This window comes from Melopsittacus undulatus, chromosome 1, assembly GCF_012275295.1.
Source record: "Melopsittacus undulatus isolate bMelUnd1 chromosome 1, bMelUnd1.mat.Z, whole genome shotgun sequence".
Lineage (NCBI taxonomy): Eukaryota > Metazoa > Chordata > Aves > Psittaciformes > Psittaculidae > Melopsittacus > Melopsittacus undulatus.
Genome location: NC_047527.1, coordinates 8,456,221 through 8,733,946, shown reverse-complemented (window position 1 = coordinate 8,733,946; position 277,726 = coordinate 8,456,221). Strand labels below are relative to the sequence as shown.

The 277,726-nt window shown below is 42.2% G+C and overlaps 3 protein-coding genes across 11 annotated transcripts; 2 read left to right on the top strand and 1 right to left on the bottom strand.

Annotated features, from left to right (window-relative positions):
• The first annotated feature begins 15,399 nt into the window (after positions 1-15,399).
• Positions 15,400-69,971, top strand: PHF20L1 (PHD finger protein 20 like 1). 9 transcript variants are annotated; one of them, XM_034063067.1, is made up of 22 exons: positions 15,400-15,546; positions 16,568-16,673; positions 25,749-25,920; positions 26,070-26,154; positions 27,021-27,109; positions 28,913-28,975; positions 32,587-32,794; positions 33,434-33,562; positions 37,895-37,977; positions 41,848-42,100; positions 44,034-44,219; positions 44,426-44,632; positions 52,018-52,236; positions 52,421-52,477; positions 53,742-53,840; positions 57,274-57,438; positions 57,805-57,986; positions 59,911-60,010; positions 62,213-62,408; positions 62,790-63,159; positions 66,627-66,789; positions 68,092-69,971. In XM_034063067.1, the coding sequence occupies exons 2-22, from the start codon at positions 16,591-16,593 to the stop codon at positions 68,232-68,234; spliced, it is 3,252 nt and encodes a 1,083-aa protein (XP_033918958.1). In that variant the 5' UTR covers positions 15,400-15,546; positions 16,568-16,590; the 3' UTR covers positions 68,235-69,971. The 9 variants fall into 9 exon arrangements, with proteins under 9 accessions (XP_033918958.1, XP_033918893.1, XP_033918991.1 ...); XM_034063002.1 differs by having other exon boundaries at positions 15,402-15,546; positions 66,624-66,789; XM_031044419.2 differs by lacking the exon at positions 15,400-15,546 and adding an exon at positions 15,943-15,961 and having other exon boundaries at positions 66,624-66,789.
• A 7,913-nt stretch (positions 69,972-77,884) lies between these two features.
• TG (thyroglobulin) lies at positions 77,885-257,832 on the top strand. The gene is made up of 48 exons (XM_034069710.1): positions 77,885-77,972; positions 79,935-80,043; positions 80,910-81,007; positions 81,224-81,427; positions 81,837-81,996; positions 86,730-86,836; positions 87,904-88,047; positions 89,686-89,871; positions 93,270-94,331; positions 96,278-96,865; positions 97,349-97,591; positions 97,924-98,061; positions 98,564-98,641; positions 99,402-99,514; positions 100,195-100,306; positions 101,728-101,928; positions 106,199-106,405; positions 109,224-109,378; positions 109,769-109,925; positions 143,496-143,720; positions 149,839-149,988; positions 151,582-151,752; positions 155,049-155,171; positions 156,866-156,981; positions 157,586-157,694; positions 157,918-158,115; positions 160,166-160,333; positions 160,894-160,959; positions 161,673-161,753; positions 163,808-163,945; positions 165,044-165,220; positions 165,961-166,072; positions 166,558-166,628; positions 168,571-168,714; positions 170,679-170,744; positions 179,013-179,147; positions 180,874-181,038; positions 182,360-182,582; positions 185,463-185,556; positions 190,048-190,207; positions 194,841-195,040; positions 227,970-228,134; positions 228,851-229,018; positions 235,936-236,117; positions 240,428-240,535; positions 251,702-251,842; positions 252,787-252,977; positions 257,503-257,832. The coding sequence occupies exons 1-48, from the start codon at positions 77,885-77,887 to the stop codon at positions 257,616-257,618; spliced, it is 8,313 nt and encodes a 2,770-aa protein (XP_033925601.1). The 3' UTR covers positions 257,619-257,832.
• SLA (Src like adaptor) lies at positions 198,710-219,796 on the bottom strand. Its single transcript, XM_005143816.3, has 8 exons — positions 219,661-219,796; positions 214,680-214,774; positions 208,447-208,546; positions 205,037-205,123; positions 203,635-203,738; positions 202,493-202,624; positions 200,819-200,948; positions 198,710-199,856 (listed from the first exon to the last, which is right to left on the bottom strand). Exons 2-8 carry the CDS (start codon positions 214,738-214,740, stop codon positions 199,637-199,639), a joined length of 834 nt encoding a protein of 277 aa, XP_005143873.2. The 5' UTR covers positions 214,741-214,774; positions 219,661-219,796; the 3' UTR covers positions 198,710-199,636.
• Positions 257,833-277,726: the final 19,894 nt, after the last annotated feature.

Sequence of the window (277,726 nt, the reverse complement as noted above, 5' to 3'; positions counted from 1 at the left end):
GATTGGATATAAAGAAGAAGTTCTTTACTATAAGGGTGTTGAGGCACTGGAATGGGTTGCCCAGGGAAGCTGTGAATGCTCCATCCTTGACGGTGTTCAAGATCAGGCTGGACCGAGCCTTGGGTGACATGGTTTAGTGAGAGGTGTCCCTGTCCATGGCAGGGGGTTGGATCTGGATGATCTTAAGGTCCTTTCCAACCCTAACTATTCTGAGCCTATTAGTTGTAATATATACTTGCTTAAGCTGAAGTTACTGATTCTAGGGCATATTTGTTTGAAAAGGGACACAGAAGTATACCTCAGCATCAGTTATACCTACTACAGCTCTTTAATAACCAGAGTGTGAAACTTTCCAGCAGCTGAAACCCACAACACAGTTGTTTTGCATGTGATTTTTTTCAGTTTTGATAGTATAAAGTAGCAACCACTAAAAAAGAATAACGTTTGAGAATAGTAGCTTACATATGGGCAGAGCTTTCATTGGAAACTGTTGGCACATACTGATCAAAGTGGCAGAACAAACCACGGCTCTTTCATTATGAATCTGAGTTGTCTTCAGAAATGTGCAAGGTATGTGCCTGCTGGGCGCTTGTTTATCTGCCACCTTCCACAGAAACAAAATTTAAGGTCAAATAGTGTATATACATAGATTCATGGTCCTTTCCAACCCTAGCTATTCTATGATTCATACCAGAAAGCGAGATATATACCTATGCAATGTACTGCTGGGGAGAAGATGACTTTCTCTCTTTTGAAGAATTAGTAGACAGTTGCAATTTGCTTTTAACTAATGATAATTCCAAGCTTCCATAAACAGTCATAGAATACACAGTCCAACAGAACTTTTTGCTACCCCTGATCATGAGAATTTTTGTCTCATGCTAATGAAGAGGGTTCCTAAAAATCATAGTTCAATCAATGCTGAGGAAAACATGGAAATACAATGTTGTAGACAATGCTGCCCAGTGTTCTGCTTTCATTTCATATTCAGTTCTGTTTGGGGGCTATTAATAGTGTGAGAAGCTATAGTAACAGTATAAGCAAGCCAAAACAAAGCATCTTAACCACCACTGTACAATGAAGCAGTAGCATTACATCTGTAATCCACAAACTGACCATCAATACAGAACCTTTAAACCATGGCATGAGAAAAGCCCAATAGCTTTAAGAAATTGCACAAAAAATGAATCTGAGGTGAACAGAGAATTATTTTATGTAGAGAATTCAAATAAAAGTTTAAGGCAACAACCCCCCTGCCTTGAATTTCAAAACACCCAAAACCCTGTGCTGTAATACAGTCACTGTCCAAAACAGTCAGTTTCAATACCCCTTCCCTCCAAAAATCAAATTACTCTTTAAGCTAATGAAGCCCTTAATTGGTAGCCAGCAATCCCGTGTCCATCTTCATGCTCTAAATATATACATTAGTAGGTACCAAAATATAGTGTTAATTACTAATAGCTGAAGCCCAGGCAAGCAGTTTTATGCTATTGAACCTACCAAACACAAGTGTCTACAAAGGCAGCTTTATTTGTCCACACATATCAGTCATTTCTGAAGAGCAGTCTAGTCTTTCCTCCCTGCAAGCAACGATAACAACATCCACAGAAATACAAAACTTCCTGAAGAGCAGTACAGAAATGAGTCCAGAGCTTAGTTATTCCTCAGCTGACAAATATATTAAGAGATAAATATGTGTAAAATCTTCCAAACCTGGAAAATCCATTTCACTATTAACACATGTATGCAAAAGAGTTTCTCATCATCAACACGAGCGCCTGTGAGACCTTAAGTGGAGGGTGCTCCTTCTGCAGCTTCCTGGAAGAGATCAGCTCTGAGGCTTGGGAAAGGCAGGTCTATGAGGTCCCCTGTTTCCTTTTGAAAACAGCCTGTGCAATCAGCGGCACAGAGGCAGAATGAGGTCACGCTTCCTGTGAAGTAGCCTCACATCAGAAGCATTCATTTTGAAGAGCAAACTGAAGATTAAGATTAGCCCAGTGAACGCTGTTGCAGGCTGTTGCAAAACAGAAGATGCACTGAATAACGTTTCGCTGCAATAATGATACAGAGAACAAAGACAGAACCTTTTCTCATACAGTGACACAGGTTTTTGTTTCAGCTTTACATTTCTATCTCATTCAGAAAACTCTGAAGTCCCAAATCACTCTATGTGCTGAAATACTTGTGAGCCTGATGAGCTTTGATGTAAGAAAATGATCCAGTACCAAAAAAATCCACGTATAATAACAAGGCCTTTTGCAAAAGCATTATGATAGGGAAGATGCACTTGAGAGTTCAGAGTTGTTTGTTTCATGGTCAAAAACATCATTGCAAATATATACCATGCAACATCAAGATAAATTGTCTTGAAAGGAGAAAGGAATAAAGCCATTTGTAAACATGCTCATTGTTCCACTCTAGGCATTTCATACTATGCAAGGTAATTCATCACACCTTACAAGTACACAAAAATAAAGTCAAATCCACATAAGAGAAATGAAGCCTGAACAAGATGTCCTGGCAATCAAAATGATTTGGCTGTAGAACTCTTATACACAAAAGTAGTATAAATCAGCTACTTGACACTGAAGAATTATACAACCTTAGGGAGCAAAACCTCATCTCCAGACAAACAAACAGGTGAAACATGCTGGTAGGTATCTCTTCTGATGTCTGTATGTAGCGCTGACAAAAAGAAAGCATAAATCTAGTACAATATGATTGATTTGATTTAATCATAGGGTTCTTTTCCCTGGAGAAGGAAAAACATTTCCACTGATAAAAAGGAATGTAAACATCCCACCTCACAGAAAAGGACACAAAAATAGGAATTAGGCAATTAGGATGTTATGAAAGACCTTCTGTTGGGGAGCTAAACTAGAATTAGTATTTTAAGGTCCTTTTGCTCAAGCATGAAAACATGTTCTTCACTTCTTTTACTTTAGTGGAATTATGCCAATGAGGAAATTTAGTCCAACACTATTTCCATGGATGCATGGGCTTCATCATAGCAGGATTTCCCTGGCCACCCTCTCTCCCAACAGGCGATGGGCATAAATTCCCACTGGTCTTTAAAACTAGGTCACCTACTGAAGAATTTCTATGCATACACTAATTTACTTCCTGGGAGTATTTTGGGGTTTTGGTATATTTTGGTTCTTTTAAATTCTTCTCATCAGGAAGCAGTTCTGAGCTTGGGCTGCTGTTTTGAACAATATTGGTACTGCATGTTTGTCTATGTAGTTAAAATGTATTGTGCCTATATCATATTTAGACTTAGAGATGTTTCCTTTTTTAATCACTATCATTCATATCTGAAACTCACTGTTCCACAAGCTTTTGATGCATCAACTTTGTGCACTAGTGAATATTTTACGGGTAGGTGTTAGATTATATGTACACACACAGAAAGGTTTGTATACAGCTTATGTTTGTTGCCCTTCCTGTTGCTCCTCAGACTGCCCATCCCACCCCACCCCATCAGATTTCAGATTCTAGGAAACGAATACACCACCAAGCTTGCTGTGCAGTACTTTCATGCCTGTTGCACACATTACAAGCTCAACCCACAAAAGGAAGGAAATGCAAAATTACAAAACTAAATGTCACCTATCTTTCTACTCTTGTCCCAGGGTTACTCTACTTTTCATACTACAAATAAAACAGAAAGCATGTTACCAGTGGTCTTTCAAGGCCAGGTGGGATAGGGGCTGTGCAATCTGCTCTAGAGGAAGGTGTCCCTGGCCCTGGCAGGGGATTGGAACTGGATGAGCTTTAAGGTCCCTTCCAACTCAAATCATTCTATGATTCTATGATACACACATCTGTACAAGGTGGGTCCCTCCAGCAACTGGGCTCAGACACATGGTCTGCCCTATAGCTGCCCCTGGATCTCCCCCGTTGCTGGCACCTGGACATCTGAGCTCTCAGGGCCACAGTCCAACTCCAGTTGCTGGTAGAGACCATCACATGCAGCTGGTCAGGATTCCCATGGTCCTCAGCAGCCTCCTCCCTACAGCATCACCCTTAGAGACACCCTTGTCTCATGTCCTCAAGCAGCAGCTCCCCTCACTCCCAAAGGTTCTATGGCATTGACTCATCTGGGTGGGTTTCATTCCTGTACACAGGGTTGTGCCTCCTCTGGGACAGCCCTTAGAAGGACTGGGGCAGAGCATCCCATCTTCTGAGTCCTTAATTTGGTTTCCCCCTGCATTTATGCCCTGGTCCTCCTCTGGACTGATGCAGAAGGGCCCTTGATGGGCTGATGGCTCCTGGGATGGGCCTGGAAGAAGCTGGGGCAGGTTATTATTTGAGATACCCCTCCATCTGTTTTCTTTCTGTACTCCTCTGTGGGTGTGCAGATGAGCTTTTAGCCCACATTACACTGCAATCCTGCCATCTCAGCAACCCACAGCAATTCAGTGCAGTGTGCTATTATGCTAAACACACAGTTCTCAGAAAGGGTATTTTGTATGGTAGAGTGAATTGAGTGGCCATGATGGAGGGAGTAGAGTGCTTATTGATTGAGTGCGATTGAGAGTAATCTAATGCTCCCTAACTCTTTTCAGCTTACAGCCTTTAGCTTTCCCACCAGCTTCAGTGACCATCAAATCAAACCACTTGTTCCATATCATGGCTCTTTGCTAATGCTGTTTATATAGTACTCAACAAGTAAAAAATATTCTGAGATATATGAAAAGTAATTGAAACATTAAAAAAACAGCAGGGGAAGGGCAGATAGTGAGAACTTCAGAGCAGCCACAGAGTGTTAAACTGAAGGCCTATGCAACTCTCCCTGCCTGCAGTCTTGCTGCAGGCAAAACCAAGACTCATTTTAATTCACCTTTGTGAATGCTAGGATTTTAAGCTAAGGGCATCCCTTTATGTAGCAGAAGCACTTAGTGATGCTTGAGATACCCTGGCTATTAAAAAAAAGTCCTCACAAATCCAGACACTTTATTTCAATGTTAAGAGAAGGCTGATCCTGCATAAAGTTAGTATTTCACTGCAGTTTACAGAATGGACGCATCATCTATGATTTTAATAACCTTATCAGGTCAGCTGTATGAACAGAGATTAATTTGCTTTAAAAGAGGAGCAAATTACTTTTTGATGTTATCAGATGGAAATCCCACTTCACCCTATCGGAGACCTCAGGCTAGATTTCCTTTCCAAGTTCACTGTTATAGATTAATTGCTCCTGCATGCAGGTAACAAAGGTTATTTCGGTTTCGCATGGTGGAGTACAATGCGCAGACTCGTAAAGCTTGGATTCAGCTCTGAGCTTGTTGATCCACACTGCTCAGATGTCAACAAAAGCTTACCTGCAATAATGCTATGTCAGCTACACACACAGTCCTGATAGACAGACTAAAAGTGTTTAGAAAGGTTCCAAATCAAGCAAATCTGGATGCACAATGATATTTCCCTGTGCAAAGCCATGACCAATCTGTGTTGCATCTCCTTGCTCTTTGCTCATATGGTGTCGGAAGGAAATTTGTTTTGTCTGTAACTTGATGTAGACATGGAAATTTGCTTGACAGGAATTTTGTACAATGTCCCATAAGAGCAGTGGAAAAGCACACATGGGGAAAAGAGGTGCTTCCATTAGAACCTGCAGCTCCCCCACCTTGCATCCCTAAATACTGCTCCTTTAAAAAAATATTTTATCATAGAAAGAAAACAAAAGGAAGAGGATAATATTCAAATCCATCTGTCAAGGCAGAATTTAATCAAGGTCCCTAACAGACCTTGAGCAGATCCTCATTAGAGTTCTTTGTACACTTCCTCATGAGATCTAACTCTTACTGAACAAGAAGACAGGAACACTAAGAAAAGCAACAAACACATCTGTGCTAAAAACTGGCTGACTTATTTATGTTAAGGATTACAAAAGATCGTGAATTAGCACTCTGCTATACCTGCAGTGACTAGAAGCACCAGGACAGAGCCAGCTGTTGGCCTATTTTACTCTAGTAGCATCTCATTTGAGGAGAATAGAAACTTTAATTACTGGTCTGAATGGAGAATGAGTGGGAATGGGATTTGAGGTGGCAGTGGAGACATGGTATGTATGGCATGTGTTCATGGGATCTATGCCTGCAGGTCATGAAGCTTCCAGCACAAATCTACATCCAGACTGAGAAGGAAATGACAGGGACTAAACCAGGTTGGGCAGTGTGGGAGACTGATCACTTTAAACTCTAAAGGGCATAAAAGAGTGTGTCCAAACCCAGCACAATAAGGCAAATGTAGGAAGCACCCATAAGACATGGTGAAGATGTGTTTGCCCACATTCCTTGTCTTCTGTGTCACTACAGCTAATGCTGGACAGATCATCTACACAGCAGCACCTTGGTGGCTGAGAGCTGGAGAGGCCACCTAGACGACACACAGCTTTGGGTAGCACCAAGATGGTCAGGTAGACACATAACTTCTGAACATTTGGTTGGGAGTTTCCTTGTTTCAGGAGTCCCAAATGGAATGTTCCTCTGGAGGTGGTGATGTACAGCTGATCAGCATAGATGAGACCCTGGATGGCTTCTGTGACCTGCATGGACCAGTGGCAGAGGGTCTTGTACCAATATGCAGTGAAGGCTTTTGGTCAACATATAATTCTAAAGGATCATAGTATGCTTTATATATACTGTTGTAAGAATGAGGCCTGAGACAGGGAGGTAAGTGGTGAAGGGATTAAGGAGATGTGGTAGTTACAACACCCTGATAGAGGTGATCAACTGATGAGGGGGGTGATTAGCTATCAGGCAAAGGGAGACCTGATGGCCCTTAATGCTTACCTCAACAGGGGAAAGAGGGAGGCATGCTATTGTTTCACGGTTCTGTTGCACAAGACCCAGGGCCCTCGAGCAGCCTGACTGAATGTTATTGAAACTCTTGTTATCCCTCATTTACACATAAAAAATACACCAGTGAGAGAGTGGCTGCCCCCCCCCTCCCCATCTGTGAGGGCAGCAACAGGTAGTTTGGCTGCAGTCTCATTTCCACTGCTCTCAAAAGTATGAATTTGGCATTTGAACTCCTCCATGGCAGAGGATGAGAATATGACCCCACTTTGCAGACAAGTCGATGGCTTTCTCCTCCCCAAAACCTCGTTGGTGAGATTTGCATCTCTGACTATGTCGAATGATACCTGGGTGGAAGTGAGCTTAATGAATTAGCCATATGGGCTCCATTAATCATTGGGTGGCTTTGGATTATAGTGCTAATGCAGCAAGTGAATTTATCAAGGGCCATTCCAAATCTGTTTTCGGAATCTGTATAATCTATTGCTCCAATAAACTACACTATTTGTGAATCGGTAATCGTGAAAGTTCTTATTGAGCACAACTGGATGTATATTGTTGAACTGGTTATAATCAGGAATTAAGCCCAGCTGCAGCCAGCCCCTCTGATCCCTGAGGAGTGACTGGAATGCAAGGGGGGTTATTTTCTGACAAATTTCTATTCTCTTAACACAACAATTGTATATCATGAAAATCTATAGTTGGGATGATGCACGGATAGACTCCACAACTCGTTAAAGTTGTAAAGTAGGTATGCTTTTATTCAGTGCTGAGGTGCATGGGGGTAGATCCTCCAAAGTATGCATACCTCAGGGGTGTTTCCCTTTACATTTATTCTCTTAAGGTATACATATACATGAGGTTGCTCTACACAGCTATACATATTTATTATCCATCCCGGCTTCGTATTATAATGAGCCGGAAGGTCCTTTACACCTGTGCAGTGCCCCTTCTGGTCATGGGCAGGGGTCTCAGGATGAAGTAAATGAGTCTTCCTCTTGTGGGTAGGGGTCTTCAAGATGAAGTAAATGAGTCTTCCTCTTCTTAAACTTTTCAACTTTTAATCTTCAGACATGGCCTTATGGTTTGGTCGATGCCCAGTCTGCCTCTCCCCGGCTTATCAGTAGAACCAAACATCTGCTTTTGTCCCTTACCAGTAGAGCTAAGCATCTGCTTCTCCCCCTCAGCAGTAGTCAATGCCTTGGCATGTTAGGTACTTAGGACAGACAATACTTTTGTTTAAGCAAAGGAATTCCTTTAACCCCCTTGTACAGTTTCTCTGTATTGCCCCCCTGTACATTGGTTACCCCTGTATCAGGGAAGGTGTTGGTACCACTGGTTCCTGAGACAACGGTACTGGCAAGATACTGATGTCATGGTCATTTCTATAATATACTGATCGATGCATAAATGAGGACAATTGACAATGATACTCTAATAACGTTCTTTAAAGAGCCTGTCTTCCCTGCTGCTTTACACAGCACCTTTATCAGTTGTGTCTACATTTGTATGTAAATAACCACTCTAGTCAGACAGTGGCCGAGTTCCTTTCTGCTTTTAAGCAAATTGCAGATTTGTGAAGCTTGTACTGAGAATCTACAGGCTTTTCTGTAACTGTTTGCAGTATTTCCAGCTATGCCTGTGCCATTCTTGTCCCATTTCCAGCTGGATTCAAACTGATGTCCTGGCCTAATTCAACTGTTAGGGGAAAGGAAAAGGCACAGGCAGCTTTGGTATCCAGTGGAGGATCATGATACACTAGAGGCAGAGTGGTTTTATAGCTTGGATGCTACCCAGCACTGCATAAAGATCAAGGATTTGAATGTGGCCTACAAGGCAATTGAGGACAGAGACCAGAACTGCGATAGCCTTCCAGGAACCTGCCCATGTGATGCCAGCACAGACCTAATGGCCAAGTATCAAGAACTCCTCCCATAAGCAAATGATTGCAAGCATTTTACAAGCAAGGGTGTACACTGAGGGCTATGTCTTAATTGACAACCATCCTTCAGCCCCAGTTTTCACAAGACCACAGACAGGAATATACCACATTAGTTTTACCAAGTGAACAGTATTGCCTGTTGGTAGATGTGATGTACATGTGTTCATTCTCCTCCTGGGCTCCAACCAAGTTGGACAGATGTGAATTTTGGAGTTCTGTTTTCCTTCAGTCCGAGTTGAAAATCCTCTCTGCACATTCATATTGGCAACCTGACTCCAAAACTGTCCTTGCTAGACTGCCTGGGTTGCAGGCATTTGTCTATTAGTTTCTCCTTTCCTCTTAGAGTACCCCCCCAATACCATTATGACAATGATAAACATCCTGCTGCTGAATGCTCAGTGACTCCAGCACAGTCATTGTCTTGGCAGGACATTCCTTCTGTCCTTTTCCCTGACCCACCTTGAGGACTGATCTCATGGCAGACCATGAAAAGCTTACCACTGGGATACGTTTGTGAGTTGATTCACCATGCTGAAGTTCAGTCTCACAAGGTGATAATCTAGGAAATCAGTGCACAATCAGAGAGTAGGAGCTTTTGTTCAATATTGTTCTCATCAAGGCTTTAAGAAAAACTGCCATATAATATTTACTAATGTGTCCCAGTCTACAGAACCTCCCCCAAACACAAAACACAATCCAAGACATATGGCTGCAATATGTAAGACAGAAGTAAGCAACACATTGCACAGTACTGTTTCCGAGGCAAAAGCACAATTAATCTCAAGAGGTCTAAAATTCATTGCAAAACAATATTCATAGCACAGTGAATGTTGAGTATGTCCCCAAGATATAAATGGATACATGGAAAGTGGTTTAACCAGGCTGTATAACGGCACAGCAAAGCTGTCTTCATCCAGAACAAGCAGCTGCTCCCTTCCAGCCATGCAGAGTATCAGGAGGTACCACTCTGGTAAGCAATAACTTCACCTGCCTCCCAGGATTTCCTTTAGCCTCACCAACACTCAGTGTTTGCTCTATCTTCTCTTTCTTTCTGTGTATTTGGGACTCTTTCACTACTGTTTGAGCTACCTGTATAAATGCAAATTTCATTGCCCATCTGGCGTCCTCATCTTACATGACTTCGTCCTCACAATGCTGCTAGTAGGGAACCTTATGTCTGGTTTATAGCTTCATGTCACCTCTCCAGCATGCAGTGAAAGACAGAGCTGTGGCTGCAATACCTGTCAGCAAACAGGCAGCTCTCCAAGAGAAACCATTTATTGAGCTAAAAGCATTCTGCAAAGAAGCAGTGAGCAACAGAGTAAAAAATGTCCTTCAGCAGCTTCAGTGTTTTTAAAACTGGAAGAGATGGAGGTTGGTGTCCCAAACCCATTGGGTTACTATTTTGTTTGGTGTCCATGGTAATGAGCGTTAGCAACTTTCTTTTCCCCTACAACACCAGATGCTTCAGAACTCAGCCACTTTAGGGTAATTCCCAGCATCTGGAAAATTTTGGGCTCTAAAATGAAAAGAAGTGTTTGGTGAGAGTGGAAATCTACACAAAAGGAGGAGGAAATTTCTGGAGGGCAGGGGGTTTCTGGGATGGAAGGAAAAGAAAGGCAGAGAAACTAGAGAACACAGGAACTCATGCCAGACAGGATGTCAACATGGACCAAGGACAGATGATTACAGAGCAGAGCCAGGCTGTGACCAAGTATCTAGACTGACAGATAGAGAGGGGTAGAAGTGCTGCTGCATGTTTGCTAGGCTGAGACTGTGCAGGCACCATTTAACTACAAGCACCAGCAGTCCCTTTAAATATCTTCCTACTAAAAAACAATGACGAAGTTTTATTCCATTGAGTGTCACCTCATGACCGCAATATCTGACATTCACAGTGTTTTTTTATGGACTAGCCCACAAGAAAAAATACAGAGCAAAATAAATAAACTGATGTCTCTAACCATGTTATCTTTTTTTCCCAGGTGTTTGATCATTCTCCCAGATCTTTCCTGAGCCCTTCCAGCTTTTGGATGGCTTTTCTGAAGAGTAAGTTATTTTAATAGCAACGTCCTGGTGCCAAGTGCAGAGATAATGTCACCTCTTTACTCCTACTCAGTATTTCCATGTGCATGTGCTTTGCAAAGACTGCATTACTCTTTTCAGCATCAACAGCACATCATGAGCTCATGCTCAGCTGATTATGAAATACTCTCTTCCCCCTCCAAGTCTTTGTGAGTCACTGACTGGCAAGATAAAACCTCCTATCCAGTTTGGTCTCCAATTTATGGTCTGTACAACATTTGCAATGCTAAAGACATGCTTCGTGACAAGACTAAGCACCAGATTTTGTGAGGAGCAGAAGTAATGAAAGCTCCTTTGCTGCAGCTCTGCCTGATGATGTTCTGGTGTCTGAAGGACAGGTCGACACCGTTGCTCTTCCCAGCTGAGCATTTTAACATAACAGGGTGGGATAACATGATGAGACCTCTATTTCTGTGTCAAGCTTGAAGTAAGGCAGAAGTAGAGACAAGGAGAATGGAAGGCAGACATGCAATGCTGTTCTGAAGGCAGCATGGTAGGAATCACACATAGCATCCTGCATTGGGTTATCTCTTCTGGATCCTTGTGTTCCCATCTGCCATTATGCCCCAGTCCTCCTCTGAGCTCAAGGAAATGAGCCTCTGATGAGCTGATGGCTCTTAGCAGTCATGGGTCAGGGTGTTATTTATGCTTCCCCTCCTGCTGTTGTCTCTCTGTGCTCCTTTTGTGGTGGTGCAGATAGGCTTTTAGCCCTGGTTACCATCACCTGGGGCTTGCAGCACCTTTGCAGCCTGCTGTCAGCTCTGCCACCCTCTCCTGATGGCCTCAGAAGTGAGGTGATGCTCAAGGTGCCATGCACTGCTCTAAGCCCTTCTCATTGCACAGCCAGCCTCCAGCATGCAGCTGAGCATGACTCAACCCACACATACCTGGCCTCATCCTCGCTGCCTCTTTTATCTCGCCCCCGTCTCCCTCTCCTTGAACAGAAGCACCTTCGCTTTTCCAATAGCATCCTGATGCTGCGCATTCATTGCAGTCCTGTGAGGTCTCATTGCCAACACAACAGCCCTCACTCTACTCGAACAAACCCTCTAAACAAAAGCTTGCATCAAAATGATGCTCAGGGTAGAAAGAGCTGGAGACTTCAATTGAATGCAATGGCAACCTTGTACAAAAAAAGATAAAAAGTGGGTTATTTTTTACTTTTATTTTTTCCTGCATTGTTTGCTTGGTTTTTCTTCAAGCCTCCTTCCTTCTTCAGTCTCTTCTGCTTGCTACCACCATCCAGAAAATGAGAATAGGGGAAAATCAAAGGAGGAATAAAGAGATCCATAGCAAATATATACTCTAAAATATCCCACTGCACAGACTCCCTGTAAAGACTCTTCAAGTGGGAGGCAGCTTTGCAGGGACTAACCACAGTGGATGGGTTGACCTCGGAGAGCAGCCAAACTCCCACATAGCTACTGGCTCACTCCCCTACAGTGGGATGAGGGAGAGAACAGAACAAAAGTGAGAATGTAGACACAGATAAGGACAGTTTAATAGGTGAGGGAAGGCAAAAAACCCACCCAAACCCCAAACAAACCCTAAACCAAACAACCCAACCCCCAGATCCCCAGGCAATGCAAAGACAATCATCATGCACCACCTCCCACCAGCAGACCCATTCTCAGCCAATGTCCCTGCAATGGTCACCTTGGAAAGCAAAATCCCCACTATTCTTCCTCCTCTGCTCCAGGTTTTCTTGCCCAGATTGATGTTTTATGGCACGGAATGTCCCTTTGGACAATTTGGGTCCACTCTCTGCTGTGCCCCCATCTAGTCTCTGGCTCACCCCCAGCCTACTTGTTTGGGGGGCAGAATGATAACAAAAAGCAAGCCTTGATGCTCTAAAAATGTTGTTCAGCAATAGCCACAACACTGGTGGATATCTGCCCCATCACGGACCTCCATCCATGCACTGCAGGGCAGAGCCTGCCTCATCATGATCCGCATCACAGTGAATCTCTGCTATGGTGCTTGAGCATCTCCTCCCTCCTGCACTGACCCTGATGCCTTCAGAGCTGTTCCTCTTATGTACCCTTACTCTTTCTGGTGGCATTTGCACAGTCATTCCCTCTCCCCGCTTCTTAAATCCCTTATCCCAGAGGTGCTGTCACCATCCCTGATGGACTCAGCCTTGGCCAGTGGAGCTCCATCTTTCAGCTGGCTGGAACTGGCTCCACTGGATGTGGGGAAAGCTTCTGGCAGCTTCTAACAGATGCCTTCCCTGTAACCCCCCCAAAGTTCTTTCAGGTCACTTGGTGGAGAGGACTCACAAGCTGACTGTGACCCAGGATCTGCAGTCTCCAAAAACTCACTATGCTTAGGAAAGCTTTTTTATTAGCTGGTGGAAACTTGGCTGTTACCTTAAGTGATCACATCCATGGGGATGTGATGATGCTGATTTTGCCATTACAACAAGGTTGGAATAATCTATCCTGGAGAAGAGGAGGAAGGTCCCCATGAGGTGGTTTCTGTAGTGCTGAGATCACAGCAATGCAGGGCCAAGTGCCGGACTTGGCTGAAGGCCACTGCTTTTATCTGACGTCTCTCAGGCAAAGCAAAACACAGCGATAAGCAGCACAGCACAGCAGGCAGCAAAAGCTGACAGCAGCCATTAAGAAGCCCTGGAGCTCAATGTGCAGTAAGAAAGGGAGTAAGCTTTGAGCAACCTGGTCTAGTAGAAGGTGTCCCTTAATGTGCAGGGGGTTGGAACTGGATGAGATTTCAGGTCCCTTCCAACTGAGACAAGGAGTCAGGAAAGAACAAAATGTAATCAGTTCTAAGTGATGTTAAGTTTGATGGCTTTGTAAAATAACTGCGGTGCCTGAAGGTAGTTGACAGAGTTTCGGGTCCTTAGGACCTTAGTACAAAAGGTGTAAGAAAAGCAGAATAGAAAAACAGGACCTGGGGATGGGGAGTATCTGGGACTAGCTGATGTTCAGGATGGGAGCAGTTAAACTAACTGATAAGTAGGACAAGATGAACGCTATGTCTGTAATGTTTATTAAGCTGGTTATGAAGACTGCTGAGAAAAGTAAACGACCCTTAAAGACCACCATCATATTTTTGTATGCATGTGGGAAACTTTCTGGAAAATGATATAATATGCCCAGGAACCATATAGGGATGGCCTGTATAGCAATACGGGGACACACATTAGGAGGAGCTATCCCCCCTGTCTCCCAGCACTGCAATAAAGAATACCTGCTTGACAACTTGAAACTCTGTTGGGGAGTTTGTTCCTGGAGTTCTCTCCCAGTCACAACCCAAACCATTCCGTCATTCTATGAAGTCACTCAGCACTAGGACCAGCTGCAGTACATACCAGCTCAACAGCTGCACTACGTGTAAACACAGCCAAGCACACCCCGACCAAACCCATCACTATCTCTAGCTCCAGACTGAGGACAGACAAGGCCACAAGGATGATCAGGGGACTGGAGCACCTCCCATACAAAGACAGGCTGAGAAAGTTGGGGCTGTTCAGCCTGGAGAAGAGAAGGCTGCGTGGAGACCTCATAGCAGCCTTCCAGTATCTGAAGGGGATCTACAAGGATGCTGGGGAGGGACTGTAGTGATAGGAGAAGCGTGATGGGTTTAAACTGAAACAGGAGAAGTTCAGGTTAGATATAAGGAAGAAGTTCTTTACTGTGAGGGTGCTGAGGCACTGGAACAGGTTGCCCAGAGAAGTGGTGATGCCTGGCAGTGTTCAAGGCCAGGCTGGACACAGGGGCTTGGAGCAAACTGCTCTAGTGGAAGGTGTCCCCAGGGGGTTGGAACTGGATGAGCTTTAAGGTCCCTTCCAACCCAAACCAGTCTGGGATTCTATGATTGTATGAAAAAAGAGGGAATCCCCCTTTTGGGTCAAGGTATAGGTGGTGTCATGGGCACAGGAGGGAGGTGAGGAGAAGACATTGCTCTGCACTTGTGGCAGGCTCAGGGATGGTGCCCAGGCTGTTAACGGCTGGGCTGTCAATGGCCAGGCCATCAATCAATGGCTATCAATGGCTGGGCTATCAATCAATGGCTATCAACAGCTGGGCTATCATTCAATGGCTATCAATCAATAGCTATCAATGGCTGGGCTGTCAATCAATGGCTATCAATGGCTGGGCTGTCAATCAATGGCTATCATTCAGTGGCTGTCAATCAATGACTACCATCCAATGGCTATCAATCAATAGCTATCAATGGCTATCAATGGCTGGGCTATCAATCAATGGCTCATTCAGTGGCTGTCAATCAATGACTACCATCCAATGGCTATTAATCAATAGCTATCAATGGCTATCAATGGCTGGGCTGTCAATCAATAACTATCATTCAGTGGCTGTCAATCAATGACTACCATCCAATGGCTATCAATCACTAGCTATCAATGGCTGTCAATCACCCCTCACCACTACCTCTCTTTGTCTCCCTCACTCCGCTTTCTCCCCCCGCCCCCAGGTCACGCGGGGGCTGTGGCTCCGCAGTCACGTGGCGGGGGCGGTGTCATGGCGGCGTCGGGCCGCGCCTCGCGGGCTCGTCGCGGAGTGGTGACGCGGCGGCGGGGCGCGGGGAGGATGGGGCTGTGAGGGCGCCGGACACCCCGCGCCGCGCCGAGCGGGACCAGCGGGCTCCTCACCGGGCTCCGCTCCGGGCCGTGCTCCGGGCCCACCGCAGGCACCGCCACAGGCACCGCCGCTGCCGTGCGGCTCGCAGGAGGGGGTAAGGAGCGCGGCGCTGGGCGGGCGGCCCCGCGCCATGGCCCCGTCCGGGCGGGCCCCGAGCGACCGCGGGGCTGCGGCTCCCCCCTCACAGGGTCTGGGCCTGGCGGGGCGGCGCCCGCCGTGCTCCCCGCGCTGGGCCTTGTCCGCGTCCTCCCCTGGGCCCGCCGGAGCGAGCAGCACCCGCCGGCCCGAGGCCCTCCCCCCGGCCCCTTTGTGTGCTCCGCGGTCGGGCCTGGGCTTCCCCGGGCCGGGCACAGCCGCACGGGCAGCTGTCCCCGGAGCCCTGCCTGAGGGTCGGGGTCCGGGTGTGCGCGGTCCGGTCCTGCCGCCCGGCACACTCGCTCGTCAGCCGGCGTGCGGCAGTGCCTGCGGACCCGGCGGTCCGTGCCCTGCTGGGACACCGGCTTGTCACGGTAATAGGGGTGGCAGTCGGGCAGGGAGGTGATTTGGTTGATAGTGACTGCAGTAGCGAACGGCGTTAAAAGGCGCTCGTGAAACTTCCTTAGTGTTAACTATGAATTGAGAGTGCTTAGGAAGGGTTTTTTCTTTGGTTGTTTACATTAATTTTATCTTACTTGTCCTTTAGGCTGTGCTTATCTTTAAATTTCTATTATTGGTAAGGTAAGTTCGTGGTTTTGACCTTTTCCACAGCAGAGGAGAGACTGCACCTGGACTCCAGGTTTCTCTTAACGTTATGCTTCAAAAAGTGCCCTGTTCTTACAGTGTAGTACAGTTCCAAAAATGAACACCCATTTTTTTACTTTAATGTTATTTTTTAACTTAAAGTTGGTGACTGTTTTGGGCCATTTCGAAGAAAAATAAATCTGACTACAAATGCATGACTTTTGGGTTTAATGGCTTCGTAGGGCCTGGACTATACTTCTGAAAACTCAATGGAAAGTTGGGATAGAAATGCCACCTCTTTTTCCGAGCACTGGAATATATTTTCTGTCAGTGATGTGTTTTAGGCAGTGTTACGGGTTTTGATATGATTTTTCTTCTTTTTTTTTTCTCCAAAGGTAGTGAAAAAGAAAACCTCAAGATGAGTAAAAAGCCTCCCAATCGTCCTGGAATCACATTTGAGATTGGTGCTCGCTTGGAGGCACTGGATTATTTACAGAAATGGTATGGAAGACCTTGTACAGTATGTGCTCAGAGCATAATTGTTCTGTCTATATCATGTTTTGGTGTCGAGTTATAAGACCTTGTGCAGTTTATAACTGGCTGCTTCACATGTAAGCTTTATGGATTCCCACATAAGTCTGTTAAACCTGTTGGCTTTTAGGAAAAATTCTCTCTTCAGAAACCAAACTTAACTTTTGCTGAGAGTTTTCCTTTGTTTGCTTTTAGTTGCTTGTGCAACCGTGGTAAGCAAAGACCATTTCTAAAGTGGGGTGGAATGCGGTGTCATGTGTGAGACGATGGGTGTGTTAATGTGGTAAACTTCTGTGACTAAAGACTTTGGTTTAAAGGTGTGCTCATGAATGTGTTTTGTATTTGGCTATCAAACTTCAAATCATAGAGAGGTTTGGGTTGGAAGGGACCTTAAAGATTATCTAGTTCCATAAGTTCATAAACTGATGTTAACAAAACAAAACAAAACATCCTTAACTGGAATTCATGAACTAGGCAAGTACGACTGTGTTTGTGTCAAACAGTTGGAGAAACAAAAGTGCTTCAAATGGTGTCTCTGGAACCTCCCAGTCATATCCTGAGTAGGAGTCAAACTATAAAATGGAAATTTGGACATAAGGACCATGCTGCATAGCATGTGTGTTGTGAAAGGAGCTGTTAGCTGGAAATACATTCTTAGTCCAAATGTTATTAATGTAAGTGGGCTGATGTCATGATGTGTGCTGCCCGTGCTATTTCAGTTTGAAGAATCCCTGGTTTTAAGCAGATGACAGAGGAAGTTGCTGCTTCTACCCAGAAGTGTTGTCTTAGCTGCTCTCTGATTAATTAGGCCTAGGAAATGTAAAGGCCTGTACCTGCTTTTCAGGTGCATTCCTGGAGATGTATGTTCATGTAAATACCTGATCCTGCTAACTCCCAAGTTATGTTACAGAGAAGTCTGTGTATTATTTACATGTTTACTCCAGTAGTTACATGCTCTGTATAAAAAGTGGGTTAAACTTTTTGTCAGGAGAGCTGTGATTTTAATTACAGCACAAGTGTTTGTTTTAATAAACAGTCTCTATAGGAAAATGTGGTTTACAGAACAGTTCTTGTTCCAGCCAGTTGCTGTAGAATGGGTTTTCAACATACCTATTCTATAACTGAATACCAGGATCATAAAATTAGCTGAATAGTGCTATGAAAATAAAATCATTTTAACAGAACTTTTAACAGCAACTTTTGAGAATAGGGGTAACTGGTTAAAGTAGCTAAATATAACACAAGTTGATATGTAAAAAAACTTTGTCTTAATTGTATTCAAAACCCATCACTGAATATCTAATGTGTAGTTTGTATCAAGTCTACCCAGCCTTAAGGGTCAGGTGTCAGTTCTGCAGTGCTTGTCTAGGTTTGGCCTGGTCATGGCCCTGTCTTAAGCTCTGCAGCTGAGTTATTTGGTATTTTCAGGCAGAACAGAATTTCTCCAACTTTCTAGGAACTGATTCTTCATCTGCACCATCAGGTAGAACAGGTCAGGGTTATATGCATCCAAACTTCTGTTGGTGCCATCCACATAAAGTTAATATTACAATCTCACAGTTAACAGCAACACTGAAACCAAGGCTATTTCAAATAAAGTAATGTTGGTATGTGTAACCAAAGAACTTGTGAGAGAAAGCCCACTGTTGTGTTAATAGGGTGACATGGGCTGGAATAATAGTCCATGTGATTTGTTTTCTTAGCCTTCTGTTTCATAGGGTGGTGGTGGATGTTTTTGAACTCTTTCTGTATATCAGCTATATGCAATCCCTTCATCAGCAAGCAGAAATACATACTTCAAAGAAAATAAAAGTTGCTGAACTTGCATGAAATCTCTTTATATTTCTTAACAAAACCACAGTTGAAGAACAGTAGCATTGCTTAGCTCAGTCTTTCTATGAGTGACAAATTAAGAACACTTGCTGAAAAATAGCATTTGAAAGTGGTTTATTTTTTGTCCTCCATTTTTTTGAAAGCCTGCTGTCGTGTAAAGTGTTCATGACCAGTTAAAATGTTAATCAAGAAAGGCTTCTAGAGGATGGAAACCAGTGCAGTAAAGTCTGGTTTTGCTTTCTGAGGCACTTTTGCAGGTCTTAATTTTTCACCTGTGCAGTACTTGCTGAAATTCACCTCAGGGAATCTGGTGTTCCGTTTGAATTGTGGAACTTTGGAAGGGGTATTGTGTGCCTTGATTATTTATTGCTTAAAACCTCTGTAATTTTAAATAAGGTGTTTTTTTGCAGACAGTGTTTGGGTCACTGGTATCATTTGGCATGAGCAGTTACTGAGCAGAAGAAAACCTGGTCAAACTGATCAGCAAAGACAGGCTGTCAATAAGCTTTATTCTGGATGTAACTGCAGTCTCTTCTTTATCAAGTGCACCAGAGTGCTGCTGCAGGGGAGGTCATCTTACGCAGGGAAGTTGCTTGTTACTGTGGCTGATGTCATCTACCTGGACATGTGCAGGACAGGGTCAAATGCTTTCCACAACATCCTTGTCTCTAAACTGGAGAGGCATGGATTTGACAGATGGACCTCTTGGCACATAAAGAATTGGTTGGGTGGATGTACTCAAAGAGTTGTGGTCAGTGATGCAGTGTCCAGGTGACCAGTGATGTGTGGTGTTCTCTAGGAGTTTGTGTTGGGACCTACCCTGTTCAACAGGGAGGTAGTGAATGCTCCATCCCTGGCGGTGTTCAAGACCAGGTTTGATGAAGCCTTGGGTGATATGGTTTAGTGTGGGGTGTCCCTGCCTATGGCAGGGGGGTTGGAACTGGATGATCTTGAGGTCCTTTCCAGTCCTAACTATTCTATGATTCTATGTCAGTGACATGGACAGTGTGATTGATGCACTCTCAGCAAGTTTGCTGATGACACCAAGCTGTGTGGTTTGGTTGATATGCTGGAGGGAAGGAATGCCATTCAGAGGGACCTTGACATGCTTGTGAGGTGGCCAATGCCAACCTCATGAAGTTCAACAAGGTGAGGTGCAAGGTCTTACACCTGGGTCGGGGCAGTCCCAAGCCCTGACAACTCCGGGGTGTGCAGAGACTAAATAGGGAGTAGCCCTGAGGAGAAGCACTTGGGGGTTTTGGTCAGCAAGAAGCTCAGCATAAACTGGCAGTGTGCGCTCACAGTCCAGAAACGAACTGTGTTCTGTGCTATATCAAAAGGAGTGTGGCCAGCAGGTTGGGGAGGTGATTCTATCCAAATTGCTCTTGTGAGACCCCCCTGGAATGCTGCATTCAGCTCTGGAACATAGGAAGGACCTGGACCTGTTGGAGCAAGTCCAGAGGAGGCCACTAAGATGATTGGAGGGCTGGAGCATTTGTCTTTTGGAGACAGTCTAGAGAACTGGGCTTGTTCAGCCTGAGTGAGAGAAGACTGATGAGACCTTACATCAGTCTTCTGATACCTAAAGGGGCTTCCAAGAAATTTGGGGAAGGACTTTTGACAAGGGCATGTAGTGATAGGACAAAGGGAAGTGGTTTTAAATTGAAAGAGGGGAGATTTAGATTAGATTCAAGGAAGAAATTTTTTACTGTGAGGGTGCTGAGGTGCTGGCATGGGGTGCCCAGTGAAGCTGTGACTATCCCATCCCTGGCAGTGTTCAAGGCCAGGTTGGATGGGGCTTGGAGCAACTTGGTCTAGTGGGAGGTGTCCCTGCCCATGACAGGGGGTTGGAACTGGATGAGCTTTAAGGTCCCTTCCAACCCAAACCATGAATTTAAGTTCATTAAAGCCAACCATGTAATGTGGCTCTAATCAAACGCAGGATCATCTGGCAGCAGTTAGTGAATGAGATGGGATTGACTGATAATAGAGAACTATTAAATATATATGAGATGATCAGGGCCTGGTGTGTAAGACCAGTGAATAAAGGGTGAGGAAACTGGACTTCCTTAGCTTGGAGAAGGCTACAGGAGACTCAGTACCAGCCCTCCAATACTTAAAAGGATGTCATCAAGGGCACTTAGCCAAGCTCTCCACAGTAGTGTTTGGTTGAAGGGCAAGAGATAACTGGCACAAGTGAAAACAAGCAATTCAGGCTGGGTACAAGGTGAATCATTTCCCTATGGGACAGTCAAGCAGTGGATCTGGTTCCCCAAAGAGTTTGTGGAGTCTCCAGCATTGGAGGTTTTCCAGACTGGGCTGGCTAAAACTCTGGAAAACGTGGTCTGATCCCATAGCTGACTCTGCTTTGAGTGGGAGGTTGGACTTTTTTTGGTAGGAGGCTTTCTGAGGTCCCTTCCAACTTGAATTATCCTATGATCTCATCCAAAAACTAATACATGTGCACACCCCCCCCCCCCCCATGCCTCTGACAGATGAAGCAGCAGTAGAACTGCAGATGTCTGCAAGTAGGTGCCCATGTGGAAGACTGGTTTTTAAGCTGTTAGCTCCCACAAGCAGGACACAACCTCTGCAAAGTTACTGTATTTAAATAAGCTTCTCTTCCCTTTTTTCCCCTGTTTTTTGTGGCTCTAGCTGTCTGCTGGTTGTACCATAAGTGCTAGATATTGCTTTGAAAAAAACAACCTTCTTAATTTTTCTGAGCCCTTTGTTAATCTGCTTGATCTGAACTTTTAAGTTAGGTAATGAAGGAAGTAGTGAGGCATGGTCCTTTGTGCAGTTCTGGAATGGAAACAGCTTACTAAAACAGGTTAGTTATCAGAATAACAGCGCTTTGACTCAGTATATTTGATTATTTGGATAGATTATTTTAATTATTTTAAGAATGGAAGAAGCTTTATTTTTCATGAAAGACTTTGGGAAATCTTTCTTTGTACAGCCCTTGCTTTGGATTTTGGTTGATTGTGTTACCTGGCAGTCAAATATTGGGAAGGACTATAAAGACTGCTTTATGTTGATACAGTACAATATGTATAATTAAAAATGAGTTAGAAATAGGGGCTTTCAGATTTTGCAGATGTCTGAAGGCTGTTTGTGGAGGAGTCAGAATGGAGGGTGTTTGGTTTTATATCCCTTACAAGGTGGAAGGGAAGATTTTTTTTTATACCGTTATTGTGAAGGCAGGAAGTATGTGGCTGTTTTCAGACTTTGTAGGTGCAGACTTGGGGCAAATTTAGTTACATTTTTACATCAATTTTTACAGTTTGAAATAACTTGTTCCATCTCACAAGACAATTCACTACTTTTTGGTCACTATTGAAGGATCAAAAGGAAGATGATGTAAAAAAGAAAAATACCATCCATGTGGCCAGTAATGTGATGAGTGTGTTGGAGGAGAAAGCAGTGTTTTCTTTTTACACTTTCAGAAACCAAAAACTAGAAGCTTCCCATTATTTATTCCTGGATGAACATTGGAGCATTATGGTTGTCTGACCAGTGTTTCATGGTACTTTGTGTAAGCCATGTTAAACTTTGCAGCTTTACAGAAATGTTGAATAATTTTTATGGGTTGGAATCGCTGGAACCTGAGCATGGAGAGCATGCTGTACTTAAGCTGGGCAAATACCATCAGCTAACAATAGTTTTCCTGTTTTCTCTTGAAAAAACAAGAAGAAAACTTCCTGAAATTTGGATGAGACTTTATTTGGGATTATTAAGTATGATTTCCAGCAGGTTGTTAAAAAAACGCACCTAAAATGTTCAGGTTATTGTTTCTTCCCACAAAAAGAACATTGTCAGTATTCAACAGGAGTTTGATGGTGTGGTTTAGGTTTTTTCCTGTGAAAAGTAAAGACTTTTTCCTCAGTTTTTTAGAGTATATTTTTCTGCTTTTTACTGAACAAATGTTGGTAAATCTGTTTGTATACTAAATCCATCCTGATCCTTTAGTGTGCAGTGCTTGTTGGGTGTGAACGGGGAGAGTTAACCTGACTGGGAGGTTGTTTGGACCTTAGACACCATTACCCTTTGGTGCTGTAGAGAGTGAAGTTTGTATTCCCCTTTCTACTGCTTCCTCATAATGCCTACTTGCAGCTTTGCCATGGAAGGGACTTATACATAAAATTTCTCATGTGAATATGGAGATGGTTACATCTCATACATCTTCTCTGTACCCGATAAATCTGAACGTTGCTTTTAGCCACAGTAAAAGCTTTCCTGTGTTCACTGTAAATAGAATTCCTTAAAAAGGCTGATTATAAAAAAATATGTTCCCATTTTTTCTTCTATTATCAGGAAATGCACACTTGCCTTTGAAATGTTTGTATAACCTTGCAGTATATGGAATGGATTATATTCAGGCCAAGCTCAAACTATAACACCAAGAAAATGTTTCTGTGCAGTGTGAAATTTGCAATAGTAAATTCTGCAATATGTGTGCTCTGCTCTTTTCCACTGTGGGATCAGTATTGTGAAATGTTACTGTTTGCACATATTTGTGGCACATTGTGTGGCTAAATTTAGTGGGTATTGAGGGTAGTAGCTTGTTGGTAAATCCATATAAAGTTATTTTGGGTTGCCTAATAACCAATCGTATATAGCTTGGTTGGTTCAGAGATTTGTTACATCTTCCATCTCCAAGTTGGCTCTGTTCATTTTGCAACTATTGTCTTAAATATACATAGAAGAAACAAATCATTAGAATAAGACTATTATGTGATGATATGATTATTATAAGTTTTAATTGTTCAAAACCAACATAATGGATTTAGATTTAGAGCTGATAATGATATTTTAAAAAGACTTTGAAAGCAGAAATTGTAATTTATCAAAGAGAAATTAGCCAATAAGTATCTGGTGTTGCATTTCCTTTGTTGAGTGATTCCTATTGAGACTTGATATTTTGTATGGCTTTTAATATTAACTGATGCTGGCTTTATTGCTTTTATTTTTTTCCCCCATATATGTTAGTGTTTTCATTCTTGGCTTGCTGAGTTTTCCTTAATTCCCATTTTTATGTATATATGTCTCTAACCCACAGATATTTACTATATGTTCACTAACTTTATATATTATTCCCTCCTCTTACTCAGTTTTCCCTTTCCAGACCATTGTACCATATTTTGCCAGTTTGTCCCTTCTGTTGTCTTCTACACACAGGAATAGTGGGTGACGTTGCTGGTGATGCCCAGTGAAAGCTACCAGCCGTAACAGCAGTAAAAATGTAGCACCATAATGGGAATGGAGCATTTCCATTGTAGATGTGTAGGAAAAGGAGAATTGTATCTTTTGGCCAATGGTTCCTCAATTTAGTAACATCAGTGTCGTCTTGCATCACTACCCGTCTGGCATGTGATAAACCTGAAATTTCCAACTGTAGTAAGAAAGAAATGGGGATTGATCTTGTTGCTCCTCTGACAGAAGTCCCATGAAGCAGTTCTATCCTGAAGTTCTATCCGGTTTTGTTAGTAGGATGGCAAATGAGAGTCTGCAATTTGTGACTAAGACTTGATTTTGAAGTTCAGTGGGAAGCTGGGAACTTTAAAGGATGGCCATGAAGATATTTTGTGTTTCTGAAATGTATGGATGAGTGAAACCCAACAAGAGGCTGGACTGTCTGTGCGTTCTGATGTGAGAGTGAATTGTGGCTGAAGTAGTTGCAGAAGTAACCTAGAAAATCAGAGAGTTTTTCTCACTTGGGCACAGCTGAGTGTGGGAAGCTCTGTGCATCACTGCAGCTGAAGAAATATGGCTGGAGAAAAGGAGCAAATTGACACCTTTTAATGCCCTATTCTAGACACCAGAAAAGAAGGAAAGCCTGTACTTGCTGAGAACTTGTATTTTAATCAGAACAGAGTGTCCAGAACTCCTTTATCAGCAGCATCAGTGGTTTGGAGAGAAAATATTAAAGATTGAAAATGTTGACAGTGTTCCTGTATATGGCAATTCCTAGCTGCTGGAATTTGCAGTAGAACTGGAAGTTGGGTGCTCAAGCTCTGCTCTCTTACTATTGCTCCACAGTAGCACTTTGTTAGAAAAACAAGTTACTTCTTAATGAAAGACAAGTGTCCCTTCACTCTGGTCTTTCTTTTCAATGCATGTTTTAACTTGAAACCATCACTAATACAAACTGAAGAAAGTTGAATCATCTACTTAACTTTTTCTTTTAGGAAAGTCTTCATACTTTTGAATCCATTTAAATACTTTGAAGAGCAGCAGTAGCTGAATTCTACCTCATTCCAATTCTCTGTATTTCATACAGTGGAAATAATGAGATCTAATAATATTGGTGAAGCAAGTTGTGTGACAGAACCAGTTTGTGCCTTGCTGCCCTACTGCAGTTTTGTGATTTACATCGCTTTGGGGAAACAGAAATAATACTGAGACTGAATAATAACAATTGCTGACGTTAGAGAAGTTTGCCTTTTTTCCCCATACAGATATAATCTTAACCTTTATAGTTCCAAATATGTATCTATTCTACACTCAAAATTAGATGCCTAACATTTGTACTGGTTGCAGATCATTCCTGATTAGTTCTGCTGAGCAGAGACATCATGTTGGCTGAAAGTAAAATCTGTGTGTTAAATAAGACTGACATGCTTATTTTGGTGCATGTGGAGTTAATGACTGCTAAAAAATAGTTACTGTGAAGCGAATTGAATGGCAGTGAAATCATGGAAGCTGATCTATGAATTGGTAAGCAGCTTAGATTAAGAATGTTCTGTTGAACATTCTTGGTTTGATTAGTTGATTAGATTTGTCTAGAATTGATGGTAAAGTAGTGAATGTTTTACTACTGTTATAAACTATTTAATACTCTTTCCACCCCCAAGCAAGCACAAACTCTTATAGGATTTTGCTTTAGACAAACACAATTTTTAAAACTGACAAGCACAAACTTCTAATGCCAGTTTCAGGCAGTTTTGGTCTGTCAGTTTGAGGTTTAAATTTGTGTGTCATCATCTGACTATAATGAAGCTGATGACATGTCACTGGTGTGTATAGATAACTCTTAAACTAAATGGTCTCCTATCACCAATTTGGTAACTTAATCTTTTTGAGACTTGGAGATTTCTCAGTCCAGGGTGTTCATATAGGCTTCGCAAATGTCATGTAAGCACTGTTGTGTGCAAAAAAAGTAGGAATCTTTAAAAAACCTGAGATTTATCAGTTTAACTTGTATCATTCAAGGTATCCATCTCGTATTGAGAAGATAGATTATGAAGAGGGGAAGATGTTGGTCCATTTTGAACGATGGAGTCATCGTTACGATGAGTGGATTTACTGGGACAGCAATAGGTTGCGACCCTTGGAGCGACCAGCATTAAGGAAAGAAGGGCTAAAAGATGATGAAGAATTTGTTGTAAGTGGCACCTTTAGTTAGTCATTGACTCATTTTTGTGAACTGTCCTACCTGTTTTCTTACATAAAATCTATCACATAGTGTTTACTTATTTTAATATTTTAGATATTTTTCCTAGAAATATTAATGACTGACTTTGTATAAAATAGGATTTTAAACCCGGAGAAGAAGTACTAGCTCGTTGGACAGATTGTCGATACTACCCTGCAAAGATTGAAGCAATTAATAAAGAGGGTATGTATTTGTGCATGATCTGTTGGTAAGGACTCTTTGCATATGTTATGCTGTAGCTGTAGTCTGCTTATGTGACATGCATATAAAATTTTCCTCACTGCCTCAATATTTGGTGAAAATGTTTCTATTCTATGCAGTTGAGTTAGAGGCTTGTCTTTTATCTGTGTAAAATTAGAAAATTGGAATTCCTTCTGGAAGAAAAAATGCTTTATGTTTGTTCAGTGATGAGAGTAAATTCCTGTGCACAGTGTACTATTACTGATTTAATAGTAATACGTAGTAAATAAAACAGTATAATACATTGTATATTATATATGATCTATATTGTATATCATACTACATAGTACATATTATATTGTATATTTATTATAATAGATAATATATTTAAAAGTTCATCATTGTTTTAGGAATGGTAGGTCTCTAAAATTCTGTTTATTGACAAAAAACAATGGAAACAGGGAAATAAAGGTTAATGCTTTAGATGCAATACTTTACATGGGGTGATATTTTGAATTAATATTAATAGAACTTTTTTGTTATAGTTTAAATGGGGATCGGATTGTAAATTGACTTGGTTTCCTATTGTGGCAACTTAAGATATGACATAATTCTTACAATGAGTTACAGGAAAAAGTGACACAGTAGCTTAAACATGCTTGAAATTGTCCAAGTGGATAAAGAACAACAATATATAAGAACAGAGCTTCATTGAGATTTATTTTTTTCTTTAAATTCTATATCCTGACTATAGGTAACTTGGTTACTTTGTTCATCCAGTCTACAAAATATTTTGCTAAAGCTTTCATAGTAACAAGGTGTGTTTTGTTTCTTAACTACTCATAGTGATTACATCACTCCTTTTCTAGGGACCTTCACAGTACAGTTCTATGATGGTGTTATTCGATGTCTTAAGAGGATGCATATCAAATCTATGCCAGAGGATGCAAAAGGACAGGTAAGAATAATTTAGATACCTCTTTGTTAGGTTATATATAGATTCTTTTTCTTTAATATCTCAAGTTCAAAAAAATGCCATCTAGCACAACTAGTTTTAGATTACAGTCTTTATTCTAGGTCCTGCACTGCCTTGCTTCACCAGTTTTATGGATGATGCCCCAGAGTGTGCTGCTTGACTAGTCTTGCCTCTATCTGAAATGCCTGGCTGCCGTACACTCCACTGCCAACTAATCTGTTCCCAGAGTTTTCTCCTTCAGAGTTCAGAAAACCAGGGGCATCCAGAGACTTTTTTTCTCTGGTGCCCTTCCCGTAAAAAGCTTCAGCTTCTCAGTAGTCTGTGCTGTGATTATTATTGTTTTTTCTTCTCCACCCCATTTCTTATGTTTGCTACTGTGGTGGCTTTTTGCCCGCATGTTCTTACTGACATGACTGTTCTGTGGGGGTTTTCTCCCTTTTATCAGAACTTTTGGGGATTCAGACAGTTAAATATTTATTTATTACTGATAATATCCAGTTTCTTAAAGAAGAGATTCTGAGTAGGAGCTGAGGGAGGCTGTGAAGTAGAATACATGATTTAGTCACTAGTAGTATCTTCACTTGCAAAGGAAAACAGCATTGAAGACTAAGATTAAACTGAAATCCATAGTCACACTAACACTGGCTTCTTGCTGCAGTCTTACAATAACTGTTGAACCAGTATATAATATTTCAACTATACTTTTAGTATGACAGTAAGATGGGAAGCTAGAGTATTCAGTTTTCCTTCATAAAAAGGAAAACTTGGTTCATGTGGTTGTGGCTGAACTGAAATAGCCCTTCTGTGACAATGTAAAGAAGTCCCTTACTCTGTCCTGTGCTTTTTATAGGAAGCTATGTTGTGTCTAATCTTGAGTTACTACTCTTAGGCTGCAGGCATTTTCAGCTTTAAAATAAATAGTAAATCCATTTCTTAGCAGCTGTTTTGATGTCCAGACATGCTTGGTGGCAGCCCAGCTCATCTGCTCTTTCTAATTCTTCTTGTTATTGAAAGTTAGGATGTCAGTCTCATGCATCTCAGGGACTGAATGCAGGGGCTTCAGTGAAGTCTAGAGAATTAACAAGGGGGCCAAATTTGAAACTGAGCTTTGTCTAAGAGTAGAACTCAAATGGCTGTTGTTGCTTTTTTTTGCATTATTTATTTTTAAGGACATTTACTGAAATTCATTTAAAGCTTAAAAAGTTTCCAAGACTGCACTCGATTTGCAAAATAGTGAAGTTGGCAGATCCAACACTTCATTAAACTTATGACTTGGGTTTTTTGTCTGCTTCCAAAGGGGGGAAAAAAATACATCTCAAGAGATGAGTGTAAGCTTAAGGCACTTCAAGTTGTAGTGCATTAGCAAATTTAACATGTAACATCTGTTTGGAAGGTGTGTGCTAAGCATGCAGAATTTGAATTACACGGAGAGATATGGACTAGTTAATTCTTTGACTTGAGCTTAGCGTGTCTTAAAGGAAAAGACTGTAATCACTGTAACACTCAAACTGTTGAGTTTCAGCAGAAGTGTGTTTTATTAAGACTCAGCTGTGAGGATGGATTAAAGACTGGAAAATTTGTGTGGTTCAATGCAATAAGGCTATAGGTTAAGTTGCTGTGCAGATAAGTGCAAAGTCATTGAAATCGCACATAAACATGGCTAATGTAGAGAGAGAAAATAAAAGATGGGGATATTGAGACTGCCCTTGTGAGAGCACATGTGAAGTATTCGGATAACTTACTTTTTCTGTTTCATGTTTTTTGTTTTATCTTCGATGTAATTAGGCGCGCGAGAGGGAGCAGATAGCGCCGGAGCTGAGATTAGTGACGGAAATCGAACCAAAAGAAGTGAGTTTTGAGGAGGGTTTTGAAGGAGAGGGAGGGGACTTGGCACACAGGAAGAGGAAGCTGAGGAAAAAGCATGGATTTGCGATTGGAACAGAGGAAAACAAGAAGATGTGACAGGAGACAATGTGAGCCAAGATGTAGGTGGGGCAGACTGTTTAGAATTGAAAGGTGAAGGTGAGGAATCCAGGCTTGCTGTGGAAGCAGCCGGTCAATAGATTGATGATATTTTATATGTGTGTATGTATGAGTGTGTGGGAGCTGGGAGTTGTGACCTCTCAGAAGAGGAAAACCAGCTGTATCTTTAGTACTGTAGAGAAGCACAAAGGTGGTGGTTGTAGGCAGGCGAAGAGTGTGTGTGCATTCTGCTGTTGGTATAAGGGTTGGATTTTAGAAATTATTCTGGTTTTGCCTTCTTACTCTTGTAGGTTTAAGGTTATGCAAAGGAATGTTTTAAAATACAAGTGTTTTAGCCAATGGATGTGTAAAGCTGTGGGTAATTTCTACTAACGTCTTTCTTGATCGTGCAATTTCCTGTGCTTTGATTCAGTGAATCTAATAAGCAAAATGACAGCTTTCCTCAGTAGTGATAATGTTGTGTCTTCTAACTACAGTGTCCCATAACTTCTCTCCTGTCAATTTTCTCAGCTTACTTGAAAGGTGATCTTTAGTGAGAATAAAAAAGGAAATGTGCATTTATATTTTTATGATATATGTAAATGAGAAATTCACTGGAGTGAGATTCTGTGGGAAGTGGGAAATCAGGCTGGATATTGCAGAGTAACTAGTGCGGAGTTACAAAACCACAGCCAATAGAGGAACAATGTCAGGGCGTGAGGGAGGAGCAAGGAAAACTTCTCTTAGGAGGATGTTTATTTTACTTAATCTCTAATGTGTTCATATTTGGGCCCTTGGTTTTGTGTATACTGAATGCTTTGGGGAAAAGTCCTGCTACTAAGGATTTGCAACTGGTTTCTGTGATATTTAGTGTCCTGCTGTTGTGGTTGACAGAGTAGATACCTTAGTGACCGAGACAGATTTGTGAATTCATTGTGCTTTAGGCTCCCACTGTTATTTCCCCATTTTTTATTTCTTTCTGAAAACTCTGAAAAAGGCACAAACATCTTTTTGAAGGACAAGTTCCTGTGCTCTTCAAAAGAAATACAGTCACCTTTAGCATCTTAGGTGCTGAATAGTTCATGCACATCAGGAGCTGTGCAGGTGAGCAGTTAGCAGGAGTTCAAGGCTGAAAAATAGGAATTACCTGTGTCACTGTAATGAATGTGTTCACTCTGGAGCCAGAACAAAAATAGACCCACAGACTTTCCAGCCAATTCAGAATCACAGAACTGCTGAGGTTGGAAGGGACCTCTTGAGATAATCTTGTCCATCCACCGCTCAAGGTTCCCTTCTCTGACTTTAAATTTATATGTTAATTCAGAAAAAAAAGTATAACTCTCACCATAATTAATGTCTCACTGCTCTGGCTTCTGGATGTTTAACCTTGGTTTGCTTCATTGTTTTGTGTCTTGCTGCCCTTTGTAAGCTCCATGTCTTAAGGAAAGTATCCAAACAATGGAATACAATGCAAACAAAAAACCCTGCTTCATGTTGTACTAGAACAGCTGCTATTGGAACAGGATGCTTAGTTCAGTGTGCTCCTTGAAGCTTGATATCTTCTGAAAGCTTCTGACTTAAGGGTGCTTAGCTTGACTGAAAATAAAGATAGTGGTTTGATGCAGGCTGCACTTGTTTGCTTCCCACTTTTATTATACGATCAAGCTCCAGCCGTATTACTGATCCTCTTCATCCCTTGGCCAGGGTACAGTGTAAGACTTCTCTCAGGTGTTCCTAACTCCTCACCAGCACAAATAGCTTAATCCTTTTTTTGCTGGATGGACAAGGCTCTGGATGGACTGGAGCTAACGTGTGTGCTTGTTTTGGCTGGCCAAAACCAGGTATGTGTATTTCTGGTTGACTATGCAGCTGGCAGTTAAGCACGCTCTTTGTGGCTGGCACATCACTTAATGACCTTGATGGTTGCCTGTTATGTAAGCATTGCCACAGCACTTCCAAACTTTGCTGCTGCTAGCTAGTCTGAGCATATGCATCTTGCAGTAATGGTTTGGACACAACACTTGATCTTAGAGGAACCAAAGCTGTTGGTGTTCCTAAGTACATAGCTTGATGCAAAGTAGAAGTATAACCTATGTAAAGCAGTGATTTAAAAACATTGAGCTATGGGAAAGGAAAAGCATAAAACAAGGAAAAGTAATGCTTTGTATTTTGTGTTATGCTTTTCTTACACATCAAAGAAAGCAAACAAACCCTCAGTAGAACAGATATTAGGGGGACTTACAATGTTTAATGAATGGGACAGAGTTGTGTTGAAACAAGATTTATAAAACCAAGATCCTTTAGGTACCTCTTATGATAACATAACAACAAAGAAAGTCCAGCATAAAATATAGTCTGTCTACAGCTGGAAAATACCCCAACTATTTATAAAGTGTACATGTGAAGCTAAGCAAAATTGTCTTTATTAAACCTTTTTTTATATGTGGCAATACAAACCTCCAAATGCTCTTGTAGTCGAATTGCCAAGTGGTAAATTAAGTATCATTAGAGCCACTCAGATGCTTAATTCTTACTGGTGGAGGATGAATGTTACTCTTGGTTTTTATATCAGATGTAACTTCTCCACGGAAAAGTTCTGTACGCTGATGTCGTAGGAAATCTGGAGAATTACTTTGGTAAAAAGGATCAAGTTTAAATGTTTGCTATCACATTGATCCCTGACACTCAGGAGATGTAAGGCAGGAGTCTGATCACTCCAAATAGTGGAAATTTCTTGGCTTAGCCTTGGAAGTATTTGGATCCCTCTGACTTGTCAGGTGGCGAAACTTCATCCACATGCCAGAAAGTAAATTAATTTGGGCTGTATATTCTGTTGTTTACTCCTTGAACGTTTCTGTATGGTCAAATAAGCCATTGCTCAAAATGGCACTTTTATTACTTTCAATGTGGATTGTGAAATTCAGTCACATTATAGAGCACAGTATTCAAGTTGGTCAATGAAAGTTGTAATATGTACACAAAAAAGAGTGCTACCTGTAGTTACTCTAGAAACACAGATCCAGTGAAATGGGAGTTACCCTGCTTTATCAGTTTAACTCAGGAAGAACTCTGCTGGACCATGCTTTGAGTTGGTGGTAGTTTTGAATAATAGTTAAATTTGAGCAACAATGGAATTGGTGCATTTCACAGCCAGAAGGGTAAGAACAAAGTCAGTTTTCTGGGTTTGGGAGCTCATGGGTTTCTACAGCTATGACACATGAAAATAGATAGCAGGGAACATGCGCAGCCAGAATTCCATGCATAATGGTTTTTTGAAGGTGTTTTCTTGCCTTTTATCCATGTGGCATACTGATAATATTTAATGTTTATTTAGGCAATTTGGGAAACTCATTTCACCGCTCTCTGAGTAGTAGCCATAAAAGGAATTCAACTGCTCTTGAACATTTCTAGCTGAAGTTTCTCTGGGTTTATAAGTATTTTCTGTTTGAATCTTGGGCACTTTTTAATACTTACTTACCATTTTTTCCTTTTTGGAGGATTGGATAGCTTTGGTCAAAGCTGCTGCTGCAGCAGCAGCCAAGAACAAAGCAGGAAGTAAACCTAGAACCAGCGCAAACAGCAATAAAGATAAAGAGGACAGAAAATGGCTAAAAGTTCCTTCAAAAAAGGAAGAAACCTCAACTTCTACAATCATGCAGGAAGTCCAAAAAAAGGAAGAGGAGCCTACATCTAGTGATACGTTTGGTAAAAACATATTCTGTGAAAGATAAAAGTAGGCTTGTCCTGTTGTTAATTTTGCTGTTAAGTCATAACTAGTATTTCTTGAGGAAGGTTTCTCATTTGCTGTTATGATAACTTTATGATACGTAATAATCAGTTCAGAAACAATTTTTATCAGGTAAATCTAGTTTGGTCATCGTTTACTCCTTGTGCAAAATCTCCTTCCTAGTTCTAATAAGAGCAGAACATATGGGTTTTTAAAATTACTTTGTATGTTTTGATTTCGCGTTCCTGCATCTTCTGTTACCTCTAAGGTATTCCCTGATCTTGTTCTAAGAAGAAAATCTAAAACAAGTATGAGTGATATATACTTATTCAGGGGTGTTTGAAACTGTTTCTGGGTTGATTAGAATTTGTTCATTTTAATAGTCTTTAATACTGATGTCTCATCCTAGTGAGTAAAAATTGCATTTTTGAGGTAGTCTGCATCTAATGCTTCATTGTATAATACTAAATCTTAACATTGTGTAATTTTCATTTTTAATGGTATTAAGTTTTCTTTACAGCAGTATTCAAATAGCAGTTCTGAAATAGTAAAATATTGTGGGTGTTGTTATGTATTTATGAAATGTGAGTTTATTAGATTTCTCTTCTGTTTAATAGTAGGATTTCCTGTAGTGGATGTTCCAAAGATGGCTTTTGTGCAGGCAGAGAGCACGTTATCGCACAAGAGGAAAAGTAATTTAGGCAACTCATTTCAGGCAAAGAGAGCTCGTCTTAACAAGATCACTGGTAAAATACTTTTGTTGTTGACTTTTTTCCTTTTTAATGCAGTGAAATATACATGTTTATGTCTAAGGTACTGAAGTAGATTGATAAAAGCATGTTCATAAAGCAGATATTCTCTACTGTCTTTTACTTGTTAGGAATTTAAAAGGAAGATATAAAGGGTAATAAAATCTACATAGTTCATGATTTCAGAGAATGGTCTCGGACTTGATTTGGTTTAGTTTCTTAGGAGGGATACCATCCTGAACTGATGGATTTCTTGAGTAGGTTTTAACTCCAGCTGCACAATTTTCTCCCCTTTAGGGTGAATTTGGGGTTTGTCCAACTCCTTAACAGAATCATAACCACTGTAAAGCTTTTGTTGGCTGTGGAAAAACTAATGTTTCGTCTGTCACAAAGTAAAACTGTTGCTGGAAGGAGTTTGCAGTCTGTCTTTTAAAAGTGTACAAGCCTATCTACAAATCGAAGCAATGGAAATCTGAAACGTTTTTTCAGTGTCTTAAGGCATTCATTCTCTATGTTCATTAATCAAAGGTGTTAAGGAAAAACAAGTACACAGCTATTGAATACAGTTTGTGTAACAGGAAATGGAATAATAGATAATTGCATTTTATTCCAAAAATCAATAGAAATTTACTTAGCAGTGAAAAATCTATTTCAGTTTGTATCCCTCCTCCCCCATGCCTTCCAGTAAGCAAATTGTGCTGTCAGCATTGATCCTGTCACTATTTAGGATGAGGCAATGTGTTTGCACCTGTGCTGGGAAAGTATCAGATGCATTTCAAAAGATGGGTGGAGAAAAGTTGTGAAGTTCCCCCCCGTAACAGAGGGGCCTTTGGACAGATGGTAAGATACAAGTGTATCCCTCTCATTATTCTAATAACTACAGTTTTGTGTGAAGTCTGGCAAACTTCTATGCTGCAGATGAGAGGGGAAGGTTTGTTTGTTTGTTTAGTGTAGTAGATAGGGTATTGTAATTCACATGGAAAGTCTTATTTCTGTAAGATAATACCCCCTCTCCCCTACCCCCTCCAACTAGTAACCTGTGTGATGAGATTCTCAGATTTGTTCTGGCTGGTCCAACCTTCATCAGTCAGCAATGGAGGACACTTAGCCCTCTTATGAGTGTGGTTCTGTTTCAGTGTCTCAATCAGTACTTCAGTCTAAAGGAGAAAACAAGTGAAATGGACTAGTATGGAATATGGTATGAAGGAAGCAGCTTTCAGAAAAGACAGGCTTCTGCCACCAGGATAAGAACCATGAAGGCTTCTTATTTGATACTAAGTTTAGTTAACAGATGTCTGATTTATCAGCCTCATTGCTACGCTCCTTTGCCCATACTGCATACACCCTCAGTTAAGTCTCAATTTAATTGCTGCCATGAGCAGCAGAGGTGTAAGATTGTAAATGCGTATCACTAGTGTGTGTATATTCACATGTATGTAGCCCCTATTAATTTCTTTTGCAGCTAGTAGCAGAAGATACCTAAACCAGCTGAAAAGCCTGTGGCCCTAGAAATGATGTTCGTATGTATTTGTGGATAGATTCCCCCTTCCTAAGGAGCTTTATGAGAATAATAGCAGGCAGACAGGCTCATGTAGACTGCAGTTCATTGTCAGTAAACATAATGTTGCAGCCATTCTAAAAACAGTGTGTCTATGTATCTATGAAATCATGTTCCACTAGCAGACAATATGTTAACTTTCACTGAAAGTGAATTAATCCTTCTAATTACAAGATGAAATTTGTCGTGCTTGGCAGTTCCTGCACTTAGCTATTCTCAAAATAGCACTTTTGCAACTTGCACCATAGTAGTTGTTTTTATTGTTGCATATAATGAAGTATTTTGCAAATGTAACTGCTGATGATCAGACTTTCCATTGCTTTATGCTAATTTCTTGTGTTTGAAATACTTGTAAATTGTCATTTGTGTCTCTGGCATGAATTTTTAGACTTGAGGGAAGGCTGGGATTCATGCTGATGTATCCATTGGAATGGCTACCAAAGAGTGATAAAGCATTGTAGCTGTTAGGAAAACATTCATTTGCTAAGTGTCTTATGGCTGTATTGGGGAAATAGAGCATTAGGCTGTCTGAAGGGTAGTGCTTTCTGGATTCAGCATTTGCCAATTGTTGCAGAAGGCTCTCCTTGTCTGCCACAAGGGACACAGCTGCATCTGGTGCTCTTTGCTCACCATTTCCTTCCTTTGCTCCTTTTTTCTTCTGTTACTGTCACTGGGGGAAATTATATTTCCCAAAGGTGAAGGATGTTGCCTGCTAAGCATGTGTTAATGTCTTCTTCACAGTATATTTGCTTCTGTTGGAATGCTTGCTTTCACATCTCCTGCTGCAGTGTTGATACCTAGAAGCTAACATCTGCAGCAAGCTTACAGAACAAAACACTTCCAGTTCACTATGCCACCCTCTGTTCTTTACTTGTTAGGTGTTGTAATGATGGAGGATGGTCAGCTTGTAGTCCTGCTGCTGTAAGAGGTTATGGAATTGTTTTGTCTTTCTACAGGCATGGTGATTGGTTAGAAAGGTACCTAATAGGGTAGAAAAGAAGGAAATAAGAAGGATTATGTGTTCACAGGTTTGACAATGTGGGTTCATTTCATGGCCTTACTTTCTGAGCACTGAAAATCAAGCTAGAAATGATAGTCATAAAATCATAGAATGGTTTGGGTTGGAAGGGACCTTAAAGCTCATCCAGTTCCAACCCCCTGCCATGGGCAGGGGCACCTTCCACTAGACCAGGTTGCTTTAGGCCCTGTCCACTCTGTCCTTGAACACTGCCAGGGATGGGGCAGCCACAGCTGCTCTGGGCAGCCTGTGGTTTGTAGAACCACCAAAGTTGCCTTATGGACTGTAATTTGTTGTTTAGAATTTAAAATTCTGCTTCACTTAGGTTTGAAAATTAATTAATCCTTTTATTGTAGAGCAGGGTTCTCAGTACAAAGAACATTGCTAATTTTGCAGCTTGATTTAAACTGGATTATTTGAGTCACAGATGTTTATTTGGGTCCATAAAACCAATATGTTTTATGGAGCCTAATACAGAATTTATATCTTGCCTGATAATTTTATTCATATTAGTGTAATAGGGCCAGGTAAGCTTCTGCTTTTCAGTTAACCTATTTAGCTGTGAAATCAGTTAGTTCGCACCTTTTCTTATGGACAGAGTGTTCTGAAAAAGTTTTCAATAAAACGTAACTATTTTCCAGTAAACTGAGTATAAGTTAATCTAATGTAAAGAATAAATGGAACAAAGCACCCATTATTTGTTGTGGAATGCTGAAATGTGATGGCTCTCTAACAAAATACCACAGTGTTTTGAGTGCGTGTTTGTTTTTCATGTCCTACGTGCTTCCCAAGAGCCCAGGCTTCACTAATCTATAATTCCATGGGTATTGTGCACTGTAAATTAATTTTGAGCATACATAATTTTTTGTGAAAAGCAATAGGAATTTCTCATGGATTTGTCAGTTCAAGTTATTTTTGGGAACTTAAACTCTCCACCTCCAACATTGACATTCTCAGGGAAAAGAGTAGATTTTATTCAGATTTGTGTTTTTCAGGTTTTATCAGTTCTGCTTTGTCTTATGGCACAGAACTTTTTCTTTCTCGTCATACTTGGTAATTGAAGTTATGGTGTGAAGTAGAACTGAAGCTATTGTCATACTCTTAGCCAGCCACAAACTGTCTTGAGTTTGTTGTTTCATCCTTTACAGATTTATTTCCTCTTGTAGTGATATAGTATGAACTCATTAATGAAGTAACAGATTCTGATGTATTTGCTCCCAATACAGTGTCATTATTGAGGTAATTGGGGAGCTCCACTGCTGACAAGGCTAATTTGAAAATTAAGACCTTTCTTGCATTCTAAGAAAGGTCTGTATGTGTCAAGAAGTAGCAATACAATTTCTGATGGGATTTTCTTAAAGATCGGAAAAAGGGGAGAGACAGCAAAGTCTTGGAAATAATTTGAATCCCTCAGAACTTACTTACATATCATAGGCTTGGTGTAAAAGCCCAAATTTTTGGGTTGTGGAATGATGGTGAGGCATTATTTTACAATTTATAATTTGATTTTCATCTTTTCAGTGGAAATGCCAGAGAAGTGCCTCTTGTGAAACGACACCACCATGGGAATGACCTTCACCTTTTTGTTTCTTCTAATTTAAAGTGTTCAGTTTTATGTGGAGCTGTTTCAGAGGGAATTATGTTGTAGATACAAGCAGTTCATATTTCTTGTTGCATTGGTTTTACTTTGTTTTCCACAGATTCTTGTTGCAAGCTGCCTCTAACTATAAATCTTTGCAACTTCTCTCCTAAGGTTTATTGGCATCCAAAGCTGTTGTTGCGGATGGTGCTGAAAAAAGGGAAGGCAACAAAGAAACAGCTCCAGTCCTGGAGCAGGTATGAAATGGTAGAGTTTGATTCTTTTGCAAAGTTCCCACTGGAGTGTGCCATGGAGATGTAGTACCTACAACATTAAAATTTACCCCTTCAGGTATAACAGGGAACTGAAAATTGATCTTATGTTTACATTTCTGGCAGAGCCAGAAGCACGGAATTTAGTTGTCTCTAAACACAGTGTTGACTTGAATTTTCAATAATGAGCTTTTGTGTTAGAAAACTTAGAGAATCATAGAATCATTGAATGGTTTGGGTTGGAAAGGACCTTAAGATCATCCAGTTCCAACCCCTCTGCCATGTGCGGGGATACCTCACACTAGACCACATCACCCAAGGCTCTGTCCAACTTGGCCTTAAAAAAACCCCCAGGAAACAGAGAAAAATGAAGTCTCCATGCAACAAATGTGAGGAGACCAGTGTCCCAAGGTCCAGTTTTATAGCTGGAGCCATGACTGGCTTAGGGGAAGGCCCTTAAACAAATTAAGTTTGTGTTTGCAACAGGGTTTTTGACATCATGTAGAACTTCTTTTAAAGAAGTTTCTTTTCTATTGTAAGAATTTGGTGTTGTAGGCTTGTACGTGTTTTACAAACTGCTCAATGAGCCATACATTTTGCAAGGGTGTGTATTTTAATAAATACAAAAAAGACACTTTTAAATAATGTTAAGGGTCTGATTTTTAAACCTGCGTATTTGCAGGACCTGAAGGCTGCCATTTTATCTTTGGCTTATTCTGTTGTGTTCAGGCATTGCTTGACTCCGAGTTGTGCATTATCTTGCATATTAAAAGGGCTGAATGCCTAAGCATGGTAAAGCAAGCTAAGGATGAACAAGTAGTCATGATTCAGGACATCTTTGTTTTCCAGTGATTTAAATCAGAGCCTTAATGTAGTTTTAATACAGCTTTTTTGTATTCATTTTCATTCTTCTTTAACAGCAGCATGTGAATAAACCAGCCTTGCTGCCCGCAATTCTTATAAGAGCACTTCTGTTCTTAAGCCCCGGCACACTCTATGAACAGTCCCTACCCCAACCTCTATTAGCTATTTTGGTTGTACTGGTTCTTTAGAGCTGATATATAATTGCATTGCTGTGTTTTTTTTTCCATTGGCACCGCATTGGATGCGAGTCTTGTCAATGGAACATGGTTTTCTGTTTTTAATGCTGTCACTGTAACAGCGAACCGAGCCACTATGGTGTCAATGCATTGACTGATATTTTGCATAAAGGTTTACAATGTATTGACATGACATTCCATTTCTCAAATTTTTTGCATATTAAAGATGCTATGATTTTTATTGCTACTGTGTGTGATATTTTCAATGTGCAAAAAACTGTGAAATGGCTTACAGCATGTTGTTTTTGGAAGGATCATTACAATGTAAATCTTACCATGCAGAATCCCATTGTGGTGAATGGGACTTTGTGGTTTACATAGACTGTGTATGCAACAGTATAAATTACAGTGCATATTTACTAAACACTTTTTGTTACTTCTTAGACTTAGTAACTCGGCTGTTTCTGTTTCATTGATTAGATATACAAAAGATGTCTCTGTGATTGTTTACATGCTAATGGTCTGAAAAACCTCAGTTTTGGAAATACTTAGGAAGCTCCTTTAAAGAGGCATCGAAAATCCCAAATTGTCCTATTCCTTCGCTTCCAACTAAAACCAGAAACCTCACAAACATTTACATGATGAACTGTAGGGAGGAGAATTTTTGAGCTTAAAGCTTTTTTTCACTATGTTCCTCCCAAACTCCAATTAAAATGGCCGAGTTAAAACCTTCCCAAAAGGTTTTCCAGTAGCAAAGCTGACATTCCTTAGAGGTTTTGTCTGCCACTGCTATAAAATTGAATGGGTAAAATATCTTGTAGGGTTTTTTAATACTGTCGTACAGAACATGGTAGAAGTATTCAGGCCAATAGCCGAAAACTGACTTTGTTGATGGAAGTTTATTTTGTTTCTATTTATATCTTTTTAGTTTACAGTTGTCTTAAACCCACAACCTCAGATGATTAGTTGCAGATACAGTAGTTTATTTAACTGTATTAGGGTATGTCATGTTATATTTCCTTTTGACCGAGACCTGATTAGATGAATAACTTCATTAAGGTTTTTAATGTTAAGTTGTCCTGTTAAGAGGTTAAGCACCTTATCAGAATATTAATTTAATTTTTTTAATCTTGTTTAAATAACTTTGTAATTTGAAAGTAATGGATGCTGTAGTAATGTCTTTCACATCTGTGAAGATGACCAATAAAATTGTTTATTTACAAGTTACGACTCTAATTAATTTCTGGTAATACCTCTCATAACCAGCATAGGTATTCTCTACAGTTCATGGAATAAACTGCATTTAGTCCATGTGTAAATGAGTTATTCAAGGTAGAACTGATGCCTGCTGAATGGGATGTTTTGCACCGGATCTTTACATGATGCTTCCAGCAAGCTATTCATGCAGCATTCAGGGGTGCCCTTTTACAAACATAGACTGTGCACTTGTGGTTTTTTGTTTTGCCCTTTTTTCATTTATTTTTTTCTTCTCCATTGGAACATGGAAAGTTCCAGTGGAAAATAAAACTGTGATTTATAACAAAAGCCAATAATACCCTCAAATCATCAGTGTGACTTTTTAGTTTGGATAAAGTGGTGCACACGTTCTAGAAGTACGTTTCTACTTTGGTCTTTCCACTCTGGTTTTATTAGATGGTACAATGCTGTGTGGTGTAACTGGGGCAAAAAAGTTAAACAGAGGTTTTAGAAATTATGTTCAAATATTGTAGTTTGCCATTACTGGGCAGGTTGTAACACATGCACGGTTTATCAGTCAAGTAGGAAAAACATGCAGTTAAAAATCTATAACGCTAATGTCTGTCAATGCATGCTAGTTGTCTGAAACAATATTTCAGTACATGTGTTAAGAAGGATGAAAATTGATGAAATTGGAAAACTGCATTACATGTTGTTTATTGTCTCTATTTTTCCCCCTTCAGAAGCTGTTTTAACTCTTCATCTGCTCATTTTTTCCCAACAGTTAGCAATCAGTATAACCCTGTGGTGCTAGAAGTTGTGATTTCTTCCTGTGTTTGCACAAACATATAATGTGGTGAAATCCAGACTCCCAGCACTGAAAAGGGTTGTGTGAGAGTGTGTTCAGTATTTGGAAACTTTTTATTGTTTTCAGCTATTCCTTAAAGGAGCATTATCAACTTTTTCAGGTTCTGCTCTAAAAATTTCATCTGTGATTAGTTTTCCTGAGGAACTTCTTGTCTTAGCATCTGCTTTTAGAACTGCAATCTTCTGAACGAGGATTGCTTGCTCATAGCAGTGCAAAAGCGTGACACAATTCAAGAAGTATCTGGACAATGCTTTCAGTCATATGGTTTAGTGTTAGGTAATCTTGTGAGGAGCAAGAAGTTGGACTCAATGATCCTTGTGGGTCCCTTCCAACTCGAGATATTCTGTGATTGTACACTGGTGTACTTGTCCACTTGTAACCAAGTGTGCTCTAAGTTACATTTTGAGGCAACACTGGCGGTCCTGTTCTACCAAATATGAAAGAGACAGAAACTAAATCAGTGTTGAATTTTTAAAGTGGGAGTAGAAGAAAAATGTTTGATTTCAGGCTTTTTTGCAGGTATTAGTACGAAATGAGGGTGTTCTGAATACTGAAAATACTTGATAGTGCTCCTTTACAAGCGAGAGTTTAATGTGATGCATTTTAAATAGCTTTCATTTGTACTGAAAATAGTGTTGCTTTAAAATGTGTTTTGAATACTAAAGTTGCTTTTAAAAAGATCAAAATAGAATACAAGAACTACAGCGAAGAAACTGAAATAAAAGTATCAATTTTTTATTATTTATTCAGGAGATTTCACCTAAACCACAAAGTCAGAAAAAAAATGAAGCTGATATTAGCAGTTCTGCCAACATTCAGAAACCTGCACTGTTATCCTCAACTTTGTCTTCAGGAAAGGCTCGCAGCAAGAAATGCAAACAAGAATCTGGAGATTCTTCTGGGTGTATAAAGCCCCCTAAATCACCACTTTCCCCAGAATTAATACAAGTCGAGGATTTGACGCTGGTCTCTCAGCTTCCTTCTTCTGTGATAAATAAAACTAGTGAGCACAGACATTTTAAAAACCATACCGTAACTACTTATAAGAGATCTACAGACTTTTCTTTTGGTTGTAAATGGCTATTGCTTTTAAAAATGAATCTGCTTTAAATTAAAGGGCCAAGTTGGGAGAATTAGGGGTAGCTCAGTATTTTAAAAGTCTAGTCATATAATAAGGCATCTGAATTACTCTACCAGAAATAAGGCATTTAAATAATACATTTATAGTCGTGGCTTTTAATGGTTGGCTTTCCCTCCCGCTTAAATCTCCACGTTAGTATTAACAGTGATAGAGGTAAAATCAACCCTCCCTTCTGAAGGGGCCTGATTCATTAAAAAGAAAAGACATACACCTTGGTTGTGGACCTTTCCTTCTCTGAGAAATCTCACCTTCAGCAGGCTGAATGTGCTGTTGGCTGTGGCGTGCTTCACCTTAGGTGATAATCCTTCAAATATGATGTGAAAGAGAATATGGGTTCAAGATCTGTGGTGGGGTTTCTTTGTCTCATTAAAACACCATGGGTGTCCAGCTTCTTAACATGTGTGACTGATCTGCAAAGTACCAAAGTGCTGGTTATCAGCAGAACCAGGGAAAGGTTTATGCTGCATCCTTGAATAGGCTATTTTTTGGCAATATTAAAATATTCCTATTTCTTTTTTTGAGATCGCACTAGGTTTTTAGTGTTGCTTACTTAGGGTCAGGCTCTTTCTACCTTGAAGAACATTAAATGATGAGTCCAAGATTGAAAATAAATGTGGGTTCCACTAAGTCAAAGGCTACATTTCTGTTTCACTTCTAGAATAGTGATTGAGGATGGAAGATTAAACCTGCATCATTTGTTTCCCCCCAGTCTTGTTATGATATTTTCTCTTAAGAGATAAGTTTAATTTTTTCTCACATATAGCTTTAAATGAATGGGAGTGGGAGGGGTGCAGATTTAGCCATCTTTACTTATTCAGGATGCACTGGTATAGATGTATTTTGTCCCCATAAATCTTTCTTGTATACAGCTTCCCTCCCCATCCCTAAACCAATGGTAAGTAGTTTTCCTTCAGCATGCTTGTATTTTGGATTAGACTTCTCTGTAGCAATAGTTTAAAAATCAGCTAATTTAAAACTTTGTTAATTAATAGCTTAGACCTTGTTAGTGGTGTCTTTTAGTCCTTTGCTTCTGAGTCTTTACAGTCTCTAAAGGAAATTCAGTTTTGCTGTGTCTTTAAATCTGTAATTCTTGGACTCTAAAAATTGCTTAAGAAAAGGAAAGAACAGTGATTTACAGTGGAATAATGCCTTAAATGCTTTAATAAGGCAGAAGTTTGTGAAATTGGAGAGGTGTAGGGGAGTGAGGGTGTTTTGTTTTTAATGAATCAGGCCTATATTAACCTGTATCAATCCTCCTTTATTTTTAAGTGCAAGGTTCTTGACCCTTCTCACTCTGCCATGTGTTGGCAGTGTGCACTTGACATATAGTTGGGGTATTGATATCAGGTTAGCAGAAGACAGGAGGTGGGATATAAAATTAACCACTGCTTTTGATTATTAAGTTGTATGCTAACACTGTCCATGACTTTAGATCCTTAACTGTGATCATATGTTCTGTGTACTGTTAAATCCTATTGCCCCCTTCCATTATAAGTAGCCTGATCTCCTGGGTTATATGGGGGGTTGCTTATTGTAAACCAACAGCCTTTATCAGTGGGGAAGTAGGTGCCCTAATAATGTATAATAAGCAAAAAGCAGACTCATGTCTTGAGCGTAACTCTCTTTTTTTGCTCCTGGTACTCACAGCCTTTTAATTACTTTTACCAGTTCTGCTGTGATTACCAGCTTTGCAAATAAGAGCTATTTAAAAACTCCCCATCTTTAGATCTCAGATACTGCGGTAAGATTATGGTATATCTCTCTGCTTCATGAACATTGAAAGATCTCTTTTTAGGTCCATCACAACCAGTGAATTCCCCTAGATCCTACAAACATAGCCAACGGAGAAGAAGATCACAGCGTTTAGCCACTTGCTCCTTGCCTGATGATTCTGTAGAAAAAGTTTCTTCTCCCTCTTCAGTTACTGATGGAAAAGTGTTCTCCATCAGTGGTCAAAACCAACAGTCATCAAAATTGGAGGGTAATGTATCTTAATCTAATAAAGAACTGCCCAAGAGAAATAGAATCATAAAAATGAGACCTGTCAAGGTTTTCATCTAACGGGATGTTTTGACTTACCATAGCTAAAGCTGAATGCTGTTCCTATGTTATGTAACGCTGCAATCCAAACTGTTGTTTGTTGGACCTATGTATCTTTTTTAATACTACATTTTTTCTTTTGTGTAGTACCTGATGTTGCTCATATGTCACTTGAGAAGCGTGGACCATGTCTCCCTCTTGATTTAAGCCGTAGTTCGGAAGTTACAGCACCATTATCCACAGAATCCACTTTCCGTAATGAATATCCCAGTAAAGACAAGGAAGATATTCAGATGATTACATATCTTTCTTCCAAAGCAGTAACTGATGGAAGAGTAGCTACAACAGCGTCAGGTAAAGAGATTCAGTATACAACCAGTTAGGTGTACAGTTCTAGGGTTAAAACGTGCAAGGCTGCAACTCTTCCTGGGGTCTCTCCATCTGCATATTCATCTTCCACTGGCTTTGAGCTGCACTAGCACTTTTTCTAACACACTTTAAGGAGGGTCTGAGTTTATGGAATATAAAGAGTAGTATTTATTTGGAAAAGATTTGATTTTGTTAAAACTTGTAAAAATAACCTGTGAAGTTACTAACATACTAACATACAGTAAATCGAGATGTACTCATTTCTCTGTGGCTTTACCTTAAAAACTTCGTAGCATTTCCAAACACTATCAACATTCCTCTACCTTTGCTTCTGTTTGCAGTGGAAATGTTGTTATTTGCTTGCTATGAAATGTTACTTGAAAATATTGATGAAAAATACTCTAAAGGTTATGTATGTAGTTCTGGTTCACCCTCACAGAGTCAGCATAGGGCCCAGTACTGGAACTCTGTGCTGCCTCTCACTTTGTAGCAGCTTCCTGGCTACTGTGGTTTAAGTGAATCACCTGGATAAGAGGCAATAAAGAGGTTTGGGGGGGGTTGATAAGTGGTTTGCAGGCCCTAAAAGTGTGTTGTTTTCATCCAGTCTATGTTAGATGTCCGTATACTTTTTCCATAAGTCTTTTTTTATGTGGGTGAGTATTATACCATTTTTAATTGGCTTCCAAGAACGAATTCTCTCAGAAGCCCTTTTGTTGTTGTGATTTTGCATTTAAATGGGAAAATAGCTCAATAAAGTAAGAGGAGAAAAAAAATCCCATTATTGTACCTTGCTGAGGAAGGCTTTGGTTAATCTGATCAATGGTAAGGAACAACAACGTTACCTTGAAATATGTAATTATGGTACTCAAACTATAACTTAGTCTTGTTTGGGGGTGGAATAACAGCTTTGCATTAAGCTGCAGTGCTCACTAGGGCAGTGAGGTACGCTGTTTAGTATGTATAGCCCCTGCTTGGGTGTCTGCTCACATTGACAGTGTTGGTGATTGCTTCACTTCAAAAAATAGGACTTGGTAGCAAAATAGCTACTGAGTTGTAGCAAAGCTATTTAACCTGGTGTAGCAAAAGCTGGGTAGGATTCTTGAATCGATATTGCGTAGATTAAAATGGATGATTGTAATTATCCTTTCTCTTTCTCTCTCAAGAAAAATCTATTAATCCCTCAAACTAATTTGTCAAAATAAGGGGAATGGGAATTTCTAATGAGATTCCAGTTAAGCTTTTAAGAAAAAATTACTTAATTTCTCAAGTGAAACCATGTGACAATCTTCATTTGCCTTTGATGCATTGTATAGCAGTAGAATTGCACATTCCTGGGGAAATTACTGTGTCTTGTGCCACTAAGTGCTTCTGGGAGATGTATATTTGCCCACTCCTAGAACACGACTGTAAAAGAAACTAACAGCATCCAACTACCGTCTGTTTCTTGTTTATTAGAACTGATTTCAGTTACTAGGAATTTAACTTCTACCTTCTCTGATATTATTTCTGCCTTTTCTGATATGATATTATTTAGTGTGGAGTTGGTAATGCTGACTGGTATTTATTTTGATGCCTGCTCCCATCATGGGACTGGCTTGTAGTCTGAGGGAACTGGTTCTAAACCCAGCACCTATGAGTACACTTGAACCTGTTTATTAGTTGAGCTGGGTCTTGGCCACAGCTGAATTTTTAATTAAAGAAATAATATGTTTCAATTATAGCCACCTTTATTTATGACTCTGAAGCATTTGATGTGTCCACACACTGTGTCAGAGGAAACCACTCCCTAACAAAACTATCTGGTATTACTATTTAACCCCAGAATGGGAAGATGGAAGCACTTGCAATCTATGCTGGTGAATACAGTTTATACTGCTTAGTGGAACTTTTTGGGATCTAAGTAATTTTAAGAGCTCTCAAAGAACTGATTTGCCAACTACCTTTTGTCTTCTGGGTTTTTGCCATCCGGACAGATCTGGTTTGTTCCTAATTTTCACATATTACAGCTTTCCTCCATGCAATCTGTATAACTCTGTTTTGAGCTTTCATACCAACTTCTTGTCCAAACCTTAAGAGTTTTCAGAAGGATGCAGCCCAGCATCCACTTAAGTGGTAGAAGTTTTGTGGGCTGGAAGACAAATGTAAGCAGTTTGGTATCTTAAACTCAGAGATCTCAAGGAGTCATCTAGGTTGGAAAAGACCTTTAAGATCAAGTGGCACTGTTACCTCAGGACTGCCTGGTCCACCACTAAACCATTCAGTTTTGAGCTAGCTACCTCTGTCAGTGGTGCTTGTAGGACTCTAACTGAAGTTCCTGTGTCTTTTGGGATCATCTCAGTCTTTTTAACTGTGAAGTTAATTTGTCTCATAGTCTTCTCATAGGAAGAAAAACTAAAATGTAATTTTTAAGCCCAGGTTTGAAACTTCTGGAGTTAACTTTACACTTTTGAGTAGCTTTTCTTGTGTTACCTGCTTTAGAAGGCATCTTTCTGCTTTTGATGTAGCACAGATTCTCAAGTCATGTTACTTAAGCATGCATAATTACGCCAAATCCTTGCATGCTTTCAGGAGAATGAATAGAATCCGCTCTATCACTACTTTTCTAATCAATGTTTAAACAGTGGCAAGTTCTTTCTCATTCCTGTTAATGCTTGAAATTGCTGGTGAAAGTTAACTTGCACTAAGCAGTAATATTTGCCTGCCTAAGTGTAATTTAATATATTGCATTATTTAGTCAAGGCACTGTGACTCTAGCTGTTATAATTTGAGAACTCTGTAAAATCCAGACTGTTCTGCAACTGCTTTTTTAAAGTCTGAACAAACTATTTAAAGTCTCTCTATGACATTTCTGCTGTTTGGATTTTTTTGACAGTCTGGACAGGTCTGCTTTTGACAACACAATGGAATTTGCTATGTGTACTTACAGTGGACTTGATCTCTTCATAATCCCTGAAGTAGATAACTGTAGCTATGTTCAGAAATGAGGGAGGTAACAGAAGTATATAGGCTGGAACAGCCTGTGTGTGCTCACTGATCCTTCTGTGAAAGAGCCGTAGTGTTTTAAACCCAGAGATGCAGTTTGTGGATTTGGAAGTTTAGTTTTCTAGTGGAGGCTATCAGTTGACTCAGTTGAAAAGATAATTTTATGTTGTTGAAAGTGATGTATTTCAATGACTTTAATTCAAAAGATACTAACTTGGTGTTTCCAGAGGGGAGGGATGAGGTGCACTGAAGTGTGGAAGCATAACTGGCAGCTCATTAACACGTAGGTCTCAAAATCATTGCTCAAAATGAACAACTTGTCATCTTCTAAAGGCAACACTGATCAGTTCCTTCAGTTCACAGGCTACCTGGGAGTGCTGTGCATGTTGGTAGGCACTGGTACACTACCAGCTAATTATTGAACAGTGATACTACTTTGCCTACACTGCTGTATGGGCTTACTTGGGATCAACTGATACTGTCCACACATAGCTAAGAGTCCTTGCTTTCATTTGTCAAACTGTCCTTTCTGTCACTTAGCTTTTCATAGCATTTCAATCACAGTCAGTGGGAAATGCATACAGAACACTGCAGTTATCCAGTTCTAACTTCATGAAGTTCAGATCCTTCTCCTTAAATTTGTGATAATCTTTCTTGTTTTCTCTAACTTTACACCATTTGTGTTTAACTATTATGTAATGAGCAAACATAATTGCAACAAGCAGTCTGGGTTTTAGAATTGAAGTAAAAGGAAATAGTTACATTTACTAATATAACTATTATTAGATGTTCTTGTTCTAGCTCAGTTTGCATCATTTTACTGGTAGGGTAACAGTAGGTTAACTATGCGGGAGAAATTTGCACTTACACTAAAAGGAGGGGACATATTTTTACCTAATTTCATGGATAAGTTCACTGCAGCAGGAACAAAAATGTCTGTTGAACAAAATTGTCAGAAAACAAGATCAGTTGCTCTTTAGTAAACTCTTGACAATGTTCTTGGTTTTCCTGCTTTTAAGAGGTATCTAGAGTCTTGTGAACTAAAGCTCTTGTTACTTTAGAGCTGTTTGTTTACCCCAAATACCCATTGACAATCAGCTTTGCTCCCTGATTTGAATATCTGCCATTCTAATCTCCATCCTGAAGTTCCCAGCTGATTCTTTAGGTAGTTAGCTGAAGGCAGGGGGGAACTTTCCATGTTCTTACCCTTCCTAAAGATACTGTTTTGTGCAGGATCTGGTATTAATCTGTGTATGTATTTTAAGTTCATTCAGATATAAAGTTCATCCTATACACTGGGTATTCAAACCACAAAATTATTCACGGTAGAACCATGAATTGTGATGGTCAGGTTATGATTTCAGGTCAATTTTAATGCAGATTGTGATATGTCTGTTAATAGGAAAGTTGAAACATCCAAAGCCATGGAGCAGGCTATCATGCAGCAGAATAAGTCAGTTCACATTGGTACAGTTTAATTTGCTGAACTGAACTAAGCAGTCCCATTGAAAGCCCATCTGTGCTGCTGTGCTTGTAGCACTGTGTCCTGTGCTGTGCTTGTGCTTTAGGCTTGTGTTGCTTCACCATGCAATACCAGGAGAGGTAGCAGAGTGCAAGTGTCATAAACCAGGCTGGAAAGTGCTGTGGTTTGCATTCAGTTTCAATCTGATACCAGTCTTCAAGTGATAAAATTGATACTAGAACATAATTAGACATAATTAGTAGTTTATCAAGTCTAATCTCTAAGCATCTTTCTCTCTGCCGAGTGTTAATTGCAGAGCTCCCACGCTTGACTGTGTGGGAGATGGCTGACTTGACTCCTCCAAAAGGAATAAAATTGCAATTAAAAGTAACAGTTAAAAATATGGTAATGATGGCATACAGGAAATCTTTTATGAACTGATATTCTTCTTGCTGTATTTGCTGCTTGCCTGTAGCCTGTAGACTGCGATTGTCTGCTTTGTGTAATCTTGTGGTTACTTGTAAGGCAGAGTGATTGAAAATCAGACTTTGCAAGTCTTAGCACTTTATTTAGGATCGGACAGTTCAAGATTCTCAATCTAGAATGGTTTCTGATTCATAAAAGTAAAAGCAAAGAAAAACACTTGTAGTGTATGCAGGCAACAGTGACTTCTCTTTTCAGGTTACTATAGAAAGGCAGTCTGGTGAGCTCTGTCATTGAGGTGGATATTTGTGACTGTAGCAGATTTCTGTCCATCATAAATATTCCCTCAAATAATTATTTAGTTTCTAGCAGATTTTTGTCAGATGTGCATGTGTTGGAAACTGAGATACTGAAGTTTCTTGTGTTGTGGCTGTCAGAACATGTTTGAATATCCGAGGTCAGGATTTCTCTTGAATAATGAAGTTTAAATACTGATTCATCTAATGCTGAGACTATATTTCCCTTGAGACCGTTTGGATGGAGTATTCTCACATCTTTTCATCAACATGGCAGTGACCTAACCAAATTATGTGCATTTGGGCGATCCTTTTGTGCTCCTTTTAGAAACAAGACAAGACGTTGATAGCATGACGATGTGAAGAAATGTCACTTTTCTTTTACTGAGGTGCTAAAATATACTCGCTGCTCCACAGATGGCAAAGCAGTATTCCTCTAACAGAGAGAAATGTTAATTAGGAAACCCAAGAAAGGCATAATTTGGATAGTGTTTCGTGTCAGTGATAAGTATCCCATCAAGCTAAGTCCACTTGAAATACAGGCAAAGGCAAGAGCCTGAATAGGAAACCAGTCCTGAAAGGATTGCAGTCTTAAGTGAGGTGGTTGATTTGAGGTAGTGGAAAGGCTTCAATAGCCTCAGCTGTGGACATGCAGCTCATGTCTCATGTTAGAAGCCAGCACATAGAACTGAGCAGCTGCTTCTGGCTGCTGGCTGGGTTGCCTAGCATTGTGGTGTCTTGCATCTTGCAGCTGGGAACATCTGGCATTTAAAAGTGCTCTATGGTGTGATAGGTGAGGTAAGACTTTCCATTGCTCTTACTGCGCCTGCTTTCTCTCTCTCTGACATTTTGACTGTTTTCCTGAGACGGCTGACTAGGAGATGGAATATGTTTCCTATAGCTTGTATGTTGCATCATAGCAGAATTGGGTTGGTCTGTCCAAGCCTGGAAGGCTGCTTGTCAGAATTAGCTCTGAGATGTTCTTGCCTTTTCCCCAGAATCCTTTTCCGACTGATGAATTTACTAAATTACCTTAGGAGTGCTTATTTAAATGCTTTTTTTGTTATTATTGATTTTTTTTAAGAGAAAAGAAGGGGGAGCTCAAAGAACCTGTTCCAGATCAGATTCATATTTTGTCCTTTTTAATATCTTGGCTGCTAGTAGGTATTTGTCAGGACATTTCTTTTTTGGTTCAGTGCTTTAACCCAGAGGGGTTTTTTACATGCAGGTACTTTTGTTGGGCTCTAAGGCTGAGATACACAAAAGGTGACTGGTGCCTCCCAGTGTTTACAGCTGGCATTCAAAGCCCTAAGCCCCTTATGAGTCTGCAGAGCTTCATTTTTGTGCAGTATCTCCTTGGCATTGGCCTGAAATGTGATGGTCAATGATCTCAATGGTCTGATGAAGTTTACATTTAAATGAAACTTGAAGTGCTCAGAATATTGATGAACACAATAATAGAGTCTTGAATGACCTCAGTAATGTTATTTTTAAATAGCTCTTCTTCTAGTTTAATTATTTGACAATTTCATTGTCCTACATGGTTATAAATATCAGCAATGAAGTTATAATTTGAGTTTTGTCTTGCCATGTCATTTCCTAATTTGAATCTCATAAAGACTTAAAAACAACTAAATATTTCACCGAATAAACTTTTCTGTATAGTGCAAGGTACCAATTGTCAGTATATGATACTGAATTCTGATAAATCACCACAGCATTTTGCTTATAATTCAAATGGATTAAAAACATACATGAAAGACAGTGGATGATTTAAATGAATGAAAGTTTCAGTAAGTGGAAGTGGAAATCTTATAGCACTAAAAATGTACCAAAGCTTAGTTCATTTCATGCAATGTTAACATAAAAGTTATTGACAGTGTCAGTGCCTTTAACACTTACTGTTCAGGTGGGTTTATGTTACAGTGAAATAAAAAGGAAACAAAAAGGCTTAAATGTAGCAGCAAAAGGACACTTTAAACAGTGCAAGTAGTTTAAAAGTGAGTGCAAATTCCAAACCAAATAAACCTTTTGTGGCATGTATTTTCTTGTATGTAAGACTAAGACCTAGGCATTCATGTGCAGTAATTATATGTTGCGTGTGATGGTACTATTACTGATACTTGACATTGCAGTGATCTGACCCAGCCAGTGACCTGGCTGCAATCCTTACGGAATGCCTAGTAAATCTGTCTTCTTGTTTTCAGCACCCTCGTCCCATGTACATGCCTTGCAGCTGGAAATGCCTTTAACCAATAGTCTAAAGTTACCCAAAGGGAATAGTAAAAAAAAGAGGTCTTCCACATCAGTGAGCTCTGAAGGGACAGAGATACAGTGCTCTGTGCCCATAAAGGAGAAAAGTTTTGAGAGTCTGAAGGAACAAATATTAAAGAACGTGATTGAGAAGGACAAGCATTCAGAAGTTGGTAAACTACAATACTTTTTGTTTCCAGTGCTTTAGACAATATGAGTAATTCTAAAGTAGCATGAAAACTACTGTTTGTATGTTTCTTATGTACCATTAGGGCTTTTTATGATCTAATGATTTGTACAAGAAAGTGGGTCATTAGCCAGACATTGCACTTACGTCATATATTCTTCAATTGACAGGTGCTGTGAGAATGGAGAGAAAAGGGAAACTGGAAGAGAAAAGTTCTTCAACATATGGTATGTACGGAGCAATAATATTATTAGGAAAGAAAAAAAATTCTCTTAACACTTGATGTTTGTGAAGAGCAAATGTAAAAGCATCAAATATTTCCTAGGCCCAGCTGCACTTCTGTTGTTCAGGTCTTAAAAACAGGTTTTGTATATACAGTAAGTTTATAGTAGAAGAGAACATCAAAGTGCCCATAACAAGGGTTTGGAAGAACCTATGAGAGGCTTTGGGGGAAAAAAAAACCCAAGACTTTTTTGTTACATAAATGATAACTGCCTTTATTTCCTTGTGCTGATCAGTTGGGATGGGAGATGGAAGAGGAGAAAACAGTTCAATGTTAGTAGCAAAACATTGGCAATTTTTGAAAGAAAATATAAATTAAGAAGGCCTCAGTTTTATTCTGTTTTTGAAAAAATAGAGATGGGCAAGAACTCATAAGTGATTTTATTTTTTTCTTTGTTTTTTTTTCCACAAGGTAACAGTTCTGGGTCTGTATTTCCTTAGAAGATAAAATTGCTCAAATTTTTATGCAGGAAATCCTTAAATACTGACGTTAAGGATTTATTTTCTGTAACAAGTCGATTTCCTTGTTATTTATCTCACTGCTGATTACTTAGAAAATGATGATGGAGTGAAAATGTTGTGGGATGTTTGGGGGAAATTAGCAGGATAAATAGCATGTTTCTGAGACAAATTACTTGTCCTCATGCATATACCAACAGTGGGTAGAAGTGAACCATGGTGTAGAAAATGTATCATGAATTTTAGTCAGGATCAGTTTTCAATGAGCATGTTGCTATGCAGTAAAAGGTGCTGACAGCATCAGCAGATCTGTGATACTGAAATTTCCTGTAGAAACAGGCCAAATATGTGTTTTTCAGATGATATCTTTTTAGTTTGAGATTTTGTTCTTTTGAAAGCTTTCTCTCTTGCCCAGGCCTTTTATTATAAGCTGTAATTAAAACAAGTGTTATAAGCTACTTAAATAATGTCACTTACTTTGTGTGCTTTACTATGTCCTTTTCTGCTATGATACTTCATATTGGAAGTACTTAAAATGGTAAACTGCTATTTGCTGAGAGAGATTCCTTTGACCCATTCTACCAGCCACTAATGAGACATGCCCAGGATATCAAGTAAATTGACGGAATCATTCTAATCAGACTAAGCAGCTGGAATACTTGATTCTGGGTGTCATGTTTAGGTTAAACCAAATGAAGCAAGTAATGAGGAATGGCGTTGCTGTGTTAAAACATCACATTTCTATTTCAGGTAAAAAGAAAGAAAAGGAGAAAAAAGAGAAAAAGGAGAAGGATCATAAATCAAAGCAGAAAAAGAAGAAGAAGAAAAAGAAGAAATCTAGGCAGTATGGTGAGTTCAACTTACGTTTCCTAAATGAACAAAACCACTGGAAGTATTTCTGGCATTAGGTATTAAAATTTGTTTCTAAAGACTGTGAATGCCATATTTTAGAAATTCCAAGAATAAGTTTTGACTTTAAATGTTGGAAGGACACTGATGTCTGTCATCTCTTTTTTGTGCTTAGAGCCTGTCTTTATGTGATGTAGATATTTTGTAGATGGTTTTTCTTCCTTCAAAAGATGAGCTTGCTCTTCTCATCTCTTTAAATTCTTCTTTTGAAGCTCTGTGTATGCATCCTGCCTATTTTGTTTGGACATTAAAATTATTCTAGTATCTGTGTTGCTGAATTTTAGTGGTTTATTGTATAAAACTCAGGCCCTTCTTAACAGTTTGTCCTTAACTGTTGAGGTTTGCATCTCTGTTGGACTCTGGCATGTCTGTGGTCTTGACAAATGGTGATTCCATTTGTCTTCATTCCACTTTCCTTATTTTGACTCTTTGACCATGTCACTCATCTATTTCTTTTCTCTGTTTTTCCATTGCCCAGAGGGACAAAATTAATTTGGTTTTTAGATATGAGGCTCTAGGCAGCTTGTACTTTTTTAGCAAACCAAAACCTCTTTGAAACAACTCTGCCTTTTTCTCTCCTTGTTTGAGAGTACTCTTGTAAGTACAGCTTCAAGTTTTAGTTCCATCCCTTCTGTAACTCTCCTTGGCATTGTTCCATGGAAAAATTGGACAATGTTTGGGTACTCTGTCTTTTGTAATGAAAAGGTAACTATCCTGCTGATCAGCACAGTGTTACTGTTTCTTTGTATTTCTTCGCCTTTTCCACATCATCTGGTTCTTTTAATCTCCCATAACATCACATTACAGGTTCCTTGGTTTACATTTTTTAGCATCCAGTGCAGTGTTAGTTGCAACATTATCATAGAATCATAGAATAGTTAGGATTGGAAAGGACCTCAAGATCATCCAGTTCCAACCCCCCTGCCATGGGCAGGGACACCTCACACTAAACCATATCACCCAAGGCTCCATTATGGCAATAAAAGTAACACAATGGCCAAATGCAGACTCATTCTGCCTTTTTTTTCTTGAGAAGGTGAAACTTTAAATCCTGTCAAAGAAAGACTTTCCTAGAAATTTTCCTCAAGAGCATGTGGAAAAGCCCTGTGAATTAAAAGGAGCTTCCAACCTCAGACTTTCAAAGATGCCTTGTGGATCTTTAGACTGGTTATACATTTTTCTGTCCAAAATTTGTGTTGTAACATGAAGAATGTTTCCCAAATCATGTAGTGCTTGAGCATAAACTGCAGTAATTTTGAGGGTAGTGAAATACTGGCACAGGTTGCCCAGAGAGGTGGTGAATGTGCGATCCCTGGAGACATTTAAGGCCAGGTTGGATGTGGTGGCTCTGAGCATTTGTGCTGGGCAGGCATCTAAGTACTTTCAAGAAGGTACTGGTAAATGCTAAGTATACAAGAGCCAAAGATAAAACAAAGACCCCAAGACCTGAAGCATTCCTGTCTGCTTCATCTGCGATTATTAAAACACGGGAGAGTGACTTAATAATCTCCACAGGTTCCATGTTTAGAAAGATGTTCAAAAGTAGTGTGCCAACACCTTGTGTACAGCAGTATCCCTGGCAGCACTCTCAATGCAGTTTGAGAAGAGTGAGAAAAATGTTTTGCAGGTCCTCTGGTTGAGTTTATGACACTGAGTGTTCATGTAAAAGTATTTATAAAAGAACTTGCATAAAAATGAGCAAAGTAATGATGAAGCATTTGGGAAAAGCTCTTTGGAGTGGAATGGTTTAATAGGTAACAAGTTAAGCTGCAGATTCAAAATAAGGTCACAACTATGAAAGTATATCTGTAGTAAGGAAACTTTGACACAGTGTTCCTCTGAGTGTTCTGTTTCACGTATTTCCAAAGAAGGAAGTAAATGGAGAAGTTACCTGTCATCTTTGGTGTTGAATCCTGGGACTCAGGTGAATTGTCAGAATAGGCTGATGTAGTAGACAATTTGGAAAGTTTGTGAGGAACTGGTTGAACTGATGGCTTCATCTGAGCATGTGATACTTGGCCATTCTACAAAGTGCTTAAGGTCAGGGAGTCTAAGGCTTTGTGTTGTCTGGGTTGCAGTTGGTTCTCTGGTTCCTTGCAGCTCTGATATGCAGTGAATTCTGCAAACCCTGTTCATCCAAACTGATTCAATTAGAGTATCTCTTGTAAATTAACATCAGAGCCATGTTCTTGTGCCCAGTATTTGCTTTGGTTTGATGTTGTTGAGGACTTTCTGCCAACTTTACTTGAAACTGAAGCTTGGCAGAAGTACCCTGATTAAATTCCAACTTCTAGGGGCCATATCCAATGCTTGTAAATATCAGGAGAAAACTGTATACCTCCCAATGCCCAACAAATAGCAGTCATAAATCCAGATGCAGAAAGCAGTACGAGTAAAACATGAGCATTTTATTCTTTGTTACAGTGGGGTTAACAGCAGTACAACATGAAGTAGTCAACTGCTCGTTGACTTGACTCTGTTACAGTGGATATACTTAGAAAACATGGTAGATAATTTGTTTTTGACAAAAGGAGAAAGTAAATATGAAGAGTGGATTTATGGAAGGTATTTAGGAGAGAAGCATATTGTGGAACCCATTGCAAGAAAACTCTAGATACAGGTGGTAGCATCTGCTTTTGGGATGAAAGTGTAGCAATGTGATTACTCCTCTTCAAAGTAGTAAGTTCCAAGAGGAGTAAATAGCTACTCTTAATTATCGTTTGACCAGCATAAGACAGACATAAGACCTGCTCAAGTGGGTCCAGAGGAGAGGAGCAAAGATGATCAGAGGCTGGAGCAGCTTCCTTGTGAGGACAGGCTGAGAGGCTGTTTAGCTTGGAAAAGAGAAGGGCATGGGAAGACCTTGTAGCAGCCTTTTAATACCTAAAGGTGTCCTATGGTAAGGATAGGGATGGATTGTTTATCAGGGAATGTAGCGATAACAGCTTTAAATACAAAGAGGGTAGATTTAGGTTAGATATTAGGAAGAAGCTCTTTACTGTGAGGGTGGTGAGGAGTTGGAACAGGCTGCTCAGAGAAGTTGTTCAAGGCCAGGTTGGTTGGGGCTCTGTGCATTCAGAGATGGAGGCTGGGGGAAGTTAAATGGGTAATGCTTGACTTAGCTATTACACTTCATTGTTTCATGCTAGATCTTTAAAAAAATAAAATGTTAAGAAGAGCTTTTGCGTTCATATTTACAGTTTCATCATCCTAATACCTCAATGTTGATATTAGCTACTTCTGAATTTAATGGAAATTAGATATGCTTATATGAAATTAATAATATATATCATATAATTGTTAATATATACTTCATATTTTTTTCATTTGTCATAAACTTTACTTTTGTAACAGCAATTTATTTCCTTTTCAGATTATTCAGATTATGAAGATAGCTCTGTTGAGTACTTGGACAGGTGCTCCTCTCCATTAACGCGGTCCTCGGGGAGCTCTCTGACTCTGCGCAGTATGTTCTCAGAGAAGAATACATCATACCAGTATCCAAGAGCTATCTTATCTGTTGACCTTAGTGGAGAAAGTAGGTTGGCTGAACAGCAGCTTTCAATCTGTAGGTTTAATAATTTAAGAAAGAGATTTTTATGAAGGCAGTAATTTGGTCTACCTTTGGGATTGGAGCTATAAATATGGTAACTGATTTATACTTCATCTATTTAAATTAGAATTCTTACGCTCCTCAAGCTGTTCTTCACTGTACATGCTTCGGTTAAGAGTTGTTACTCTGCTTCTGAGGAGATCACGTTAAAGGTATTTTGCAGAATTCATCAAGAAATGCAGTATGTTAGTATTTTGCTATATGAAGGTTAAGAGTTTCGACTGACCCCCCTGTATGTCTCTCAACTATTGTGTCTCTGCACACAGTTTCACATGTATTTATTTTTACTAGACCTTTCAGATATGGAGTTCTTGGATGATTCCTCTACAGAGAGTTTGTTACTTAGTGGAGATGAATACAATCAGGATTTTGATTCAACTAACTTTGAAGAGTCTCAGGATGAAGATGATGCTCTAAATGAAATTGTTAGATGCATTTGTGAACTGGATGAAGAAAATGGCTTTATGATTCAGGTAAAGAAATTTGGGGGTATATTTTCTGTATGAATGTCTTGCTTGTGAAAGGTGTCTTTTTGATGTGTTGGAAACTCAAGTTATGTAGAGAGCTGTAAATAGAAGTGAGCAATAACAGTATTTGTGCAATCTGTATTTGGCATTGCTCTATTCTGTATAGAGCAAAACTTACTCTAGGATGAATTTTCTCTAAGACTTTGATATGTAGAATAGGTTTGTAAGAAAAAGTAACTTTTTTCTTTATAGCCAGTTAGTAAATTTGGAATAAAATCTCCTTTCCTGCACACAAATCATGGCTTCTGTCCTCAGACTATCCCAATTATACAAGCTCTTCTGGTTTGGCCTTTGTGCTTTGCAATACCTGATGTAGAAATGGCTCTGCTCACTGTAAATATATCTGAGCTGTATACAAGACCTCTGCTATACAGACATTAATATTATCAGTAACTTTGATGTGTGTGTGATGTGCACGCTTCATCTTCAGAATAGCACTTCTCAAACTAGAATAACTAGCTGATCTTAGAAAGCACTAAGTATTTCATCTTAATTGGTATAGAAAAAAACAGAAAGAAGAGCATACGGTGTCTGCACAGCATTCAAGTGCTCATGGGTTGTAAATCCTGCTGGTTTTTGATTTGTACTCCAATGAGGGGAGCATTTCCCATCTAGTGATGAATGATTTTGAAGTCTTTGTCTCAAGGAATTCATAATACAGCGATTAGATCAGATGCAACCAACAGTGAGGAAGACCTTGGTTGTCAATAACTTTAAAAAAGCCTTGAACTTCCTATGGGTTTTCCCCCCCCCCCCCCACTAAAAAAACAGGTTTGTATTAAACTATTAATGTGGTACAGTTTCTGTTGAAAATATGGGGCCTTTTTAGTTGAGATTTGAAGGAGGCAAGGATGGCTCTCCTGTCCTGGCTTAATGGACTTTTGGAAATGACAGGAGTTGAAAATGAAGGACACAAAGACTGTCCCTGGGAACACACTGAAATTCATTGCTGTGTTGGAGGAACTAAGCAGGAGCTCAGTTATGGTCATAATGGGGAAAAATGGAGTGGTGTAGAAACCTGTGGAGAGAGGGGGAGAAATTGTAGCCATTGCAGTATGACAAGAGGAAAGATGACTTTGATGTTTTGAATACTCAAAAGCATGGCAAAGAGGAGAGACTTTCAGAAGGGACCAGCAGATGTTTAAGACACAGGCAAACACTGAGTTGAGCAACTGAAATGTATTTTTAAATGGGAGTTTCCTGCCCATTTCTAGAGTCCAAGTGACAGCCTGATTTTTTTCCTCTTTATACTTTGTCTCAATGAGAGCAACCAATTTGCTGTTTCTAGGCCCTCATGTCTTACCACTTCTATTTTGCTCTCCTGTTCTCTTGTTTCTCCTCTTTCATTTTCTCTCCATTTTCTTTTTCTTTTAGATTTTCCATTGGTGCGATATTAAAAACACATCTTTCTAGCGCACTGGAGAGATGCTTTGTAAATATATATATTTAAACTGAAGAGTTTTCTACTTTTCACTGTTATGCTGTAATGTATTACATTATCTTTCTACTTTACTGTAATATTATACTCCTGTTTTATGTTTCACTACTAAATATTTAGGTGCTAAAATACTGGATTTTGTAATAAAATATTATTAAATATTATATCTTTGACTTTTTCTATGGTTTGTTTTTTTTCCTCCCCCCCAGTCTGGAAGTTGTGGTTGAGGTAACTTTCAGAACTAGAGCTCTTTTTTAGCTTGATGTCTTTGCCTACCCAAACACAAATTGCCCAACTAAAATAATCTTACTCAAACCAGCTATTTAAGTTAAACTGCTGTTCTCTGCATTTTGACCACAAGAAATAGCTTCTGATTTTTGAATCTCCTTATCTCAGTTTTAGTTTTTCCTTTTGTTTTGTTCCTGATGGCAGTGTGAAGAATGCTTGTGTTGGCAGCACAGCGTATGCATGGGACTGTTGGAGGACAGCATTCCAGAGCAGTACATCTGTTATATCTGCAGAGATCCACCAGGTACGAGCAAACCACCTTTATCTGCAGCTGTCTGCTTGGGATTTTTAAGCAGAGATTTTGTGTATTGCTTAAACTGTTAAAGCTTTGTCTGTTTTGTGTTATTTGTCATATTTTCTTGGGGCAAGTGATTCTAGGTTTGGCTTTGAGCAGAAACTTACTTTCCTGTTAGTAGCATCTTGTGCAGCTATGCTACATCTTATTCATGATCTCAATTACCATCACTTTACTTCTTGAAACTTAATTACTCCTTAACATTAGTGCTTTTTTATGTTAGTGTAGTCTGAAAAGCCTTTTTTAAACAAATCATTCTTGTTCAGCCCTCCGTTTGCCTATACTTGGAGGCACATCCATTCATTTCCATATCTCCTTAGAGAGGGCCAGTTCCTGTGGTACACTCAGCTGTGCTGAGGGCTACTTATTACTTAATTATTAATATTATTAATTATTAATAGGAATTTTATATGTTTGCTTTTGTCCAGTATTATGTAAATAAAGGCGTGGAGCTGAAATGTGAAAATATGGAAATAATATATAAAATTTGAAAAAATCTAGCACTTTTAAGGGTAAATGCTAGCTCTCAACACATCTTGAAGGTTGTTAGGGTAAGCTTGATAAGAAGTAGGGAAGGTCTGTTTACTTCTAAACTGAATACATTTGATTAGGAAGATTCTGGTTTAGAGTTATTTTGTCTGTAAACCCATTTTTCCTACCAGTTAGTCGGAGGAAAGAAAGTACAATTTGTCAGGCAGAATGCTAATAACTGTCTTACAACTGATACAAATGCACATATGTGTCTTCTGGTGAAGCATCCAACAGTCCAAATGTCTCTAAAGGACGGTGGGACTGCATTCCAAAATTTACTTTTGTTCTGAATTTAGGAAATGAAATCTGAAAACTGCAGAGTGTAAAATAGCACAGTTCTGATTCATCATTTCCAAGGTGAAAATTCAGGAAGATAGGGTTGGAAAGATGTGGCTTTTCCATTTGCCCCAGTCTGAATCTAAAAGGATGGTGTACAGTGTTGTTTGATAGTTGTGTGTGGTGTACTTTGAGCAGTGAAGCTTTTTCTTATTAAAGCCAACTAATTTGTCTTGTGTTCTTTCCCTGCGCTGTACTAGGTACTTTGTTATCCTCTGCTATGCAGGGACTGCATCCCTAATTTTTATCTTCTCTCCCTTCCTAACCATTACTTCTTTTCTTTCTGTGTCAGGAGAAAAAGGTCATTCACAATGTCAGTATTTTAAAGTGTATTGGGATAATGGGCAGAAAGGAGATAGGGTATTCTCCTGAAAGGTATGAAGGGCTTCCATCAACCCATTCGTTGTTCTGTATATGATGATAGTCTGATATGAAATGGAGTGTAACATATTGCAGTTACTCAGTTTGTCTGGGTTCCTCATTGTAAACACTAGCATTAGAATAATTCACATTATACATCTTGAGTTTTGGTTTTTTGGTTTTGCTGGTTTTGGTTTTTTAAATGGCTATTAAGTTACGATAGAAGAAGTAGCTAAATACTCATTGATGCCTGTTGGGTTAAGACTATGGATGTTGCCATAGAATGGGAGACCAAGAGGCGCACTTACATCAATACCCTGTCTAGTAGTGTCTGGTACAAAGGCACCTCAAAGTAGAATGCAGGAGCAATGCTGGCAGGTAACTTTGAAGTGTCTGCTTTTCATGCAGCCTTCTCCTGGCTTCTGATAGATAGATAATGATTTCAGTATTGAAACAAACTTTCTGTTTTGGATATGTCCGTAAAAAATCCACACTCTTAACATTTTCTTGGTAACTTAATTTTCTTTTTTTAAAAGTAAGTTGCAGTAATTAGATAAATAAAATGTCAATTTAAACCATTTTTTTTGCCAGTTAGATTGATCATAGCACAGTTCTTGGTATCCTGGACTTTGACTGGAGAGGCGATGAGATTTTATTTCCAAATGCCATTTAGAGGGGACTTAAGATTTCAGATTTATTTTTTGGTTTTGTAAGTTTTAAAGTTTAAAGTAAGTTTTAAAGAGCTTCCTCTTAATTCATGAAAACTGAATTTTAATGTATTAATAACAAGATCTTGAATCATTCTTTCATATATGTTCGGAGACGTTTAGGAGAGTACAGCATGTAATTATAGCACTCTAGTTATTTAAGACTAGTTCTGCTGTGGCTTTAGATGGCCCTCAATTTGTTTGTTGCTTACACCAGGTCAGAGGTGGAGTGCCAAATATCTTTATGATAAAGAGTGGTTAAACAATGGACACATGTGTGGATTATCATTTCTGAAAGAAAACTACTCTCATCTTAATGCCAAAAAGATTGTGTCAACGCATCACCTACTTGCGGATGTGTATGGTGTAACTGAAATATTGCATGGACTGCAGCTGAAGATTGGGATACTAAAGTAAGTATCAGTGCAGGGTTTATTGTCTATGTATTTAGGTAGCAGAGGCTACCATTATTCCGTGTGTAATAAGCTCTCACATTAAAGTTCTTTCTTGTATAATAAACACTTCAAATGCAAGATGTAGAGTACCCTCAGCTTGAGCAAGAGTTGTGTTCAGCATGGTGTATTAGGATTATTAGTGATGGTTTTAATTACTATTTTTAATAGTCAGTTTCATGTTAAAGAGATATTCTGGGTTTATTCTAAATTGATAAGTGACCTAGGAATACTTGCATGTTTGATAATGGTGCTTCCCGATAGCTGTGATCTTATAGCAGAAGTGGACACTTTATAGTTCATTCTCTATAATTTGCTTTTTTTTTCTCCCCTGTGTTCCAGAAATAAGCATCACCCAGACCTTCATCTCTGGGCTTATTCAGGGACACGAAAAGAACAAGAGCCAATAACTATTGGGGTAGAGAAAAAATCAGTGACTTTGCCAGATGCTGTTAATCCACCTGAAAGGACGTGTCGCAGTCAAAACCATAAAGAGCCACCCAGTATACCCCAGAAGATGGAAGAAACGTACATCACAAGTGAGCACAGTTACCAGAAACCGCAGAGTTTTGGTCAAGACTGCAAAGCAGTTGCTGACCCTATGAGCTCAGATGATGAAGATACAAGTAGTTTTGATGAAGATCAGGAATTTCACACAGAGAATAAAAACTGTTTACAATATTCTTTTAAAGATGGTGGCATGAATGAGCAGGTAAGTATCATTCTTCCTCTGGGAAGTTTCTTAGTTGGAAAAATATGCTCAAGGTGATAAAACTCAAGCACATACAAGTATTTAGAAACTTCCATTGCCAGAAGTCAACATATTCTGTCGAGTAAGTCAGCAGAAATCATTAGAAGCAAAAAGTTGTATCACTGGACTAGTTTCAGGTGAAGTATGCCCATTTCAGCTGGTGAATGAGATGTGAAGTATGGTTAAAGTATTGCCCATGCTAAAACTGTTTATACTCAATTCACTGGTTGTGGGGGGTGGTGTGGAACTCCTATGCTTAAAATACAGGATCTTGGAACAGAAGGTAAGTGGTTTTTGCAAGGTGAGGAAAATGGGACAGTTTTCTCTTCTCAGTTCTGCTTTCTATATTTCAGCTTCTGTTGTTAAACTACTACTTTTAATTATTATTGTACTGTATTCTTTTAATAGCAACACTATCTACAGTTATGTCCATAAGGAGTGTCCAACAAATTTCACCTTGTGCACCTTCTTTTGAGCCTTTTGTATTGTGTATTTCTTCTAATTAAACATTTCACAGGTTTATAGTCAGGATTGTGTTTGGCTACTTAAACATCTTGGGTTGCATTAATGGTTTCAATCCATTGCTTAATGGAAAAGGTCTGAAGCTTGTTGGTCTGGTTTTAGTGAAGAGTTCTCTGAGCAAACACCCAAAGTGAAGCAATGCTTTCTGTTTTCTGCAATGACAACTGTGTGAGAAAAAATTGCCCAACTTACTCTTCTTTGAAGTACACTTTCTGGTGTGGAAGAAATGAGTAAGATGTGTCTCTTCTAGTTTGAAATGTGGCATGTAAGCTATATAGTCTGAATGGGAAATTTTGGCTTATTCTAGATGGGAATAATTTTGTATACTAAATTGCAGGATTATAGTTTGTATAGTAAGTGGACTTGCAGCAGTGTGAAATGGATTTTCCTTCCAACAGTAGCTTAAATTGTCATAAATAGTATCAGTTCATCTGGAATTAAAAGTAAATACGTGTGAGGAGTGAAGCAAAACTAATGTTTTCTTCAGAGACTAAAGCAGATATTTAAAAAGCTGCATGCTCTCTGTTTTAAACCAAGAGGAGATCTGTTTTGGGGTAGTATCACAGTATTCTTTCCTTAGTTCTCCTTGTCAGTAGTCAGCCTTGATACCTGAAATGAGGTTTTCTGTCTAGAGTTAGTATGTATTTAAAAGCACTCCTGGGTTTTTCCATAAGCCTGTTTGTACTTCCCGTAAAACCAAGAGGACACTGAGATTGAAGCCCTTTTTTTACATGAAATAAGTTCTCTGTAAGGTGCCTTCTTCACCTCTCCTTGTCAAAGTTTTGGTTGGGGCTTTAGTTTCTCCTTGCATCCTGCAAAGCCTTAAATGTTCTGCTGTTTGATACTGTTTTGTCTTAACCTAATCCACAGTTCTGTTACATATCCTTTTCTATAAACAGTGTTCAGATTGACTATTATCAAGTTCCTTTTTGGACTACCCATCATTTAAAATTACACTTTGTTTCCTAGTCCTTGCTTCTGAAAGAATGATCCTTCCCCATCTGAACCTCACATTTCTTTCTTTCTCAATAAGCTCAATAAGTACAGGCTCGTACTCTGCTTCTCTTACTACCCCTGCCAGCACCCCCTGATTGCCTACACTGGCCTTAGAGGAGGACCTGTCTGACCTTGTGGTTCTGTTGCTTTTCTCAAGGAGCATTTACTAGCCATTTGAATAAATACAGAGGTCATTAAAAGGGTGTGTTTGTGTGTGTGGGGGAATCTTTTATGATGTTATTTAGATGTTATTTAGCTTTAAGATTTTCTCCGACAGTGCAGTGGTCATCTAAAAGATTTACCATAACCAGATGATATGGTTTAGTGTGAGGTGTCCCTGCCCATGGCAGGGGGGGTTGGAACTGGATGATCTTAAGGTCCTTTCCAACCCTAACTATTCTATGATTCTATGATCTTGGTTTTAGAATGGTGCACTTGGATCCTCATACAGCACTGGAAAAATGACATTAGCCTCTTGTGCTTCTAGAAAGGGTCTGAAAATTGTAAGAAGGAGGGTATCTCTTATTTATGATGGAATTACCCTTTGTAAGATTATTAACAGTTTGAATAGTGAAAACATTGTGGAAGCAAATGTGATGTCTTGAGAGAAGAAAGATTTTTGTATTGGAAAGGTTGTAGAATTTAGAGTCTTCCTATGGCTTCTCAAATCTCTCTGTGATAAATAACTTTAACTCCTTTAATGCGTATTTTGAGTATTGACCATACTTGTTCTCCAGATTTTCTCATAAAGCTGCCAGCAGGTTGGTCCACGTGTGATCTGTTTTTTTTAGTAGATTTTAAAAATCTTTTTGTTTTGATGGGTTTTAGGTTTTGTTTTTCTCAATAAGTAACTTAAAATCTGTCAGTTCCTATTCTCCCCCTCTCTTCTCACTCTTCCTATTATTGACAGAAAGACATATTTTAAGAACAAAATGGTGTTAAGTGTGCTGTTATGAGTTGTGGAAAAAGAAATTAGCTGAGCACTTCATCAGAGAAGTGTATTAATACAGTAAAATAAGCTTCTTATTCTGGCATTTGCCATGAACCGACATTGTGAACACACATAGCCAGCATTCTAGTTCCTAAAATAGAATCGTAAATAGTGAAAAAGCATCAGCTCTGAAATCACAGTGGATAGAAAATGGAAACTGTGAATCCTGCTAATTAATAGAGATACTGAACATTTAAACTCATTAAATCTGGTATATCTCCTTTGGTCGTTTTCATTAGCTGAAATGCCAAATACAGAAAGATGAGGAGCTTGCTATAAGGATACTAATTAATTCAGAGCAGTTAATCTTCCTCAGAGACTCCTTTTGCATAACTGTGCATATTATTGCCCTTGTAACTAACCCCAGGCGTGTTCAGTTCTGACCCAGACTTGTGCTTGCAACTCACATGGAACCATAGCAATGGTAGGAAGTCTTTTGTCTTAGTGAACAAATGGAATGGCCAGCAAAATAGTGACTTTTGATATCTTGGATATTAATTCATTTTAGGCATATTTGTCTTAATTTTCTAGAAACAAACTTAGGGTTTTGCATATTTTTGGTGGACCTGTTCAGTTCAGATTTCATTATTTAACTGATGCTTTATATAAAAAGAGCACAGAAATGCAGTCTGTCTTACTACATTAAAGTGCTTAAGCTGGTAAACTTCACCTCTTGCCTCACTCCTCCAGTGCTATATATACTCCTTTGTATGGAATTTGCATTTTGTTTTAGTCTATTGCTGTATCATGGTACATGGCTTTTTGACTATGCTTTTTGTCAAGTAGACAGAAGAACAATTCTAAACCAGCATAGTTTGTTGTGTGACAAGTGTTGAAATCAGCACCTGAAAGCAAAGCAAACGTAAACCAAACCCTCTTAAATGGCAATTTTTTTCTTTCTGTTGCTCCTATGAAGAAGAATTCTGCTGAAGGAAACACTGTGTTTGTTTGTAATGAAAGAAAAGGCTCAGAAGAACAAGCGGACACACATCTTCAATGGCAGCTAAATCTCCTTACCCATATAGAGAATGTACAGAATGAAGTCACCAGCAGAATGGACCTGATTGAAAAAGAAGTTGATGGTAACTGCATTGCTAGATACTTGTTAATACACCTGTAACAGCATCTTTGATAGCCACTGTATTGTGTGATCTGAGGCACTGAGGATGCATTTTTAAGTATTGCATTCAAATTCAGGTTCCAAAGTGATAATCAGAACCTGCAGCCCCACACCCTTCCACAAGTTTTGAATGCCCAATAAAGTAGCTTAAGCACTCAGGACCCCTGAAATTTACCTTAAGTTTGTGATATTGGGTAGAATTCAGAAAGCTGAGATAACTTATCTAATGTTTATCCAGATATAGATCATAAAGTTGATGGATTTTTCTATGCCTAGAGTGGTTTTGGCCTGATTGTTCTAGCAATTGACAATATTTAGGGACAAAGATGTATTCATTCTGCCTTCAGCTTTGCTTTGCTATATATCAGTAAGACAAATCGGGCTTCATTAAAAACCTTCTGTGGAGTTGTAGCAGAGGAGTAAATATTACAGCACATAAGTTTACTCATCAGTTGTAGAAACTAAGAATGAGGCAAGCTTTTAGTCTACTCATAGGAGTCCTTAATTATCTTTTGACAAATAAAATTGTCTTATTTCTATCTGCAGTTTTACTTTCAATATTCCTGCTAGTCCTCTAGGCAGTATTTCTAGGCTAAGAGGATTGATCTTTTCCCTTTGTCTCTACAAGCATAGAAATTCCTTGAAATCATTTGTTGAAGATTGGAAAACCCTTCTGTAATCTGGACCTTGTAAGCAGGAGCCTGTTAAAGTGACAGAAGCCTTGTGCTTAAGGATTGTGTTTTCTGTTGCAGAACTGTCATAGCTATATCATAATGAACTGAGGTTTCTTTTACCTGCGTGAATAATAAACTGTTAGCTACAAGTATAATTTGCCCCTAGAACCTTTGTATAGTAACAATCAAATCAGAAAATACATTTAGATTGTTCAAGTGAGGTGTGGATTTGGTATGAGTTGGTGTTTCATGGAATTGTGTGGGAACGGACCTTAAAGCTCCTCCAGTTCCAACCCCTGCCATGGGCAGGGACACCTTCCACTAGAGCAGGTTGCTCCAAGCCCTGTCCAGCCTGGCCTTGAACACTGCCAGGGATGGAGCAGCCACAGCTTCTGTGGGCAACCTGTGCCAGTGCCTCAGCACCCTCACAGGGAAGAACTTCTTCCTTATACCTAATTTCTTCTTTTAAGCAAAAATCACAGCCTCAGTACATTTTCCCTTATAAGAGACAGAGTAAGAAAGTCTAATTTTAATGAAAGCTGTTTCTTTGAAGACTTATTCTAATCAACTTCTTCCTTTTCCTTCTGTAGTTTTAGAAAGCTGGCTTGATTTCACTGGAGAACTGGAACCACCAGATCCTCTGGCAAGATTGCCTCAGCTCAAGCGACGGATCAAACAGCTCTTAATTGACATGGGGAAAGTACAGCAAATAGCGACACTTTGCTCTGTATGACAAAAGGAAGAATAAAGAAATAAAAATAGGATCTTTACGGTGAATTTTCTTACTAGCCACAAGACTGACAGGAAGTCAGCAAAAAGCTGAGCATTTATCTGGTTCTTTGCTGATTAGTAGCCTGAAGCTTTAGAGAGGGGAATTTAGAGTAAGGAATCTCTCGTATTGAAAATCTGAATATGCAATGTCCAAACTTCACAATGTAACATAGTTCATACTGAAAAATGCTGATATGATTTGAACATGATAAACAAGAAAATCCCCCACCCCCCACTCCCTCCCAAGGAAGTTCAACAAACAAAAACTCGGTGAAGAACAATACTACTGTTTGGAAACCTTTGGCAAATAATATCTAACTTAGCATTATCCAGCTGGAGTTCTTGGGAACTGCTTTTTTAATGAATCCCTCTTGTCTTGCTAGTAAAAGATAGACACAGAGAGATCTGTATCCTCTCTACAAGGGAAGTTTTTAGGTTATGTCCTTCACGAATGTTCAGGAAAGCAAACATGTTAGTTTTGATTTATTTTTTTTTTGAAAGAAACTACTTATCATGGTCTCCTTTTTAAACTATTTTTAAAAATAGGAATCCTTATTACAGCACCCTTAGGCTCCTTTCAGACACAAGTGGCAAATAGTGGTCAGATGTGCCAAATAATACTTAAAACCACTGGGATGAGAATCTGGTTATGACTTACATGAAGGTTTTTTCCAAAGTCCTACTCGGTGCCAGCAATCCATCCAAAATTGTATCTAGTTTATATTTCTTTATGTTCTATTGCAGTGTTCAGGGTTCAAGGTACATTTTTTGTCCTGGGAAAGCTCTGTTCTGGTGTTGGCCCTCTGAAACTTTACCATCCTCAGCTGGGATGAGGAATGACAAGAGCAGCAAATCTGGCTGTGGCTGGGAATATGCTAAACCACTAGAGTAAATCTCACGAGATACATGATCCGAGATGTTTTAATGAAACCTTTCAGCTTCAGTGGATGAAATGTCATGAAACCAAAGGCAACCTGCTCGCTCTGTTAGCTCTTGCTGGATTTTGAGCCCAGGACTTTCCCTGTGCTTCTAAGTTGTCGCTGTACCCAGTGCTACACACACATTTGTATGTGTATGTATATGTGTATAGCTACACATGTACATATATGCATACTCTCTACATTTATACCTACACATGTCTAGTTTTGTTACAATAGACTCTGAGAACTGGTGGTTAACATGAAATGTTACCTTTTAACAAGCAGTTTCTAAAAATGAAAATAATGTATGTACAGGTTTTGAAATTTGTAAAATATGACTGTTAAAAGGAGGCTATTTAACTGGTGACATTAAGATACTTGAACATTTTATGCCTCACATCTGTTTATCAGTTCTAGTTATCTGTATAAATGCATTTTAGAACCGATAGACAGTAAACTTGAATTTACCTTTTGATAAAGAGTACAAGCCACTGTACATTCAAAAACTATTTAAATTTGCAAACACACTGTTCTATATGTAAGGTACTGTATGTAAAACTGTTTATTAAAACTATTCTGCATACTCTCCATTTTCCACTGTTCTTCCTGATCTGCATACAACTGTAATAATGATTGTTCTAATGTACAGACCGCCAAAAATAATCTTGGAATGCCTTTTGAGGATGCATAACATTGAAATATGTGCCAAAGATGGATTATCTGGGAAAGACTTTGCAGGCAGTGCATTGAACTTTTATGATAGAACCATTATTGAGGAAGCAAGCAGTTCATTGCTGAACTAAACCTACCCCAACGTTTCCTGTTTGTCTATAGCATCTACAGTGAGTTATCACTATTGATGTCCAAAGTAAAATGTAAACCCCTGTTACAAGGTGGTTGCTATTTAAAAAGTCTTGCCACATCAAGCTTGTAGGAGACATTGCAGAGCTGCATGGTAACATGGAAGTTAATTATGGAATGATTGGCAACTTCATAATGCAGAAAGAACACAAGAGCTGAGGAGCTGTTGACATTTTTATAGCAACTGTTAATAAATGAAATACTCTGTTATGTAGTTGGATGCTTAAATAACTGCTTCAAACAATATGAATAGTTGAGTGACCTACTTGCTTTGGGATATGTGAGACTCTTCTATATTATTCACTTGCTGCATAACCTTGAATGTGGTACTATGTAACAGAAGTGTAAATCCAGATGAATTGCTTTGAAACAAAGTGGAGTGTATTTACAGACTCTATAGAGCATACACTGTAGCAACATTATGCAATGTGTGTGATATAATGTAATTGTAAATGTTACTGAAGGTGGAGGTGGACCCGGAGATTTCAAGTGAGAGGATGGAGGTTGCATTCTTAGTGCAGAGATGAAGGAATGGTATCCTGAAAAGGAAATACTAAGGTTAAAAGTTTGCTGTGAGCTTTAATTTGTCTTCTGTTTGTATTTGTAATGGTCTCTCAATTTACATGAGTGTGTATGTAATCGTCCCTCAGGATCCTGCCTTATTGGGACGGACTGTGCTTACAAGAACAAGCAATCAGCCCAGTACTTCTTTTATCTTAATTTCTTATGTAGTCACATATTAGATCCCTGCAAGCACTCATCTCTTCTGTGGCACAATCTCAGTGTCCTTTTGGACCATGCTGTGATACATCATGTACTGCTTGAATGCTTCACAGGCTTGTCCGAGTTTGCTTTCTCAAACTGTGATGTTAGTCTCTACCATGTGAACATTGAGTTTTGGCTCCAGATTCTCAAGTATTCAAAGGTTTGTGATGCTTTTGAAGTATTTTCTTCGAACACTTACAAGTCAAGTGCCATACAAATGCTAAGTGTTTTGCACAGAATGGAACCTACAGTCGATTGCTTTGCTCGTGTGCCAGTCAAACCTGATGTGACCTGGTTCAGACCAGTATCGCTTCCAGTCAGCCTTATTGAGAATCTTCCTGTAGGCATTGTTTTCTGTCTTCCTCTGTAAATAAGCCAGGGATCTACACACAGTGTATTTGCAACATCATTTATTGAAGTGTGAATTGCAGTCACTGTATAATGGAGGCAGACCCACTTGGAGGAAGAAATAGTGTAGGGCAGTGTGAGGAGTGGTTTTGATATGTGTGTGCAGAAGGGTAACAATTATATATTTGCAGCATTCTTTTAACCTAATATAAGTTCTTTATAGCAATAAATTAAAGGGAAGTGCCATTGTACTGAAGCCTCTTGTGATTTCACAGGGCTAAATGGCAATCTTGTGGAGCCTTTAAATGCCCAGCTTTTTGCCTGAGGGTTGTTTTTATTCATGGTGGTATCAGGGTGATTTGTTTCAAAGCTGCCTTCCTCTGACTGTACTGTGGGTATCTACGTAGGAATTCTGCATTTTCAGTTGCAGTGATGGCAATAGGACATCAGTATTGCGGTCATAAATGTACTCTTGGTGATGTGATCAGATGGGCTGCCTAGGAAAATGGAGATACTTCAAGTCATGGCAGGGAATGGGTTGGAAGATGCTTCCTGCTAACTGTAGGTTGAGTAGTGCCCGTATTTTGATATTCTGGCCTTAGATACATAGGTCTTTGTTCACTGTAATTTGCAGTGGTAGAAGCCTGTGGTCCTCTTTAGTTAAAGGTGGTTGCAGCTTTCTGATAGATTTCAAGTGGTTGCTGGGTGGCAAAGAACTGAAACTGTTCTTTAATGGGTGCAGTCCTGTATGGCTGACACCCACCTGTCTCAGTTTTGTCTCTGAGCTTCCCCATGTGCTCCTCATCTGATCTGCATCTTGCATCTGTTTTTCCTTCTCCAGCTTTCAGCACTGGCTTCTTCTGTGATGCCTGGAGGGTTTCACTCCTCTGTTCTTGTGCCCAGTTCTTTATGGCTGCTGTGGGAAGCACTCCTAGAGGAAGGTCTCCTCTGCTCTTCTGGCCTCAGCCTCCAGTGTGTGCTGTGAGTTGGGTACAGTTGGAGTGTGTGGACCGTAATCTAATGTTCAGATGTTTTTGCTGCTTCTTTTTAGTAAGAGACTCCTGATCTCTTTCTGCTCCCATCTGGCTTCTGACTTAACTGGGCTTGAATGACTATGGCAGTAAAATCCCTCTGGCACTGCTGGGCTCTAGCACTCTGTACCAAACTGAAGGCAGGGATGTGAAGGAGTCACTCAAACATCACAGTTAAAATAGGAAAGTATTTTGGTGCTTGCAAATCAGAACATTTTCCCTTTGTATTTAAAGGAAGCTACAACTGTTTTCTTTGCTGAAACTTCAACACGAAGCGGATCTTGAGCTGAACTGGAGCTTCATATAAATATCAACAACAAAAGTAAGGGGTGAGAAGGACTCTGCAAACAGGGGCTTCATAGCAAGAAGTGTGCAGTGAGGCTGGCTGGACTTTGTCCTGTGGTTGTTCTGTGGAGGTGCTGATGTGTAAAGGAGGTGAATGCAATGATGCCATTCATTTGCAGACAGGACCCGTCTTTGCCCTGTTGGTTTATGACACTGGAACTGTAGGTTTTCTCTTTACTGCTTAGAAGTATTATAGTACATGCACCTTAATTTTGGAGTGCTTATTAAGGCCAGAGGATTAATCCCTTTGAAATGCCCATTGCTATTCTCACATTTTATGAGCTGACACTGTATTTTCCCCTCTTGTACTGAGTGTGTATGGCTTTAGGTGATGATTTTACAGAGGATGTTTGAAATACTTCAGTAATGATTTTTATTATACTGTGCTATGTGCACTGGGTGTGGGGGTCTGTCTTTAGCAATAAGTATTATACACTATGTGTATATCTGTTTATATATGGAAAATGAGTATGAAGCATGTAATGATGGTGAAAATACACTGCACAAAGAGCAGGCTGTGCATTTGGCAGCCATTCTGCCCCAGCCTGAGCAGCCCAAATGAAAAATTGGAGACCACATGGAGAAAAGGAACTCCATGAAAAACGGTTCAGGAGTGAATTTCCCTTTTCATACGCACTGGGCCTGTGTGTAAATGGTAGATGAGCCAGCCTTATTCTATGAAGTGAATAACTAGAGCTAATTCAGTTGCTGTTTACATCCAACAGCAGCCTTCTCTTCTTTAACACCTCTATTCAGCTGTGGCCATGTGCGTCAGTGTATTGTCACTAAACACTCTGAAAGAGGCAGCAGTGCACTATTATTATATCTTCTGTGAGAGAAGCAAAATACATTCTCCTGTGATTTGTTTTTTACAGTAGCAATAATGTTGACTGCATTCTAATACTCACAATAAAGGTCTGTTGAGATTGTTACGTGCCTGGGCTCCCGTTCAGTGGACTTCTGTTTCTGTGAGCTGGTGAGTGCTTGTATGTGTTTTAAAACATCAGGGAATCTTCAGTTGTGTTTTTAGCCTCTAGTCACTAAGCTGTATGCAGCTGATATTTGTTTGTATACATTGGGAATCTTCACTTTTATTTCAGCCTGTAAGCAAATTACGCAGTCAGTAAATCATTTGCAGTACTCACACACTGTGTGGTAAAGTAATTGGAAGGTTTTTCTCTTCCTGAACTGCTTTGGTGTTTAACAGGTTCAGTCAGGGTTTGAGTTCTGTAATGCACTCAGTAGTTAAGAGATGATGTCTTTCAAGGCCAGGTTGGATGGGGCTTGGAGCAACCTGGTCTAGTGGAAGGTGTCCCTGCCCATGGCAGGAGGTTGGAACCAGATGATCTTGAAGGTCTCTTCTAACCCAAACCATTCTATGGTTCTGTGATTCACAGTGATGGCATCTCTGTGGGCAGGCGTCTGCCTTCTGAGGGTGTTTCTAGTTTTGTGCCTTTGCACAATGTCTTTACAACAGAGCTTAAATTTGCTTTTAATTAATTTACCTTAATACTTCCCACCAACTGTTGCTCAGGACTCTGCTGGAGTAGAAAACAAGTAAGAAGCAATGCTAATAAGGAAGTTCTTGTGGACATCCTGCCATCCAGGGTGTAAACCATGAGCAGCACATGAATGAAATTGGATAGAAGCTGAACAAGTTACTAATGCAGAGGAGTTATGTTCACAGCAAAAATAGATACAATCATGTAATATAATAGATATAATCATGTAAACTCAATCAAAATTTCAACTCTGAAACAGTTTGAACATTATTGAAGGGTCAGTCTCAGAGATGTCTCTCACATTAAAGATACAAGGCGCTATTCAGATCTTGGAGTAATACACCAAAACGCTTCTTTCTAGTTATCAAGAAGAGGTTTCCTGAGTCTGACCAAACATCTGCGCAGCCCAGTGTCTGATCTTCAGTAGTAACACAGTGTCGGCATCTGTTAAAGCATCTGACTAGAAAAGATCTTTACAAATAGGTCTTTCACTTCTGCTAAAGTGAGGTTTCCTTCACCAAAACCCTCATAAAGACCATCAGTTTTATCAGTCACTGACAGATCTGTGCTCCATGGGCTTCATCTGTCTTTTGTTCATTCGTTTCAGCATCAGGTAGCATCCTGAATTCCACAGCCTTGTGCTGTGGCACAAGGAGTTGTGTTTGCCCTTGAACTTGCTCTCTGACTCCATTGGCTGTACTTATGCTGTTGCCTTCAGTTTGGAGAAGGTGAAGTTATTGTGTTATTGAAAGGACCAAAAGTGGTTGTGTCCTACTGAGACCAGACATCTGGCACCCAGTTGCTGTCCTTGTGTGACTGGTGGTATCTTTCCTCAGTGTGTTAGCTTGCTTTTGTCAAACACTGAACTGATCCAGTGTGCACATCTGCCCTTTGTTCCATTGTGGGCTGCAGATCTGGCTTCTGCTTGGGGCTGCAAAGCAATCTGCATCCCAGAGGCTGTGTGACTGAAAGAAGCAGTTTTCTACCTTGCATCACTGTGGTACTGTTAGATAAAGGAAAACTGTGATCTCCAGTGGATAAGTAAGAGAAAAGGCATTTACCTCTCCTAGAAATGGTTCATTTCTGCAGGGACAAAGGCAAATTCAGACGTTCTTACATGGGCTTCTTTAGGTTCTGTGGCCACCAAAGGCACGTTGCTAGATGGCTTATTGAACCACAATCCTCTGTGAAGTCCTCTGCCCACTCCTCTCTCTTAGCCAAGTTTAGTGTAGAGGTTACTGTAACTTCCCCATTGATCTTTGAATCTGAAGAAGGTGTCATGTATGAAGTGAATGAAACTCACATTATCTGCTGGGGCTCTGCTTTTCTCCTTTATCATCTTTCAATTTTGTACTGCATGAGGACTTCTTAAAACCTAATCAGAGATGGCAACTTCTTGTTACTGTTATTTGTGCCAAAATCAGTCAAAGAGGATTGAGACTAATGGCTCATGGTTAGGAAGAACCATAGCAAGTGTAAAATGTTGTTCACCTCTATGTATGTGTAGTAAGCTCCTAACTAATGGTGTTAGATAGCATTCTTACAGAGTTTTCTTACAATGTGGGGAGGATGGTCCAATATTGGTGATTTATTTAACAACAGAAAAGCAGGTTGTTGTTTAAAAGTAAATTAACTGATTGATACGGACACAATTTACCAATGTTTTCAGTTCTTAACACTTTTGCTTCCAATTTGCTGCCTCATTCAAGAGGCTCCCTTAAATCCGTCTGTTAAACTGAGGTTGACTGCTCAGGCTGAGGTTTTATTTGGGTGAGAGCAACTTGTCTGTGAGTACAGATGCTTGTGTATTCATATACAGGAATCATTCACCCTCGGCCTTTTGGATATGTAAGAACTGCAGTTGCACAAACCGTCCTTTCTGCTAAGCAAGTGTGTGCCAATCTGGAACGATGAATAAATGCTCTGCTTCTCCTTTGAGGTCTGTGATTTCAGTGCTTCATCACACTGACGTTTTTCTTTCCCCCAACAATTACAGTCTCGTTTGAGTGGCTTTTTGCCAGTGTGTGCAATAAACAAGTCCCTCATTTCCAGCAGCACAGCAATGATTTTGAAGACAGGTTTGTTTTAAGGCTGGGACCTTTTCTCCTTTCCCCCCCTTCATTGGTGACCTAATTGAAGGTATTCTTCCATCTTTTCTCAGGTGCTAAAAGTAAAGGCCAATTCAGTTGTCACCTCACTGAAGGTTATGAGGTGAGGCTTTCCTTAGTTTGACCAGCCATAGACAAGGGCCTTTGTTAAGTCTTTTTAGTCCATGGGCTATTGCATCCCATTGAACTTGTGTGTACCAAGATACCTGTGTTGGTTTGACGCACATTTAGGTGTGGTTTAAGTGATGCCAATTGACAAAACTCACTTTCTCACTTTGTTTTTTTAAGAGACTTTTAGGACTTGGTTGTTCTTCCCAAGCTGCATGGTTCAGTGATTCTGAAGGAAACAAAAGTAATCTTGGGCATTAACACTGTGTAGATATTGTGGACTTGTGCTTCTTTCTGTTAATAGTAGCCTTTTGGTACCTCTCTTTTTCTGTCTGCCTTGCTCTGTTATCAGCTACTAATGACCTAGCAAAGTATAAGGGAAGTGAATAGCTACCTTAATGAGCTTGCCTCTCATTTGCTGCATAAGGAACATGAAAGGCACTGTTTTACCACCCCAGTGCTGATGCTGGCTGTTCTCTGGTTAGTCGGATTCCTTTGCTCTGCATGTACATTGCCTTACAAACACTATGCTAATCCAGAAATTCATTTTCTTTCTATGCCTGTTAAATCAGTGTTATTACATGATTTGTTGTCTTTATGCCTCTGAAAGTTGCCTTTTTTGGTCTGTTATCTACACTGGGCATTTTTGTCATCTTTCCCCAGCTTGGTCTTTCTGCAGACTATTGGCTTTCCTCAAGTCCATAGTAGGTTGCTTGAAAGTAAAATCCAAATATAGTCCCACTCATTTTAAAAAGGCCTAGTCATGCTAAAGCAAGCTCGTGCTGCTGTTTGGGATAACATTGACTATATATATCAGACAGTGTAGCACTTCAGTGGTCACACAGAAGGATGCTTGGCACCAAGATATGGTCTGTAAGAGACCATCAGTAGAGTTGTTTCTGTCTAGTACCCATCGTCACAAGCGAGAGTGCTGCTATTCCTGGAAATCAGCCTAAGACCATCCCCTGAGGATAAAGCTCAAGAAGCTGCTTTGTGTTGGATACTTGACTGTATTAAAGGGCATGGTTCAAGTCAGGGTAAAACCAGAAGGTAGAATACAACTGACTGACCCTTAGTTCCCTTTATAGGCCGGGGGCAGAGTATTCATCCTGGTGTTCACATAACGACCACTTGAAGAGTTGTACTTACTCCTAGTGCTTTGGGGTTTGGAGGCCTTGCTCTTGCCTGTCCCGTGTCCCCAGGATAAGCTCCCTAAAACACAAAGAAGTGTACTTCCCATACAAACTCTGGCTGCTCTTTGGTGAGAGCTGGAGCTCCAGCCAGGGTCACATCAATATACCCAATGTACATTTACATTGTACAATGTACATTTACCTAAGTCCCCCCATCACCCCCTGTGTCTGCTGCTGTCTTTCTCCTCCCAGTGCCTGGGCTCAGCAGTGCTCCCTGGAGCGGGGATGAGGACTGGCTGAGGAGCACCTCGAGGGCTGTTCCAGGTGAAGGGGCCTCTTGTGGGTTTCTCAGGAGCATTGTATGCGTCACTCACCCTATTTCGTCTCCAGTCCACCAGAGCATAAGAGAGCCCATCCAAGGATGGCTGCTATAAAAAGGCAGAGGAAGGCTGTTATACAGGGTGTGCAGGGCTGTGGTGCTCACAGGAGGGATGGAGCTCTCTCACTGCAAGATGAGCTCCATCCCATTTTGCACCCTTCTTTGCTGCTATGTTAGCATAGTAGCAGCCAATATATTTGGTGAGTACTCCTGTTCCTTTGTGTGGCTGTGCTCCTGTGATCTTTGTGCTCTGTGTATTATTCTGATGAAGTAATAATCATGTTGAATCTTGTACTCTGCAGCCTTACCTAGTTATTGTGTGCTGTGTGAACTGAACTTGTGTTAAATACCAAGCTGTAAGGACTTTAAATGGCCAGGATTATCTGATGATTTTGGGTGGAAAGAAAAAGGTTTTCTGGAAGAACAGGGTGGGCTAGAGAAGGAGGTTGGGTAACAAAAAGTGATGCTGCAGGGGTATGAAGGTCCTAAGATTATATCTTCTGCGTCTATGAGCCATCATCTAATTTAGGCTTTAACCTACTGGATAATCAGCTGTCCTCAGTCCTTTGGTCTGAGTTTGACAGTCCTGCACAACAAGCAATTTGAATCACTCAGTTAATCTCTTAACTCAGATGTGTTTAGTAGACCCTCTGTAGCACTGTACACAGGGATCTCCATACATCGCAGAGCAGCTGGCTCAGAGCTTGAGGTGAAAATGCTCCTATGTGTGCATGTCTGTAGGTGAGCTGACCCAAAATCCCTTGAAAGTTCTTGCTTGGTCTTAAGGGACACAATGAAAACTCAAAGGAACAGAAGTGATTGAGGGTTCTTAGGTACACAGGAGCCATCACTGCTTAAAGAAGTCCCTAAGCTGCAAACTGATGGAGGCTGAAAAGTATTCAGAATGCTTACATACTTGCACTGCTGTGTGTGGTCACAATCAGAGCAAATACTGGATAAGGCATGCTTTGGTCTAAATTGCTGCAGCTATGGGTTTGTTTGTTTGCTGTGTTCTTATGGAACTAGTCTGTGGAATTAAGGGCATGAGGTTCATTGGGTTTTGAAGATGGGGAAAGCATCAGACCAACTATGAAAAAGAACTTACTGAATTTCACCATTCTCCTGAAGCAGCATCCAAATGTGATTTTGAATGCATTAGGAACTGGAGTTGATGGGTTGCTTGCTAGGTGGCTTTAGTGGTTGATCACTTGCCCTAGTAACAGTTGATCAGTGTGCCTAATATGGTGCTGACTGCTAGACATTGATTATGACCTAATGTCATGGTTTGAGCATGTTTTGAGGGTGTTTTTGTTCAAGGTTTTTTCCAGCCAGGTGGAGGAGGGGAGTCCGGGAGGAAGGAGAGACAGGACACCTGACCCAGGCTAGCCAATGAGATATTCCATACCATAGCACGTGATGCCCAGGGTGCATACTGGGAAAGAGAAGGCTGGAGGGGAGAGCTCAGGAGGAAAATGGAGGAGGGAGCACATGGTGCTCGGCCAGGCAGGGTGGAGTGAGTTATGGGTCGGTGGCTGGTGGGGTGTTGTATTCTTTTCACTTGCTGTTTGCTGTATCATTATTATTTGTAGTAGTAAATGGCAGTAGGGGTTTTGTGTTATGCCTTAGCAATTAAACCGTTCTTATCTCAATCCGTGGGGGCTACATTCTTTGGATTCTCCTTCCTAACTCTCAGGGAGTTGGGGGACTTGGTTTAAACTACGACACCTAAGAAAAAATACCTGTCCTTTGATGTAGCAACTGACTTAGCTTCAATAAAGAATAAATACACAGAAATATTAATGGTGATGTGTGTGTTTATGGAAAAGAGCTGTTTCGTGGTGGGAGCACAACAGGCTCTAAGTAAATTACCCCAGGTCCCAGAAAATGATAGCCATACCAGAGCAGAGCTGAGACTAATAAACAGAGCAAAGGGTTCATGAGCATCTCTGTCATGTCCCTGCCCTGCACCTGGGCAGACCAGTGAGTTTGTTCAGTATCTCCTGTGCTGCCCATGCAGAAATGCACACAACAATCAATGGGGAAACAACTAGGAGGACCCATGAGCCTGGGGCTGTTTCCATGCAGCTTTGGCAATAGCAGGGTTTTGATAAGAGGCTTGTGGTGAAACCACCCTTATGTGTTTACCTTCTTGCTGCTTTCAGAGTATCAGACAGAATCCCAACCATTGCGTCCATGTGAGCTGCAGAGGGAAAAGGCTTTTTCAGAAGGAGGAGCCTACGTTCCTCAGTGCTCAGAAGACGGCCAGTTCAGGTAACCCATCCCTGCTCTTATTCTGCTACTATGCAAAGTGACCTTTTGTTGCTGATGAAACATTAGCCTCTCTTTTGAGAAGCCTCCACATCAGTGGTGAGGGGTGCAGGAGTCTTGACATGACTTCATTGAATCAAGTTGCAGATCCAGCTTCTCCTGAATGAATTCCATGTTGCTGGAAGTAATCTCTGGGTTTAAAAGTCAATCTAACACTAACAGGCTAATCTTGGCATTGTTATTTGCATGTTAAATGGTGCAGGTTGTTGTGTACCTGTGCTCTCCTACACATGCTCCCAAACAGCCTGTGATCAGTGTGCTGGCTGGTGCAGCTGAGCCAAGTTGACTTGAGATGTTTTGCTCTCTGCTGTAAGTGCCACAGTTTGGTTTCCTCCCAAAGACAGTAAAGGAACTAAAAAGCCCATGGCGAGCAGTGTTTTAGAGCAGCATGTTGCTTGAAGATGCGAGAAGTTAATGAGTTAAAGCTGAGTCTGTGTTGGGGAATGGACTGTATTGTTGTCTACTACTATGTTCCTGTTGTTGCCTATGGTGGAGGCCTTGACCATTCTAGATTTGACTTAGAAAATACCTCAGAATGTATGGTATGTCTTAAATACTGAGAACCTGGATTCTATCAAGCCTGCTTGCTTCTGACTTCAAGTCATTTACCTGCAATTCCTTCACAGAATTACCATTAAGAGCTCCCATTAGGTAAAGCCACCAGGAACACAGCCCTTTCTGATTCCATTATTAGCAGTGTTGAAGTACTTGAACTTGTTTGGCTTGCTTTATGGTTTTGTTTATGTCCCATACTGACTCAGGACTCTGTCACTAGCAAAGTAAAATATATTGCTTATGATCTTCTTCAGGGTTGTACAGTGCAGTAGGAATGGTCTTTCCTGTTGGTGTGTGGATGAGAATGGCATTGAGGTACCTGGTAGCAAACAGAACGGATATCCTGTATCTTGTAAGTCACAAGCTTCTATTTTTGTTCAGATTGTGTAAAGAACCATTTAAATCTGCATTTGAACTGCTGAAATCAAGGGCAGGTTAGCCCCAGGCTTTGATGGACTCTGTTGTATTCAGACCTTGCAGCTCTGAGAAGGTTCATATGATGTCTTAATAAATGATTCAGTGATCAGCAAATGCCTTCCTTTAACAGTGCCTCTCTTTGGCACTACAGGCTTATCCTTCTGCCAGCTGCAGAAGCAGAGGATCTTGGTGAGTCGATACATCAACAGCAGTAGCATCTCCTATGTCCCTCAGTGCCTGGATTCAGGGGCTTTTGATGTGGTGCAGTGCGACACGGAGCTGGGTCAGTGCTGGTGTGTGGATCCAGAAGGAATGGAGATTTATGGCACGAGGCAGAAAGGAAAGCCAAGGCGGTGTAAGTAATATTCAATGAGGTGGTGGGGGTTGTAGGTTTGAAAGGTTTGGTGTGAATGAAAGGTAGGTCAGGAGCTTGGACACTGCAGTCTACGCTTATCCTATAGAAGTGTAAGTGCTTAAATGAGGCATTTAAGTCCCCGTTTCATGGAATCATAAAACATTTCCCACCTATGGGATGGAGGCTGGAACTGGATAATCTTAAGGTCCTTTCCAGCCCAAACCACTCTATGATAATATCCTAAGTTGGAAGTGACTCATAGGGTCACTGAGTCCAACTCCCTGCTCCTCATAAAGACAATACAAGACACATAGGTGTCCACATTCAACGTAAGGAAGATAATCCCAAACCATGGTGTGGTCTGTGGGAAGTTAAAGCACCAATAAACAATACCTTTGTTTCCCATCAGGTCCAGGGAGCTGTGAGATCCGAGACCGCCGCATTCTGCATGGGTTTGGGGAGAGGAGCCCACCACAGTGCTCAGCAGATGGAGAGTTTCTGCCTGTCCAGTGCAAGTTTGTCAACACAACAGACATGATGTTTTTTGACCTTCTTCATAGTTATAACAAGTAAGAGCCCAGGCTTCTGAACATGGAAGCAATCCTGCAAATCTCTTCAAATCACTGTATTGCTACATCTTTTTTCCCCCAAGAAACCCTTCTTCTGTGACTGCACATGAGGCTATTTTCTCTTAGTCACTGGAACAAGTAAAAACCCCTATTTCTTCTGATTTAAATTTTCTCATTTAGAAAAATTTAAGATGAAATCTGGGATTTCATCCCTGCAGTTCAATTAGTGTGTCCTCAATGCAGCAGTGGATACCACAGCGTGATCTGTCTTTGGAAATATAGCCAGGGCTACTTCTCAGACAGGCAAACAACAGCAGATGAGACATGTAAACAAGGAACACAGGAATTCAGGTGTAAATATGAAGTAGGATAGATAATTCCATACTGAAGATGAAAGAGGGACAGACAGATAAGTGGCAACATGCAAAGAGCACATTCCACATGATGATGGGAAATGCTCATCCATTTAGGTAGTGCCCAGGTTGTTCACACAGGTGAATCAATATGTGATGAACAGGCTTGCTGGCATATGACTGGCTTTAGGTGATTGTAGAGGGCTGGAAAACACTGGATCAAATCCTTGTCCATGGGAACAAGAAGCCATTTTCCTGTGGAAGAGCTGGGAAATAATGCTCATGTGGATAAGTAAGGGATGAGCAAAGGGGAACCACAGGGAGAGGACTTTGTTTCGGTGGTGTTAATCTTGGCCTCTCAGTCAACACTTTTCTCCAGTGGAGGGCAGTGGAGTAAACGAAATGTCTCATTCTGACTTGGCTCAGTCGCAGCAAAGGCCTTTTATTGTCAATGTCAGTTTTGCTGGTTTGAGGGTTTTCTTCTTGACTTCAAGCAAACCTGAAAGGCAGACCCCAGGCCACAGTGTGTGTTTGTCAGAGCCTCAGGAGAGGTTAATTTGGCAGCAGCAAAATAATCCATCTGTTGGGTTTGTTGGCCTGTGGAGTGTGGAAATTCTAAGGGAGGGATTGCTGAGGAGAAAGCAGTGCTTTAAATGATCAAGTTTTTTAGTTCCATTGGGAGGTTTGTCTGCAAAGACCCGAGAGGTTGGGATTTTCTTCTGTCCATGTCATGCAGTTAATCACAGCAGGATCATTCCACTCCCAGCTGTCTACCTTTCTAATTATGGCATTGACTTAACCCATTACCATCATATCTGAGTATCTCAGGTCATTATTTATTCTTACATTATTCCTGTCTGAAATGTCATTATCCCATCCCATAAACAGGAGGCCAGGATACAGAACTGAAGGGATGAGTTCCACAGCAAAAGACTATAGCAGAGCAGGGATTTAAACCCATATTTTATGTTCATGTAGAGCAGGTGGGGCAACTTTCTTTGGTTCTGCAGACTGATGTTTGAAATCTAGACATATTGCACTAAGTCCCTTCCCAGATTGTTTCTTACTGGAATGGGTTGCCCAGGGAGGTTGTGAATGCTCCATCCCTGGCAGTGTTCAAGGCCAGGCTGGACGAAGCCTTGGGTGTTATGGTTTAGTGTGAGGTGTCCCTGGGCATGGCAGGGGGGTTGGAACTGGATGATCTTAAGGTCCTTTCCAACCCAAACTATTCTATGATTCTATGATTCCAGAATAAATTAGTATGTCAAAAAAAGGGAGAGGAGGAGAATTAGAGACAAGACTTTCCCAAAGGAAGACTTCTGAAAAGAAAGATGAGCCCAATTTTCCTGGCAACTTGCGTGCTGTTACCTATTTCATACAAACTGTGCTAGGGTTCTACTTGGATGGGCATCCCTAGAGGCAGCCCTGTAGCAGATTGATGGGAATGATCAACAAATCGAAAGTCAATGAGGATCTTTTTACTGTCTTGCTCTAATCTTCATCAGACTGAAGACCTTGTGTCAGTGTCTTTATCCAGCTCACTGGAGGTTCTGTCCAACTATGTATGATTTGGTTTTCTCCCTTGGTTTCTGAATAGTCAATGGGAAAGGCAGCAATAACTTGAGCTGTGCATATGAAACATAAAAAGGGTTGCTTGCAAACCTGCTTCTGAATATCAGTGGTGAGCTATTTGCCGAAGGCCAAGAGCACAGACTCACAGTTTGAAGAAAAGGTCAACAGCCTTACCTTCATTTACTTTCCTGTATTTTTAAGTGCAAGAATCCTTGTTGAAACACATGAATACACCATAAATTTATCTCTAACGTAGATGTAGCCATCTTTGCTTTAGCCATTGTTTTGGATTGGGTCTGATTGATGAGGTACTTTGTGTTACTGCTACTAATCTCAAGGGCTGTGATTAAAAAAAGGCTGAGAAAAGAAAACTCATGTGGTAGGAAGTGAGTTTTCCAGCTAAGGTGAGAAAAGGTCTGTCCTCCTGTTTGTGTGGGCCTAATTTGTATCCGTTTGTACTTTATGGAGCTGTGCTCTCAAATTGGAACAAAAATAACCAGAATGACAGGATATGACTACACATCTGCCCTGTATAAAAAGTAGTGTAATTATGCATTTGGCTTCTTAACGTTGAGGATGAAAGAAAGCAGCATGAAGAAGCTTTTCATTGCATCCTGTTTCACTTAGCTAGATCATAGAGTTGCAGACTAGTTTGGGTTGGAAGGGACCTTAAAGGTCATAGTTTCAGCCCCCCTGCCATGGGCAGGGATACCTACCAGTAGACCAGGTTGATGCTGAGGTGATGAGGTCCAAGGACATGAGCAGTGCAGAGGTCTGCCTTTGGATATAAGGATCCTTGCTCTCCTAAGAAGAGAAAAGATTTTATGCCTTACTGGGTAGTAGCCACTGCATGATAATTCAAGGGAGCCTTAAAATATAGCTCTTTAAATATCCAAGCTATTTATGTCCATGTATGTAGAAGGCCATAGAAAGATGGTATTTAAGTATTTATATCTCAAATTGCATTGTTTTAATGCTGGCAGAAGCCTCTTTGTGCCCTGAAGTATGACATTTTGATTGTTCTTCACATGCCAGTGTCAGCAGTGGAGCAGGATTTGATGATTTAAAGTGCAGGAAGTCAGTAGGCTTTTAATCTGAAGATGTGGGAGAATGCCAGAGCAAAGCAGCACTATGCAGGGATGTGCAGACTATGAGACAGGAATAACATTGGGACAACTGGAGGTTGCCAACCCCTTCCTCTCCCATGGGCTGCTTCCTACATTCCCATCGTGTGCTTTGGTGTGCTGAGGAAGCAGTAACACCTTCAGCTCTGCTGGCAAGAGTTGGCAGAGCAAGGCAAGTTAGCCTTTCTCCTGGTTGATCATGGCCTAATTCATCAACATTGTTATTGCCAAATATCCTTCCTTGGTAAAAACTTAATTTAAGTAATTCTCCAAATGCCTTGAGCAGAGGATGATCAGGGACTGGAGCACCTCCTGTATGAAGACAGGCTGAGAAAGTTGGGGCTGTTCAGCCTGGAGAAGAGAAGGCTGCGTGGAGACCTCATAGCAGCTTACAATATCTGAAGGGGGCCTATAGGGATGCTGGTGAGGGACTATTCATTAGGGACTGTAGTGATAGAACGAGGGGTAACGGGTTGAAACTTACACAGGGGAAGTTTAGATTGGATATAAGGAAGAAATCCTTTACTGTTAGGGTGGTGAGGCACTGGAATGGGTTGCCCAGGGAGGTTGTGAATGCTCCATCCCTGGTGGTCTTCAAGGCCAGGTTGGACAAAGCCTTGAGTGACATGGTTTAGTGTGAGGTGTCCCTGGGCATGGCAGGGGGTTGGATCTGGATGATCTTAAGGTCCTTACCAACGCTATCCATTCTATGATTCTGTGATTCTAAAATTCCACTTCCCACTTGCTATTTTTCCCCAAATAAGCCACATGCAGCTGGGACACCAGATCCTATCGTATTTCAGGGTATGTGTCTGTAAAATGATAGGATTGGTTTGGAACTTGGCACTTTGAATCTAGAAAATCTTATCTTGTGTTTGCTTGGAGAAACCCTGCAGTGTCTGTCAGTTAAGGTCACATTTATTATGTTTTTTCCAACTCTGACCTATGAAGTTTCCTTCCTAAATCTGGCTCTTGCTTTTCCTAAAATATTATCGGAAACTAGCACCTCAATCTCCAGAAGTAAGAGTCAAATCTTACTTGTAATATGTTAAAAAACCCCTTTCTTGTGAATCTATTGAGCCATGCTCTGAAAATCAGAAAGATTAGTGAGCTTTTTATCAGTTTTTGTACTTAGTGCAGAAAGCATACGTAGCATGCAGGGAAGAGGAAGCAACCTGTTTGTTCAGGCATTCTGCCATCCTGTGCAGATTTGTGGAAGGAGCTAATGAACGGGTGTTGTAATAACATTAATCATGGAATTAGGTTGGAAAAGACCTCTAAAATCATCAAGTCCAGCCTTTACCCAGGACTGCCAAGTCTACAACTAAACCATGTCATGTTAAGCCAACTTCTGTCTATATTACAGTCTGACAGGGTTTCAAACATGAGAATACAATTGAAAATGGATGTTAGATGTTGGGTACCTGCTTAGGAAGGTTCAGAAATCTACATGGAGGGAGATTGTCCTGCTTTTGTTTAAAAGAACAGCATTTAGGCGGCTTGTTACCCTGCTGAAACACTGATCTCAATCATGTCTGGTTGCCACAAGGAGACCAAAGGCTTTGTAATGCTTTGTGCTCTGCTGACTTCCTAGCTGTAGATGTGGGAGGCAAACACAAATGATGCTTTGCTGCTGTCAATGACCCTCCCCAGGCTCTTGACAGGAGGCTGCTTTCCCTTCCAGGTTCCCGGGGGCTTTTCAAACGTTCAGCTCCTTGCGGGAGACATTCCCTGAGGTCTCTGGGTACTGTTACTGTGCGGACAGCCTGGGGAGGGAGTTGGCAGGCACTGGTAAGTACCCTCCAGCATCGCATCCTTGAACTAGAGTGGCTTTGGATCCCCAAGGGAAAGGGCAAATAACAAGTATCAGTCTTCAGATTCCTTTGGGACTTCAGATTTATTCTCACAAGGAGTAAAACCACCGTGATCAGTGTAGTGCCTATAGGAAAGGCTGGAGCTCACTAATGAAATCCCATCCTTAGGAATCAACAGCAAGTAGAGGTGCTGCCTGAGAACTAATCCTGTCCTTTTGGGGAGGGTGGATTAGGATTTCTGAATGTCCACACTATAAAGCTTGTGTCCTATTCAGTAAGTCCAGTTAGCAAAGGCAGGGGAATATAAAGGGCCTGGAGGCTGAACTGTTTTCTTCTTGCTCAGGGTGGTTTGGGTTGGGTACCATCTAGTCCAGATGTACCCTCTAGTATCTAAAGATCATCTAGTCCAACCCCCCTGCCACGGTTGGGTACATCAGATGGCCCTTCCTTTTGTCTCATAGCCTCAGGATACCTTTTAGACATGTTAATAATTGATGGGGCATTTTAGAAGAATGAATGGTTTTCCCAAGAAAGGGATGAGGACTTCCAGCTCCTTTGCCTTAGATACCACGGTTTTGAAAGTTAAAAAAGGGAAAATGCAAAGCACAATAGCTTAGAATTTAGATGGTGGGTGAGAACTTCAACATTTAATTCCCACAAGGGTGAGACTTTCTCAAAAGATTGACTCAATTACAACAGCTACGGCACATCTGGGATCTTTTGTGTGCAACCAGAAATGGTTGGGGATTTCTTTTTATTTGCTAGAATCAATTTCCAGAATTCCATCAATTACTGTACTGCAGACTGAACTTAATGAAACCACAGCACAGTGCCAGGGTGCTCTTCCTGCTTGCTTTGGTAGATGTCAAGGTGTAAAGCTAATGACTGGGCATCAAGCAGTGGGTTGCACGGTTCATATTTGGCCTGTTTAGAGGTCTGGTTTTCTCTTTCCTGATAGACTTCCCAGTCTGCTGTTCTGGTGTAAAGCAGGTGACTTCTGTCTGTCTTAGAACCAGGCTCTGTGCTAAAGTCTGTCTTTCCCAGGCCTGGAACTGCTGCTCGATGAGGTTTATGACACAGTTTTCTCTGGGCTGGAGCCTGCCCGCACGTTCACAGAGAGCACCTTGTACCGGATCCTGCAGCGGCGGTTTCTGGGGGTCCAGCTCGCTACCTCGGGCAAGTTCAGATGTAAGTAGCACCCAAGTGATGCTCTGTAAGGAAAGTGGCAGGTTTGGCACTTATATGCCATTGGGAGAGCTGCTTTGGGAGTCTCCTGCACTAAAAGCATGTAATATCACTGGTTCAGTGCAAGAATCGAGATCCCTGAATCGCATCTGGCTTTAACCTGTGCATTGTATTTTCTTGCCAGCAGTTTGTACCTGATCAGCACTTTCCCATCCACTTGCAGTTCCCATTAGTTGAAATCCCATGAAATAACCATACCACTTGCCCTGAGATAGTGGAGACTGATCTGATTATGTATTAAATTACAACATGAGAAAATGCTCCCTAGTTTATGTTGGAACACCCAGAGATAGGAAGGATCTTCCATTGAGCAAAACACACTTGGTCCCCAGGAGGCTACATAAGAGTTTGCAATGCCTTAGCCAGCTTTAAGCTGGACTTCTGGATCTGCATCTGTTCCCTCCCTGATCAGGGCAGGCAAATGAGGAGAGAGTTTCTCTGCCTATGGTATTTCTTTCTGCTACACCAGAGGCCAAGAGCATTGCCTTGCCTGGGGAGAGTTTGAACCCCCTGGTTCAAGGGCTGATCCTTCATCCTCCCATCCAAGCTCCTCTGACATTGCTGCCTGGCCCTCACTAAGGGGTTGCATTACCAGAGATATTAAGTAGACACTGATGCAGTCTTCCAGCCACACAGTCACAAGGTTTTTCTGGTTCTGGGACAAGCTGATGATTCTGGGGAATCTGGAAAGCATCTTCCCCCTTCCCTGCACGGTGCTGTTGGGTAAGCTCTGACTACCTGGGGATGCCAGCAAAGATGAAGCTCTAACAGCCACAAGATGGAGACGTGACCACGTTTGCCAGCTGCAGAGGGGGATGCTATGGTGACACCACTGCCACCTGAAGCCACACGCAGTCAGGTTGCTCTGATGTGGTGCTCTTGCTGGCTCAAGCTGGTGGCTGAGTGTAGCTGGGAAGCTCTTGAAGGTGAGAAACCTTTAGGCTTTAGGGCTGCAGGTTCATGTAAACAAGAAAGGTTTCTGTTGTAGTACTGAAGAAATTTTGCTTTATGGAGTTTTGGCTTCTCTGCTATTAAGGCCAGTTTGACAGGAATGGGGTCTTCAGATCTCTGTGGAGGGCAATAAAGAAATTGGGTGGTCCTAGATCAAATCTCCCCAGTCATGTGCAGATCCTTCTGCAGGAGCAGTGCCTCATTCTCTTCAGAAACATCGATGTTTGCCTTCACCTCAGTCTCTCAAGCTGCACATCTATGTCTGTTGACCAGCACTGCGTTTGCATTAAGGGCCAAAGCTCACCCAGCCTCCTGCATGGCTCCCTGAGAGAGAAGATGCTACCATGCTGGTCACTATGGCTGAAAAATGTGTTGAGGCTTTATTTTGTGTTTAGTTTTCAGCATAGAACACCTACAGTAGGAAACACTGGGGCCAGCTCTCCAGGGGAGAAGAGGATGGAGAATTCACATTTGGGGCTGATACTTGGCACTGAAAATAGTCAGGAAATTAAAGTGCTTTTCCTATTTTTTCTCTCCCAGATAGGCAAACAATGGGATCAAGCAGAGATGGGTCTGAAACTTTAACATTCAGAAACATTCCCTCCTTATCACATCCTGTTTTAATTCCAGGCCCCTCAAAGTGTGAAGTGGAGCGGTACGCAGCCCTGCGCTACCAGCACGTCTATGTGCCATTGTGTGATGCTGATGGGGGCTACGCGCCAGTGCAGTGTCAGCAGGGAGGACAGTGCTGGTGTGCCGACACCAAAGGGCAAGAGGTCCAGGGCACAAAGAGACGCGGACAGCCTCCTGCCTGTGGTACGTATGAGGTTTGGAGAAGGAAAAGTGAACTCATCTGCTGGTGTCTGTACAAAGAAACCCAAAGGACCAGTCCCCTTCTCAGCACTGGCAGATTCTGGTGTTCAAACCTGGGGTTGAGAGACACATTCTAATAAATCATTAAATGCCATATTCCTTTCATTTCCCTTTATGTTCTTCCTGCAGTTTTACATACAGCAAGGCTTTTCTTTGCAGCTGTGACATCTGTCTCTTGGGTCGAGGACCTAGGGTAATAAGCCAGAATATGCAGGATGATACAAGGAAAACAGTGATGATGGGTTTAGGTTTTGCCTCCTTCCTTTGGTGGAATGCTGTGGAATTTCTAAGGCATCTCTCATCTTGAGCATTTCTTTCTCATCTCTGTCACTGCATATTTAGCCATGAAAGTTGTTAAATCCAATTAAAAAAACCCAAACAATTCAGAAGAGGTGTATGGGTTTGGGCTTCGAGAGGTTTCAAGAATGCGCCATCAAATCAGTGCCCCAAATGGAAATGACAGCAGAAATGTCCAAGGGCCAAAGGGGAGGAGGAAAGCTAAAAACCTTCACTCCAAAGTGTTTACCTAAATCCTCAGGATTGTGCTGGAGGGCTGGGGCAGAGGGTCTTAACACAGGGGCTGCCTTTGGGGAAGGTAATGCTCTGTTTATGAGACAGTCTTACCATGCAGTTAAAGAAGGAGGAGCTCACTGTGGGTGTCAGGCTCCAAGTCACTCAGAGTGCTCTTGGCACAGAGAGGCTTACTGTGAAATGAAAGCGTTAGCATGCCTCCGAGGCTGCTCACCAAGGATATTGCAAGAGAACCCTCCAAGGGGCCTCACCATATGTTGGGATGGGTTGTTTGCCCTTTGAATGTGCTTTGCTGAGCCCTCCTGATGGTTTTCTGAGGTGGGAGAGAAAGGGGAGAGCAATGACTTGAGGCTGCTTGCAGCTTTTATTGGTGGCCTTGGGAAATGTAAGCAGGGAAACATCTCTGCAGATGTTTTGCAGGCTGACTCCTGAGAAGGTTATCCCATGAGGCTGTAGCCGCAGTCTGTGCTCAGGCAGCTCCATGCTATGTGTGTCTCCAGTTCTGCTGGGTTATTTCTCTTTAGTATCTCTGGCTCTCGAAGTCAGCAGTGTGAAGACTGGAGGAGAAGGAGGAGGTTGAGGTGTGGGTAGCGTGTTGGGTACATCCATGACCCAAGACACCAGGTAATCCTAAGAGGGATGTGCCTCATTTCAGACCTTTAACAGTAAATTCACCCCAGCAGAGCTTTTCTGTTTAACCCTTCTCACTCTGCTTTGATTTGGTTCAGCAGTGGGTAGGAGGGGAGAACATTTGTTTCGTATTAGCCTACTTGTGAGACTGTGGCTTACCCTAACTTATTGATCCCTAGAGGAATGTTCTTCATCCCTCTTGCTAAGATCCAACACTGAAAACAGAAGGGGCCTACCCTACAGAAAATGCCTTTACAAAGGAACCACTGTGAGGGACCCTGAGCCCCAGCCAGGAACTGCAGAGCAGGACAAGGGTGCGAAAGGAGGAGAGAGGAAGGTGCTGATCACAGAGCCTGTTAGCAGCTTTTAAGATTTCCAGCTTTTTTCCTTACTATTAATAGGATTTATGGCTGCTTTATCATATTGCCTGGTGTTGAGTAAATGGGGGTGAGATGGGTGAGCCAAAGGAAGGCAAAGGACAGCAGTGGTGCTTAGGGAGAAAGCCTGAGAAACATGGGAAGTGCATATAGCTTTCATAAATCCTCTGCAGGTAGGCAAGGCCTCAAACTCGAGTCTGAATCCAGGTTGTTGTTTTCAGCACTGCCCTATGGAATCATCTTCCAGGGATTTGCCTAAATGCCCTTTAACCTTTTATCCCTCCAAGCATCCTTTGCAATACATTTCATGGTCATAATTATATGCCCTACTTCTGACCTATACTAATTCCTATCATGTGAGAAATACTGAATAACAGTTGTCTATTCTGAATGATGTGAAGAATCCTGTTTTTTAAAGACCTTTACCATTATTTATTATGTCAGAGCTGTGTAGTTTCTCCTAGTGGAAAAGCTTTCCTGTCTTCAAAGTATTTTTGCATCTCTTTATAATTCTTCTACTTTACAAGGCAAGGTAACCATGTGGTACATGATTCAAGCTGCTGCCTGTGTTCTGGAGACCCAGTCAGTGCCCCCAACCATCCTGTCTGTTTGGTTCTCAGTGCCTTTATATCTACCAAGTCTTTCCTTTTTTGATGTCTTTTAAGCCTTCAGCTGACATTTTCAGATGTTCTTCAGTGATGTGTTCAATCCTAACTTGGAGCCATTGCTGTCATGTGCAAACATACAGATGGGCTGGGTACAGATATGCTTATGACATAGTTTGGCCTAGAATATGGGTGGTATTGTTGGTATCCTCAGAACCATGGCTTTGACTGTTTTTGGTTGAAACTCTGTATTTTTTACTGTTAGCACTCATTTCTAAATGCCATCTGGTTCTTAGCACTCTTTTACTGCTAAATTCACCAATTTGTTTTCAAACCTCTTGTAGTGAACACTTGTTGTAATGAAACTTAAGACCTAGGTAGGAAGCCTCCATAAATTCCTCATGAGTGGGCATCAATTAAAATACCTTCCTGTTTTTCTGCAGTAAACTTCTCTTTCTTAGGTTCACATATTGCACCTGGATCATCAGAGCTTTTCATTAGAAACAGGCATCCTACCCAGGAATTGAAGTATTTGGAAAAGACTTTACTTGTTCTTTCAGCCATAGCAACAGGAATGAGGATTTACACTGGGCAATAATAGAAAAGGCCACAGAGCAGAAAACTCAGACACAGTGAAGGAATATTTCCTTTCATTTTCTCTCTTGGCTGGAGAATTCTATTTATAGACCATATTCAACAACAGTTCAGATTTCCTTATCCACGTGCATGATGTGTCTCTAGTTTAGGAGCTAGAGACAAGTTGAATTACACTTTTATGTGGTTTCTGCCAAGCCTGCTTGGAAGATAGCCACAAACTTACAGGGTTTGGAGGCTCCAATATCTGAAGGGGGCCTACAAGGAGAGGGACTCTTCATTAGGGAGTGTAGTGATAGGAAAAGGGGAGATGGGTTCAAACTTAAACAGCGGAAGTTCAGGTTAGATATAAGGAGGAAGTTCTTTACTGTGAGGGTGGTGAGGCACTGGAATGAGTTGCCCAAAGAAGTGGTGAATGCTTCATCCCTGGCAGTGTTCAAGATGGGGTTGGACAGAGCATTGGTCGACATGGTCAAGAGATAGGCGTCCCTGCCTATGGCAGAGGGTTATAATTAGATGATCTTAAGGTCCTTTCCAACCCAAACCATTCTGTGATTCTATGATTATGTGCATTTGTTTAATTTTCCTTTAAATCTCTGTCTAGGTGAAGAGCAAGTGTGCATCTCTGAGAGGCGACGGGCCCTGTCAAGGATCTTCTATGGCCCTGCTGGGTACTTCAGTCAGCCCAGTTTGTTTTCTACATCAGATACGCAGGCAGAAAAACTAGCTGGGTTCTCAAGACCCTGCCCTCCCTCCTTCAAGGAGCTGTTTCTGGACTCTGGATTGTCATCCCCCATTGCAAAAAGCCCATATGCCAGCCAGATTCCTGGGCTAGAAACCACCCTCAGTGAAGCCATCGTGGGGATGTTCCCATCAAGGGAACTGGCTCAAGTGGCACTGAAGTTTACCACCAACCCAAAGCGTTTCCAAGAGAACCTCTTTGGAGGAAGGTTCTTGAAGAATTTGATTCAGTTCAACTTCACAGGGGCACTTGGCACTAGTGGGAAGTACAACATTGGCCAGTTTTTCCCAGAGGAAAAGGTGGCAGAGAAGGATAATAGCCAAGGCCTGGAATCAGCTGAGGTGTTTTCATTGGAAGTATCAAAGGGGAGCTCCATTTTGAGTAAACCTCTTGTGGACAGCTTTGGCCGCACAGTAATTCTACAGGACAATCAGAATATGCTTAAATTCCTTTCTTCTGTTTTGGAACTACCAGAGTTCTTCACTTTTCTTAAACAAGCAATTTCTGTCCCCAAAAGTGTTGCTGAAGATTTAGGTGAAGTAGTGAAACTAGCACTTGGATCTGAAGGCTGTAGTGAGGAGCAGAGGGACCTCTTTGTTCCAACATGCACCAAAGAGGGGAGGTATGAGGAAGTTCAGTGCTATGCAGGAGAGTGCTGGTGTTTGGACACTGCAGGTAAGGAAATTCCAGGCTCAAGGTCTCAAGGCAAACGTCCAAGGTGTCCCACTGACTGTGAGAAGCAAAGGAGAAACCTGCAAAACTTGAAGCAAAGCCTGCCTGCGGGATCAGATCTTTTTATTCCTTCTTGTACGGAAGATGGAGACTTTCTTCCACTCCAGTGTTATGGAACAAATTGCTTCTGTGTTGATTTTAATGGCAAGACTATTCCAGGAATAAGGGGAAAAGCTGGAAAGACAATGCAGTGTAAGTCCTAGGGACTGGGAATTAAAAGATGCTTCCTTATTGTGCTGGAATGTCACAGTTCTTTCTTCATGTCTGATTATATCTGGATATATGTTTACTTGTATAGGGGGTCTATAAGGATGCTGGGGAGGGGCTCTTCATTAGGGACTGTAGTGACAGGACAAGGAGTAACGGGTTAAAACTTAAACAGAGGAGGTTTAGGTTGGGTATAAGGAAGAAATTCTTTACTGTTAGGGTGGTGAGGTACTGGAATGGGTTTCCCAGGGAGGTTGTGAATGCTCCATCCCTGGCAGTGTTCAAGTCCAGGCTGGACAGAGCCTTGGGTGATATGGTTTAGTGTGAGGTGTCCCTGCCCATGACAGGGGGGTTGGAGCTGGATTATCTTAAGGTCGTTTTCAACCCTGTCTATTCTATGATTCCATGTATGGATGATGTATACAAGCAATATTGTCCTCTAACAACACGACAAGCAAGTCAGCCCTATGGTTGCAGGGGTAATAGTGGGTAATACAGTGTATGTAAACCTTGATATGTGAAGTCTTAAAGATGGTTCCCTCTTCTTTCAGTCCATAGGATGGTCACACTCAAAGCAGAGGAGCCTGAGGTCTTGCCTTGTTAATGAGCATGTCATTGGCATATGTCTCCACCTAAGTGCATAGTTAGTGTGTATAACATCTGTGATACCTATGTGAACTTGGAGCACCTATGTAACTGAATGTGGCCCATGCTGGATGAAAGAGCCCTTTTACTTGTGGGATCAAGTCACCTGAGCATGGTCACTGGCTCATCCTGAGAACTGAAGAGCTCCAGTGCCTTAAATTAGTCATTTAGCTCAAGAATATATCCTCTATGTGGTATGATGTTGGAACCCAAATACAAGAGAGGGATTCATTCAGTTTCTCTTAAAGGTCATGCAGTCAGGCCTGAGAAGTGAGTTGCAAATGACTTGTTAGACAACAAGCTGGCATCACAACTTGCTTACAGATTGTGAACTGCCTTTTCTTGCCCTTCTATTACTGTAATACAGAGGAAGAAGGAAGCAGATAGGCTGGGTATCTTTGTCTTTGAAGTTTCTGTGAACTGAAAATGGCACTTGAACAGGGAGAACAGACCAAAGGGAGAGTCTGCTCCTCATTTTGGAAGAAATACAACAGTATCCAGCAGATGACAGTGGTACATAGTGAAGGAGCTCCTTTGAGTAGCAGTTTGCAGAATTAGTGGGGAATTTATCACAATGATCTCAGTTGGTAGGGGATTTATATCTAGCAACCCATCTGTAATGCAATCAAACATAAGCAGGTTTGTAATTCTCTGGTGCTCAAAAGGAGATCAGCTTCTGTGTTTTGCTAGGTTTGTAGAACTCCTTGGTGGCAAAATGCTATTTGGCTCCATAGATGGCAGAAAAGGCTTTGAGAACAAACTCATTCCAGCGTTTTGAGGGATGGTGTTTTTATATTCAGCTGTGATATTCAGTAGGGAATAGGCAGAGAAGACAACAGAACCAGAAGATTCTGGTTGGGTCCAAGGAGAAATAAAATCAGTATTATCCTCCTATACGGACTGTTGCTCTTGCAGGGATTGTTGAATAAGAAGTAATTACTGGATTACCAAGTGTATCTGAAAATAACCTGTGCATGTGAACAAATTCAGGAAGGCTTTTAGTGACATCAAGCAACTGTCCCCTCCAGTAACAACTACAGGCACTTAATATGCTCAAGTATTTTTATATGCATCTTTCAATGCTCACATGCCTTGGGAAATCTTACCATGGTTCAGCGTGAGTGATTTGATAACATTACCCCTCTTAGTAACAGACCAGAAAGGTTGTTGTTAGTACTGGGATAAGTGACCGAGTTTTAGTGTTTATAGTGTTAGGTGGGGCAAGGAGTATTGTATATCTTCAGTGCACTCTTAAGACATTCTGTGCATGTTTTTCCTTTCCCCAGGCCCAAGTGCTTGCCAAGAAACAGCTGGTGAAGAGTTTCTAAAGGCTGTGAGGCTCCTGTTGTCAGAACCAAGTGCTCTGTCTCAGCCCTACAACGTTTACCTCCCTCAGTGCGATGCTGAGGGTGCCTGGAGGCAAGTGCAGTGCAGTGGTCCTCCTGAGCAAGCCTTTGAATGGTATGACAGGTGGATTGCAGAGAACAATGAAGGCAAAAGCTTGCCCATTGCTGATCTATTGAGCATCATAACTGGATATAAAGAGGCATCTTCCAAAGGCTTCTCAGCTTTTGTTAAAGCTTTGTATGAGGCTGGGCACCAGAATGTCTTCCCAGCATTCACCACCTATTCCTCTTTCACTGAGCTCCCACCTGAAGTGCTGGAAGGAAACTTGACCTATGCATCTGAGAACATTTTACTGGATCCATATATATTCTGGCAGCTTCTGAATGAACAACTGACCTATTACCCAGGGCCCTACACTGATTTCAGTGCTCCATTAGGCCACTTTGAACTTCGCAACTGTTGGTGTGTTGATAACAAAGGAGAAGAACTGCAAGGAACAAAGGCAGAAGTGAACCAGGTTCCAGCATGTAAGTAACAGAACTTAAGTAGCAAGGGTTCTGGTCTTTGCTTTTGTGCCACAAGAAGAAAGTCCTTTCAATTTCTGTGAAGTAGGAGACTTGTCAGAAAGATCATCAATGCTTCCATTGCCATTGGCCACCAGAGGTGGAGTAGTTCATTTTGAGTAAATTAAGTAGTCTCTCAGCTTAGGGAATAACGAGGAATAAAGTTCCACATCAAGTTCGTGTAGACTTTATAATTTGGACATATAATGCTTTTGTGGAAGATACTTATCCAGGTGACAAAGGACATTTTAAAGTCAGAAACACTGCATGAAGAGTTCTATGGAAAATTCAGGACTACCCTGTGATGTTAATGACTTTCATTATGCAATTCAAAACAAAGTCAGTGTAGAATAGAAATGCTAATTAAAAGACCAGTTAATTTTCACATCAAAGCACATCTTTACTGGATTTAGATGAAAGGCATTAATATACGTTTTGATCCTATAGGTCCTGGTGTATGTGAAGGTGTTAAGCAAGAAGCCATGAAATTTATGGAAGAGGCAGAGCAGCTCATCCTAGCATCAAACAGTTCCCACTTTGCTTTTGGAGAGAGCTTCCTGATGACAAAGGGAATACGGCTCACAGACAGGGACCTCCTACGTTCTGCTCGGCCCTATGCGTCAGAGGTGGTGGTCTCTGAAAAGCTGTTATCAGGCAGTGATTATGCTCTCCAGCTGGCTGCACAGTCAGGTAGGGGAAAGAGAGAGGAGAGCTTAATTAAATGGATTAATGCCCAGAATCTGTGTAAAACCACTCTGTGTCAAATGTAATTTTGCTGAAAACAGGTGCAACTCAGCAGGTATAATTAATCAGTGTAATTAACCTGCCCACCCAAGAGCTGATTTCAGTTGTCTTATATGTATGACTTGATGAATATATACAATCTGGACACTTCCCAGCCTTTATGTACTTGGAGGTTTGTTAATTTGCCTTTTGAAGTACAGGGAACACTCAGGTGTTTGCAAATGTGTATAGGAAATACCTTGTATTGGCTGCTAATAGCTTTCTTTTACTTTGACCAGTCTTGCATTTCTACTGGAGGAATCACTTTGCTTCGAAAGGTTCTGCTGGGGAAGCAGTGCAGCTGGGATTTCTTCCTTACATCCCACAGTGTGATGGCCTGGGGAACTGGGAGCCAAGACAGTGCTATGAGAGCACAGGTGAATAATTGCCAACAAGATTTCCCTGTTTGAACAAAGAAAAGCTAAGCAGAATTCTAATAGAACAGATGGAAAACCTGTATTCTTGTAGCCAAACTAAAGGGAGCTGAAGTGGTCTACAAGCTGGATGGAAAATTGACTGGATTGAGGGACTCAAGTGGCAGCATATTTAGGTTCAAAAATCAGCATTCAGTTGCTTAGTGCTAGTAGTGCTCCTCAGGGATCAGTTCAGGGGCAGGTATTAATGACCAGGACAATGAGATAAAGCACACTCTCAACAAACTTGTGGATGATGCACTGCAGGATAGGGATGCAGTGAAAGAACCTTAGCAAAGCTACATTTCCATTCTCAGCACTTCTCTCAGGTGTTCTGGATAGCAGAGTGAACCGTGACTGAGATTTACTGACCACTGTCTATAGTGCTGCGGAGGATGAAAATCTTCCCAGTATGCAACAAAGCAGTATGACATCTGGAATAAAGCTGCTTTTCTTCCCTGGCCAGGTCACTGCTGGTGTGTGGATGAGAGAGGACGCTATGTCGTGGATTCCTTGGTCTCACGCTCAGCAGAACTTCCTAAATGTCAGTTGTTTTTTTCTTCCTAAATATTTGGTTTTACCTGTTCATACTGTTCATACCTGTTCCTACAGATGTTAATACTTATTGACAGTTCTAATATGATACACACGCATGGAGCAATGATGGTTTCGAACCATTGCAAGAAGAGAAAAAGGAGTTTTATGGTTTTTTTTTGCTAATTCATTTAATTTCATTATGTATGATTCTGGCTTGAATGATTGTAAGTGTAGTGATAGGAAAAGGGGTAATGGGTTCAGAATGAAACAAGGTAGATTTAGATTAGGTATGAGAAAGAAATTCTTTACTGTGAGGGTGGGCACTGGCACAGATTGCCCAGAGAAGCTGTGGCTGCCCCATCCCTGGCAGTGTTCAAGGCCGGGTTGGACAGGTCTTGGGGTAACCTGGTCTAGTGGAAGGTGTCCCTGCCTGTGGCAGGGGGTTGGAACTGGATGAGCTTTAAGGACTTTAAAGTCCCTTCCAACCCAAACCAGTCTGTGATTCTATGATTTGAGAATAGACCCTCTACTGTTGGTGGCCCTGTTTGAGCAGCAGGATGGCACCAGAGGTTCAACCAGATGTCACCAGAGGTATCAACCCTCCTGTGATTCTGTGCTTATCAAACACCAACCAGGAATTCCCTGCCTGCTGCTTTAGCAGAGCCTAATGGAGATGTTGCGAAGGAGCTGGGGATGTGCCCCTTTCTCTAGCTTAGGTTTGAGAACTTGGCTGTATTTAACATGCATGTATGTTTTCTGCCTTACAGGCCAGACATCATGTCAGCGATCTCAAACCAATGCCTTAATTTCCAGCTGGAGACAGATTGGTTCAAGGCTGGGTGCCTCTACAGCTGATCTGTTCATCCCCTACTGCCTTGAGGTGATTTAACCTGACTAAGGGAGGAAGAAACAAACCCCCCCCAGTTTTACTTATGCCATGCCAAAGGCTTGTACAGTTTCAGTCTATGTCCCTCAAGCATCCCTTAGTACATTCCTATTGAACTGAAAGAAAAGGGTAAACCAAAGCTAACAACGGGCAATGCCCTGCACAAGGCAGAATTTAAATAGCTTTGAGATAAAGGCTGGGCATAGAAAGCTTTGTCCCTGCCTGTGTTTCCCTCCTTGCAGGTTGGCTTTGCCTAGTCTTTTTGTAGGGCTATCCTTAAAAGGCGCAACTTAAATGATTGGCATGTGGGAAGCTCTTTCCAAGCTGTGAGAGAATGTTGAGAGGGAGTTGAATGCAAGTATCCTAAAATAGGGGCTGTGATGCTCTCAAAATATGGCAGTGAGCAGAAGAGAACCCTGATATGGGCAGGGAACAGACATTTCAAAGCAAAATTATACCAAAATGGGCTTTCAGTCTGTATACTGCTTCTCTCAGAACCTGGTCTGTATATCAAATTAGGTAGACTGCATTTTAATATTTTGTGTTTCATTTCAACATGTTGTATTGATGGAAAAACAGAATCAAACATTTTAACCAACCTTTGGGGTATGCATTTTGACATGTCTGTATTAATATATGTTGTTCTGCAATGACATGTAATTGATTCTTTTTAGACAGGAGAATACGCTGTACTACAGAGATCCAACACAGATATTTGGTGTGTAGATCCTGTGTCAGGAGAAGTATTTCAGCGTGGCAGCAAAGACTTGGATGGCAATCCAGAGTGTGAGTAATGCTTTACCCACAGCCAGTGACACTAGTGGCAATGCCTAATGCTTTGCAGCATATCTACTTTTCATTTCAGAGTGATGCCTGTGAAACACAGAGGACTTACAGTTTAATTTCTCAGTGATAAGGTACATATGAGCACATCAGCATCAAAAGGGTATCTCAAAATAGTTTTCCTTTATTAGCATCAGAAATAAACCAGTGAAACAAAGGGATGGACAGGCTTCTAGGCATTTTTTTACCTTCCATTTCTTACCACCATGGAAAGTTCTTTGGGCTTGTGGATGAGTTTCTTAAGACAATGAATCCTGAACTGTGGGAACTGGGCCATGTGCAATAAGTGAGACCATTTTGCCTGGTCCACAACTGCTTCATGGAATGCAATTAGATCTATAATACCTTCTTATTGTCTTCAGATAAAGACAGTGAAGTTTTGAGGTCTTACAGAAGATGGTTGGTCCAAAAAGTTGAAGGATCTCTTCTTCAGGATTTGAGGTGCCCTATTGGCCCTGCTCTTCTGAGCAGTACAGTCAGGCCAAGAGCTGCAGTGCTCCTGTGCTTGTTTCTTCAGTTCTGTAGTGATTTTCTGCTGCCATCTCCCAGAGAAAATATGGGAGAGTTGTCTGCTGGCTTCAGGCAGACCTTCTCTCAGGGCAACTATATCAGTAAATTCAGGAGAGGCTAGTGAGTTAGTACTTTCATCTGACCCAGCAGGTCTGCTTTCTTCTTACATATGGGTCAATGATAAAAGTCCATGAGGATATGCAATAGGGATAAGTAACAGCATGTTCACTGGGGAATTGGTTGTGTAATGGTTTGTTACACAAGTTTATAAGCTTATTCTGACAACTGCAAATGAACAAAATCAATAAGAACCAACTTTGTCTCAATTTTGGATTGTTTTGGATCTTCTTGTCAGGGGGTGGTTCTGCATGCTCATGTCCCTGTTTTATTTGTGGGAGACCATAAATATTTCTGGCTTGTGGCTGGGTATTTTTTCCAGTTTTAAAGGGATTTTTTTGGCTGCTTATAAGGTAAATGTTCATATCATTACATTTAAAAAGAATTTTATCAAAAGCTCCTACTAAAAAAGATTCACTTGATGGTTCTTAATTTTAAATATCAGCATCTAAGTGATACATTATCCAATTTATGACAAAAAATGATGTAAATGTGAAATAAATATCAGTAGTTTTCCACCTTTTATTGATGCAAACCCATATAACTTGCTCTTTAATAAAAATGTGTTTTTCTAGCGGAAGTAAAATTCCTCTTTTCTATAAGGAGTGAAATAACTGATGGTCTCACAATTATTAATTTTTCTTCCTTCTAATAAAACAGGCAGAACCCACTGCTGTTAAAGTCTCAACACTGTTGTCTTCTGTTCTGTACTTTGCAATAAATTTCTGTCTTCAAAGGTCCTACCTTCTGTACTATGCTGAGGTCTAAAGCTGGTTTACGAGAAGCTGGCAAAGGCTACATCCCACAGTGTGAAGGGGGCAATGGGGCATTCTCACCCATGCAGTGCAGCCAGGATCAAGAGAGCTGCTGGTGTGTCTTTGACAATGGAGAAGAAGCGCCTGGCACACGTGTAAGCAGAGGAAGACCTGAGTGTGCAAGTGAGTTCCTGCTTGAGACTATTTAGTAGTATTTAATCTTATTTAGTTTATAATCTTAGTCTTAGTTCAGACCTTTATAGAGACTCTTGCTCAAGCAGTAAGCTTATTACTTTGTATCTTCTCTTTATATATCTCATATAACCTTGGATATAATTTATATCTGAAGTTATAGCAGATTTCAGACCTACCTGGGCATGATGTCCAGTTTTGTTCAAATGCTTTGTATAGGGAGAAGCTATAAAACTTAGCTACAAGTCAATCTGAACAGCTTGCTGTGAACTTGAACCTGTTCTAGCCTGAGCTGGCTCTGGGATTAAAAACCATTCAGCTGACTAAAATAACATCTGAAAAATGTATGGTTCTGCTATTTGTACTCTTGGCTTGTGACCAGAGTTGTGAAAAGGATGTGCCAAAACACCACATATTCACAACATATTTCCTGTATGACCAGAGCTGTGAAGCACTGGAATTCAGTCGTGGTTTCCAGTGAGATGTCCAAATGGAAGACATTTGGATGAATTTATTTTGCAATGGCTTTTATGCATCTTCCCAACACTGAAGTGAAGCAAAACAAATTAAACTTTCAACAAGGCTATGCTCCAAAGTGAATGATTAGTGGAAACTAGAGATGTGAAATGAAAACCTTCAACTATTGTCTGCAGGACATTACTATTTCCATACTTCTTTTGGCTTGTTTGTTGGTTATTTGTTTGGTTTTTTTTATAAGAGCTGTTGATAGATTTAGCAAAACGAGACTGCATGATAAGAGATTGCTTGGGTTCCTTTTGTGATTCTGCTACACAAAGAGCAGCACAGGCTCACCAACCAGATACCTGATTGTGTGAGCCCAGCTGGCTGTAAGGCATTTTAATCAATTAGATGGCACCTCAGCCAACTTGGAAGCCACCACCAATACAATCTTCACTGGGCTCTCTTGTACCAAGGGAGATATTTAGAAGGGATTTTACTGGAAGCCAGGAGACCCCAGGGTTGTATTTGCTCCATGGTCCAGCTGAGCTCTGGAGAGATGAGCTGCAGAATGAGGATGGTGTAGCCCTGTGAGCATAGTGGTCTCATACAGGTCTCTATCTCTTCAGGGAAGCAGAGCTGATGTCTAACAAGTACAGTGCTGCTGCCATCCTTCTTCCAGGTTGTGGCCTAGTGTGTCTGTGGGACACGGGCTGGGTGATCTTTGTTTTGTCTGGACCAGCTGGAAGAACTCAGTGTGACATCCAGCACTCAGCAGCACAGATTGATGTTACCATAGACTCTGAAAGTGAACAAAGAAAACTGGAAGTGTTTCAAGTAGGGCAGAGAAAAGTCACAACTAGTTGTATATAAGTCCTTGATACCTCCTTATCTCCATGAAAGCTTATCTTCTAGATTTCCCTCTACATTCCAAGGGAATTTATGGAATATGTTCCAAGGAGGGTGTAGGTGTACCCTGAGATATGCCTTAAGATGGTTTTACATTTTGGGTGCACATCAGATTTTTTTGGGATCCTGTAATGCTGTACTTTTCCTAGAGGAGATAGTGACTGGATGATTAATGACCTTTCTTTTTTGAAAGACTAAGGGAAACCTGACTTTACTGAAAACTATTTGTTATTTTCTGCATAGAAATGCCATTGAAATGATCTTTAATGATTTTCCTGGATTTTGAAATAGCAATGGAACTTTGTTCATGCTAAACAACTTAGTTATTGTGTAAAAATAAAGAAGCAAAAGTTATTTTTTCCCTCAGTCTATCCAACTGTGTACTTCTAGTTCTGGGAACTACTAATAACTGATCAGGAAAGGAGTACAACTGTTGCTGTCTTTGAGATCTTGTCTATCAGCAAAATAGCTTTTATGGTAAATATGTTAAACTTGTCTTCCAACATCAGAACAGACAGCTGTAAACAGCAAGTAATAACTTCACAGTACCCAGTGCATGCAATGATGTTTTTATTAGCTTAAATCAATTCCATCATTTAGAATCTGACTTCTAGTTTACATGCACCAGACAGATGATGCCAAATACCCTAGCAGTCCTCACATGCATCTGCCAACCTCATGCCCACTTTCCACAGGTCTGGGTAGAGGTGGAGGAGAGAAAGGCTTCCAGAGAAGGTCTTGGACACAGTAATTTTTTATGGAAATGAAAGAGGGGTCAATATTCAACTGGATTCTGATTCACTCCTACAGGACAGAGAAATTGGGACAGAAATAGAATGATATTGTTATCAATAGAATTGATAACAATAGTAAGAGATAACATCTGTAGAGGGATAAATGAGCATGTTACTGATAATGAACTGATACGTGTGATCCACACCAAGAAATAGTTCATTACTTATGTTTTAGGAGCTGGTTATTTCTCTAGTTCACACAGCATCTCTCATTGGAACAGATAGTAAAAGGTGGTAGCAGCTGAGACTGAATTTGACTTGCTGGATATAGAAATGTGTTACAGCAATAAGGGGACTACAGGTTAATCTTTACATACTTTGCATAAAGAGATACATTGCCTAATTTACACATAGTGGCACATTTAGTTTACATTGGTCAGGATAAGCAATATTTGGTCCCAAAATCTCAAGGGGTTTATTAAAAGTTGTAAGCAAGGATGCCAGGTTTCCACCTTTACTGAAAAAAGAGACTGGATACAAGCCAGTGAGTGAGGAGGAGGACCCATTTATAGAGTTACTGCAGAAAAGATGCTATAAAAGAGACTTGGGGAAAAAAATGCATTTGGCAATTCAGTGAGACAAATATGAAAGCCTTTTATTTTGGCATCAAAATGCTCAGAGCTGGAGAACAAAGATGTACTGTGCTCACTGGATCCCAGAGTCATCCTGCAATGTTTTAAGCTTTAACTGAAGTGGCTGCTAAATTAAGGAATTCATCTTCATATCTCTGTCAGAAGAGGGCGAGAGAGGCTGCTCAGAGCTGAACAATGTTTTTATCAGCAGTGTTTGCCTTCCTCCATGGACTAAGGAGGTTGGGACTTTTATAAGCATTGCTGTTTGGGAAATGATCTATATATACATCATGCAAGTGAATTGGATGTTATAAGAACATTATTCGTATTTATTTCTGAGGAAGTTTTTCTTCCTATATTTTATAGCTCTAGAACTCAGAAGTGTTTAAAGATATATTCAGTATATCTGATATATATATACTGATGTCATGGTTTGAGCATGTTTTGAGGGTGTTTTTGTTCAAGGTTTTTTTCCAGCCAGGGGGAGCCTGGGAGGAAGGAGAGACAGGACACCTGACCCAGGCTAGCCAATGAGGTATTCCATACCGTAGCACGTGATGCCCAGGATGCATACTGGGAAGGAGAAAGCTGGAGGGGTGGAGCTCTGGAGGAAGATGGAGGAGGGAGCACATGGTGCTCGGCCAGGCAGGGTGGAGTGAGTTATGGGTCGGTGGCTGGTGGGGTGTTGTATTCTCTTCACTTGCTGTTTGCTGTATCATTATTATTTGTAGTAGTAAATGGCAGTAGGGGTTTTGTGTTATGCCTTAGCTATTAAACCATTCTTATCTCAATCCGTGGGGGCTACATTCTTTGGATTCTCCTTCCTAACTCTCCGGGAGTTGGGGGACTTGGTTTAAACCACGACAACTGAATATATAGATATATTCAGTAATCAGGTTGGGATTTGGCTTATATTGAGTGAAGCAATTGGTTTATACTGGTTAATAGAAATTAATTATCATTACCACGCTGTACTAGTCTGTTACAGTGGGCTGGCAGGGTTGAAATGGCTGTATTCATGTAGGGTGAGTTGATAGGGTAAACTCTGTGCTCTAACTCCAAAGCTGTATATTACTGTTAAGGATGCTGGGTCATCAGAGGCATCTTGGTGCTGTTGAGGACACTGTAGTCATGAGCTCCTGATTTTAAAGTTTTCAAACTTCATTTTAAAGGGAATTCAGATTATTATTTTTATTACTTTTTTACCCTGCCTATTCCCACTGGATATCCTTTTGTAAAGGTCTGCTCTGCTGATGGTTAGAAGCCTCCTTCTCATTTCCTGCTTAAATGTATTCATGATTGTTTTAAACTTATCTGTTCTTAGAAACCGTGCACGTAGCTTTCTGGTCCCAGTGCATTATCCATCAAAGTCAATATGTGTCTTTTTATCAGCTTTAGTAAACTGAACCATGCTGCCATAAAACCAGATCCAAGTTGAGATGAGTGGAAATGCACAGGGTGCTGTCTAGGTTTTCTCTGTTGATATTAGCATGCCACTAACGTATCCCTCTTCTCATGTGCCTAAAGGTCCACAGTGTGCTCTGCCATTCGGTGCCTCATCTGTGCTCAACGGAGCTGTATTTTGTGCAAACACTTCTGAAGCTCCAAATATTCAGCAGTGCTGGCTGGTGTGTCGCCAGGGCTTCCACAGTGCCTCTTCCAACACGTCCTTTCAGTGTGATGTGCAACAGCATCAATGGGTCTCAACTGCCCCGCTCTACCAGGCCTGCCAGAGTATGTCTGAACTGCTGTGGGTTGGCAATGGGGCAGAACAATATGAATACATGTACAAAAATCTGCTTTCATCATGAAGCTACTGTGTGAACAACAGTAATAGGACACAAGGGTTGTATGGGAGTTGCTAAATTAAGGTGGATTAGTCGTGTCTTCTGCCACCTCCTTATCTGTCCCTTGACTGGCTCCTATGTTAGAAACAGTCCCACTTTTCTGTTATAGTATAGCCATAAATAGTTATTCAATCTATATGGAGATTTGCGGTTGGAACTAGATGATCTTCAGGTCCTTTCCAACCCTAACTGTTCCATGATCAATCTTTGTTAGTTAAAAGATGCTGGCACCATGAAGTGATTCCAAAGGAACCACTCAGTTCTTAGGAAGAACAGCTGAGCACCAGATGTTTGATTTTGGCAGAACTTGACTGTTTATTTGCATAATCAAGTCACTGTTACTTCTGCATCTTTTTGCAGCGGTCAGTTCTTTAGGATTATTGTGTTGGTTGGCTGACCTGTGGAATTTTCAAGGAAAAAATGTCACTTTAAATCTTGGGAGAATGAGCTGTCTATTCAGAGCTCAAGTAATTGGGTATTAATGTTGGACTTTTCAATTATTTCAAGTAGAGATACATAGATACATTCTGATCAAAATAGCAATGTGTAGCAGTGCTGAGCTTTTGAGAAAGGTAGATCTTGATGCCATATTTACATCTACTCTTAATTTCCAAGATGGGTTAAACCCATTCTGGAAATCCCTGCATTGACATATTTCCAGTTGTACCCCAGGTCTTCTATTCCAAATGTAAACATTTTTAAACTTTATATTTCAGACCGAGACTTTTGTCTGTCATCATGTTTGCTACGTTTCTGTAGCATATTATGACGTAACTTTTGGTTTTGCCAATTGATAGCAATTGAGTAACTGTAATGACAGAGGGGAGTGTGTGGCAATCTGATACAAGACACTGTTTAATGCAAGCTAAGGACTTCCCCCGCTAATCTGTCTGCAACAGAGCATGGCTTTAAGGAGAAAGAAGAAATTCCCTAAGCATCAGAAAGAATTATAGAATCATAGAATAGTTATGGTTGGAAGGGACCTTAAGATCATCAAGTTCCAATCCCCCTGCCATAGGCAGGGACATCTCACACTAAACCATGTCACCCAAGGCTCTGTCCAACCTGGCCTTGAACACTGCCAGGGATGGAGCATTCACAACCTCCCTGGCAACCCATTCCAGTACCTCACCACCCTAACAGTAAAGAATTTCTTCCTTATATCCAATCTAAACCTCTGCTGTTTAACTTTCAACCCATTACCCCTTGTCCTGTCACTACAGTCCCTAATGAAGAGTCCCCCCCCAGCATCCCTGTAGGGCCCCTTCAGGTACTGGAAGGCTACTATGAGGTCTCCACGCAGCCTTCTCTTCTCCAGGCTGAACAGCTCCAACTTTCTCAGCCTATCTTCATACAGGAGGTGCTCCAGTCCCCTGATCATCCTCGTGGCCTCCTCTGGACTTATTCCAACAATTCCATGTCCTTTTTATGTTGAGGACACCAGAACTGCACACAATACTCCAAGTGAGGTCTCACGAGAGCAGAGGGTCAGGATCACCTCCTTTGACAAAAGCAATTGTATGAACTTCACAATAATGGAGGTTTCACCACAACACATAGTAATTTGTTCCAGTGGATAATTATCCACATTCTTAAAAATCTCATTTCCTGTTCTTTATGTATACAGTTCAAGACTGTGGTTAAGTCAGCTCTTAAGTACTCACTGATAAACTAAACAGACAGAGGGCTTTGTGCTGTGCAGGGCTTTTGTGTCATCTGGTGCCTCTTACCATTCTCCTTGGAAGCTCTCCACCCCCCACTCCTTTTGGGGTGAGGGGTTGAGAATTATGCTCCAGCAGTGACACTTGTATGTGATGCAGTGAGGGCCTGTAGAGGAGGTGAACGAGGGAGAACTCTTCCACTTGCCCGGGCTGGTGGAATAAGAGCCAACTCCATTTGGAGGTGGCATGACAGCATGACCTCTGTGCTGAACCAAGGATAAGAAACCCTGTGTGAAGCCTACATAACTCCAGTGGAGACAAGAATTTGCAGGTTTTTTAATGGCTAAAAACTGCCAAAAAGATTCATATTTTGTGACTGATGAGCTCCTGGATTTCTCATCGATTTGTGTGACTTGCATCACTTTTATTTGCTATCATAAAATTGGAAGAGTCTTGTAGATGTCTATGTAAACACCATAATTATTCAATCAGATTTATTCTCTCTTAAAACTTGATTCACAGTTAATTTAGCAAGCTAGGTTCCTGAAAGCCCATTTAAATCTGTATTAATTGTTTTAACCATTTAATTACTTTTCAAACAGAAGTCTTTTCATGAGTGTGTCTAAGAGAAGTGGATGTTAACAGGTCAATAATTCCTGTCTTCCTGTTTCTTTCCTACTTATTGGCATAACATTACCTTTTATGTAGTTCTCTGGAAATTCCTAACTTCTAAAGCTTCTAAACAATCCTCATTAATAATTCAGATTGTTCTTTATCCTTCTGGTAGTGCTGCAGTGTAAAATGTCTCTTTATTATTATATAATGATATCACTTGGCTTTTTCCCTTATGGACAACTTTATTTATAGTATTAATAGTATTTACCAAGCATGCCCCTTGCTGCTTATTATTTACTACCAACAGCTACTGCTTTCACCTGAAAAATCAAAATGCCAAATCAGTGTTGTCTTTTCCCAAAGTGACTTTGAAAGTCAGTTTCTGCATTAGTGAGGCTACTAAATACTCTTTTTCTACTTGATTTTTAGAGCTCCAGTTATTTCAGACAGTCCAGGTCCAAGCACACTTTCAAGTACTACTGCCTCCTGAGAAGAACTGTAGTTCTGACTACTCTGGATTACTCCAGGCATTCCAGATATTCATTTTAGATGAGTTGAAAGCTCGTGGTTTATGTCACCTCCAGGTAATTTCCATTGCTTCTTCTCTTTTGTTGGTGGGTTTTTTGGTTTGGTTTGAAGAGCCGAATATGCCATGAAATCTGTCCGGATTGGCAGCATTCTCATATGGATGACTGGGAAAATAGGATGTTTAGTCTCACTGACCCCACATTGGCAGATCAGCTTAATTGTAGCCATAGAAGTCGTATCACATCAGTCCAATATTTATTAAGAACATGTTTTGAAGAGAACATTTTAAATATTCTTTTTGTGAGTAAATGACCTGCTGAAATGATCTTTTCCTAGTTCTGTTTTTACAGGCCCTCTTGAAAATGTCCCTTTTGAGCACAGCACAGTGTACAGGAATAGGGAAAGGTCCTCAGGTTGACTAACCATCGTTTAACTTTGAACTCAAGGTAAATGCATTTGGAAACACGGGCTCAGTTTCTGTCTGTGATGATTCTACTGTCTATGTCGAATGCCTGGGCACGGACCGCCTGGGGGTGAATGTCACATGGAGGACTCAGCTGGAAAACATCCCAGCAGCTTCTCTTCCTGACTTACATGATATTGGTAAGTTTTTTTCCCCCTGATATTTATGTGAATTATGCCTGCTTTGCTTTTAATTGTTTTGCTTCCCTGTACCTGCTCTTAGAGGGCACTGATAAGGTATTATAAGTGCCCATTGAAACAGTTTATCTCTAACACTGGAGTTGTCTTTGAGCTTTTAATGTCGATATATTACTCTTGGAAAAGAAAGATATAATTGAATGTTTTTTTCACATAAGACCGCCTCTCCCAGCTTCTTTAACCAAGATAGAAAATTACTTTATCGGGCATGAGCTGATCTTTACCAGATGTTAATTTCCATTGGGCAGGTCCTCAGTGATGGGAAAGATTGTGTTCATTATTGGGTTGGACTCAGGAACAATTCACACATTGCCAAAAATATAACTAATTCGTTCCAAGTATTTTCTCTTACTTTCTATCTTCCCTTTTTCTGTTTATGACATTGCTTTTGACACCAAAGAACGACCCTTACCTCAGACATCCTAGTGCAATTATTCAGAGACCACTGACTGGCAGATCTTTGCTGTGGTTTCCAAGAGAGTTAGGAAAGGTGTAAGGAAACTCTTTCAGAGCAGTCAATGATTCCCTTTGAAATAAGGTGTAAAAGACACATCCCAGTTTCATATTCCCCCTGTGCCGCCTTTTCTCCAGCCTTACCCCTTTGCAGTGGTGTTCCCAGCTCTAAGTATCAATAGCTCTGCCTGTACATGTTGTTCTCTCTAACTCTGGGACATGGAGACGTGTGCCCTACAGCAGTTTTTGCCTGCTCGGAACTGAATTGAAAAGCCTTCAGGATGCAGACGGTAGCTATAGTGGTGGTGTGTTTCTGGTTTTACGGTATGTTTGTATTTACATCCATTCAGTTGTTCCAGATTATAAGGGAAATTCAAGTGAATGTTCATATAAGTGAATATTCAAGCAGTTTGCAGGAGTGTGTTTGGTTTTATGTGGGACTTCAGTTTTGAAAGTGTTCCACTTGGAGGGCATTACATTTTTGACCCTCTCCACATTACAGTTTCCCTGTAACTCTAAAACTGCTTTTCAGGGAATGACTGCATGGTTTCAGAAGAGGCAGAGGAGAACCTGCTCTCTGTATACCCTTGGCACCACCAACTTCCCTTACCTTCTAAGGAAGCTTTGGGTCTTTCTGTCTGAGGTGTTCTCTGGTGTGTTTATACACAGTGAGCAAATTTGCCCTCTGATCTGAATATCTACATTACTAAACCAGCTTTATTCTTCTAGCTTCTATATGAGCAAATAATAAGGCCTGCTTTTTTCCTTTCTCCTATGAAATAGCTGAGAAAAAATTGCTAAACAGAAGCACAGTGTGTATATGTTCCCAGTGGAGCGCCTCAAATCTAAATCACTTGTGAATGCTTCATTACTTCTTTCTCTTGCATATATTTTCATGTACTGAATTCTGAGACTGTGCAGTGTGCAAAGCCCTTCCTGTAGGATCTTATACCATTTCACTCTGTAGCTTAGACCTCTAAAATGTTGAGGAACAGTTGCAGCAATTTCTCTCTTTTCTGTTCAACACACGTAACCTTTATGGATTGTAAAAATGAGCCTGAAGTGGATGAACATACAATAAGTATTGTATGTTAGGTGTACCTATTAGTGACACTGGAGGAAATCAATCCCTGCACTACAAAACTGCAATTTCAAGCTGTGTCTTTGTGCTCTGCATTTTGAAAGAGAATTTAAAAAAAAGAAAAATTTACTTTTCTTTTTCTTACACTTTTCTCTCGCTTTCTCATTTGGCCAATATAAACTCCCAAGTAACAGGAAGATCCCTTACCTGTGGAAATTAGTGTTTCATTCAACAGAAGAAAATATTGCATCATGTTTCTTCCCACAAGATAACACAAGATGCTACAATTTGCAGGATATTTCTGTATGTGAAAAAATGTGTTGTCCCCTGAGACGTCTAAGTTCATAAAGGTGTACTAGGCCCTGGAGAAATGCTCAGTAAGAACTTCCAGTAAATCTAACAAAGTATGAGATGTGTAGTAGCTTGAATTTGCAAAACTGTTAAACAAAACAGGAGAAAGCCCAGGGAAGCATTATTGTATGTGCTGTGCTTTAGACACATGACACATTTAGACACATTTAGACAATGGGAAGAAGCCATGCCAGAGGAGACAAGGCTCAGGGGGTTTTATCCATGTGTATAAATATCTGATGGGAGGATAGAGAGCCAGAGCCAGACTTCTTTGTGGTGTGCAGTGGAAGGGCAAGAGGATACGGGCAGGAATTGAAATTTAGGAAATGCCACTAATAAAACCCCCAAAATGCACAGCTTTTCACAACGTGGGTGTGTGGAAAGTGGCACTGACTGCCCAGAGAGGCTGTGGCCTCTCCATCCTTGCAGCTCTTCAAGCCTTGCTGGACATGGCCCTGGGTAACATGCTCTAGCTGACCCTGCTTTGAGCTGAGGTTGAAGTAGGTGATCCTCAGAGGTACCTACCAGCATCAGGGATTCTGCAGCTCTGTGGGAAGCCACAGTCCTTCTTTTCCTTGACATCAGTGAGGAACAAGGTACCTGATTTCTGGTGATGTTCTGGAGTTGATGTGGAGACAAAAAGCGGGAATGATTTGCAGCACAGCTTTCCCAAAGCATATTTGCTTTTTGTGAGGGAAATAATCTACCTTGAATTGCTTAATTATTGGCAATAAAAGAAACCACAAGGCTGACCTGCAAATTACAGGGAAATGATGGACGGGAGGAGCATTAGGGTTAGGGTTAGGGAACCAAGGCAGCTTGTGTCAGATGTTAGTGGTGAGTCTGTGGCTGGCAAGTCCATCACTGAACATCCATCTCTGCTGAGACATTCAACTTGCAATGCATGAGTATGTATGCTACAGTGAAACACTTGTCTATAGACTCTCAATGTGAAGGATATTGTATATGCATAGATATATAGTGTGGTCATAGCAGGGTCCCATTTAGTGGTAGTGTTAAGAACTTCTCATCATTGCTCATAGAATTTTTGAGACAAAAATTGCAGAATAAGAGATCTCTTCCTTGAATGGCTACAGTGGCATCAATAATATGGTAAAAGTCAATTTTAATAGCTAATTTGAGAAATGTGCCTTTCTGAAGTGCTGAGTTTGATTCTCTGTGGGAATTAGTGTTATGATGATAAAAGTGAGGTGTGGTAGCACCTAGATGTGGTGGGATCTGAGCACTCGTGACTGTCAACAGTACACAGAATCACAGAATCAAGTAGAATCAGGAGAGTTAACTAGACCTTTAAGATCATCAAGTCCAACCTTTACAAGAGGACTGCCAAGTCCCCCACTGATGCTGCTTGTTGAGAAAGGTAGAGGGGGAGGAAGCAAAGCAAGAAGCCTGGAATCTCCCAGTCCAGAGAAGAAGGGCCACCTTTATTGTGCTAGTAGAGGGGGATCGCAGTGGTCGCTCAGAGATGAAAGACGATTGGTCCCACTGAGGTGTCCAGGCCATGTTTTGGGAGTTTGGGCCCGATGTTGCAAGTGGGAGTTGTCTGGTACCCACATGGGCCTAGTGAGGATGGAGGAGCTGCCATTTTCCCGTGCTGCAGAGTCAGAGGATGCTGCCGATGGCCGATGCCTGTTGGTTCTGGGGCTCCTGGTCTCAGGTACTGGAGGAGCAGTGGGACAGCCTCTCACTGCCTGGCTGTGGGTGCTCCTTTCACCACGTGGTGCTGGCAGTTGGCTTCTGACCTGCTGTCTTCTAGGCCGCGTGCAGGCAGTTTGGGTGTGACAGTTCAAGTGGGAGCACGCTAGGGAGCCCTGGCATGGCGCGATTGTTGCAGTGCCAGTGTCTGGTGGCAGGGAACTGTGGCATGGCTATACAGCCTCCGGAGTGTCAGTTGTGGAGCTGCTGCTCCCTGATGACTCCTGAGTGTTACTGCTGCAGCCGCTGCTAGCACGTGCTGGGGAGCGCTGGGATAGCCACGACACAGCCTGTCTGCATGTGCTCCTCTTTGCCGGTGGTGCTGGTGTGTGGCTGCTCTACCGGCATCTTTTGCGCCGCTTGTTGGGAGTTTGGGCCCGGCGTTGGGAGCGGGAGCGGTCTCGCACCCGCACGGGCCCGGTTGATCTGGAGGCGCTGCGTCTTTGCCGTGCTCTGGAGCCACGAGGTGATGGTGATGGCCGCTGCCTTGTGGTGCTGCGGCTGTGGCTCGCTCGTGCTGGAGAGCCCTGGGCCAGCCTGGGCGCAGCCTGTCTGCGGGGGCTCCTGCCAGCTCGAGCTGCTGCTGTGCAGCTGCCCTGGGAGCGTCTTCTGGGCCGTGAATAGGGAGCTTGGGCTCGACGCTGCAGGCGGGAGCGGTCTCGCACCCGCACGGGGCCACCGGCTCTGTTGCTCCTGCTTCTTGGCAGCGGTGCAGAGCCACGGGATGCTGCCGATGGCTGCTGCCTGGTGGTGCTGCGCCTGCGGGTATCCCGTGATGGGGAGCATTGTGACAGCCTTGGCACTGCCTGGCTGCGGGTATTGCTCGCAGCACGTGTTGCTGGCCGTCGGCTTCTTTCCTGCAGTCTCCTAGGCCACGTGTAGGGTGTCTGGGTCTGACGGCTGCGCCGGGTTTGGTGTCGCCGTCGGTCAGGCCCAGGGTGGCTGGAGCCGCTCCTGCCCTCACACACTGGGCAACCGTGCCGTGGTGCTGATGGCATCTGTTTGCTGCTGCTGGGGCTGCTGGGATCCTGTGCTTCAGATTCCAGAGTCTGCTCCGATGGTTCTTGGGTGGCAGTGCTGGGGCTTCTTGGATCCTGTGCTTGAGGTTCTGCATTCTGCTCCAATGATGCTAGGCTGGCAGTGCTGGGGCTTCTTAGATCCTGTGCTGGAGGTTCTGCATTCTGCTCCAATGATGCCAGGCTGGCAGTGCTGGGACCAGGAAGGTCTAAGTTGGCATTGTAGGCTAGAAGAGAAAGCAGGAACATTATGGGCTTGGCTCCCTGGCCTGGAGCAGGGTAGGCCATAGCAGTACCCCAGGCCTCCTGGAGCCTTCAGGCTCTGCCAAGCCCACAGCAGACACCCAGTGCCAGGCCTTGCCTGGCCCCTGGCCCCAGCCCAGGAGCAGCTGGGTGCTTTGACACTTACAGGTGCCCAGGCCAGCACAGGCGTCACACTCCCATGTGGCGTCACGCCTGTTCTCCAGGTTGGAGCAGTGTCTGTGAATGCCCACAGCAGTGCAGGAGCGGCACAGGAGCAGCTCCCAGAGCCTAGGGAAAGAAATGGGTTCATGTGTCTAAGGATAAAGTGCCCACAGCATGGGATTGTCCAGCAGAGCTCTTGTTGTCAGCCTTTCTGCTTCGAGCCCTTGCTGAGATGGAGGTCCCGTGCTGAGCCCCAGGCTGCATCTTTGGCAACTTACCCGTCTGGCTGTACCTCCTGCCTGCCTTCTGGACAAAGGCACTCCCTGGCACTGCAGCTCCCCTGCCTCTGGAACAGGGATGCATATTCACTGTTGTCTTCCCGTGAGGCTTGTCTGATGGAGAAAGGGAAATGGATGAGCCCCTTGTGCCACAGCATAAGGCATATGCAGGGCCTCCCCGCTCTTCCCCCGACACCCTGTTTCCAACTCCTGCATGGAGCTAAAGCCTAGACTTGGGGGTAAGCGGAGGGCCACAATTGTGGGGGCAGGTCCAGGCGTGGCACAGTGCTGGCCGGGAGGACACCAACCTTGTGGGGATTCGGATCCCCATGAGGAGCATTTCTGTTATAAAGAGTTTCCTGTTTTTACACAGAGGGCACCGCAAGCAAAACTCGCCAGCATGCATGGCCAGTCCCTGCAGGAGAAACAGACAGAGCGTGAGTGAGGCTCTGGTGCTGCTGAGAGCTTGCTGTGCCTGGAGCAAGGGAACGGCTCTTACTTGGATGCAGGTGCGGTGGAACCAGGCATGTTTGCACACCGGGCACACCATGGTCTTGTAGGTGGTTCTGCCTTCAAGTGGGTGCGTGCAGATGAGGCAGTTGGTGCCCTCTGGAGCCGCCAGCTCTTGCTGCTCTGGGCGGTGCTCCCAGCAGAAGGAACTATGGGAGAGGGAAGGGATGGGTGAGATGAGAAGGGCTGGGTCCTTCCCTGGTGATGGGGAGAAGGGTAGAGGGGGTACCTGTACGGCAAGAAGTAACGGGTGACGCATCCACCCTCCACGGCACAGGGGAGATGGAACGTGCGGTCGCAGCCTGTCCCCTGGCAGGTGATGCTGGCCCCCCTTTCTCCACACACAAAGCAGACCTGGAAAGAGCAGAGCAGCCGCCATGAGCGGCAGCCTCACGGTCTCCACAGGCAGACCCACAGCTCGGGGCAGGGTGCAGGATGCGGCCCCAGCTGGATCACAGGCCACAGATCCACCTTGGCAGAGCAGGCTCCTGAGCTGGAGCCTCTGTGGAGCTGCTGGGAGCGAGACTTCTGTCCCAGAGCTGGGGGGAAAGGCTGCGATTCTGTTCTTGGCATCTGTGCTAAGCCCCTGCAAACCTCTCCTGGCATGAATCACCCTGATCATCTCAGATCCTCACCCTCTGGGCTGCCTGAATGACTGTACATAGAAGACCCATAGGATGAAACGTCATTACTCCTTCTTCTTCTGTCACTTGTGGCTGAAGGTCAGTGGCAAAAAACTGCAGAAGAGCAGAGACAAGGAGCAGATGAGGGGTATGTGGCAGGGCAGGTGTGTTGCAAAGATGAAAGCAGCCCCAGAGGAACTCACCAGGCAAAAGCGATGGACGTAGACCCCTAGATGATTGTGTTTTGTCCCGCAGATATCCGTGTCTGCCTCTGCGCGGCGACACAGCACGCATTCTAGAGGGGAGAGAGCAAATGGCACTGAGAATGAGCAGCTCTGTGGGGTCAGGGATGCGTCCCTGAGGGCTTGCCCCCAAGGGCTGCTCTGTCCCTGCCTAGCTTGCTGCTGGGCAAGGCTGGAAGCCTTGGAGAGGAAAGGGCACTGTAGGCATGGGTGTCCCGGAGAATGTGCACTGCCCAGCCCAGCCCTGGTCCCGCTTGCCAGGCAGAGGAGCAGCCGCCCCCCCCCCCCCCCCCCCCGGTGTCTTTGGAGCTCCTGCCTCCCCCTGCCAACGTTCCCGCTCCACTCCAACAGCCTCAGGAGTGCCTCTGCCAGGCTGTAGGAGGGGGACTTTGCTCTCACCCTGGTCCATCGCGTCGGGGGTCCTACACCTCCTTTCGGACATGTCAGACATCAAAGGTGGGCGTTTGGAGAGTCCCTGTCCCAGCAGCACTGGGGTTTCTTCTCCAAATGCTCCTCTGCTACCTGTGAGGCAGAAGAGAGACACGGGTGAGTTTGCAGCACAGGCCAGAGCTCTGTGGTGCGGAGCCCCCTTCTCCCTGGGCAGGCCCCCGAGAGCCCTGTCCCTGCCCTCTGCTGCCCGCACCTCACCAGGTCGCAGTGATGCACTGTGCCCTGCGTTCCCCTTGTTATAGGCCTGCCCCTGGCACCGGTCGCCGTGGCCTCTGTGACATCATCACCGCTGGCCCGCATGCACCCCAGATACGGGCAGGGGCACCCTCAGACACACACCAGCCATCGTGACCCGGCCTCTGCATCACGGGGCTGGCTGTGAAGCACATAGGCAGGGACCTGAGCCCTTGGCACCAAGGTCAGTGGGGCGGCTGCTCCACCTGCAAGTGCAGAGTCAAGGGCCAGTGCAGGGATGTGGTTTCCTGGTGAACTTGGCAGTGTTAGCTTAACGGTTGGACTCGATGACCTTTACGGCCTTCTCCAACCTAAATGGTTCCTGTGACTCTCATTCCCACTCCACTATGACTTTAGCACCATTTGCTTACGCTATGATTTTCCTTCGGTCGTCAATTCTTTACCATTTGATCATCACTTCATCATGAAGAAAGCCCTTTTAATTAACCAACTAAGGATGAGTTCCCTGAATAATTCACGGGCGAGACCAGGACAAACACCAGACCGTGTCTGGAGCACAGCCAGAGTAGAAGAAAAGGAATGATGGCAGAGTTAGGGTTGGATGGACCTTCAAAGGTCCACTCAGTGGCTGGTGTATTGTTTGTCCATCAAAATAGAGAAGCCGCTGTTGGTTGTGGCAGTCACTGGGACTGCATTAAAGTCATGCAGTGAGCGCAGCTAAAAGAGGCAGCTAAGAGATGAGTATCTTCTGTGCTTTCCTTTGAGATCTCCTGGGAAGTTGTGGGGCTGCTGGAGAACTGGGAACTGTTCAAGGGTTTTCAGGGTGCTGGCTGCAGCTGGGAAGGGATAAGTACAGGAGGCCTGTGTTCCAGCAGGCTCTAGCAACTTCTGCTGAGCTCTGCCAGCTGTGCCTGATCAGAAGGTGCTTTGAGCTTCTTCTCCTTCTCCAGCTGACTCCTAGTTTGGGAAGATCATGCAGCCTTTCAGCAGGTGCTGTGGAGAAGCCTATGTAGCTGCTGGGCTTAAAATGCAGGTCCCAGAGGTAGCAGTTGGTGCAGTAGTCCAGAAGAGATGAGTTCTCTGGGACCCTGAAGATACAAAAGCCTCAGCCCCTGGCTGTACTGAAGAATGTGATGGAAGTCTGTGCTTCTCAGGGTGGGAAGTGAAGATTTGCATGGTGGCAGAGGCAGAAGCCTGTGAGTTGTGGCCTCAGGAGGAAGGCTTCTGCTCCCCCTGCAGCTATGCAAGTACAGAATAGCTTGGGTTCCGTGGGTGCGGATGCAGGGCTGCAGCTCTGTCCAATAAAGCATCTGAGCCTGAGAAAGAAGGCTGGTGGCAATGGGTGACTGTGAGGGATGGAGTCCTCATCTGTCAAGCCCACCTGTGTTGTAGGGGATGTTTTGTGCTTAGCAAGGGCTCAGATCTGGGATGTTGTAGACACACTGGTTGGGCTTGTCCAGCCCCTGGGCTATCACTCACTTCAGGTGAGCATCAGTGATACAGTCAATGGCACCCGGAGTGTATGTGTTACGGTTACTAGTTTTCAGAGGTCATGGTTGAGGACATGTGGCCCAGCTGGTTTTCTCATTTACGGGGTAGGGCTAGAGAAGGAGTGGACAGACCCTGTAGGTCTGCAACTGTTTGCATCTTTGGTGTCAACAGCAAGGGCTGGGCTTTTATGACTATGGGACCTTCTTTGGGGATCAAAGGTGCCTACAAAGCAAGGTGATCTTCCTGATCAAGTGGGGCAAAACCATCAGAGGAATGACGGGGGAGGGCAGTGAGGAACCGCAGCAGGTTTTGCACTTGATGTGAGGGAACTTTGCCTTGGGACCAAAGAAGGAGGCGGCTGGGAGCTGCTAGGTCATACTCAGAGAGCAGACCAATGGAGGTGATGCTGTGGTGGGTGTTCACCACAGACCAGCAGATCAGAAAGAAGGAGATGACTCCTTCTTCAGACAATGGGAAGAAGCCATGCCAGAGGAGACAAGGCTCAGGGGGTTTTATCCATGTGTATAAATATCTGATGGGAGGATAGAGAGCCAGAGCCAGACTTCTTTGTGGTGTGCAGTGGAAGGGCAAGAGGATACGGGCAGGAATTGAAATTTAGGAAATGCCACTAATAAAACCCCCAAAATGCACAGCTTTTCACAACGTGGGTGTGTGGAAAGTGGCACTGACTGCCCAGAGAGGTTGTGGCCTCTCCATCCTTGCAGCTCTTCAAGCCTTGCTGGACATGGCCCTGGGTAACATGCTCTAGCTGACCCTGCTTTGAGCTGAGGTTGAAGTAGGTGATCCTCAGAGGTACCTACCAGCATCAGGGATTCTGCAGCTCTGTGGGAAGCCACAGTCCTTCTTTTCCTTGACATCAGTGAGGAACAAGGTACCTGATTTCTGGTGATGTTCTGGAGTTGATGTGGAGACAAAAAGCGGGAATGATTTGCAGCACAGCTTTCCCAAAGCATATTTGCTTTTTGTGAGGGAAATAATCTACCTTGAATTGCTTAATTATTGGCAATAAAAGAAACCACAAGGCTGACCTGCAAATTACAGGGAAATGATGGACGGGTGGAGCATTAGGGTTAGGGTTAGGGAACCAAGGCAGCTTGTGTCAGATGTTACCGGTGAATCTGTGGCTGGCAAGTCCATCACTGAACATCCATCTCTGCTGAGACATTCAACTTGCAATGCATGAGTATGTATGCTACAGTGAAACACTTGTCTATAGACTCTCAATGTGAAGGATATTGTATATGCATAGATATATAGTGTGGTCATAGCAGGGTCCCATTTAGTGGTAGTGTTAAGAACTTCTCATCATTGCTCATAGAATTTTTGAGACAAAAATTGCAGAATAAGAGATCTCTTCCTTGAATGGCTACAGTGGCATCAATAATATGGTAAAAGTCAATTTTAATAGCTAATTTGAGAAATGTGCCTTTCTGAAGTGCTGAGTTTGATTCTCTGTGGGAATTAGTGTTATGATGATGAAAGTGAGGTGTGGTAGCACCAAGATGTGGTGGGATCTGAGCACCCGTGACTGTCAACATTACACAGAATCAAGTAGAATCAGGAGAATTAACTAGACCAGTAGAGTAGTAGTTAACTACTAGTAGTTAGTACTAGTATTTAACTACTACTACTAGTAGTAGTACAGTTAACTAGATCATCAAGTCCAACCTTTACAAGAGGACTGCCAAGTCCCCCACTGATGCTACTTGTTGAGAAAGGTAGAGGTGGAGGAAGCCAAGCAAGAAGCCTGGAATCTCAGAGTCCAGAGAAGAAGGGCCACCTTTATTGTGCTAGTAGAGGGGGATCGCAGTGGTCGCTCAGAGATGAAAGACGATTGGTCCCACTGAGGTGTCCAGGCCGTGTTTTGGGAGTTTGGGCCCGATGTTGCTAGTGGGAGTTGTCTGGTACCCAGGCGGGCCTAGTGGGGATGGAGGAGCTGCCATTTTCCAGTGCTGCAGAGTCAGAGGATGCTGCCGATGGCCGATGCCTGTTGGTTCTGGGGCTCCTGGTCTCAGGTACTGGAGGAGCAGTGGGACAGCCTCTCACTGCCTGGCTGTGGGTGCTCCTTTCGCCACGTGGTGCTGGCAGTTGGCTTCTGTCCTGCTGTCTTCTGGGCCGCGTGCAGGCAGTTTGGGTGTGACAGTTCAAGTGGGAGCACGCTGGGGAGCCGTGGCATGGCGCGATTGTTGCAGTGCCAGTGTCTGGTGCCAGGGAACTGTGGCATGGCTATACAGCCTCCGGAGAGTCAGTTGTGGAGCTGCTGCTCCCTGATGACTCCTGAGTGTTACTGCTGCAGCCGCTGCTAGCACGTGCTGGGGAGCGCTGGGATAGCCACGACACAGCCTGTCTGCGTGTGCTCCTCTTTGCCGGTGGTGCTGGTGTGTGGCTGCTCTACCGGCATCTTTTGCGCCGCTTGTTGGGAGTTTGGGCCCGGCGTTGGGAGCGGGAGCGGTCTCGCACCCGCACGGGCCCGGTTGATCTGGAGGCGCTGCGTCTTTGCCGTGCTCTGGAGCCACGAGGTGATGGTGATGGCCGCTGCCTTGTGGTGCTGCGGCTGTGGCTCGCTCGTGCTGGAGAGCCCTGGGCCAGCCTGGGCGCAGCCTGTCTGCGGGGGCTCCTGCCAGCTCGAGCTGCTGCTGTGCGGCTGCCCTGGGAGCGTCTTCTGGGCCGTGAATAGGGAGCTTGGGCTCGACGCTGCAGGCGGGAGCGGTCTCGCACCCGCACGGGGCCACCGGCTCTGTTGCTCCTGCTTCTTGGCAGCGGTGCAGAGCCACGGGATGCTGCCGATGGCTGCTGCCTGGTGGTGCTGCGCCTGCGGGTATCCCGTGATGGGGAGCATTGTGACAGCCTTGGCAGCGCCTGGCTGCGGGTATTGCTCGCAGCACGTGTTGCTGGCCGTCGGCTTCTTTCCTGCAGTCTCCTAGGCCACGTGTAGGGTGTCTGGGTCTGACGGCTGCGCCGGGTTTGGTGTCGCCGTCGGTCAGGCCCAGGGTGGCTGGAGCCGCTCCTGCCCTCACACACTGGGCAACCGTGCCGTGGTGCTGATGGCATCTGTTTGCTGCTGCTGGGGCTGCTGGGATCCTGTGCTTCAGATTCCAGAGTCTGCTCCGATGGTTCTTGGGTGGCAGTGCTGGGGCTTCTTGGATCCTGTGCTTGAAGTTCCAGATTCTGCTCCAGTGATGCTAGGCTGGCAGTGCTGGGGCTTCTTGGATCCTGTGCTTGAGGCTCCGCATTCTGCTCCAATGATGCTAGGCTGACAGTGCTGCGGCTGCTTGGATCCTGTGCTTGATGTTCCTCATTCTGCTCCAATGATGCCAGGCTGACAGTGCTGGAGCTTTTTAGATCCTGTGCTTGAGGCTCCACATTCTGCTCCAGTGATGCTAGGCTGGCAGTGCTGGGGATTCTTAGAATCTGTTCTTGAAGTTCCAGAGCCTGCCTCAGTGATGCTTGGCTGGCAGTGCTGGGACCAGGAAGGTCTAAGTTGGCATTGTAGGCTAGAAGAGAAAGCAGGAACATTAAGGGCTTGGCTCCCAGGCCTGGAGCAGGGTAGGCCATAGCAGTACCCCAGGCCTCCTGGAGCCTTCAGGCTCTGCCAAGCCCACAGCAGACACCCAGTGCCAGGCCTTGCCTGGCCCCTGGCCCCAGCCCAGGAGCAGCTGGGTGCTTTGACACTTACAGGTGCCCAGGCCAGCACAGGCGTCACACTCCCATGTGGCGTCACGCCTGTTCTCCAGGTTGGAGCAGTGTCTGTGAATGCCCACAGCAGTGCAGGAGCGGCACAGGAGCAGCTCCCAGAGCCTAGGGAAAGAAATGGGTTCATGTGTCTAAGGATAAAGTGCCCACAGCATGGGATTGTCCAGCAGAGCTCTTGTTGTCAGCCTTTCTGCTTCGAGCCCTTGCTGAGATGGAGGTCCCGTGCTGAGCCCCAGGGTGCATCTTTGGCAACTTACCCGTCTGGCTGTACCTCCCGCCTGCCTTCTGGACAAAGGCACTCCCTGGCACTGCAGCTCCCCTGCCTCTGGAACAGGGATGCATATTCACTGTTGTCTTCCCTTGAGGCTTGTCTGATGGAGAAAGGGAAATGGATGAGCCCCTTGTGCCACAGCATAAGGCATATGCAGGGCCTCCCCGCTCTTCCCCCGACAGCCTGTTTCCAACTCCTGCATGGAGCTAAAGCCTAGACTTGGGGGGTAAGCGGAGGGCCACAATTGTGGGGGCAAGGTCCAGGCGTGGCACAGTGCTGGCCGGGAGGACACCAACCTTGTGGGGATTCGGATCCCCATGAGGAGCATTTCTGTTATAAAGAGTTTCCTGTTTTTACACAGAGGGCACCGCAAGCAAAACTCGCCAGCATGCATGGCCAGTCCCTGCAGGAGAAACAGACAGAGCGTGAGTGAGGCTCTGGTGCTGCTGAGAGCTTGCTGTGCCTGGAGCAAGGGAACGGCTCTTACTTGGATGCAGGTGCGGTGGAACCAGGCATGTTTGCACACCGGGCACACCATGGTCTTGTAGGTGGTTCTGCCTTCAAGTGGGTGCGTGCAGATGAGGCAGTTGGTGCCCTCTGGAGCCGCCAGCTCTTGCTGCTCTGGGCGGTGCTCCCAGCAGAAGGAACTATGGGAGAGGGAAGGGATGGGTGAGATGAGAAGGGCTGGGTCCTTCCCTGGTGATGGGGAGAAGGGTAGAGGGGGTACCTGTACGGCAAGAAGTAACGGGTGACGCATCCACCCTCCACGGCACAGGGGAGATGGAACGTGCGGTCGCAGCCTGTCCCCTGGCAGGTGATGCTGGCCCCCCTTTCTCCACACACAAAGCAGACCTGGAAAGAGCAGAGCAGCCGCCATGAGCGGCAGCCTCACGGTCTCCACAGGCAGACCCACAGCTCGGGGCAGGGTGCAGGATGTGGCCCCAGCTGGATCACAGGCCACAGATCCACCTTGGCAGGGCAGGCTCCTGAGCTGGAGCCTCTGTGGAGCTGCTGGGAGCGAGACTTCTGTCCCAGAGCTGGGGGGAAAGGCTGGGATTCTGTTCTTGGTATCTGTGCTAAGCCCCTGCAAACCTCTCCTGGCATGAATCACCCTGATCATCTCAGAACCTCACCCTCTGGACTGCCTGAATGACTGTACATAGAAGATCCATAGGAAGAAACGTCATTTCTCCTTCCTCTTCTGTCCCTTCTGGGTGAATGTCAGTGGCAAAAAACTGCAGAAGAGCAGAGACAAGGAGCAGATGAGGGGTATGTGGCAGGGCAGGTGTGTTGCAAAGATGAAAGCAGCCCCAGAGGAACTCACCAGGCAAAAGCGATGGACGTAGAACCCTAGATGATTGTGTTTTGTCCCGCAGATATCCGTGTCTGCCTCTGCGCGGCGACACAGCACGCATGCTGGAGGGGAGAGAGCAAATGGCACTGAGAATGAGCAGCTCTGTGGGGTCAAGGATGCTTCCCTGAGGGCTTGCCCCCAAGGGCTGCTCTGTCCCTGCCTAGCTTGCTGCTGAGCAAGGCTGGAAGCCTTGGAGAGGAAAGGGCACTGTAGGCATGGGTGTCCCGGAGGGTGCGCACTGCCCAGCCCAGCCCTGGTCCCACTTGCCAGGCAGAGGAGCAGCCACCCCCCCCCACGGTGTCTTTGGAGCTCCTGCCTCCCCCTGCCAACGTTCCCGCTCCACGCCAACAGCCTCAGGAGTGCCTCTGCCAGGCTGTAGGAGGGGGACTTTGCTCTCACCCTGGTCCATCGCGTCGGGGGTCCTACACCTCCTTTCGGACATGTCAGACATCAAAGGTGGGCGTTTGGAGAGTCCCTGTCCCAGCAGCACTGGGGTTTCTTCTCCAAATGCTCCTCTGCTACCTCTGAGGCAGAAGAGAGACACGGGTGAGTTTGCAGCACAGGCCAGAGCTCTGTGGTGCGGAGCCCCCTTCTCCCTGGGCAGGCCCCCGAGAGCCCTGTCCCTGCCCTCTGCTGCCCGCACCTCACCAGGTCGCAGTGATGCACTGTGCCCTGCGTTCCCCTTGTTATAGGCCTGCCCCTGGCACCGGTCGCCGTGGCCTCTGTGACATCATCACCGCTGGCCCGCATGCACCCCAGATACGGGCAGGGGCACCCTCAGACACACACCAGCCATCGTGACCCGGCCTCTGCATCACGGGGCTGGCTGTGAAGCACATAGGCAGGGACCTGAGCCCTTGGCTCCAAGGTCAGTGGGGCGGCTGCTCCACCTGCAAGTGCAGAGTCAAGGGCCAGTGCAGGGATGTGGTTTCCTGGTGAACTTGGCAGTGTTAGCTTAACGGTTGGACTCGATGACCTTTACGGCCTTCTCCAACCTAAATGATTCCTGTGACTCTCATTCCCATTCCACTATGACTTTAGCACCATTTGCTTACGCTATGATTTTCCTTCGGTCGTCAATTCTTTACCATTTGATCATCACTTCATCATGAAGAAAGCCCTTTTAATTAACCAACTAAGGATGAGTTCCCTGAATAATTCACGGGCGAGACCAGGACAAACCCCAGACCGTGTCTGGAGCACAGCCAGAGTAGAAGAAAAGGAATGATGGCAGAGTTAGGGTTGGATGGACCTTCAAAGGTCCACTCAGTGGCTGGTGTATTGTTTCTCCATCAAAATAGAGAAGCCGCTGTTGGTTGTGGCAGTCACTGGGACTGCATTAAAGTCATGCAGGTGAGCGCAGCTAAAAGAGGCAGCTAAGAGATGAGTATCTTCTGTGCTTTCCTTTGAGATCTCCTGGGAAGTTGTGGGGCTGCTGGAGAACTGGGAACTGTTCAAGGGTTTTCAGGGTGCTGGCTGCAGCTGGGAAGGGATAAGTACAGGAGGCCTGTGTTCCAGCAGGCTCTAGCAACTTCTGCTGAGCTCTGCCAGCTGTGCCTGATCAGAAGGTGCTTTGAGCTTTTTCTCCTTCTCCAGCTGACTCTAGTTTGGGAAGATCATGCAGCCTTTCAGGCAGGTGCTGTGGAGAAGCCTATGTAGCTGCTGGGCTTAAAATGCAGGTCCCAGAGGTAGCAGTTGGTGCAGTAGTCCAGAAGAGATGAGTTCTCTGGGACCCTGAAGATACAAAAGCCTCAGCCCCTGGCTGTACTGAAGAATGTGATGGAAGTCTGTGCTTCTCGGGCTGGGAAGTGACGATTTGCATGGTGGCAGAGGCAGAAGCCTGTGAGTTGTGGCCTCAGGAGGAAGGCTTCTGCTCCCCCTGCAGCTATGCAAGTACAGAATAGCTTGGGTTCCGTGGGTGCGGATGCGGGGCTGCAGCTCTGTCCAATAAAGCATCTGAGCCTGAGAAAGAAGGCTGGTGGCAATGGGTGACTGTGAGGGATGGAGTCCTCATCTGTCAAGCCCACCTGTGTTGTAGGGGATGTTTTGTGCTTACCAAGGGCTCAGATCTGGGATGTTGTAGACACACTGGTTGGGCTTGTCCAGCCCCTGGGCTATCACTCACTTCAGGTGAGCATCAGTGATACAGTCAATGGCACCCAGAGTGTATGCTACAAGTTTTCAGAGGTCATGGTTGAGGACATGTGGCCCAGCTGGTTTTCTCATTTACGGGGTAGGGCTAGAGAAGGAGTGGACAGACCCTGTAGGTCTGCAACTGTTTGCATATTTGGTGTCAACAGCAAGGGCTGGGCTTTTATGACTATGGGACCTTCTTTGGGGATCAAAGGTGCCTACAAAGCAAGGTGATCTTCCTGATCAAGTGGGGCAAAACCATCAGAGGAATGACGGGGGAGGGCAGTGAGGAACCGCAGCAGGTTTTGCACTTTATGTGAGGGAACTTTGCCTTGGGACCAAAGAAGGAGGCGTCTGGGAGCTGCTAGGTCATACTCAGAGAGCAGAGCAATGGAGGTGATGCTGTGGTGGGTGTTCACCACAGACCACCAGATCAGAAAGAAGGAGATGACTCCTTCTTCAGACAATGGGAAGAAGCCATCCCAGAGGAGACAAGGCTCAGGGGGTTTTATCCATGTGTATAAATATCTGATGGGAGGATAGAGAGCCAGAGCCAGACTTCTTTGTGGTGTGCAGTGGAAGGGCAAGAGGATACGGGCAGGAATTGAAATTTAGGAAATGCCACTAATAAAACCCCCAAAATGCACAGCTTTTCACAACGTGGGTGTGTGGAAAGTGGCACTGACTGCCCAGAGAGGTTGTGGCCTCTCCATCCTTGCAGCTCTTCAAGCCTTGCTGGACATGGCCCTGGGCAACATGCTCTAGCTGACCCTGCTTTGAGCTGAGGTTGAAGTAGGTGATGCTCAGAGGTACCTACCAGCATCAGGGATTCTGCAGCTCTGTGGGAAGCCACAGTCCTTCTTTTCCTTGACATCAGTGAGGAACAAGGTACCTGATTTCTGGTGATGTTCTGGAGTTGATGTGGAGACAAAAAGCGGGAATGATTTGCAGCACAGCTTTCCCAAAGCATATTTGCTTTTTGTGAGGGAAATATTCTACCTGGAATTGCTTAATTATTGGCAATAAAAGAAACCACAAGGCTGACCTGCAAATTACAGGGAAATGATGGACGGGTGGAGCATTAGGGTTAGGGTTAGGGAACCAAGGCAGCTTGTGTCAGATGTTACCGGTGAATCTGTGGCTGGCAAGTCCATCACTGAACATCCATCTCTGCTGAGACATTCAACTTGCAATGCATGAGTATGTATGCTACAGTGAAACACTTGTCTATAGACTCTCAATGTGAAGGATATTGTATATGCATAGATATATAGTGTGGTCATAGCAGGGTCCCATTTAGTGGTAGTGTTAAGAACTTCTCATCATTGCTCATAGAATTTTGGAGACAAAAATTGCAGAATAAGAGATCTCTTCCTTGAATGGCTACAGTGGCATCAATAATATGGTAAAAGTCAATTTTAATAGCTAATTTGAGAAATGTGCCTTTCTGAAGTGCTGAGTTTGATTCTCTGTGGGAATTAGTGTTATGATGATGAAAGTGAGGTGTGGTAGCACCAAGATGTGGTGGGATCTGAGCACCCGTGACTGTCAACATTACACAGAATCAAGTAGAATCAGGAGAATTAACTAGACCAGTAGAGTAGTAGTTAACTACTAGTAGTTAGTACTAGTATTTAACTACTACTACTAGTAGTAGTACAGTTAACTAGATCATCAAGTCCAACCTTTACAAGAGGACTGCCAAGTCCCCCACTGATGCTACTTGTTGAGAAAGGTAGAGGGGGAGGAAGCCAAGCAAGAAGCCTGGAATCTCAGAGTCCAGAGAAGAAGGGCCACCTTTATTGTGCTAGTAGAGGGGGATCGCAGTGGTCGCTCAGAGATGAAAGACGATTGGTCCCACTGAGGTGTCCAGGCCGTGTTTTGGGAGTTTGGGCCCGATGTTGCTAGTGGGAGTTGTCTGGTACCCAGGCGGGCCTAGTGGGGATGGAGGAGCTGCCATTTTCCAGTGCTGCAGAGTCAGAGGATGCTGCCGATGGCCGATGCCTGTTGGTTCTGGGGCTCCTGGTCTCAGGTACTGGAGGAGCAGTGGGACAGCCTGTCACTGCCTGGCTGTGGGTGCTCCTTTCGCCACGTGGTGCTGGCAGTTGGCTTCTGTCCTGCTGTCTTCTGGGCCGCGTGCAGGCAGTTTGGGTGTGACAGTTCAAGTGGGAGCACGCTGGGGAGCCGTGGCATGGCGCGATTGTTGCAGTGCCAGTGTCTGGTGCCAGGGAACTGTGGCATGGCTATACAGCCTCCGGAGAGTCAGTTGTGGAGCTGCTGCTCCCTGATGACTCCTGAGTGTTACTGCTGCAGCCGCTGCTAGCACGTGCTGGGGAGCGCTGGGATAGCCACGACACAGCCTGTCTGCGTGTGCTCCTCTTTGCCGGTGGTGCTGGTGTGTGGCTGCTCTACCGGCATCTTTTGCGCCGCTTGTTGGGAGTTTGGGCCCGGCGTTGGGAGCGGGAGCGGTCTCGCACCCGCACGGGCCCGGTTGATCTGGAGGCGCTGCGTCTTTGCCGTGCTCTGGAGCCACGAGGTGATGGTGATGGCCGCTGCCTTGTGGTGCTGCGGCTGTGGCTCGCTCGTGCTGGAGAGCCCTGGGCCAGCCTGGGCGCAGCCTGTCTGCGGGGGCTCCTGCCAGCTCGAGCTGCTGCTGTGCGGCTGCCCTGGGAGCGTCTTCTGGGGCGTGAATAGGGAGCTTGGGCTCGACGCTGCAGGCGGGAGCGGTCTCGCACCCGCACGGGGCCACCGGCTCTGTTGCTCCTGCTTCTTGGCAGCGGTGCAGAGCCACGGGATGCTGCCGATGGCTGCTGCCTGGTGGTGCTGCGCCTGCGGGTGTCCCGTGATGGGGAGCATTGTGACAGCCTTGGCACCGCCTGGCTGCGGGTATTGCTCGCAGCACGTGTTGCTGGCCGTCGGCTTCTTTCCTGCAGTCTCCTAGGCCACGTGTAGGGTGTCTGGGTCTGACGGCTGCGCCGGGTTTGGTGTCGCCGTCGGTCAGGCCCAGGGTGGCTGGAGCCGCTCCTGCCCTCACACACTGGGCAACCGTGCCGTGGTGCTGATGGCATCTGTTTGCTGCTGCTGGGGCTGCTGGGATCCTGTGCTTCAGATTCCAGAGTCTGCTCCGATGGTTCTTGGGTGGCAGTGCTGGGGCTTGTTGGATCCTGTGCTTGAAGTTCCAGATTCTGCTCCAGTGATGCTAGGCTGGCAGTGCTGGGGCTTCTTGGATCCTGTGCTTGAGGCTCCGCATTCTGCTCCAATGATGCTAGGCTGACAGTGCTGCGGCTGCTTGGATCCTGTGCTTGATGTTCCTCATTCTGCTCCAATGATGCCAGGCTGACAGTGCTGGAGCTTTTTAGATCCTGTGCTTGAGGCTCCACATTCTGCTCCAATGATGCTAGGCTGGCAGTGCTGGGGATTCTTAGAATCTGTTCTTGAAGTTCCAGAGCCTGCCTCAGTGATGCTTGGCTGGCAGTGCTGGGACCAGGAAGGTCTAAGTTGGCATTGTAGGCTAGAAGAGAAAGCAGGAACATTAAGGGCTTGGCTCCCAGGCCTGGAGCAGGGTAGGCCATAGCAGTACCCCAGGCCTCCTGGAGCCTTCAGGCTCTGCCAAGCCCACAGCAGACACCCAGTGCCAGGCCTTGCCTGGCCCCTGGCCCCAGCCCAGGAGCAGCTGGGTGCTTTGACACTTACAGGTGCCCAGGCCAGCACAGCCGTCACACTCCCATGTGGCGTCACGCCTGTTCTCCAGGTTGGAGCAGTGTCTGTGAATGCCCACAGCAGTGCAGGAGCGGCACAGGAGCAGCTCCCAGAGCCTAGGGAAAGAAATGGGTTCATGTGTCTAAGGATAAAGTGCCCACAGCATGGGATTGTCCAGCAGAGCTCTTGTTGTCAGCCTTTCTGCTTCGAGCCCTTGCTGAGATGGAGGTCCCGTGCTGAGCCCCAGGGTGCATCTTTGGCAACTTACCCGTCTGGCTGTACCTCCTGCCTGCCTTCTGGACAAAGGCACTCCCTGGCACTGCAGCTCCCCTGCCTCTGGAACAGGGATGCATATTCACTGTTGTCTTCCCTTGAGGCTTGTCTGATGGAGAAAGGGAAATGGATGAGCCCCTTGTGCCACAGCATAAGGCATATGCAGGGCCTCCCCGCTCTTCCCCCGACAGCCTGTTTCCAACTCCTGCATGGAGCTAAAGCCTAGACTTGGGGGTAAGCGGAGGGCCACAATTGTGGGGGCAGGTCCAGGCGTGGCACAGTGCTGGCCGGGAGGACACCAACCTTGTGGGGATTCGGATCCCCATGAGGAGCATTTCTGTTATAAAGAGTTTCCTGTTTTTACACAGAGGGCACCGCAAGCAAAACTCGCCAGCATGCATGGCCAGTCCCTGCAGGAGAAACAGACAGAGCGTGAGTGAGGCTCTGGTGCTGCTGAGAGCTTGCTGTGCCTGGAGCAAGGGAACGGCTCTTACTTGGATGCAGGTGCGGTGGAACCAGGCATGTTTGCACACCGGGCACACCATGGTCTTGTAGGTGGTTCTGCCTTCAAGTGGGTGCGTGCAGATGAGGCAGTTGGTGCCCTCTGGAGCCGCCAGCTCTTGCTGCTCTGGGCGGTGCTCCCAGCAGAAGGAACTATGGGAGAGGGAAGGGATGGGTGAGATGAGAAGGGCTGGGTCCTTCCCTGGTGATGGGGAGAAGGGTAGAGGGGGTACCTGTACGGCAAGAAGTAACGGGTGACGCATCCACCCTCCACGGCACAGGGGAGATGGAACGTGCGGTCGCAGCCTGTCCCCTGGCAGGTGATGCTGGCCCCCCTTTCTCCACACACAAAGCAGACCTGGAAAGAGCAGAGCAGCCGCCATGAGCGGCAGCCTCACGGTCTCCACAGGCAGACCCACAGCTCGGGGCAGGGTGCAGGATGTGGCCCCAGCTGGATCACAGGCCACAGATCCACCTTGGCAGGGCAGGCTCCTGAGCTGGAGCCTCTGTGGAGCTGCTGGGAGCGAGACTTCTGTCCCAGAGCTGGGGGGAAAGGCTGGGATTCTGTTCTTGGCATCTGTGCTAAGCCCCTGCAAACCTCTCCTGGCATGAATCACCCTGATCATCTCAGATCCTCACCCTCTGGACTGCCTGAATGACTGTACATAGAAGATCCATAGGAAGAAACGTCATTTCTCCTTCCTCTTCTGTCCCTTCTGGGTGAATGTCAGTGGCAAAAAACTGCAGAAGAGCAGAGACAAGGAGCAGATGAGGGGTATGTGGCAGGGCAGGTGTGTTGCAAAGATGAAAGCAGCCCCAGAGGAACTCACCAGGCAAAAGCGATGGACGTAGAACCCTAGATGATTGTGTTTTGTCCCGCAGATATCCGTGTCTGCCTCTGCGCGGCGACACAGCACGCATGCTGGAGGGGAGAGAGCAAATGGCACTGAGAATGAGCAGCTCTGTGGGGTCAAGGATGCGTCCCTGAGGGCTTGCCCCCAAGGGCTGCTCTGTCCCTGCCTAGCTTGCTGCTGAGCAAGGCTGGAAGCCTTGGAGAGGAAAGGGCACTGTAGGCATGGGTGTCCCGGAGGGTGCGCACTGCCCAGCCCAGCCCTGGTCCCGCTTGCCAGGCAGAGGAGCAGCCGCCCCCCCCCCCCCCCCCCGGTGTCTTTGGAGCTCCTGCCTCCCCCTGCCAACGTTCCCGCTCCACGCCAACAGCCTCAGGAGTGCCTCTGCCAGGCTGTAGGAGGGGGACTTTGCTCTCACCCTGGTCCATCGCGTCGGGGGTCCTACACCTCCTTTCGGACATGTCAGACATCAAAGGTGGGCGTTTGGAGAGTCCCTGTCCCAGCAGCACTGGGGTTTCTTCTCCAAATGCTCCTCTGCTACCTGTGAGGCAGAAGAGAGACACGGGTGAGTTTGCAGCACAGGCCAGAGCTCTGTGGTGCGGAGCCCCCTTCTCCCTGGGCAGGCCCCCGAGAGCCCTGTCCCTGCCCTCTGCTGCCCGCACCTCACCAGGTCGCAGTGATGCACTGTGCCCTGCGTTCCCCTTGTTATAGGCCTGCCCCTGGCACCGGTCGCCATGGCCTCTGTGACATCATCACCGCTGGCCCGCATGCACCCCAGATACGGGCAGGGGCACCCTCAGACACACACCAGCCATCGTGACCCGGCCTCTGCATCACGGGGCTGGCTGTGAAGCACATAGGCAGGGACCTGAGCCCTTGGCTCCAAGGTCAGTGGGGCGGCTGCTCCACCTGCAAGTGCAGAGTCAAGGGCCAGTGCAGGGATGTGGTTTCCTGGTGAACTTGGCAGTGTTAGCTTAACGGTTGGACTCGATGACCTTTACGGCCTTCTCCAACCTAAATGATTCCTGTGACTCTCATTCCCATTCCACTATGACTTTAGCACCATTTGCTTACGCTATGATTTTCCTTCGGTCGTCAATTCTTTACCATTTGATCATCACTTCATCATGAAGAAAGCCCTTTTAATTAACCAACTAAGGATGAGTTCCCTGAATAATTCACGGGCGAGACCAGGACAAACACCAGACCGTGTCTGGAGCACAGCCAGAGTAGAAGAAAAGGAATGATGGCAGAGTTAGGGTTGGATGGACCTTCAAAGGTCCACTCAGTGGCTGGTGTATTGTTTCTCCATCAAAATAGAGAAGCCGCTGTTGGTTGTGGCAGTCACTGGGACTGCATTAAAGTCATGCGGTGAGCGCAGCTAAAAGAGGCAGCTAAGAGATGAGTATCTTCTGTGCTTTCCTTTGAGATCTCCTGGGAAGTTGTGGGGCTGCTGGAGAACTGGGAACTGTTCAAGGGTTTTCAGGGTGCTGGCTGCAGCTGGGAAGGGATAAGTACAGGAGGCCTGTGTTCCAGCAGGCTCTAGCAACTTCTGCTGAGCTCTGCCAGCTGTGCCTGATCAGAAGGTGCTTTGAGCTTTTTCTCCTTCTCCAGCTGACTGCTAGTTTGGGAAGATCATGCAGCCTTTCGGCAGGTGCTGTGGAGAAGCCTATGTAGCTGCTGGCCTTAAAATGCAGGTCCCAGAGGTAGCAGTAGGTGCAGTAGTCCAGAAGAGATGAGTTCTCTGGGACCCTGAAGATACAAAAGCCTCAGCCCCTGGCTGTACTGAAGAATGTGATGGAAGTCTGTGCTTCTCAGGCTGGGAAGTGAAGATTTGCATGGTGGCAGAGGCAGAAGCCTGTGAGTTGTGGCCTCAGGAGGAAGGCTTCTGCTCCCCCTGCAGCTATGCAAGTACAGAATAGCTTGGGTTCCGTGGGTGCGGATGCGGGGCTGCAGCTCTGTCCAATAAAGCATCTGAGCCTGAGAAAGAAGGCTGGTGGCAATGGGTGACTGTGAGGGATGGAGTCCTCATCTGTCAAGCCCACCTGTGTTGTAGGGGATGTTTTGTGCTTAGCAAGGGCTCAGATCTGGGATGTTGTAGACACACTGGTTGGGCTTGTCCAGCCCCTGGGCTATCACTCACTTCAGGTGAGCATCAGTGATACAGTCAGTGGCACCCAGAGTGTATGCTACAAGTTTTCAGAGGTCATGGTTGAGGACATGTGGCCCAGCTGGTTTTCTCATTTACGGGGTAGGGCTAGAGAAGGAGTGGACAGACCCTGTAGGTCTGCAACTGTTTGCATATTTGGTGTCAACAGCAAGGGCTGGGCTTTTATGACTATGGGACCTTCTTTGGGGATCAAAGGTGCCTACAAAGCAAGGTGATCTTCCTGATCAAGTGGGGCAAAACCATCAGAGGAATGACGGGGGAGGGCAGTGAGGAACCGCAGCAGGTTTTGCACTTTATGTGAGGGAACTTTGCCTTGGGACCAAAGAAGGAGGCGTCTGGGAGCTGCTAGGTCATACTCAGAGAGCAGAGCAATGGAGGTGATGCTGTGGTGGGTGTTCAGCACAGACCACCAGATCAGAAAGAAGGAGATGACTCCTTCTTCAGACAATGGGAAGAAGCCATCCCAGAGGAGACAAGGCTCAGGGGGTTTTATCCATGTGTATAAATATCTGATGGGAGGATAGAGAGCCAGAGCCAGACTTCTTTGTGGTGTGCAGTGGAAGGGCAAGAGGATACGGGCAGGAATTGAAATTTAGGAAATGCCACTAATAAAACCCCCAAAATGCACAGCTTTTCACAACGTGGGTGTGTGGAAAGTGGCACTGACTGCCCAGAGAGGTTGTGGCCTCTCCATCCTTGCAGCTCTTCAAGCCTTGCTGGACATGGCCCTTGTCAACATGCTCTAGCTGACCCTGCTTTGAGCTGAGGTTGAAGTAGGTGATGCTCAGAGGTACCTACCAGCATCAGGGATTCTGCAGCTCTGTGGGAAGCCACAGTCCTTCTTTTCCTTGACATCAGTGAGGAACAAGGTACCTGATTTCTGGTGATGTTCTGGAGTTGATGTGGAGACAAAAAGCGGGACTGATTTGCAGCACAGCTTTCCCAAAGCATATTTGCTTTTTGTGAGGGAAATATTCTACCTGGAATTGCTTAATTATTGGCAATAAAAGAAACCACAAGGCTGACCTGCAAATTACAGGGAAATGATGGACGGGTGGAGCATTAGGGTTAGGGTTAGGGAACCAAGGCAGCTTGTGTCAGATGTTACCGGTGAATCTGTGGCTGGCAAGTCCATCACTGAACATCCCATCTCTGCTGAGACATTCAACTTGCAATGCATGAGTATGTATGCTACAGTGAAACACTTGTCTATAGACTCTCAATGTGAAGGATATTGTATATGCATAGATATATAGTGTGGTCATAGCAGGGTCCCATTTAGTGGTAGTGTTAAGAACTTCTCATCATTGCTCATAGAATTTTTGGAGACAAAAATTGCAGAATAAGAGATCTCTTCCTTGAATGGCTACAGTGGCATCAATAATATGGTAAAAGTCAATTTTAATAGCTAATTTGAGAAATGTGCCTTTCTGAAGTGCTGAGTTTGATTCTCTGTGGGAATTAGTGTTATGATGATGAAAGTGAGGTGTGGTAGCACCAAGATGTGGTGGGATCTGAGCACCCGTGACTGTCAACATTACACAGAATCAAGTAGAATCAGGAGAATTAACTAGACCAGTAGAGTAGTAGTTAACTACTAGTAGTTAGTACTAGTATTTAACTACTACTACTAGTAGTAGTAGAGTTAACTAGATCATCAAGTCCAACCTTTACAAGAGGACTGCCAAGTCCCCCACTGATGCTACTTGTTGAGAAAGGTAGAGGTGGAGGAAGCCAAGCAAGAAGCCTGGAATCTCAGAGTCCAGAGAAGAAGGGCCACCTTTATTGTGCTAGTAGAGGGGGATCGCAGTGGTCGCTGAGAGATGAAAGACGATTGGTCCCACTGAGGTGTCCAGGCCGTGTTTTGGGAGTTTGGGCCCGATGTTGCTAGTGGGAGTTGTCTGGTACCCACGTGGGCCTAGTGGGGATGGAGGAGCTGCCATTTTCCAGTGCTGCAGAGTCAGAGGATGCTGCCGATGGCCGATGCCTGTTGGTTCTGGGGCTCCTGGTCTCAGGTACTGGAGGAGCAGTGGGACAGCCTCTCACTGCCTGGCTGTGGGTGCTCCTTTCGCCACGTGGTGCTGGCAGTTGGCTTCTGTCCTGCTGTCTTCTGGGCCGCGTGCAGGCAGTTTGGGTGTGACAGTTCAAGTGGGAGCACGCTAGGGAGCCGTGGCATGGCGCGATTGTTGCAGTGCCAGTGTCTGGTGGCAGGGAACTGTGGCATGGCTATACAGCCTCCGGAGAGTCAGTTGTGGAGCTGCTGCTCCCTGATGACTCCTGAGTGTTACTGCTGCAGCCGCTGCTAGCACGTGCTGGGGAGCGCTGGGATAGCCACGACACAGCCTGTCTGCGTGTGCTCCTCTTTGCGGGTGGTGCTGGTGTGTGGCTGCTCTACCGGCATCTTTTGCGCCGCTTGTTGGGAGTTTGGGCCCGGCGTTGGGAGCGGGAGCGGTCTCGCACCCGCACGGGCCCGGTTGATCTGGAGGCGCTGCGTCTTTGCCGTGCTCTGGAGCCACGAGGTGATGGTGATGGCCGCTGCCTTGTGGTGCTGCGGCTGTGGCTCGCTCGTGCTGGAGAGCCCTGGGCCAGCCTGGGCGCAGCCTGTCTGCGGGGGCTCCTGCCAGCTCGAGCTGCTGCTGTGCGGCTGCCCTGGGAGCGTCTTCTGGGCCGTGAATAGGGAGCTTGGGCTCGACGCTGCAGGCGGGAGCGGTCTCGCACCCGCACGGGGCCACCGGCTCTGTTGCTCCTGCTTCTTGGCAGCGGTGCAGAGCCACGGGATGCTGCCGATGGCTGCTGCCTGGTGGTGCTGCGCCTGCGGGTATCCCGTGATGGGGAGCATTGTGACAGCCTTGGCACCGCCTGGCTGCGGGTATTGCTCGCAGCACGTGTTGCTGGCCGTCGGCTTCTTTCCTGCAGTCTCCTAGGCCACGTGTAGGGTGTCTGGGTCTGACGGCTGCGCCGGGTTTGGTGTCGCCGTCGGTCAGGCCCAGGGTGGCTGGAGCCGCTCCTGCCCTCACACACTGGGCAACCGTGCCGTGGTGCTGATGGCATCTGTTTGCTGCTGCTGGGGCTGCTGGGATCCTGTGCTTCAGATTCCAGAGTCTGCTCCGATGGTTCTTGGGTGGCAGTGCTGGGGCTTGTTGGATCCTGTGCTTGAAGTTCCAGATTCTGCTCCAGTGATGCTAGGCTGGCAGTGCTGGGGCTTCTTGGATCCTGTGCTTGAGGCTCCGCATTCTGCTCCAATGATGCTAGGCTGACAGTGCTGCGGCTGCTTGGATCCTGTGCTTGATGTTCCTCATTCTGCTCCAATGATGCCAGGCTGACAGTGCTGGAGCTTTTTAGATCCTGTGCTTGAGGCTCCACATTCTGCTCCGATGATGCTAGGCTGGCAGTGCTGGGGATTCTTAGAATCTGTTCTTGAAGTTCCAGAGCCTGCCTCAGTGATGCTTGGCTGGCAGTGCTGGGACCAGGAAGGTCTAAGTTGGCATTGTAGGCTAGAAGAGAAAGCAGGAACATTAAGGGCTTGGCTCCCAGGCCTGGAGCAGGGTAGGCCATAGCAGTACCCCAGGCCTCCTGGAGCCTTCAGGCTCTGCCAAGCCCACAGCAGACACCCAGTGCCAGGCCTTGCCTGGCCCCTGGCCCCAGCCCAGGAGCAGCTGGGTGCTTTGACACTTACAGGTGCCCAGGCCAGCACAGGCGTCACACTCCCATGTGGCGTCACGCCTGTTCTCCAGGTTGGAGCAGTGTCTGTGAATGCCCACAGCAGTGCAGGAGCGGCACAGGAGCAGCTCCCAGAGCCTAGGGAAAGAAATGGGTTCATGTGTCTAAGGATAAAGTGCCCACAGCATGGGATTGTCCAGCAGAGCTCTTGTTGTCAGCCTTTCTGCTTCGAGCCCTTGCTGAGACGGAGGTCCCGTGCTGAGCCCCAGGGTGCATCTTTGGCAACTTACCCGTCTGGCTGTACCTCCTGCCTGCCTTCTGGACAAAGGCACTCCCTGGCACTGCAGCTCCCCTGCCTCTGGAACAGGGATGCATATTCACTGTTGTCTTCCCTTGAGGCTTGTCTGATGGAGAAAGGGAAATGGATGAGCCCCTTGTGCCACAGCATAAGGCATATGCAGGGCCTCCCCGCTCTTCCCCCGACAGCCTGTTTCCAACTCCTGCATGGAGCTAAAGCCTAGACTTGGGGGTAAGCGGAGGGCCACAATTGTGGGGGCAGGTCCAGGCGTGGCACAGTGCTGGCCGGGAGGACACCAACCTTGTGGGGATTCGGATCCCCATGAGGAGCATTTCTGTTATAAAGAGTTTCCTGTTTTTACACAGAGGGCACCGCAAGCAAAACTCGCCAGCATGCATGGCCAGTCCCTGCAGGAGAAACAGACAGAGCGTGAGTGAGGCTCTGGTGCTGCTGAGAGCTTGCTGTGCCTGGAGCAAGGGAACGGCTCTTACTTGGATGCAGGTGCGGTGGAACCAGGCATGTTTGCACACCGGGCACACCATGGTCTTGTAGGTGGTTCTGCCTTCAAGTGGGTGCGTGCAGATGAGGCAGTTGGTGCCCTCTGGAGCCGCCAGCTCTTGCTGCTCTGGGCGGTGCTCCCAGCAGAAGGAACTATGGGAGAGGGAAGGGATGGGTGAGATGAGAAGGGCTGGGTCCTTCCCTGGTGATGGGGAGAAGGGTAGAGGGGGTACCTGTACGGCAAGAAGTAACGGGTGACGCATCCACCCTCCACGGCACAGGGGAGATGGAACGTGCGGTCGCAGCCTGTCCCCTGGCAGGTGATGCTGGCCCCCCTTTCTCCACACACAAAGCAGACCTGGAAAGAGCAGAGCAGCCGCCATGAGCGGCAGCCTCACGGTCTCCACAGGCAGACCCACAGCTCGGGGCAGGGTGCAGGATGTGGCCCCAGCTGGATCACAGGCCACAGATCCACCTTGGCAGAGGCAGGCTCCTGAGCTGGAGCCTCTGTGGAGCTGCTGGGAGCGAGACTTCTGTCCCAGAGCTGGGGGGAAAGGCTGGGATTCTGTTCTTGGCATCTGTGCTAAGCCCCTGCAAACCTCTCCTGGCATGAATCACCCTGATCATCTCAGATCCTCACCCTCTGGACTGCCTGAATGACTGTACATAGAAGATCCATAGGAAGAAACGTCATTTCTCCTTCCTCTTCTGTCCCTTCTGGGTGAATGTCAGTGGCAAAAAACTGCAGAAGAGCAGAGACAAGGAGCAGATGAGGGGTATGTGGCAGGGCAGGTGTGTTGCAAAGATGAAAGCAGCCCCAGAGGAACTCACCAGGCAAAAGCGATGGACGTAGAACCCTAGATGATTGTGTTTTGTCCCGCAGATATCCGTGTCTGCCTCTGCGCGGCGACACAGCACGCATGCTGGAGGGGAGAGAGCAAATGGCACTGAGAATGAGCAGCTCTGTGGGGTCAAGGATGCGTCCCTGAGGGCTTGCCCCCAAGGGCTGCTCTGTCCCTGCCTAGCTTGCTGCTGAGCAAGGCTGGAAGCCTTGGAGAGGAAAGGGCACTGTAGGCATGGGTGTCCCGGAGGGTGCGCACTGCCCAGCCCAGCCCTGGTCCCACTTGCCAGGCAGAGGAGCAGCCGCCCCCCCCCCCCCCCCCCCCCCGGTGTCTTTGGAGCTCCTGCCTCCCCCTGCCAACGTTCCCGCTCCACGCCAACAGCCTCAGGAGTGCCTCTGCCAGGCTGTAGGAGGGGGACTTTGCTCTCACCCTGGTCCATCGCGTCGGGGGTCCTACACCTCCTTTCGGACATGTCAGACATCAAAGGTGGGCGTTTGGAGAGTCCCTGTCCCAGCAGCACTGGGGTTTCTTCTCCAAATGCTCCTCTGCTACCTCTGAGGCAGAAGAGAGACACGGGTGACTTTGCAGCACAGACCAGAGCTCTGTGGTGCGGAGCCCCCTTCTCCCTGGGCAGGCCCCCGAGAGCCCTGTCCCTGCCCTCTGCTGCCCGCACCTCACCAGGTCGCAGTGATGCACTGTGCCCTGCGTTCCCCTTGTTATAGGCCTGCCCCTGGCACCGGTCGCCATGGCCTCTGTGACATCATCACCGCTGGCCCGCATGCACCCCAGATACGGGCAGGGGCACCCTCAGACACACACCAGCCATCGTGACCCGGCCTCTGCATCACGGGGCTGGCTGTGAAGCACATAGGCAGGGACCTGAGCCCTTGGCTCCAAGGTCAGTGGGGGCGGCTGCTCCACCTGCAAGTGCAGAGTCAAGGGCCAGTGCAGGGATGTGGTTTCCTGGTGAACTTGGCAGTGTTAGCTTAACGGTTGGACTCGATGACCTTTACGGCCTTCTCCAACCTAAATGGTTCCTGTGACTCTCATTCCCATTCCACTATGACTTTAGCACCATTTGCTTACGCTATGATTTTCCTTCGGTCGTCAATTCTTTACCATTTGATCATCACTTCATCATGAAGAAAGCCCTTTAATTAACCAACTAAGGATGAGTTCCCTGAATAATTCACGGGCAAGACCAGGACAAACACCAGACCGTGTCTGGAGCACAGCCAGAGTAGAAGAAAAGGAATGATGGCAGAGTTAGGGTTGGATGGACCTTCAAAGGTCCACTCAGTGGCTGGTGTATTGTTTCTCCATCAAAATAGAGAAGCCGCTGTTGGTTGTGGCAGTCACTGGGACTGCATTAAAGTCATGCGGTGAGCGCAGCTAAAAGAGGCAGCTAAGAGATGAGTATCTTCTGTGCTTTCCTTTGAGATCTCCTGGGAAGTTGTGGGGCTGCTGGAGAACTGGGAACTGTTCAAGGGTTTTCAGGGTGCTGGCTGCAGCTGGGAAGGGATAAGTACAGGAGGCCTGTGTTCCAGCAGGCTCTAGCAACTTCTGCTGAGCTCTGCCAGCTGTGCCTGATCAGAAGGTGCTTTGAGCTTTTTCTCCTTCTCCAGCTGACTGCTAGTTTGGGAAGATCATGCAGCCTTTCGGCAGGTGCTGTGGAGAAGCCTATGTAGCTGCTGGGCTTAAAATGCAGGTCCCAGAGGTAGCAGTAGGTGCAGTAGTCCAGAAGAGATGAGTTCTCTGGGACCCTGAAGATACAAAAGCCTCAGCCCCTGGCTGTACTGAAGAATGTGATGGAAGTCTGTGCTTCTCAGGGTGGGAAGTGACGGTTTGCATGGTGGCAGAGGCAGAAGCCTGTGAGTTGTGGCCTCAGGAGGAAGGCTTCTGCTCCCCCTGCAGCTATGCAAGTACAGAATAGCTTGGGTTCCGTGGGTGCGGATGCGGGGCTGCAGCTCTGTCCAATAAAGCATCTGAGCCTGAGAAAGAAGGCTGGTGGCAATGGGTGACTGTGAGGGATGGAGTCCTCATCTGTCAAGCCCACCTGTGTTGTAGGGGATGTTTTGTGCTTACCAAGGGCTCAGATCTGGGATGTTGTAGACACACTGGTTGGGCTTGTCCAGCCCCTGGGCTATCACTCACTTCAGGTGAGCATCAGTGATACAGTCAGTGGCACCCAGAGTGTATGCTACAAGTTTTCAGAGGTCATGGTTGAGGACATGTGGCCCAGCTGGTTTTCTCATTTACGGGGTAGGGCTAGAGAAGGAGTGGACAGACCCTGTAGGTCTGCAACTGTTTGCATATTTGGTGTCAACAGCAGGGGCTGGGCTTTTATGACTATGGGACCTTCTTTGGGGATCAAAGGTGCCTACAAAGCAAGGTGATCTTCCTGATCAAGTGGGGCAAAACCATCAGAGGAATGACGGGGGAGGGCAGTGAGGAACCGCAGCAGGTTTTGCACTTTATGTGAGGGAACTTTGCCTTGGGACCAAAGAAGGAGGCGTCTGGGAGCTGCTAGGTCATACTCAGAGAGCAGACCAATGGAGGTGATGCTGTGGTGGGTGTTCACCACAGACCACCAGATCAGAAAGAAGGAGATGACTCCTTCTTCAGACAATGGGAAGAAGCCATGCCAGAGGAGACAAGGCTCAGGGGGTTTTATCCATGTGTATAAATATCTGATGGGAGGATAGAGAGCCAGAGCCAGACTTCTTTGTGGTGTGCAGTGGAAGGGCAAGAGGATACGGGCAGGAATTGAAATTTAGGAAATGCCACTAATAAAACCCCCAAAATGCACAGCTTTTCACAAGGTGGGTGTGTGGAAAGTGGCACTGACTGCCCAGAGAGGTTGTGGCCTCTCCATCCTTGCAGCTCTTCAAGCCTTGCTGGACATGGCCCTGGGCAACATGCTGTAGCTGACCCTGCTTTGAGCTGAGGTTGAAGTAGGTGATGCTCAGAGGTACCTACCAGCATCAGGGATTCTGCAGCTCTGTGGGAAGCCACAGTCCTTCTTTCCCTTTACATCAGTGAGGAACAAGGTACCTGATTTCTGGTGATGTTCTGGAGTTGATGTGGAGACAAAAAGCGGGAATGATTTGCAGCACAGCTTTCCCAAAGCATATTTGCTTTTTGTGAGGGAAATATTCTACCTGGAATTGCTTAATTATTGGCAATAAAAGAAACCACAAGGCTGACCTGCAAATTACAGGGAAATGATGGACGGGTGGTGCAGTTGATGTCATCTCCCTGGACTTGTGCAAAGCGTTTGACGCTGTCCCGCACGACATCCTTGTCTCTAAATGGGAGAGACATCAGTTTGATCGGTGGACCACTCAGTGGATAAAGAACTGTCTGGATGGGCTTATGCAAAGTGTTTTCAACCGTTCAATGTCTGACTTGAGACCAGTAACTAGTGGTGTTTTGTTGAATGTAGGTTGTGTCTGTGCAGTAAAAGGATAGGGTGCTCAAAACAGGAGGAAACAGAGCATTGAGAATACAAGGACACAACTGTCAGGTTTAATGTGAGAACCATTCACTTTAGCCCATAAATGAACACTGTGGTGTCCCTCCTTTGCAACAGTGGAAACAACATCTCCATGACAGCAATCAGCTATGGACCAACATTCAGGAACAGAGAGCACCAATGTTTTCAGTATTTAAAGGTTTAGGCCTTTGTCTTGCAAATTTGGACCAGTAAACCAGATCAGCATTTAACTTAGTGTCATAAACACTGCAGGGACAAACAGAATGAGACAGCAAACAAAATCTGCTGCGAACACTGTTCTTGTACTTCTGGTGCAGCCAAACTGGGGAATTTGCTATTGATCTGGCATTTAAAACTGCTTGCACAAGTCATCAAAAAGGAAGTTGTTTGGGCAGCTAAGAATATAGAGAGTAGGAAAGGTACTCACTGCTTTCTAGCTTTAAACACCAGCTCCAGCAATTGTGAAGAGTGTGTCTGTTGAATAGGTGGGTATGTTGAATACCAGCAGTGTGATGGAAGGTGATTGTTATATTGCTACAGATGGTGACCTTCAAAAACTAACCAACAAAATGCTGAAAAAGAAACAAATTATACCCTTTAAAAAAAAAACAAAACTGAAAATCAACCAGGAATAAATTAAATCTGAATGTTGAATAATCCTGTTTTTCATCTGCTGAATTTTTGTTACTCAGAAATTTTGTTTACTGATGCTTTGTTTTTTGGATATGCTTCCTCCCCCTGTCTCTTTAACACCTCTACATAGTCTGAGATTAGGGTTTTAATCTGATAGACACTGTAGAGATTCAAACTTGTCTGCTGTTTGCTGTCATGCTTCTATTTCTATATCTGCCTATGTTTTTAACTGAAAGTTTATCGTTTTCTATATTCTGTTCCCATATTGTAAATCTCTCATGATGTTTTGTTGTATTTCCCCCCTCCCTTTAGAAAATGCAATTGTTGGAGAAAATCTCATTGGAGCATTTATAAAAGAGATTAAGGATGGTGATTTCCTGCTGTATTTGGACTCCAAGCAGTTCCTAGCAGATTCTTTTGTTGATTTTCCACGGGATGAAGAGTTTGATCTATCTCCAAGTGTGCAGCTTGGATGTCTAAGTGGCTTTCGAAGAATATCATCTCTTGGGCAAGCAGTCCCAAATTCACAAGGATGTGGTATGTCTCCATTTAGCTTTTCCTTCTTTGATGTTGTTAGGAATTAGTATAAATGTAAAGTTAGAAAATCATTAGTGAATTTGTGTTTACAGTCAATATGTGAAAGGTGTGTGAATGATAAATCTGAGGGGAGATGGGGATTAGTGCTTTGCTTACTGTTCAGTCCTTGCATTGAACCAGCAATTTGGAAATAGATGTCATGGCACTGACGTGGTACACAAGGTTTTGCAAATGTTTTGGGTTTGTTTTTTTTTTAGATCTGTCTGGTATTAGAAGGTCTTTCTGTAATGTACATGATCCTTAACAGGAGATTTCATGAAGATAATGTAACTGGTGCTTCAGATGATGATAAATTACCAAGAATAAAAACCTAGAGGCAGAAATGACAAAAGCTCTGAGATTGTGAATACCTGGGCCGAGTCCAGCCAGCTCTGATGGAAGCTTTCTCGCTGTTGGCCATCACCCAGACTTGATTGCACTTCTGTCCTCTTTTCACCTTCTTTCTTTCTGTTTAGTTGGCTTCCCTGGAGCAGGCTGCCTTTCTGTCAACAGCCTGCTTAGGGCTGACAAACCTACTTCTTTGATGGATCACTATGGCTGTGCATCATAGTCCTTTGTACCAGGTCATGCTGCCAAAGAGCCTTTGCTTTAACAGCCCCACTCTTGTTTCTATCAACATCAACCCTCCTATAGCCCAACCCTGATCATTCCTGTTAGATCATTCAGGATAGTGTCAGTGAGTCTGTGTCTTATGTCGATTTGGGATGTATTCACTATGTGGAGGGATGTACTGCTTCTAGGTATAAGACCAACAGTAGCAGGTATTGGATACATTTTCCAATATGGGAAATATTTTCAGATGGGAAAACTTTAGCAGTTTAAGTTAGAGACCTTACAGCAAACCAAAATACTTGAAAACACCTTGGCTCCCAGCTTGGTGTGGTGGTCCTCTTTAAGTTAGAAGAGCTTCCTAATGCCTGGTCAAGGTCTTCAAAGCAATCAAGCAATGAATCAGTTCTGAACTGCTGCAGTTTCCAGCTTGGACTTTTAAGGGTAAGTTGGCCAGTTTCAGTTCGTCTTCATGATCTGAAACACTTCAGAGTTTGGTTATTTAAATACACCATGCAGAAAAAAAAAGATCAATTCCTGCTAAGAAAATGGATTCTGTAATGACCTTCAGTTACTTAGCAAGATGTACTGTTGTACTGAGTTAAGGTATCAGTATCGAGTCCATCACTTAGGGTAGAAGGATTTATAAAGACTTTACTTGGTCTTTGTAACTTATAAAGAACTTACTTGGACCTTTTTGCATTGTACTTCCTGCCAAGGATAAAGGCTTCTTTAGGAAGCAGTGAATTAATTCTGCTTAATTCCTTTTAGGAAGCAGTGAGTTAATTGAATTTGTGAGTTAGTTCATACATATTTGAACCAGCTAGCTGTAGTAAAATTCACTCAGTGAAGCAGATTTATCATAGAGATGTGGAAAGGAGACAGTTTGTACTCGAGCTTTTGGCAGAGATTTTGTATTCTAAGTTGTCATGGTATGCACACTGGTGGGCACTGGTTTGTGCAGTAGAATCATAGAATCATAGAATAGTTAGGGTTGGAAAGGACCTTAAGATCATCTAGTTCCAACCCCCCTGCCATAAGCAGGGACACCTCACACTAAGCCATAAAAGTAGGACTGTATATTTTCTTCTAAATAGGATTTAGGGATTCTGTTTCTGCTTCCATTCAGAGAGAAAAAAATTTATAAAAATGTGTATATATTATATACGTTTATATATATGTTTTAATTTTGCATTATGGATATATTTTGGTCATTTATCCTGTCCCAGTCTCTACTAATAATAGGGACTAGTAGTAAGAAGTATCACCTTTGATTACAGAACTGGAGGAGTGGTATCCTTGTGCAGTCTCTCCAGTGGGTTGTTCTTCAGCCTAGAATTTGCTACTCAACGTGGTGTTCCTCTGGTACACAGAAACCTGAATCTAGTTAGAACTGAGACCAGGTTACACATTTCATGTCCAGGGATTAAATTTGGGGTTTAATATTTGATACTTTTAGTTATTTTTATTTATTTTCCTATTTTAGGGATACAAATTTTAGCCCAGTGCTAATACATAGATCTGAGATTTTGGGTAAAAGCTGTTCTTTAGTTTCTTATATTGCTAAAATATATGAATGTTGAAGCTTGAAAGAAGTACAGTATGATGGTTTTTCTGACTTCTAAATTCAAACTTCTCTATAACTGTGTAACCCATAGCTGACAAGATACTTGCCTCCAAGAGTTATAAGGTCTATAAGACAAGTGTTTGCCCCAGCTTTTTTTGCTGTTGTGTCCTTTTGTTATGCTAATGTGTGAGACAAAAGGTGATTATGCTTGCTTAAAATGTGATGGGAGACACAGATGTTACTTTCACATCATGACTAAAACTACAAAACAAGGATGTGATAAACACATAAATGTATTGGCTTTCACAATAGGTGTGGTTATGTGGATATAACTATACAAGTTTATAGTAACGAAACCAAACCTCAATAAGACATAAGATGAGCAAACTGGAGTCATATAGTAGAAGAATCTGTAAAGCTAAAAAGAAGAAAGGGGGGGGTGGGGGTTTGCATGCTTGATATAAGAAAAGCTAGTGCCTGTAAAATATAGAGTTAAAGTACTTAGGTTGTAGAAAGAGAACAATGTTTATGTTGTCAGCCTGTGGAATTTAGTGGCCCCACTAAATGTGAGTTAATTGTTTCACACTGGTCCTCTAAAGTATCTTTAGTTTTAAAGAACAATGTTTGTGTTGTAAGTCTGTGGTGAGATAACAAGATTTAGTGACCCCACTAAACATGAATGAGTTATTTCACACCATCCTTGTACTTATCAGTTAGTTCAGAGACAGAGCCTCCCAAACATCTGCTAGCCTGGGATACTCCTTGTCTGCCCGTCCTGCTATAAATATTGCAGGAAGGTCACACTGGTTTACATCTTTGTTAGTTATTAGAATAATTACAGATCTGGCTGGTTTTAGTGAGTTGTGTGATTACTGAGGCGTCCAACTGTGCCAAAGGTGAAAAGCACACTGTGAGGAAGACTGCTTACTTCATCCTCAAGACCCCTGCTCACAGTTATTGAAGAGCAGTGTGCAGATGCCAAGAGGAGGAGACTTATGATAATAAATTACTGGACTTAATTATAATGTTCCCTGCCTATATGCAGGGATTATGAATATGTATGTGACTAATGGAATTGTGAAAGTACATAAACCTGTAACAAATACTAATCACTTGCGCCTCTGGCTACGGTCACACACCCAGCGCTGTTTGCTTTTGCTTTATTGACTTTGTCCCTTAATAAAACCTTGTTATCTCCTTTAGAGGAGTGAATCCGTATTTCACAAGGAGAATGCTTAACAGCTTGTTAAAAATGCCCGTGTTTAGTCTTTAATTGCTTAACGTGCCTCATCCTTTGCACTTTGTCTGTAGATGAGGCTCGGAGCACTCATTGCAGTTCCTCCTGTCATTCATTTGCAGCCGCGCCGCTCCAGGGGCGGGGCTCGGCGCGGGTGGTGCTGCAGTTGTATGGGGCTGGGCCGGTGAGGCCTGTCCCGGCTCCGCCCTCCCTGCTGAAGCGGGAGAAGCGGCCATGGAGGTGGCCTTGGGGCCTGCGGCACCGCGGTACCGTCCTGACAGGCGAGGGGCATGGGCAGAGGGGCTGGCACGTTGTGGGTTCGCTGCTCGGCTCCGTGTGAGGAGCTGGGGAAACACATTGAGATCCGCGGGTGCGGTTATCGGCTGAGCCGTTTGTCTCCACAAACACCCCCCGCCCTGAATCACTTTAAGCAGAAGTTTATTGTCTTTTTTGTATAGCGATTGAAGGCGATAAGACTGAAAGATGTTATTAAAGACCCGTGAAAAGTAATGCTTTAAAGGTTGTGCGATCCGCGTCTCCTGTTTTTTAAAGCTCTTGCACAGGGAGTCCAGTGCTTACTGTGATTTTTGCCTCAGCCTTTCAGGCAGGCACCGCAAGGTAAGCGGTGAGGAGCCGGTGCTCGGCCTTGGGTAAGAGGGCCACCTGCAGTCGAGTGTTGTGGTTGAACTGACAAGCCTAGTTATATAACGGGAAAATAAAATGGTTTTAGTGGTATAGGTTACTATTTTTCTGGGGGTTGACTTGAATAGGGCGGTTGAAAGGATTGCTTAGCTTATTCCGTCTGCAAATGCAGATGGAAATGTGAGGCAGAAAAGGCAAATACCCCATCAATACTTTGGGTGACATGGTTTAGTGTGAGGTGTACCTGCCCATGACAGGGGGGTTGGGACTGGATGATCTTAAGGTCCTTTCCAACCGAAACCATTCTGTGAATATCACCCTTCTTGCGTGTGTTGGAAAATGTCTTTAAATACATCAGACACACATAATGTGCTTAAGACAGGAGAATTCCGTCTGATCTGGGATTTCCTGTGTAATTGATTTTAGATATGTGTTATACCTAGAGTCATTGTCTTGAAGTTTTCTTCCTGAGCACATATCATCTCACAGTTGTCTCATCCTAGACCTTTCCATTGGACCATTTATAGCAGATGAAGAAAGATATGATTGGTTTTATACTAGTTATATAAAAATTATCAGATTATTAGATCTTTTTATTCTATTATAGTTTAGGTGCTTCTATAAGTGAAATTAATTAACATTCCAGTGTGTTGGCCAGAACAGAAACTCATCATATGGGTTGTAGTGCAGATGGCCAATTTTCCATTACTGTTTCTCACATAAGCTTAATCTGCTGTTAAGATGTAAGGCAAAAACAGAAATGAAGTTTTTCACCTTGTCAAAGTCCCAAAATATACATTTGATAGTGTTTTGAAGGAAGTCAACATCTGGAAAACAGCTGTGAAATAACAAGTAAAGGTATTGTCCTGCAAATGTGTCTGTTACTCTTCTGCTGTAATATTCATTCGGATGATCTGTAGGGAAAGACTATTTCATGACCTTCCAGAAGACAAAGAGTTTTTCTTTGTAATATGCATCAGGTCAGCTGGAAATATTGCTGCTGATTGTTCTGAAGATGATGTGTATATATATATGTGCACACTAAGAATATCTTTTTGTTTTGTGTTTGGGTTGTCATGTGCACAGTTAGTGACTTTTAATCCAGCCATTACTGTTTAGTTTGGAAGTGCTTACTAAAAATCATTACCAGGAATTCTGAATGAAAGTATTACCATATGGTGGGTTTCTGCATGATGTTTCTGGAGTTCCTGCTTCTAGAAGCCTTCCTTTTTTCTGTCTGTAGTGTTAGAAGTTACTCTGTTTGTAGCTTGTGTTTCTTTGTTTTCTTTCACAACTTACTCACAAAGTGCATTATCTTATTACAAATGCATTTGACAAATGGAAATCAGGCCTGGGCTTGGCATTTAAGAATAGAAATTCTATCATTTCAGATAGGCTGAGAAAGTTGGAGCTGTTCAGCCTGGAGAAGAGAAGGCTGCATGGAGACCTCATAGCAGCCTTCCAGTATCTGAAGGGAGCCTACAAGGATTCTGGAGAGTGACTCTTCATTAGGGAATGTAGTGATAGGACAAGGGGTAACGGGTTGAAACTTAAACAGGGGAAGTTTAAATTGGATCTAAGGAAGAAATTCTTTACTGTTAGGGTGGTGAGGTGCTGGAATGGGTTGCCCAGGGAGGTTGTGAATGCTCCATCCCTGACAGTGTTCAAGGCCAGGTTGGATGAAGCCTTGGGTGACATGGTTTAGTGTGAGGTGTCCCTGGACATGGCAGGGGGGTTGGAACTGGATGATCTTAAGGTCCTTTCCAACCCTAACTATTAATGATTCTATGATTTCCAAGCAGCTTGATGTGCACTAATTCATTAACATTTTTAGGGTGAGAAAAAAAGGCCATAGTCTATATTCTAGTCACTGGTGAGTTTAATGAACATTTAAGGAGTGTTTACCTTTGTTAGATATAAATATATTAATATCTTGAAGTCTATGAGATGCAGGCATGAGATATATATATATATATATATATGTATACACCCCACATATCTGTGTGCAGATGCCTGAGCTGGTTGGATTCCAGAGAGTAATAAGGTGATTGTTCTCTTTGCAGTTGTTTGTCCTCCAGGCAGTCATTTCCAGAACGATGAATGCATTCCCTGCCCTCTTGGCTACTATCAGTATCAGACAGGAAGTTCCTCCTGTATCAAGTGTCCTGTGGGCAAAACTACCAACTCCTATGGGGCAACAAGTGCTGATCGCTGTAAGTTGAACTCATTTTTTCCCCTTGTCCTTTGTATCCTGGCTTCAAATCACAAATGGATTTTTCCTTTTTTTCATCTCTAAGTTTTAAAAAATCCAAACTCCCTCCTCCCCCCCCCTCCCCAACCCCCCCAAGATCCTCTGTCTGTGTATTTTTGGATGGATATGATCCCTTTTGGATACACTCAAAGACATTTTACAGACAGAACAAACTGTCTGGTGTTTTGACCAGAAATGCATGAGAAATTAGTGGCCATTCTCATCCAGGATGTTGTGGTTCCTTAAGATGTGTTCACTGTCCCCAGGAATGTTGTCTGGGTGTTTAATATCAGTGAGAAACATCTTATTGTAGCTCATTAGTTGTCACTTAAATGAACACTAAAGTATTCTTTATGCAGCTCTTTTGACTGCAAATACTAATACTTCTCACAAAGAAACTATTGATATGTTCACTAAAGTTGGTACATTCAGTTAAAATTACTTATTTTTGCACACAGTTCCATAAAGAAAATCAGGTTTTAAGTGCAAATAAAGTTTTGTCTTCAGAAATAGCTCACAGATAAAAATAAAAGTGAGTCATAAGAATGGGTTTCCTGGGAGTATCAGTGAGTACAGGGAGTATCAGAGAGTATATATGCTTTGTTTTGTTTCAACCTGTTTATTCTGTGAGGTGGGATAAAAGATCAGGTTTATTGTAAGGCACACTGACATCAATCAGCTTTTACTTAAAGTTATCATTTATTTCCATATGTGCTCCCTATGTAGGTATTAGACTCCTGTGCTGGAGGTTTGCTCCAGTTTTCTTTATTGCAGGTGCGGGCAACTAAACCTGCTCCCTGCCTGGTTTTCACCTTACCTATGTGCTGAGTCTCAATACTGATCCTTTCCAAAAGACCATGTCCTGCACACGTAGCTTGCAGCTTTCTTTCCCTGCTGTATCCTTACGAAGTCTGAAGAGTTTACTGAATTGATTGATATGATGGCTCTTCTACTGATGTTCATGAAATTGGACAGATCCATTGCAGCATGCACTGAGCAAGCCTGTATGAAAATACAATTCCTTCTCTGTACATCTTTGCTTTACAGTACTTAGCATAAATGGAGAATTGATCCATGGCAGAGAATCCTAAAAATGTTTGGAATATGAATTGCAGTAACAGCAAAGCAGTGCCATGTTTCAGAGCATGGAATGTCATGCAAATTATAGATTGATTTTCAGTGAAGTCTCTGCTTTACTTAGAGCTCTTTTGTCCTACAGCATCAAAACACTGTCCCACTGCATTGACAGGATCGGAGGCAATGGGCACAGACCAACCATACGAGGTTTCCTCTGGACATCAGGAAACACATTTCACTGAGGGTGACTGAGCACTGGCACAGGCTGCCCAGGGGTTTTGTGGAATCTCCATCCTTAGAGATGCTAAAAAGACATCTGGATGTGGTTTTGGGCAACAAGCTTTTAGGTGGCCCTGCTTGGGCAGGGGGGTTGGACCAGGTGACTTCCCAAGGTCCCTTCCAACCAGACCCATTCTGTGAAACCCAATGACAGCTTTATCAAAGTACCTTGTTTTCTTTCTTTGTTTATTTGTTACAGGCATCACGTACTGTCAAAGCAATGAGCAGGGTCTGCAGTGTGATGATGAGGGCCAGTATAGACCTTCCCAGCAAGACCCTGACACTAAGAAATCCTTCTGTGTTGACAGCTTTGGAGCAGCACTGGGATGGACTGAAACAGATGATCTCCTTACAGACTACCAGTGCCTAGGTAAGTGTCAGGAGAATACTTTGGGTATGCTTTGACCCCACATAAGTGAAACCTGCTAATGGAGAGACTCATCACTCCACAGCTTATGGGGGTTCACTTTCCTATAGCTGTAGCATCTCCTCCTTAATTTTGCATTTCTTGACTACATTGGGGAGTTATTTCCAGTAAGGGAAGAGAGAGAAACAGCTTTCTTGCAGTCTTTGATGGCTAACAGCTTTTCATGTATGCAGACCTCCTGCTTGCTGCTTGGAGATCTAAAAGGATAATGAAAGGACTGATGGGAAAGAATCAGAATTACTAATTTCTGCTTGTATATCTATCTATCTATCTATCTATAAATCACTCATCAATGTGTTCACAATAGACTCTGTTTGGCAATGTCCTCACAGCCATGGCCTGTCACCCTCTGGGTTCCTGCTGTACAGTTTCTGGCTTGGTGAACATATCCTTGCAAACATATCCTTACAAATTTACTTCTGCTTGAACACAGTTCTGAAAAGCCAGTTTTCAAGGATGAATGATTTGGAAAAGAAGTCATCCATCCAACAGCCCCCAACCTGCCTGCATTAAGGTCTATTTACGCTTCTCAGCCTCAAAGCTTTTGCCTTGCCCCAAAATAATTTTCCAGAAGTTCTTATTACTCATCATATCATTGGTATCAAATTTAATGGAATATTCACTTTGGAAACTGAGGTCATGGTGTGCTCTGAATCAGACAATGTCTTATGACAAGGGCCATCAGTGGAAGGATTATGAAATGAAAGCTTTCCCTTGTGAGGAGGTTGCAAAACTATCTTCAGTTACAACAGTTTTTTTTCTCTGAGCATACTCTAAGACAGATCATAGTTATGAACACAAGGTGTTGGCTTCTTTTGCTCTCAATCATGGGGTAGCTGGGATGTTTCACAGCAGCTTAATTCTCCTGTTACTTATTTACCTTGAGCCCTTTTGTAGGAGCGTTTCTGGCTCTGTCCAGGATGGAGAAGTTGCAGAATTCTGTGCTTATTTTGGGGGATCACACTGGAAGATTTCACTACAAATAAATACTTGTAAATGTTGATAATTCAGGGTTTGAAGTATACAACAAACAAGAAATCTGGGTGGTTGATTGTTTTAATGATTTCCAGGGTACTTTAATTTCTTTTTCTTTCTCTTCTAAAGATGATACTGCATTTGCAGAAAGTGTTATATGAAGTGAAACTGATTATCTCTATTTTTACTTTTCCCCAGTCCCTTCTATTTCCCTTAAACTGAATTCAACATGCAACAAGACAGCAGGGCCCAAAGACTGATCTTGCGTTGACAGCAGGCTGGTGATTTGGCAGGGTTAATAAATAACCCAGCTGCTCTTCGGGCTTTGAGTCTTTAGACAGAAGAAGAATTCCCTTGTATGAATACACAGTAATAAGCTGTAACCACCCATGCTTATTTTTAGTGTTCTCTCTTGTTAGATTTTAAGCCACACTTAACATTTATTACAACAACAGGGATAGGATCTAGGGTTTTACTCCACTAATAAGTGAGATGGAGAATTTCTGCTAGGTGCTAAGCCTATGAAATGGCTGAGTAGTTACATTAGCGTTGAGAAGAGGGTGGCATGAACTAACAGCCTAATGAAAATGGGTTCTGGTACAATATTTTTCTTATCACTTTTATTTTTTTACAAAGTAGCTTTATGGATTCAGGTTTTTTACCTTTATATATTAAGAAACAAAATGAGAGTTAAAAAAGGCAGCTATTCTATTAGTTATGCAATGTTTTCTGTTTAATGCTTCATTGCACTTTTCTTCTCTCCTTTTCTCCCATATTATTGTAGAGAAAATGCAAGGGTGGAATGAAGCTGAAATCAGGGAAAAAACCAGGCATCACTGCAAGTTGCAGATGTAGAAGGGATTTAGTTTTGTGTGAAATTAAGCTAACACTTATATTCTGGTGTTCTGTATTTCTAGGAGGGAAAAAACTTCCACCTCTGTTTACAGCCATCACTCAGTCCTTTCCCCGGCTGGATCTGTGTGTGTGTGTGTAAAGAGTTTGGCTTGCCTTCATGCTTTTTCTGAGCAGAAATGAGGGTTTTATCAAAAGCACCTGTTGGCTCAGCCCTGACAACAGTGGACATTTGCTGCTGATTTAGTCCTGGCTGTTTTGCTGTAAGAGTACAAATGATTGTTTTGAGAGCTTATCCCTAACTTTTAGTTTGTGGTTTATCCAGGCATGTCAGGGAGAGAGGCCTGGGATTGTCCTGCTGGAGCTGAGCTTCCAGTTCTTCCACGTGCAGACATCTCCCACAGGCTGAGAGCAGACAAGGGGTCCTGTCTCTAAGGTCTTTTAGGCCTATGCCAAGCACTGGCTAAATTAAGCCAGAGGTCTGCTTTTAAGTGGGGCATTTAGAGAAGTCTGGTACCCACAGGGGTGATGCTAAGTCACCATGTTCTTCACTTTAATACTTTGTGCTAGCACACTGAAGGACACTGGTATATCAACGTGGACATGCTGTACCAAAACCCCTTTGTATACAGGTAGTGGTAAACTTAGCAGGGTAGTGGTGGTGCCTCTATGTGTCCCTTCACCAGACTATAGTAGGGCACAGTCAGGGCCAAACCTCCTGCAGCTTAAACTGTATTTCTCTCCCCATTTAGTGACCTTTGGGGTTTGCATCTCTAGACCCCAGGTGTTTCTTCCAGTGTGTGGACTCTGTGTCAGACATCCTTACACTTATGTGCAGTGGGTCCAATTCAGGGAGAGCAGATAAAAGGGTTTGGTAAGCAAAGTGACAGTCTGGAATTAAAGCTTGAATGAAGAAGCTAAAAAGGAGCATGTAGAACATACTCCCTTGGGTGGATCCCTGAGCCTCAAGTCAGTGGAGATCAGGGTGTTGTGCTCCTGTAAATAAAGGATAAGGCTCTGAGATTTCCTTTCTAACCAAGTTCTGTTGCAGCTTTCTCTTGTTTCAGTGACTGTTGTCTCCCCTGTTGACTCAACAGTTGGTTTAGTGCCATGAACAAGTAATGGAGATGGCCAGTCTGCTGCTGGAAGAGAAGTTTCACTTGAATATAAACTCCCAGCCCACTCCTAGCTAACTGGTTTTGAAAGATCTTGTGACACCTTTTCTTGCAAAACAGAAATGATATCCTCAGTCCACCCATCTCCTGTGTTATCTGTGGAGTTATGGCGCATCAATGAACAAACCTCTTTCCCTACAGCATTTTTCAGTGTTTGTTTCTACCTAGAGTCTTTGTCTCCCTGCAGCACAGGAATCTATAACAGTACATAGTTGTTTTTTTTTGGTGTTTTTATAGTGCTCAGAAAATTTGAGAGAGCTCCTGCCTCCAGGCTGGTTTATGGGTCAGAAGAAGCTCAGATACTTCAGTCTCGGTCATTTGGGAAAGACCTGCAAAATCCAGCTTTTCAGTGCATTTCAGGTGAGGAAAACTCTCAGAAAATCTGTGGAGACAACACTAACCATCACGGAAAACAGTAATCCTTTAATGTGACGAGCTTACAGTCAAGTTCCTAAATGAAATGAACTATATATTTTGCAGTTCAGCACCAATTCACCTCAAGGTATTTATGACTTTTGGAGGCCCTGCTTCCAGGAAGAGATTGGTCTTTCAGAAAGAAGTCTTCTGACTTTACATACCACTTCAGATGAGTCATCTGACTTTAAAGCCAGTTGGTACAGTTTGCAATACAGACGAGAGCTGAGATTCAGATCAGGAAACATTCATCAGACTTTTCAGATGTACAGACAAAACACAGATCAGGTGTTCAGGACACATGAAAACCAAGATTTCCCCTCTTCCCTAATTACCTGATTGACACATAAAAGAGGAATAATTATCCTTGCTTATGTCACAAAGGCATTATAAGGAGTGCAGAGGTATTCCTCTGCCAAGCTTTTCAGTGTAAATATGGTTTTACATCTGGACACATCATGTGTGCTGGTTTATATTGGTTCAAAGTAATCTAAAAGCAAGTAGAATCACTGCACTGCTTTCAGGGTGCTTTGAATCAGTCTCATCTTCTGCCTCCTAATGCTCAGACTGTGAAAAGAGGTAAAAGGGTTATGTTCAAAATAAAAACACCTTGGGAGAAATAACAACGGTGACAAAGTATGTGTCACATACTGTGGTCTAGATGAAGCAGTCATCTCTCATGCCAAGATGTGACTACATGAAGCCTTATGTGTTACTAGAATGATTTTCCTGCACCAGATCATCCCTTAGCTGTATACTGTAAAGTTTCTTGCACCTTCCTCTGAAACTGAGCAAGACACCAAGCTGAGAGAATCATGGGAATGAACTTAGGGAAGAAAAGACATCCCTTTGACAAGCACTGATTCAGTGCACATAGCCTGTATTTTCATTCTAAGTTACATCCACTGTCAAATGACAGCAGTTCTACAAATACTTACTGCTGGGGTGGTCGCTGAAGGGTAAGAGTTAATCTTTCCCTCTGCTTCCTAGAAGTCAACTAGCTTAGCTTACAGTCCTGTTATCATTTGATGATTTCTGATGATACTTTGATTGAAGCTGGTTGGCTTTATTCTGAAGACATTTGAAAATCATTTCACCTCCTGTTCTAGGAGCAAGTGATTGGTGAGTGTGTGAGGACAGAAGGATCTTCAGCCACCCTTAAATCTGGAAGGGGGTGGCTGCTTGCTCCCTTACACTGGCCAGGTGATTTCTGCAGAGGCAGCTGGCACAGCTGAATTCGATCTTTGCTTCCTTCCTATTACTCTGATATTGCCACAACCTGTTTGCCATGGGCTTACTGTACTGGGGAGATGTGATGGGCTGGCAAGCTGGTTCATGAGAGTCCTCCCTGCCTCCCTCAAGCAAAGGTATCCAGCAGACATTAAGTGTTTGGATGAGTGGTTAGACCTAACTCAGCTGTTTGTATCATTAGGAGATGAACAGCTTTTTTCATTAATTTAATTGAAAAACCTAACCCTCTACTAAAATAGTTGAACACTAAAGTTCATCTGGCTGATGAAATTCATGTGCTTGCAGTGCAATAGACATAAATAGGTAAATAGCAGTAAGCAGTGGAATTTGTAGCAGAAATTTTGCACATGAGATGCTAGGAAAACTGAGGTTTCTTTCCCATTTTTCAGGCTGTGAGATGGAAGACGCGTGTGGTTTTGTGACTGTAACTCCTGCTGGTGCTGAAGTTGTCTGTGAATTATACAGTGCTGCTGAAGTCAACTTCAACTGCACCAGCTCAGGATTGGTAAAAATGATATCTAAAAATATGTGTTTACCATAATGCTGTACATTCAGTGTAAGTAGATGGCATTCCAGAAGAAAGGCAGGGTGTTACCTGAGCCCTTGGACATCACTCTTCACTGTGGCAGTGATAAATTCCTGCAAAATGGTAAAGAAGGTACACTCAGATGTTTCCAGAAGTGACATCTGAGTGCCTTAATGTTCGGTTGAAACATCACAAAGCACTTTTGCTCCTAAAACATGCTGAGCTTCTGCAGTCAGGAAAATGGGTTAATTTAAAAGAAGGGTTAATCTGGGTAATCCAAACCAGAACTGTCCACGTTGGTAATCAAGTCACCTGAAACAGTCATTTCTCAGTCCCTTCCTGTAGCCCAGGGTTTGAACTGTGGGCTCTTTAGCACTGTAACATCTTCCTATTCACTACTTTTAAACACATCAATGCAGTATTGAGGAGTCAAGATGTGAGTCTGAGAGAATTAAAAATGTCCACGCTGGCCCACATCTTTGCGCTGATTCCTCCCCCTGAGTTTCTGATTAAGGAAAATGTGTTTTAGGGAGAGGAAATCAATTAGGTTGTATTGATTGTGCATGCCTGTCTTCTGTCTCAGGTGCAAGGTGTTTTGGGGAACCCTGCTGCCACTGGCATTGGTCGTCTCAGCTGTCTGCTTCATGTCAGGAATCCAGAGGGAGATGCAGTGATGATCTATTTGAAGAGAGGTACGAGATACAAGTCATTCATCTGATGTTAGACTGCTGTGCCCAAACTTGTAGTTACTTCTATATATGATCATGTCTAAATGTGGGGAGCATCTTTATTTAAGAAGACATAACACTTTTTCAGATCTTAACATTTAGTGATAGACCAGTTTGAAGGCAGGCCAAAAGTTTCCCCCATCCTCTTGTGTGGTTCTGACCTTTCTTTCCTGTTCTTTCTATGCAGGACAGGAATTTAACTCATCTGGACTCAAGACCTTTGAAAGGACCAGTTTTCAGAATGTGCTTTCTGGCGTGTATCGCTCCATGGTGCTCTCAGCAGATAGTGCATCTCTGACTGATGCTCAGCTCTTCTGTCGGCAGACGTGCAGCAGGGACTCTTGCTGTGACGGCTTCATCTTGAGTCAGAATGCACTTGATGGAGGTATTGTCTGAATGCAGAACAAAAAACTCCACAGTGGAAACCATCATTAGTTGAATACACCTCAGTTTTGGATGCAGTTTACTTTATATCATACCAGTATTAGCAGCTTGCCTCTACATCAGTGATGTTTTCTGTTGCAGGCAAAATTTGAGTAATGCAAATGCATTGACCTGGAGCAATAGAGATAAAGACCTGAGGTAGTAAGCTGCTCTTGGAGAGAAATAGACATTTTGAAAGGATAATTCTTTCTTTAAACATCTGCATCCAGATGAGATAAATCATTCTGAAAACACCTCTTTCCTTATGTAGCACAGCTCAATTGCAAGAAGGTTCTTTTCAGGTGATGGGACAGTTAATATGGTGTCTACAGACCTTGTAGTGCAAATGTAAATCAGCTCCCTTTTTGGAGCAGGGAAAGAGGATGCTAAACAGGTAATTATGTTCTTGCATGCAGAAATGCTACGATCTCCTAAATCTGGATGTCTAGCTAGGAAAACAAGTGGGGGTGGGATAGACAGTGTGACAGTGGTGGGACTTAGGCAAAGGCTACATTTCTGCCAGAAAATTTAAGCACTTAATGTGCTTTAAAAAGCAGTGTCTGGTTTTTGTAGTTTCTTTTCGTGGTCACATGGGATCAACTTTCCCTTTGGAGCTGGGTTTGCTATAGGAAAAGTGAATTTCTAATTGAGATGTCTCAAGATTTTAAAGACAGGCTCTTAGAAATCCGGGCACGTGCTACTGGCTGCTATGTGGCAAGCACTTCTCCAGTTCGGAGTGGAAAAACTGATCCTGGAATTGAGGAAATGTTCTCTGTGGAAGCTGCCAAGCAAATGTTTCCAGAAAATTATTTTTTGTTTTGGCATCTAATGGTTTGTTTTTGTTTTAATTTTTTTTAATCAAAATATTCTAAGTGATCTTGTAAAGCCTATTTCTCTATAGATTTACCATGAAATTTTTGAGTTCTCCATACTCATAAGAGTAGAAGGGGATGTGGAGAAAGTGAATGCTATAACAACAGCTCTCTGTTTAGTTGGGGTGACCTATTTGGATCACTACCAGAAGTTAATGAGTTACTTGGACTAGCATTCCATTTTAAGAAAAATAAAAAAAAGGAAGAAAAAAGCAGCATATTCATAGAATCATGGAATGGTTTGAGCTGGAAGGGATGTTAAAGCTCACCTGGTTTCTGTCCCCCTGCCATGAGCAGGAACACTTTCCAATATATCAGGGTGCTCAAAGGCCATCCAACCTGGCCTTGAACACTGTCAGGGATGGGGCAGCCACAGCTTCTCTGGGCATCCTGTGCCAGCACCTGAGCACCCTCACAGGGAAGAATTTCTTCCTAATGCCTAATCTAAGTCTCCTCTTTTTCATTTTTAAACCGTTCCCCCTTGTTCTATATGCTCTTGTAAAATGTCCCTCTGCATTCAATATCTTATATACCCAGTCCATAAAAACAAACCAGTGAGAGCATTGTAAAACTGTAGAGACGTGTGACAGCAAGTGCAGAGCAAGAAGCTGAGTATTGTCTAGAAGTCATGGTAGCAGACTGATGCCAGAACACCTGGCTTTAAGCATGCTGGTCCCCCTGCCTCACGTTGTGATGCTGGAGGAGACTCAGGCCTGCGCTGACTAAAATCAGGCACCAGTCCAGGAAACCATCCAGGAAAAATAGAATTGCTTTCTTGGTTCAGAGCCTGAGATTGTGAGACCGCCAAAGGCTTGAATATGTCTCCATGGTGCTATAAAGTGCTGAGAACACTGTTAGGTATTATCAGATAATAGTAATACTTTATTAGGTGGTAATAGGGTGTGCTTGAAACCTCTGAAAAGCAGGCTACAAAGTTTGGGTATGAATGGCTACCCTTAGTACTCTAATTCGAACATATGGGTCTGATTTTCTTTTTAGTAGCAATACTAGAACTTACCTATCTTAGTGACACAGGATCAGTTGGCACTTAGAGAAAGTATTGTGATGCTCAGGTGACAAGCTCTTTGTAGGTGCAAAGCATTACTGGAATGATGCAACTGTCTCTCTGCCTGAATCTAGGTACCATTCTGTGTAGTTTGATGAGCTACCCAGATGTGCTGATCTGCAATGTGAACGGCTGGAGGCCAACACCAACATCACTCATAGATCCGATATGTAAAGGTGTGACTTATGACGAAAGAGAGAAGATGTTTTCCTTCACCGTGGGTGGACAAACGTTCAGTGGAAGTATGTCAATGAATTATCTCAGTTTACATTTAAGGTTACTTTAATTTGATTTTAAATTATTTACATAATTCTTGTATATCTCCTGCCTTTTTCACCAGTCTGCTCTTGTACTTCAGTGTTTTTTTCTCAAGTAAATCCGTATTTGTACAATCATAAGAGAATAAGAAACTCTCTAACTGGATGCATTGTTAGACAGATGAATCTCTCACATTTTACTGTGTGAACATTAGTGGAAGTCAAGAATGTGTTTAGTATATCACCCTGTAATACTTCCAGTATTTAATTAGGGCAGATTCAAGCCAATAGTCTGAAAGGAAGATAAAGTCTGGAGCAAAGATAAAAAGAGAGATACCCACAGCTGCACAGAAAAAACAGTGATGGATAATAAAGTTTTGGGCTCAGATTAGCACCAGAACACGCAAAACCTCTTTCCTTAGCATCTTGTATTGTAAACAAGGGGGTGCATTGCCTAGTGATGTGTTTTTAATGCAGTTTCTGAGCATTTCAATAATATCCGTTTAGTTAGATCAGCTATTCTAATAAACTTGTTTCTCTGTTAGCTTCTAGGTTGGTAGAAGAAGCGGAAAGAAATTTTACAACCTTTCAGCAAGTTTACCTGTGGAAAGGTGAGATATCTCATAGAAGTTGTTAATAAAAGCTTATGATGAACTGTAGGCAGTGGCAGATGTGTAGATTATAACGAAAGTGTCGTTCTCACTTTATTTTGTATTGTCCAAATTGAAGCACTACTCAGAAGTCTTTTCTGGCGGGGTGGGTGTAATCTGGAGTAATTCTGGGACTGTAGTTTCAGACTATTTGGGTAAATTCTTGTGTCTGAGAATATACTTTAGAACTTTTAATACCTGTGAAAACAGTATCATGGAGATGTTTACCTTTCTCCCGTCACTTTCCAGGTACCATAATAATTTGGCACTTTCTTACATAGCTATATGGGTTATTTTTATTAGCATGATAACCCTGTATGTGCTATTTTTGCAAGTTTACATTCTGAATGTCACAGCATACATAGCAAGACCTGCCAAATGATTTGTGATGCTGCTTTAAAAATGTACACAATCTCCAGAACACTAATGCTAAATGCATAATTATTGTGGATATCGCATTTGCTTTCATCCTCTAAACAGCATGCTTTGATTTAGGTTTTCTCCAGAGTTATATGGAGATGGTTTTACTCATATTTGATTTAACGGTTGGTGGAACTATCTAAGGAGTTTATCTAAATGGTGCACATTAAATTTTGGGAACTAAGGATAATATAGTTTTAATGGAAGAAAGATAAAGGGAATTACTATGCTCTTTAATTCTTGTTTCATTCCAGGCTCTGATATGCTCACCCGGACTGAAACCTCTGCATGCAATACTACTGCTCTGAAGACAGACAACAATCTGGTGTTATCAGGTATTACAGTAAGAGTAGACAGAGAAGACAGCAGAAGATACCAGAGTTTAACCAGAAAAAAATCATATATTGCCATACGTGTATCATATGATATTGGTATTGTGAAGTCCAGAGGTTTTCTGTTAGGTACAGATTTTATTTTAGGTATGAAGTCCAATAGGGTTTTGAGAAACATATTCAAAATGTAAGCCTTCTGCTCTATGATTTTTACCTTCCTAGGACAGGCTGGAAATGAAAGTGTTAAAATGTTCTATGAAAACTTGTTCTTTCAGGCTTACCGAACTGTAAAGACTCAGGAAATACTATTTGTCTGAATAAAAATCTCACTTAAACTAGGAATCAAATCCTTAGTTTAGGTACCTGAGCATATTTACTGCTACTGACAATGACAGTAAATATGATGCTTAGAGAAACTCGGGATGAAACTGCAATCAGTCACAACTGTTCCTTCCGTGCATTATGGAAGTGAGGGGCCTGTGAAGTTCTCTAGTTCCTTCATTATTCCAGGGCCTGTGCTTCATTACACTAAGTCATGTATATATCCAGATAATTTGTATTAATTCACTAGAGTGGTCCTTCAGCCCTATAGTGCTAAGAGAGAGTAGTGGAGCCTATTGAGAGCACTTTGGTTCATCTATAATGATCTGCAGTCTTTGCCAAGCAGTATTAATTAATACCTGAGAATTCAATACATGTAAAATCCTAACGTGAAGTGAATTGCTGTGTTTGCTTATGTATTTGAAAGGAAGCTAAACTAAAATGCCCATTTACCCAGTGGCACTCCTGTACAATTAGTGGTAAAGTCTAGACTTAAAAATGAGAGAAAACGGCACTTAATGCATTGGGTGAAATTCTCTTGCATTTACATGCCAAGGCAGGAGTTCATCCCTCGGGGTTCTCCCTTTACCTTGCTGCAGCTGGTGATATCATTAGACATGAAACTATGCAAGGAATGCAGTTTCTTGCTCCATCCCTTAGTCTTAGCCATGACACAAACCATTTCGAGAGAAACTGAAGACTGAAGTTAAGTCTTGAGAGGCAACAAGACTTAAGAGTTGCCTCTTTAAAAAGGTATGGGTGCATCAAGGAAAATGGCTGCAGAGCTTTTATTACTTGAAGATTATCCTTAAAACACATGTTTTGTATTTTCTGATAGCAAATCCACAGCTGTTATGCACTCCCAGCTTGTCATTAGGTTCTTCAGCGTTTCAGCCTCAATCATCAGTATGTTTTTACTTTCCTATTTTCATTTTCTTCTGGTTGTTTCAGTTCATCTAAGATTAAATACCAGAATCCCTCACAATATTGGAGTAACTGATGATGAGACCTGCTGATGGCATTTGATACATAAAAAGCTGTTTATGAAGAAATTTGATCAGTAAAGAAAGCCCATTTCTTTCAATATTGGATCCTTATTTAAAGGGAACAATTTAAAAGCAGCCAGAAATAGCTGTATGTTTCAGAGGGGGCTCAGGAGATATAAAGCATCGCATACATGACTGAAAATCACAGGGAGGTGACAGAAAGAGTTATTTAATGTGGTCTTTGGGAGCATAAACTGGGAGAAATAAGGTTATATGACTGAAATGGATATTAAGCTTTTTAAGAAAACTTTTAACAGAGAGCAGTGAAAGCTTCTCAAGGTAAAATAGGGAAATTGCTGTATTATAGATTACTAAAACTAGATTCATTAAGGTATTGTAAGCATTCTGAGATACTGTACTTCACTGTTAGGTTAATGTGTTGCATGACAGAGTAGAGAGAACCTTATTTCTAGAGAGTGAGATTTTCCTCTAGTTTTTCGGTGGTAGAAATAGCCTGACAATGCTATGTTGTGCAGTAAGGATGCATTGCCTACACAAGCTTCAGTAACTGTGGGTGAACAGTTCTGTTATTAAGAGCAGCCTTTGGGGTGTGCTAACCCTACAAAATGGTCACAACTGTTTTACTATGAAAGGCAGAATTTTATATGTAATTAAAATTAATTTATTGCAGATCATAGTCAAGTTTTTTTTTGTGGGTTTAAGCAGTTTGTTCATTTGTTCGAATCTCAGATTCCACAAAGGATCTTTTCTACCGAATGGACAACAGCCAAATACAAAGTGGCCAGAACTATTCTCTCCCTTACCAGCAGTACTGGGTCTTCAGGCAGAAGTACTCAACAGAGGAAGCTGTGCTTTGGTGTCTCACAAGTAAGACATATGGGAGACTGTTATTCTGTAGGAAATAATTAACTAAAATCTTTTCATGGGTATTATAATAAGGATAAATTTTGGACTTTGAGTTTTTTTGGGGGAAAATCCACAGAATTTTCATGGAAGTTGCTAATGGGGCCACTGGTTTGTTCCTTACGATCTGTCTGATGTGGCAGAAAGGGTACCTGCCATTCATCATCAGGGTATCCCTGTTATGGACAAGAGAAGTTGAAGATACAATTTCGGCAATACTCTGCTGTTCTTGAAATGTACCCCTCAAAATAGACAGATAATGTAGTGGTAGAAAAAGGTAAAATAAAATTTGGGGTTCATGAAAAAGGATATTTGGGTTTGATAAATGGAGAAGAGTTTCTAGCTCTGACCACCAGGAAGGCAGAACCGAGTGTACTAAACTGTGCAAGATGTCAGTAGAGCTATGCCTGTTTAAAATTAAGAACTGACATATATTTACAGAAGCAATTGCCAGAGTAATTGAGAAATGGGTTTTTTGGCTTTGTTTCTTTTCTGAAGGTGCAATATTACCCTGGGACAAACTTCAATGCAAATTGCTACAAGCAAACAGCTTGGCTTGAACAATTGATTCTAAAGGTTATTTATATGTATGAACACTTCAGGAATATCTTTTGCAAAACCTTCCTAAGATATTATAGGCTTTATTGTCCTTTTTATTCTGTAAAGTAAGAGACACATAGCTGATGCAGGGTTCTTTTATGATTAAACAGTTTGTATGTCAGATTTACTGAAAAGAAAACAAGAGAGATCTTTATGGATCACAAAGTTAGTGACACCAATGCACTAATGTAATGCTTGTCACAACTGGGGAATGTATCTTTCCAAATAGCTGTGTTGTAGCTCCTTTTCTGTGCCCTACAGGCAATCCTTTAGTGTCACCAGGGTCTGTCCCTATTTCCCTTACACTGTAATAGAATCATATTGAAATTCTTTTAGCTGTTTGCTGATGTGCACTGTTTGCTTTAAGTGAAAAACAGTTGTTTGCTTTAAGTGCACTGAAGACATGAAGAGGTATAGAGAGGTGAAGAACTGTTTGTAACTCTTCATGACTTTGCTTCCTAGGATGTGCACAAGAAGATGAGTTTTGTCGAATGGCAGATATTCAGAATGCTGCAGACACATATGTTGTGTGTACCCTTTATCCAGAGGCACAGATTTGTGATGACAGCATTGATCAAATACCAGAAAACTGTCGAACCGTGCTACCCTGGCAACCACATACATTGTATCGTAAAATAGGCAAGTTTGGGGATCTGGATGTATAATGTGTGCTCTAATCCTGGTAATGCAAGCTAGTGTTTTGGCTCTTGATTCTCAGATAGAAAGTCTGTCTGTATGAATGAGTCCTGGGGCATGATGGTGGAAGGGGAGATCAGGCTGTTCCGGACATGGATGTTCATTTTCAGTTCAGTTCCACTCTCCACCTGAGGTATTCCCAATTCAGAGAGGCCAAGGGTAGCTCAGAAAATCTGTATACCAGATCTTAGATCTTTTTATAATGTGGCTGAAGTGGAAATGTCATTGGGATGTAACAAATCCCATTTTCTACCATTAAATAGTAGATAAGCAATGCAAAAATTTAAAATCCTTGATTGTAATTTCATTAGTTATTTTACTGAGTCCAGAGTTACGGACATGTGGATTTTAACCTCTGCTCTTTGAATGCTTGGGAAGTTCAATGATTTTCCTGATAGGGCTTGTGTGAGGAAGCTGAACAAACAAGACTGTTACCCCTGTACAGGAACATATACTTTGTAGAGGTCCATTGAATTACATTATTAAATCATGTCTTTTCAGGGATCCCAAAGTGCAACACAGGTTGATTATCATATTACTGTGATAACGTCAAATTATCCTTTAATCAATCAAGACCATTGTAGCATAGAAACATAAACTTACCCTTAACCATGTTATTACTTAACCAGTATATGGAAATTACAAGATTAAGCTGATTTTCCCAATTTTCTTTTTCCTTCCAGTCACTCTAAAAACCTCTGTGAAGAGCTTCTACACACGTGTACCATTCTGGAAAGCAATGGATATCTCAGTGAGGAATATGACTGACATGAGCAGAAAAGCTGTTTCAGATGGGTAGGATGACAATGTTTTTACTGGAAGTTTAACTGCGCCTGGAATACCAGCTCCCTGTTAAGCAGATGAAGGGCATCAGACATGTTGATCCAAGAAGTTATAAATAATAATGTATATAATTAATGTTTATATATATGTGAATTATTAATTATCCTGCTACTAAATAGCTGATTGGTCAATTAAATCTCTTGGCAATAATGCACCAATTTTAATAGTTGATATTTTTAGGTCAGATATCAAAATAATAAACTAAATTATTAGATGTTGTTTGACAGATGTCAGACGTAACTTCATCAACAAATGGAAAATGTGTGGAAAGTGTCTATACGGTATGGAACTTATAAGACCTATGAACAGTCTTAGTCTGAAAGGCATCTCTGCAGGTTCTCAGTGTCTCTCCCCTATGCAATATCCAGTCTTCACTTCTCCATAATACAAACAGATTATTAATGGTACTCAGAGTAATGATGTTTATCCTTTCCCAGCTTCTTTGATTGTGAGCGTTGGTGTGATGCTGACCCCTGTTGCACAGGATTTGGCTTTTTTAATACATCAGGTATTTTTTCACTATCTTCATTTCTTAAAATCATTTTAGTGTCTCTTTATTATTCCAAACTTCACTCTTTTGCTGTGAAGGGCACTTTAAAAGCCTTTGCAGATTTTATGCAACTCTCTTTAGCACATTTTTGAGTAATCATAACCATTTCTAGGAGTTCAGTCCAATGACACTCTCCACATCTCAGAAATTATTGAGGAAAGTTCATGGGAATGAGTCATTGAGGCTGCAGTTTTAACAGCATGAAATTCCAACTGATAAAACTTCGGAACAGTTACTTCTCATTTATCAACTTCTCTTCCAAAATGTTGATTGACCTTTTTTTTGTGATTTTTTTAAATGTTGTTTGGTTTTTTAAAGCCTAAGTAATTTAGAAACCTAAATATTGCTGAAATTAAATGCATGTTAAGCACATAATGTCCATGGATACTTTGCGACAGCTTAGCCATTTGACTTCCTTGGATGTCTGAACTTCTCTGCTCCCAGATTTTAGACTTTATTGAGGGAGACTGGTTGCTGATAAAGGTTTCCTGTCTCTTCTCCTTAGTATTTTAGCTACTTAAGACATCTCAAGTAGGATTTTGATCAGTCTGAATAAATCAGAACTGTAAAAGTATTTGTGACTTGAGAGCTATTAGAAAGTCAAACAAACATATTTACTCACCTGGGATGGCTAATTTACAGGATGTTGTCACCCTATGCTCCCTCTGTAGTCAGCAGGGAGATGTATAGACACAACTATGGGGTCATTAAGAGCTGTGGTTGACTGAATCCTGTTCTGGAGGTACTTTTCTTTTGCTCCACTTGCTGTAAAGGAAGTGATTTGTTTAAAAGAAAGACTTTAGCAGGTGTTTAAAATTGGATGCTACCCAGCTCATAGTGAATGAGATAGTTTTTAATGTTTTGTTCCAAATTTAGATTTAGACCACTAAAGTAACTAACTTTGGTTTTGGAATCTTCAGGTGCTAATCATAGAATCAATCAGAGTACAATAGAATGGTTTGGGTTGGAAAGGACCTTAAGATCACCCAGTTCCAACCCCCCCATCCTGCCATGGGAAGGGACACATCTCACAACTCTCTCTGAGGCTGTTAGTATGTGCTGGTTTTATAGTGCCTTTGGGAATTTGGAGCACTTTCAGAAATACACGTTTTTAATTTCCTTTTCTGTTGAGCAGACTTTATTTTCACTTAGTCAAAAATGAATAGCTTGGAAAATTAATCCAGTACAGTTTAGGTTGGAATTACTGCTCAAATCAAGAATAGTTGACAGTTTTCATATGTCCATATAACAGTGTGAAATTTGAAGTCTTAACTGAATATATCTTTAAGGTTCTTTAAATAGTTCTAAAATAAATTAAGGATTTTCAAGCACAAAACATGCAAAACTCTAAGATTATTTGATTAATATGTTTAATTTCAGCCATCAAGGCCTGGCATTCACATAGTCAAGGGAACTTTCAGTGGTGATTTTAACATGAGCTAGTATAAATCTTCAATGAGATGTTCTTCGAACCCTCCATTTTTCTGTACCACAGGGTACAGAAAGATTTACACTAGGTCTTTGAAAGGCAGAATTGTTATCTTGATGTAGGTAGAGGCTGTGTTCCAACATACATGCAGATTTCTAATTTCCAGGATTGCCATAGCCAGAAAGGTCAGCTTGCTCAAACAATAGTTTCTAATCTTTGCTCAGTGGGAATGCTCAGTGATCTTAATGGATTATAATGTTGGCACCCACCTTCTCTCACATTGAATTCATTGTGATTTTTCAACACTATTTGCAACAGCAGTAAAACTTGGCCCATTTTAGGTATTTCCTTGTTTTGATTTCTAAGTCAGTGGAATTCCTTTTAACAGTGCTGTATTCATTTTCCTCAAAAGACTATCTAGAAGAGGAAATTTTTCCCCATCATTTTTATAACCATTTATTTCCCTGGCAGGTGGAAAGATAATGTGCCTGACTCTGAACAGTGTAGGAATCCAGACGTGTGCTGAGGGGACAAGAAGTGCTTGGCAAGTTTCAAATTGTAGTTCACCAGATGCTGAAGTCAGAATACACCCCTTTGGCTGGTATCAAAAGCCTGGTAAGTGTATCAGGGTCTTTCTGACTGGTTTCTGTACATTGAAGCTTATTAGCTTTCATGTATGGAAGCTCCAGCTTTCAGCTGGAGGACTCGTAATCAAGAATCACAAATAGACGAGGCAGCAAGTACGTGCAAGGGAAAGAAAGGTGCGATTTAATCTTCATTTTAATAGAACAGGAATAGAGGTATAATTTCATTTCTTGGCTTGTAGGGGAGACTTCTCATCAATGTTGGGACCCTAATATGTTTTGTCCCACTGCACAGGGTATCATTCTTTGTTTTTCACTGAGTGGCTTATGGTTTAACAGTGTGTGTGGATGCATAACTTCAGAAGGTTTGGTTTGCTATGGGATTTAAAGTGTCTGAAATATGAACTCAACCTGGAGCTCTTCAAGTCCTATACTGGTACTCTGCTCATCAGCCCATCCATTTACTCTTTTAGGGGAGCAACCCTTGTTACAGAGTAGACACAGCATGTTGTTGGGAGGCACCATGCAAGCTTATGGGGAAGGGTGGGTTGAGGGTCTAATGCGGAGAGGAAGGAAACAACAGCCCTAATAACATAGGAAACAGCAGGAGCCTGTGGGCGAGGGGGACCTGAGAGGCAACCAGGGGTAAGAATAAAAAATGGTAGAAAGGTGAAGAGGAGATGGGAGGTATAGATACACTTCCACTTCTTGGATTTATTTTTCCTCTCACTGGTAAAGAGCCAGCTAAAAATAAAGGAAGTTGCTCACTTCATGGGCAGAGGGGTGATGAAGAGGAACTTGGGGTGTATGCAAAGAGTGAAGTGTTAGGAAAGATGGTGACATTTACTTATGTAGTGAGGAACAGCAGATGTGTTTCCACTATAACACATAGCAAGGCACAGATGTTTATGCAAATGGAGATATTTGTAGATAAAAATTTGTATCAGTTGTACTGGTGTGTTGGATATCCGGGAACCAGCAAGAGTAACAAAAGCCCTCTTGAGCCTTAAGGGAAAATGGGTTAAATCTGAAGAAGGAATTTACTGTAATGAGGCATTAGCATGAAACAGAGTATGTGGTTTTAGTCCACAGTCCTGTTGTAAGAAGATACTTGTGCCTCCACTTGTGAGCTGTTTGCCTGCTCGTTTCCACTCATAAGCAATTTGACTTCTTATGTGTAGTCATGGTTGCAGCTCAGTCAATGAGGAACATATGGTGGCATTTTAAAGAAAGATCTGGATAGTCCCAGCTCTTCATTCCTGACAATGTGAACGGTAAAAGACCTTTTTTTATCTTTAGAAATGTCCGTTGATTACATGCATGGACAATACGAAGCGGAAGAAGCAAACAGGAAATCCAATCTGTCTTCAGCTTTACAATCCCTACAGCATTCAATCTGTAGAGTTCATAATGTATTTTGTCTTAGTAGAGAATTTATAGCTGATTCGATTAGCCAAAGTGTTTTACAAAATATGAATGCACAGGGGAAACTTCTTGTTTGTTATTTAAAATCATTTAAATATTTTAAAACTTAGAATATTTAAGGGGAATATTAGCAAATGAGAAGTTTTCTGTGTGGAAAATATGAATGGTTATTGGAATTCTAATTTAGAAAGTTTCCTGATGGAAACTGGCTTGTTCCTAATTCTCGTTTTGAGAAATTCCGGTTTGCTAATCAGGAAGCAGAGAAAATCTCACATCTCTTGTGATGCAGAAAACCAAATACGGAGAGGGGCATGGAAAAAACCCACAAAACTACTGAAATGAGTTGCTCCTAAATAACTGCATTTTGGTGAGAAATTTAGGGAAGTGTGATGTGAAGTAGGAGCTCAAAAGTGCTAGATAGCAAAACAACCTCACATCCTTTTGGTATTTGTGGTGAGAAGATGCAACATTCAGATCCGAGCAATAATGCTGGAAATACTGAGGTGTTGATTACATTTTAAACCTTCAAATGTAACTGTTTGTAAGTGTTTTGGGTTTTTCTGCTTTTAGCTGACCTGAAGAACACCATGCCTAACCTCTGTCCGCCTGTTCTCTCACCTCTCAGGCCAGAAAGCGGTAAGTGTATTCATGTGCTAACCCAAAAAAAAAGAAGGAAACATCGGGTTTTTTTGTGTGCTTTTAAAAGATCACACTATAATGAAGTGTTTCTCTTCACATGAGCTTACTCATTCAGGTGTTTACTCATTTTTATTAGTTTTGTATCATTTAAATGGAAGAATTGTCATCCATGATGGTGGCCTAATATCTCTCCAGCTCACTGCCACAAGAGGTCAGTGAGGCAAAATATTTGGTAGGATTGATGACGAAATGAACCATTTGTAAGCGTGGATGTCAAATCACTTTCAGTGTATAAAACTTCATATTTTACTGCAGTGGCCAATGAAGATAAGCTCTGGCAAGGGTAGGCCCTTGAAAAGCTGTTTATCGTATTATTGTCCACAGTTGTGGGGTTTCTAGTGCCTTTCTTGTAGCATTTGGTGCTTGCAGTTTCTGTCAACAATATTGAATGCAAGGAGTGACAATGAGTTTTCATTAGATAATATTAGTTAGATATTAGTTTCAGTAGATAAAAGCAATTGCAACAGAGACACAAATTTAGAAAATCTAGTTTTCCCCCAAAAAAAAGAAGATGAAAGGGGCAATTCTGCCAGAAATTAGCACAGGTTTATACTGCTTTATTAGTGGTGCTAGAGAAGAATGGTAACCTCTACTGCCTTCACTCCTTGTTTGTGGTTTCCTGCAAGGATGGAAATATCATCCCAAAGATTATTCAGAACTGGACAACAAGAAATGCAGTATTTCGGGTGTGTGTTGGGTCTCACTTTTGAAGAGATGCTGTAACTTGCTATGACACCATCTTTGTTTTGGGAAGAAAGTTTATTTCAGTCTTGCAGGAAGTGAACCTCGTGGTACACACGTGCATTATTTTATAGGGGGGTGGACCCTCTTAATATGTGAAACTGAAGTGCTGTCTTTGTGTCTATTGCCCCCTAAAAATATATATACAAATCATCAACAGATACAGGCTTCCCTGATCTGTCCTTTCCAGAAATACACAGCATATCCTCTCAAGGCTGTGTGTATCGTTAAGGAAGCAGCTTGACTAGTCATTAGATAACTCAGTTAAACCTAAGGTTAGACTGAAATTGAGAAGTATCATCCACTTCTTGGTTTTCTTTCTGATCTAAACAGTTTTTAATCTTTTTGTGTCTGTCTTTCCTTAAACCATGACCTTAAGGTCCTTTCTAACCCTGACTGTTCTATGAATCTATATATAACTGAGCTTTGAGGAGATGGTTAATATTTGCAATGAATTTTCGATATTGAATTCAGACTTTATGATAATTGCTTTATCGTCATATCTATGACCACCAGTCATGATCATTTTCAGACCATTTGTATTTATTAGTAGAATTTATGCTTTTTTTAAATGATCATTTTAATGTAATAGAAGGAAAACTCCTATCTTTATAGATAAGCAGAAATAATATTTGTGTGAAATGCTTTCAGGAGCCAGTGGGGTATGTGAAGGCTGGGCAGTTCAACTCATTTGCACTGTATTTCCTATGGGATGTAGAAAAACACTTTACTAAAGCTTTCTTCCTCCCAGTGTGAAGCTTTCTTCTTCCCAGTGTGAAGCAGTAATTTTGTAATTTTCCTTTTATTTTTTTTTCTGTCTTAAATCTAGTGAAAATCTTAAATCTAGGAAAACAGTGACCTAAGCAGCACTTAAGCAAATTAGGCCTTTCTATCTGTCATTTGTTTTCTCTCTGAAGACTTCCCATAACAGAGCTACAGCAAGTGAGGTGCTTATCTTATCTTACCCTTAGTAACAATTTAGATCTATCACACTCATTTCCAGACCATCTTTCCAAAGGCAGAGCAATGAGGGATATCTGTGGTTTACAAAGGTCTGGTTAACCACCCAAGCAGGCAGAGCCTCCCACAAAGGGCAGGATTCTGGATTAGAGTAGTTGTCCTAAGGACAGCAATCAGGGGAAGTCACTAAGTCATAAAATGCATGGCTAGCCTGGAAGTCAAATTAACACTAGTGCCCTGTGGTCTTTGGGTCCCTCACACCAGTGTGTGCAGCAACACATTCAAAATGCAACTGGGCACCATATACCCTTCTTATGTTCTACCTCATTGTGATAGCACAAATACCAGCCTGGTTATTTAGGTCAGGTGCTGTCTGTGTCACATCAGAGGTTTGGGAAAGTTTCCAAAACCACTGTTTCCAAACTCTTTATGATTAAATATGTCATATTAATATGTGACCTAGAAGATTAATTGTTTGAGAGTTGGGCATCATAGAAAAGCTAGCAGTGGCTGAATTTCTTATGTTGTGGTGTTGCTTGTACATGGGGAAAAAGAATTACTGTGACTTCTATGTGGTAACCAGATGATGAGTGTGAGAAAATGTTATTATTTATAACATTTGCAAAGGACTCGCACTTGTTCCCACTTAAGTCAGATTATAAGACCAGAATAGATTTCCTGGGGAAATACATACTGTCGTGTGTGTATATATGTGTGTGTGTGCATGTAAGCATATATATACACATGTAAAAAATATATATATCAAAAGATCAGAAGATACTTAAATTTGAATGCTTTGCCAGAAGTCTCTGATCTAGTGAAGTTCATCTCATGTCCAATTAGTCAGAGTTTACTGAAACACAATTGTGGCCTATATTTCAATAAGCAGTTAATGCGTTTGACTGCCTCATTTTCTAGTTAACAGGTTTGCAATACTCAATGTCCAACACTTTGCTTCCTCCCATTTGCAGTCAGGCTGCTGACTCCGTTCCAAGTCTGTGTTGTTTCCAGCCCAAATACCTTGTGAAGAAACCCAGATTAGCAGATTTAATTTCAGTCTTGAGAGAAGTAGGTACTTTGTCTATTTTACTCATTATTTTTTTCAATAGAGAGGGTAGAGGCATGTAGGACCATAGAAATAGCCTCAACAGGAAGGGTTTCTACACATACTTGGGCAGCAGAAGGAAAGGTAAAGAACATGTGGGTCTGTTGCTGAACAGGGCGGGAGACTGATGGCAAAGTATATGGAAAAGGCTGAGGTGCCTTCTTCATCTCAGTCTTTACCTCAAGTCCAACCTTCAGGCTTTTGAGACTGAGGGGAAGCCTGTAGCAAGGAAGACTTATACTTAGTGGAGGAGGATCAAATTAGGTAACAAGCGGGACGTACAAATGTATGGGACCAACCTGGCCTTGAACACTGCCAGGAAAGGGTCAGCCACAGCTTTTCTGGGCAACCTATGCCAGTGCCTGAGCAACCTCACAGGGAAAAACTTCTTCCTAATAGCCAATCTAAATCTCCCATCTGCTAGTTATATCATATACATTTTATAGGCTCCATTCCCACTCCATTCAAATCAAGTAATTAACTGTGAAACCACCGAGGCGTATGTATGTATGTAATGATCTGTTAAGCCCTTCTTGTTTCTGCCTCCTGTGATCCCCTAATGATTTATAGCCATTCCCTCGATGTGGTGCTGAGCAGTGGCTGTGGGATTTTCTGATGTGGGAATAAATTTCCCATCTGACTACCTCAGACCTGGGGTATTTCCATTCTCAATAGTACAGGTACTGATTTGCTGGCTTTGTTGATTTAGGAGTATCATTTCTCTTCCTGTTTTCCCAGAATGCTGAGGATATGTCATAGAGATCTTTGATGTGAAATAGAGGCAGCCTTCTTTTACTCACCCTCAGGAACTGATCTACCATGCCCCTGTACAACATATTGGAGCTTTGGTGCAGAATATCTCTATCTTTAGTTTTATTATTTTGATTTTTATTCTATTTGCAAACACGCGGGTTTTAGCCTTTGAAAACAGCTTATTTTAAACCTGGATAAATACCTGGTACGTTTTTAGTATTCTATTACTCTATCATTTGCTATAATTAACACTACTCAAGGAGGCAGAAAGTTTGCATTTAACATGGGCATAGATTGCTCACTGCTAAAAGGTATAAATAACACATTTGTTGGTTTGGCACGTTTGAGGTGTGATTATAGGTATTATGAAGCAGTTTTTAGAAAATTACTCATTTTGTATTATTCAAATCTCAGTGGATGGACAAAAATGAGAAGCAACTATTTTAGAGTGTATTTTCTGCAGGTCCACTCTGAGTTGATGATTTTCTTGTTGTAGAAGCTGTTGGTATGCAGACAGTCTTCAATGGAAAAAAGCCCTTTGAGATCTAGGAGTATAAAGCACTAAGTTCAGTGTGTAAGCATCTTTTTTACTTGAGTCAGGGCTAACAAATATGGCTATTTTTAGGCTATTTACATATGGCTATTTTGTATTTGTTTATAAATAAATACAGATTTCAGAATTAAGATCAGAATTTGTCTTTCAAACATAAATTAGGCACACTGAACCCTAGATCTGATTTATGTACCTCCTTCGCCTCATCTTATCCTCATCTGATTTATGTCCCTTCTTAAGTTCATGAGTTTTCTTTGAAGTTTAATTTATTTTACTGCATTTCTGTATCTCTGCATCCTTATACCACATGTCAAAATTTCCAGCAAACCCAGAACTGACCCCTCTTTTCTTCCACTGAAGTCAGCGATGAAACTTTTGTTGGCTTTATGGAAAGGGGTTTATAAAGTCATTGTCTGTGAAAGTGGGAGGCTGAACTCGGTGTCCCCAGGAAATCTATTCTGGTCTTGTAATCTGACTTAAGTGGGAACAAGTGCAAGTCCTTTTGCAAATCCAGACTTAAACCTTGCCTACCCAAACAAGAACATCTGGAAGAGAGAGGTTGTCTGTATGGCACATCTATAATTTTGCAATAAAAGTTACAGGGCTGGCTGGATTCAGAATGCTGTAATTATCCAATCAAAGCATTTGCCAAAATGTGGTTTGGAACATCAGAGCTTAACCTATATATAAACCAGCAATGTCTTCCAGCCCATCAGGTGCACTATGCATTTGCACTAAAGCAGTGCCCAGTTTGTAGCCTTGTGCCTTGCAAGAGCAATTTCTAGATGAGGCAAGTTTAGGTCAGCCATGGAAAGCTCTGCTTTGCCCAAGTGGATGTGCATACCTGTGGCATTGCTGGGTTTGCTGCCAGGAGAAGGGAAGAAGGAAACATCTAATAGCTAAAATCTCTTTTGCAGCTAACTGCTGGCTGACAATGTCCTCAGTGGTACTATAGATGGCTGGCTTAAAAGGGCTTTGCTCTGTCATTAAAATAAGCAGTAGTGTTTCTGCATTGATCTGCATCTGGGGTCAGCTGGGCAGAAGGTCAGAAAGGGAAAACACTGGAACTCTCAGTATATAAATCTGAGATTATGAATGCTCCAACCAGGATGGAGAATAAAAATAGCCCACCCCAAACCAACCTGTAAAACAACCCGTGTGTGTTGGGAGGTTGCAAAAGTCACTTCTGTGAGATTTGGGGGTGAAGAATAAGCAAGTAAAAAGTAGTTTAGATATGAATGTACAATCTACAGATGTTTGCATCATGAGTGGTCACTCTTCTGTGCCTGACATGGGCTATAAAGTGCCCGTTGTGTCTTCTATGTATTTAAAATTAATGTTATTAACTTAAGTCTGTCTCACATAAAGGTTTAAAATACGGAATGTTTAATATAGAAGCAGGAAGTTTATCTTGGGATCAAATGCAGAACATTTTACGTGTACCTAATAATTGTGCACTCAGAAGCTTATGGACACTTTAGAAAGATTTTAATAGTGGTAAACTAGTAAATCTCAGGGAAATAGATACAGGAGGCAGAGTTCAAGTGTTGGAGGTGTAAATCCAATTCATTTATTTTGCTTTTGTGGAATTGTTTTGGGTTTCTTCTCTGAGAAAGCAGAATTTAGCTTAGCAAGAGTGCTCTGAATGTTTGATCTGCAGGCAAACAGAGGCGTATGAGGACTGTGGAACCTGCCACAGGTCACTCGGTGAGTCAGGGAATCAGGGGAACAGGGTCAGTCTGGTGAGATATCTTCCAAAACCACTGATGCATCCAGACTTGTTGACTTACAGTGGAATCCAGACAAGGCTCTTTTTGGAAAGACTCACAGCTAGTAATTTAAAGCTTTGTGCCTGAACCTAGAGAGATTGCTTGTTCCACTAGTAGGACCTCAGTTACTAGTACTATACACAGTGCAAGACGTCAATATTGATCTGTAAAAAGAAAGTTTAAGTTATATTGATAACGTAATTCTTTTTTCTTCCTGCTTTCCAAAACAAACAAACAAAAAATAATTGAAATAATAAATAATTGAAATAACAAATAATTGAAAACATTAACTGACAAGATATAATCTGGAAAAGTAAGACCTGGGGATCTGGTAGTGCAGGCAGATGATCTCTGGAGAGGATGTAACACTTTTAATTCTCCATCACTTACAGAGCTGATTTCTATTTTTAGATATCTTTCTAAGTAAATGCCACAAAGTGTCACCCTAGATGTGGAGGCTGAAATTTTTCTAACATGGCTCATGGAACAGGTCACATTAGACAGTTTTAAAATAGAGAAACCATTGTTACATGAAATTTTCACGACTAAAATCACTGCATTTCTCTAAGATAATTTCAGAGTCAGTGGGTCTGTTACAAAGTCAAGCTGTGATTGCAGGGTTATTGCTCCCTTACTTGTTCAGATTCCTGAATATAGTATGGATGATCATAGAATTATAGAATGGTTTGGATTGGAAGAGATCTTAAATTTAGTTTTAACCCACCTGCTAAGGGCAGAGACACCTTCCACTAGACGGGGTTGCTCAAAGCCGTGTCCTGGCCTTGAACACTGCCAGGGATGCAGCAGCCACAGCTTCTCTAGCCAACCTGTTCCAATGGCTCAACACCCGCATAGTGAATAATTTCATGTCACTGTCTAATCTAAATATACCCTTTTTCAGTTTAAAGCCGTTCCCCCTTGTGCTATCGCGACATAAAGTTGTAAAAAGTCCCTCTCCAGTTTTCCTTTAGGCCCCCTTTAGGCACCGCAAGCTGCTCTAAGGTCTTCCTGGAGCCTTCTCTTCTCCAGGCTGAACAAGCCACATAATCAAGAATTAATTCTATTTCATATATATGTACATATACACAAATATGTACACATGTATATGTGCATGTGTATTACATGTATACAAACATGCATGCTCACATATATGCATGTACATGTGTAAGCATATTCACATGCATACTGTCTCTAGCATGCCTCAAGAATTATTCTTCTCACAGTGGAATTAAAAAAATGCAGCAAACCTTTTTTCTCATACACAAACAGCTAAAAATATCTGCAGGCTCTCAATTTTGCACACAGAAGTCAAAAAAAGAAGGCTTGGCAAAGGATAGGCCTTTAATTACTTTAGTTCCTTTCAACAGTTCAATATATTCTCAAGGCAGAAGGGCCCTGCTGGAGCCACCAAGGTCTAAACAAGAGGTTGGCGTTACCCTCCCCATGTAATTGTAGGGTGAGGACAGAGCAGAGCCAGCTCTTGCCTTGCTATTCCTGGTGAGCCAGGAATAGCACACAGATGCAAAAGTTGTGGCCATTCATTTCATTAAAGGTTTCTTATAGTCTTCTGAGAAGTGGGTAACTGGCAAAGATGGCCAAAGTTTCCTTCCTCCCCTCCTCACAGAAATACAACTGTGACCATAACACAACATCAAACCTGGAGCTAAGGTCAGGGGTTCATACAGTCAGGGCTGTGGCATGCCTTCCCTGCAGCTTGGAAGCCCTGATGTTGACATACTTGTCCAGTTGATGAGAATGGAAGACCCAAAACAGACCACAGACTGGGCTGGTTGTATCGTTCCTTGAGCAAGTAAGCAGGGAATAGCAATATCTAAATCAGATTTCAGAATTATTTTATTCCAAATAAATGGAATGATCAAAGGTTAACTGACCGAGCCCTGACTTTTGCTTCTGCAAGGTAAATCCTTCCCAAGGAAATGTAAACTGCAAGCACAGGTTATCTCCCACAGTACAAGCTCAAAAAAACCTGATGTGCAAAAGGAGTGTGACCAGCAGGACAAGGGAAGTAATCCTGCCCCTTTACTCCTCTCTCATGAGACCCCACCTGCAGCACTGCATCCAGCTCTGGGATGCCCAACACAAGAGGGACGTGGACCTGTTGGAATGAGTCCAGAAAAGGCCACAAAGGTGATCCTCTGAAAATGGGATTAGATGCTCTAGTCAATCAGAGGCCTTTGAATATTATATTAATTTATTCCCAGTTGATGCAAACAAACTCCCCAATGCTTTTCTTCTGTATTATTTTCCTCTGAAGTTTTTCCTGATTCCTCTATTCATATTATTTTGTATGGTTCATTTTGCAGAGTATTTGGATATATGGCAACCCTTAAATGTGTCCTCTGTTCTCCTGGATTCATCCATCTCAAACTTTGAAGTTGTGCAAGTTAGTAGAGATATATCCAATTACTTCTCCACCGCCAGAGAATATTGCCTATCCGGTAAGAAATTATTATTTATAGCTTTAAAGAAAATACTGGCTTGTGAGCCTGAAAACTCAGGAACAACTTCCCACCACCACTTCTGACACAGATACACCAATTTTACTTATTTTTAAAGACTACCCCAGTATTTCTGGGTTTGAAAGAAGGGATCTGAAATAGGTTATCTACTGAAAGATACAAGCGACATAAAACGTTATTGAGTGATTGTGTAATTTTGACACCTCTTGGACACAGAGATCTCTTCTCTAGGCATTGGATAACTTGGAGAATATTGTAGTGAATAATTAGAGGGGTGATGTCATTACTTCCTAAAGAACAGTTAAGGAAAGTTCATCAAGTGAGACAAATGATGTCACCTACAGTTATCTAAAGTAACCTGTAGCTATGTGCATGAGAGCAGGTTAACTGAGAGCTGGGATGAAGCAGGGGCTGGGTTAGGCTGTAGTAACAGCCTATTTAGTAACAACAAAGGAAACTACTTTATTCAATAACCTGACTAGCAGCAAAGGCCCTTTCACTTTGCATGACTGGCAAATCCCCATGCCACAGTGTGCTAGAAATAAGGAAAAGTTCCCACTTACTGCAGAAGATAGTCCTTTGAATGGTGTGGGTTTTGTATTAGATGGTCCTCACCTTATGAAGGTGAGCAGTGTAACTTACTGGTTTTCCCTTTTCCTGTAACGGTTTGAAGGAGCCTTTCCAAAGGGGAAGTGTTGGATACCCACCTCTGAGTACAAACTGGATGATTAACTTTATCATGCTTTACTGTATATATAGATATATATAGATATATGTCTGATTTGTGTTAGTGTGCTTGTTTGCTCTAGTGTGCTTATTTGTTTTAGCATTATAATGGATGGGAACCTGAGAGCTGATTTCTTCTCATGACTGAGACATAACAAAGTATGGGTTTTGTCACAGTATATTCAGTAGAGTATATATGTGTATGTTCATTGTGACTGTTGGAAGGAGGCAGGAAAACAGAGATGTGCAGCTGTTCTATGACCTTCATTCTTGGCCACATTGGGGCCAATACTCTCGACAGGGACAACAGTGAGCTCATGAGAAACTGCAGGGCACCATGAGTAAACAATGACAGAGCTGGCATAAAGCTGGTTGTTTTTCTAAAGGTATCAAATCAGGACCCTCTTGTAGCTGCATCCGAGGCCTCACCTATGGGTGGATGCATGACACAGGAATTTCCTAATTACCTGAGACTCCCAGCATTGGCTGCAGTGGGGCTTCCCAGCTTGAAGTGTGGGCCTGAATAATGGTTAGGTGGTAATTGGTGATGGATTTCTTCTTAATCACTGTTCTCTCTATGCAGTAATGATTTGATGCATTGCTAATTTCCCTCTGTGCTATACACTGGGATGAGTGGGAGAATCACTTTTCTTATTCTGAAACGTTTCCCTGGTGTTCTCTTCAGCTGAGGTCCTCAGTACTTTCTTAGATGTTTTTCTTTTCCCTAAAACCTGTGATACCAGTTTTCTTGATGTGTTGCTCCATTTTAAAGCAAATATAACCTTTTGTCCTTCAGCTGTTTTGCAGAATATTCTGGGAATCTGAGAACATTTATGTCCCATTATTCTGCCTTATAGCTACCTCATATTCTTGTTGCTTGACCTGTTGTAAAACCTTTCATTTAAACATAACAGTGTCATACAAAATACTTTGGGAATACATTTTTACCTGCTCTTTTTCATCATGTTTCACCTCACAGCATGTTCAAAGAACCAGTCATGTACAGTGGTTACACTGGAAGTCCAGCCTTCAGCAGTCAGATGCCTTTTCTACCCTGATACCCAGATATGCACACATGGGCTTCAAGGGCACAGCTGCCGGGTTTTACTCAAAGAGCCAGCTACATATATCTATAGGAGACGAGGTAAGAGCAGGTTAAAGCTATGGAGGAAGGAACCGTGGTGGCCTGTGCACAGTTCTTGCTAATGGAAGAGTGCAGAGATCCTAGACATAAACCACTATGGATGTCTCCTGGACAGCTCGCCATTACCATTTCAATTGATTTACAGCCAAATGAGATGGGAAAATGTCCCTAAAATGTATGAAAACATAGTGTTACCATCTAGTGTTGAAGCAAGTATAATAAAGTAGGTATAATAAATGCAAAAGATGTTTTGGAAAATGCAGAATGGTCAAAACAAACAAAAAAGCAGTAATCAAAGTCCAGCTCCTTCCTTTTCATCTGCGGAAGGTGTTTCTGTATGTTCTTTCTTTTGACCTCTGGGAATAGCACAAAGGAGTGTTGAAAACCCACCTTCGATTGAAAGCCTTAAGAGCCATCTCAGAAGAAAACAAACAACATAAAGATCTAAACCAAGATGAATTAATATTTTGAAGAAGGGAAATGATTTAAGAAAGAAATAGAAGTTGTGTTGACTGGTAAAAATATTGTTGTTTGGCTCTGAACTTAATTGCAACTGTAAGTTTTGTTGGTTTTTTTCCCCTTGAGTTTAAAAGAGATTGCTTTCTTTATGTGTGATATTGATTATTTCTTTTATTAGGAGCAATTCTAATAAAACAGGTAACAGTAAGGGTAAAGTGAGAAATATTTCCTGTTCACTGAAATTTTTGCAATGAGCTGACAAATTAATGAGAACCTTTTAAACTCAAACTCTGTAAGAGAAAAGGGGCTTTATCCTTGTCAAAACCAACAATTCCTACGCAGGAGTGCAGGGAATTTGGATATGGGTTATACCTCCTATGGAAGCTCTTCTGTCTCACATGATGAAACAGATACTAGAAAGTGGTGTGAAGTGCAAGCCTTTCCTGTTGAGAGTCCAGACCAATGAGTGTTGTGGATATCTTTCCTCTGTCTGACTTGCTATAAAAGTCTAAAAGTTTAACACTGTGCTTTTTAGAGCTTGGGGCAGGGGAAGCCTGCAAATCTCTTTCCCTTCTCGTAGAAGTGCTCAGATTTGTTTTTCTAATGTGATGACTGATCTGGAAGAAATGTTTGAGTAGAGGTTTGGAAAGTTTAAATGTTCATATCTGGTAGCTAATGTATATCATAGCATTAAGTATTTTATAGGGAAAATTAGTACAAATTTATCTATGTTTCATTTAAGGAAGTGAAATAATCACAAACATTTTAAAATGAAGGGAAATGGGATTAATTTTCATTTCTGAAATGGTACTAACTTGAAAAAACAAAATTCTTTTTCCTCCTCCCCTCTTCTCCCCAATAGATTTATTCCTGCCCATTTCTGAATTGGGTTTAACCCCATCTGTGTACCTCCCATCCCATGGAGATCTGATGGGCAAATCCCAGGTGATCCAGGTTGGCTCGGAGTGGAAAAATATCAGCCAGTTCCTGGGAATCCCATATGCTGCACCTCCCCTTGCAGCAAGGCGCTTCAGTCCTCCAGAGCCATTTGCTTGGGTGGAAACATGGAATGCTACCGTGGCTAGGTAAGAAACCTCTTTGAACTGCTTGTCCATCCAGGTGTGTGAAAGTAGCTGGAATGATGATCATGATATTCATGTCCTGTCTTTCAAAAGAAGCAATAAGGTACAGATTAATACAAGTATGGGGCTTTGTTTCTCAAAAAGAATAATTACTCCATCTCAAGAAAAAGACAGATTCTACTACATTGCCTTAAATCTATGCATAATTCCTCATTGACTGTCTGCCGTTGATCCCTGTTCATTCTGAGTGCTTATACAGGTGATTATAATATTTATAGAAATAAATCTGTAGAATATTTAACCAAACAGGGCCACTTTAACACTGATGTAACTAGAAACTGTGGGCTTCATATAGAATCTCCTATATCTAGATCAGGCTGAAGGACCCAGATAGTATTTTCTGTCCCAAAAGAAGCAAATACTTGCTAAATTGCTTGGGCAGATGTTCAGGAATTCTAAGTGTTTTAGGTAATACCTTAAGAGGAAACTAGCCCCAGGAGCTATATTAGCAGCTAAGCTAAATTTCTCTTAAGTCCCTGTATCTAATGTTTCCCATTAGCTGGCCTTGGCTCTCCAGGGCTGTACAGACATCACTGCTTGGTCAGATTAGGTTGGAGACACTCAATGGACGTAGTCTTTGTGTGTCTGTCTGTGTTTCATTTAGTGTTATGATATGAAACCTGAAGGTTGCACCTGAGTTGTGGAGGTGTTTACAGCATAACCACAGTATCCATGCAGCCTCAGACTGTTGGAGGGATCTGGTGGGATGTGATTTTGTTTCCTCAGGTGCACAGTGATGTTAGGTTAGCACGCATACCACCAGCTCCTTCTGTCTGCAGCCACAGCATGGTGTCTGCTAGGGCTTTGGTAAGACCCGTCTGCATCTGCGGTCTCTCTTTCAGGACCTGAAGCCTGGCTGAGAGTTTTCAAAGCAATTTAGGGGCCTTAGTTAATCTCCTCCTATCTTGTGAATTCTCAGTGCTTTCTTAGGCCAATGAAGAACTTTGCCATTATCTTCTAGTATTCATTTAAGGCTAAAAAAAGTAGTTCTTTGAGCTTATTGAAGAGAATTGAGCGAACCCTACTCACACACTATACACAAGTCCAAAAAAATATAGGGTCAATGCTTTCTGTGTGCATGGAAGGCATTGACCCTATATTTTTTTGGACTCTGTGTTGGTGTTGCACTATATTTGTATATAAGAAATTCACATTAGCACAGTGCCATTATGATGGAAGGGAAGTATTTATTTATCAGCCTGGTCCTAATAAAAGACTTAAAAAAAACCCCAAAAGAAACTAAGCAAAACCAACCAAAACCCCCATCCAGCTATTGGAGTCTCCAGGTTCTGGAGGAGCTGTGGACTTGCCTCAGTAGGTGGCAGCCTTTCCCTGGAGTCAGTCTTGGCATGAGGAGATCTTGGGAGGTGAAGATGCCAATGGGTGATGATTCCTGCTGTCCTGTGGGAAGCTGTTTAATTAATAATGTTAGACCTGTTGTCCTGGCCTGGTTCCTACCTGGGGATTCTTATTTTGTCTGCCTAAAATGGCTTTAGCAGTGTTGGTTGGATATGATGTGCTTCACTGCATCAGTGTGAAAGCTATTGAGTGATATCACCATCCTAGGAACCTCCTCTGGGGAAAGATTTTGTAGAACTGCATTAAAGCTGGTCCTTTTCCTTGTAGTTTTCTATTAAATTCTTCAGTGTGAAGTTTTATAAGGGCATTAAAAATTTAGATAATTTAGAAATAAATCTCTGAGGTATTACTGTCTTTTCCATAGCCTCTTTTAGCTTCTTCCCTAATAAATTCTCATGCTTTTCCATAACTCACTATGTGATATAAATGTAGCTGTGAAGTAGAAGGAACTGGCTTCAAAATAGCTTTGATCTGAACTGCAAAAATCATCCACTTAATTCTTGTTGTGTGAGTGCTTGAGCATATGAATCTCACGCAGAAGATGGCCAGAAAATGATTTTCTGTACGTGGCTGGCTGCTGAATTCCTATTGAAAGGTTACTTTTACCATTGCTTGGCACTGTTTAATGGTGTGCTATGATGCTTAGAGCAAATGGGTTTAAAAATGTGTGAAAATCTTAAGCTTACCATATTTTCCCAAAGACCATTACAAATTAAAACAAATAACTGACATTTCAGCAACATAGCAGCCTTCCAGTATCTGAAGGGGGCCTATAAGGATGCTGATTAGGGACTATTCATTAGGGACTGTGGTGACAGGGCAAGGGGTAACAGGTTTAAACTTTAACAGGAGAAGTTTAGATTGGATGTAAGGAGGAAGTTCTTTACTGTGAGGGTGGTGAGGCACTGGAATGGATTGCCCAAGGAAGTTGTGAATGCTCCATCCCTGGCAGTGTTCAAGGCCAGGTTGGACAGAGCCTTGGGTGACATGGTTTAGTGTGAGGTGTCCCTGCCCATGGCAGGGGGGTTGGAACTGGATGATCTTAAGGTCCTTTCCAACCCTAAGTATTCTATGATTCTAACAGAGTGGATTACATAGGTGTGCAGGCAATAACGAGGGGAGACCTGGGCCTGGGACCCCCAGCTCTTACATCTGGTGCTAATTTTGTGCAGTTTATGCAAAGTGTGAGTTTTCTGAGAGCTTACTTCCAAGTTCTAATCCTTTTAAAATGAGGCTGATTTTTCTGAGGGAAGGATTCTAGACATGAAAATGTTTTGCATTTGTATAGGTTTATAAAACCCACATATATGTTACTAAAGTATAGGTGGGAATAGTTTTAAATGTGGTTGAGATCTGCAGGTTTAATGATTTTATGGACTTGATGCATCAAAATATAAGGATATAGCAGCAGCGGAAAGAGAATGCAAACCTTTTTATTGTCATTTTCCCAATCCGTGTCTCTAGGGCAGCTTGTTGGCAGCCAGGAGATGGAGAGGCCCCGTCATACTCTGTCAGTGAAGACTGCCTGTACCTGAATGTCTTTGTTCCTTCCACCACTGTAAGTAGGAGATGAGTTAATTCTTTTCAAAGTGCTTTTAATTGGCATAAATGATTCTTTTTCATGTGTTGTTCACAAAGCCCTTCAAGGTTAAATTAGGCTCTCTGTTGTTTTTGCTGGTGCAAGCATATTCCCTTATAGGCTTTCAGTGAGCAGTGCTTGGGTAACTAAAAGTGTGGCAAATTAAAAAGCTAGAAGACAGAGGAAGAGACAAAACACAAGAAGAAGGTGGCAGCACAGGAGAGGAAATTAAGGGCAGAAATGTCAATGTCCCTGAAATGAGGCCCTTTGTCCAGGAGATGATAACACAATACAATACATCACATCAACGCTTACCACTGGTCAAGCAGCAGCAGATGAGTTTTTCACCCTCATTCTCACTGTCCCCATTGGCATCTGTGGGAGCTCTGTTGAGGAAGGAGCATAGCAAGCAATGCTAGGTCTGTGCCCAGCCCACAAAGCATAAAACCAGATGTTTTAAAGATGACTGGGCCAATGGTACAATCTGAGAAATTGTTATTTGAAAGCTCTTGCATTTCTCATAAACAGATATAAAATAAAGCTCCAGGTTCAAGCCAAGCTTAGATGAGTGGCCAAACCCCTGGGGGACTGCGGATAAGGATGCTGAATAATATGTGAATCCCATTGAAGAGTGGGCCCAGAGCACAGGAACAGTTTTTCTTTCCAGAGAACTGGCAATATTCCGAAGGTGGTGATCATTATAATAGAAATTTATGGGCCTGTCATACTGCATGTCTGGAAATAGCTACTCTAGCTATCCGAGAGCAGCATACAGAGTCCCTTGCAGGCCCTTTTTAATCATCAGAAAGACCAGCAGTATGTTTTCTCCCTGCAGCATCAGGCTGTCATTTTGCCTTGAGTGAAGTCATTGCTTATTGAAAACATCAGGTCACTGTCCCAGGCAGTTTGCCATCTCCGCTTAAGTGCTGCTTTCAAGGTAGCTTACTTGAAAGCATTGTATTTTCTACCATCTGATAGATTAAATAGGCTTGTCTTTTCTCCTTAGTGGTACTGTGAACTGAATCCCTCCTGGGTTTTGTAGAGGTGTAAGGTAGATCTGATCGAGTCAATCAGTTTCACATGCATTAAGTCTGGCCCAAGAGGGAAACAAAACTTCTGGTTTTGCAGAAGTGGCTGGGAGCAGAAGGAAACATTTTCCTGTTTCTTTTTGTGGTGAGCTCTGTTTTTCACTCACATACAGAGAGCTATAGTTATATATTTTCAGCCCATGGAAAGTTAAATAAGCCAGTAAATATTGAATATAAAATCTCTTGGAAAGCAGCAAATGCAAGGGTTGTTCAGGAGGATTTTGAGCCTGGACAAGAGCACAGTGCAGGGACTGCTGCCGGTCACCAGAGGACTCTTAAGTGTCAAGCAGTGAAGAAGGTGAATGACATCACCTCATTTTGCTTCCATAGCTACGTGTACCACATAACCCTCCAAGTAAAACTGGCACTTCTGAGAGACTTTTTTCCACCTATAACCATCACCACCTGTCACACTAGCAAAGCAAAGCTGTGCCTCAGCTTGATTTACAAAGGGCTCAAATATAAGATCAAGAGTTGAAGTTCTCCCCTAAATAAGAATAGAAACTGTACCCCCTTTCTCTTCTCCCATCCCCTCCATGTGTTATTCCCACCCTTATCACATCATCCCTGTTGGACTCAATTCTTTAAAGAGCAATATTGTAGAGTAGTTAAAGCACTGGAGGGAGGTTGCCTGGCTTGGTAGAGTTTAAATCTAGCCCTGCCAAGTAGCTCATTATGGGCTTTACTGTAAGATGGAGAAGATAGTTCTGCATATGATGAAACCTTTCAGGCTTTCAGCTGACTTGCAGCTTCCTGGTGGATGCTGAACTCTCTCCATTAAGGGGTTGCACATGGGACCTAAGCCCCTACAGGCATGAGACCATGTGAGAGCTGCTGGACTCCCCAGAAGACATCCCCCAATAACTAAGCCAGAAAGCCATCTGCCCATGTCCCAGCTGGAAGTCTTTGCACAGATTTTACACCTCAAAGTGTGACTGCCTGCGTTATGTTGAGAAGCGTGGAGTAAAACCTGGCCAGTAGACTGGTATCCATGGCCTGTAGTATCTACACTGGCCAGTAGACACATGGTATCCATGGCCTGTCCACCAGGAATGTGCTGGTCCCACTCTGGCCAGCTACTGTGTGTGCTCCACCAGCATTGATGCTGGTGGTGCTGCATCTGAGCTTGATACCAAGTCGTGGTGGATGAAGGGACTGGCTCCAGCAGGCTCTGTTTAAGGTCTTGTGTTTGTTCTTCCTCAAGGATTTAATTGCAGTGGTTGATTGAATTTGTTTGAGAGCAAGGCTTCGGGAAGTTCACTTATATCCAAAATAAATGATTCAGTAGCTAATGTATAGTAAGAGATTATTTGGCTAGCAAATATACAGAGAAAGATAGATAGGGGGCATGAAATATCTCATATTGTGAGGCACAGTTCAACCAAAGCTTGAAAAACTAAAGCATTATACTATGCTGTTAAAAGGGCTAACAAGAAATGTGAAGGTAGTTACGTTAAACCAGCTTCATCTAGAATGTCCAAATCCATGAGCTTGAGACTGAAATCACTTGGAGTTAAAACCCAAATTATTTTTTCATTATATTTTACCTTTGCATAGGAGAGGGATCTGTCATTGCTCAACGCAGACTAGAAATGGGAACGATACGTCCAGACACTTGGCATGAGGCACAGCCCCAGTACTAAATCTTCCCCTAAATTGCTCCATATCTGTTACAGCAGGCTTTGTTTTACTGGTTTTAACTTTTATCTCCTGTTTTTGCCTTTCTTAAGCTTTTCATCATTACAGCATTGGGTAAAGGCACTCCACACAATGTCATACACAACTCAGAGGGCAGCTGGAGGTCATGGTGCTAGGCAGGCTGTGGACACATCAGAAATGCCTGTTTTGAACCTCAGGCTTAACTATGCTGAGCTGAGGGGACAGAACAGGCTCAACATCACATTTAATACCATTTTAGCTGACATGGCTCAATACGGTTCTATTTTAGAACAAATTTCTGTGTGAAAACAGATCCTTTCAGTTTTTTCGTTACCCGTACCTCTCTCTCTGTGCTACATGCAGTGCAGAAATAGGAAGCAGGGACCATTGTGAATTAGGCAATTTCTATTCAGGAGCAGAAGTTCCTGAGAGCGAGCAGCACATTTCAGTGCTTTGCAGTTCCTTGGGTTTTCTTGGTAACACTGTCATGTTTACAAGAAGCCGCTGAAGTGATTCTCCAGACAGATAAGAGAGGAGTGCACACAATCATCACAAATTAATGGCAGATGAGAGGAGTTTGCCTCCTATCCTGTAGTTTTGAAGCCATCGCTTCCCTGCTGCTCCTCCCATCCAGCCAAAGACATCATTTGCCAGAGCAGATGGGACTGCTGTGTTTAGCTGAGCCTCATCCAGAAAATAACAGCAGCAGAGCCCAATGCCCTGTAGCTGCAGGGATAAAAACAAACCTCAGATGTACTTCGATGCTGCTGCAGGGGCCACCAGCTCTTTGCAAAACATCACCAGCTGCCAATGCAGGGAAGGAGACTGGTATTTCTTCAGTGTCATCTCAACAGAACTGTAATCTGCTGATAAATGCTGAGGTCTCTTGGTGCACTTCTGCTTTTGTGCTGCTCATGCAGCAGCAGCCTGACTCCAGCCCTGCTGTGCCTACAGAGAGGGTCTGCACAGATGTGCTGCTGATCTGGGAAAAAGCCTCTGTTTCTGTGCAAGATCGTGTGGCTCTGTAAGGAGTTCTAACATGGGCAGCAGCCCATTGTATCTCCTTCCCATCCTGGGAGTCCTGCTGGGCTCTTTTAGGGCCCTCTGCTTCCCGAGATGTGGCTCTCTCCAATGCACAGAAAAAGTTCACTCTGCAGGACACCTCTCTATATATCTAATAGGGGAAAACCTCCACTGAAGGAGGAGTTCTTGTCAAGTGAGGTTTTGGAGACTAGGCAATATTTAACTCTGAAGATGTGAAGCAGGAAGCAGCCCTGCACAGCTATTGAGTTAGTCCTGCTGAAGATAAAGCAACCCAACAGGCCTTTTTCTTCTGCTTCTCACTTGTTTGAACTTTTCCCATGCATTTGTGTAAAGCAGACATGTTGCAGCAAAGATGAGCCCACCATGCACTCAGTGGCCAAGCCAGCAGGACGGGTCTGCGTTGAACTAACCTGGTAGAGACGATGGCTGATGGACCATAGTGATGCTATTAAATCTTCTTTATACTGGACATATTGTCCTCTTGAATGGTATATAGGTTATTGAGGCCAATTTACCCATAGCATTTCAGATAGATGGACAGATATTCCCTCATTATGGTCACTGTTAAAGAGCTATGAATGGCTTCAATAATGTTAATGGGGAAGATGCTTCTGTTCTCATCACCAACCTACAAAAGCAGTTGGCTACAGGGATATTAACCTGGTTGTTGTCATGACAGGTCAAAAACTTGTCAGTGTTGCTGTTCTTCCACAATGGAGGGAGTTACAGTGCTGAGGCTGGAAAGACAACCATAGATGGATCATACCTAGCTGCCGTCAGTAACATCATTGTTGTGATGGCAAACTACCGGGTCGGTGTTTTTGGCTTCCTTAGTACTGGTAAGTGACGAATTTCTAGAACAAGCACAACTATGGGCTAAATTGCCTTCTGTAACACTTCTGTTTCTATTTATTTTTTCTTAAAGTATAGTTATTTTTAAACTTGAAAAACCTGTATTTTTCACTGACTGTTTTGGGGAGATACCACTGGGAGTTGACGAGAACGGGGAGAGGCTATGGAGGCAAAGGGACAAAACCAAAACCCAAGCATTTATAGCAAAGCACTGGCTAGACTTATGTTTGCAGATGCAACTGTGGATATTGGGTTTTGCAGACACACATAAAGACAAGTTAGGCATCAGAATTCCTGCTAATTCCAGTGCTTGTTATTGTGGCTATGGTTTTCAATGTCTTCAACTTCCAACTGTTCCATCCATGGAATTTTGCATGTTCTGAGTTTGCATCCCTTCCCCATACTCTAGTATTTGGGATTTTTTTTTTGCTTTCCTATTGCCTCCTAATATGAATTGCCATTAAAAACTACTCAAATACTCATTATATACAGGATTTTGTCTTCTGCAAAGAGGCACGTACAAGTGAAAATGCACATTCACTCTCCCTAAACCTCTGCTTTAGTGCTGTCTGGTCTTTGGAATTGTTTTTTTCATCTTGCCTTTTACTAGATTTGGCTGCTTAAGCAAGTAGGGAACACTTCTCTCCAGCACCTCTCAATTCTGCCCAGCGCAGGAGAGCTTAGAGAACCATGGAGAGAAAATGCAATGATTGCAAGCGGAGCTCCTGTTCCATCCTGCTGGTAGCAATCCTTGACCTCTCTAGTGGACATTTTAATACCTATATAATCTTTAGGAAGTTGTATTTGCCATGTTTGCAAATACCAGACTCAATACTTTGGCTCGTGGTTCTTTTAAGTATTCACTGCTAGTGATGCTGCCTGGATTTTGTCTAGTGTGGGGTGTGTAGCTACAGCTACAGGTTATTGTTTCTCTTCTCTGTTTTACTGTTCAAAGCTCATTCCCAAGAAAGCCTGTTTTTCATTCAGTAACCAGATTGCTGGCACTACAGATTCCTTACTCATTTAGATAAGAAGTTGGTAATAGGTGTATCTGGGGAAAGAATCACTGTTTTCATCAGTGTAAACCAGATGCTTGTGAAAGTGATACTGTGGCTTCATTTTGGCTAGAGCAAAATGTGGTGTGGAGCTGTGTGTGGTTCCATTACGCAGCACTGCCCACACGTTACCCACTAACCTCCTTCAGCCCTACAAAGCTCACCTAGATTCCTTCCAAAGTGGAAACTGCTAGCTGGGTTGAATATTATATACCGATATTTATATGATAGTCTGTCACTTAGAGATTTTTCATAGGGATCTACATGTATGTCTGGAAACGCATGAGCTGAATGGACTGAGTTTAGAGATAGAGGTGGTTCATTATGAGTGAAGAGCATGCAGGGGCCCTCTTCTCTGTACTGTGGAATTGCAGCCAGGGAAAAGTGCGGTCTTTCCTGTGCATTTGAGGAGATCTTGTTGCTCAGGAGCAGGAGCAAGAAGGAAAAGCTCTTTGCAAGAGTCATGGGAGCAAGCTAAGCACCACATTCATGTGGTGCCCTAAAAATTCCTGAATTCCATGTTAGCCCTAAAAATTCCTTCAGTGCTCTGCTACCCTATGTCCTCTTTAGTCCATGTAGAGACGATGAGTGTGGTATGTTTGTACCAGGCCCCTATCAGCATGGATTTTCAGTCATGCTCATTCTGGTGAGCAATGCTCCCACTGCAAGGTCTATTCCTGGTTGATGAAATACCTCTGACTCCCGTGCATGACAGGTACCCACTGGGGAATTTCAGTGAAGGTCAGATACTGTAAAGGGTTTTCTTAAGGCTCAAACCAAATCTTTAATGATATGCCAGGGTGGTTTCCATTCTTACTGAAAGACCTGGACAAATCCCGGTCCCTTGGAAGTTTAGCCACCAGTTTCACAGGAGACAGGAGTTCACCCTTAAGACTGTGAGGACATTAGCAGCAGGGACTGTTGGAGGGCCCTGAAGTTACAAACAAAAGTTATGATCTTGTGCGCAATATCAGTTCATGGTCCAAGTAAGCAAAGTGCTGAGTCCTCTCATGTTGACTTGTTATAAATTACAAAATGAGAAATGAAAGAGTTAAATGGAGATTTTAGGGAATGAAGGGAAGTGAAAACAACAGGGTTTTTTGTTTGGTTGGTTTGGTTTGGGTTTTTTGGGGGTTTGGGTTGTTTGGGTTTTTTTTCAGTTCTGCAGTTGTTTTGGTGTCTCATTGACAGGGCTTTTGCAAGCAAAGAGCTTGTGTTGTTCTAAGTATGAAGGATATGAATTTTATTTGCTATCACCCATTAATGCTGCAAAAAGTGATGAACATTCTTGCTAGTGCCTTCATCTCCCACTTTGCACCCAAAAAAGTTAAGGTAAATTGTCAGTAATATGGGTGGCAGGAGTATGGAGAATACAGTCATATTTTTAAGCCTGATTCTTTTAAGAGTCTATGAAGTCATATAAACAAGGATTATTTTCATGCTTAAATTTAGCACCATTGTTCTTCTTCAGTTTAATAGTAACAAAAATGCATGTGTATGTCCTTGTTTGCTTCTTTCTGAACACTGGTTTCTTTTCATTCTCCTGTGGTCCTCAGGAATGTGTTCTTTTCCTGCAAAAAGGCAGTGGGAAATATTCCTCACATACATGTCTCTTTTGGTTCAACTACTGTAAATGTCCATGCATGCATTTGTTCCCTAGTGGGGAACATTTCACAGCATGATTGTGGTTTTTGCCAGGGCAGAAGGAACTGGCTGTCTTTCTCTCCTTGCTCATGTTTTTAGTATGCCAGTAGCAAGGCACATTGTGTTGCTAAAACATTTACATGGATTTACATACAATAATATCTTCACCAAAAGGGTTGTCAAGCACTGGAACAAGCTGCTCAGGGAAGTGGTTAAGTCACCATCCCTGGAGGTAGTTAAAAGACATGTAAATGTGACACTTAGGGACATGGTTTAGTGGTGAGCTTGGCAGTGCTGAGATAACAGTTGGACTCAATGATCTACAATTCAATGATTCTATGATTTCACTTCATCTGGGGAGGTCTCACAAGGCCCACAGCAAGCCCTTGAAATGATATTTCCTTTTTAACACCATAGAATGGTTTTATTGCTGGATTGAGAACCCTGGGAAATGGTCATGGTGTGCAGAACAAACTAAAACAACCCTAAAAAACTAAAGCAGGGAAAGTTCTTCCTCCATTGCTTCACTGGTGTGGCTTGGCCTGAGCATCTTAAACTGTGGCTGTAGGTGGAAGGTTGTAGCTTCTGGGGCCATTTAGTTCTTGGCTGCCTCACTGTGAAGGCACTTATAGAGGTGGCTATTGTGATGTCCATAAGAGCTGCAAGGCTGTCAGTAATCTGCTCTCCTCTTTATTCTGTTCTGCTGCTTAAATTGTCTGTGATCTCTCAGTAATTCATTATGGGAAGCATATGGTTATCTACTACAGGATATATACTTCCAATTACTCTTTGCCTGAGGCAGGGCTACCTGTTCACAAAGTGGCATCTTTTTATTCCACTATCTGTTCATTTTGATCCAGTAGTTTCTGAGCCTCTCACATTAAAATTGTACTATTTGGTCTTGGCAATGGAAGAAACAAATAGTTTCAGCTGTGTTTCTGTTCCTGGCTTTTCTGTCTTTTTTTCTTACATCCAAGTTTTAAATGCGGAGAATTTAAAATCATTAAAAATGAATGCTTCATTGTGGATTAAGAAGCAGCAGACAGTGAACAATCGTTTTCTATTCCTTTCTTACAGACTGTGCAGGATTTACTTATTTCTGCTTTTGTTGCTAAAAAAGTTAAGCTTGTCTAAGGGTTTGTATCATTAGATGCTTTCACCATTGCATTCCTATTATTCAAATCAGGTTACCACTGGTTGGTATTTAAAAGAAAGTAGTCTTTCAGTGGTAATACCTAAGCATAGGGGTACATGATTCATTATTTTTGTTTTATTTTCCTAGGAACAAAAATATGAATACATATAAATAAGATCTCAGTTAGACATAGGTCAGTGTCAAAGGATATATGTGGAGATATTATAAACTACAAAGTTATATCTGTATGTATTTCAAGAAATGCAAGATGATGTTACATAAATGATTGGTCAGACATGGTAAGTGTAAAAGGGATATAGGAAGCAAACAGATGCAATTGGGTGTACTCAAGGGAAACAGCTGATGGGTCCCTTCCAATTTGGCAAACATGCTGAATTTTTTTGTTTGCTTTTAATTTCTTGTAAGATCAAGCTACTTATGTAGAAAAAGAATCTCATGGCCTGAATTTATGGATACTTGAGCCTGGATTCAAGTCTCCTGCCATGAGCTGTCCAATTGCAGCTCAGAAGTTGGAGTGTTATTTTTATGTCACCAGGACAGACAGTTAGGCACCTCCAGGGATGCCTGGTGGAGTGGTAAAAGCTGAAATGGAGTCCATCTGTAAAGTGATGACCTTGGAGGAGACCACTTCAGATGCTGAAACTCTGGTATCAGTTTTGCCAAGATTCAGCTGCAAGAGCTGCTAAAAATGTAATGTTCAATCAAAACTTCAAATATTTATAGTTGTGGTTTTTTTTGGATCTATTTCATTATTTCCTCCAATAGGTTCTCCTGATGCGAGTGGAAATGCTGGCCTTTTGGATCAGTTAGCAGCTTTGAAGTGGGTGCAGCAGAACATAGCGAGCTTTGGAGGAGACCCAAGCAGGGTTTCTTTAGGAGCTGACCGTGGTGGAGCTGATGTTACCAGCATCCACCTGCTCACAGAGACAGCTGATACGGACCTCTTCAGAAGGGCGGTGCTGATGGTAAGTCCCATTCCTGCCACTTCATAATCATTGTGAAAGGATGTTAAACACATGAGGATGTGGCAGTGTGTGGGTGCTGGTTTTATTTCATCCATACCTTGGCAGCATTAATAGGGCTGTTATTGCTATAGTTATTTTTCATCTCACCTGTGACCGCTGTCTCCAAGAGCTGGGTGCTTCACAAGGATGTACAAGAGATGCACTTTGGTGGTTGATTTAGTCATACTAAGAATCTGGTTTTCATCACTGTGGTTTTTTTGTGTATTATATAAATAGTCTTGTTTCATAACTTATAGGTACAACAGGTTAGTTTCCATTCCATAAATACAATTGTTGATCAGCAGTTTTAGACTGATGAGCCCAACATCTTCATGTTGAAAGTATCCAATCTTTTTATCTGATCTCATAACAGCTTTCATTTAAAAGAAAAGCAAGTTTCAGGCAGAGAATAAAAATCTGTTTACCCCCAGGCTTGTTTGTTGTCAGCTCAGGCTATTTTCACAGTCATCCCAAATGATCTGTATATTCACAGCACTTCCAGTGTCAAATCTGGGGACTTTTTTGCCAGCATCAATACTACTGTTGATCTTTACAGTCTCGGATAATAGTAGCATCCTATGAAATACAGCTTAATCTTCAGTGGAGGTTTATATATGCAGCAGAAATAGCATGTGGACAAAATAATCTCTCTGCTAGCAGTGCTGACTCAAAATAAAAAAATCTTGACTCGAAAATGATGACATCTCTATGCAATAACTTTTCTTCAGTGTGTCCTTGCTCCAGGAAATATAACTTACTTTTTGCATCCCCATGTCTCAATAAGGTTGTTTTAATTGCATAGCTCTAGCGGGGAAGGCAAGGGAAGTTGATGGAAATTGCTGTTCAATAGTTGTTTTTCTGTGTCATTCTTGGATAGTTCCTTATACAGTTCCTATACTTTTACTCAGCGCTTGGCATAGCCATTAGTTTGCTAGAAACCCATAGCTCTTGTCTGTCAGAGTATGGTTCCATCCTACCCTTTCTCTGAAGTCACATACCCTTTTCTGACATTGGTCAGGATGGGGCCCAGTGAAAGCTGTAGCAGGATACAGTGCAATTTACCAGTTGAGCAACTTATGAAGGGAAATGTAAGGCCCTCTTTGTTTATCATTACTTCTGGACTGTACTTACACATTATGTCTTGTCTTTTGTAAAATAAAGTTTGAACTCCTCCTTTTTCCTACAGCGGGACATCAAATAATGGAGAACAGTGCATAGAGCAGGCACGTGCATCAATTCTTCCCACTAGCGTTTGTAACAACAGTTTTCTTCCTCGAGCTGTGCATACCATTGTCTTGGCAAAAGCAGCATCTCCACTTATTTCAAAGGAATGTTAAGTATTTATCCTGACAGAGTCACAGTGGATTTAGTTTTCTTGTGAAATACACTGGTGAAATCAAAAGCAAGCAGTAATAGCAGTGGCTTGATTTTTCAATTCATTTTTTTGGTAATGATATTATGCAGAATGCAACTGTTGGTTTACTCAGATTTCTCACCTAGACCTCCTGTCCAGGGATGCACCTTGGTTTTGTTCCAAGATGCCAAAATCATTGCGTAATTTTAATATTACTGTGAAAAAGGAGGTGCATATGGACAAAGAATCATGAAAGTGAGAATATGTACCAGATATAGCTTTCCAGAGGGGAAAATCCCATGAAGCAATACAGCTTTTCTGCAAAAGTTAGTTTTGTGCTCTTTACTTGGTCTTTGTCATGCATAACAAAATAACACTATTTCTGAGCATGTAGAAAGGTGTGATGCATGAAGCTTTCTCTACAAGATGTGCACCTGAAATAGCAACGTGGTTTTGAGTTTCTCTATGTCTTTCTATGAGAGATTTTGTTTGGAACAGGTCTGAAAAAAGATGGTACAAAATCACTGCAAAGATGTCATGGGGACCTTTTGTAACTTTTCATCTTTCAGTAGTATGATTAGAAAAAAGTTTCAGTGATTATGGTTTTGGTTTAAATCAGTGAAGGGTATTAATCTGGTGTTTGACTTAATCTTTCGATTAATTACTTCATTTACCAGTTCAATTTTGACGTAGAAGCATGGATCAATGGTATGGATTGCCTCCATCTCTTGCAGAAGGCTATGGAGGGCAGATCTGTTGGGTGTCCCCTCCAGGCATTCCCTGGTGGGCATCAGGAGGAGAATTCCCAGCTTCCTCCACCCAACGCAAGGGAAGACACCAGGTCCCTCCTGGCCATGCAAGCAGGTCAGCCAGTGGTGGAAAGAGCAGATTTGTTGCCCTACTGAAAACTACTGCATTCAGCTGACACGAACTCTAAATATTCTATGATTAGCTACCCTTTAGATCCCCTTTCTTCCCCCTTTTCCCATTTCTCTTTTTTTTCCCCCCTTTACCACCCTCATTCCTTCTCAAACCAACCACATCTCCAATTTCTCTTCGTTAACCCCAGGTTTTTTTACATCTCTACCCAAATTTGATATTTCTGATATTGTTTCTTAGGTGATCTCAGATTTTTATGGAATCACCTCAGTGCTATTGACCCTTGCAAGGTCGTGTTTCCCAAAAGGTCCCAAGTATAGTTTTTCAGTTACCTGGGAGAAATGGCCAGACTTCACAGAGTTTCCCCCCACCATCTGTGAAATCCAGCCATCCCTTATGGCACAATTCATAAGTTTTTGTCACCTTTCATTGTTACTGTGAGGGTGACCAAGCACTGGCACAAGTTGCCCAGGGAAGCTGTGGAGTCTCCATCCCTGGAGATATTCAAAAGCTGTCTGGATGTGGTCCTGGGCAACTGGCTTTTGGTGACCCTACTTGAGCAGGGGGGTTGTAGCAGGTGACCTCCAGAGGCCTGTGACTGGTCTGTGACTCTGTGGACCTGTTGTCACCAGAACATGTCTTACCATCTTCCTACAGAGCATGTTCCAAGTGCTGCCCAGTTACATGGGCTCTTGGATTCTTCTGTTGCTTTCCATCAAAGATGCCTTCTGTCAGTGTCATTGCAAGACTGGGTGTTTGTATTAATTGCATGTGAGGTTTTCCATTGTCTAAAACCAACACGAAGTCACTATTGGATATTATTTTAATGAATAAATACAAGTCATGACTTGACTTCAAAATCTGTAATGCTCCCCATACACATTTCACTGGGTAAAATACAGTCACCATAACATAGTAACGATCAGTAACAATAATGGGATCATACAAACACCTAGGGTTCCTGAGTTCATCTTGCTTTGTGGTTTTCAATGTTTGCCAGCCAAATTACATTCATCCATAACATTCTGAAGTATGTCTAAACAGGCTGTGAACTATTTTGATCTCTGAATCTCTCTTGCTAGTGCAAATGATCTATTAAAAGATCTAAAGGGCACAGAAGTTTGTACTAAGAAGTATTTACAGAGGATATATGTATATGTATAAACCAAATTCCCTATCTTGAAACCTTCATTACTCAACTCTGTGCAAAAAGGTATGACAGAATATTAGACTGGAAAGATCTTGGCTTGAGAACATGGATTGCAGCATTTTACACCCCCAGATGTGACTGCTTGATTAGAAAACAATCCCAAGTCAGGTTCAAAGGACCATGCTAGCTGCTCCTTCAAGAGCACATATATATATATATATATATATATATATATATATAAATTCTCTAATTCCAGATAACCTGGTTACAAATCTTGAAGGAGTTTGATGAAATGTGTCGTTACTCTTTGACAGAACTCTCTTCAGACAAGAAATTCAGAATACTCTTTAAAATCCACTGTTGCTGATTTGCTCTCTTAGTTTAATTATTTAAAAAGCTGCTATTAATATAAATATTGTACATAAATATGGGGTGCCTTCAGGACATAAGGTTAAAATCTGGTCCTCTATACATAAAAGGTGACACCTTTACAAGCCTACCTTTGCAGTTAGGCATGATATTACCACATTTTAGTTTCCAATTAAAAATCTCTTTGCTCTTTCCTGTATATCTGGTAGACTATGAGCAGCTGAGGTAGGCTTTTGCCTGTACTCCCAGCTCAGGGTTAAACAGGAACTGCTTTTCCCAGTGAGTTAAATCTGTTCTTAATTTTATGACCATTTTGTGACACCACAGGCCGCTACATTCTCCTTATGGAGCAGAAAAAGCTTCCTGTTTTCATTGTAGGTAGTTCTGTCAGGATAGTTTTCAGCGTTGTGGAGAATACCATAGTAAGACTTAATTTAAGTTCTTGAGCTATAGTTAGTCCTTCTGTATGCAATCACCTTTGTACAATGCTGGACATGCTGAAGAGTCATCTGCCTCACTTGGCTTTTGACTCTGAGTCTGTCTCAGTCTGTCCTGCTTGTGATTAGGTTCTAATGTCAGGTGCACTGGGGATGTTCCCAGTGTATGCCGTGGCTGAGACAGCATCCTTAAGAAGGTCTCTGGTTAACATTCAGAAGAGGAAGTGCAGAAGCATTGCCAGTATTTGGTCATCAGCTGGTGTGCTTCTACCTCTCAGCCTTTGAAGGACTGCAGGACCAAAGAATGCTCTGGGTTTCTCTTCTAACTCCTCAGTTTTGTCTTTTTTTTCCTCCTGGTTGTCTTAAATTTAGTCCTCATAGTATGTAGGTGGTAAGTGAAGGGTACTCTTCCGTTTGCACCCTGTGTATATGAAGGACTGGGCTTTCTTCTTTCTGGCACTTGCAAAAGAAGTGTTATCATCCCCTGTTAAGGACAGGTAGGAAGCGATACTTTCCCTCAATCCATAGCTAAGACAAGAGTCATCCATTGCTGCCAGGGTGCTCTCAGTATCTTCAGTCACCTCCAGCCTTTAAAAGAAGAGAATTTTGTTACCATTTCAGCTACATGAACCGAGCCTATTGGTATAAAATTTACAGCTATTAAACCAAATTAGGTTAATTTTGTTGTATAAAAAAATTCCAGTCCCATAAATCAGCAGATATTTCTGTCAGTGGTTTCTGAAACAGTCAGTACACCAGAGGTAACTCAGTATTTAAGTATTTTTCAGCATCTGAAAAGGAAATAACATCTACATACTTTCTTTCTTCTTAACCTGTAGGAAAAACAGCTTCAACACTGCACTAAATTTTCTTGCATTTGTAAGCAAATGAATGTGCTTTGTGAAGGAAGGGTGGTAGAGGGAAATATACACTTCAAAAAGAAGAGGTGCTTTTGTTTCTGAAGGTGGTTGTTTCACCAGCTTCTGAAACCTGACCTACTTTCTCTAGTTGCAGTCAAGATACTAGAAATCTCAGGAACCTTGAGCTGGGCTCTATATTGAGAGGCACACAGCAGGAAAGATTTATACTGGGATGTGTTCCTTGAATATATGCTGCTTCTTGGATGGCCACTATATGAACAAGGGGGAGCCATTTTTGACTGTTGGAGCTCACCTCTAAGCCATTACATGTTACTGTGCCATTGGTGGTGGGTCTGACTAGGCTTTATGGCCTGGATTTTACTCCTGCACCCTTGGTGGAGAGGACTCATGAGTCCCAAAGGGACTGCTTATGTGGCCACACTCTTGGCTGGATAGGAAAAATTATAGTTAACTGTGCTTCCAAAGTTAGACCAAGATTATCAGTTAGAGAGCTGGACATCCAGTTTTCATGGGTTAACCTGCTGTCAGCAGCTTTGAAAGAGTGTCTGCTCCTTGAAACTGATCTCAGGAGAAGGAAATGGCTGCTTCTCCTGTGTTGTAAGTACAAGTATATACAAGGCTGGAAAAGAACACTTGTTGTTTCTGGCAGCCTGTGTTGTAATGTGGTACCTGTGAAGATTTCTCCAGTTGAAGTTTTTATTCCGCATCACCACAGGAGGAACTTGGTTCATTACACTGTTGTTAGAGCACTGGGTAAGACAAGGTGTTGTAAGGACACAGCAGAGACCATCAGCAACTTCTAAGAGGGAAATGAATACACAGTTAGTCTTTGTTCACTGGTATCTTCACTGTTTTCTTTCCCTGGTGCATGCTCAAATAAGCAGTTTGGCCATATCAGTAGGAGTCAATAAATTGTGTGTTCTCAACAAGGTCACTGTGACATCTTCCTCATACCTTTCCCTTTTAATTTATCATGGGGACATATGTCCCACAGTACAAGTGAGAAACAGAGACACAGAAAGATAAAGTGACTTGCCTGAAGTCTGGAAGGAAGCCTGTGACAGAGCAGAGACTTAAACCCAGAGCTAGATCTCACTATGTTTCCTTTTACACATATAACTCAAGTAAAAAATAAGTTCCCCTCACCCCAAAATTTTAGCTTTGGCTGTTTTGACCACTCTAAATGGAGAAAGGTGTCAGCTAACGAGAATGTAAAAAATACCCCAAACAATATCCTGCAGAACTTCTGCTTATATCATTGGAGTTCAAAGTTTCTTTTGCATGTTTTGAGTATGAATATGGTTTTTCTCCCCAGTTTAGCAGAATACTCTTTGGCAAGAAACTTTTTCATTTACCTCTGAAATATGCAGATATGGTAGCTTTACGCTTGAGTACCCATTACTAATTAAAGCACAGAATCTATTGTTCTTTTATAACTTTTATGCAATTAACTTATTGCAATCTTCCTTCCTCATTTTAAAATGTTCTTATTTTAAAGCATGGTCCCTGCAGCCACTTACTTGTGTCATTTGTCAAATTATGTCTCTGACACAGGTTAAATTCTCATGAATCTGGAAAATATCATTTGGTTGGGTGTCATCCACTGGACTGATATCAGTAAAAGTGACAGCTCAATCTAGATTGGAGCTAACAGCTTGAGTCCCTTGAGATATCTTCTGCTGATAAAATCCAGCCATGCTTAGAAGAGTAATAGGGAAGAAACTGGCAACATTTCTGAGAATTATCTGTTGCAGATAAGGTTGTGTGTTTTAGTGGTTCCTAAGAGAAATGTGATTGCAGAACCTGGTCTTGCATGTCCTAACACTATCTGTTTGTCTATACGGTAAATAGGTAAATGGAAGTCATATCAATGCTGATAAACTGTGGCCTTGGGACCCAGAACCATGATTTGCATCTGCACAGTATAGCATTTTCATACACCCAAACTTTGAGTTTAGTTGTGCTCCTAGAGGACTGGGCATCCCTGTCCTGTGCTAACCTCCAAATTGTATTTGAAAGTTATCTAGCAAAGTTCTAGACACTAATGTTCAGACCAAACAGTGTTATTGACATGGCCATCCAATATCAGATTCCAATATGGGTAAAGCCTATCTGTCTTTATTTAGATGACTTTTGGGGTTGATTTCAGTTGTACTGTTAAGGGTAACATATTTTATTTAGGATAAAAAGCAAAGTAAAACATAAACCAGAAGTTTTCCTATTACTTGTTCTGTGGCAGTAGTTACAAGTCTTGGACAAAGGCAAAACTTCTTGTTCTGGATCTTTGATAGACAGTTTTACAGTTACCAGTGGAAAATATGTCTATCCTGCAGTTCTTCTTACCTGAGTAGTGATTCACAAGGTCTTCAAGGCACTGGAAGGTTTGCCGTGGAGAGATGTAATACCAGTTATTTGGAAGACGGAAGATCCTGTAATGTTTTACTTGTCTGTGCCGCACAGACAAGGAGTATAACCCTGGAGAAAGAGAAGAGCTCATTAGACCAAAGTAGGGCCCTAATTCTGGATGGAAACCAGTGACCAAAACCAGATAACAGATGTGGTGCAATGATCCAAAAGCTTCCAGAAAGATCTGAAAAAAAAAGAGTGGCCATCCTAATTTATACTTATACAGTATCTTTCATATTTATACTTAAGTATAACAAAGAGAACAAAGGGCCCAACATCAGGGCCTGAGATTTGGATTGAATCTGGACTTGGATTTTCGTGTTTCTTTGTCTAAAACTATTAGTTTTAAAACTGTTGTTCAGCATGTGGTTGGTAAGGATTGAATGTTGATCCTTAATTTCTTTCAGTTTAGTATAGCTATTATGAAAGTAATTGGCCTGTGGTATGGAAAAGATCAGGGTAAATGGTTTATTATTCCCTTCTAACTGTAGTATCATGATATTAGTATGTGTTCTGATGCTTCAGGAAAAGGGAAAAGGACAAGTTGCACAATGGGAGACGTATTCCCATTGAAGAGCATTGAAGTATAAAGTGTGTTCAATAGAGTTCCTATGTAGCAACAGAACTGCTATGAAAGAAAGTGAAATTGAAGTAATGTCATTTTTTAAAAGTAAATAGAAGAACAACCTGTTTATATAACAAATTCACTTATCAGCCACCCCACTGCTCGGTGTGTGTTTTATAGCTTCTTCAGACAATCTTTCATGGACTAAGGCAAATCTGCAACTTCTCCTCCATTTGAAAAGTCCCACTGCATAATAAGCTTTGCATGAGACCAAAGTAAATAATAGCATTTGAACAACTGAGTCTTTTTTGTGCTGATGCCTGTGGAACTTTCCATGGCCATTGCTAACCCTGTTGCCAGCACTGACTGAAGACTGGTATGCTGCACTGGGTACCTTTGCCTTCCTTGTTTTCTGGTTGTGGACTGATCCGTATGAAGCAGGACAATGAGTGAATTGAAGAGCTGTAAAACTGTTAATGTCTGAGATCAAGGGGTAAAAATGGTATTTTCTCACCTTTCCTGGTTTCACTCTCTCTGATCATGAACGATCCGACCTTGGTGTTGGGTAGCAGTAGAAGTTCTTCTGCTTTTTCTCTTCCCAACCCTTCAAATAACCAGCTGTGAAGCAGGAAAAAACAAATTCTGAAGTCTGGCCACCAGTGAAACAGAGAGCAGCATGTGGCTGTGAACGTGCAGTATTAGCCAGGAAAAGTGACTGCAAAAACAACACTGTGGCTTTCTATAGTTATCCTCTCAACTGTGTCCAGGCATATTTTCCCAGTTTATGGAGAAAATTTTGCTCTCTTTGAGGATCCAGTAACTGTGAGACTAGAGAAGAGTGAAGAAGGTTTGGATTTAGGGAAAACAAAACCTTTCAAGCCGTCTTGATCTGAATTTCTGGGGACATATCCATGTGCTATATTACTGACATATCTGTGGCATTACTTAAATTCCTCTTTTTCATTTAAACCATTTTTGGTTAACCCCAAAATATGTTTGATTCTATGATAAATAAACCCATACACAATACAGATAGTATGCTAAGGGGAAAAACAGACAGTCAAGTAAATTGGCTTTGTGGATAAGGGAAAGTGGAATTAGCCCTATTGATATTCACCATAGCTTGGTGCACTGCTGTAGACACAGGTAGTGTCTAAGTGTGTAAATGAGCTGCTTGGCTGGTGTAGCAGTTACTAGCACCTTTATTTTAAAGTTGTTGTGTGTGTGTGTTTGATCCAGTGTGCTCTCAGCAAAAATGGTCTTGGGGAAGCTCAGAAAGTAGCTTCCATCATCGTGTCTGTGCCTTGTCTTTGTGAAAGCATCTCTATTTCGGGAGGATGTAAAAGCATATTAAAATTAGAGTACTTTCATAAATCACAGTGAAGTTTGCTGTTCATATGCCAGAAAGGTTTTAAGTGTGTTTAATGTTTTTTTTTTCTGACTGATGTCTAGGGCAACAAGAAACCTCTGAACCACCCTTAGCTTTTCCAGTGTGAGAGTTTACATTCCTGAATGGCTTATTAGTCTTACTATTTGTTCTTTTTGGTCTGTTTTTTTCATGAGCTTAAATTTTACTTTTTGCAAATATTAAAAAGTCTTTCTAAATTGGGTCTGTTTAGTAATGTCTTTAAATTAGAGATCAGTTCATGCAACAGAAGTATTTAAAATATATTACATTTGAGGGGTTCTTTTTGCCCTTTCCAGCATTTAAAACTAGGATTTTCCTTTTCATAGAATCTAAATTTAGGTGTGGATTTGATGTTCTGAGATTTCAAAGGAAAAAGACTGTCAATAAATAAAATTCCTGTCTGCCTAGTCACTATTGGCATTGTTCTGATTAAGACACTGAATAACTGATCAGTGCTGCATATGTAGAAGCGTTGCGTTGAAAGGCTATAGGAAATGCATTTACTTACCCGTGGTAAACCTTTGCTACATATTTTCCTGGAATATAGTTTTCTCGACCTGTTGTAAGGGAATGGACTCTCCACCAGCCTCCTTCACTGTGTGAGAGCAAGAGAAGGGATATTTTCAGATGTACTTTTAGACTTTGTCCTCATTTTAGGCGTTAGTTCAGACATACAGATTGGCCTGTAACCTTCTGTTTTCGTTCCTGCATCTACGTATTCAGTAAGGGACCCAAGTTTGTCTCATTTAAGATAGTTCCATTTCTAAACCTACACCAGGATTAAATTTGGACACAGAAACAAGCTCCATTTGTTCCATTGAAATTACGTCAGTAATAAAATATTTTTTTCTGTAGTTAAAAGAGGAAGGGTAAATACTCAGTGGTTAAACCATGCTGTGCTTTGCCTTCCCACAGCTAGACTTGTATTGGTATCCAGGATATCCAGCTTATGTCTGGGTATGCTGTGTCTGGATAGCCCTCTAGTTACTCCTGGAACATCAAGTTAGAGATACTCAGCACCCTGTCTGCCTGGGAACAGGTTTTCAGTCTAACAGGGTCATGGTTTGCTCTTTTCCTTCTGTTCAGTGAATTGGTGACCAGACTACAGTAAATAACATCCATAGCTGAAACTAGGTGACTAAATGTATGTTTTTTCAATGATATATCTTAGCTTCTTGCTGTGATGCTGAATGGTGGTTTTGCCTTTTGAATCCCTTAGGAAGGGCATGGTAACATGTATTTACACAGGGATGCTACGGAGATTTAGCGATTAGTGCAAGGATGCCGATGGTTGATGGGCTCTCTACATCTTTTACTGTAGGAGTTTGAATCCAAGTACTACTGCATCTTGTGTTTGAATGCTGGTTTTGTGGACATTCATATAAATGCTCTCAGGTAATGCCTGGATTTCAGACCAGAGTCTCAGCGTATGTCAAAACAACTGAGGTGAAACCACTTATATTTTACTTTCTGAGTTATAGCTGCTGGGACCATGGGCCAGAGTGTATATGCTAAGGGAAAAAGGGAAGTGTCTAGTGCTCAGAGCTGGGAATTTCAGATCCACACAAGTTTTGCTTGTGGGTTTCCAGCTGACATGAAATGATGTATAAGATGTTTAGGTTATTTTAGGTGGTTTTTCCTACAACTCTCCCAGACAGAACCAAGAACTGCAGTAACAAAACCCCTGATAGTCTCAGCATCTCCCTCCCTTCAAACTGATACTGCAAAGCATGAAAAATCCTTATGATGATTGAAAGTCTTAAAGCATCACATCTCTCATGGGGCAGGAGCCACCGAGCTTTTGTAGACTGGGGAGATCATTGGAGGGCATTTGGTTTGACTGCTGCCACTTAAATACAGCTGTTCATTTGATAATGAAAGGTGCTGGATAAGTGTGGAGAGTGAGACACTGTGCTAGTGGTGCTTATCTAACCCTGCTGAGCCAGAGCAGTCACAACATCTGTGAGGAGCTGTGTTTTCTATGAGGGATCCATACATCATGCACCTGGCAGGACTGGTGGGGCTGGTTGCTGTTACATGTAATGGCTTTGGTAGAAGGCTGAAAAGCTGCCATTACAAAAGCAGCACATGCTGCCTGCTTATGTTGTCCTCTCTGTGGAGACTCTTCATCACCCATGCTGTGATCATGCCTGCCATGATGCTCTTTACTTCCACTACATTTGCTTCTTTGACTTACTTGAGAAGATTATACCTACAGCCTACGTGCAGGAGTCTGCAGGCAAACAGTTCCTATTAACATCAGCACATACCCCAGCAGGGAAGAACGGGTCCTTCACTGGGACACTGTGCTTTGCATAGAGCATTAGAGTGTCTTGTTTTCTGTGAGCAGCCTGATACAAAAGAGGAAGAGGAAAGTTCCCATCCAGGCTTGCTTTGGCTATATTTACTATTAGAAGTTCTTGATCACTGCACAACAGATAAATGTGATGAAAACTGCTGCTACAGAAGCATAGTTTTGTTAAAGGCTGTTCATCCAGTAGATCATACTATGCAGCACATGTATACCTATATGATGCCACAGATGTCATTCCCATTGATACACGCATATGTAGTTATGTGGTGTTGTGAGGGCTTGTAGATGATGAGAGCTGGAAATAAGGCTTTAACCTGGAATTTCCAAAGCTAAAACAATTGTGCCATGTTGTGTACGTTACGCAAACTGGAGCAAGGTTTAAAAAGCTTCAAGTTACCAGAGAAGAATTCCCCTGGTTTAAGGAAGCTCTCCACCAGCAGAAAATTCATCTAGTGGTACTGTGTGAACCTTGTGACCTCTAGGTTCAGGCAGGCAGGAAAGCGCTTTGTCAGCAGAACATAGCTGCAGCCATTCTGGATCAGACCAGAGGTCTGCACCCCCTGTATCTTACTGCTGACAAAGGTCACTGTGGGTAATAGCAGCCTGGAGTTGGGTCCAAGGATGCATCAATTGTCTGTGATTCTTTGAGTACTTCAGTTCTCCAACTGTTTGGTTTCCTCGGGTAGAGAATTTTCTTTATGAATTTAGGAATCCTTGGATGATTTCTCCGCTAGGATGTGTCTGATCTCCCCTTGAATCCATCTGCTCCACCAGCTGCGAAAATGAAACCTTTCATTTCTGTTTAATCAGTGCAAACTGACTGTGGGGCTGAGTAACTTCTAGGAGGTCACTGTGTGCCGATATAAGTTGTGCATAAAAGAATATCGAGGCTGCTGGCTTCCATTTTTCAGGTAGCATACTCACTTCTGTGTGGCATTATCTGCATGATGCTTAAGGTCTATCTGAACTAATGCTCTTAAGCCTACTCCCTTTTGGGGCTTGTTAATTATTGAGTGGAATATCTGGGAAATCTTTGACCCTTTATTTCTTTTCCCCACAAAGAAAATGTAGAATCAATTAAAATATTTGAGAAAGAAAAAAAGTCCACTATTTTTTTATTTTATATTTCTTGGAGTTGCCTTAGGGTGAAATTCTAAGACCTCATCATAAAGAGCTCTTAGAGAAGGAGGATGAGAGAGAAAATGAGATACAATTGACATAGAGAAATTCAGATAAAAAGTTCTTTTTCCATATGATTCAAACTGATCTTGCTCTCATCTGTTTTCCACTAACATGGGGGGGGGGGTACTTTCTCAAAATCATTTTTTAAAGCAGAACTCTTTTTTGAGTCCTACTTTAGAACAGACACTGAATCCAGCTTCAGAAACCGTGCCAGAGCAATGCAAGGATCAAAGAACCACCTGAAACCCCAAATCCTGAAACTATAGGGAAATTTGCACCATGACTAACTGTCCTTCCTTGCAAATTTGGAACTCAATTCATTTTGCTGAAGCACATCCAGTTTGGACAACATGCACATAACAGAGCTTTGCATCAATTGTAACAAAATCTGATTTAAAGCCAAAAAAGAGGGGTTAACTTACTCTGATAGCACACGTAGTTTTTCCCCTACATGAAATATAGGTTGGCTTATGTCTGATGAAGGATAGTCATAGAGGACAGCAAGGAAATCATTCTCCTGACCTGTTAAAAGAGGAAAAAAAATGTCACTTAAACCAAGATAGAGCTCTGAAGCAGAAATGGATTGTTATATATGTTACATTTTGCATGGTAGGTCAAATGGAGAGAAAAATCTCACTCTGAAATGTCACTTGGTAAACATAAAGAGCTAAAGATGAGCCTGTAACATTATAAGAATGTGAAGATACTAGAAATGAAGCAAGTAATTTGGTTAATTGTAAGCAACTAAATTTAGACCTCTTTTTTCTAGTAATTACCATATTTAAAGGACATATTCAGTTTGAAACTAGCAAAATTAGTAAGTATTTATAGTATTAGGAGGTAACCCAGTTTTATTAATGCCACTGTCTCTAAATGTCTCCAGCTACAATTTTGAGTCAAGCTGATGCAGTACAGTTGAGGAAAGGAAGATGCATAGTGAATTGTTCCATCTTCTAACACCACTGATAGTTTTCAAAGGTCTGAAATTAGTTTAGATCAAAGACAATGACAGTGTGGCCATTATTGCCCATTTCCCATCACTTAAAAATTAGCTTGATGAACAGCCAGCATGCTTTGTTCTTCACCATTGAGGGGGAGGTAATAACTAGGGGTAGCACATGATGCCCTTATAGAATCATAGAATAGTTAGGATTGGAAAGGACCTCAAGATCATCTAGTTCCAACCCCCCTGCCATGGCCAGGGACACCTCACACTAAACTGTATCACCCACGGCTTCATCCAACCTGGTCTTGAACACTGCCAGGGGTGGAGCATTCACTACCTCCCTGGGCAACCCATTCCAGTGCCTCACCACCCTAACAGTAAAGAATTTCCTCCTTATATCCAGTCTAAACCTCTGCTGTTTAAGTTTCAACCCGTTACCCCTTGTCCTGTCACTACAGTCCCTAATGAATAGTCCCTCCCCAGCATCCCTGTAGGCCCCCTTCAGATACTGGAAGGCTGCTATGAGGTCTCCACACAGCCTTCTCTTCTGCAGGCTGAACAGCCCCAACTTTCTCAGCCTGTCTTCATACAGGAGGTGTTCCAGCCCCTGATCATCCTCGTGGCCCTCCTCTGGACTTGTTCTAACAGTTCCATGTCCTTTTTATGTTGAGGACAATTGAAGAAGAGCAGCAACATAGGTGTTTGTAATAAAATCATTGTACAACCACAGCTTGCAGAACTGAGGTCAGTAAAGAGACTAGATGACCTTCTACATCAGTTGGGATGACTCTGGGCCTTGCAGCATTGTGTAGGACACTTTTTCCAGTCTCCTGTATTTCTGAAGGATGGAGGAGGCACTTTGCTCAAGATGGGGACTACAAAACCATCAGGAGTTCCTCATCCAGCAGGAGCCTGTGGTGCCCAGTAAATGCAGAAGTCCTGGCAAGAGCTATTGTGCAATATGCTGCCTGCATTTCTCTTGGAAGTGAGTCTCTTCCATCTGCACATCACAGTATGCTTTACCAGCGCACAGGGAGACAACGTTTTCCCTCTGCCTCCAGCAGGATCAGCACCTTGTTCCTTAGTAATACCACCTAGGAGGATGTATGCAGAGAGAGTTTGATCTAGGCACTTGCCCACTCTGTGCAGCTCAACATACGCAAAAATGGGAATGAATTCAGGGAAGGAAAGAATGAAATTGCCATGAGAGATAGACACACTGCTGTATCTTATATTTTCTTGTTTAATATAAATTCCTCAACTTGCCTTTAAGGAAGACAGTTCTTTAGGGAAACCTAGAAGCAGCATCCTGAATGAATGCTGAGGCTGATTCTGTTTTCAGCCTCTGTCTCACAGGGCCTTACAAATAGCTTGCAGTGATAATAATGAAAGACTGAAGGAAACATGCAAGTCTGCAGGAAACAAATAGTTTCAAGAGAAAAGATTTTACACTTGTTATCCTTACAGCAGTGGTGATGAGAATATGAATGTTACAGAAAATACTAGGTTAAAAGGAGTGTTTTCTCAGTTGATTTTGAGTAGCTGTTTGTTATGTTATAGAGACCTGTGTTATGCAAAGTAGTGGGTTATTTTACCTTAATAGTTAAACTGACTGTAAGCATTTTGTCTTGCTAGCCTTTACCCATTAAAGTAGCCTCACGATACAGTGAGCATCCTTATGGATGCATAGATGACTCTGGAATAGATATTTATCAGTTTGAGAGTGTGTTTAGTATCAGTATTGCTATGATTTCCTCAGTTGATTAGTGTCACTGAATTAAACAGGACTAGCCCAGTACCTTTGTATTAATCAACCAACTGCAATGATTAGTCTATTATAATTTATGACACAATTAGTTCAGATATACTGAAGAAGTTCTGTGCTAAGCATGCCTTCAATTGCTTCCCTGTTCTGCACTAAAAGTTAAGAGACATCTTCTCTGTCTATGAAACTGCTTGGTAGCTGAGGCTAGCAAGACCTAGGTATTGGTGCTGAGTCTTTTTCAACAAAGCAAGATCTTAATTCAGGACTACAAGGAATATATGCCAGGAGGTATGCTGTAAGAGCAGCAGAGCAGGGATAAAGTGCCATTGCCTAATTTCTCACAGCAGATTGTTAGACAGCAGTTGGAAACAGCCTTTTTTTTTTAGCTTAATGACAATGCCTTTAGCAGTGTTTTTTTCTTTTGAACTTACACTCTTTATTTATAAGGGTTTTTTTCCCTTCTGAAAGGGTGGAAAACAAGTGCTTTTCTGCTCTCCTTCCTTGTGCACCAGTGTTTTGCATGTCACTATGCACTGAAGGGTACCTGATTTTTTCTCTACTCTGGAAAGATCCGTGTTACTTTACTTACACTTTCGTCTTTATATTAGTTTTTGTTTCAGTTGTGCATGTGAATTTGTAGTTCTGAAAATGAAGGAATTAATCATAGTGTTGGCTGCTGCATCCATACAAATGTTACCCCTTAAACTGCATGTACTTATATTAAAGGGGTTTTGTACTACTCAAGACATTCCAACCTTCTCACTTTAATTGGTATTTAAATCAAACCTCACTGGGTGTTTTTGCTTATGTAAAATACCCCACCACTCTACAACCCCACCACTCTACAACATTTCACAGAGCCTGTACTAGCTCCTTTCAAACACAAAAGCCTTGAAACAGGGACTAAACAAATGACATTGTTTCTCCACTCCCAAATTTCACAGTGATTTAATAGATTTGATCTAATGAGCTCCCCACACTTTTAAACTGTAATAAAAAATAGAAGGCTCTCCTGAGTTTTACTAACAGAGCCTCTCCTCTGCAGGGTGAGTGTAGGTTACATCTCAAGTGGAACAATTCAGAGTGGAAAGATCAAAGCACACTCATTTCCACTGAATCTGGGTGTTAAATCTGGATGGGTTTTTTTCAGGAGTAGCAAATGAATATGAAATACACGCTAGCTCTGTATGTCTGCATCCCTGGATGTCTTGCAAAGTGTGAGACTGAACACTGCATGCTTTAAATTATTCATTGTGAAGGGACTATGAAGCACTGTAAGAGAGAAGGGAGAGCATAGGCAGAGTGTGTACCAGAGAGGGTAAAGGAGGGCACTGGTGTGTGTCTGGGAGGCTGTCTCTATAGCAGCCATAAGGTGTGGTTGCAGAATCACAGTGTTGTACCCAAATTAGATCTAAAGCAGCCAGCTTGAGAACTGAGAGTTCTGCAGGTGCAGCTCAGTGAGGATTAACCCTTGATTCACAGTCTAAAGGGAGGAAAGAGCACAGGGTGGGCTCACAACCCCTGATGATCCCTTGCTACTGTAGCTGCTCTGAGTACCTAGGTTATGCCAGGGATGCAGTTATATTTGGAGTCTAAATGCATCCTTGGGATGTGCAGCTTATGCACTGTTTCCTTTCTCAAGAGCAAGACTGATGCACTGGAGGTGAAGAAGCATGTTTTGCTTTCAGCAAAGATCTTAGGCAGCACAAGATGCTTATAGGTGTCTAAAGAACACATTCACACTGCTTTTTCTAATAACTGTTACGACTATTCTAAGTCTGTGGATTGGTTTCTCCACCTCACTTAATGGTGTTCCTTCATGGCCTGGGGGAAATCTTCAGTGTTTGGTGATGTAATTTGGAATTTGATCTGCTCAGGAAGACACATAGATACAAACTCATTGGATTAACCCCAATATAAACTTTTAGTACTAAATTCCTTTTCTGAAGTCTGTTTTCATTGGATTTGGATGACAGTACTGATGTTTGTATTCCCAACTTCAATTAGCAACATCTAAACTGTTATGAAAGATGCTGCTCTGATCCAGACTAAGAGCTGTGTAGGCTGTTAAACCATATAATCATAGAACAGTTTGGGTTGAAGCGGACCTCTAAAGGTGTCTAGTCCAACTCCCTGCAATGAACAGGGACATCTTCAACTAGATTAAATTGTTCAGAGCTTTGTCCAACCTGACCATTATTGTTTCCAGGGATGAGGCATCTACAAGGTAACCTGTTCCAGTGTTTCACCACCCTCATTGTAAAAAAATCTTTATTATATATAGTTTACGTCTACCCTATTTTGGTTTAAAATCATTACCCTTTGTCTTATTGCTACAGGCCCTGCTAAAGTCTCTCCCCATCCTTCATATAAGCCCCCTCTGATTATCAAAAGACAGCAATAGGGTCTCCCCAGAGCCTTCTCTCACTATTTCTTTGTAGGAAAGGTGTTCCATTGCTCTGATCATTTTTATGACCAAAAAGCTGCTGAAACATAGGTATGTGGTGCAATTTCAGCTGTGTGAATGTCTGAGACATCCCTACAGCCTTGGTAGATGCCACTGCAGCTGTGGGAGACTTGTTCCCTCTCCATGTGGCAGCCAAAGGTCTGGCAGGATCTGACATAGCATCTTTCCAGATGTGCTAGACGTGTAGAAGAGTGAAAGTAGATTGAGCCCTGAATTCCTAAACGGGTAATTCCCCCATGCAATTCCTGTGCTGTCAATGTTTTCTGACTTATGTTTCAGGGGAATGTTCTATTTACAGTACTAGAAGCAATGCAGTTGGCTTTATCCTTGTTAACTCCTGACTTTTAGCAGGAACAATGCAAACTCGATCAGAGCTCTGGCAGTGACCCCTCACTGCCCTGTTCGTCACCAAGGCCCTGCTCTGTGTGCATGTCTCTATTTTGATGGTCATGGTACTTGTGACAGTAGTTGTTGGGAATGTCAGCATAAGACACTTTTCTTCACAAAAAAAAAAACCCAACAAACTGTCTATTCATGTTATGGGCATTTGTAGTGTTTGATCTGTGCTTCATTGCCTATATCAGCTGGTTCTTGGCTATGTTAAGAGCAGGGCTGGGTTCACTCCAGCACTAATGTGACCAAGCTGATTCCCTATCCTTACAATAATGAGCAGCCCAACTGGACCACCTTTCATGGAAAACCCAAAACCTTTGATTAATGCCTTCTCCCTCTAATAAAACCCCCAAAACCCCCAACAATCAAGGCTGTTTTCTCGTCCTCACCTTTGGGGAGTGATGTACTCTAGCTCTTGTACCCACTGTCTTTTGTATCATGGTGTGAGAGCTGGGGCTGCACTGCCTCCCCACCTATTCACCAGTAGTCACTGACCTCTATTGCAGATGCAAGGCTTCTACTGGCCTCTGGAGGGGTCTTTGCAACCTGAGTTTTTCACATGTGGATGCAAAGGGTAGATGTGTTTCATCCTCCTTTGGCAGCTCAGCCTGGGAAATACGTGTTTTCGTATAACCTGTATTGATAAACCTAGTGACAAGTTGGTTGTATGCTACTTCTAAAGCAACTGTCTAAAAGTGGACTTCAGGTTCAGTGAAAGCTTAACATGAAGGTTTTTAACCTTAAATGAAGCAACCCTAAATTTCAAGAACAAGTTTGTATAAAATATCCCATGCAAGTATGTCAAAATACATTATTTCTGGTTTCTGGATTGGAAGGAAAGTCTTTAACGGAGCACCAGCAAATACCGGTTTTAACGTTTGGGGGTTTTAATTAAACTAGTTCTTGGAAAAAGAGCTTGAACATACCTAAAAATAACCACTGTTTTGTGGATGCCCTCCTTCTCTCAGCAGTCTTGCACTTGCATGCTTTAACTATGTCAGGCGGATGAAGGAAGACATGTGGAGGAATGTACCATGTATTTTGAACATCTTTGTCTCTTGAAAGAAATTAAATGCATACTTACCCATTTGGCTTGGCACATTTGTTTCTTCAGATGCTCTTGGTGTTTTCATGGTATTTCCCATTGCGCTCTCTAATTCCGTCAAAGCTCTTTCAGAACTAAATCAAAGGAGACACTGAAATGAAGCATCAGCATGACACCTGCTTTGCCGACAGATGAGAAGTGACCTAGTTTGGGTGTCTCCAGTTTTGTACAGCTTTGCTTTTGAGAGCTCTTGTGTCAAATTCATGTGAGAGTTTTACATACTTGCTAAACTCTCACCACCCTGGTGCTTTTATCAGGGGAATAGCAGAAAACCACAGCTAGGGAAGTTGCTCAGAAGAACGCAGTGTAGTAAAAGTTTCCATTACCAGTACCTCAGCACAATAGGAAGTCACAGTAAAGCCATGCCTGCAGTTTCATACACAAAATGTTCTTTTCGGCAATTGGAGCTCTGACGCCACAAAGAATAAAGCATAAAGCCAGTGGTGAAAATCCTTGTCTTTGGATGTCTTGCTGGATGTACCACAAACAGGATCAGAGAATCTTGGAACTAAATATTGTGAGAGGAAGAGTTCCTTCTCATGGCTTTACTGTACCCATCCTAATTCTTCCCTTCAGAGGTCAGAGGAAAAACCCATTGGATGTGGAAGGTGTCTTTTGCTATGGCGTATTTTCAGAAGCACAGGAGAATAAGCTATGTCTGTTTGTACATTAAAGCAGTATCAGTTAACACCACTATCTGACAGGTAATTATTTTAAACATATGTCAGTTGACCTATGAAAATGATAACAGGAACTCCAGCAGCTCCATGCAGTGTGGGTATTCTGCATCTTTCAGTCTTTTCTAGCTTAACTGTTTCAAAGATGATTACTGCCTTTGGAATGCTGCTTGTTACTTATGACAGGCTGGAACCTGATGGTGCTAGCTGGGGAGGTGTCTAACAGGAGAAGCAGTACTGCTGAAATCAGTAAGACTCAATCGGTAAAATTGTCTTATTCTAAAAGATTGGCAGAATTTAGGGTATGGCTTAATCCCATACATTTTTGATGTCTTACAGTGGGTATAGGAAGACACCCTACAGAATAAAATGCCTTTTGAAAGAGAATTCATCTCCTAGAGAATGCAAGTAGATCAGTGCTAAAACAGATGGTAGTGCACAGTTTGACTCTACCTCATCTGATGTTCAAGCTTCCTAGTTCTTGTTCCCAAAGGCTCTTTGCTAGAAGTCTCTATTTCATCGGCCAAATGTCACGTTACCCTTTCACTGCACTCAGGAGCTAGCTTGTGGCACATCTGTAGGATGCAGCTGTGCCAGGGTCTTTCTGACAAGTGTCTGAAATATGCTTTCACAAGAACAAAAAACTGTTTCGTGGCCTGATATGAGTTGTCTAGAAGCTGGATAAAAAAAGCAGCCTTAAATTTAAATCAACTATTTGGGTACTCATATTTGAATAAAAGGGGCTCTCAGCTGAAAACAAAATCATTCTCTGCTTAAGTGCACCTATGATTCTGAAACTGAAATCAGAATTCATTTTGACAGGCACTGTGTACTTCCAAGATTATAGTTTCTTGAACTAACTCTGAATATATTTTTTGCAAGACCTGATTTGCATTTCTTCAACATTTTTCTCTGTTGTATCCCATAAAGAATAAGCCTAGGAATAGTGCAGCCAGTATTTTGGCTACAGATACAATAGATGTTCCTGGCTTGTGTTCAACTTAGCCAGCAGAATTTCTTGGGCATGGCAAAAGAGAGCTCAATAAGGCTGAAAAAGTCAACCAGAGAAGTGAAATAAACACCTTGAGAGATAACCTCTGCTGAGCTCTGTGCTGTAGTAGCTGCATTTCTGCAGTACTTGAAAAGGACAGTTCAAATCTGGCTCAGTGTATAGCAAGCAAGCTGCAGTTACCAAAAATATACTGCAGTTCCAGATAGGTGCCAAGCGTGGCAGCATAAATACCTTATGCCCATCTATAAATTTAACACATGCAATTGTCATTTAGATGAGAACAGTGCTGAATTTTGTATCACAAAAGTCTGAAAAAATAAGAATAAAAATCCTACCTCTATGTACCCCTTTATTCTGGGTCTTGGTATTTGAGAGCCAGTCATTCTGCTGGAGACCAGACTTGTGACTGTGCTTTCAAGGGCTTTTTTCCTACTCTTATGATACCGTGGGCACAGTTTTCAGGTGTGCCTGAGTCACTTTGGAAAGTGATGTGTAGCTTTTGTACATGATGGAAAGACTTGTAAATTTTACATCACACAGGCTTCCTGAAAGCACGGCATGTTTGAGCAAGGCACCTTCATTTTCCTAGATGGTATCTAGGGGTCAAAACTCCAAGCATTGCTTTAAAAACACCTAAAGTGGTTTTGAAAGTTTGCTTATATATAGTTTGTCATTAAAGTGCTTACTGTGTATTGCAGATGGATGAAATACTGAGCAAGGGGCATGTGCCTACTTTTTGCAGAGCACATCCAGAAGTGCTTTAGCTCACTTCTGCCATACCAACCATCTTTTTTCTCAGGGGAGCTCTAAATAGGACAGAGCATGCAGCTCAGTGCTGCTACTATAGATGTGGAAGAACCTGGTTTACGGAAAATACAAGTGTTATGAAGTACGTACAGGAACAGTGAAGAGCAATGAAGTTTTGGTCTTTGATGTCACTAGCGTGACAGTTTGCTGTGTCTCATTACATTTCCCACGCTGTTTTACTGCCACTAATTACCATTGGTGGCCGCATAAAGTCTTGAAAGGAACAGAGAGTTCAAGATGTTCTCTAGAGTCATAGCAGAAGCATTCAATAAAAGTAAGCAAATGGAAAGCTGTGATCACTGCTGTTAATTCACTTATCCAAAGTGATCAAAAAGAAAATAACAGATATCCATCTGTTTTACCACTAAGGCCACTTGTCATTGTGCTTTTGAGCTGAGAAAATGTGTCTATAGTCCAGTCAAAGGCGGTGGAGTGAATGCCCTGATGTATGGCTAAACTCTGACGTTTGAAAGTGAGATGAAAATGGAAGAAATTGGGAGCTTTGTTTGAAATGGGAAAGGGTGAGGGCAAAACATTGTTTCTCCTTGCTCATCGTCAGTGGCGTGTCACTGGTTTTAGAGTATGAATTAGTATACTGATTATCCTATTCTGTGATTCTATGATTCTAGAACAACAGTGCACATGACTCTACATGCGTGATAGAACTTAATGCTTAAGTAGCTTGTGCTTGTGTTGAGTACTGGCAGTGCAATACAAATCCATTGTATCAGTAGATGATAAACTATGGTGGTTTTCTGAAATTTGAAGATACTCTGCAAAAATGGACTTACAGGAAACTGTCCAGCATCTTGTGCCCGAGCTGATTTCTTTATCATTTAAATCAATAGTGGAATAATATCAGTGTTATAGATTATATTCTTTTGAAATGAGGAATCTGTTCCAGGCACTGCATCTCACTTAAAGTTGGTGGCAGTCTGGGGTATGAGTAGAGGTGGCATCCGTGTGTTATTGAAGCATATAATTATGCCAGATCCAAAGAAAATCATTCACTGAGGGAGATTTGGGAGGAATTAAGGAGGAATGATAGACTCTGAGCTCACCATGTCTATCTACCCAAAGCCCAGCATGGAGAAGTGTAGCTGCTTGTTCAGCTCAGAGGAACCACTGTGCTGCTGGGCTGCAAACCAAACACTACCTGCAGCTCTCCCCACTCACAGGCCACCTCCTCGGGCTTGTGTGGAAATGTGATTTTAACCATTAAGATCACATTTGCAGTCTGCTATACTTTGGTCCTTTCTCCTCTTCCCTTTCTGCTTGTGCAATGCTGCTTAAGGAAGGCTGGTTGCTGCAGCCATAGGTGTTGCAAACACACAGCTAGTGTACTTTAGTGATTGTTACTGCTTTATTTTTGCTGCCAAAAGGAAGGTATAGAAGCATTAGAGCCCCAGTCCTGCTTTGTGTCCTGTTCGTCAGTGGCAGAGCTCTCTGCAGATATGAACTCTTTGCCTGTCACGACTGGAGTCTCACTGACCTATATCGTGTGTCCCAAGAACTTGTACAATTTACACCTTCCATTCCTGCGTGCAGCACATGTAGCAAGAATTTCCTCTCACAGAATCTGTTCTCTGAGCAAACGTGCTTCTGGAGCAGTTAAATAGCACAGCACATAGGAGAATGCATTGCTTTGTGAGAACTTTGTCAAAGTTATATTTGAAATTGTTGAGAAATAACAAATTAAATGAAGATAATAAGAGAAACAAAAAGGCAGGATAAGCACCTGAGTAAAGCCCCTCTTCATGGAATACTGCAGACTAGTAAAATTAGGATATTCATCATTCCTGAGATGCTACACCCCATTTTTTTATAGCCTGATATTTACATGGGTACCATCAGGATCGTACATTTTAATTCTCAATAAGATTCACAGGTAATGTCTTGAAAACGAAAGCACTGACATCCTTTTATTTCTCATTTTTTGGGGAAAAAAAAGGCAGCTTAGATTTCAGAGGCTGTATATTCATTACTGAATTTCCCTTAATTTGCCATTAATCAAAATGAACATCCTTTTAGCTCTTAGGCACTTATACCTTTGCACTTAAAAGAACAACATAATGCTGTAATCAAGGTAATTCACAGAAACATGCAACTATAAAACAACACAAAAATACCACATTATGCAAACTTCTAACACTGAATAAAAAGCCCACTAATCTGTGGGCTTATATTTTGAGCTATAGTGCAATGCAATTTGCTTCAGCATCAGGTCCTATGCATCTCTCTTACTGTAAGCTTTCAGCAGGAATACTCCTTGTCCCTTCTATCTTTAGTACCACTCCTTATGAAAAGGATCAAGGCAGGCTTGATTTCTACCTTTGATGGTACTTGAAATCCATGGTCTGAATATTGTCATTGTCAATGAAATAGAACTCCCTTTTATATAAATACAATTGAAACATCTGGTCCCATATGCAGACAATCTAAAATGTATCAGAGCAATGATTACCTTTAAATGCTAGGCATGCTATTCCAGGTTGCAGTATCTCTCATAACAGCCGTAGTCATAATACTGCTCTCATGCTGCCAGCAAGGTTTAGCTGATCAAATCGAGGAGCAGCCGGTCGAATGAGTGTGTTGTGAAGTTCACGCTGTCATGTAGAGCAGCATTTGCCAAACAGGCCACATACTTCCTCTCTGAGAAATAAGGAAGGCTCAAAGTGTTTGCAACAGATGAGGTTCCTGTTGCAAGTCACTACTCGAGCCACTTTTTATCGGTGGGCTGAGAAAAACAGGGAGGTTTTCAACGTGTTGTGTGGCTGGTTTTAGTAGATATAAAAAAAAACGAGCAAAATAATCTGGTTTACATTATCTACACAAAAAAGGCTTCTTTTCCTCTCTTTTTTGCTTCTTCCAAATTTATCTGGTACTCTTCAGTCCCCAACTGTTTCATTTTACGCGGCTTTGCTAGTTTTTTTCGTACAGACAGGAAGAGGCACAAAACTTTGTTTTGTTTTCCACTCTTATTGAGCCTGAATGGGAATGCAAGGTTTGCTTAATTCTTTACTCAGTACCCCAAAATACCTCTGTCTGCAAAAAATTGAAGTTTAGTATCAGCATCAGTGATAAAAGAATACGGAGTGAAAGCCTGTCTATAAAGCAATCAGTTGTACAAAGTGCAGAAGTAGGAGCTCTCATCTCAGTATCTGAAATCATGCAGGAATATAATACTGCAGACATGTATATAGAAGTCAAAGGGATTTTTTTAGGTGTGCCCTTTGCTTTAATAATTAGGATGTGATCTGGAAAGGTTTAATATACTTTATTTTGTATATTAAAATTACAAAACCAAACCAAACCTAAAACCCAAACAAAATGCAGCAAACCCAAATAGAGTTCCTACTTCACACCAGAATAGCTCTGAGTAGATGCTCAGTGTAATGCCATGTGTTCAGTGATGAAACTAATGCCATGTGTTCAATGATGAAAACTAAAGCTGACAAGTGTGGGAGCCATTGTGTAAGTGTTATTGGAAGCAAGAGACACTGCTCAAATTCCCAAAGCTGTGCCAAAACTTGGGACTATTGTAATTTCAAGACAACATCCTTTCTTTTTGATGGGCTGTGCTAACAGTCCTCATTCTGAACGGACTTGAGAGCATTTAGGGATCTTGATAAGGAAATCAGTCTACACCACACAGCTGTAACAGCATCATAGGCAGTGCTCTGGGGGGGTTGTTTTGCTGTAATACCTCAGGATTATCCCCACCAGTTATATTTTGATTATTTAGGATCTTATTTCTTTCTTCTGTTCTAAGGGATGTGATATGCATGTTCCTTAATGTCATTCATTGAATGGATTTACAATGACTCTGGAATACCTAAAAGATCTCAGGCTGGGGGTGTCTTCACCACACGTGGAAACAGGCAGTGGAAAAGTTTTGCCTTTTCCTGCTCCTTCTCACCAATGTCTGACTTTGGCTGGCTCTGATGGACTTCGTGCTTCTATAAGAAGTAAACTTGCATCCTAAGATGAACTCTTGAATGGGGCAGGTGTCAGACTGAGCAGGAAAGATTGGTCATGCTAAAGAAGAGATTGTACTTGCTTGATAGAACATGCTCCACTGGAAACACAATAAATCTCAGCCACAGTTTGTACCGTGCTTGTAAAGGAACAGATGAGTTCGCAGCTGAGGGAGGTAAATAAAATTCTCCACTTCCATGTCATTTCTGCCTGTTTCTGGTGGCTATTTATTCTTGCGTAATGATGAGAACTAGTTTACCCTTTCAGTTCATTCAGCTAGTAACTTGTTTTAGATGATAAGATAATCGATAAGCAAATGTTTACGTCTAAATGGAAGAAAGTTAAGTAAGGCTTTATATGTCATCTTAAAAGTATTCATATCCTGTTGTTCAAGTCACTAACCTGACACAGGCCTTCTGTGAGTTGCCTGAGAGGTGAACATTGCATTTGCAGGACTACCTCTGATTATAGCAAAAAGGAGTTGCCAAGACTTCTGTGTGAAACAAAGAAATCTTCAAAATTTCATTTTTGATAGAAGAGAGATAACCTTTCCATTCCCCCCTTTTTAGTCTGGAAATCACACTTATAGTAGATGGTTATGGAGAAAAACTGTTGCCCTTTCCATTGCTGGACTTGCCAATTCCCTGTTACAGTTCATGTCCTAGTGTTTGCCACGTGTCTGCCACATAGCTCCTTAGCTGTGACAGAGACTTCTCAAGTTGGTCTGAAGGTTTTCTACTGCTCCATGTTCTTGAAAACAGACTTGGTCTGAAAGCCTGGAAGACTGACATTAATGGCTTCACATAGAGCCCTGCAGCTTTGGTGTGCTGTTAAGCAGTTGCCACTATGTAGAATTAGATGCTTAAAGAAGAGCAATGAAGGATACTGAAAAACAACTCTGAAAGAAAAACCCCAAAAGGCTCCAAACTGAAAACAACTTCTGAAAATACTTTAACTCCAGTCTTTTAGAGACTAATCTGTTAAACTAATTGGAAGGGTTAGCTGACACTTTGTGCTTATTTGCAGGGAGAAAAAACAGGATATGAGCAGACTCTTTAATCTGGTATTAACTGAAACTGAAGATATCTCCAAACAGAAATAAGGTGCAGTTTTCTGTCAGTGGAGTGGTTATCTTCAGGCTCAAAGTGCAGAGGAGAAGATTGTGGTATCCTTTTCTCAGTGTCTCTGAGCCCAGCTTCAATGCTTGATTCAAGAACAGGCTTTAGTCAGACACAAGCAGTGTTTAAGTGATAGGAAGCACTTGAGCTCAGCAGTCAGGAAATGGAAGAGCCTTGGCTATCCCGGAGGTCAAACCAGATGGCTTGACAGATATTTCTGGCTGGGAATTGTATGTATCAGAGCCTGGTGAAGTGCCTGTCTTTAAGAAATAGAATATTACTGTAGAGATGGCTCTTTTGGGAGAGTAGAATAATCAGGGCATTTCATTATTTTGACCGTTTTCATGACATACTTTTTGATTTCACTTTTTGGGTGGTGTTACTGTTATTGCTGTTTGTATTGTCTATAGTGTGCTTCTGGGCAGACAGAAAACCTGCTTCAAAAGGAGCCTGCAGCCTTGCAGCCATCAGAGAAACTGCATTAATTTGAAGGCAGTGCATGTGTCAAAGAGCTGAATATGGCTCAAGCAGGGTTTTCAGTTTCAGGACAGGTTGGAAAAATCAGAGGTCACGATGTGAGGAGAGGAAGGTTTTGGGTTTAGAGTGTGGGTGATAAAAACTAGCTGCAGTGAAGTTTCTAATCATTAGATCTGTTGTGAATCAGTTTTGAAAAGCTTTGCAGAAGTGAGTTTCCAGAGCAAATGAGGAATTAAAAGACATTCACTATGGCAGCTTATATGGCAAATGTCTTTTCCAGGTATGTTGGGAGACAGAGGTGCACTTGCAATAATGTGGTAGGTTGACCTGGCTGGATACCAGGTGCCCACCAAAGCCACTCTGTCACTGCTCTCGTCAACTGGACAGGAGAGAGAAAGTACAGCAAGAGGCTCATGGGTTGAGATAAAGACAGGGAGAGATCACTCACCAGCTACCGTCATGGGCAAAACAGACTTGAATTGTGGAAAATGGTTTTAATTTATTACCAATGATATCAGAGTAGGATATGGAGAAGTAAAAAATGGCATATTAAAACCTCTTTCCTCCACCCCTTCCTTCTTCCTGCACTCCCAACTTTAGTCCCAAATTCCCTACCTCCTCCCACCTGGCAGGGCAGGAGAGTGGAGAATGGGAGTTATGGTCAGTTTATGTTCTTGTCTCTGCTGCTCCTTCCTCCTCAGGGGAGGGCTCCTCAAACTCTACCCCTGCTCCAGCAGGTGCCCCTGCTCCCTCGTACAGGAGACTCCTCCATGAGCTGCTCCAATGTGAGTCCTTCCCATGGCTGCAACTCTCTATGTACTCAGCCTCCTTCAGGCATCCCCCTGCTCCAGCGTGGGGTCCTCCCAGGGTTGCAGGTAGATATCTGCTCCACCATGGACCTCCATGGGCTGCAGGGACACAGCCTGCCTCAACATGGGCTGCAGGGGAATCTGCTTTGGTGGCTGGAGCACATCCTCCCCTACTTCACTGACCTTGGGGTCTACAGGGCTGTTCCTCTCACATATTTTTTCTCCTGTCTCTGTCTCCAGTTGCTCAGGCTCTTTTTCCCCTTAAACATGTTATCCCAGAGTGCTACCAACATCACTGATGGGCTCAGCCTTGGTCAGCAGTGGGTCCATCTTGGAGCTGGTTGGAATTGGCTCTGTTGGACATGGGGGAAGCTTCTGGCAGCCCTTCCACCATCAAAACCTTGCCACATCTGATCAGAATAGTAGCAAAGGATTGTGGAGGAAGAATTAGGATAGACAGGACAGCACCAGTGTAGGTCTATGATCTATGATGTCCCAAGAGAGAAATTTGGAAGAGGTACCAGCCTCAGCGCAGCTGATCGCAGCTTGACAACAAAGCAAGAATTCTTCACTTAATACTGATTTGCATTCATCAGCTTCTCACCATTGTGAGCTGCAACATTTCCTAGTATCTGAATTTCTACTGTCTAGCTTAACCTCTAGTTTTGAAAAGAGAAATAAAGAAACACTTGGAAAACTGCTTGTCGCTGAACTAAGGCTTTCCCTTCCATTTGCAATGCTTTCTCCTGTTACAGTAGGTACTATTAGCCAATACTGCAATCTTCCCTCTCTTCCCATTAATGTAGGAGGACAGTGTAATATTGCTGCTGTGGATTGTGCAACACAGCTGCAACCAGTTCTCAGCAGCTCAGTACTGAACGTTTTAACTGGGGGGTTGTCAGACATGTCATTGGAACTTCCTCTGATGACAATGGGTCAATCCATGAGGACAACTGAAACAAGAACTGCACATGGCTTCAGTTCCCTGTCGAGCTCCTCTAAACGATGCTGAGATAGGAAATAGCCTGTGACAGCAAGATGGTTAACAGTCATAGTTTTGTTATATATCCCTTCTTGTTTAGTCTCAAAAAACTGCTCTGCACAATTATCTGAAGATCTCAACCATTAGTTTTAAAAGTGAATTTTTAGCTCTCATAATAGGTACAGGAGAATTCCTGGAGAACTGAAAAACAGAGGAGCAGCAAAAGAGCACAGTGTTTGTTATTTTGGAGCTGATCTCATCGTTTTTGGTTTCCTGATTCATGATTCTGTCATGTCGATGGTAATATGGGGGTCATGTAATGGAAATGAACAGTCCCTCTGCTATTTATGCTTCTGTCTAAATAGTCCTATTTTTTAAAGCACACAACTCCTTCATTCCTGGTTGCTGGGACTATTCACACAAATAAATTATGGTTTTATAGGGAAAGAGGGAAATGCTGAGTGCAGCTATGTTATCCTGTGTGTCCTGAGCCTGCCTCTCATGTGGATACAGTATTTAGGGGAGATTGCTTTGTACTGTGAAAACTGCAGGCTCAAAAAGGAAGAAATTTAGTACTGGGCAGTCTCCAGCTTCTGCTCTCACTTATTTGTTCCTGATTTTCTTTGGTGAGGATGAGGAAATAATGAGCCTCAATTGTGATGTGATTTTGAAAAACAGAGAACCGGTATAGTTTTGCTTGCCTAACTTCTGCAGTACAAGGATCTTTGTTTCCAGAGCCTGGAACATATTTCTGATGTACCAGGGGAGGGAACATAATCGTATTGCTTCTAAATACTGCTTGAATGATGTCCCAAGTTCCTCTGTCACCCACTTCCAGTCCCAATAAAAATTGAACATGAATAACAGTAGTGGGATAACACATCTCTTTCAAACCCCAAACACAAGACATGCTTCCTGAATGCGGATGTTATAAAAAACCCTGAGGAAGTGGCCATTACCATGGAAAATAAAAGAAAAAATAGAATAAAGGAGAGCACATAAACATGTTTAACCACTCATGCAATGAAGAGAAAATATCCACAACTAGAGTAAGGCTTCAAACAAGAACTTTCCTCACCTCCTAGCAAATGCATTTGCAGAAGTTTTGGGGTTTTCTTTTACTCATCAAGCTTGGACCATATCTAGTGCTAGTCCATATGTACCTCAGGCTGTGACATGAATATTTTCCCACCCAAGCTCTCTCTGCAGAGAGAACCAGGGGGCACTTTGTTCCAGTGAATTTTTGGATTCTAATGTCATCTGCTCTCAATACTCTCCCTACTCAAGTCAGGCAACTTCAGGATTTCCACTTTCCAGAAACTGCCACTTTCCAAATTGTGAAGCTTTCTTTGGGAAATCAAAACCCTTTAATTTTTATGGTTTGGTTTTGTTTTGTTTGAAATGAGCACTATTTAGTGGTAATGTCCATTTGATAAAATACTCTGGGCCTGTTCAGATCCGAAGTTGAAGAACACGTTTGCCAAATTATTGGATGAATATTGTGCTATCCTATGTCCAATTTCTCTGCTATAGCAAGGAGGCACATAATTCCTTGCTCCACAGGAAAAACTGTTCCTTTCCAACCCTAACTATTTTATGATTCAATGATTCTGAGGGAAGTGTTATACCTTTTCTAGTCTCATTCATCCTAGTTCTGATGGACGTGCTCTTCCAAAAGCTAGATAAAAAGCCAGCATTCTCATTGTACATCCTGGGGTCTCACCCACACACAGAATTACTCTCATCAAGGATACTTTTCTTTCTCTCTCATGACCAGCTGACTCAGTGCACACAGTCAGCAGCTGGCAAATACCATGCCTTACAAACACAAAATAGGCCACCACAAATCCCATATGAGGATCAAGCCCATTGCTCATTCTAGTTCTCATCTAAATCAAGGGTGGAAGTGAGGATCAAATCCAAGTAATGTTTCTTTCTTCTTTAATTCTTCTGCCCTCTTAAAACCAGAGAAAGCTGTTCTAGTGCCCCAGGATTGACAGCCTTAGCTTTTTCCTTTGCTCATCTGCAGCCATCTGCATCTCAGTCTTTAAGCTAATAACAATGCTTGTTTTCCAGATTCCTTAAAAAGGAAGAGAAACCTTTCAGGAAGGCAGTAGCACTGGACATTCTACATGCAGTGAAGTAAAAAATGCTGTCTCTACATCCAAATGATAACCTCTTTCTAATTCTTTTTTGAAACCGATTTCCCCAGTTGTGAGCAGTGGTGTCCTATCAGTATCAATGGGTCTGCTTGTTGGAAATATGAAAACACTCTGGGTACTGGCCAGGGCTGCACAAGATTCTTAGGGCACAAAGGTTTGAGGCTACTGCAAATTAAAGATTTGCTGATTTGATTTGCTCCTGGGTTTATGCTTTTTCAGGCTTGTAGTTGTGCTTTGAGCAAGTTCAGTAGGAAGTTAATTGTCTGAATAGATCGAGATCTTTCATATCACGCATCTAGGGTTTAGGTTATTTTAAACATCAGAAGCTAATCTTAGCAGTTATTATGGTAAACTGATGTAAATGTCTGGAAATTAGTCATTTGAACCATGTCAGAGCTATTCCAGCCTTTCTGTTCTGGGTGAGATGTTACCAGATTTCTGCTAATTTATCTGCATTTTTGATAAGTAGCTTTCATGGTTACTCAGCAATATTATACCGTATTCTCTAGGTGAGGACTTCTTCCATGCTGGAGCAGCCGTAGGAAGGAAGAGTTTGAGATAGAGATTGGACTGTAGCCTATGCTCTGATTTTGATGTACTCTGGCTCTTAAATCTTCTGCAGCTGGGTTTAGCCTGTTGTTCCTACAATCCCTGCTCATAGCTCTTCAAAGCCTTCAATTCTCCTTGGGTTTGCTATCTTAGCGTTTCTAGCCTAAATTTATTCGCACTCAGTATGAATAGTTAATGCCCATTTGGCCTTCTACTAGCAAGTCCTAAGTTATGAATAACTTTTCTTCATGGGTTCATTTAGAAGGATCATGCCTGCTCTCAGTTCTTGTTTATCACAGTTAAGAAGTAAAACTCTATTTAGTCTGCTCTTTTAAGATGGACTATCCACTCTCTCACCCTTATCCTGTGAGGTGTGCCTCACAGCACCTTCTTCCTCTATGCTCCTGTTTGAATGTTTTTCCTTCCAGCAAAATTGTCATAAAGATTTGTGACTTGGTTTTAGACATAACATAGACACTTTTCAGAGAACTTCCAAAATAACCATGGCAGAGATGGAAACAGCCAAACCTTTCCTCCTCCCCTTTGCTTTGATCATTAGAACTTGCTTTATATGATTTAAATACCAGCATTTTACATTCTGCAACTAGGCTGATTTTGCTTCTCATCTTTTTTTACCTGCACCAGGGTACCAGGTACTTTGACAACATGTGTTGACTGGTATTGTCTTTCTTTTCCAGGGAGGCTCAGCTTTTTCTCCAGCATCTGTTATTACTAAGAGGAGAGCACAGACCCAAGCAGCAGTCCTGGCTGAAGATGTGGGATGCCCTTTATCCACCAGTGAGGAAATTGTAGCCTGTCTCCGCCAGCTGCCTGCTCGTGTCCTCAATGATGCACAGACTAAGGTATACCACAACAAAACACATGCCATTGGCGAGGAATCAGAAAGTTGCCTTTGACACAAAGCTGTGAGGAAGCTTAAGAAAGAAACTGGTCTGAATCTTTGTGAAAGAGGAACAGGACTATCTTTGGTGGAGTGATGCTGGTGTCCATGACATCCACCTCTGACCTATGAATACTTGCAGCTTGATTCTCCTTTAGACTCAAATCTTTTTACACTACTTTGACTACATTTCCCAAAATTAATCAAAATATAGTTTTTGCCTTCTTTCTGTCCCCTCTTATCTGCCCTTGGGTTTTACTTTAGGAGAATCAAATGTCTAGCTTTTCTGCAAAAAACTTCATTTTTGCAGGAAAGGAAGTGGGGAGGGATGTCAGTGCTCTGAAGTGGGAGACTTGTGAAAGCTACAGTATACGTATTTCTAGAGATGGATCCTTTACTCACAGTTTAAAACACTGTCTGGCAATGCATTTTCCAATCAGGGTCAGCATAGAGCCAATCCGTAATTTAAAACAATCATTTTATGATTGCAGTTCTCTTGGCCTATTCAACTTCGCTTCACCTACTGAGACTGTCATTCCTGCCAGTGATGAGTTTGCACTTACTGATTGCTTGTTCACTTGAAGGCTATCAACATAGTTGTCAAAAGCATCAATAAAATGGAAATCACCAGGGTAAACTAATTTAAATGCAATATTATTGCTTTTTTTGCTAACCTAGCTCCTAGCTATAAGTGGCCCATTCCAGTACTGGGGTCCAGTGGTGGATGGAATTTACCTTCGGGAAACTTTAGCTAAAGCCCTGCAGCGTCCTCAACTTCGGAAAGTAGATCTGCTTATTGGAAGTGCTCAGCAAGATGGGTTGATCACCAGAGCTAAGGCCATTAAGGTAGGAAAACACTCACTGTTAATGAACTGATGGTGTTACTGTTGTTATAGTAATGGCAGTTATCATATGAAGCCAGGACAGGTGCTTTTCCATTTCTACAATTGGTGAATTACATGCACATATGCAAAGGCATTGCCCATCTCCAGGCTGTCTTGTTTAAGCTGATTAATGGCATTATTGTATTTATTGATAGACATTATTGAGATATGAAGAAGTTAGAGATTAGCAATGATTTAGCATGTATTAATATGAAGCAGTGTGTTTTACTGTCTCTAAAATCCTCTTTTCTATTGCATTCTCAGTTGAATCTCACAAGGAAGAAAGCAAGCTCATAATTTGGTTATAAGTTTTTTCACCATGCAGCAGGACTAAGTCTTTTCCATGCCAGCATTTTCTTTTTTGGCATTTTTTTCTTTTTCTCTTTTGCCTGAAAGAAGTATATTTTCTTGTAAAGATCATTCTGACTATGGCCTAGGAATGACTAAGAATAATACTGGCTTGATGTGTGTGCTAAGGATTCAGGGCATAGACTGGTGAAATGAAAAAGAATTGCATCCAAGCTGTACTTTGGACGTAAAAGTCCTCAAAATCATCAAGTTCTGCCCAGAGGGATTTTACATCTTCTTGTGAACCTTCTGGTTTTATTTGTCCTTCTGGTTTCTATCTGTCCCTCTCTATGATGGGAATGATAGCATGTCCCTGTTTAACAAATTAGATCAAATGCTCCAATGTGCTCAGATATACAACAAGAAATCAATAGGAGAATGCAGCATGGCAGGAATTGTTTTGCAGATTGCTTAAGTGAGCTGCAGGTCTGTTGCTATCTTTCTGTAACTGTGTGAATCTCATCCCTTAGGAGGCAGTTAAAGGTCAATCCCACCTTCTCTTTGTTGGTAGCCAATGAAATGTAGACCAGTTTAATTCAGAAATAATGGCAAGATTAGCCCTTTGAAAGAAGGCTTTTTGATCCACCTGAATAAAGTTCATGTTGCTTGTTTAGTCTCCATCAGAAGTTTCTTGCTCTTATTTCATCTCTGTTGCTCTTTTGGAATCAATTAAAAGCGGAAGTCAGGCATAGGAGATGGACCGTGACACTGGCAATCTGCAGATAATGATCCAGACCTTGTGAGAGGGGAATAAACCTCAGTAACCTTATGTGAAAAAGAGTAGGAAGTGAAATTCTTTCCTTTACCACTATTTCCACATATGACAGTTGTCTGTAAAACTGAAATAAAATGTCATGATGTATGAGACATTATGCAACAAATCGTAACGTTAATGAGAGACAGAAGTGCTAAAGGCCAGCACTGTCAGGTTGAAATGAAAAGGAAAAACCCCATAACTGAGAGTTTGCAGTAAAATGTTGCCTTTCCAAAAAGAAAATACTTTCTGCAAGCCTTCAAATAAAGAAGCTAAGATTGGAAGGGGACTCAAAAACTGGTGCAACTGAACCTTAAGAAATGGTCATATCTACCTCATCCTGTTGAACATCTCCTACTGTTGAACATCTGATCTCCTTCGGCAGGGGCTTAACTATCCTCAAATAGAAGGATAGTTAACTTGTTTACTAGCTATGATAATAGTAACTAACTTACTTGGTGTAACTGCTATAGATTAGATTCCATCCTGTTCCTGAAAATTCATAATATTCATGGCAGGTGGTTATATTTTATTTGCTCCCTTTTGATGTCCTTAAGCTGGTTTCATATTCTCAGTAAGCACTTTATGCACATTTTCCTCTATTTTCCTGTGTCTTCAGGTATTCAGGGCTTGAGGGAATATGATTCTTTTGACGAATGTGCATTTATTCAAAAATTATTGAGATTGTTTTCTTAAATACCTGCTGCAAGGTTGAAGTTTTGTGATTTCTTCCTGATCCATGCAGTTAGTGTAGTAATTGTTGGGAAATTGTAATGCTTCCTTTGTCACTGAGCTATTTAAGAGCATGTATTTTCTATCTCAAGACCATTTATACCTCATAGCCGTCATGACCATGTACAGTTGCAGTCAAAGTCAGATGATAAAGTCCTGAGTAGGCCACAGGCATATTTAGCTACAGTGGCAGAAACTGGTGCCAGTGATGGTTGTTACTGAGAAGTCTGTGCTCCATTTCCTCTGTCATAATGTCATAGGGGACCTTTGATCTGTGCCAAGTGTCCTCTCACCACAATAGATGTGAAAGAAGAATTTGAGACAACCCACACTTATATCCCACTGTTCTACTTTATTTGATTTAAGAGTTCCTTTGAGGTAGACCTGACTTGCACCTTTCTGGGAAAACTGAAAGCTGGTTTTACTGATGTACTAAGGAAGGTGGGAGGGCTTAGAGCACTGAACTCAACTGGGGGAACCAAAGAATAGTTTCTACCTTGCCTTTGACTACTACCTGGTTATTTAATCTGTTCTACAAAGAGGAGACCAAACCTCTCTGGGATGAAAATCCATCTGTGGATGTGTTCCAACTCTGTAGATGGAAGAAGGATGCATGTGTTTGGGTAGCTAAACAGTGCAGTTAAAAGGTCCTCTGGCAAGAGTATGGAATTGGCAAAGTCCTTCATTTCCAGCTCCTTTAGGATGACTGATTTCAGTGTAGTCACATGTACAGAGTGAGGACAGAAAAAGTTGACCCCTGCTGACCTGGGAATAGCTGTGCTGGAAAATTCAGACAAGGTCTTGCTCTATTGATTTCAGTCTTGCTCTGTTAATAGTGATCCTGTAAATGGTGAGGAAACACTTTTAGCCATTTGGATGCAAGCAAGTTTGAGATGTGATATGAATCTTATCACCTTAGACTGGAGCTGCAAACAAGTTTTATAAACTCATAGCAGTCAAGTGAGAGTAAAACCTCTAGACTGTAGCCAGGCCTGGTATGGTAAATCCAGTTGGCACCATATTGTTCTGTGGGGGCTTATTTTGTTGTGTTGGGTGTCTCTGTATTCCCACTGCATCACTGTGCTTATGCTTTTTAAAGCCTTTACTATTAAAAATGAAATAGAAAGACAGAAGGCACCACTTGTGTACTAGCAAAACATGTATGTTTGATTTGTTTACAGCTGAAGGCTGAGGTGTCCCAGTGGTGCTTGTAGCAGAGAGTATGCTGAACATTTGTGCTCAGTGTCTTGCCCATGGAAATGACCGGTTATGACATTCACTTGAATGCTTATTCATGTGAACTGAGACAGATTTACCACTTCCTGGAGCACTTTGTACTCATCTCCAGTGCAGCCATCAAATGGTTGAAACTAAGTGAGAAACAAAGCAGAGTTTGTTAAGGGAATGGCAAGTGGTACCATAATGCACTATTATGTGGCATATGGAGCGCATAAGCCCAAACCTGTTAACTGCAATTCCCATGACAGACCTTGAGGGATATTAGCTTTGAGCAGCCACAAATTAGAGCAACTGAGCAGAAACCTCTAAAAATGTTGATTTCAATTCCCAATGGACAAAGTTTTATCCCTGGGCTATAAGTGATGCTCAGGTGGGAGGATCTAATGGCATTAAATATATGTGTTTTTCTTTTTCTCTCCCTCCTTAGTACAAATCTAGTTGGCCGCAGAACCCAGAAGCAGAAGATAGTGGAGTGAAGCAATAGAAATATAGTTTATGTACTTCATGTAAGCAACTGGATCTAGGCAGACTATTCTGTACTATTTTGCAGCCAGTTTCTTTGTGGATAAGGGTATTCAGCAACATATAATAGATGGCACATATGTGTATATTACTTGTAATGACCAGAGGAGCAGTGTCCTAATAAATGCCATCAGTGAGCAGTATGGGCTGATATCAGCTTTTTACTTCTTCTTGCAACTAGCTGGAATCCCTGACAGATTCTGTTGAATGGCTGGCAGGTCTCTCACCATCTTTTGTGACATTTAGTCACAGACCTAAAATCTGTACATACCCTGTTGGTGTTACCACTGTTGTGGTTTGTCAGTAAAGTACATTCTGCCCCTTGGAAGATGTAAATATTTTACTACCAACTGCTACAATTTTTGTTTAACTAAAACACTGGACCAGATTCATTCCTATGCTCCAGAAACTACGCTGCAGCAGCAAGAGCAGTAAGATTTAACTCATCATTTAGGCAACGTTTAGAACAGCTTTGTATCACCAGAACAGTAGAAGGTTGTACACCTGCTGTCTTTAATTACTTTCTTACTTACTTCCTAAAGTAAGTTGAAAATCCCACTATAACTCTAAGGTCAGCTGCTAATACCTCCTTAAAGGTTAACAGAATGTAAATTGTTTTACATAATGTGCAGCTGCTTCTATTAATCTGGTAGCAGCTGTTATATCTACTGCTATGTGAAAATTGTTCCTTGGTCATGTATTTTCCAACGGGAAACATTTGTTGGACATGGAAAATTGATCAAATTGAATCAATTTCTGACAATTTAAAATGCTTTGCCCTTTTATGGGCTTTATTAAACCCTTTTCATGGGTTCTATTTTGAACATATTGCTTTGTTTTGTGCTGTCATGTTGAGATCGGATGTTTAAACTACATTTCACTGTACCCAAAGCGATACTTGAAAAATCATGTTTCAGGTTGGGCTATTTTAGTACTGGCTTGGATGAAAATGTCTTAAGATGTCTTACAAATGCCAGTTCTATTTCTCATCCATCTCTGCCTCTTGGGTCCTCTTTCACCTGGCTCAACACACCTCAGGGACCCCACTCTATTATCAGTGGCTGGTGAGAAAGGTCACCAGAATTTTTGGGGGTATTTCATCACAGAAACTAGTGTGTACATCACAGAAACTAGTACATAGACGCAGTAAAAACCTAATACCAACCGCACTGAGTCAGATCAAAAGCCCACTTAGCACAGAATGCTGTTTTCAGCGGTGGCTAAGAGTGGGTATTTGTAGGAATAGGGTAAACAATTCTGATACTTCTGCTAAATGCTTTCCAAACCTCTAGTACTTTGAAGCCCAGGGACTGCCTAAGCTGAATTAGTCTTTATTTAGTAACTATCAACCTATTTTCTTTTTTATGTTCTTTAATTCAAAACTTGTTCATGAAACTTCATCTTCACCAATTCTGGCATCAACAAAACTGTGTGCCAAGGAGTTTCTCAACTTAACCATGTGTTGTGTGACGATCCATCTCCCTCTCAGTGGTTTTTGACCGTAATGTTTATTTGATGCTTGGCATTTGATGAGGCAGTGAAGGAACAGTTCCTAGGGCACATAATCAATACCCTATATACTCTTATTCTCTTTCTTTTTCTGTTTTAAATATCCATGGAAGGTGCAAAATAAGGTAACAAATCCATAAAAAGTAAACAAAAAAAAACCCAAAATCAAAGCAATAAAATGAAAGCATTGCTTGAGTGTTACTTTGTACAGGGTGGTGCTTTACACATAAGAGCTTGGGATCTGCACTGATGCTGAAAAGCCTCTATTCTTATCCATAACTACTAGCCTAATACACCAGCCTCAGTCTCCAGATGAGAGATTCCCAATTAAACAGTGGCAATGCTTCTGCTGGTTAATATGGACCTGAACTGGTCGATGCCAAAGCTGATGGAAAGATTGCTTAGAATTCAGCAAACTCGCAGTCAAGTCTTCAGGGATGATTTGTGTTTATTGCAGAAAGCTATACGTGTCCTTGCTGTATTTAAACTGAATGATTTCACAGGCAAGCGTGCTGTGGAGTTTGATTTCATATGTGGCATTTTTGCACATGAAGTGACGTGTCATGTGTGAGTTGCAAATCTTCTCTGAAGTGCAGAGTGTATTACTAAAACTGGCACCGTGTGGCTCTTTTCACATTGCATGGGCCAAAATTTAGCCAAGAAGAATTTATTACAAATACCAGAGAAATTGCCAAAATCTTTTTAGACCTTGGGATATTTGGTAGTGTTTTGAAATCCCTTGTAAAGTCACTTAATCAAAATGCACAAAGGATTAGAATATGTCAGTAAGGACAGGCCTCGGCCTCAGCACATGGGGACTTATTTTCCATCTTTCATTTCTGTGAATCTGTTGAAAAGTAATTATTCCCTCTGTACTTTCTGTATAGGGTTGTGGAAAGACCTTCAAGCAGCGTGATGAAAACCAGCTGTGAGCCATCAAAATAATATATTAAGTAAAGCAGCTATGGTAACTGGACTGGGCAGGCACCAGCCTATTTTGCATCAGACTGACTGCCCAAAATAATATAAGTAGTTTATTAGATCTTTTTCTCTGTAGTTCTTATACCAAGCTCCAGCCAGTGTGCACCTGCAAGGTGCTCTCTTTAGGAAGGACTTGAGCAACAGGGAAGTTCAGGTTACTTTTTTTTTCCAGGACGTTGCTCATTTCTGAACTTGAAATAAGACATTAATAAAAAAAAGGGAAAATATTACTCAAAGGAAGATATGTTGAAAACTTCCAGCAGTCTTAACTAAGATCAGGTATGCGGTTTAGCATAGTAGGTCATCCCTTTGCTATTGATAATTCTGAGGTGACATGGGCACTCTGCTCTGGAGAAAATGCCTTTATGTTAGGAAACATTTCAGACTACATATCACAGGAAAAGGGTCTTTCAGTGTAGGTCTCACTGAGAGGCCCTAGGTGTTTGGAGATCATGGCTGCTACTGCCATTGGGATTTGGAGAAGGATGATTTCTTTTCAAGGCCTAAAGCAGATATTATAGAATCATAAAATCATAGAATCATAGAATAGTTAGGGTTGGAAAGGACCTTAAGATCATCCAGTTCCAATCCCCCTGCCATGGGCAGGGACACCTCACACTAGACCATGTCACCCAAGGCTCTGTCCAACCTGGCCTTGAACACCACCAGGGATGGAACATTCACAACTTCCTTGGGCAACCCATTCCAGCACAGAGATCTGAGCCTATATTATTCCACTAAAAATGTATCTTTTGGTGTTTTTTGTAAATTCTGTGTATGCATTTTGTTCTTAGAAATTTGAAGAAAGTCAAGGAAGAGCCAACAGCAAAACAGCCTTTTACCAGGCTCTGCAAAATGCTCTAGGAGGAGAAGACTCCAACTCATTCATTGAAGGTGCAGCTACGTGGTATTATTCCCTCGAACACTCAACTGATGATTATTCATCCTTTTCCAGGGCTTTGGAAAATGCCACCCGGTAAGTAACTCATCCTACTACAGCTGTGTGATTGGGGTTAAACAAGGTTTGTTCTGCTTATCTCAAGTGTCCATTTATATTCTGAAAAACTTGAGTGATTCTTACATAAATGAACAGAGAATGGGGAATATGATTTCATTTTCCAGGTTTCTGATGCAATCGGTAAACAGAAATTGAACTGACTTTTATGCCTTGTAAAAAGTTTGAATAATCTTTCCCTAAGCTGTATATTGAATTCGGAATGCTAATGCTTCTCTGTGAGCTCTTTCATGTCACAGATGACTTGGTTGTTTGTATACTCTGTATTGAGTCCTCTCATCCCTGTGACAGTAGAACTAACAGACTGGCTTTTATTCATAGTCACCTAATTATACATTTAGATACTTCTACTTTTTGAATACTTGGAAAGTGGTCAAATTTGAAAACTTTGATTTCAGCAATTACATTAATTTTTTTATTATGAAACCTGCAAAAATATTTCTTCACAACAACAGGCTTCCTAAAGGTATCCTGTGTAAAATGCTGAAGCATTTGTGAATGTTTAGAAAAGTGGTTCTCAACCCCATTCTCTCCATTGCTAATTTCCATTTTACCCATGGGCAGAAGAATCCCCTTAAACATATTCCTGTATTTTCTTGACCCTAGTGTAATCATTTATGGCAGTGTACAGTGATTGCATAATGTCATCCGATACAATTTTGCTTCTTCTGTGTATGATTTCCTATGGTGAGAGAAAGCAGAATTGGGCAATAGGATGCTTCTATAGGAAGTCTTCTTGTGGAGATGAAAGAAGAAAACGCAACTCTCACCTTGTTTGATCCACCAGGATACACTGTAGACTCACAGTGCCTCCAGGCCTCTTATGAAGGAAATAGATAGGGTGAAATGTCATCAGATACATGAACAACTTACCTCTAATATACATGTTCCCATCCTTTGCCTTGAAGCATTACAGGGAGAGACCATTGGGAAGTGGAAGATGAGTGGTGGGCCATGTTCACACCACCTATTCTATATGCATATCATCAATCTTTAATTTGCTATGGCATCAAGGTCCAGCAGTTTTGAATAAGTCAGTTTGAAGAGTTCATTGCCCTCTTGAACACAGCAGTCATGACACTGATGGTAGGCCATAGAGACCTAGTTGCGTGGTGGAGCTTTCTGTCCTACTGTGAGCCTCTCCATGAGACTTTAGAGACATGATTTTCCTTTCAGTCCTCCATCAGAGTTGCAGGGCAACTTGCAGAGTTGCAGAGTTGCTCCAGGGGACCCTCAGGGAGCAGGAGATGAACAGGAGCCAAGATTCACTTGGAAACATCTGATACAAGACAGTGGTGACCAGATCTGTTTGGGGAAGGTTTCTGGGTGGTCCAGGTGTGCTGGTGCATTGAGGTCATGGAGTAAACAAGTCAGAAGGCCATGGGTTGAGCTTTGTGCTATTTATCGAGTCTAACACCATGCAGCATCTCACAGAATCATAGAATCATACAGGTTGGAAAAGACCTTTAAGATCATCGAGTCCAACCATTAACCCAATGCTGCCATGTCCCTAATCACTGCATCTGCATATCTTTTCAATACCTCCAGTGACAGTGACTCCACCACTTCCCTGCATACCACAAGGTGTTTAATGAGAAGGGAGTGGGGACAGATGGAGTACTTGGATCTCAGGGTTATGGGGTCTTTATAAAGGTGAAGTTTGTCCCAGGGACAGGCTACCCATCACTGTGGCATTTGGGGCCACTGCATGCAGTGCATGTGGAAGTAATGTGTTCCATGGGTGTTAAAGCCAGAACTTATCTTCAATCTCTTTCTATCACCACTGTTACCCATGGGGCTATAATTGTTTAGTCAGATCAGTAAAGTTTTAAACCATAACAAACCACTAAAGGACTTGAATTTTAACTCCTCTTCCTATCCAGAGATACCTCCATCAGAAGCTGCTATGACACAGGGCTGTCACATTTGATCATCCACGTTCAGCCCAGGGCTCAGTGTGGTGCAAACACTGACTTTTGCAAAGCTACAGCGGCCAGCAAGCCACTTGCTTGTGGCAGGATGTGATACACAAATAGCTCCTCTGGCTGTCAGCCTATGAGTGACCTGCAGCAGCCTCCTGGCCATAGGGATTACCTGCTTGTTTATGGTCTGAGGCAAATGACTTGACTAAGGAAAGACATGAATGTCTTAAAGAGTCACTATGAGCAAGCAGGATGATGAGTAGTGAAACCAGGACATCTGATGATATTCGTTTTCTATAAACAGTGGAAATCACTCCAGCTATAGCAGAAAGGGAGAGGAGACAGCAGTTACAGAATGACAGTGACCTACAACATACACATAGGGCAGAAGAGAGCATTGATTCTGGGTTTTTTGTGTGCTCTTTTTCTTTTTTGTTGTGGTTTTGTATTTATCTGAATAAAATATTACTACCAGAATAAATGTGCAACCCGAGGAAAGTTCTGTGTCAGGAAGTTCTAACTGCCTGCTAAAGCTTTAACAGGGTTACAGAGTGTGAGAAAGCAACAGAAGTGGTTGTTATAAACTACGCACATTGTGCATATCTTGTGGTTTTAAAATATTTCCACTTTAAAACTGTTTTAGCTGCAATTGTCTGGTATTTTTCCCAGGCATAAACCAAGTTTAATTTTCTTGTTCTTTCCTTTTATTTAAAATAAAAGAAAAAAAACAAAGAAAATACCCCACCAAAAGCCTCTGGTATGCCGTGCCTGTAAGAAACAGCCATTTCAGTTTTGTTTCTTTATTTCCCCAGAAGAACTAGCTTCTCCCCCCTCCATAACACCAACTGAGAATCAGTTCTAAGTGGTGAAATGTATCTCAAAACATTTCTCGAGAGCTAATGCTCTCCAAAGGCTCCCTAGTTTTCAAAGACCATCTGCTCCTCTAAAACCCTGTGCTGGTAGGCATGTGAAGAGCAGTAATTTTCGTTTCATAAGGGTGTTGTCAACCATAACCGTCAAAGAACATTGTGGTCAGTCAGCTCATAGCTTGTGGTCTCACAGATGGGCTTAAAATAAACTCTGTTGAACCAAGATAATTACCCAAACAGTGCCTTTTATATTTGTACCAGTTAAATATAGCAACGTGCATTTATGCTTCTCTGACACTGTTCTTTCTTGCATCAGTCATTCTTTTTTTTACCTTGCAAGTCTGAAGGAGCAGTTACTGCTTCAGATTCACTACACTGAGAATTGAAACCTCCCACTTCCGCAGCATATACACTTGTGTGTGCTTGTGTAGTTATGGATATATAAACACCCAAAGACTGTGCAGAGTCTTTGGGCACATAGAATGATAGAATAGTTAGGGTTGGGAAGGACCTTAAGATCGTCCATTTCCAAACCCCTGCCCTGGGCAGGGACACCTCACACTGAACCATGTCACCCAAAGCTCTGTCCAACCTGGACTTGAACATCACCAGGGTGTAGAATGTACCTGTACATGTAGAATAAGAAGGGGTGATATGTGTACATATAATGTGGCTTTGGTGAATCATAATGAGATATGTTGCAGTAAGGTGTCCTGTTTTCTGCCTGCCCCTCTTGAGCTGCTTGTGCTCCTTTTAGCTACTGCTCATCCACCTTCCAGACCCATTTTCTGGGGCAATTGGAGCTAGGAAGGTTTAGATACATTTGCGTGACTCATACCTTTGCATTGCAATACCTGCTGATAAACTTATCTTTTCACTATCTCATTGCACTCTTCTTGTTTAACCTTTCTCACCCAAACATACTACAAAAATACACCAGATTTTCCATGTTGATGGGTCCTGCCAGTGGCCCTTCAGGGTATCTCCAAAAGTGATCTCTTACCACTTCCAGCTCTGGAAACTCTACCCCAAAAAATCACACAGATTCAAATGCAGTAATGATATTATTGATCCTTAACCCAGGAAATACATGTCATTTTAGTAGATGCCGTTGCAACCTAGTGCTTCCAGAAGAAGGTGCTTTATGCTAGTACAAGCATGGGCTCCCATAAACTAGACTAAAATGGGAATACTTCTTTTGGCCAGGAGACTCCTTATTTATCAGATCTGGTTTATTTAGTATCATTAGCATTGTTCAACACTCCATAAAGCAGCAATTTTAGTGAATTCTAAATCTTCCAGGACTTATAGAGGGTGAATGTGTTTTCCCACAGTGGGCTTGCAGGTAGAGATATGAGCTGTTTGGGGAGATTTAAAGTAGGCAGTCAATATAGAGAGAAGTCTATTGGTTGAGGAGGGGTATATTTCTCTTATTCCATTATGTGACTGTGTCTGTTCCCTGTTTCTCCTTTCTTATCAGTGACCAGTTTATCACGTGTCCCATCATAAACATGGCTAGTCACTGGGCTGCTGCCTCCAGAGGAAATGTCTTCATGTACCACGTACCTGAGAGCTCCTCACAGAGCAGGTAAGGAGGTGCATTTTACTATGTTTCTTTGGGGTTGGAACTAGATAATCTTAAGGTTCTTTTCAACCCTAACTATTCTATAGTTCTGTAATTTAGGGTTTCCAAAACCAGAACTGTCTATTTGGGCACCCTGTGGAGTAAATCAATAGGTGTAGGTACCTCACATAAAGAGTTCAGATTAGCAGGGGAGGGATTGAGCTCTAATAGATTATTTCTCTCTCTTTACTATATAGGAATGCTGTTTCAGAACTGAGGCTTTCCAAGTTAGACATCTAAATTAATTTCTCCCTTTTCAACTTACCTACCTTAGTCAGTTCCAGATTGCCTTTTAGTTTCCTACTCTGCATCTGCTAAACCTCCTGTAAAGAACTAGGATGTGGTCAGAGCCATCAGGAGTCCACAGCTCTCAAGATAAATGGGGTAACAATTTCTAAGGACTCAACATAATTTAACACTGCCCCCTTTTGAAGTCAGTGCAGCTGTACTGTACTTACACTGAGTGGCCTTCAGTGTGGAGGGGCTCTGGGGTTTATTCCTCTCTGCTCCAGTACCGTGACTTGTGATCAGACAACAGACTGTCTCATGGGAGGACAAATATTTTCGAGCACAAGCATTTGCAGGCTCAGGCTCTCTGTCACTCTTCATGGTAGAAATGTACTTGGAAAACTGTCAGTAGGAGAATCAAATTCTAGACAGAAAGGTCTATGTGCCTGCAGGAGATGCAGATGTCTTGTTCCCTTTGGTGCAGAACAAGCTGGTAGTCAGAGACTGTTAAGGTGACCTTTCCTGGTTTTATTTTAGACCCAGCCCCTCCCAAAAGTCAGGATGAGACACTGATGTTTGCAGGCAGTGCTGAGCACTTTGTGCTGCTATGGGACACACCACGGTACCCCATGAACCCTTGCTCTCAAGGGCCAGGTGATCAGAAACTGCAGTGACGATAGCCCTCCCATTCCCTGGATCCACACCTTAGGGCAGCATGGCACACAGGGATGGTCTCTTCTAACTGTTCCCTTATGAGTACTGCCTCTCTCCAAGAAAGACTTCAAACCCTTTCCTTTTTCTCAGGCTTTCTCCAAAAGGGCTCAAGAGGAGGTACAGCGAGTTCCTACTGGCACCATTTGATACTGTGAACTGCGCAGGTTATTCCATTTCCTGATAGCATAGTGAAAAAGCATTTGAAAGAAACCAGCCAAGATCTAGGTTACAGATGAAGGCCATTATGCTACGGCAACACAGGCTTGCTTTCTTTTTAGCTGAGAAGTTAATCCTTGGGGAGCTGTTATTTCACTGGCAGCTCCAGCGGGAATGTTCACAGTGCTCCTTTTGGCTACTGGTAGGCTCAGATAAGTGACTTTTACAAAGCTCCGAACAGGGCTGAGTTATGGTATGCCAAAAATCCAGCTGCACAAAAAGAAGCCTTCTCAAATTAGCTAGCAAGTCTTCTCTTGCTTTGGAGAATGATAGAGAGCCAGTCATCTGTGATAAGAACTTACTTAATAGTAGATGAAATAGTACTCATACAACTTAGACTCACTGGCTTTGACACAATGATTTTAAATTGATGAGAGTTTCCTTTTCTATTTAGCCTTATTTAAGATCTCCCTGGTTAGCTCTCCTCACACTTTCCAGTGCAGTTGTAATTTACATAGCACTTAGCTACACACTTTAATAGTATTTATGTTTTCAGTGGTCTTCCCAGCTAATTACTTTAGATTTTAGTGCAAAACTTATTATTCTGCCTTTTCATAACCCTCTTTAAAAGAATAAGCAAAGCCAGTATGCTGTCTGAAACTTGTAGGAATGTAAGGCAGAAGCTCGAATGCCTTAGGCTAAGCCCTCGCAAGGAGAAACGAGCCTGAATTGGTATGCTGCGTTTACATTCTTACTCCTTTTGTCTTTACACTTAACTACCATTAAAATAAACGTTGTTTAGCTTGCAAAGTTTAGCTTGCAAAGGGAAGCACTTAAACAGGAATATGTCATCTTGTCCCTGTCCAGAAGGATCTCATTTGACACTAGGACATGACTATTTGTGAAGTGATACCCTGGTTTTACCAAGAGACCCCACACTAGGCCATTTGCTGAATATACTGCAAGCTTTTTGTTTAAACTTTGTTGTCATTCATTCCTAAATGAATCTTTCCTTATTCTTCATCATGGTTTTTCCATGCTACCTCTCTCACTTCCCATCCCTGCAGCATTCCCAATGCATATAGTATACGTGCATTGCAGGCTGTCCGGCAGCCTCACTGCATGCCAATGATGTGATGATGTTGAGGGTAGGAGCTTCACATGGGAGAATGGCCTGAAGTGCTAAAAACTGAGAAACCGTCAGTTTCTGAAACCAACAAAGCTCAGTTCCTGGGAATGTTACTGGCCATTTGCCCTACCAGACTAAAACCAGCAGTGCACATGAAACAGACTTCAAGGAGAACACATGAACTAATTTTGGGGAAAGATCTGGCAACCATGTCACATATTCCCAAGGTACTTCCCTAACCCCTGGAGTAATAAGCCCTGACAGTTCTCCAGTTCTTCTCTGAAATCTGTGACTCTTCTTAGGAGGAGGAGCAGAGGCAGATACTGATACCAAGTGCAGCTTAGCTAGAAGGTAGGAAGGTGTGGGTTTGAACTTGCTCATCAGAAGTGAGAATTTAATCTGGGACCCTGCAAACACTTTAGCTATTAAATTCCATAATGGAAGAACCCTGTTACTGCCATTTCTTTGTGTTAATGAATGCAATAGCTAACAGTATGCTTCACACATAGTGGTCATGTAAGTAGACCATACGGGATCAGATACCCTCCAGTGCATTGTAGCTGGAAGAACGCCTCATTTGATGTTCCTGATCACTCATAGGTAATTGACAGAAAAATTTGTTTCTCAGTCTATTTGATAATCTCGTCTTGGTTTGCTGAGATACAGAACTCTGCTTATAAAAATGGAAACTTCTCTAGTATTATGTCCATTGGGTAACATAAGACATAAAATAATGATTTTTTTTTGGTCTTTGGTTTCTAAATTCTTCCTAAGATGTCAGTGTACACAGGATATGGACCTTTCCCTCTTTGTGTTTGTCACGGATATCAGAAAGATAATATTATCTATAGTAACTATTAATAGCTACCTCACAGGGATATTGGAAAGAGTACCTTAAAATCATATTGTGTTCAGATAACTGCAGCAATGGAAGACTATTTACTCTTAGATAAAATATTCTGGCTGGGGAAATGGCCATTCACTAAGATAAGTAACACAGTCATCAATTTCTACCCTGCCACCTCTCTCCACTCTATGTACATCCCCCAAAACGTGTAACACAACAGTTAAAATGCAGAGATGAAAAAGTAGTGGTATTTCCTCTTGTTTGACATAGAGCAGTCTCCTAATAACTCACAGCACGATAAATAAGAAAGGAGGAGGAACTCAGCCAAAGACAGACCCAACTGCAATGATGCAAAGTAGACCAAAAGTTATTAAACAGGGAAGAATTTTTACCAGTACAAGTCAATTAGCAAAAGTTTGTCTCACAGCTGGATGTTTCTAAGATGTATACACATACACACATTCCAGCATGCATAGATACAGGGGTAGGATTAAAAAGCCCACTCTAAACTGATGTCTATGACATATGTGGAAAATCACATAAACCCATGGACTGACAGTTTTCATATAGATAAATGGATCTTGCAGAGAGCAAACTAATACCTCCTTCCACGTGGTAGCGTTCTCCTGAGCTTGGCCTGAAACTGTGTCTGCTTTAGTCTTCAGTTCCCATTTAAATAAGGAGTGGGATGTGTAGCCAACTCCTGCATTAATGATCTGTGGTAAAAATATATACATAACCCAGATGCCATTTTCTCACTCTCTCTTTGAGAACACTTAGGCCTCGGAGTAAACATTTATTCAAAACAATGCGGGAGGAATGTGGCTGCTCAGCATTGCCTAGGATTAGTGAGGAGGGCTGGAGTACAGCTTTAGTTACACTAAAGAAATATGTGATAGCAGAAGTATGTTTTGAGAAGGATAATATTATTAACCATACAAAGATTTGCCTCCTTCACCCTCCAAGAGGTTTCTGGGTGATTTTGACATATTATATGAAGTAGCACTGCTTGCCATGCCAGCATCGTTTCCAAGTCACACTGTGGTGCCAAATGTGCTGTCTTAAAGATGGTGGGTAAAAATCAGTGCTCTGCTCACTGAGTAGGCCAGATCATCAGCTGCAGCAGGATGGCAAAGCATTATGGTTGTTACTGAGGAGTCTAAACTGAGACTTAATGAAGCTCTATCTTGTAATGTCATTAACATTCCAATTGTCGCAAAAGATTTTAACTGTTGTGCACTGGACAGATTCATCTAAGATTAATGAGTTTCTGTTTTAAGCCATTTTAGTTGAGTCTGTCTTTACCTTCTGACTGTGTATTCTTGTGCACATTGGTGTGAGTTGCCAAAAGACTTCTCATTGCCAGTGCTCAGAGTTGGCTGGATTTCCGTGACACTTTCTATGGTTCCTGTAACTGAAGGAAAGAAATTATGACTAAAAAAAAAAAGAAAAGTTTTTGTATAGACCCATTCAGCTATCTGAAGTACTTTAATTTTCTATTTGTTATATATGCTGTGCTAATTCTGGCTGTTGTTAATATCCCTTTAATTAAAGGAGATTTTCTACTCTTTTGCTTTTGTAATAGTCATATCCTTGTCCTTTAATCTGTTCACCACTTGTTGTCCACTTGAGGCTCTTCTCCTGACTGCAGCTGTTAGTCCATGAGTACGAACACCCCACAGGTTGGGGGGCCACAGTGTCAGCTTGGTGCTGTGGAGGTAGGCAGAAAGTTATGACTCTGGGCTTCAAAGAAACTCATCTAAACACAGAGGGCACAGGTGGGTGACAACAGTGACAAGATGCACCTTGCCTCCGTAGCTGGGCAAGCACCAGAATCACTTTAGGTAGTGATATACACTTGCTGCAACTTGTAGTTTTTCTCTATAAGGCTGTACTCTCAATCATCTCCTAAAAGTCGTTGCTTTGTTCTTCTTGTTGGAATTGCATGTCAACCCTGTGGTCTTATCCATCGTGTTATGTCAGCTGCAGCTATGAAAACACTCTCCCACTGATTCAACCTCACGCCATTCTCAAGTCTTTAGATAGTTTCTGTGTTGCTCAAGACTTGAGGTCTGAACAATTTGTTTTGTCTTCCCATGGAGTGGTTTAGTTGTCATTTAGTAGATTTTTCACATCTTGGAAATTAGCCATAAATACACAAAAGCAAAGTACCAAACGCAAAAAAAGCAGACCTCAACTTTATTTGAACCAAAATTCAGGAACCACATGTGCTACACTGGGAACAGCTGTTCCCACAAAATCTAGAAGCTAAGCAGAAAGTCCATATATCTAAAAAGCCCTTCCTTGGTGCTCTGATGTCTTTGGATGGACACCATCTTTTAAAGGAAATTCATCCATTCGTTCAACTCGGGAGTAGGCATACTGAACAAATGCATGAGTTTCTGTCCCCAAAGATGCACTCAAGTGTCAACATGCCTATTACTAAGGTTTTGAGAAGGATAATATTATTAACCATACAAAGATTTGCCTGACAGAATTCTGTAATCTGTGTTACTTAGGAGTTCTGACAAGTCTACAAAAGTATTTTCTTCCTGTATGAAGATCTATGATTTTCTTTCTTTTTTTTTCAAGTAGTGTGAGCTTGCAGGTTCTTGAATTTATTATCTGCTATTTCAGTTTTGTTTTCTTCAGTTGGCCCAGCTATAATACAGAGTAGAACACTGTGTATATTGGGAGTAATTCAAGTGGAAAAGGCACAGCAAACTCTAGGATACTTTTGCAAGTCACATGTATCATCTGTAAGATTTTTTTCTACAAAGGTGGATAAATTTGGCAGTTTAGTCCCGTTAGGAGTTAAGCTTTTTCCATATGTCCTGATTTTCCTGAAAAGAAGAAAGAAAAATGTTCATCTGTTTTTCACATGCTTTCCCCCATTTATTTGGCAGGACTTTGTAATGTGAGGAGACACAGTGAGCCAAACGCATCCCAAGAACTGCAGAGGTCACACCAGGCCTTACATTGGCTCATTAAATTTCTATAAATATCCATCCTTTGATTACTTTTTTCCTCTCTGAAATCATGTACTATTTCATTTCATAAGATGTGTGGTGTTCTATATATATATATAAATATGTATATAATCATTTTTCCTTATAATTGAAATGGACATTTCAGTCCAGGCAAAGTTCAGTGTTGGGAGACTGCTTCCTCTCCCACAGCCTTGATGACATGGGGCCTGTTAAGAGCTTAGGATACTTGATGATAGTCTTCAAATCTGCTGGTATTAGAAGAGAATGTAGATGTGTACATTAATGTGAAGAGAATGTAGATGTGCAGAAATACCACATTTGGCATTCCCAATACTTCTTGCAAAAATTAATTCCAAATCAATTGATTGAAAATAAACACAGAAGGTTGATGCAGGCAGTGGCATTTTATAGATAAATCATAGTCTCTTCTCCAGGGACATGGTTCTTATGAAATCCTATCTCGACTCAAATCAACAGGAGATTTATCATCAACTCTGTGAGTCTGGGTTTCACCTGTGCTGTTGAATCCAATCAGCATATAAATGAGCTATTCTCACTAAAGCCAAGTGACAGGGTGAGCAGAGCCAACACAAGGTTTTTCAGACTTGGGATTGAAAAATATAGGTCCTAGACTATATTTGTCCCAGTCTCCTCATTCATTAAAAAAAATACCAACCAAAAAACCAGGATGCCAAAACGGTATCCTTGTAAAAAAGGGAGTGCTTGTGTCATAAAATGGACAGTAGATTGAATATAAAAAAATATTCAGTGTTAAAAGAATTGGCTAAAATTATTTGCACCAATGAAGACAGAATGATTTTGAAGTGAAAATAACAATTAAATTCCTCTCATGTGCTATTCAAGAGGAGGTGTCAAGTTCTTCAACAAGTTTAAATTTCCATTTGTGTGGTTCTTTTGCCTACTTACCAGTAAAACATTTTAAAGCACAAGAAGAAAAGGAAACTCATGGCCACACGTTAGTTTTTTGTTGTAGAAAATGCATATTAGGAAAGTATTCTGTAAATAGTTATCTGTGCTTTACAAGGGATAAAATATCTATCATTGTTGGCCCACACAGCTAAAATAATAGTAAACAAACATTCCATTGTTATGTTCACTAATGACAAACTGATTCTTCTTCAGTCTTCTTTTTCATCTTGAGCAATTTACTGGGAACTCTGACTGAACTCTAGCTAGAATTTTGTTTATCTTGTTATTTTAAAGTTTAAATGATTGGATAGCAGTGGGAAGTTTGGTATTTTGGTACTGTATAGGATGTCATTTGAATTTTGAGTTAATTTATATTGGCTTCTATGTGTGTGTGGTGTTTTAAAAAAGAACCAGAAACTACATTAAGCCAACTAAGAATAGAAGCTGTGACTCAAAAAGACTGAGATTTATTGAAATTGTTACATTGGGAGGGTAAGGCCTATTTCTCAACAAAAGGGGGGGGGAAAAAAGAGAAGTCTTAGGCTATAGTCAGTCATTAATCATCAAAATGAGTTTCCAGTATGAAATAATTAGCCAGATCTAGAACAAGGACAAAGTTCAAAATGAGATCTATGTCCTAGTTTACAATGGATCACAGTGTGAGGTCTCTGCAGCCCCAGCTCTAAATTGTGCATTCAGACGTCATGTACAACAGCATGGTGGTCTGCCAGATCATGTTCTTCTGCTCTGGCTGCCATGATTATGGATACCATTAATGACAGTTCCGTTCTGCAAACAAAATTTTTGAGGATCGGGTTAGGGGGTGTTGCTTTTATTTTTTCACTGTTCCAAAAGCTTGTGGTAAAGAAAGTAAATTCAAGTGTTGGAAATCTGGGGTTACATCTGTGCTCTGTTTGACTTGGAACAAGAATTTGAACCAAATCAGCCATAACCTGGGTGTTTTTTGTTCTAAGTTCTGACCTTCCCATCTTTTACTCTTCTCTGTTGAAGCTGTTCTTTGTGAAAGTAGCTACAGTTCAATAGCGAGTGCAGTGGAGTATCTGATGGCTATGAAATCCCTTTCTTACTTGGAAACATTTAAATGGAAACTCCATCTTAGACTTAAGGAAAATTTTCCCAGAACCAATACCTTCCCAATTAAATGGGTTGGCACTGGATAATGAAAATTCCCAGCAAGTGATATTTCAGGGTCTGCTGTTGAATCGTTGGCTTATGAATGTCACAAAACTTCTGATTTTACCACCTGTTTTTCTGTAAACTGGGTAAGTAAACTGTAGTAGCACCTCCTTCTGAAGTGAGGTAATAATTCTCCAAGGAAAGCTCACTTCAGTGGGAACAAAGTGGTAGAGTCTGGCTCCCAGGTTTCCCATGGCTCAATATACCAGTCTATTGGACTGTCACAGAACAAGAGCTGGGAATCTGCTTCTAAAATTGTTGACATCTTATAAAGAAAAGAAGATCTGAAGTGAGTCCTGTGAAGCCAAGATATCATCCTTACATTTAACTACATACTTTACTGTTACTAAAATGACTGATCTGTTCATTGAAAAGGGGGAAGTAGGGGAAGTTAGTTGCTATTAGCTTATCTTCCTTAAAAACACTTTCAAAACCTCTTTTGCCATTGTCTCTGCAGTCCTTCCTTTTATCACATTTTCCTCTGAAGGTCACCAGTTGCTGGGGTCTGCATTTCTCCATTTAGAGCTGATGCTGTTAAATCACCTATATGGCACCCTGGAGTGTCAGGAATGTGGTCTAGAGCAGCTCAAGGCATAAAAACCTCCCTGCAGAGCAAGCGGTGTACAACAGTGAAGTTATACATGTGTATCTGTTAGTTCTCTCTTTCTCTTACTCCACATTTCTTCCAGTGAAAACAGTGTCAACTATCTGGTGCTCCAGTGGGTACACACAGAGCTCCTACAAGACTCCAGAATCCTGGATATGGGTATATATTTGGGTATATCTGGCCATATTGCATTCCCCTATTTGCAGTAATAGATGATGATCAGAGTCAGAGGAAGGAGACAGAAATGTTCCCCTGATGTTTTCCATCTAGCTGCCATCTAGATGGTTTGCAGTTTTCTTTAGTGATCTGTGCATGTATTTATATGCCTTTTTGCCCTCCTAACCTGGTGTTTTCTTTCTCATCTTCTTGCTATCGATATTTGCCAGGGTGTGTGGTACCATCAACTGGAAATACTGAAAGCAGCCCATGAAACTGTAGAGTTTTGTACCACTTCTTATGTCTCTGTATTAAACCCATTGCAGTTGTATAGATTTCAATTAGGATAATTATGGGTCATTTCCATTCTGTTAATTTAAGTTCTGTGTTTAGGAGTTTGCTGAATTTTACTCTGGGCTGTGATCTTGACAGTTTTGATGTCCAGAAACATGGGAACACACTCTCATTTGGGGAAAAACCCTCAGTCCCAGCTCACTTGTTTTAGATTTAAAGATAAATTCATCTCTGCTATGCCTTCCCTCCATGGGTACATTTGTCCCTTATTGCATCTCAACTAATTTAATGTCGTCTATTCTATTCAGATGTGACTCTTCATTGAAAAGGAAATAGATCCTTTAAGAATATAGAACCTTTGCTGCAATACTGACACTAAACATTGCTGTAATATACTGGGCCAAGCAAATTATTTTTAAAGCAAAATTATTAAACTATGATCTTGCTTAATCCTTCTATAAACATTTGGGGAACAAAAATATGCTTTAATCTTGTTTCAGTTCTACATTTTTTTGGTGAATAATCTGTGAATAATTCACTTTCCAGATGCAAAGTATTACTGAGGTATTATGATAAGACCAAGGAAAATACAACCAAAGATGTATTTCATTTAGAGGGTTGTGTGTTTTTCAAAACAGGGGTTTTGGTGCCACCACTCATAAAATGTAAAGGAGTCATCTTGCTTTCAGCCCACCTGCCCATAACATTTGAACTACAAGCCTTGCTCCATATTAGAGGCAGTATCAGAGTCATATCAAAACTGCTGCATTTCATTTATCCAAAGATAAAATAGTTTCAATTGTGCCACATTTTGACAACAGCCTCTGCAGCCACTACAGATGGAATCTTGCTGAGTGAATCTGGGATTTGTTTATTCCTGTCTCACATCTGTTCCTTCTCCCAGGTCCCCTGATGTTGTCTGCCTTTAACCAAGTCAATAAGACCTTTGTCTAGATGTGGGATACAGAAAATGGAATTGGACCATACCAGAAATGTCTCCTGAGCTGTGGTTCATAGCTATGTGTTGAGCATAGTTTAGTTGCAACTTTATTAGTAGAAGCTGACCACTGTTTTTCTGCAGGACTTGAAGATGTTGAGTTGTGGAACCTTTGCTGCTAGGTCCTACAAGTGTTGTCTTGCCAGGCCAGTCTTGTCTCTGACTTGTTGATATATTCCTTATTATATGTGTTAATTTTTACATGGAACTTCACAACAGTTTTTCTTTCTTAAATCTGATTTAGGTAATTATCTCAAGTGGTTTTGACTTGACTGACATGTAAAACGTGGGGAGAACAGACTGTATGCACCAAAACCACTCAGCCAGCAGAGAAATTAGATTAAAACTATGTCTAAGAGAAATCTTTATAAACATCTCCTATTACCTCTTTCCTTATCCAAAGATCTGGGGCAGAATCCTTGGCCAAATGAACTCAATGGAAAAAATCCAGTTGCTGTTAAGAAGGGCCAGGTTTTTATTCCAAGTCTGAAATGAACCATAATTAACCTTCCATCATGGCTGCCAGATTCCATGTCACCACTTGCTTCCACTTTCTGAACTTAATTTTAGTGAAAATCTGTACAAAATTTAACAGGCATTTCAGGAATAGCCAAATGGCTTTCTCCCTCTATCACTTTCTCTTATATTTCCAGTTAACTTAGAAAATGTGCCCTCCTGTCTTCCATTAACTTCATGGCAAATTCTTCTGCTATTGCTTGCTCTTCTTTCATGTTCTGATTTCACGAAGCGCTACAGCTAACCACACTCTAACTAATGGTCATTGATTTAAAACTTTGCTTTATTTTCAGAATTTAATTAGATCCCTTTCAACCCCAAAACAAATAGATAATGCTTTTGATTATATTTATATAAATATTTTTACAGTTCAGGTCAGGAGCTGTTGTTGGATGTGCAGTATGCATTTGGACTGCCATTCTACCCAAAGTACAAAGACCAATTTACACTGGAAGAAAAGAGCCTTTCCTTGCAAGTTATGCAGTATATCTCCAATTTTGTAAACTCTGGGTAAGTATGTGACATTTAAGAATTGCTGTGACTGGGGAAGGTGAGAGAAGTAGAGGGAATGTAGTCCAGATCCTGCCCTCACTCAGGTAGCCTCCATTTCCTCTAGCAATTTGTAGTCCTACAGAGAGGGCATTTTTAGAATCATAGAACCATAGAATCAACAAGTTTGGAAAAGATCTTTAAGATCATCAAGTTCAACCATTGCCACAGCACTGTCAAGTTCACCACTAAACCATGTCACTAAGAGCTTCATCTACACTCATGAACACTTCCAGGGAATCTCCTCTGACACAGCTGAGGCCATTTCCTCTTGTCCTATCAAGAAACGAAAATGACTTGGCCATGACTTTTTTAGTAGGAAGTCATGGCCAAGTTGTCAAGCAGATATCAAATATCTGTAGTATGACACTTAGCTATAAGTAATAGGAATTTTATCTCCATGGCAGCTGCAAATTCTACTGAAATACATGGAGGCTACAAAGGCCTTGGTGTTGTTTCCAGATCTTATTTCTAGAACCCCATTTCTGAAGTCTCTTGGCTAAGAGTTTCCTTATTCCCAGAAGAAAGTGGAAAGCCTATGAGACGTACTGCACCCTTTACCAACAATGTGAATAACCCTCAGCTTTACTGTGCTGTGGCCCGGTGGCCATGCTCAAGAATGAGTATCTCAGGAAAGCTAGTGTGGGAACTGTGACTTTTAGAGGACTTTGGGTTGCTTTGGGATAGGGGCTGTTGAGTGTATTTATAGCCTTGAGTCTGTTCAAACACTTCCTGTTCCTTAGGAAATGAACAGGAGAGACACTGTGAATGATTCACCAGTCTGGACTGAATTTCAACCCTGCTGGTCAGGGGGACTGGATATACATTTCCTTGACCTAGCCAATCTTCTGCATTTTACTGTTCACCTCATTGTTTTCTAATGATTATTTCTCCAATTCTCCTAGAAATCCAAACTATCCTCATAATTTCTCAAGGAGAATGTCAGAGGTGCTGCCTCCCTGGCCTATGTATCTGCCAAATGATGATGGCGATAACTACAAGGAGTTCACTGTTTCCTTGCCAACTCTTAAAGGATTAAAAAAAGCAGACTGTTCCTTTTGGTCCGATTATATCAGAAGACTGAGAGCACTCACAGGTGAGCAGAATGTTTCCTGTCATTCAAGAAAACCTAAATTCTCTGCTTAATGATTTCCTCTGACTTTAGTCCTGTTATGTCAATGTGTAAAAATACTTCTCATAAACTAAATATTTTGCATTGTCCAGGGTATATAGTTAAGACTCCCCTGAGACTGAAAGGATGTAGTACAACAGATAGTGTGTAATAAAGTTTTATTGTCCTGGATTTAGAGCTAGAGAGATCTTCCTACCATGATGACAGAAGATATGATAAATAATGATCTTCTGATACTATTTGCAGTCATAATATAAACTTTGACTAAACTGGAAGACTGGGCATACAGGCCTCTTTTTTCTGCTGGAAGCACCTAATATGAGCATATTGAGATTAATATGACTTAGGAGGAGCACAATAACGTCTACCAACTGTAAAGTGCTAACTGAGGCTTTAGATACATCTGATTATGGATCCTGCATGCTTCGATTTCTCACTGGATCAGCTTCTTTGGTTTCTCTTATAGTTGTCCTGGTTATGCCCCTTATATATCAGTTTGTCTCCCTGGATTTCAGTGCAGATGTGAGATTCCTCCAATTATTTTCTTATTGCTTAGGACAATAAAACCAACTCTGCTAAGACTTCAGACTGCTGCTCTGTCCTGAGCACTCAATTTATTCTGGTAAATAAACTCCCCTTCATGTCTGTGTATCTTGTAAATAAATTTGGATAGCCTCAGGGAAAGAAGAGAAAACCATCCATTTTTGGCAGGCAGAGATGTTTTGAATTATTGTTGGAGGCCTGCAAGCTTACAAGTGGTTTTTTATGTCCTAAGGACTCATCTTAGAGAACACAATCCAGGCCCTTTCTGCTCTGGGGGCCAGTTGCACTTCTGAGAACAAAATATAATCTCCAAGACACCAAGCTACTCAGACTATCTATGCCTGACAGTCCATCTCGAACAGACTGAGGCTGATGTTTGAGTGACACAAAACTACAGCGTCTCAGAACATTTAAGTTGATGGCTCTCGTACAAGCACAAAGCATCAATGCTCTTGGTCAAGAGAAAACCTGAATCATTACTCATTTTTATTCAAAACTGGACTCAAAATATTGCTGTAGGCCTCTTTGTCCATTTCCTGGTATCCCTTAATGTCTTTCAATCTCAGAGGGGCTATTTTGATCTCTCTTTCTGCTGGTCAAGATATTCCTAATTTGAAAAGCTTGATTCTGATGTTTAGAGAGTCCTGGTTATAGTTTCTAGATCTTTGGGGAATTATTCATACATCATTATGACTGTGTAGTGTCACAACGAGTTGAAGTCACAGCTCTGTCAGAACAACTGTTGACTGAGCACCACGGACAGAGGCTATTCCCACTGCTTACAGAAACCCCCCACAAAAGGTGGGAAAATATATACCAGGACAGATTGTTTTTGAGATGGAGCAGGTTTAAACCATCCAAAATTGCATAAAAGCAGAACATTCATGTATTTTTCAGTCCAATGGTTTGCCTAGCTCAATATCCTGCCTCCATCACTGGCCAAAACCAAGAACTTGGATGTTAAACATTAAAATTGAGAAAGGAAGAGAAAAACACACTGAAAGAGTTCACAGAGATGAGTCATTTATTTAAAAACAAGCCACACAGTGTGAGATTTATGGCGCATAGATTGTCAAGGAGAAGGTTTAAAAAGTACATGTCAGGATGTTATTCTGCAAGCAAATACTGCCTTCTCTTCAAGCCAGTATTTGCTTGGCCTCAGCACCATGGTAATGAAGCTACACAGCTGACTTTGGCTAAATTCCATCTCATAGCACCATTGGCTTGTCACCTTGCTTTGATAGCCATCTTTAATTTCATCTGACCCTGAAATAGTGAGGCTTCTTATATGGCTTCTATTTAAATAACCATCACATGAAAGCCATTTGTGCTTCAGACCACAGCATGGGATGGTTTCTTACAGAGTCTCGTGCTGTCAGTCTCTTGATAACAATCTGAGCCCTCCTTCTTGTGAAAAAAGATTCATAACTTCCATCAGTTCAGCTAGAAGGTCTGCATGGTGCTGATGGCTGAGCACCCTCAGTTTCTTTTAAGAGGAGATAGTGCAGAAATTCATGCCAAAGCAGTGTCAGTCCATTGGTATAAGTTCATCACTTGCATTGCTCTCAGACATTACATTTTGCAGGAGTGGGCTGGTGAGACTGTAGAATGAGTTTAGTCAAGAGAACTGAAATGGGGTTTGAGGGGTTTTGGATGATGTACCTGGTGCTCTATTCTGAGGGGGAAATATTTGTCAGTCAGCTACTGTGAGATCCAATCTAACACATACTTAGTGGAGAAGAGAGCAGCTTCCTGCCTTTTAATAATTATATAGTTCCATAATAGTGTTTTTGGACTGTATGACACACTTTTCATTCTGACTGCTGAATCTTGGTTGTGGGTTGCAATTGTTTGCCTCATGCCAAGAAGATGGAGTTTATGAGTGTGGCAGCAAGAGGCATTGCTAAGAAACAATCATTTTCACATCCAAGTGCACAGCTGTAGAGACCGCGGGTCTATTTTGATGCAATCTCAACCGACTGTGATGAATCTTAGGGTTTTGTCCCTCTCACCTCTTCCTTCAAATCAGTATCTCTCCAGCCTCATATATCATCTGTGATCTTTAAGCAAAAAAAAAACAACAGTATTTGAGTAAAATAGAGACTAACAGGACAAACCAGTGCTCGTAAAATTAAACTGCAACTGGCTTTTCACATCTTTTTCTTGATCTTTTTTTTACTGCTATGTGAAATGTCTTGACTTAGAAATGTCAAATTAGGGGTAACTCATAAATTGAAGCTTCTGGAATAAAGCCTCATATTTAGAATCTCTTATACAGCTAAAGTTACATGTCTTTTAGGTTATTCACTGCTGGATCTAGAAGCTGTTGTGTATAGATCCAGCTTAACTTACCATCATTTTCTTTCCATTTAGTAAAAATGTTTTTGAAGTAGGTGTTTCATTTTGTGATCAGACAGCACTATTTAATGACAGAATGTATTGCTTGTTCCTGACATATAATTGAAATCTATGTTGTTGGAATTTAAGGCAGTTTAACAAAAGTTGTGGCATAAATGCAATGATTCTTCATGGTCTTTACTGGTAGTGACTTTACAAATTATGGAGGAAAGTTTGAATCTGAATTATTGCAGATGATCTATAAATGTGTTGAAGTTCTGTTTGAAAAACAGTTTGTAAAGTTGGCATTTTAGGGGGCAGTTCACCTGGGGAATTATGAACGTGATGATGCTTGAAAAGGTTTGGGTTTAGTAAGGGGAGTTCCCATAGTTGCGTTTCAAAGACATGCTTTATATTCTGCATCATGATGGTTTCCATGGGAAACATCAAAATGAGAAACAAGAAGTGTGGCCATTGTGGAAAAACGCTGTGTATGGCTTTTTCCAGGGAATGTGTTAAAAACTTGAATTTCAGTTAAAAACAGGAGCTCCGTAATATTTATGCATGTTCAGACAGTATGTCTGAATGCTAAAATTCCCCTTGCATAGGGTGGTGGACTGCTCTGCCTAACAGTGAGTCCCTTTATAAGGGGCCTCTCACTGCATCCCAGACAGGTAGACTTGTTTCCAGTCTACATCTCTTACTCATCTAACTGGTATCTAAACAGAACAGTGTTGCAAACGGGAAGGAGCTACCTTTTAGTCTTCAAAATCCTGTCTGCCTACCTCATGTGCCTAAATTTAGACATTTATTCATACTTTATGTGTCCAAGTTAGCCATACTGGACCTCACCTGTAGAAAACTCAATGGCTAGCAAAGCTGAAGCCTTCACAGCTGGCTCTGAGATACCATGTGTAGCAGCCACATAAGAGCCCAAATAAAGCAACAGTGTTCATAGTTCTGACTTGAATCAAGACCAAATCGGGAATGTTATGGTTAACATTCATCTTTTACCCATTCTATTCACACCTTCCTTTTGGAAATCACTAGAAAACAGATTTCTTTAGTATGAGGGCCAGCATTGTGAGCACTGTGTTTAGGATACATCAAATAAGCACCATCAGTACACTTTCTTGGCTCAGTTCAGTGTTGTTGAAGCAACTGCTCTACTGAAGCAACTGCTCTACTGAAATAGGGTTGGAGACCAAAATCATAACAGGTAAAGAATAATGAAGACATCTGTCACAGGAGGTGGCTCCTTTATGTATTCCAGACAGAGAAAAAAATTATGTTACCCACACTTCCTGCCTGGTAGGTGAGTATTGGGAGATAATACGAAAAAAGAAAGAACAAATCTTGCTCAAGTGGAGTGCATTCCAAATGCAGTTATTTAAGGCATTCTGGAAGCATAATACTTAATTATCATTAGGTGATAAGCCATTACCCTCAAGCATTCTGCAAATGGACTGCAAGCTGAGAACAACAGCTTCCTGAACATTTATAGCTGCAGAAAAGGGCTCTTCAGCGTCATTGACAAAATGTATCCCTTCTAGCTTGCTGTATCAAAGATGTGAAACTTATCTTCATCTTCATTAAATTGTCTTTTCAGGAAGTGCAAGTAACGGAGAACCATCTGCAGAAAACAGCCCTAGTGAAGCTCCCAGTGAAGGACTTACCTCCCCAGAGAGCCAGCCACTGGGAGACGAGGTGGCTTACAGCAGATAGAAAGTCACAGTGGGTTTATCATGCAATTGTATATCCATGCAACTGTGTAACACCAGATGAACAAGTTGCTTCCTTTAGTTAAGTTTCTGAATAACTGAAGTAGACCTTACAAAAAAGTAGTTTTCCAAGAAAATTGTTGAATAAGTCACAAAATAAGCCCTACAGCTATTATTTTAGGTCAAAAGAAATGGTAATTTAAATACTGGATTATCAATAAAACCTGTAAAAAACAAAACAAATGTACTTGGACTTTATTTCTTGCAATTACCCAAATGCCAATGCACTGTAGTACCACCAGCCAGAAAGGATGTACATTGAAACCCTGAGAAGTCCCTCAGCTGATGAGGCTCATCTTTCCTAGACGTCATATCTGACTTGTTCTTTTTTATTACTCATCCTATCACAAGCTGCTGATAGGAGTGGGAGCCTGGTTTGGTATTCTGGAGAAAATTAAGAAGCTTCAAAAAGGGAAGAGGTTGGAACAAGGAAGAATGATGTAAGAAGGGAATCAAGAGAATGCATTGTGTGTGTTCATGTGAAGTCAGGCACATGAACGTTCTATATTCAACTCATGATCAGCTGTGAAAACATATATAAAACCATTTTGGTAAAGCACAACCCACAAGAGAGATAATATGAAGCATATGTGAATTAAAGTTTAGAATATGTTGTCTTTGGAACATTCCTCTTTTGTAAGGTGAAGTACAGAATATTTTTGGAAGTGTATGGAAAAGTGCATTGTCGGGTACCTTTAACGGCTCTGAAGGTAGTTTGGGTTAGGTTGTTAGTACATTGCTAAGACCATTTGGCATCAGATAATCCTCAGTTGACAGTTTATCACACACATGTCCATGATACTTGGGAACTATGAATCAAATCAAAGTTGCTCTGAAACTAACAGCAAACTTTCCATTGATTTCAGTAGGACCCAAATTTCTTGTGCAGTGTTGAAATGATTTAATAAAACAAGTCATAAGGTTTTGTTCGCTGCTTGGGACCTCTGCCAGTGCATGAGCAGTTCCTGCTGTCTGCCATGTATCCAGGTTTCCACAGATTTTACATAGCTAGAAGAAAAACTAACATTCATAGTTCTTACACTTATATCCTGTTCAATAAACAGTCAAAAGAGCAGAAGAATCAAGAAGCTTGTTAATCAATGAAATACAAAAAAGTGAAGTGGAGAAATCAAAGTGTGTTTTCCATCATCATCTTTACCTTTCCTAGCTAACTGGTAATGGAAAAAAGATTTAGGAACATTTTAAGAAGCCCAGATCTTAGTGGTACAGCTCAACAGAGGATGCTTTCTTTGCACTACCTATAGATGCAGCAGTTGTCATTCCTTGGCCAAAACTGGGTTTAATTTTCCCTGATACTGCTCCTGGAAGTCGATGTCAAATCAATTCTATTTAAAACTTAAAGCACTCTTCCAAAACTTCTTGTTTTAATAACACGTATGGTTTTATCTGTGTCCACATACACAGTAAAACTGAACTACAATATATATACAGTGTATATCATATCCATATATGCGATATATATCATATTAATTTAACAGTGAGTTTGGTTAAAGAAATGTAGGTTTCCATATGACAGCATATGACAATTTCCATAATGACAGCATCCTGGTCCTCCTTAGCTTGATCTTAATGGTCATGTGAATCTTTCTTATGATATATATAGTGTATATATGTATGTATATATATATATAATTTTTCAGCAAATGTGAAAAGCTCATCCATTAAATGGATTATCATAAATTATCCATAATATGGATTACCATATAACTCATCTAAAAGTATTTTAGGTCACTTTATTCAATATCGGTCTTCCTAGATTTCAATCCCGACACAGACACATCTTCTCCCAGCTAATGCTCTTGGTTTGTTTGTTCTCTTCTAAAAAATGAAATACTTCAGAACTTCAGCCAAATCCCTGTGAAATACTGATGTTGAATGGGCTATTGTTTGTGGAGAATGGCCTTGGTATAGCCATATGCCAGGCTGTTACACTGATGGACGGTGAGACTTAAAGGTTTTGAAGAATCAACCCAATATCCCATACCTTCTGTTAAAGAGACTGTAATATGTACACTGAGTGATAAATATAATGCCTAAATCATTTAAATCCTATAAACAAGAAAACATATGCTTTTAATTATTATTTTATATAAATATTTACAAATAAAAATGCAGATGAATAATATTTTTCCCTGCTGTGTATACCAACTTTGGTAGTGCCATTCCAAACAGGCCAGCTTCCCAAAAAGTAATTAATCTAATTGGGCTTCTAAACCATCACGTTCTAAGGAAAACCCCAAACATCTCCAATAAATTCAGTAACTCCAACAGGAAATGCTCAGCTCAACAGGGTTCCTTTCACAATACTGTGAATTACCATCTTCTGTGTTACAGTATCATAAAGCATAAAATTTAATGTACAAAATTAAATATCTTTGAGAACTAATTATTGCACACAGCAACCCCAGTATTAATCTGTTGCCCATGGAGCTGGTAAATAGGAGACAGATTTAAAAGGCTTCAGTATTGACTCATGTTAGTGAAAGCCAAATACATAATTTTTCCCCATTCACTATTCAGCTACACCTTGAGCCAAGATATTCCTCTGCAATTTGAGGAAAGGTTTTAATTTTGACCTAGGAACTCAGCACCTTAGCCTTGTAGCATCCTCGTTCCAATGATGGTCATTGGGTAGGTTTGGTAGGTAGCTAGGTATGACCGGGCTTTTAGGTCACCCCTCCTGAGGTATTCAGCTTGACTGTTAGTTTGGTAAAAGGGCCTTTCTAAGCATGGAATTTTTTTGTTAAACATGTTTATTTCATTAGAGGCTGACTAATGACAAACTCATCCTGTTGCACTGGATGCAGTTCTTTAGACTGTTCTCTCTCTCTCGGATTCCTAGAAGCCCTCTCACTCTTTTCAATAGCCCACTGTTTGTTTCCTCCTTTAAAAAGCAATACTCTTTCCTAGTTCCCTTATGCTAGTCCCGTTCATTCTCCATACCTCTTTTAACTCACTTCTGCCACTGTTCATTCTAATGCAGACAAATGCAGTTTCAAGATCCCATGTGTTCATCCCATATTTCACCCATCTTTCATCCTGGGTCCTTAAGTATGTTCGAAATCCAAAGTGACTTTTGCAGCAAGAGAAGAGATCCAGTCTTCCTTATGGGGAACCGCACTGTTAGAAATAGCCCAGCCAAATCCAATAAGGAGATTTAATTAGAAAAGCCTATGTGTGGGCTGAGTGACAGAGGTCAGCAGACTTTAGCTTTAGTGTTATCAAGAGGCCAAGTCTGCTCCCACATACAATTCTTAGTAATAAAAATACATTCTCAGACTATTTAGGTCATTGTGCTTTAAGCTGAAATACCAACGACTACAGTGATCTGGTAGTGAAACAATGCACAGAAGCATGCTGAGCAGAGCCGTGCTTTCCTCCCTCCTACTGGAAATAGCTGGCATTTATTAAAAGTGAAGCATCCTTTGGAACTTCCTTATGAACACACACAGAGAAATCAAGTTAATTCTAATGAAGTTATTTAATCTGAACTTTTGAAAGACAAGCCATCAAAACCTCCTTGTATATGGAGATGAGTTACGTCATGTTTTAAGGCTTGAGTATCTAACACACAGCATTTTGTGTGATTAGACAACAGGAAAAATAGAGTATTAGAAAGATTTTACCATGCAGAGCTGGAAAGAAAACTGACTAAATGGAAATGCTGGAACATTAATTGTTTTCATAAGTATTTGACACAGCTGGAACATCACGGTTGTCTTCCTCCTATTGCAAGGACTCACATCATATAATCCTCGTGGCTAAATTTAGTGACTCAGCCACTGTAGCAGCATCACAGCCAATGCTCTCTATTATATGAAATGCTCATCTTGTCTCTAGCTTGCTCCCACTACAGTATATAGCAGTGGCTTATACAGTAGTAATTACAGATTTATGGACCATTGCTCCTCCCTAGATGAAGCTAAAAAAATAAGCATGATCACAAAGCCAAAGATCCTCCACATGGTTCTCATTTGGTCTTTGAAACATAGACACCCTCCTAGCAGGGATTTTATATAAGTTTTAGGTGGTGAGAGAATTCGGTTAATAGGAATTGTTATAATCACTGCTTTCAACTTCTGTTTCCATGACGTTGATGTGGCCCAAAGCTGAGCGGTCACTACTTCCTGCCCCAGCAGATGTGAATCCTCCAGCATGGCCTTTGCTCATGACAATGTTAGCTCCCTCTCCTACTTTTCCAGCTGCCTAAGACAGACCCTTAGATTCCAGGAGTGACTAAAACTCAGTGAACTTCAGCTGAGGGCTGATGTGCCATCAAGGAGAATTAAGAGAGTTCTGCATCAGGATTCAGGAATTCACTTACTCTTTAGGAGGCTGGCTGTATGACTGAGCGTGGAAAATGCCATGTTTCACAGCACAGGGTTTGAGTCATTACAAAAGCTGTTATTTTATTGTTTTAAGGAGACCTCCTTTCATAGGATCATAGAATGGTTTGGGTTGGAAAGGACCTTAAAATCATCCAGTTCCAACCCCCTGCCATGCCCAGGGACACCTCACACTAAACCATATCACCCAAGGCTTCATCAACATGGCCTTGAACACTGGCAGGGATGGAGCATTCACAACGTCCTAGGGCAGCCTGTTCTCACCACCTTCACAGTAAAGAACTTCCCTCTCATAGATCTAGCCTGAACTTCCCCTGTTTTAGTTTAAATCAATTACCCCTGGAATTTTACTGTTGTTATTCTTCACATATTCTACTATCATGATAAGAGACTCAATGTCTCAGTAGTTATCTTATCTTATCTGCTTTATCTTATCTGCTTCCTACACAATTACTCTGTAGAGAGGCTAGAGAGCAAAAGTCAATGAAACTGATAGTATCTTACAGGTCACTGTACCAAAGTCAGATGGGACTGGACATTTGAAAACATTACAGCTGTTTTTCAAAGCCGACTAAGGAATTCTGTAAGTCAGATACCACTAACCTGGAGGGAATTGGGATGCCCGGTTCCCATTATGGCTTTGGAAAACCCACCCAACATCTGTGCAATGGTCAGGGCTCATTTAGGAGCCTCATCCCTTTCATAATGAGTGTATGTCTGTGTTGAAAAGCACCATCACAACTGGCAGCACTTCACTGACTTGTGAAGGGATATTTCAGCTTTTTGCTTAGCGTCCCTGGTGAAGATTGAGATTTTTAGCAAGATGGACCAAAAATGCAAAAAACTCAAATGGGTGCTTATAATTCAAAATACTGACTGTAGGAGGAGTAAGGTGTATGGTGGTTACACGAGACAGGTAGATACTACCACATGGGGTGTAGATCAGCCTGGAGTGGTAACCACCAGCACTTTATTTGGTGGCAGTAGAAGTCTTCCCAGAAATGCTTACAGCAGGGGAATGATGGACCTTGCCCTGTCTCTTTCTTGCCACAAAGGGACTCTGAGGGGTGCAGCATCAGAAAGCAGGCAGTCACTTCCTAAAATGTGTTGCAAAGATCCCTGTGCCATGTCCCCCTTTGGTCCATAGTCACTGTTCTTTAGGCACCTAACTCAGCATCTAAGGAGCTAAGCATATTACTGCACCCATTGTCCTACCCTTAGGTCTTGTAGGTAAACACTACATTAGATGAGGGCATGAGGTGAGACTTTCCAGACTGGCTGGTGTTGCATCTGATGGTCTGGTTCCTCTGACTCTAATCCTGTTTACCCACAGTGTTTGTTACAGCCTCCTGGTCTGCCAGGACTTGTGCTGCGAGATGAAGGCTGAACCCCTTGGACATCACGATGCAAGGGGTGCATGCCCACCTGTGGGAATCCTTGGGGACAACCAGTCTCGGGAGACAAGATCCCATGAGGCCGTTTAAAGGATCAGCCTGACAGCTTGCTTCTGACCCAGCTGACACAGTCAAACATACAGTTACAAGCCTGCTGCTTTCAGAGCAGTTTGCACTCCTTTCATGCCTGGTAATAAATGCCTGAACAAGGGATGAAGCTCTTAAACTTGGCAGTGATCTTTCTATCAGAAGCAGTGGGCCTGCCTTCCAGCTGAAGTCAGAGCTGCAGCAGAGCCAGAGGCTGCAAGCTGCACTGATTTACACCGGTTGTACTCAGAGTAGTAACTGTTTATGAAGGAACAAATTATTCCTTTGCCAAGATGCCACAAATGCTCAACCTCCTTCTCCCACCCTACAAACAACAACAAAACCAACACCCTCCCCCCCCCCCCAAACAACAAAACCCACAATCCTTCACCATGGAATCCAGTAATCCAGTTCCAGATTTATGTCTCTTTCCCACCTTTTGGAATCTTTCAGCCTGCTAAAAATAGACCTCTTGGCCCATGCTTACCTCTCAGTAAGGACATTGTGTCACAGGCTGGAGCTCAATGAAGCCTCGTGGAAGATTAGAAAGCTGAGCTTTGAGGGTGACTCCCAGGAATCAGGTGCTTGGGATTTTGCCCAGGCAAATCTAATCTACTGCTTTAATCCACTGCCTTTTCTTTTGGTTGAAATTTGCCTTCCCATTTACTATTTTCATTGATGTTGTGTGCATGCAGTTCCCCATGGCTGGCCAGGCTGGATCTGGTGGAAGATCCCATGTTCTAAGTGATCCAAGGCTGGTGTCAGTGGTTCACCACCTTTGGTTAATCCTCCTCTCCTGTCACCCTCTCTACATGCAAGTTTTCACAGTGCCCCTTGGCTGGGGATCATCACTTCAAACACAGTTAACGCGGTGCTTACAGACCATGACATCACGTGGAAGCATGGCATACATGGTGTGTCCCACCAGAGGTTGTGCAACAGGGATGCTGGTGAGGGACTCTTCATTAGGGACTGTAGTGACAGGACAAGGGGTAATGGTTTGAAACTTAAACAGCAGAGGTTTAGATTTCATATAAGGAAGAAATTCTTTACTGTAAGGGTGGTGAGGCACTGGAATGGGTTGCCCAGGGAGGTTGTGAATGCTCCATCCCTGTTAGTGTTCAAGGCCAGGTTGGATGAAGCCTTGGGTGATATGGTTTAGTGTGAGGTGTCCCTGGGCATGGCAGGGGGGTTGGAACTGGATGATCTTAAGGTCCTTTCCAATACTAACTATTCTATGATTCTATGATTCTATGATTCTATGATGCTCAAGAGCACCTACTACTTTTAATGCCCAGCAGCAGACCTGGACTTGGGAAGGTGAGTGTTCCCTACCTCTAGAACATCTCTATAGGATGTTCCTCCACTTTTCACAATCAATGAAGTCAATCATCTTTTTTGTTATAGCTTTCAATATGAGGCATTTACTTCTGTTCCTGTCAGCAGAGGGCAGTTTTTATTATTCCCATTTTACAGAAGCACTCCCGTTGCTCATGAGACTCCAAAAAAAGGCCCTTTTCATCTGTAACACTGGTGCTTTTGCCAGTACAGAAGTGTTTCAAGAAATCCACATTCCCCAACTGATATTGGTTTCATCACAGGCCTTGAGTCAACAGGAAATGCAGTCCTGGAAGAGTCCTGCTCTATATCCGCAGCCCTTCCTTGGCCTGCTGAGGCTTAGCTTTCCAGCACACAGTCCCTTTCCTGCCCCATGTCTTCCTCCCCTCTGCAGCTGCTTTTTCTCTTCTCTTTAACCCCTAAAGATTTATCTCCACTCTATCACATTTCTTCACACTGTCCATATTCATTTCACACATCTTCAAGCTGTGCCTCTGATGCAGAGTGCATCGCAAGGTCCCCTTCTCCTCTCTAGGTGACCGGCATTTAGCAAGGAATCTAGTCCCTGCTCCTTTTGGCTTCTGTGCTGTGATGCTGTCCTTAACTGCAGCAAACCCCAACAGAATGCTCTACCTGTTGTGCTTTGCAGTTGCACTACTGCTTCTCATTGTGCTGCTTCTGTGGGGAGCTATGAACTGTACTTCACAGTTTATGATGACTTTGAATAGAAAAATAAAATAGAGAGAGGAAAAAACACAATTTAGTATTTTTATTGTTAAAAGGTGCCTGGGGAGACAGTTTAGTGCTAATTAAAAGAATGGAGCTTTGCAGAAAGCCCCATTCACAGCCCCAGAGAGCAACATTTAAGGGCAGTAGATGCAATTGAATGGTAACAGTATAGGTGAACAATTAAACAAGCTATAACTGAGCTGCAGTGCTGCCTGAGACACAACAGGATTAATTTCCACTCGGCATTTTCACTCATCCACCGCAGTAAATAGGTCTGTGAACTAAAGTCTGCTGAGATAAAAGAAACCTGCATCACAGCTGACATCAAAAGAAAAGCCCTTTTTTTGCCTAATACATTGGAGACGTTGTTTGAGAACGATTCATCCAAGTGAAATTCTGACCACTTGTACCGCAGCCAGATCAGGAAGGCTTCTTGTAACTGGCCAAGAAAGTGTCTGGCCCTGGAAGCAGTCTGAGGTTCTGGTTTGAGTGCTTTGAAAGAAAACAGAGGGTCAAAGAGAGCTGAGGGCTCTTCCCACTGAAACCTGCAGCAAAGATCTCTCTGAGTGCAAGTCAAAGTCTTCCCTGGTGAGAGGAGTGGATAGGGAAAGGCAAAACAAATGTGCTGACACCGCAAGGCCACCAAGCTTTACAAAACAGGAGATGACGCAGGGCTGAGCCTGGCTTGGGACTAGTTTAGAAATAACTGGGGCATAACTTCAACCCCCATCACTGTGGCTGCAGTGTGGAGAGAACCAGGGCAAGAGGCAAAGCATCAGAAGCTCTTCCCTGTGAGGGTGCTGAGGTGCTGGCACAGGGTGCCCAGAGAAGCTGTGCCTGCCCCATCCCTGGCAGTGTTCAAGGCCAGGCTGGATGGGCTTGGAGCAACCTGGTCTAGTGGAAGGTGTCCCTGCCCATGGCAGGGGGTTGGAACTGGGTGAGCTTTAAGGTCCCTTCTAACACAAAGCATTCTATGGTTCTATGAACTAACTTGGCTGTTCAGTTCTTGCAGAGGAAGGACCAGAGTTCTGCAGGGGCAACGACAGGGGGACAAACATCCATGTGCAGGGTATAAGTGGGTTACTGATCCACAGCACAACCCCAGTGAAAGACTTGTGAGGCTCTGCATCAGCACTGGGATGAGCTGCTCAGGGCTGTGGAGCCAGGTATCCCTCCACAGGCACCCAGTTTTCCCCACCACTTTTCAGGATCTTCCTGTGAAGAACTTTATTAGCTGAAACATCCTCTGCAGAAGCAGCTTTAGGTGACACACAGCTGATCTGAAGTCCTGACTAAAGCCTGTGACAGATGAGGCTGTTAGCAGCATCAGAAAAGCATGCATCATCTCAGTCATCAGCAGCCAAAGCTGTCAGAGGAGTTTAAAACTTTCCAGACTGTCATCCAGTAGCTGGTGAGTCAGAGAGATCCTTTGGATGAAGAGATGAAGTTTTCTTTCATATCCCTCTGCTGAAGGAATCCAGACATTCAAAACTCTGAAGAGTCTTGATCCCATTCAGGGATCCTGTGGGACTAAAGGTTGTTACTCAATGAAGAAAAGTGAAGAGCTGCTAGCACCAACTGCTGCATAAAAGGCATAAAAGAGAAAAAAAGAGGGAGGATATGGCAATGTATTCATTTTTGCATAAACCCTTGGCTCTCTGAAGAGATTTTGTTGTGGAGACTCCAATCACACTTGTACCATGAAGGCCAAGGCAGAAACATTCAGTCTTCAGACTGTTAATGTGAAATAGAATATTTCCTCTATTCAGTTCCAAAGCAGACACAATAGAACACCATAGAAAATGCAAGCTTTTCATTTTCCTTAAGTGACTGAAAAGAAACCCCCCCAAAACCAACCCTGTGCATCAAACAGGAGTCCCTGTTTTGCAAGCTTTTTTTTGTCATCCTGCAAGAAGAAATCACAGAGGATCTCTGGTCAGGTGCTTCATCACTACTACAAATGTCTGGATGACTTCAATCCTTTCTTATCTTCACCTACAGAGTGTTTTGAAATGTGTTATCCTGACAAAAATATTTCTATTGTCTCTTCCTGTGTTTCCTGATATTTTTTATCCTGCCTTAGAACAAATAATTCTGAAAGGGAGGGTGATGTGAAGTTATGGCAACGATCCAGGGTCAGGAAACACAGGAGCAATTGCCTGTCTTGCACAGAAGACACATCAGGATAGGAGGTCACATACTGCTGCAGAGTGAGGTGGGATAAAGGGAGATCCAGCACCCTCAGCCCACTTTGTGTTATCACAGATAAAGGACCAGCATGATCTGGTCCCAATCCCCTAAGAAACACCCAGGAGGAAAGGATGTATGGGAAGGGGAGAGAAGATCCTTTCCTCCACATGCAGGTCCTGAAGTCTACAAAGTGTAGCAGTTATATGACATTTAAACACTCAACACTTCTTTCTATCAATGGTGTGAGAATTGGAAAACAACCACCTACTGGTGTCAGCAGAGGATGTTCCTCCAGCTGTAGATGTTCCTCTTCGGAAGGGGTAGCGTAGAGGCATGTAGTAGAGGTAGTAGTAGGGCATGGCCTAAGGGCTTCTCCAAAGGCTGATGCACCTCATGGATCAGGTATTTCATGGCCTGAAAGCCTATTGACTGATCATCACCTAAGGGGTGCCTATGAGACATCCCAGTGTTGCCAGGGGAATCTCACACTGAGTCCTAAAATGCTGGTGTGAGCAGGGTACCCCAATCCAGACTGGCTCTCTGCTGGTGTGAACCATCAAAGTGAAATCCCAACAGTCCCATCTTTCATAGGAAGAGTTATTTTTCCTTTGTTCCCAGCTGTGTCTGAGTGTCTGTGTCTGAGATGGAAAAGGAGCTCCATAAGGGACAAAGGGTCAAAGGAAAGCACGCCTCAAAACCGCATTTCCAACCCAGGCTTTCTCTTGAAGATCAGTTTCCATTTCACAACAATCTTTCAGTTTTGGGGCTTTATCTTCAAAATGCTCTGTCTTAGAGGTGCCGATTGCTTGAGTTCATCAACGTCAGTTGATGCATGAAATGTCAAGGAGGTCTCGTTTTGTTTATGGAAATGTTCAACTTTGGCTGTTTTCTGCTGTAGTTCCTTTGGTAGGAGACCCAGTTCCACATTGCTTTCACCAGCACAGTAGCCTGTCCCACTCTTCGAGCAGCCCTCTGACCTCTCTGAGCCTGAAGACATTCTTTTCCACAAGCATCCCTAACACTCTCTCCTCTAATATGCGCACACCAGGATTCCTGGCTTGAGGCTTTTGGCTCAGTCATAGCTGCTAAGCCTTCTTGGAAATTCAACCACAGTTTTGTAATTCCAAGGCATGTGTTCACTTTGTTTTTTTGTGTTGAGATGAGAAAACATGGTCTGCTGTGATGGAAACTCCACTGTGCCTATGGCTGTATGATGCTTTTGTTCCCTAACCCAGAAAAAGCAGGTACTGGGGACTTTGTGGGCTTCTCATGTGATAAACACAGATTTATTCTTGGTTATGTTCAATGCCTGCATCAATGAAAACTCATCATTTTTACCAAAGTTTGTATTTTTGAAAGAAGATGCTTTGTTTCTAAGTGCTATTAATTCCACTGTGACTAAAACATAACCTGGAAACCTGAGGCTGAACATTCCCTTTACTCCAGTTTTTTACACAGCCAAATTCAGAGAAACTTTTACTAAACAGGAATTCACTTCTGGACATTTCTCCTTGTCACCACATGACTGGTGTTGATTACTTTACCCAGTTACCTGTAGTAACAGACGAGACATCAGTAATCCAGCTCTGGCTGCAATGTTTCTCGTAATCTTGTGCCACTGACAGATGTATTTAATACAATGCATTGACAAATAGTACTCAGATGCTGTTGGTGCTTAGAGTTTTGGAACTGAGTAACAATGACCCTTTTGAGGCTGGCAAAATGATCAGACTCACTCCACTAAAGGCTGAAGACTTTTAGGGCAGACTCTTATTTAATCTAGCACATTCCTTTCATTACTTCTGTCTGGAATTAAATAATCAATAATAAACGATCCTACACAGACTGTAGGTTGCTTAGGTGTACCTAGGAGGCTCAGCAACATGTTTGAAAACCCTCCTTAATGAAAAGCCTGCTGACCTTAACACTCGATGCCTAATCATTGGCTACAGTGCCTGCTGCCAGGCTTACAAGGGAAACTCAATGGGATTTGTGAGTGGCTGCAGTAGACAACTGACCTGTTTAAATGTGGTTTTTAAAAGTCCTTCCATCCCCAAGAACCCTGTGAACAATTCCAGTGATGATTTCCCTGCTGCAGCAATTAATTTCGTGTTTTTTCCTGTGGGAATTTCTTGAGGATAGTTTTCCTTATTTTCCCCATTTTCTTGGTTTATGTGTCTTACCTCCTTACAGTACCATTGATTTCTGAAAGGACTGTCTGTGTTCCAGGCACAGACACAAATCGCTCTGAGGGACAATACCAATGGAGGAATTTATCTTACTAAATTCAGCCATGAATGACATAGGTCAGCCTTAGCTCCTGGAATCTTAGGCCAAAACAAAGGAGACATTTCAATTGAGTGTCTTGAGTTTACCTGATCCCCTGGCCTTGTCTCATCTCAGCCAAAGGTCCACAAATATATAAATTACCTGGAATAACCTTGTAAGCAGGGAAGGATGTGGAATATTTTGTATTGCCAGATTTTAGAAGAAAAAGTATGACATACATCATCCCAGGGCAGCAAAGGACATAGTCCCGAGGACACCGTTGCTCTCAGAGATATTGTCCAATGGAAAAGCAAAGAATACTGGTGATTGTCAGCCCTTTAAGACTTACTACATTAAGAAGTTGGTAAATCACTAAAAATCTTACTGTGTCTATAGAACAGCTAAAATTAGAATGAAAACGTAACTCTTATAGGAAAATTAAGTCAAAAGAAGAAATTAACACAGTAAATTTTAAATGGGAAAGTATATTGTCACAGGTCAAAAATAGGAAGTCAGATGTTCTCTACCAATTCGAGGTGGCAGCGTTTCTTTGACTTTGTTTCAGTACACTATAGTGGTACAAGCCTGCTGAGCTGCATTTCACAAGTGTGTAGCTAAGCATAGGAGTGCACCAGCAGACAGCAGACTAGCTGCCTTTATTACTATAGCAATACAGTGTTATTACAAATCTCATCAACACATTTCATCCCAGAAGCAGGGCTGACATGACAGGAGGTGATGTAAGCTAAGAGTATATAAGAGGATCAGAAGATAAGTTAACCTCCATTATGTATTTTTCACATTTTCAGCCTGACTGCTCATTTATGGGTAACTTCCAGTAAATTTACATGTCACTGCTAACCTAAATGACAGTCATGTTTCTTATGGATTGATAGACACCAAATGCACACTCTCTTCATTCATTCATGCTCTCTAGAATATTATTTTTATGTTCAAAATGTTTAAAAAACTAATTCCCATTTATATTTCAAATATAGAATCTCAGCTATAGGATCTAAAACATCAACTAAACCAGTGTTTCAGGATGCCTGTCAATTACCAAGGATCCAAGAAGGTTCAGCTCACTTTGTTCCTGTTGAAATATCCATGGAAGATCACACTTTTGACACACTTAAATGACTTCTCTAAATTATGATTAATACTTTATCTCAGAGTCTCAAGTTCCAGGTCAGGTTGGACAAAGCCTTGGGTAACATGGTTTAGTGTGAGGTGTCTCTGCCCATGGCAGGGGGGTTGGTACTGGATGATTTTAAGGTCTTTTCCAACCCAAACCAGTCTATGATTCTATGAATCTCTGTTTACAAGTTATGAATGCAAAGTGTGTGGCTATGTCTACATATCTTAACTGTCTTTCATATGGTTACAAGACTGTTGGTGGAGGGACTCCTGCAAACACCAAGATTCTCCATCTGCTCAGAGAAAGGGACTTGAGACCCAGTTCTTCAAAGATCTTTATTAGCTCTGAAGGATCAAATCAGTGACTTGATGAAAAATATGAAGCAAGTGTCTACAAGAGCCAGAGTTTGAACTTGGATTCCCTTTAATTTTGTTATCTTAATTACAAAACAGTCTTTATGTTCCAGGCTGCACTAACAAACTTCCACAAGGTCCATCTGTATAGTCACTCTTTGAGCATTTCCACCCACCCTGGTTGTGTTGGAGATCTCATTTATAACCTCTTTGTTCACCCAGCACGTTTTTCACCTCTGTCAATGCACACATGCAGTATCTGCCATTGCAGTGATTCCTGAGTGCCAGGACCCATCCGCATGGAGATTGTTACTGGATGCAGGCCAAGGGCTGTTTTCAGGCTATGTCTGCAGACATGGGTCAGAGTTCATGCACATTTGCAGGGCTATAATTAGCACAGCAGGTTTAGACAGGAAACTGCTCCCTCTAGACCCAATTTCAAGGCAATTAGGGTTGCACTCTTTCACCATGGTGCTCCTAAGCTGGACCCTGTCTGTCCCACAGCAACAATAACAACAGAAGTACCCATTACTGCACATTGTTGTGGCTTGGCTTGGTATGACAAAAGAAACCATATGTTCTGGTTATACCTCAGGATCAGACCAGGGAGAGCTTTTGGTGAGGATGGAGATGAAGATACCTGCAGATTTTCAGTATATTTCTATTTTCCAAAGATGTTGGTATGTGTGTGTACTGCAGGTGGGAATTACTGGCACAGAGTAGAAAATCAATACACAATCTTAGAGTTGTGTCCACCTTGGGCTTACTTCTAGGCCCTTCTAATACAGCTCCATAGGATTTTGGCTTTTTAAAATACAACCATGTGTGTTACAAGAACTAATTTAATGAATGAAATATTTTATGCTCATTATCAAATCTCTGAGGGCTGCAGCATCCAAAGTTCAGGAGAGGACAGCAACAGGACAGCAAAATTGGTCCTTTTACAGAGAACACTCATTGTTTATTGTTTACGAACCACCTCAATGCTGTTTTGAAGCACTCTTTCATGTATGATTTCTGCTCTGGTCTTTTGCAAAGGCTGTTATTTTCCAGAGCACTTTTATATTGCAAGGCTTGCCATGACTTCCAGAGGCACTGTTGAAGGCATATAGGGTAGATTTAAGGTAATCTAAAATAATTAGATTATGCATATGCAGGTCAAAGGAGGTGATCCTGCCCCTCTACTCTGCTCTTGTGAGACCTCACTTGGAGTATTGTGTGCAGTTCTGGTGTCCTCAACATAAAAAGGACATGGAACTGTTAGAACAAGTCCAGAGGAGGCCACGAGGATGATCAGGGGACTGGAGCACCTCCCGTATGAAGACAGGCTGAGAAAGTTGGGGCTGTTCAGCCTGGAGAAGAGAAGGCTGCATGGAGACCTCATAGCAGCCTTCCAGTATCTGAAGGGGGCCTACAGGGATGCTGGGGAGGGACTATTCATTAGGGACTGTAGTGATAGGACAAGGGGTAACGGGTTGAACCTTAAACTGGGGAGATTTAGATTGGATATAAGGAAGAAATTCTTTACTGTGAGGGTGGTGAGGTACTGGAATGGGTTGCCCAGGGAGGTTGTGAATGCTCCATCCCTGGCAGTGTTCAAGGCTAGATTGGATGAAGCCTTGGATGACATGGTTTAGTGTGAGATGTTCCTGGGCATGGCAGGGGGGTTGGAACTGGATGATCTTAAGGTGCTTTCCAACCCTAACTATTCTATGATTCTATGTTATGTGTGTACCCCAAATAGTGAACTAGGCTCCCTCTCTGGTCAATCCCAGAGGGAAATCATTCTCATACTAGAGATAGGTGTTTAAAATAAATTGATCCTGTCCCCCACCCCTGTTATCTTCCATCAGCTCTGGAATGTGCCTATTACTTGCTCAGCTTGGTCATCATAACATTTTTGTGGTCAAACCAATGAATTCTGCCGCTCTTGCTCCACATCTTGTCTTTGGTATTTAGAAAGACATGTAGGATTAGGCTAACTGGCATTGGCAAGGATAAACCTGGAAGGAGAATGACATCATTAAAAGACCCATGATTTCAGCTTTTCTTCAAAAGCCAGCTTTTGGGATTATGTGATTTGCGAAGATTTGCCTGTTCTTTTAAATAAAATACATTTCTAACCCTCATGATTTGCTTGAAAAGGCAAATCTGTATGTGTAAAAATGAGGAAGGCAAATGAAAACAGCCCCACATTCTGAGAGCAGGGCAGTATTAATGTTGGCCTTGTTCTCTGTGTTTTGTGTCAGTGGTGGTAGTGAGATTACTGATGAAGAACTTCCAGCAAAAAATCTATTTATTGTAACGTGCTCATTCTCCATGCTGTGCCTGAGACCTTGTGATATTAAAGAGCAGCACTTGGAGCATGGACAACAATGTAGATTGGAGCTGTATCTTTTCTTATGTTCTGGGTGTGATGTACAGCTGAGAGTAATTTTGTTCCTTGTTCCTCAGCAAATTATTGTGATTAATAAATACTCAGAAAAAAAGAGTTGTGAGATCCGAGCTAGGATTTCAACTTCAGCACACAGTAAAGAAGAAAACCAAATCACAGATAAGCTTTTCTAGAGCAGCGTGTCCATGGTATTACAACAGTTATAGTTAGTCACAGATGAGTGACTTGCCCAAATAAATTCAAACACAAGAATAATAATACTGTAGAGTCATATATAAAACCTATTCTATTGCCCTTGAACAATGACACAGAACCAAAAATAAAAAGAGGAAACAAAAGATTTGCCTTTAACTGGTCTCATAATGAGAAAAAACATGAAAATACAGACTGATTCGATCCTTTTGTGGTTTCAGTCTACGATGGACTTCTCATCCTATGGCTGGGCTTGTATTTTTGCCATATTTCAATGTTCTTCATTTTGGAAGACATCAGCTGCTTTAGTCCCAATAAAGCCCCATAGTTTTGTCTCAGAAATACACTCTGGAAACACAGGTTCTCCTTTTGAACCTCAAATCTGCGTTTCATCTCAGGATGAAGGCATCTGTTAGACACCATGTAATGGGCTCAGTTGAGTACCAAAACACTGCCCGCCTTCCCACTCTCTGTAAACACTTCCTGATTATCCATGGGTTAATTTTGTATAATATCCTGCCCTAAGAGAAGGGGCATTCTAAATCCCAGAACACAAAATGTTTCAGCAGCACAGGCTTTGTTGTGTGCTCACTCTGCAGGCAAAGGGGACAATCCTGTGCCAGGAGCAGCTGTTACGTGTTTAAAGATGAAAACTCACATAAAAATTACACTCCACACATCAATGTTTAGCCAACACAGTTCCCTATTTCTGTGTAACAAACATCCCGTCATCCCACCAAGCATCCCAACCAGTGTTTTATGTTTAGTTTTCTTTAAGGAGGAAAAAGACGGACTTGGAAAGACTTAGCTGTGGAAGGGGAACATAAATTATCTGCGTTGCTGCAGAACAGTCTTAGCTTTTTGTCTTGTGAGACATCTGTGATGCATATATGGAGTGGAAATGAATACATCCATTCTTGGCAAATTAACTTCTTTTTGTCTTATGTCTTGGAAAACTGTGAGCTTCAACTGCCATAAAATAACACTGCCTCATGAAATAACATGAGGCCTCAATAAAGTATGACCCTCTGGATTTTTTAGTGTCTGTGCTAATTTTCAGGCATTCATCAGGATTATGAACATCAAACTAGATTCAGACTTGTTTGTATGGCTACGGCGGTAGAGTTAAAATAGGGGAATGGGCTTAACTGTGCTGTTGTTGCTCATTTTACTCAGCTGAAACCATATCTGGGTAACCCTATGCTATGTGGTTATGCCATAGATAGAACTTACTGACCCCTTCAAATTTGGAATTGGTTCCTAGTCTCAATAGGACTGTGATAGGCAAAGCCACTCACTGGGGAAGACGCCAGAGCCAAGATATGATGAACTTGGTTATAGTTATAGTTTACTACATTGTGTTCCCTAAGGACACAACTTTCTGCTAGCAAAATGTGTCCCCCTTGTACAAAGATGCCCTTTGTTTTGGGAACCCCCCAGGTTTAGTGTTTTTCTTTTCCCTGTGCAGAGCCTGTGTATGGCTCTGCAGCTTGGCTGGATGTGCTTTGGGTTTTAATGGTCTGGATATAGAAGGGTTAATCTTCTGCCTCTGTCTTAATCATGTTGGAAGATGATTGGGGATGGAAGGGAAAAGAAAAATACTACCTCCCTGTAAAAATAAATACAACTGTCAGTAAAGCTCAGCATAGCACTGAAGCAGCTTTATAAAGCCAGACATGTTTCACATTTAGACTCCTAAATATGCTGCACACTTGGGTCATTACTAAAGAAGTGTGTGAGAGATAAATAGTAATTTACAAAGAGCATCAGGACCTGAGTTGATAATTTGCAATCTGGAGCAGGCCAGATGAACCAGGTACCAACAAGGATGGCAAGACAAGGATGGTTTCAGCTTGTCTTCAACTGATGTCCTGTATTTCTCTGGGATATACCATTGCATGACCCTGCTGCACATCTTCATGCCATTGCAGGACTCCCTCCAGAACACTCCTACAAGATGTGGGGAACCTGCGACAGGGCAGGTCAGACTTCTGTGGAGGGATGGTTGGTTGTGTGAACTTACGTTTTAGTCTCAAACGAAAACCTATAGACACTCTTTAACCACTATATGGGCAATCTTTCATAGGAATATATATTGTTTTGCAGGACACGGAGTAAAACCCTATGTGCTACACGCTGGAAGAATATGACTCTTCTGCAGACAGGGTAGAGCTTAGTGTTTCAGACCTTACTATTAACATGACCTAGCATCCTATTAAACCAATGCATTTGGACCAGTGAAGACCCTACCCTCTATGTGTTTAAGGTCCATATAAACATCATATCCTACTGACAGGATTTGTATTTGGGCATTTGACCAGCTGAGCAACTGTGGAGGCAGCATCTCTTGCTCTTTAGTGAACCTGTCTTCAGTGCTCCCCATTGCATAAAGGACAGCATTTACCAGTTAAAGATCTGCTGCCTGGAGACACATACCCCAATGTCTCTTATTTAGATCGCTTATTTGACTGAAGGTCCCCAAGCAGGAAAATCACTGTCCATGGTTCCCTCAGCTTTCGAAGGAGAAAGTCACTGCGACAATCCTCATTAATGTGGATGAACTTCTCTTTGAAAGTCTCTACTCTTAGAATCATAGAATAGTTTAGGTTAGAAAGGACCTTAAGATCATCCAGTTCCAACCCCCCTGCCATGGGCAGGGACACCTCACACTAAACCATATCACCCAAGGCTCTGTCCAACCTGACCTTGAACACTGCCAGGGATGGAGCATTCACAACTTCCCTGGGCAACCCATTCCAGTACCTCACCACCCTCACAGTAAAGAATTTCTTCCTTAGATCCAATCTGAACTTCCTCTGTTGAAGTTTTAACCCATTACCTCTTGTCCTATCACTACAGTCCCTTATGAAGAGTCCATCCCCAGCATTCCTATAGCCCCCCTTCAGATACTGCTATGAGGTCTCCACGCAGCCTTCTCTTCTCCAGGCTGAACAGCCCCAGTTTTCTCAGCCTGTCTTCATACAGGAGATGCTCCAGTCCCCTGATCATCCTCGTGGTGTCCTCTGGACTTGTTCCAACAGTTCCATGTCCTTTTTATGTTGAGGACACCAGAACTGCACACAGTACTCCAAGTGAGGTGTCTCTCTTTTTTTCATTCTCTTTCTCATCCTTTGACAAAAGAGGCCTAGAATCAAAGCTAGTCGGGCTAAATCTGGATCTAGTCATGTAGAATCTTTGTGAGAAAGCCCTGTCTCCTAACACCTTTGTTCAGTGTTTTATCTTTGAATGTTCCTGTGATAGAAGGAAACAAAAGTAAAGCAGTAGTTTTTTACAGTTTTGCCAATAACATTGCATAGAGCTGCCCTTAAATTACTGTAAAAAACAGATCCTGCTACCAAGATTGCAGTATTCAAATAACATTAAAGCTCACTCTGAAACCCACAGAAATAGTAAGTTCAAGAACTAAGATACAATCCTTTCCAGTTCACCCAGACTGCTTGGGTGTAGAGGGACTCTTCAGCCCCTGAGAGGTCTCAGTGTAACTACAATGTGAGACATATGTTGTAATAGTTAAACAATGTGGAGTGAATTAGGGGTAAACTGGAAACCTTAATTAAGTATTTTCATTACTGTCATGGGT

Excerpts from the sequence above, each read along its gene's own strand:
- PHF20L1 (XM_034063002.1), top strand. The coding sequence starts at position 16,591 with ATGAGTAAAAAGCCTCCCAATCGTCCTGGAATCACATTTGAGATTGGT. Across the intron at positions 37,978-41,847 it reads CAGCTCCAGTCCTGGAGCAG|GAGATTTCACCTAAACCACA; the intron begins GTATGAAATGGT and ends TTATTTATTCAG. Across the intron at positions 60,011-62,212 it reads TATCTGCAGAGATCCACCAG|GTCAGAGGTGGAGTGCCAAA; the intron begins GTACGAGCAAAC and ends TGCTTACACCAG.
- TG (XM_034069710.1), top strand. The coding sequence starts at position 77,885 with ATGGAGCTCTCTCACTGCAAGATGAGCTCCATCCCATTTTGCACCCTT. Across the intron at positions 80,044-80,909 it reads TCAGAAGACGGCCAGTTCAG|GGTTGTACAGTGCAGTAGGA; the intron begins GTAACCCATCCC and ends GATCTTCTTCAG. Across the intron at positions 109,926-143,495 it reads TCCTGACTTACATGATATTG|AAAATGCAATTGTTGGAGAA; the intron begins GTAAGTTTTTTT and ends CCCTCCCTTTAG.
- SLA (XM_005143816.3), bottom strand. The coding sequence starts at position 214,740 with ATGGGAAATACCATGAAAACACCAAGAGCATCTGAAGAAACAAATGTG. Across the intron at positions 200,949-202,492 it reads CCTTGTGAATCACTACTCAG|AAGTTGCTGATGGTCTCTGC; the intron begins GTAAGAAGAACT and ends TTTCCCTCTTAG. Across the intron at positions 199,857-200,818 it reads AACTGGAGAAATCTTCACAG|GCTGGAGGTGACTGAAGATA; the intron begins GTACCACATTAC and ends CTTCTTTTAAAG.